The sequence below is a fragment of the Bufo gargarizans genome, chromosome 1, assembly GCF_014858855.1.
Source record: "Bufo gargarizans isolate SCDJY-AF-19 chromosome 1, ASM1485885v1, whole genome shotgun sequence".
In the NCBI taxonomy this organism is placed as follows: domain Eukaryota; kingdom Metazoa; phylum Chordata; class Amphibia; order Anura; family Bufonidae; genus Bufo; species Bufo gargarizans.
In genome coordinates this window covers 713,908,955-714,138,178 of record NC_058080.1, presented here as the reverse complement: position 1 = coordinate 714,138,178, position 229,224 = coordinate 713,908,955, and the positions used below count along the sequence as shown (strand labels likewise).

General features: G+C 43.7%; 1 protein-coding gene across 2 annotated transcripts; it reads left to right on the top strand.

The window, feature by feature from the left end:
- The first annotated feature begins 10,238 nt into the window (after positions 1 to 10,238).
- Positions 10,239 to 220,015, top strand: LOXHD1 (lipoxygenase homology PLAT domains 1). 2 transcript variants are annotated; one of them, XM_044292627.1, is made up of 47 exons: positions 10,239 to 10,416; positions 47,459 to 47,639; positions 49,018 to 49,173; positions 59,086 to 59,237; positions 65,002 to 65,115; positions 65,556 to 65,720; positions 67,209 to 67,407; positions 107,137 to 107,251; positions 120,522 to 120,602; positions 121,196 to 121,380; positions 123,291 to 123,389; positions 128,508 to 128,656; positions 133,729 to 133,852; positions 136,188 to 136,438; positions 139,331 to 139,466; positions 139,936 to 140,096; positions 143,627 to 143,713; positions 144,087 to 144,222; positions 146,759 to 146,913; positions 149,172 to 149,332; positions 149,955 to 150,031; positions 150,113 to 150,309; positions 157,078 to 157,270; positions 160,605 to 160,765; positions 162,776 to 163,091; positions 164,784 to 164,935; positions 165,621 to 165,754; positions 166,135 to 166,283; positions 168,723 to 168,827; positions 169,813 to 169,941; positions 173,188 to 173,352; positions 175,152 to 175,333; positions 181,893 to 182,009; positions 183,238 to 183,400; positions 190,197 to 190,351; positions 190,665 to 190,874; positions 192,477 to 192,615; positions 193,080 to 193,288; positions 193,378 to 193,563; positions 194,294 to 194,421; positions 194,735 to 194,852; positions 195,462 to 195,639; positions 198,683 to 198,868; positions 214,467 to 214,637; positions 214,713 to 214,851; positions 218,278 to 218,439; positions 219,365 to 220,015. In XM_044292627.1, the coding sequence occupies exons 2-47, from the start codon at positions 47,495 to 47,497 to the stop codon at positions 219,843 to 219,845; spliced, it is 7,473 nt and encodes a 2,490-aa protein (XP_044148562.1). In that variant the 5' UTR covers positions 10,239 to 10,416; positions 47,459 to 47,494; the 3' UTR covers positions 219,846 to 220,015. The 2 variants fall into 2 exon arrangements, with proteins under 2 accessions (XP_044148562.1, XP_044148563.1); XM_044292628.1 differs by lacking the exon at positions 10,239 to 10,416 and adding an exon at positions 37,276 to 37,340.
- The last annotated feature ends 9,209 nt before the right edge of the window (positions 220,016 to 229,224 follow it).

Here is a 229,224-nt window from a genome sequence, read left to right as displayed (position 1 = left end):
GATAGATCTAGACGGCCGGTCTAAGGTTACACCATCTATAGGGATAGTAAATCCGTGCCACTGTGATGTACCTGTCGGGGGACAGTATCCTGTATATATCAATCCATTGTTCTGAAGACTTTTGGGGAGATTTATCAAACTGGTGTAAAGTAGAACTGGCAGAGCTGATTTGTACTGTCAATTAAAACTGCTGGGTCTGCTGTGCTGTTATCCATTCATGATGTGGTGTCTGCTTTGTATACTTGCCATTAATACCCTGGGATCCGTCTTGTATACTAGCCATCAGTAATCTGTGGTCTGCTTTGTATACTTGTCATCAGTACTGTAGGTCTGCCTTGTATACTAGCCATCAGTAATCTGTGGTCTGCTTTGTATACTTGTCATCAGTACTGTAGGTCTGCCTTGTATACTAGCCATCAGTAATCTGGGGTCTGCTTTGTATACTTCTCATCAGTACTGTAGGTCTGCCTTGTATACTAGCCATCAGTAATCTGGGGTCCGCTTTGTATACTTTTCATCAATACTGTAGGTCTGCCTTGTATACTAGCCATCAGTAATCTGGGGTCTGCTTTGTATGCTTGTCATCAGTACTGTAGGACTGCCTTGTATACTAGCCATCAGTAATCTGGGGTCCGCTTTGTATACTTTTCATCAATACTGTAGGTCTGCCTTGTATACTAGCCATCAGTAATCTGGAGTCTGCTTTGTATGTTTTCCATCAGTACTGTAGTTCTGCCTTGTATACTAGCCATCAGTAATCTGGGGTCTGTTTTGTAAACTTTCCATCAATACTGTAGGTCTGCCTTGTATACTAGCCATCAGTAATCTGTGGTCCGCTTTGTATACTTGTCATGAGTACTGTAGGACTGCCTTGTATACTAGCCATCAGTAATCTGGAGTCTGCTTTGTATACTTGTCATCAGTACTGTAGGTCTGCCTTGTATACTAGCCATCAGTAATCTGTGGTCTGCTTTGTATACTTGTCATCAGTACTGTAGGTCTGCCTTGTATACTAGCCATCAGTAATCTGGAGTCTGCTTTGTATACTTGTCATCAGTACTGTAGGTCTGCCTTGTATACTAGCCATCAGTAATCTGGGGTCTGCTTTGTATGCTTTCCATCAGCACTGTAGGTCTGCCTTGTATACAAAGAAAGGATAATCTATGGCCAACACTAGCCATTGAGACTGTGGATCAGTTTTTTTCTGCTTTCCCTAGTAATGAACTGTCTGTTTTGTATACTAGTCATGAGTAATGTGCTGTCTGTCCTGTACACTACTGATCAAAGATCTGAGGTCCACCTTGTATGCTAGCCATCAGTGTGATGGGGTCTGCCTTGTATACTAGTTAGTGGGGTCTGATTTGTAAGCATACCATTGGGCAGGGATTTACACAGAGCTGCTGCTAATGAGAGGTTCTAGTCGAGGCTGTATGTACAGATCATGCTGCCCTTGGCTCTGGGTCAGACTCAGCACTCCCAATGGCTGCCCCGTTGTGGCATCACTAAAAATAAAATACCATTCCCCCTGCTGAACGCTGCCCTAGGTCCTGGACCTCCAGTGCCTAGAGCAAAATATGCAGCAAATAGAGCATTTCCTGTCTAGTAGTAATTGTCAGCCATGCAATCTTATGGAGAGTAGACAGTCTTATTATTATTCTTTTATAGTAGTAGCAGCCCCCCCCCCCCCCCCAAGTCTGCTGGTCCCTGCACTGATATATGGCATGTCTATCTAGAATGATTGGAGGATGTCCGCTGCCTCATCTGACATCAACAGCCAGACAGAAATAAGAAAGTACTGTACATCATCGCGTTTAAAGGGAGTGATCCTCCAGGAAAATGTGCTAATTAAAATACAATTTTATAAATGATTATAGTTTCTTAGACAACAGTAGATGTGTATTAGATGTGCAACAGACAGGGTACTACCAGGGGTCCCTTAAAGTGAAAGAGTTTAGTCGTGACGCCAGTTGCAGTTCAGCAACAGGGAACGAAGTTCCCTTAAGTAGATGGTGTTGGTGATAGGTGGTACCCAGGTGTAGGAATGCCAGAGTGGCGCAAGGGTAGCCTATAATGTCCCTTTATGTGCTGCTTTGCACTTGTCACGGTGCTCCTACCTGGATATCCTATAACCCCAGGCGTTGTCGTCCGAAGCAGTGCAAACCGGGAGAATAGTTGAGGGATCTGTAGAAATGATTGAGTCCAGACGTTGTATTAACATTGGAAACAGCTTTACTTGAATAAACTTGCATCAGAAAACAATCTTCCAACTTTATCTTGGTCACCAGCAAGCTTTGGCATAAGTTTTGGCAGGCAAACACATTCGATTCTGCTACATCTGAACCTCTTTAGCTCTGCTGTGCTTTCAGATTAAATAGAAACTTTTATTTTCTGCTGAATTTAGCTTTCTGTAGTCTGACTCTGTCTTTATCTTGATCTTTGTCTTTATCCAGGGAACTTTTCTTCCCGGCTTGTGAGGCTTGCAGCTTGGGCCTCTATACCCAGCAGAGCTGAAGGTGTGCTCTGCTGGCTTGCACACGAGCTTCCCCTTGCAGGGGGTATTCTAGTCTGACCTTCACTAACAGGCTCCACTCTCTTCTAACAGTAGCACTGCCAAGTCTGCTGCCACCTCTGGTGAACCAGGCACATTACATGAACATTAACAATTTCAAACATAGGAAATGCACATTGTGGAGGACCTGGACAAAATACTCAGAATGACACCGTACCAGCACACACAGATAGGAGCGGGGAGTAAGAGTGGTAATGCCACTCGGGGGCATTGCAGATGCTGTGCATCCATGTGTATAACCTGCTGATTTGGGATATTTCTCCATTCCTCCACTAGTTTATTTTCTCCCTTCTGCTGCTCCTCCTCCCCTCTCACAGCATGAGTCTTACAGGCAGAGAGATAAAGATTCTGCATTTGCATCCCATTTTGTGGTGCATTTAGGACAGGGATCAGCAATCTTCAGCATTTCAGCTTCTGTGAAACTACAACTCCCAGCATGCAAGCATGCTTAGTTCTTCCTCTAACTCCCATAGAAGTGAATGAAGCATTCTGGGAGTTGTAGTTCCTGAACAGCTAGAGTGCCAGACGTTGCTGATCCCTGGTGTAATGCATTCAAAATGATTGCCTGTAAACATTGTTTTCATTAGGTTTAGAGGGGTGCTGTTCCGTCAATGTCTAGCCCCTTCACCCCCGATGACGTACATGTACGTCATCGGTCCGGTCTTTAAACATTGCGTGCGCTGCGGGCGCCATAGCCACGAGTGGCCGTCTGCTTCTTAAATTATGGTGCCAAAAAAATAAAACAGATTTTTTTTCCCACTTTAGAATTTTTTTATCATCATCAAAACTATGCATATAAGGTATTGCCGGATTCGTACTGACCAGTAGAATAAAAGTAACTCATCAGTTTTATCGCACATCGAACGTCGTAAATTAAAAACCCGTAAAACTGTGTTGTTTTTTTTTGCAATTTCACCCCATTTGGAATTTTTTTCCCGCTTCCCACTACATCATATGCAATATTAAATGGTGGAGTTGGAAAGTACAACTTGTCCCGCCAAAAACAAGCTCTCAAATGGCTATGTGAACAGACAAATAAAAAAGTTATGGCTCTGGGAAAGCAGGGAGCGCAAAACGCTAAAAAAAAAACCTCCGGGGGTAAAAGGGCTAGGGAAAGTGTTTAAAGGGAACCTGTCACCGGGATTTGGGGTATAGAGCTGAGGACATGGGTTGCTAGATGGCCGCTAGCACATCCGCAATATCCAGTCCCCATAGCTCTGTGTGCTTTTATTGTGTAAAAAAAAAAAATGTATACATATGCAAATTACCCTGAGATGAGTCCTGTCCCTGAGATGAGTCCAGCGTGAAGGAGCCCAGCACCGCCCCGCATCCTCAGAATCTCCTCCTAGCTCCCCGACGTCAGAAAGCTAGAGCGCCGTAATCTCGCGATGCACAAGCTAGCGCATCCGCAGTGTCAGTGTTCCTTCCCTGTGCATATGTAACAAATCGTTTTTTTTACACAAAAAGCACACAGAGCTATGGGGACTGGGTATTGCGGATGTGCTAGCGGCCATCTAGCTACCCATGTCCTCTATACACAAAATCCCGGTGACAGGTTCCCTTTAACATCAACAGTGTTGAAAAGTGGCACTGAAAGCAAAATACATTATTGCAAATTTCTTTTAATATTCCAAAGAAGAATTGCAGGCTCAAAGTATTATTATTATTATTATTTATTATCATCATTTTTGCAAGGTTTCCATCGTGGAGGGTACATTCCCTTTAAGTCATAGCAACCAATTATGAATTAACCTTGATATCATGAGTTTCATTATTTTCCCCTATTACCGCTCCAGTGGCAGAGGATGGGGCGTTATGTGTATGTTAGATATATTATACCTTTTGTTCGCTTGTACAGTAGAACATTATACATGTACTCGTCATCTCACGCATTAAATATTAAAACCTTATTTGAAGGATAAGACAGTCACACAAAATTAACCCTTTCCCTACTGTCCACTCCATAAATCTTCAAGATACTCTTTCTGTTCACGCATAAAGCCATCATCGAGGGGCATCTCCTAATTGTGACACCCCCAGCTATTTGATGGATCATGAAAAATATCTCAGCTATGCATGACTACCACTCCATTAACATTAACGGGAGCTACTGAATCCTAGGATTGCACTTAACGCTGGGTTCAGACCTGAGCGTTCGCGATGGAGCGCTCTGTATGCGCGATTGTACGGGCGTTTGCAATCGCGCATACAGAGACAAGCGAACGCCCATTGTCGCGCGTTCCCGCTGAAGTCTATGTACGGGAAGGCGCGACAAGACGCCCCTAAGAAGCTCATGTACTTCTTGGGGCGTCGGGCGTTTTACAGCGCGATCGTACGCGCTGTAAAACGCTCAGGTGAGAACCATTCCCATAGGGAATCATTGGTTCTTGCCTGTTGAGCGTTTTACAGCGCCGCGTAGGAACGCGCTGTTAAACGCTCAGGTCTGAACCCAGCCTAAGTGAAGGCTCCTATACCTCCCATTGACTGTAATGTTCAGATGGTATATTCATACAGGGTCGACTGTCCATGAAAATGGAGATCAGTGGGGCTTTCAACCATTGGACCTGCACCACATGATATCTAGGCGTACCTTCAGCCAGATAGGAAATTTGACGGAATCCCTATAGTCAGTAATTGTGTCTGTCTTGTCCTTGTGAGATGTTTGCACTCCAGCCTTCTGTAACTCTCTCTCTGGGAAAGGAAGTGGTTGACATGCCTAAACGTCAGCCATATTAGCTCTCACGAGGCTGCTTTTTCTGTCACCTGGTCACCCAGAGAGTCCTTCACTTCTCTCCCCTCTCAGTTCTCCCTAGCGGTCATTCACAATGAGAACCCACTCTTCCTATCCCTTTCTTACTGTGCAGAGACATATTTGGTTGAATCTATGGCTGTAGAGTGTGGAGCATGTTCTGATACCAGTGACCAAAGTCATCATCAGTGAAGGAGGAAGTAGCTAGCTTCTCCCCTACTTGAGTTCCAGTAGGAATCCATACCTCTGGCAGCCCGGGACATAAATGTAAGAAGATCAGCAGGTTGCAATCTTATTAGCGGGCTGCATCATGCCAGCGACTTTTTACTGGGTTGGCAGCTTGCTCACCAGTAAGGTACCAGGGGATAACTGACCTAAATAGTTGTGGACAGTGGGCGTGGACCTTGTGCGCCCCCCGCCCAGATCAGATCCCTATGTACAGACAGAGGAGGAGGGAATGGGTGGTAATAAGAAGCCTAATTAGTCCTTTAGACCTTTTTTTTAAAAAAGAAAGAACTTTTTTTGTTCTTTATTAAAAACGTTTAGCCGTTTTTTGGATAAAGGGGCTAAAACTCAGTCTATTTGCTGAGTATCACTTCTCAGTCCTGTAAGCTGACGGCTCATGTGAAGCCTTATCTCTGATATCCTGACCTTATAAACACTCATTTGATCCATTTTCTTATCAGTTTAGCTATAATGAATGTTCAGAAAAACTCTGCCAAAAACTCTGCAAACAGACTGATTTTTAACGCCTGTAGCTCAAAAATGGCTGCATTTTTTTCATTTTTTACTAAAGGCCAATTGAAAAAATGTTTTTTAGCCCAAATTGAGTAAAATATAATCATAAGGTATACATAGTCTTTAAATATCTGAAATTGCACAATATAGCTTATTAAAGGGAAGATCCATCCAATGAGCTGACAATGCTTTTCTCAGTCTAGTAGTCGTGGCAGTCCCCATGACTGATGTAAATGGATATACTATGTCACATCTTCCTTGGCCCAAATCTTTCGGCACATCCCTTCTTCCAGGGATCAGAAAAATAATTGCATTGCTTCTACTTATTGGCAAAATTATGATTGTGACAAGAGATGAGTGAGCTCTGGGAGACGGGTCCGGACCATTCTGCTACATGTAGAGTTATGGCCGCTGTGCTGTGGCCAATGATAACTGGTACAATTGTAGGATGTGAAGTGATAGACTTAAAGCCTATGGCCACCTTTGTAGCCAGTAGCATAAAAAACTAAGCAACTTTGCATACAGCTTATATGCAGATCTATATCTCCATGGTTACAGACTACAAACAAACCTATATGTAGTCTGATCCTGCATTCATTCTCCATCTGTTGTCAAGTTATAAGTTATGACAAGGAAGACTACATTATTTAAAGGGGTATTCCCATCTCAAATCGGTAGGATATGCCATCAATGTCAGATAGGTGCGGGTCCCACCTCTGGGACTCTCTCCTATCTCCAGAAAAAAGGCCTCTGAAGTGAAGGAGAGCGTACCACGCATGTGTGGCGTGCTGTCCATTTACTGCTATAGGGGTTCCAAAAATAGTTGAGTGAGTGCGCTCAGTTATTTTTCGGAAGTCCCATTCAGGCGAATAGAGAGCACACCACGCAAGTGCGGCCTCTGCTCCATTTACCGCTATGGGACTGAGAATGGAAGGTGGCTGAGCTTGTGTGGTGTGCGCTCCTTCACTTTGGGGGCCCTGCTCTGGAGATAGCAGTGGGTCCCAGAGGTGGGACCTGCACCTATCTGACATTGATGGCATATGCAAGCGATAATAGGAGATATCCTGGAAATAATATTGATGACCTATCCTAGGTCATCAGTATTAGATCGGCAGGGGTCCCGGGTGTCAGCTGTTACTCCGTGAGCCCCATTGCCTCTTCCTAGGCCAGTGTCATCACCGTACATCGCTCACATGGCCTAGTTGCAGCTCAACCCCTACGAAGTGAATGCGGCTGGACTGCAATACCAAGCACAGCCACTATACAATATACGGCGCTGTGCTAGGCGAGATCTCTGGTGAGCGCAGCAGCTCCCTGGAACAGCTGATCGGCCGCGGCGGTGCCAGGACTCAGACCCCGCCGATGTGATAATGATGACCTATCCCGAGGATACGTCATCATTATCAATTCCTGGGTAACCCCTTTAATGCCATTGCCCACTAGAACAAATTCTCTTTAATGGTTAATGTCCAGTTTCCTTCCAATGAATCCTCCCCCTTTTTTAAGACCTCTGCTTTGTCCATGAATGGAAACATTCTTGTAAACATTCATTGGCTGAAAACCTTGTCATGGATGGGAGTTAGGGCTCATGCTCTGTGCCCTTATTGCGGACTGCAAACAGGGGGACCGCAATATACGGGCAACGGCCCTGTGCACTTTGTCCTATGGATGCCGACTCATTGACTTGAATGGTTCCGCAATCCTCAGGGAGGCACCAATCAGGAGCCCACGGAAGAACTACGAAGCGCTTCCATGGGATTTCGCTCCGTGCCTCCGCACCACAAACAAAATAGGACGTGCAGATCGCAGACCCATTCAAATCACAAACGGTGTGCACACAGACAGCGCCCGTGCATTGTGGACCGCTATTTGCGGTCCGAAGCATGGTGGTGGTGAGCATCAGCCCTTAGCAAGAATTATTTCCATTTTAATCAATCCTCCGTGATCTAAACAGCCTGGACCCCAGACGGATACATCTGATACATGGACTGTCTAGAATGGATACAATTGTAGCAAATAGTAGGTGTAAATGGTTTTCAGTCACAGACAGCAAGCAGATATTTTATAGAGAATCTAAATCCAAAGTGTATTAGAAAGTTGCAGGAATTCTTATTATGCAATGATTGCACTTTATATACATAAAACCGGAAAAAAAATCACCTTTTAGCTGAAATGTTTTTCGCAACAATTGCACCCCCTGCTGACAGATTCTGGAACTGCAATATTTGAAATGAAGACTAGTGCTGACACCTGGTACCTGGTGATACTCTTTACTCCCATTGTTCCCAGAAGCTCCGCCACCGCTGCAGGCGCTGGATGAACTGCCCTACTATATGCATTTGCCAATAGAGACATCTCAGACTATTTCGGAAGAGAATGGACCGAACCTGTACGTCAGTGAATTGTACAGCTGTGGCGGTGGAGACGTAAGCCATAACGTGTAGACTGCTATCAGGGTAATACTCGTCTGTCACTGTGTCCGCAGCAAACCATGTGTCATTCCAATAAAGTCAGAAATGATGAGTAGAAACACGTTGTGCGGTTTTATTGTCTTGTTACTGTAACATTGGGGGGATTCGTGGCTGCTCCTGACTGCCCTGACTCTGGTCATTAGTGCCCACCCATGCCACCGAAGGCACAGGAACCACGGAGGCAGACCACGCGGGCATGGGTTCTCTCCATAGGAACTGCATTGTTAGCAAGTTTGGGGTGGAGAAGGGTCGTGGAAAGTGGCAGACATCACCAGTCTAAAACCATTATGGGGGGGGGGGGGGGCAAGTCTATCTATCTCCATATCTATCTATTATCTATCTATCTATCTCATATCCAGTGGCGTACCTGAAATATAGGCAGACCACACTACTGCTATGGGCCCCAGGGGAGGGGGGAAGTGGGAGCCACACAGAACTTGCTCTTCTCTTCCACATATATAAAGACTCTGCATTTTCACACAGCTGCCACTAGGGGGAGTCCAGTACAAAGAGATTATTATAGCTCCAGATGTATGCATTCCTATTCACTGAGCTCCCCCTAGTGGTGGCTGCAGACAGCTAGCTTCGTAATAGAAGAGAAGCAGGAGATTTAGCAATGTATTTTTGCCATCTGTCTATCTCTCCTATCTATCTATTATCTATATATCTATCTCATATCTATCTATCTACCTCTCTCATATCTATCTATCTATCTCCTATCTATCTATCTAATATCTATATATCTATCTCATCTATCTATCTCATATCTATCTATCTATCTTCTATCTATCTATCTAATATCTATCTATCTCATATCTATCTATTATCTATATATCTATCTATCTACCTCTCTCATATCTATCTATCTATCTCCTATCTATCTATCTATCTATCTATCTATCTATCTATCTATCTATCTATCTATCTCATATCTATCTATCTATCTCATATCTATCTATCTATCTCCTATCTATCTATCTATCTCCTATCTATCTATCTATCTATCTATCTATCTCCTATCTATCTATCTCCTATCTATCTGCACAGTAAATCACTGGGAGAGCGGCTATATTTGCTGGTAAGGAATTTGGAAAAGCTGGGTTAGGAGACAGTTACCATAAGGGTCACCATTGGGCCATCCTAGAAGCAGATATGACCGGTGATTACCAGGAGGGTCCAGCTCTGGTCCTTATGGGGGGCTAAGAGGTAACTCCCAAGGAAAGAGACCCACCTCGCTAGCGCCACCTTGTGGAAGTGTCTCCCTATGTTTTTTTTTTAATAAGCCTCCTTGGGATATGACAAGGCAGATATCAAGGCAGACAAATGAGCAGATGCAGAACCTGAAGCTGCTGTCATACCTGATCTGGGCTGCTGGAGGGAGGTAAGTCTCTGTGACCTACGGTAAGCAGTGATCTGGGGCAGCAAAGTGTAAAAGGACCCTAATCCGGAGTGCATTGTGCTCCCGCCTGTTCCCTGGTGACTCATTCACACCCTGCAGCTGTTCTGTGCGTCCTTAGCAACCCCTGTGAGCGTCTGCTACACAGAATGTGTCTGCACATGAGATCCCTGCACCTGCCAGAGCCCCGCAGATCCCCCGGACGATCCAGATCCCCGCACCCACACTAGATCCCAAAACATCACCCCAGATTTACACTGGCTGGAGCCCCTTCTTCATAGGTGTGTGTACCTGAGGAATATACAGTGGGTGCATCCCCGGCCAGTCACCCTATGAAGGGCACCCGATCTGATCGCTGCACGACTCCCGTCTCCCGGGCACCACTACCGGTCCGATTGCATTGCATTGGAGGTGCGCTTCCTCGAGTTCACCGCTAGGTGTCGCTGCGTATAGGCTCCGTGTATTCTTCCATGCAGTCAGGTGAAATCCTCAGGTAAGGTGTGTGGAGGGGGCTCCGGGGGGGGGGGGGGGGGGGGGGGGCTGGAATTTCATTTTACCGTTTTACATGTCTGACTGTTAACATACAAGCCTCCCTTATGAAAAGCAATGCAACTTTTTGATTGCTTTGAATGACAGTTGTCAGGAGATCTGCTTGCTGTAAGTAAATGGAGACAAGCGCCTCAATAAGGGCTCATGAAAAAAAAACGTATTTTCTTTACGTGTCTATTCAGTTTTTTTTTTGCAGACCGTATACAGAACCATTTATTTCAAGGGGCAGCAAAAAAAAACAGAAGTTACTCCGTGTGCATTCCATTTCTGTATTTCCATTGCGCCAAAAAATAGAACATGTCCTATTATTGTCTGCATTACAGACAAGGATAGGACTGTTCTATTAGGGGCCGGCTGTTCCGTTCCGCAAAATACGGAATGCACATGGACGTCATCTGTATTTTTTGCGGACTGCAAAATACATACAGTCGTGTGCTTGAGCCCTTAGGCTACATTCACACGATCGTATGTGTTTTGTGGTCCACAAAAAGTATGGATGACGTCCGTTTGGCATCTGTATTGCATCGTTTTTTTTTCCGGATCCATTGTGACAATGCCTATTTCGTCCTCAAAACAGACAAGTATAGGACATGTTCTATCTTTTTTTGCAGGGCTACGGAACGGACATAGGGCTCATTCAGATGGCTGTATGCTGTCCGCAAAAATGCGGATCAGTTTTTTTTGCGGACAGTTCCGCATGTCCGCCAAAAAACGGATTGGATTCAGTATAGGACATGTTTCATTTTTTTGCTGAGCCATGCAATGGAAGAAAACGGCCCCATAGAAGTGAATGGGACAGCATATAATCCGCAAAAATACTGATACGCATTTTTGCGGACAGCATACGACCGTCTGAATGAGCCCATACGGAAACAGAATGCACACTGTGTGCTGTCCACATTTTTTGCTGACCCATTGAAATGAATGGGTCCACATCCCATCCACAAACAAAACGGAAGGGACACGGAAGGCCTTAACATACAAGCCTCCCTTATGAAAAGCAATGCAGCTTTTTGATTGCTTTGAATGACAGTTTTCAAGAGTTCTGCTTGCTGTTAGTGAATGGAGGCAAGCAGAGGCTCATGCGCACGACTGTGTGTAATTTGTGGTCCGCAAAACACGGATCCGCAAAAAACAACAACGGATGACATCTGTGTGACGTCCATGTTGCATACGTTTTCCATTTTAACAGACGGACAAGAATCGGACATATTCTACCTTTTTGCGGAACAGACATGCCGAAATATGGATACAGAATGCACACGGAAGTCATTTCCATTATGTTTTTCAAGCCCCATTGAAGTGAATGGTTCTGCATACAGACCTGTAAAAATACGTTCGTGTGCTTGAGCCCTAAAGGAGGTAAAATTCAAAAATTTGGAATGAGCAAGACTAATGTTAATTATGAAGATTTCTGCTTGCTGTCAGTGAAGGGAGACAAGGGGCTAAATAAATTCATAGCAGATGGAGACCCTGAATCTGGAACGCGGCCTCGTTCCTTAGTGATCGCCAACAGCAGGAGTTGTCTCATGAAGACCCCCTTCCCCATCAGCTACTTTAATTAGCCAGCCAATTTGGCATTGCATAGAATGGACGCCCATGCCAGGTTCTCCAGAGCACATAGAAGGGGTCCAAGTGTAGGGGGACCTCCATCTGTGATGTCCAAGTCTTCTAATACGTCGTACGGACTGGGCCTGTTCTGATGGGGCACCTGATTGAAAAAAAAGATTTTTAACTCAAAATTAGTACAATGCAGTAATACACTGCCCGTCCCAAAAAAAAGTCGCCATCAAAAATATTTCGTAGCTTTGATTACGGCACGCATTCGCTGTGACATTGTTTTGATAAGCTTCTGCAATGTCACAAGATTTATTTCCATCCAGTGTTGCATTCATTTTTCACCAAGATCTTGCATTGATGATGGTAGAGTCTGACCGCTGCGCTAAGCCTTCTCCAGCACATCCCAAAGATTCTCTATGGGGTAAAGGTCTGGACTCTGTGGTGGACAATCCATGTGTGACAATGATGTCTCATGCTCCCTGAACCACTCTTACACAATTTGAGCCTGATGAATCCTGGCATTGTCATCTTGGAATATGCCCGCGCCATCAGGGAAGAACAAATCCACTGATGGAATAACCTGGTCATTCAGTATGTTCAGGAAGTTCCATTCCCCTTAAGTACAGCTCTGCCATGTTTGCTGCCACCTGCTGGTGAACCAGGCACATTACATAACAGTTGCAAACAGATTAGAAATGCACATTGTGGAGGACCTGGAAAGACAATCATAAGATGACATTATATTAGCCCATTAGAGATAGTAGCACCAGTAGTGGTAACACAATGCAAGTCAATGGTGACGGATCCGTTTTTTTCTGACACAATAGAAAATGGATCCTTTTCCTATTGATTTTCAATGGTGTTCATGACAGATCAGTCTGTTAAAAATGATACAACTGGATCCGTTTATAACAGAAGCAGACGTTTGTATTATCAGTAACGGAAGCATTTTTGCTGATACATGATGGATCCAGCCAAAACGCTAGTGTGAAAGTAGCCTTAGATAGGTCATTAATCCTCAAAACTTGCTTAATGACGACAATTACAAATCTGCCATAGTTTTATGGGTTCCATTTTTATGACGTTCCCTATGTGGTAAAAGCGACCCGTTTCCTTCATTCTCCAGGTCACTACGCTTACAGTGATACCACATTTATATAGTATATCTTGTATTTTAATACTTAAAAAAAAAAATGAAAAAACTTTTTTCTTTCTTTCCCAAAATTTTTATCCCGGTAAATTTTTATACTTTTCTATGAAGCTGTGGAGAGTGGCCACTCTGTTATTTTTGGGGGGGCTCCATGGGGTATGGGGTCCCTGTTCTCGTGATTGGCAGGGGTCACAACAGTAGGACCCCTGCCGATCTAATTGTTATCCCCCTGCGGATAGGAGATAACTGGACATAACTGGAATACCCTTTAAAGGCTATGACCACCACTGACATGGTGTCACTTTCGGGTGTGGGAGGGAAACACCACACCGAACATAGGAGGGAAAGAGGTGAGGGAATGAGGCCTAGAAACTAGGGAAAGGAGATGGACACCTCCTAGTAAAACCCTTATCAAAGTCCTGACTAACTTACCCCAGAGGTGTGTGAGTTCATACACCTGAATACCTAGTGTCCTAACTCACCCTAGAGAACCCTGGTACTACTGTCAGGACTGAGACAACCTGTTCCTCCAAAAGGAAGGACGAACAGGAGTCTCCCTCAGGCCTTAATACAAATGACAGGGAAATGGAACACACAAAGTAACCCAAACAAAATACAAAAGGGAAAGAAAACACTTAACTTCAAGTGGCTATGGCAGCACCAGGAACTCAGCCGAGATCCACAGACCAGCTATCCACAACTCCAACAGAAGCTATAAGCCACATAGCACAGTGGGAGAAACAACAATAAATAGAGAAGGTTAAATTACCATAATAGCCACACCTGGGGAAAGAAGGTGCAGCAAGCACCAGAAACAACACAGACATCATTTGATCCAAACAGAAAACATGTCAGATTAAACCACGTGTTGCCAGTCTCACTAATCTCCTGCCACCTGTCGTGGGAACGTCTGTGACACATGGAAAAGATGATTTTTACAAAGGTTATTGGTTACCATAATAATAATTTTAAAAAAAAATTTGATAAAAAATCTATCATTTTCAGACCTGCTGATATTCAGTTTACCACCTGCTCCTAGTCTAAGACTTTTGTTATGTGGACGTGTCCCTCCCGGTGATACATGCTGAAAGTAATCTGTGTGTCCAGGATGCTGCTGTCTTCCTCCTGTAAATTGCCTTGTGTGAGCTTTTCTCACCTATCTGCTTCCTGTGTGATCTGCCATTCATAGGTGCTTTTCCCCTCACGATGATCTGATCTGCTGTGTACGACATCGTCCCCCTCCCTGCTGCTCTCTTTAACACTAAGAGAAGGGAAGAGAGAGCAGAGAGCTGTCAGCAGCAGTAACAGAGATGAATGCAGCAGAAATGAATTCAGCAGCACCAGCAGCTAGGTGAACGACTTACACACACACTCTGAAAACTATTTAGAAAGTGGCTTCATTTTCCATTTTGGCAGCAGACATGCTCACTATTACATTTCCTTACTATTTTCAAGATATCATCTTGCTGTCAATGAATGGAAACATTCTTGTTTGTATTCAGAGTGTTGCATTGGTGGGCTGTACCTGCTGCCATCTCCTCCTTGGCCATGGCCTTTAGAGTGCTCACTTGGTTGCTTGCTCTGCACCCTCTGTGGGCCAGACCACCGGGGTAGTGATGCTCCATCCGAACCAAGCAGGATAAGGCCTGCTTTTTTTCCGGCTCTGCCTCTCACTGCCGGAAGGGCGCACACTCCTCACACACTCCTTTATCTTCCCTTGCCTATGCATGATCTCTCTAGGGTATGTATGGAACATTTCCCTGTGGGATGGTGCCTGAGCATTAGGTTCTAGTTGTCTTCTTTCATGTAAAGTTGCGTTACTTGTCTTGTTCACTCTCCTGGTTACCAACTTCTGCATGGCACTGAATTAGACCTGACCTCTGCCTGATCTCCGTACTGACCCTGAGCTGTCTGAACCTGACCCTCACACTGACTTTGAATTGCATGAACTGTGCCTGCCCTGACCTCAATTTGTCCCTGACTATGGACTTGCCTGATCACCCAGTGCTCTGCCCCGGTGTCTCTTGCTCCCCGTGGGTCAGCAGCCTCTGGTGGTTTCCCTGCAGTGCAGTCTAGTTCCCTATATAGGGGTTAGACGGTGAAGACCAGGGAGGCCGCTTAGGTAACAACCTTAGGAGTAGCCCCAAGCCAAATCTCTTTAGTAGACACTATGGGTCCACATCTGCTTCATAACATGGTGGCTGAAAACATGTACAGAACTAATGCGGCTGAGGAACTGTTATGAGTCTACATTTCTCCTAGATTTTGTAACTTCATCTATCTGAGGCCACCAGGGAATGAATTTAAAGGGCATGTGTCAGCAGATTTGTCCCTACGACACTGACTGAGCTGTTACATGTGCGCTTGGCAGCTGAAGGCATCTGTGTTGGTCCCATGTTCACATGTGCCCGCATTGCTGAGAAAAATGATGTTTTATTATATGCAAACGAGCCTCTAAGACCAACGGGGGCGTTATCGTTACACCTAGAGGCTCTGCTTTCTCCACTTTGATTGACATTTCCGGGCAGTGTAAATGTGATCATGCCTGGCCCTGTCAATTAGGCTAGGTCTACATGACGACATTTGTCGCGCGCCATTTTGTTGCACTAATGTCGCGTGACAATTTTTATAATGGCAGCCTATGGTGTCGCACTGCAACATGCAAATCAATGCAAGAGATCCGCAGCACTCGCCAATATAGAAAATCCAATAGTGGTTTTATTCAAAAAACAGCAAGGTGATGCAACGTCTCGACCTTCCTTGGTCTTTTTTAAGCAATACAATAAATTAACAAACATGTGCCTTATATAGTGTCCAGTGGGTGGGATTAACCCTCCCCCAGGTGAGGTGATACATCCTTATTCATATATATATACGTCATCCTATACATTCATACATATGGATCACTTCCGATCCAACTCAATATATAATTACATGATTTTCCTAGTTTATGACGTAAAGTCATGATTTTATGAACGACACGGAGGCGAGTATTGCATTCTCAATCTTTACTGAAAACCATAGCAGCAAAGAGAAAAAATACACCAAATCCAGCAAACCATCCCACAAGGATAACCCCTCCCATAGTCCAGTCCATAAATAGAACCTCCCACCGGAAACCTTCCTCTTTCTTTGTCATGAAGAACTCCCAAACAGAAAAACCGGACCGGAACCACCTTCAACTCTGGTCCAACAGGAAAACTCAACCGAGCCGGGCAGGAACGAAACAGGATCCATCCGGAACAACGCCGTAAACGACAACCCTTGGAGGCTGTAGAAAAAACCGCCACAGGAAAATCACTAGGTAACCGCAAGGCAGGACCTCAACCTAAGAGGGAGAAATCAAAAGGCACATGGTAATCAGGCAGAAATCAAAAGGATATCGGTAACATAGAATGACCGTAAGTAATAGACGACCGATAAATAACAATAATACTAATAATAATCATAATAATAATAATAACAATAATAATAACAATAATAACAATAAAAATAACCACTGTACACCAGCAGGGAGGGAACAAAACTTTATTAATGTACATAGCAATAAAGAAAAGCCAAGTAGGGAGGGGCAATACTCGCCTCCGTGTCGTTCATAAAATCATGACTTTACGTCATAAACTAGGAAAATCATGTAATTTTATGTCACGACCCGGAGGCTTCTATTGCAAGTTCAAAGTGCAGAGATAACAGACTCAAAAGCGTGAGGAGTTGGCCGAAAATAAAACTCCCGGAATGTGGACGATCTAGACCAGTCCGCCAATCTCATGATATCCTCCAAGCGAGCCCCCGCTACCGCCATAGAAGTAGCAGAGGCACCTCGAACCGAATGGGCCGAAAACACGGCAGTGTCCACCCCGGATAAGGTAAGGATCCATTTCACCCAACGGGACAGGGTGACACTAGTGACTGGGCGGAACGGCTTACGAAAAGAAATGAACAATTGTGGAAAAGAAGACGAACGGAGGACCGAAGTGCGAGATAAGTATTCCTTCAGGCAACCCACCGGGCAAAGGGCCGGAGAATTGGGGAACTCCGGATAAGAGACCGACTTTATGTTAGTTTTAGTACGGCGGGAAATGTTGAAGGACACTCCATGCGGGGTAAAAGAGAGAGCATTAAAGTCTAGCGCCCTGACGTCCGAAACTCTCTTGCAAGAAACAAGACAGAACAACGACACCAGTTTGGCAGACAGCTGTCTGAGAGAAAGATCCGAATTGGTAGGCCACTGTGCAAAGAAATCCAGAACCAAACGGACATCCCAAGAAGAGGAGAAACGGGGTTGAGGGGGCCGAGAAAGGCGAGAGCCCTTGAGGAGCCGACAAACTAGGGGATGCTGGCCAATCGGACAACCAGCAACACCCTGGTGACGAGAAGAGATAGCCGACCGGAAGACATTCATAGTCCTGTAAGCCTTGCCCTCGTCAAAGAGAGAGGATAAGAACAGAAGAACGTCAGTCACAGGGGCCGAAACGGGATCCAAACTCCGTCCAGCGCACCAACGAGACCAGATGCCCCAGGCTGATCGATATGCTCTCCTGGTACCGGGCGCCCAAGCACTCTCCAAGAGGAACTTAGCCGTTCCCGATATTCCAGCGACCTCCCAATGCGGCCCGATATCCTGCAACCCAGGAGACGGAGGGAGCCGTCCAATATGAGAGGATGAAGCTGGCCCGTCGGGCCGAGGAGAAGACTCTGAGAAAACGGGAGGAGGCGAGGATCCTCCAGTCAGGAGTTCCAGGAGTTGAGGAAACCATACCTGAGCCCGCCAGAAGGGAACTACCAGGACCACCTCTGCCAATTGGCGACGAATTTGAGACAGAACCCGAGGGATCAGCATGAAAGGAGGAAAGGCGTACGAAAGGCTCCCTGACCAGTCCTGCAGTAGGGCGTCCACGGCCTCCGACAGTGGGTCCGGTCTCCAGCTGTAGAACCTGGGGAGGTGGGAATTCCAACGAGACGCGAAGAGGTCTAGGGCAAATGGGCCCCAAAGAGAAGCGATAGAGGCAAACACCGCCGGATCCAACCTCCAATCGCTGAAATCCGAGGTGTACCGCGAACTCCAATCCGCGAAGGTATTGTGAAGACCCGGGATATATTCCGCGACCACCTTGAATCCCTTGTCTAGGCAATACGTCCAGAACTCTTTTGCCAAATGAGTTAAAACCGCCGAGTGAGTACCTCCCATGGCGTTGACGTAACGGACCGCCGACACGTTGTCCATCCGGAGCTTGATGCAAGCCGTGATCTTGTTGCTGGTAAAGCTGCGAATGGCAAACGATCCTGCCAAGAGTTCCAGAGCATTTATGTGCAGTAATGACTCGTCCGCCGCCCACGGACCCCCCGTGGAGACTCCCTCGCAATGGGCGCCCCAGCCGAAAAGGCTGGCATCCGCCTCTATGATGAGGTCCGGCTGAGGACCCACGATGGCTCTGCCGTTCCAGGCATCGAGGTTGGAGATCCACCACACCAGCTCGTCTCTCGTCTCCTGATCCAGGGTCACCAAGTCTGCATACGCTGCTCCCGACTGAAGGTGAGCGATCTTCAGCCGTTGAAGGGCTCGATAGTGCAACGGAGCCGGGAAAATCGCCTGGATGGAGGAAGACAAAAGGCCTATAACCCGGGCTAAATGACGGAGTGAGACCTGGGGAAGACGTAGAGTATGACGTAATTCCTTGCGGATAGACCTGACCTTGGAACCCGGAAGACAGAGACTCTGAGTGGACGAATCCACCACAAACCCCAAATATTCCAAGGACTTGGCAGGCTGAAGGGATGACTTCTCGGTGTTGATGATAAACCCCAGGTCCGTGAGTAAGGAAATTGACATCCGTAAGTGAGACCGGAGGGTGTCGGGGGATTGGGCCAGAATCAGGATGTCGTCCAAATAAATTATCAGACGCACCCCCTGGAGGCGGAGCCAAGCTACCACCGGTTTCATCAGCTTGGTGAAGCACCAAGGGGCCGATGACAGACCAAAGGGATGGCAGGTGAAACGCCAAACCTGACCGTCCCACAGGAATCGAAGGAGGTCCCTGGAGTCCGGAGCAATGGGAACCGTCAGGTACGCGTCCTTCAAGTCCAGCTTCACCATCCAATCGTCCGGAACCAGAAGGTCCCTGAGTAGATGGATACCCTCCATTTTGAAATGGCGGTATCGCACAAAGTGGTTGAGACGACTCAGGTTTATGACTGGCCGAAACAGTCCTCCTTTTTTCTCCACCAAGAAAACGTCGCTGACGATTCCTCCATCTGGGTGAGGAGCACGCTCTATCGCCCCCTTCATATGGAGAGAGAACAACTCTGCGTTCAGATACCTTAGGGATTGACTTGAAAGTACCCTCGGCCGCGGGTAGGGAAGGAACAGAGGAGACACGGTCAGCTCTATGTGAAACCCCCGGACCGTGGACAGGATCCAGGGGTCGGACGTGATGCGCGACCAAGCATCCAAAAAATGCTGGAGTCTGCCCCCTATGCAATGGTTGGAAAAACACGTTAGGTTCTGGTAACTTACCGAGGGGACGTCTAGCTCCTGAGAATCCTCTGAAGGACCGGGATCTAGCGGATGAACCTCTGGAAGGGAAAAAGGAGGAATGCGGCCTCTGGTCCTGGAACGACTGCCGCTGGTTGAAGGAGCCTCGACCGCCACCACGGGTCTGGAAATGGGCACGGCCGGACAGACGGCCCCTGAAGCTGCCGGCCCTGGAAGAGACTCGCCCGTGAAAAACCTTCCGCATGGAGCTTTGGGCCTTATCCAATGCGGTGAAGGCCCCGACAAACTTGCCCAGATCTTTGATGAAAGTATCACCAAATAAGAGGCCCTGCGCCTCCTTGCCCGATTCCGTAAGAGCCATGTTGGACAACTTCGGCTCAATTTTTATGAGGATAGCTTTCCTCCGTTCCATGGAAAGTGAAGCATTCACATTTCCTACCATGCAGATGGCGCGCTGAGCCCAGCCGCGCAGTTCATCTGGGTCAATGGGGGTGCCGTCGGACCTGGCAGACTCCGCCAGTTCGAAAATTTTCGTTAATGGGCCTAAGCTATCCAGCAATTTATCTTGGCAGGCACGCAGTGCCGAGTCAAGTCCCCTGCGAGGATTAAAGCCTGTCTTGGATAAGAATTGGATCATTTTCGGATCCACATTGGGGGTTTCGCAAACTTTGTTAGGGACTAAGGGGCGCGGGCACTCGGCTTTAAGTTTACTGCGCGTCTCCTTAGAGAGGGGTTTTCTAACCCTGTCCTCCAAATACTGGGCCACATGTGGTGAGGGTAACCACTCAGCTGACTGCGGATGGTGTAGAGAATCCGGGTCGAACAAAGGTTCGCCCAGAGGGTCCGTAAGGACTGCAGCCGACCCTTGGGCCTCTGGGGCCGAACTAGTAGATGGGCGGGACAAAGGAATTTCCGGATCAAAATCCTCATCCTCTACCAGTACCTCTTGTAGGTCTGGATCAGAAGCACAATGGCTATCAGTATAAGCCTCCTCCTCGGACTCCAACTCTGAGTCTGAACTAGGGACGGGCTGAGCCCGTGCTGACTTCCAAGGGCGCGCTTTTTCTGCCTGGCGCAGTGCAGGCTCGTTTGCGTGAACTAGGCACGCGTTCTTGTGATAGAACTATGCTATCTGAATCAATAATTCTGGAGGCAGTAGCAGCAGAGGGATTAGGGGCAGGGTTCTGAGCTCTTAGCGCCTGAGCAATGGACTGCGAGATAACTGAGGACATGGAGCCCATGGCGTTATTAATGGCCTCTGCAATGGATTGTTGTAAACTGGCCTGAGGTAAGGCCGGTGGAGGGCATGGTGGCGTAGCAGTAGGGGCAGGAGCAGGCAATATAGATGGGCTGGGGGCATCAGAAGCTAGCTGAATAGGGGCAGGGTTCTGTAGAGGCAGGGACATGGTGGGAGTTAGTCACTCCGGTAGACACAGACCTGTGGAGCAGAAAGAACGCTGGCAGATGGCGGCGAACGGCCGAAGAAACTCCGCCCCCGAATCGCGCGCGCACTGAAGTGACACACCTCCGATCCGGTCAATGAAGCCGGCCGGAGGGAGGCGCAAGATGGCGGCCGAGAATCCCGGGGATGCCGGGATAAGCCGCAGACGCCGAGATCTCGTATCGCGAGATCTCGGGAGAAGAAGAGAAGAAGCGCACAGGAAATGGCGCCGGCGCGAACGAGGTACAGGAGAACAAGGGGGGGGGGGAATGTACAGGGGGAAGAGAAGGGCGTAGCGGCGCAAGCTCAGGCAACACCAGAGCTACCCCCCAAAAAACGATATACCTAGGGAAAAACGAGCAGGATGAAAAACAACTACCCCAATGGCAGTAGACGACTATATCTATAAATACACATATAAATACAAATATAAATCACCCAACAAGACATATGAAACCAGGTACTAAAATATAAGGGGAAAAAAAAAAAAAAAAAAAAATCTAAGAAATTAAAACTAATATTATCAGACACAAAACCACACTTATCTTGCTATGGAAGCAGCAAAGAAAGAGGAAGGTTTCCGGTGGGAGGTTCTATTTATGGACTGGACTATGGGAGGGGTTATCCTTGTGGGATGGTTTGCTGGATTTGGTGTATTTTTTCTCTTTGCTGCTATGGTTTTCAGTAAAGATTGAGAATGCAATAGGAGCCTCCGGGTCGTGACATAAAATCAAAGCTTCCAGTGAATTGTACAATCTTATAGGTTAATATTATCTCTTATGTTGTGATGGCGTCCCCGGGGTATTATACCATGTCCGCAAAGTTTCTAAAGTGCGCCGAACTCGGCGTCCCGGAAGCTGCAGTGTGCATGCGTCCCCATCCGTCATCAGCCAATGGGGAAAATTCCTCAAGGGACGTCAGTTGTTACCGATGCCATGGAGGCAGACTATGCTCCACGGCACTGCAGCATACAGATCATGTCGCTTATCGATGACGCAAGGGTTGCCATGGAGACGCGGACGTCCATAAAACATAGTCCTGGATCGTTCGCGCTGTCCGGCTCCCTACTTCATCAACTCTACAGTGGCTCCAGGATAGGTCCTAGTAGGTGGCGGTCCAATCGACTAGGTCATCACACCTTCGATACTTCAAATGGGGTTGTTTTCAGTACCCTCTCATAAGTTGCGTGTTCAAATCCCCATGTGCCCTAAATATCGTATATGGTTCCTCCAGGGCGATCACTGTTTTTCTTCAGGCATATACCCCTATGAGGATACCGCTTACTCAAGCATGCTACCCCTTCAAATGGTGGCTCCGTCCCATCTGTGCCATCAGATGGGGCAGATATCCTAAATTGGGGTCCACGGTCGTTGAGGGCATCACACGGACCGATCATTAAATAATGACAACAGCCCCTGTGACACACCACGTCCGTCCATTCACACACTAACATTTCTTTTTAGAGGTAAAGGACCAGAAAATGGGACTCACCCCCCACTAGCCATACCTGGACACCACGGATACTAGACGCTAGGCTATATGATCATGGAAGCATCAAAGAAGAGGTTGCGGATCATGGAGAACCCCGGTGAAGTCATCCCAACAAAGAGACAATTCAATATAATAAAAATTAGTGTTTGGTGAACACCCATGAACTTAAAATCATCACAACAATAGCTTTGTTGGGCACAGTACTTAGTTACACAAAATAATAAATAACTCGTCTATACTGAAGAGGAAGAGACATTATTTGGACCCCTTATAGAAAGACCCCCAAATTGAAGTCCCTATTGAGTCCCCTAGGTTCACGTGTATCAAGCCTATATATCCACTTTAACTCTAGTTGTTTGAGGAGAGTTTCTCGGTCTTCCCCCCTCCGTAGGGGTGGTACCCCATCTATAATCTGAAACCGTAGTTGAGACAAATTATGTCCCATTTTATGGAAATGTTCTGGTACTGGCAGATCTAGGGCCTTTTTCCGAATCTTGGACTTATGTTGTGTGATCCTCTTTTTTATCTCTTGTGTTGTTTCCCCCACATAGAGGAGCCCACACGGGCACTGGAGGATATAAATAACATGAGATGAATAACAGGTATAAAACTGCCTAATTTAAAGGTTTAACTTTTCACCATGTTGTTGCAATGGCAACATCCTAAGCAGGGATAACATCCTGTTTGTTTATGTTGTTGTGTGTTTGGAGGTTTGTCGGCATGTACCAGCCTGTCTCTAACATTAGGGCCTCTTCTATATAAAAACGGGAGGGTTTTTAAATTCTGGGGTGTCTGGAAATGCCTGTGTAAAAGTGTCCAGTTCTTTCTAATTACCGTGGCCACCTGTCTACTTAGCATTGTGTATCTAGAAACAAAGGGAATTCTGTTTTGTGCATTTGACTTATTTGTATTCTTCTTTAGTAATGTGTCCCTTTCTATCTTACGATCCCTATCTTGATGCTTATTGGTCAGTTGTGGGGGATAGCCCCTATTGACAAACTTTTTGTTCATTTCCTGCAGTCTAGTCTCCACCTTCTCTTCATCACTCACAGTTCTACGAATCCGTAAGAATTGACTAAAGGGGAGTGATTTTATCATACCTCGTGGGTGTGAGCTATCATACTGTAGAATCTTGTTTTTATCAGTATTTTTTACATGAATGTCTGTGCCCAATATTTCACCCTGTACACACACCAGTGTATCCAGAAACTGTAATTGGGTCATAGAACTGACTCTAGTGAATTTTAGGGCTGGATGGATATTATTAACCACTTCAGCCCCGCTAGCTGAAACCCCCTTAATGACCAGGCCACTTTTTACACTTCTGCACTACACTACTTTCACCGTTTATCGCTCGGTCATGCAACTTACCACCCAAATGAATTTTGCCTCCTTTTCTTCTCACTAATAGAGCTTTCATTTGGTGGTATTTCATTGCTGCTGACATTTTAACTTTTTTTGTTATTAATCGAAATTTAACGATTTTTTTGCAAAACAATAACATTTTTCACTTTCAGTTGTAAAATTTTGCAAAAAAAACGACATCCATATATAAATTTTTCGCTAAATTTATTGTTCTACATGTCTTTGATAAAAAAAAAATGCTTGGGCAAAAAAAAAAATGGTTTGGGTAAAAGTTATAGCGTTTACAAACTATGGTACAAAAATGTGAATTTCCGCTTTTTGAAGCAGCTCTGACTTTCTGAGCACCTGTCATGTTTCCTGAGGTTCTACAATGGCCAGACAGTACAAACACCCCACAAATGACCCCATTTCGGAAAGTAGACACCCTAAGGTATTCGCTGATGGGCATAGTGAGTTCATAGAACTTTTTATTTTTTGTCCCAAGTTAGCGGAAAATGATGATTTTTTTTTTGATTTTTTTTTTCTTACAAAGTCTCATATTCCACTAACTTGTGACAAAAAATAAAAACTTCCATGAACTCACTATGCCCATCACAAAATACCTTGGGGTGTCTTCTTTCCAAAATGGGGTCACTTGTGGCGTAGTTATACTGCCCTGGCATTCTAGGGGCCCAGATGTGTGAGAAGTAGTTTGCAATCAAAATCTGTAAAAAATGACCGGTGAAATCCGAAAGGTGCACTTTGGAATGTGGGTCCGTTTGCCCACCTAGGCTGCAAAAAAGTGTCACACATCTGGTATCGCCGTACTCAGGAGAAGTTGGGGAATGTGTTTTGGGGTGTCATTTTACATATAACCATGCTGGGTGAGAGAAATATCTTGGCAAAAGACAACTTTTCCAATTTCTTTATACAAAGTTGGCATTTGACCAAGATATTTATCTCACCCAGCATGGGTATATGTAAAATGACACCCCAAAACACATTCCCCAACTTCTCCTGAGTACGGCGATACCACATGTGTGACACTTTTTTGCAGCCAAGGTGGGCAAAGGGGCACATATTCCAAAGTGCACCTTTCGGATTTCGCAGGCCATTTTTTACACATTTTGATTGCAAACTACTTCTCACACATTTGGGCCCCTAAATTACCAAGGCAGTATAACTACCCCACAAGTGACCCCATTTTGGAAAGAAGACACCCCAAGGTATTCCGTGAGGGGCATGGCGAGTTCCTATAATTTTTTATTTTTTGTTACAAGTTAGTGGAATATGAGACTTTGTATGAAAAATTTTTTTTTTTTTTAAATCATCATTTTCCGCTAACTTGTGACAGAAAATAAAAAATTCTAGGAACTCGCCGTGCCCCTCACGGAATACCTTGGGGTGTCTTCTTTCCAAAATGGGGTTACTTGTGGGGTAGTTATACTGCCCTGGCATTCTAGGGGCCCTAATGTGTGGTAAGTAGTTTGAAATCAAAATGTGTAAAAAATGACCTGTGAAATCCTAAAGGTGCTCTTTGGAATGTGTGCCCCTTTGCCCACCTAGGCGGCAAAAAAGTGTCACACATCTGGTATCGCCGTACTCAGGAGAAGTTGGGGAATGTGTTTTGGGGTGTCATTTTACATATACCCATACTGGGTGAGATAAATATCTTGGCAAAAGACAACTTTTCCCATTTTTTTTATACAAAGTTGGCATTTGACCAAGATATTATCTCACCCAGCATGGGTATATGTAAAATGACACCCCAAAACACATTCCCCAACTTCTCCTGAGTACGGCGATACCAGATGTGTGACACTTTTTTGCAGCCTAGATGCGCAAAGCGGCCCAAATTACTTTTAGGAGGGCATTTTTAGACATTTGGATCCCAGACTTCTTCTCACGCTTTCGGGCCCCTAAAAAGCCAGGGCAGTATAAATACCCCACATGTGACCCCACTTTGGAAAGAAGACACCCCAAGGTATTCAATGAGGGGCATGGCGAGTTCATAGAATTTTATTTTTTTGGCACAAGTTAGCGGAAATAGATTTTCACTTTCCGCTAACTTGGAACAAAAATTTCAATCTTTCATGGACTCAATATGCCCCTCACGGAATACCTTGGGATGTCTTCTTTCCGAAATGGGGTCACATGTGGGGTATTTATACTGCCCTGGCATTTTAGGGGTCTAAAAAATTTTACGCATTTGGATTCCGTGAGGGGTACGGTGAGTTCATGTGAGATTTTATTTTTTGACACAAGTTAGTGGAATATGAGACTTAGTAAGAAAAAACAAAAACAAAAAAAAAACAATTTCCGCTAACTTGAGCCAAAAAAAATGTCTGAATGGAGCCTTACAGGGGGTGATCAATGGCAGGGGGGTGATCAGGGAGTCTATATGGGGTGATCACCCCCCTGTCATTGATCTCCCCCCTGTAAGGCTCCATTCAGACGTCTGTATAATTTTTACGGATCCACGGATACATGGATCGGATCCGCAAAACGCATACGGACGTCTGAATGGAGCCTTACAGGGGGGTGATCAATTACAGGGGGGTGATCAATGACAGGGGGTGATCAGGGAATCTATATAGGTGATCACCCGCCTGTCATTGATCAACCCCCCGTGTAAGGCTCAATTCAGACGTCCGTATGTGTTTGGCGGATCCGATCCATGTATCCGTGTATCCGTAAAAATCATACGGACATCTGAATGGAGCCTTACAGGGGGGTGATCAATGACAGGGGGGAGATCAATGACAGGGGGTGATCAGGGAGTGTATATGGGTGATCACCCCCCTGTCATTGATCACCCCCCTGTAAGGCTCCATTCAGACGTCCGTATGTGTTTTGCGGATCCGATCCATGTATCCGTGGATCCGTAAAAATCATACGGACGTCTGAACGGAGCCTTACAGGGGGGTGATCAATGACAGGGAAGTGATCAGGGAGTCTATATGGGGTGATCATGGGTGATCAGGGGTTCATAAGGGGTTAATAAGTGACAGGGGGGGGGTGTAGTGTAGTGTAGTGTGGTGTTTTGTGGTACTTTACACAGCTACCTGTGTCCTCTGGTGGTCGATCCAAACAAAAGGGACCACCAGAGGACCAGGTAGCAGGTATATTAGACGCTGTTATCAAAACAGCGTCTAATATACCTGTTAGGGGTTAAAAAAAATCACATCTCCAGCCTGCCAGCGAGCGATCGCCGCTGGCAGGCTGGAGATCCACTCGCTTACCTTTCGTTCCTGTGAGCGCGCGCGCCTGTGTGCGCTCGTTCACAGGAAATCACGGCTCTCGCGAGATGACGCGTATATGCGTGACTCTGCGCAGAGCTGCCGCCTCCGGACCGCAGATCTGCATTAGGCGGTCCGGAGGCGGTTACGATACTCATTAAATGCCTGTAGTTCTGGTTCTGGGCCTGTCCATATAAAAAAGATGTCATCTATGTATCTCATCCAGCCCCTCACACTGTTGAAGAAGCTGGATGGATACACAAATAGACTCTCTATATAGGACATATAGATGTTAGCATAAACCGGGTTTGTCAAAAAAAATTGGTCCTTGAACTTAAAATAAGTGCAGGTCAGTATAACCTCTAGTAACGCCAGAATAAAATTCACCATTCCCGGTGTGTATTCCGAGTCATTCGAGATGGATTTTTCTGCGACTGTTGCGTCGCAGCATGTTGCAGTGCGACACCATAAACTGCCATTATAAAAATTGTTGCGCGACATTGGTGCAACAAAATGTTGCGCTACAAATGTTGCAGTGTAGTTGTGCCCTATCGGTCGCGCAACAAATGTCGTCGTGTAGACCTAGCCTTAAAGTGCAGAGGGCGCAGCAGTTGCAGAGAAAGCAGAACCTCTAGGAGTAATGGCGACGCCCCTGTTGCTCCTAGAGGCTCATTTGCATATATTAAAACATAATTTTTCTCAGCAATGCGGGCACATGTGAACATGGGACCAACACAGATGCCTTCAGCTGCCAAGTGAACATGTCAGCCAGTGTCATAGGTACAAAACTGCTGACAGATGGCCTTTAAAGAGGCAGATACTTCTCAGCATTAGGTTTAGGTCAAAACCTGGAAAAGGGGCCTGGATTGCTGGAGTTGGGGGTGAGAAAGGCAGGTTCCCAAGTCTACTCTTCATTTTGTTTTGGCTTATTATGGGTCACCAGGGTGAGTTCTATAAGGAAAGTATCAGCCTCTTAGGCCTTGTTCACATTCTAGTTTTCACCGACGTGTGCTATACGTATTTTCCATGGACAGCACACGTACCCATTGACTTTAATGTGCCTGTTCACACACCAGTCTTTTTTCGCTGAACGAGGGTCATTGAAAAAGTCACAGAGATGTGAACTACTTTGGTCCGTGGTGTGGACCAAACATGCCCATTGAAGTCTATGGGTCCTTGAAAATTCACTGACACAACACAGATGGCATCCGCCTTTGGTCCTTTTTTCACTGACCGCTGGTAGGAGATGCTTTGGAAATTACATTTCAGCTGAGCAGTGTCCATGGAGTACGGATGAATCATGGGGGGCAAAAAACGGACACATGAACCAAACACGGTTCACAGATGAAATAGATTTTTCCACAGACGTCAAACGAACACATAAATGGGAACGAGGCCTCAGACTGGGGCAGGGAGGAGGTAGTGTCAGCCTGTGGGAACACAGGCCTATACATATCAGGTTGTACGGACTGCATTGTTTATGTTTTGTATTTGGTGCCAGGTAGTAGGTTACGCCAGCTCGGAGCCATTCATGTTTAGTTAGTGCCAGAGAGGCATACCGTAGGTTTTATTCTGCTTATTTTGCTTTCTATCTGTTATCTTACGGGCACATTGACACGGCCGTTGGACAGCCATGTCCATTTTACTTACCGCAAATAGCGGGCGCCCACCGTCTGCACTCCGCATCGTGGTGCGGACCCATTGACCTCGATTGGGCTACGATCAGCAAGATTCATCCTAAGATAGGACGTTTCTTATCTTTTGTGGCACAGAGGCACGGACCGTGCGTTTCCAAGTGCTTCCGGGTCAGTGCCTCGGCACCGCAAAAGATAGTACATGTCTTGTCTTCGGCCACATCTTGCAGATCGCGGACCCGTTGAAGTAAATGGGTCTGCACTGAGCCGGTGCCCGTGTTTTGCGGTTTGTGGTCCGCCAAACGAGCACAGCTGTCCAATGGTCGTGTGAATGTAACCAAAGGATGCATGCATCCGTATTTTCAGTCCTCATCCGATCTGCATTTTTTTGCAGATCGGATGTGGTCCCATTCATTCCGTGTGCTGTCCGCATCTATATGTCTGAAGGGCCAGCAAAACAGAAAGAACATGTCCTATTGTCCGATTTGCAGACAAGGATAAGACATTTCTGCAGGAGTTAAAAAAGAAATGTCAGCATGCCCTCGGCCAGGATCCGTGATTTGCAGACCGCAAAGCGGATACGGTCGTGTGCATGAGGCCTTAACCTGGTGATAAAACTGGCTGCAGTCAGGTACAACCAAGCTGCCGTGTGAACTGCCGCGTTATTGAGTGCCTGCTGTGGACGAGGCTGAAGTTGGTTTCTTATTCGTCCAGTTTCTTATACATTACTATGACAAATAAACCTTTTTTTCTCTTATTCCTCTGCAGTAAATCAGTTTTTTTCTACATAAATGTTAAATATTATTTCTGAACAATCAGATTAATAAAAAAAATCTACATTATTGGTGTTTTTACTGAAAAAAACGATAGTGAAAAATGGATGAAAAAATATGCATTTTGAATAAGTAACTGAGGAATATAAGGGGTCAAACGCCGTTGGGCCACTAATCAAAGGGTTAAAATATAAAGAGTAAGGACCCCTCCATAACACCCAACTGTACCCAGCCTGGCCAAAACTGTGGATTGGCATTAAAACAGGTGCCAACCTTGCCAACTATATACATTTTCAGCATTTTGAATAAGTAACTGAGGAATTTAAGGGGTTAAACGCCGTTGGGCCACTAATCTAAGCGTGGAAATATAAAGAGTAAGGACCCCTCTATAATACCCAACTGTATCCAGCCTGGCCCAAACTGTGGATTGGCATTAAAACAGGTACCAACCTTGCCAACTATATACATTTTCAGCATTTTGAATAAGTAACTGAGGAATTTAAGGGGTTAAACGCTGTTATGCCACTGATCTAAGGGTGGAAATAGAAAGAGTAAGGGCCCCTCCATAACACCCAACTGTATCCAGCCTGGCCCAAACAGTGGATTGGCAGGAAAACAGGTGCCAACCTTGCTAATATACATTTTCTACATTTTTAATAAGTAATGGAGGAATTTAAGGGGTTAAACGCCGTTGGGCCACTAATCTAAGGGTGGAAATATAAAGAGTAAGGACCCCTCTATAATACCCAACTGTATCCAGCCTGGCCCAAACTGTGGATTGGCATTAAAATAGGTGCCAACCTTGCCAACTATATACATTTTCAGCATTTTGAATAAGTAACTGGTGATTTTAAGGGGTTAAACGCTGTTATGCCACTAATCTAAGGGTGGAAATATACAGAGTAAGGACCCCTCCATAACACCCAACTGTACCCAGCCTGGCCCAAACTGTGGATTGGCATTAAAATAGGTGCCAACCTTGCCAACTATATACATTTTCAGCATTTTGAATAAGTAACTGAGGAATTTAAGGGGTTAAACGCCGTTGGGCCACTAATCTAAGGTTGGAAATATAAAGAGTAATGACCCCTCCATAATACCCAACTGTATCCAGCCTGGCCCAAACTGTGGATTGTCATTAAAACAGGTGCCAACCTTGCCAACTATATACATTTTCAGCATTTTGAATAAGTAACTGAGGAATTTAAGGGGTTAAACGCTGTTATGCCACTGATCTAAGGGTGGAAATAGAAAGAGTAAGGGCCCCTCTATAATACCCAACTGTATCCAGCCTGGCCCAAACTGTGGATTGGCATTAAAACAGGTACCAACCTTGCCAACTATATACATTTTCAGCATTTTGAATAAGTAACTGGTGATTTTAAGGGGTTAAACGCTGTTGGGCCACTAATCTAAGGGTGGAAATATACAGAGTAAGGACCCCTCCATAACACCCAACTGTACCCAGCCTGGCCCAAACTGTGGATTGGCAGGAAAACAGGTGCCAACCTTGCCAACTATATACATTTTCAGCATTTTGAATAAGTAACTGAGGAATTTAAGGGGTTAAACGCCGTTGGGCCACTAATCTAAGGTTGGAAATATAAAGAGTAAGGGCCCCTCCATAATACCCAACTGTATCCAGCCTGGCCCAAACTGTGGATTGGCATTAAAATAGGTGCCAACCTTGCCAACTATATACATTTTCAGCATTTTGAGTAAGTAACTGAGGAATTTAAGGGGTTAAACGCCGTTCGGCCACTAATCAAAGGGTTAAAATATAAAGAGTAAGGGCCCCTTTATGTCATTCGTGATATTTGAATTTTTATATCATTGAGATTGGTAGCATTTTGAAGAACTGCAAATGAATACAGGAACAGTTTTTTTGTATCCTTATTTGTATTTGTTCTGTGTGTTTTTACAAAAATTAGTTTTATCCTATGTGCTGCACAGATGTGTAAAACAGTGAAATCACAGGATCTTTTACCTTCACAGACTAAAAAGCACTTTTTTAGGTATTCGGTCATACTAACTTGATTAAATGCATGTAAAGTTGCATGAATAAGTGCCCAACTAAAATCAACTTCTATTTTTTGCGGTGTTAGTTTTTTATTACAAATATTTGTGAAGTCCCGACATAAACAGGCTAGCCCATGTTGTATAGTTGGTGTACTGTGGTCCGAGGAGACCAGTTCTGCAAGTGGCACAACAACCTTCTTTGGTTTCTGTAAATTAATGCATAAAGCATAATATAGTATTTTTTGATTTATGTCTTGTGGCTTTCTTATGACTGATCCAATTGCATCAAGATAAAAGGTTGCATATTTGTGAATTTTGTAAATCTTTTAAGAGGTACAATTGAGTGTCTGAGTACATGTGTATTATAGATGGCACCATTCCTATATATTGTATATAGGCATGCTTTGTTGCCATTTGATTTTTTTTTATTTTCATCTTGTTGTTTTTGTGCTGCAAAACAATCCAAGAAATCATTTTTGTCTATTCTATTCTGTAAGTTCTTTTCACTTGAAATTTTCTGAAGAACATCAATACTTTTAACAGAGCTTAAATTACCAAACTTAAGTTGTTCTGTATTTGCGTTTGCTATTTGTTTGGTATACAAAAGCATTGGTCTCATTTCACTCAATTGGGTGGTGATACACTTTCTTTCTTCATCACGGGTGTGCCTTCTATAAGTCTGTCTTTCTGAATGATTGATGGAGCCTGTCACATTTACTCTGAAAATAACCTGTCTATGGTGTTTTTTGGGCTTTTTCAGAATTGAAAAAGTATATTGGGTGCATCCATTAAATTTGCAAATAGCTTTTGCACGCCAGTAGACACAGTTTTGCTTCCTTGAATGTTTTGTTTTAACTCTGTTATATGTAAATTTCAATACACAAAAATTATTAATTTCACATATTTTTTTGCATAAAACATCGGTCCAGCCATGTTTTAAGACTCGGTAGCCATTTCTTTTATGGGGTTTAATTTTTACCCATTCCTCCATTGAAACAGACAGAGTAAACTGTGAAGGACAGTGTGCTGAAAAAACCTCTCCTTGACTAGATTCTGGTTCTGACTGTGCCATAAATGGAGTTGTTGTGTCTCTAAAAGAAACTGTTTCTTCACATTCAGACAATGGGGTAGAATTTTGTGCCTCAAATGTCTCATTTTTCATGTAGCTCAGTGTCCTTAAATAACATTTTTCTGCTGGTTTTAATGAAAATATCAGATTTAACATTTTGTTCAGTGTATTTTTCTTTATCTTTTTCTGTGCACACAGGGCACAACCATGGTGAGATTGTGGCAATATCCTGAATACTTTTATATCCAATACATATAGGATGAAACCAATCTTCACATCTACTACATTGGGCATAAGGCTCATTTGGATTGTTTTTCTGCCTACACACACAATACAGTTTGTCATCATCATCATCACCTGAACAATCAGCAAAATTCTCATCCTCAATAGGACTTTCTCTGTTCTGTGGCTGTACTTGTACAGTTAATCCTTCTGTTCTTCTATCATCATGCCATAGTTGATATAGCCATTTTCTTGTTGACAAATTGTTCCTATACAACAATGATGCAATCTTCCCCCCCACAGAACAGGACTTTCTGTAGCCATCCTTTCCCAATAGCAATTTATATTGAATAAAGAGCTCTATTACTCTTTTTTTTTAGTTTCTTTCTGGTCAAAAAACCTTTTCCATCCCATTGTCAAGAGAAAAAAGTTACACAAGTAGCAAGCTCCTACCTCTTGTGGCTAACACAGCAAAATGATAAGACCTAGGTGGAGGGCAGCTGCTGGTCGGCTAGTCACTGGAAATCTCTCACTGACAACTCTGAGAAAACAAACTTACCAATAGAAAGCTTTCTTGGCTTGTCATTAGACCCCCACAATCTATGATCTATGAGACTTGCCTTTTATTTATTTAATTATGTTTCTCTTTTTTCAGACTAACAATGTATCTTTGCTCTTTGAGGACACAGTGACATAACTCTTCCAATTCTCCAGCTACAGACCATGAGGTGGAATATTGGAAGAGTTATGAGGGTGCAATTTAACAACTCTTGGAAAGTATTGTTTCCACACAGTGCATTTCTCAGGAAAAAAAAAAACATGTTGGGGGAGATTTATTAACACAGATTTATTAAGTTGCTGAGTTGTCCATAGCAACCAATCAGATCGCTTCGTTCATTATTAACAAGGACTCTACAAAATGAAAGAAGCGATCTGATTGGTTTATCTTCAACTCATCAACTTTTCCTTTGGACAGATTTTGATAAATCTCCCCCGTTATCTGTAGGTCCATATATTTACAACAATACAATATAGGTCTTGTTTTAATCCACAGTTTGGGCCAGGCTGGATACAGTTGGGTATTATAGAGGGGTCCTTACTCTTTATATTCCCTCCCTTAGATTAGTGGCCCAACAGCGTTTAACCCCTTAAAATCACCAGTTACTTATTCAAAATGCTGAAAATGTATATAGTTGGCAAGGTTGGCACCTGTTTTCCTGCCAATCCACAGTTTGGGCCAGGCTGGATACAGTTGGGTATTATGGAGGGGCCCTTACTCTTTATATTTCCACCCTTAGATTAGTGGCCCAAGAGCATTTAACCCCTTAAATTACTCAGTTACTTGATCAAAATGTTGAAAATGTATATAGTTGGCAAGGTTGGCACCTGTTTTAATGCCAATCCACAGTTTGGGCCAGGCTGGATACATTTGGGTATTATGGAGGGGCCCTTACTCTATATATTTACACCCTTAGATTAGTGGCCCAACAGCGTTTAACCCCTTATATTCCTCAGTTACTTATTCAAAATGCTGAAAATGTATATAGTTGGCAAGGTTGGCACCTGTTTTCCTGCCAATCCACAGTTTGGGCCAGGCTGGATACAGTTGGGTATTATGGAGGGGCCCTTACTCTTTATATTTCCACCCTTAGATTAGTGGCCCAAGAGCATTTAACCCCTTAAATTACTCAGTTACTTGATCAAAATGTTGAAAATGTATATAGTTGGCAAGGTTGGCACCTGTTTTCCTGCCAATCCACTGTTTGGGCCAGGCTGGATACATTTGGGTATTATGGAGGGGCCCTTACTCTATATATTTACACCCTTAGATTAGTGGCCCAACAGCGTTTAACCCCTTATATTCCTCAGTTACTTATTCAAAATGCTGAAAATGTATATAGTTGGCAAGGTTGGCACCTGTTTTAATGCCAATCCACAGTTTGGGCCAGGCTGGATACATTTGGGTATTATGGAGGGGCCCTTACTCTATATATTTACACCCTTAGATTAGTGGCCCAACAGCGTTTAACCCTTTATATTCCTTAGTTACTTATTCAAAATGCTGAAAATGTATATAGTTGGCAAGGTTGGCACCTGTTTTCCTGCCAATCCACAGTTTGGGCCAGGCTGGATACAGTTGGGTATTATGGAGGGGCCCTTACTCTTTATATTTCCACCCTTAGATTAGTGGCCCAAGAGCATTTAACCCCTTAAATTACTCAGTTACTTGATCAAAATGTTGAAAATGTATATAGTTGGCAAGGTTGGCACCTGTTTTCCTGCCAATCCACAGTTTGGGCCAGGCTGGATACATTTGGGTATTATGGAGGGGCCCTTACTCTATATATTTACACCCTTAGATTAGTGGCCCAACAGCGTTTAACCCCTTATATTCCTCAGTTACTTATTCAAAATGCTGAAAATGTATATAGTTGGCAAGGTTGGCATCTGTTTTAATGCCAATCCACAGTTTGGGCCAGGCTGGATACATTTGGGTATTATGGAGGGGCCCTTACTCTATATATTTACACCCTTAGATTAGTGGCCCAACAGCGTTTAACCCCTTATATTCCTCAGTTACTTATTCAAAATGCTGAAAATGTATATAGTTGGCAAGGTTGGCACCTGTTTTAATGCCAATCCACAGTTTGGGCCAGGCTGGATACAGTTGGGTATTATAGAGGGGTCCTTACTCTTTATATTTACACCCTTAGATTAGTGGCCCAACGGCGTTTAACCCCTTAAATTCCTCCATTACTTATTCAAAATGTAGAAAATGTATATTAGCAAGGTTGGCACCTGTTTTCCTGCCAATCCACTGTTTGGGCCAGGCTGGATACAGTTGGGTATTATGTTGGGGCCCTTACTCTTTCTATTTCCACCCTTAGATCAGTGGCATAACAGCGTTTAACCCCTTAAATTCCTCAGTTACTTATTCAAAATGCTGAAAATGTATATAGTTGGCAAGGTTGGCACCTGTTTTCTTGCCAATCCACTGTTTGGGCCAGGCTGGATACAAATGGGTATTATGGAGGGGTCCTTACTCTTTGTATTTCTACCCTTAGATCAGTGGCCCAACAGCATTTAACCCCTTAAATGCCTCAGTTACTTATTCAAAATGCTGAAAATGTATATAGTTGGCAAGGTTGGCACCTGTTTTAATGCTAATCCACAGTTTGGGCCAGGCTGGATACAGTTGGGTATTATAGAGGGGTCCTTACTCTTTATATTTCCACCCTTAGATTAGTGGCCCAACAGCGTTTAATCCCTTATATTCCTCAGTTACTTATTCAAAATGCTGAAAATGTATATAGTTGGCAAGGTTGGCACCTGTTTTCCTGCCAATCCACAGTTTGGGCCAGGCTGGATACAGTTGGGTATTATGGAGGGGCCCTTACTCTATATATTTACACCCTTAGATTAGTGGCCCAACAGCGTTTAACCCCTTATATTCCTCAGTTACTTATTCAAAATGCTGAAAATGTATATAGTTGGCAAGGTTGGCACCTGTTTTCCTGCCAATCCACAGTTTGGGCCAGGCTGGATACATTTGGGTATTATGGAGGGGCCCTTACTCTTTATATTTCCACCCTTAGATCAGTGGCATAACAGCGTTTAACCCCTTATATTCCTCAGTTACTTATTCAAAATGCTGAAAATGTATATAGTTGGCAAGGTTGGCACCTGTTTTCCTGCCAATCCACAGTTTGGGCCAGGCTGGATACAGTTGGGTATTATGGAGGGGTCCTTACTCTTTATATTTCCACCCTTAGATCAGTGGCCCAACAGCGTTTAACCCCTTAAATTCCTCAGTTACTTATTCAAAATGCATATTTTTTCATCCATTTTTCACTATTGTTTTTTTTTTGTAAAAACACAAATAATATAGATTTTTTTTTATTAATCTGATTGTTCACAAATAATATTTAACATTTATGTAGAGAAAAACAGATTTACTGCAGAGGAATAAGAGAAAAAAAGGTTTATTTGTCATAGTAATGTATAAGAAACTGCCGAATAAGAAACCAACTTCAGTGAATAAGAAACCAACTTCAGCCTCGTCTGCTGCGGAGCCATGTCTTCCCTAGGAGATGACTATCCCGCTACTTAATCCCTTAATCCCCTACTTTCGGAGTGACATGCCCCTGACTTACAATATGCTTTTGTACTAGTGAGTAAAGAGTTAACCAGTCTTGTGTTTGTGCCGTGCAGGCCGCCCTGTAGGGTAGGCTTGTTGCCGTCTTGAGGATAAACTGTGTCTCTAAGGAGCGATAACAACACTGCCGCTCATTGTGAAGTGACTCGAACTTTCTGTGTTGTACAAGTCCTTAAATCGTACGACTGAGACATTTCTCCATGTCCTGCCGGCCGCCATGTGCCTGATCACGTCTGGGGTCCGAATTCCCTTCTGAGATTCCTTACTAACCTTCAAGGTAATATATCATCTCAGATGACTGCACCAACCACCTGCTCCTTAGGCCTCTTGCACATGAACATTTTTTTTTTCCGTTTCCGTTCCGTTTTTTTTGCGTTCAGTATACGGACCGTATACGGAACCATTCATTTCAATGGATCCGCAAAAAAAACGGAAGGTACTCAGTATGCCTTCATTTCCAAAATTCTGTTTTTACGTTCCGTTCAAAGATAGAACATGTCCTATTATTGTCCACATAACAGACAAGGATAGTACTGTTCAGTTAGGGGCCAGCTGTTTCGTTCCGCAATCATTTTTGCGGATCCGTTTTTTGCAGACAGCAAAATACTTAAAAAGCCATATGGTCGTGTGCTAGAGGCCTTAGGAGGAGGCTCCATAACTGACCAGAAACTATCCCATTTATATTGTCAGGGGTGGAGGTGCCCATTCCATCTCTATTATTTGGTATCTGCGCCAATTTGGAGTTACACTATGGTCTTACAAGCTGCTTTTGTCGGTTGATCTTTGTCTAGAGACAGATTGGATAAATATACCTTTTTGGGGTGCAACAGACACCTCGATTTTGGCCAGAAGTTGCATTTTCTGGTATCCTGCCTATATATCAGACTAATATATTGTAACAAACTAGAGATTTTATTCTGATATGTTTAGCTCACATAGGATTGTCTACAGTCAAGTGTAACAAACCCTCAGCTGTGAGAAGTATTATTTATAGACAGGTTTTTAAACTAAAACCTGTGAACAAGTATATTCCCATTTACTGACAGCAAGCAGATGTCTTGAAAATGATGAGGAGCTAAAATATAAAGTGCTATGAAAAAAAAGAATCTAAAGAAACCTTGCTCACCTATCTGATTCTCTGCGGTAACCCCGCTGCGGCTCCGTTGCTCCATTGGTATTTGTTTCTGGTGCTGCAGCATTGGCGCCGCTGAGTGCTCCATGTGACACCTGAGGCCATTGATTAGATGTAGTGATCACATGGAGTTGGAGACATCATCACTTAAGTGCTGGAAACCAAGACTGGCAGGGAGCACTGGGACGACAGTGCTGAAACGGCAGGGAATCAGACATAAAAGGTTTCTTTTGACAATATTTTGGGGGCCTGAGGAAACCCCATTTAACTGGTTGAGCACCTTGGACGTGCCTGTACATCCGAGGTGCGTGAGGTTTGATACAGACAGTGGATATGGAGTCACCCTGCCAACTAACTAGTTTGACTTTTGACTAGTCCTGAGGGCATTATCCTGGCAATCCAGGGATCTGGCCTTCACTTCCGGGGAGCCCACAGACTGTTACCTCTCGGAAAAGTCCTGGTGTGGTTGACTGCTGACCCATGGGGGTCAGAGACACAGATGTGAAGCACTCACAGATAAGGCACAATTTGCTGTCAGTGGCAGGCCAAGGTAAGGGCAAGCAGAATTCATGTGAACCTAAAATCACTCCAAAAGTCAGAGCAGGCAGCATAGGGTCAGAACAGAAAACAGGCAAGGGTCTGTACAGACAGCAGAGCGTCATAATCCAGGAATCAGACAGAGGTCAGTACACAGGCAGACAAATGGATTAGAACACTTTTGCAGGATATAACAAGCTAGAGAAACCTATTGCTTAGGCACCTATCGTTTGGGAAAAGTCCCTTAAGTACCCTGAGGTATCCAGCTATTGGCTGAAAACTGGTGTACAGGTCCACTGGTCCACTTAAGAGCTGTGTGCACCCTATGGGCGCAGGAAGGATCGTCAGAGCCAAGATGGTGGGACAGCAGCAGGCACAGAGCACCACAAAGATAGTGGTGTATAGAGTGGGGTCACAAAGTGATTCTGCTCCATACGCTGCTGGCTGTGTATGCAGTGTTCCCACTGCAAATGTTAACGTCACTGTATTCTTACACTGTGGTGCCAAAGGCTGTATATGGAGAGAGTGGGAGTTTCGCTAGTTACTCAGCAGGGCTGGTACCACGCCTTCCCCTAAGCTGTGGATGTGTATACCGCTAAGAAGCAAAGCTTACCAGGGAATACTCCAGCCCCGAGGGTAACAACAGCAAAGTGGCACATACAGCACAGACCAAAAGTTTGGACACACCTTCTCATTCAAAGAGTTTTCTTTATTTTCATGACTATGAAAATTGTAGATTCACACTGAAGGCATCAAAACTATGAATTAACTCATGTGGAATTATATACATAACAAACAAGTGTTAAACAACTGAAAATATGTCATAGTCTAGATTCTTCAAAGTAGCCACCTTTTGCTTTGATTACTGCTTTGCACACTCTTGGCATTCTCTTGATGAGCTTCAAGAGGTAGTCACCTGAAATGGTTTTTACTTCACAGGTGTGCCCCGTCAGGTTTAATAAGTGGGATTTCATGCCTTATAAATGGGGTTGGGACCATCAGTTGCGTTGTGGAGAAGTCAGGTGGATACACAGCTGATAGTCCTACTGAATAGACTGTTAGACTTTGTATTATGGCAAGAAAAAAGCAGCTAAGTAAAGAAAAACAAGTAGCCATCATTACTTTAAGAAGTAAAGGTCAGTCAGTCAGCCGAAAAATTGGGAAAACTTTGAAAGTAAGGAATATTTGACCATGAAGGAGAGTGATGGGGTGCTGCGCCAGATGACCTGGCCTCCACAGTCACCGGACCTGAACTCAATTGAGATAGTTTAGGGTGAGCTGGACCGCAGCGTGAAGGCAAAAGGGCCAACAAGTGCTAAGCATCTCTGGGAACTCCTTCAAGACTGTTGGAAGACCATTTCAGGTGACTACCTCTTGAAGCTCATCAAGAGAATGCCAAGAGTGTGCAAAGCAGTAATCAAAGCAAAAGGTGGCTACTTTGAAGAACCTAGAATATGACATATTTTCAGTTGTTTCACACTTGTTTGTTATGTATATAATTCCACATGTGTTAATTCATAGTTTTGATGCCTTCATAGTCACAAAAATAAAGAAAACTCTTTGAATGAGAAGGTGTGTCCAAACTTTTGGTCTGTACTGTATGTGCCAGCCCTTGAGAGAAAGAGCGACTGGATTCAGCAGAACGTTCAGTGGTCACATAAGGGAAATGCAGAGTATTTGTCAGAGAAAGGTATCGTACCTATAAGGAGGCTACAGACCTCTCTGCATAATGGTGGGAGCAATAAGCTTCAGGTTCCCCATCATATCAAAATGACAGAAGGACCCTTAGTTCAAAGACTGTATTCCACTGGGAATATACAGTGGATAAAAAACACCCCTTTTAAAATGTCAGGTTTCTGTGCTGTAAAAAAATAAGACAAAGATAAATCATTTCAGAACGTTTTTCACATTTAATGTGACCTATAAACTGTACAACTCAATTGAAAAACAAACTGAAATCTTTTAGGTAGAAGGAAGAAAAAATATAAAAATTAAATAATATGGTTGCATAAGTGTGCACACCCTTAAACTAATACTTTGTTGAAGCCCCTTTTGATTTTATTACAGCACTCAGTCTTTTTGGGTATGAGTATCAGCATGGCACATTTTGACTTAGCAAGATTTGCCCACTCTTCTTTGCAAAATCACTCTAAATCTGTCAGATTGCGAGGGCATCTCCTGGGCACAGCCCTCTTCAGATCACCCCACAGATTTTCAATCGGATTCAGGTCTGGGCTCTGGCTGCGCCATTCCAAAACTTTAATCTTCTTCTGTTTAAGCCATTCCTTGGTTGATTTGGATGTATGCTTTGGGTCGTTGTCATGCTGAAAGATGAAGTTCCTCTTCATGTTCATCTTTCTAGCAGAAGCCTGAAGGTTTTGTGCCAATATTGACTGGTATTTGGAACTGATCATAATTCCCTCTAGCTTAACTAAGGCCCCAGTTCCAGCGGAAGAAAAACAGCCCCTTGGCATGATGCTGCCACCACCATGCTTCACTGTGGGTATGGTGTTCTTTTGGTGATGTGCAGTGTTGTTTTTGCGGCAAACATATCTTTTGGAATTATGGCCAAAAGGTTCAACCTTGGTTTCATCAGACCATAACACCTTTTCCCGTATGCTTTTGGGAGACTTCAGATGTGTTTTTGCAAAATTAAGCCTGGCTTGGATGTTTTTCTTTGTAAGAAAAGGCTTTCGTCTTGCCACTCTACCCCATAGCCCAGACATATGAAGAATACGGGAGATTGTTGTTAGTGATGAGCAGCAGGGGTCATATTCAAATTCGCGATATTTCGTAAATATTTTTTTGAATATTCGTCGAATATTCGCAAATTCGAATATTCGTTATATTCTATGATTTTTTTACTTGAAAAATCAGCAAGGTAATAATCGCGTAATATGCAAATTTTCGCAATGCGAATTTTTATTGCAAATTTTTCAACTTACAACTATTAGACAAAGAAGATTATAGCACTATATTAGCTAAATTGCTCTATATTCGTTTTTTTCGAATATTCGCTATATTGCTGTAGCGAATATTAGAAAAAAATAATGAATATAGAGCAATTTAGCTAATATTGTGCTATAATCTTCTTTGTCTAATAGTTGTAAGTTGAAAAATTCGCAATAAAAATTCGCATTACAAAAATTCGCAAACAACACTACTCCTAAAGTCAAATATACTGCAGCCTTCTCATTGGCCCACAAGCTAGAAGCAGGGAGGGATCATGTGTACTGATTTGAAAAAAATCAAATATTAAAAATTACGAATATATATCACTATATTCAAAATATTTGCGAATTTTCGAAGTACCTATATTTGCAATAAAAATTCGAAATTCGAATATTCGTGATCAACACTAATTGTTGTCACATGTACCACACAGCCAGTACTTGCCAGATATTCCTGTAGCTCCTGTAATGTTGCTGTAGGCCTCTTAGTCGCCTTCCAGACCAGTTTTCTTCTCGTCTTTTCATCAGTTTTGGAAGGACTGGTAATGTCACTGTTGTGCTATATTTTCTCCACTTGATGATGACTGTCTTCACTGTGTTCCATGGTAGATCTAATGCCTTGGAAATTATTTTGTCCCCTTCTCCTGACTGATACCTTCTAACAATGAGATCCCTCTGATGCTTTGGAAGCTCTTTGTGGACCATGGCTTTTGCTGTGGGATTCCACTAAGAAAATTTCAGGAAAGACCAACTAGAGCAGCTGAACTTTATTTGGGGTTAATCAGAGGCACTTTAAATGATGGCCGGTGTATGCTGACTCCTATTTAACAGGATTTTGAATGTGATTGCTTAAATGTGAACACAGCTACATCCCCAGTTATAAGAGGGTGTGCACACCTATGCAACCACATTTTATTTTTATATTTTTTCTGCCCTCTACCTAAAAGATTTCAGTTTGTTTTTCAATTGAGTTGTACAGTTTACAGGTCACATTGAAGGTGAAAAAAGTTCTGAAGTGATTTAACTTTGTCTCATTTTTTTTACATCACAGAAACCTGACATTTTAAGAGGGGTGTGTGGACTTTTTTTTATCCACTGTATATATAGACAGAGTGCACCCCTTAGGCCAAGAAAAGAGAGACCAGCTTCCCATATACAGCCTTGGGAAATTGCATATGAAAACGGGAAAGACTGCAGTTAACGTGTACAGTGGTTGTGTGAAGCATCTGGTGAACTGACTAGTGTAACAGTGGACTCATCCGGCCTCATCATTGCCTCAAGTTACACGGAATCCTGCCTTGCACCTCAAAACCTAACACTACCAAGGGCACCTCGAACCTTCATCAGGGAGGAGGATTCCAAAAGCTAGTTAGTACCTCAAAGGGAAGCAAGGTGCACCCTTCTCATCACTTCACACCTCAAGGGAGCATCAGAGTAAATAACTACAACTTCTATTATTGCTACTTCCACTCCTCCTACCCTCTCCTGGGCTCGCTGTGTATAAAACAGCTGACACCCGGCCCAAATGACTGAGATTGGAGATAACTCTGATCATAGTCATTAAACCCCTCAGATGCCGCGGTCACTCAGGTGCTCCCTCTGTACTCCGATTAAAGCCCCCACGGCAAAATCGAACAGTTCCAATTGGTTACTATGCTAGCCTGGGCCTTGTGAAGGCTCCCAGGCCTGTCCTAGGAAGGGTGAGTTAACATCATGGTTTAGCTTTCTGTTTTTCTGAACCCTCAAAAAAAAATTAAAAAAGAGATCCGTTATTTTGAGCATCAGTTGTGGTACGTTTGCACTAAAAATAACTGATCTGACTTTTTTTGAGTATCAGTTATGACTAGTGATGAGCGAACTTGTGTTTTAAGTTCGGCGTCTAAAGTTCGGGTTCGGGTTATCGAAATATCCCGTTATGGATTTCGCTACTATGGACCATAACGGAACGTCTTGTCGCGCGTTCCCGTACATAGACTTCAGCGGGAACGCGCGACAAGACGCCCCAAAGAAGCTCATGTACTTCTTGGGGCGTCGGGCATTTTACAGCGCGATCGTACGCGCTGTAAAACGCTCAGGTGAGAACCCAGCCTTAGAATCCATAATGGGATACTTCGATAACCTGAACTCGAACTTTAGACGCCGAACTTAAAACACAAGTTCGCTCATCACTAGTTATGACCAGTTAGTGTCACTTCAGTCAGAGATCAGTTATTTTTGACGGGAGAAAAGGACTTTTCCTCCTGTCAAAAATAACTGATCTCTGATGGAAATGACACAAACTGATCATAACTGACGTTCAAAATAACGGATCCTTTTTTTCTTTATTTTTCTGTTCTTCTGAGGCTGAGTTCACATCGGCGTTCAACCTTTCTGTTCTCCTGCTCCGTTATAGGAGCAGGTGAACGGAAATGACGGATTCAGCACGTAACTGAGCCGAACGGAACCTAAGGACCCTATAGACTATAATGGGGTCCGTTAGATTTCCGCTCACAGGAAGATTTTTGAAGAGGAGACAAAAGTCCTGCATGCAGTTATGTGCCGAATCAGTCCAGGAGAACGGAAAGGCTGAACGCTGATGTGAACTCAGCCTGACGGATCAGAAGAACGGAAAGCTAAACGGAGATGTGAACTCCCCCTAAAAGCTGACTGAGGCAGGGTTTACCTGTCAAAATCCCATAGACTGTGGTCGTATTCTATTGAAGTCTATGGAATAAATCACCTTGAGGGACTTAGGATTACAGTAAAATAAAAATAAAATGTTTTTTAAAATATAAAAAAATCTAATCAAACCCTTCTCCCAATTTTACATATAAAAATAAATAAGAAAAACTATTATAATAATATACTGTAATACTATTATAAAATAATAATTTTATAAACATTCAGGGGTTAAATGCTGGTAGACATTAGATTTGTGTTGATGTATCCAGAAAATTTCAGTGGGTTCTCAGGTTCTATGGAGGATACCATACACTTCTCAAATCTCATAGTTATGAGAGCCATTAGTACCCCAACAAGGTCTAATTTTGGGAGGATCGGGGGGGGCAGCCTTATGTCTGCTGGCATCCCGTGACCACCCCAGGTTACTGATTTTAAATGGATAATGCCAATCTTCCATCCCATTGTATTTCCTAAGTTAATATATAACCCGAGCTTACGTTTCTTCTGTGAGTTGTGTACCGGCAGTTATGTGGCCGGGCTGGAGGGACCAGATATGTTTGACGCCTGGGTGTTGTCGCTTCCTCGGAGATTACAGCTGATGAGTTTGTTGTTTGCACTATATGCATATCAGTTTAGTTGATAGTTTACAAACACAAAGAAACCTTCTTATAAAGATTAAACGACAGGATTTTCTGGTTAACACAAATCCTGTGAATTAGATTCCTTCTTTAATTCCTGTCTGGTCCAACATAAATCAGAAACTTGAAACAAATCCTGACTTCCTTGGGAGCTCTCTGAATACAGACTGATGCAACTCTTAGTAAGGAGTCCGCTCCTGAGCTCCCTCTAGTGGCGGCTGCAGGCAATATAAATGGATTATTTAACTACAGTATGCAGTGGATTTGGAGCTCTGTAACACAAAAACACTATGCTATGTCCTTATGGTTGAAATTGATCAGCACACAATAGTTTTGCTAATATACAGCTATGACTCTCACCTACAATCCATCTGTGTTATATCTGTTAAAGGGTTTATGTCACCCCAATTTTCGCCATTAAACAGGCTGACATTATAGATGTGAAAATGGCACCTGAATTTAACTCTAAATTTCTTTTTTTTAAGTATGCCTGCCCCCGTTTTAGTGTAATTTTAACTTTTATTATATGCAAATTAGCCTCTAGGAGCGGGGGGGGGGGGGGGCGTTGCACCTGCACTTAGAGGCTCCGTTCGCCCACCTAATTTCCACGCCCTTCTGTCTTGATTGACAGGGCCAGGCCAGCGTTGGTTCTCCTGCCTGCCATGTAAATCTTGCGCCTACGCCGTACCGTTCAGTATGCAGTGAGCTCGCCGGCTGACAACTTCCGCACTGCGCCTGCGTTGAATACTGAACGGGATGGCGCAGACGTGAGATTTACACGGCCGATAGGGCCAGCAGGAGAACCAACGCCGGCCTGGTCCTGTCAATCAAGACAGAAGGGGGTGGAAATGAGGTGATCGAACGGAGCCTCAAGGAGCAGGTGCAACGCCCCCCCTGCTCCTAGAGGCTAATTTGCATATAATAAAATATTAAATTACACGGAAACGGGGGCATACTTAAATAAAAGAAATGCAGAGTTAAATTCAGGTGCCATTTTCACATCTATAATGTCAGCCTGTTTAATAGCAAAAATTGGGGTAACAGAAACCCTTTCATCACTTGTATATTTTACTGCCATCTAGTGGTCAATGTTATAATTTGTTTATAAAGTTATCTATGCTATAATTTCCATGTTATTAATCTTGTAACTCCTCCTCCTACGTTGCGGACTTGTGCTAAGATAAAAAAAAAAGTTTCCCCCATCAATCTGCATGCAGTATCCCAAAATGAGAATGTGAACATAGAATTTTTGAAATTTTTGCAAGTGTATTAAAAAGGAAAAAGTCCTTTCCTATGAAACATGAAATTTAGTTCTGGGGGCCTCCCATTTCTCTCTTTTTTCACATGTTTCTACACCTTGCTTGGAGTCACCTGTGGTAAATTCAGTTGATTGGACATGATTTGGAAAGACACAGCCCTGTCTGTATAAGGTCTCAAAGCAGACAATGCATATCAGAGCAAAAAACAAGCCATGAGGAGGAAAGAACTCAAAGTTCCCAAGAGCACAGTGACCTTCATAGTTCTTAAATGGAAGAAGTTTGAAACAACTAGGACTCTTCCTAAAGTTGGCCACTCCACCAAACTAAGTCATCAAGGATAAGAGAGGTGATCAAGAACCCAATAGTCACTCTGGCTGAGCTGCAAGCTGTATGGAGCAAAGTACAGAGATATTCTTAATAAAAACCTGATCCAGAGGGCCATAGACTGGGCCAAAATTTTCCTTCCGACATAATAGTGACCCTAAGCACATATCCAAGACAACACAGAAGTGGCTAAGGGACAACTCTGTGAATGTCCTTGAATAGCCCAGCCTGAGCCCTAACTTGTACTCAATCAAAACATCTCTGGAGAGACTTTAAAATGGCTGTCCACCGATGGTGCTCATCCAACCTGAGAGAGCTTGAGAGGATCTGCAGAGAAGAATGGCAGAAAATCCCCAAATCCAGGAAGCCTTATGACATCGTACCCAAGTAGACCAGAGGCTATAATTACTGACAAAGTCTTGAGTAAAGGGTCTGAATACTTATGTCAATGCAAGATTGTACTTTAAAAAAAAAAAATTTGCAAAGATTTTGAACTTTCTGTTTTCTTGTTATGGGGTATAGAGTGCAGAATGATGGGGGAAACTTGAACTTATTATTATTTTAGCACAAGCTGCAACATAAGAAAAAAGCTAAAGGGTCTGAAGACTTTCCGATTGCATTGTTCTTGCTGGCAGTGAATGGGCACATTCTTGCTTTTATTAAGATTGATGAAACCTTTTTGACCTAGTATTGTTAACACAGATTTGTTACAATGTATCAGATTAGGTAACATTAGGTATATTAGGGGGTCCAGGGTAAGCAAAATAATATGTCATTCTGCTGTGTTTAGAGCTGCTTTCAGCAGCTGCGTGTGGTCTGTGTAAAGGATACATTTCCTGCACCAGATTTAATTGCCTCAGTCTCTTACTCCACTACATTTACTTCTGTTATAGGAAGAAGATTGATATTAAATCATCAAAAATCTGCAAATGCCTACTCAGATCCAGTATTATAACTCCTCTCCCTCAGTCACCGGCATATTACAGCCACTAAAAGGTCCTGGTACTTTTGGGGCGGTGAGACCCAGAGATGTCTACCCTGCCTCCACGGTGCCACGTATCCGTCCTTCTACAGGTAAGATATAATAAAATTGTGAAAATTGTGAAATGTGATAAAAATGACTGCAGATGGATACTTACTATCGTTGTAAGCCCTGCCCCGTTCAATATGGCGGTATCTGCAGTGGACGTTGTAGATTTCAGCTCAGAAGTCTGCAGAATTGTTAACATACCTCTAGTATAAGGGCTCAGGATCAGTACAGGATAAATATAGTGTAATGTATGTACACAGTAACTTCACTAGCAGAGTAGTGAGTGCAGCTCTGGAGTATAATACTGGATGTAGCTCAGGATCAGTACAAGATATGTAATGTAATGTATGTACACAATAACTTTACCAGCAGAATAATGAGTGCAGCTCTGGAGTATAATACAGGATGTAACTCAGGATGAGTACAGGATAAGTAATGTAATGTATGTACACAGTGACTCCACCAGCAGAATAGTGAGTGCAGCTCTGGAGTATAATACAGGATGTAACTCAGGATCAGTACAGGATAAGTAATGTAATGTATGTACACAGTGACTGCACCAGCAGAATAGTGAGTGCAGCTCTGGAGTATAATACTAGATGTAGCTCAGGATCAGTACAGGATAAGTAATGTATACAGTAACTTCACCAGCAGAATAGTGAGTGCAGCCCTGGAGTATAATACAGGATGTAACTCAGGATGAGTACAGGATAAGTAATGTAATGTACAGAGTGACTGCACCAGCAGAATAGTGAGTGCAGCCCTGGAGTATAATACAGGATGTAGCCCAGGATCAGTACAGGATATGTAATGTAATGTATGTACACAGTGACTGCACCAGCAGAATAGTGAGTGCAACTCTGGAGTATAATACTAGATGTAGCTCAGGATCAGTACAGGATATGTAATGTATGTACACAGTGACTGCACCAGCAGAATAGTGAGTGCAGCCCTGGAGTATAATACTGGATGTAGCTCAGGATCAGTACAGGATTTGTAATGTAATAAACAATAACTTCACCAGCAGAATAGCGAGTGCAGCTCTGGAGTATAATACTGGATGTAGCCCAGGATCAGTACAGGATATGTAATGTATGTACACAGTGACTGCACCAGCAGAATAGTGAGTGCAGCTCTGGAGTATAATACTGGATGTAGCCCAGGATCAGTACAGGATATGTAATGTATGTACACAGTGACTGCACCAGCAGAATAGTGAGTACAGCTCTGGAGTATAATACTGGATGTAGCCCAGGATCAGTACAGGATATGTAATGTATGTACACAGTGACTGCACCAGCAGAATAGTGAGTGCAGCTCTGTAGTATAATACAGGATGTAACTCAGGAGTAATACAGGATAAATAATGTATGTGCACAGTGACCCAACTTTTTATGTAAAGATTTCTGTTTTCTTTCTCAGGATTTCAGTTTAGAGATGTTTCCCCTCCCCGCGGGAAGCCAGTGTGGTGTGATTCTCGCAAATCAGAGGTTTGGACAAATTCATTACGGAGATATAAAGTCAGCATTAATCACAGACCTGTGGAGTCTGTGCTGAGTAAGCGGGCTCCATTTGCAGGTAATAGAAGAGCAGCTAATCATCACCTATGAATTGAAAAAAAATAATGTTTTGTATGTAACTACAAGCCACACCTATGATTGAATTTAAAGGCTATGTACACCTTCAGGGGAAATTTTTTTATGAGTACATTTTACTCATTTGGGCTAAAAATATTTTTTGCCATTGGTCTTTATTGAAAAATATTGAGCCATTCTGTCACAAAGGGTTAACTGTTTTTCTAGCTGTGTGGATCCTACTTTCACTTTGTATCTAATAACCCTTATCTCTAAACTACTAAGAGGTCATAAACACTTATTTAAGCCACATTCTTATCAGTAAGATAAGGACTGAACTTTTATGAGTGTTTCTAAGGTCTGAGATCAGAGATAAGGAGCCGTCTGATAGAGCAGAGAGAAAATTCAGATCCTGCTACTAGAGCATCACAGCTCTGTACAGAAAAAAGGCTCCATATTTTTAATAAAGACAAATTGAAAAATATTTTAGCTCATAATGAGTACAATGCACTAATTAAAAGAAATTCCCCACAACGGTGTACATAGCCTTTAAGAAACACTGCAGCAAAATGTTTCTTGCTTTTACAGAATAGCATATTATACTTATGTATAACTGCTTAGTTGATATGCATTAAATAGGTATTGAATCCTCCTTCACCTCAGATATTGCTTCATAATGCAGCCTATATTTCCCATTATGCCTTTGGCTTTGCAGAGACAGAGCAGTTGAAGTCTCATCACACTAAGGGGAACAAGTAATATTTCAGTCCCCTAACTCACACTGCAGAGTCTCAGTGTATTCCTAGAAAATATAGCAATGCTGTGTGCAGAAACTCGCATGTATTCCCATGTGATGCAGCTTCAGCCTGTCTCCCCTAACAGTTCTTACATGCAGGAGGCAGGGGCAGAGCAGTGTGAAGCTGCATACAAATAGTTTAGCAGTTACTGTGAGTCAGAGGAGTTTTATAATTCTGCAGCTAATTATTGTATTGACTCATCAGCTATATCATTGCTCCCTGATCGGTGCAGTGGAAAGGTGGTTTAAATAATTTTTTGGAAGTTAAAGTATAAAAATCTTTCTTTACTAAGTGCAAAATATAAGTTGTAGTACATCCAGAAGTAGTTGGTGCAAAGTGCAATTTCTCTCCCCAGATGATGAGATATAGTGGCTGTCAAAGTGACAGATAAGAGCACCACTGATATACTATCTTGCTGATGTTTCTCTTCTAAACTTCTGGCTAACAGCTGAAGGCTGGCGCTTGTGGCTGTAGGTGTCCACTGTATAATGCAGGCTTTTTTAAGTTGGCCTAGCCTGGATGTGATCTAGGTGATGGGTGTCTGAGCTGTAGTCCCTCATGCACAGCAGGGTCTGGATAGCTGTGGTTGCTTTTCACTCTGCTGACTGTAAACACTATAACTTTGTAGAATATCTGTAGTATTGTCTTTGAAGTCTCTCTGGAGTAGTTGTCTCACAGATGAGTTAGTTCTCTGGCTTCTAAGGCCTAGGAGCATGAATAATAGGGCATCCTTCCTCACTCCTCACAGTCCTAGCTAACAATCCCCTCCTCTGGCAGGAAATAGGAGCATCCCACTCCTAGCAAGAGGGGAGGAATGGGATGGTTAGCCCCATCCTTATGCCAACCATACCTAACCTGCTGATGTACAGTGCTAATGTTAAATACCATTACAAACCAAGTATTTGCACACACCCCTTGTCTTTTGTTTGTAGGTTCCCCTCCTTTGTCTACAAATGGCTTCCAAATAGCATTTGGCGCCATACATGTTTCTTGGCAGTGAAGGTCCAACTTGGAGGAGATCACTTCTCTTTTCTGTAGGTGGTGTCCACAAAATCGCTCTGACACTGTCCAATCATAGTGGACAACTTCAGAGCGATCATGAAGCACAGCTCGGTATAACATGATTAAGTACACAATCTCGCGAGACCAGGCTGTGCTTCAGCATTACTCTAAGGCTGTCCGCTTTGATTGGACAACCTCAGATCAATGCTGTGGACACCACCTACAGAGACCAGATCTCCTCCAAGTTGGAATCTTGCTGACGATAAGCATATGTGGCTCCAAATTTAAGTGGCGGACATTTTTTAGAAAAATAGGGTGGTTGTGGGGGGGCTTCAAAGGAAAAATACAGAGCTGCAATCCAGGGAACAGAGGGAATGATGGCAGTTTTTCTGCCGATAGGTCCTCTTTAACTGCTGTAAGCCATATTATGTGCAGAGTGGATCCAGAGTGTGGGATTGCAGGAAGTCTGTGAGGAGCTGCTTCAGCCAATAGCCACAGAGTAGGAAGTGATGTCAGAAAAAGGAGTGTCATTTTGAAGACTCCTGCATAGCCTAGTAACATGTGGCCATTTTGGAGAGCACATTGAAAACCTGCATTTAAGAGACCAGGGTAAAATAATGAATGGGCCTAATTGAAAATTTGCCTGGAGTTTCATCTTAAAGGGTAACTCTCAGAATTTTTTTTTATTTGCTAGTTTATTAGAGCTAGGCATGTATACCTGAGTTAGTCTGTCAATGATTGTCAAAAGATCTGTAATTACCTTATAATAACAGCTTTCATTAATGTGCTCTGTCCCTTTCCACTGCTCCCTTAAAAGACCATTGCTATGGCTCATCTGTCTCCCAACTTAATATAAACAGAAGACAGAGGGGCGGTCCTTCACACTGCATGCCTGCATTAGGATTCAGAGTGAGGAGGCGTGTCTCTCAGTAATCCAATCTGATTGGCAGGGAGCTGCTGGCTACAGCAAGTGTGTATGGGAAGTGAGGGAAAGCAGTTTTGGCCTCAGAGAACTGGCAGAGGAGCCATCTTGAGAAGGTCCTCATATTGTAAATGTTTAAACAGCCGTAACTAAGGGAAAAACTCAAGGAAAACAGTGGTATGTGAAGAAACTAAAGATTGCATTATGCATAATGCTGCTGCTGCATGTCACGGTCATATTGGTGTTTGACCGTGATGCGGTTGCCATGCAGACTGGTTTCTGGTGTCAACGTGTTGTTGGCAGTTTGCATGTGCTCTTCCCATTTAAGGTTTGCCTACCTGCTGTTTGGTGAGCAAGGGGTTAATCTTCTTGCTAGTGGGGATTAAGATGTTTCCTGGGTGTGGCCGCGGGCTTGATATGTACCTGTGGCTTGCTGGCTGGGTGCAGTTGTACTACAGCCTTACTTGGTGTTGGAGCTTTGCTCCTTGCCTGGGTGTTTCTGCCCAGTCATTGAGGGCCACCTTATGGAACATAAATTGTCCTCCCTTATGTACCCTCCATGTACCTTTACCCTCACTTGTTGTATGTGTGGTGTGGGTTTATGTTCTGGGTGTGTGAAGCGTTTTGTAGGTTGTTACATGTCTGGGCTGTTGGTGTTGGTCCCTGCATGTATGCTATACGTCATCCGGTATGTTGATACCTCCGGAAGGGGGCTGGTTTCCCGGAGGGGTGAGCCATAAGTCTGGATGCAGTGCTGCCTGGGGCTCCCGTGCACCTTTCTGTATGGGGCCCAGGCAGTATCAGGTGTGCTGGATACCTGTGTGTGGTGTTGTTTGTACTGTGTCCTATTTGGTCTGTGGGCACCTGTACTTTTGCACAGGTTCCAGTCGTGGTGGCTGCGGCAGGTAAGTGTGTTTCTGGTGTTCTTACCTGCCGACTCTGTTGCTGTCTTCAGTCGTCCACTTTTCCCTGCAGCTAGGCCTGTGGAGACTCTGGTTCATCCGTGTCTTGGATGAACCTGGTTGTCTCTTGTCCCTGTCTCATAACCTCAGGGATATTCAGGGATTTCAGGGTTCTGAGGTTTCCAGTGTATGGGCCCTCCTACCTTATGGGTCAGCTCATACAGTTAGGAGAACAGGGCCATATTTAGGGATCCCATAGGAGGTGACCAGCTCCCTTTTCTTGGTAGCCTGGTCTAGTTGCTACCCCAATCCCTTTTACATTGTACGGTGGGGGGTTTCCCCCACTCCCCACCGTGACACTGCAGCAGTAACATATGCTAAAATCGTTTTTTTATGAAAACATGACAGTTACCCTTTAAGCACTGGTTTAATTTCAGTTTTTTTTAACCGTGAAGGATTATGGGTAGAGCATGCGTTTTGTTTGCTCTTCCCCTCCCACATGCAATAAACACACTGGTTGTCAAGTATTTGTTTGCTGGATGTGAAGAAGTCATTCAGACATTGGAGTAGTCCAATATTTGCTGTACATCAGAAATATGCTATCGTCGGACTAATGAGGAATAGTGTTAAGTTTGTTCTACTAGTTTGAATATGTGTGGAAGGAATTGCCGCACCTCTGTGCAAAACCTGGATTAATGAATCCGAGGAACAAAGAGTGCTCAAATGTCATAGGATGCGGGAATGTTGTATCACACAAGTTACAATCGTTTCACACTAGTTTTAGACATCTCTGGCAGGCTGTTCTGACAGGGAGCTGTCTGGATCCGGCACTGCCAGACGCTACCTGATACCCGTGGGCCCTATTCGCTATAATGGGGACTGGTGGTTATCGTATGGCCAATTCTCTGCATATTTGCTGGGTTGTTTGCTGGCTGGATCTCCACTGGTCCCTATTATAGTGAACTAGCAGAAGGACCCCGCATCGCACTGGTATATTTCATCAGTTTCATTTAATGTTTCTGTGTGTCGTTAAAAGATATAGACAGTATCCCCCATAACAGTGACTTCTACAGCACCCAGCCCCACTGTCTGCTGAGCTGTGTATCTAATCCTATGCTGTGTGATACTGTCTGCTGAGCTGTGTATCTAATCCTATCCTGTGTGATACTGTCTGCTGAGCTGTGTATCTAATCCTATCCTGTGTGATACTGTCTGCTGAGCTGTGTATCTAATCCTATCCTGTGTGATACTGCCTGCTGAGCTGTGTATCAAATCCTTACTGAGCTGTGTATCTAATCTTATGTTGTGTGATACTGTCTGCCGAGCTGTGTATCTAATCCTATCCTGTGTGATACTGTCTGCTGAGCTGTGTATCTAATCCTATCCTGTGTGATACTGCCTGCTGAGCTGTGTATCTAATCCTATCCTGTGTGATACTGCCTGCTGAGCTGTGTATCTAATCCTATCCTGTGTGATACTGTCCGCTGAACTATGTATCTAATCCTATCCTGTGTGATACTGTCTGCTGAGCTGTGTATCTAATCCTATCGTGTGTGATACTGCCTGCTGAGCTGTGTATCTAATCCTTACTGAGCTGTGTATCTAATCTTATGTTGTGTGATACTGTCTGCCGAGCTGTGTATCTAATCCTATCCTGTGTGATACTGTCTGCTGAGCTGTGTATCTAATCCTATCCTGTGTGATACTGCCTGCTGAGCTGTGTATCTAATCCTATCCTGTGTGATACTGTCCGCTGAACTATGTATCTAATCCTATCCTGTGTGATACTGTCTGCTGAGCTGTGTATCTAATCCTATCGTGTGTGATACTGCCTGCTGAGCTGTGTATCTAATCCTATCCTGTGTGATACTGCCTGCTGAGCTGTGTATCTAATCCTATCCTGTGTGATACTGTCTGCTGAGTTGTGTATCTAATCCTTGCTGAGTTGTGTATCTAATCCTTGCTGAGCTGTGTATCTAATCCTTACTGAGCTGTGTATCTAATCTTATGTTGTGTGATACTGTCTGCCGAGCTGTGTATCTAATACTATTCTGTGTGATACTGTCTGCTGAGCTGTGTATCTAATCCTATCCTGTGTGATACTGTCTGCTGAGCTGTGTATCTAATCCTTGCTGAGCTGTGTATCTAATCTTATGTTGTGTGATACTGCCTGCTGAGCTGTGTATCGAATCCTATCCTGTGTGATACTGTCTGCTGAGCTGTGTATCTAATCCTTGCTGAGCTGTGTATCTAATTTTATGTTGTGTGATACTGTCTGCCGAGCTGTGTATCTAATACTATTCTGTGTGATACTGCCTGCTGAGCTGTGTATCTAATACTATCCTGTGTGATACTGCCTGCTGAGCTGTGTATCTAATGCTATCCTGTGTGATACTGTCTGCTGAGCTGTGTATCTAATCTTATGTTGTATGATACTGTCTGCCGAGCTGTGTATCTAATACTATTCTGTGTGATACTGCCTGCTGAGCTGTGTATCTAATACTATCCTGTGTGATACTGCCTGCTGAGCTGTGTATCTAATGCTATCCTGTGTGATACTGTCTGCTGAGCTGTGTATCTAATCCTTGCTGAGCTGTGTATCTAATCTTATGTTGTGTGATACTGCCTGCTGAGCTGTGTATCTAATCCTATCCTGTGTGATACTGTCTGCTGAGCTGTGTATCTAATCCTTGCTGAGCTGTGTATCTAATTTTATGTTGTGTGATACTGTCTGCTGAGTTGTGTATCTAATCCTTGCTGAGCTGTGTATCTAATCCTTACTGAGCTGTGTATCTAATCTTATGTTGTGTGATACTGTCTGCCGAGCTGTGTATCTAATACTATTCTGTGTGATACTGTCTGCTGAGCTGTGTATCTAATCCTATCCTGTGTGATACTGTCTGCTGAGCTGTGTATCTAATCCTTGCTGAGCTGTGTATCTAATCTTATGTTGTGTGATACTGTCTGCCGAGCTGTGTATCTAATACTATTCTGTGTGATACTGCCTGCTGAGCTGTGTATCTAATACTATCCTGTGTGATACTGTCTGCTGAGCTGTGTATCTAATGCTATCCTGTGTGATACTGTCTGCTGAGCTGTGTATCTAATCTTATGTTGTGTGATACTGTCTGCTGAGCTGTGTATCTAATCTTATGTTGTATGATACTGTCTGCCGAGCTGTGTATCTAATACTATTCTGTGTGATACTGCCTGCTGAGCTGTGTATCTAATACTATCCTGTGTGATACTGCCTGCTGAGCTGTGTATCTAATGCTATCCTGTGTGATACTGTCTGCTGAGCTGTGTATCTAATCTTATGTTGTGTGATACTGTCTGCTGAGCTGTGTATCTAATCCTTGCTGAGCTGTGTATCTAATCTTATGTTGTGTGATACTGCCTGCTGAGCTGTGTATCTAATCCTATCCTGTGTGATACTGTCTGCTGAGCTGTGTATCTAATCCTTGCTGAGCTGTGTATCTAATTTTATGTTGTGTGATACTGTCTGCCGAGCTGTGTATCTAATACTATTCTGTGTGATACTGTCTGCCGAGCTGTGTATCTAATACTATTCTGTGTGATACTGCCTGCTGAGCTGTGTATCTAATGCTATCCTGTGTGATACTGTCTGCTGAGCTGTGTATCTAATCTTATGTTGTGTGATACTGTCTGCTGAGCTGTGTATCTAATCCTTGCTGAGCTGTGTATCTAATCTTATGTTGTGTGATACTGTCTGCTGAGCTGTGTATCTAATCCTATCCTGTGTGATACTGTCTGCTGAGCTGTGTATCTAATCCTTGCTGAGCTGTGTATCTAATTTTATGTTGTGTGATACTGTCTGCCGAGCTGTGTATCTAATACTATTCTGTGTGATACTGCCTGCTGAGCTGTGTATCTAATACTATCCTGTGTGATACTGCCTGCTGAGCTGTGTATCTAATGCTATCCTGTGTGATACTGTCTGCTGAGCTGTGTATCTAATCCTTGCTGAGCTGTGTATCTAATCATATCCTGTGTGATACTGTCTGCTGAGCTGTGTATCTAATCCTTGCTGAGCTGTGTATCTAATCATATCCTGTGTGATACTGCCTGCTGAGCTGTGTATCTAATACTATCATGTGTGATACTGTCTATTGAGCTGTGTATCTAATCATATCCTGTGTGATACTGCCTGCTGAGCTGTGTATCTAATACTATCATGTGAGATACTGTCTGCTGTGTATCTAAGTCTATTGTGTGATACTGCCTGCTGAGCTGTGTATCTAATACTATCCTGTGTGATACTGCCTGCTGAGCTGTGTATCTAATACTATCATGTGAGATACTGTCTGCTGTGTATCTAAGTCTATTGTGTGATACTGCCTGCTGAGCTGTGTATCTAATACTATCATGTGAGATACTGTCTGCTGTGTATCTAAGTCTATTGTGAGATACTGCCTGCTGAGCTGTGTATCTAATCCTATCCTGTGTGATACTGCCTGCTGAGCTGTGTATCTAATACTATCATGTGAGATACTGTCTGCTGTGTATCTAAGTCTATTGTGTGATACTGCCTGCTGAGCTGTGTATCTAATCCTATCATGTGAGATACTGTCTGCTGTGTATCTAAGTCTATTGTGTGATACTGCCTGCTGAGCTGTGTATCTAATACTATCATGTGAGATACTGTCTGCTGTGTATCTAAGTCTATTGTGTGATACTGCCTGCTGAGCTGTGTATCTAAGTCTATTGTGTGATACTGCCTGCTGAGCTGTGTATCTAAGTCTATTGTGTGATACTGCCTGCTGAGCTGTGCATGTCGTCGTGTAGCCCTAGCCTAAAGCTGACTTAAAGCAGTGAAGAAAAATGATCGGAAAGCTAAAAGGTGATGTGAACCTCGGCTTAGTTGGTGTTGCAAAAAGGATGAAAATAGTTTATCCTGAATTCCCCATGAACATGCATGGTCCAAACGAAAAGTGAGTGAATAAGCAGTTGACAGCTAACCTTCAGGGGAGCAAAGGATGGGGCTGTTGAGTTGCCCTTATGCACATTCAGTTTTGGCCAGCTTGGTGAGACAAAAACAATGGAGTCTGAGTTTTTGTTCCTATGAAATATTATAACTTTTTTCTTGAGGTGGATCCATAGTCATATCTCTTTGGTATGAGAAAGTTGGTAGAGAGAGACGGGTGAGGAGCTGTAGCAATATAGAAAGTTGGAAAATGTCTCCTTCTGTTAGGATAACTGGTCTCTTTAAAGAGTAGCTACACCTTCTAAAAACTTTTGTGGACACATCAAAGGTTTTGATTGGTGGGGGGTCTGAATGCTGAAACCCCCATCAATCGCTAAAACAAGGACTTTAGAAGTGTTCAGGTGAACGCTGTCTCCTCGCTGCTCAAGATGGAAATGAAGATGGCCTCAGGAGAGAGAAAAAAATACACATCGTTCAACTGAGAGCTTCTGCCTCCTCATTTTAGTGAGTGGTGGGGGGCTCCGTACTTGGATCCCCATCGATTCAAACCTTTTTGATATGTCACTAGGACATATCAAAGACTTTTTTTTAAAAGCATTGTTACTCTTTCACATTGAACATGCAGATTAGAGATGAGCGAACCTGAACTTCACCGGGTTCAGGTTCGGGCGGGTTAGGAATTCTGTTATGACGGAACCTATAACGGAATTCCTAACCCACCCAAACCCGGTGAAGTTCGGTTTCACTCATCCCTAATGCAGACTAATTTGCGGGAAGAGCTGAACAGTTTGGTTTATAGACTGGAAAAGATTCAGTATATCTAGTTTAATGTTTGATGTTACTTTATTCAAATCCTATGGTACAGATAATAAGCAACAGTTCAGATTCAGCATACGGTAACTATGAATGTGGAATCCTGCGGATCCATGAGGGAATGCAACAAAACAGGCAGGTATGAACAGAGTCAAAGAATTAACACAGAGTCCAGAGGAATAGTAGAGTCATACTTGCAACACAACAGGCTTGACTTGAAATAGGCCGGGTTCACAGGGATGCCCAACCTGTGGCCCACCAGCTGTTGCAAAGCTACAACTCCTAGCATGCCGAAACAGCCTACGGCTACCAGCCTACAGCAGGGCATGATGGGAGTTTTACAACAGCTGGATTTTTTTTTGTCTTGTTTTATGTTCTTCTGTTATGCTCTGGTTCATTGAAGGGCACAAGTAGATGGTAGAAAGTGGGACCAGACATGGAGCTTTGTAAGTGAGAAACAGAACATGTCCTGATACAGATATGAAAAAACGGTGAGGAGCCCTTAACTTACGTGATATTTCTTTCAAATCATCAGCACGGACCATGAGCGCCAACTCGGGTGGTTATCGGTATACAAATGGCCACATGGACACCCTCCCTACCTACAGCTCCATGAATGACCCTCACTTATACGACTATTATGCCAAGAAATTTGGGCTGCAGGTCAACACTTGGTCCCCCACTAGTGTAAGTATTCTTCATCGAAGGAGGATTTCATTGGGAGGATGATCTTTTATATTTAAAATCGTTGATTGAAAAGGGGTTTTCCAGGCGTTCAATATTGATGAATATACTGTATATGACAATCCGAATATCCGACTCCCAAACCTACCATCAGCTGAAGAGGCCATGATGCTCCTGTATGTGCTGCAGCCTCTTTCCTAGGCCAGTGATGTCGCATTCATCAGTCACATGGCCTAGTGAATGGGCCTGGGTTGCAATACCAAGCTCAGCCACTATACAATATGTGGCACTGTCCTATTGCCACGGCCTCCTTAACCACCTCCGGACCGCCTAACGCACATGTGCGTTCCGGAGGTGGCAGGGCTGCGCACAGTCACGCATATACGCGTCATCTCGCGATACGCGAGATTTCCTGTGAACGCGCGCACACAGGCGCGCGCGCTCACAGGAACTGAAGGTAAGCGAGTGGATCTCCAGCCTGCCAGCGGCGATCGCTCGCTGGCAGGCTGGAGATCCGAATTTTTTAACCCCTAACAGGTATATTAGACGCTGTTTTCATAACAGCGTCTAATATACCTCCTACCTGGTCCTCTGGTGGTCCCTTTTGTTTGGATCGACCACCAGAGGACTCAGGTAGGTCAGTACAGTCGCACCAAACACCACACTACACTACACCCCACCCCCCCGTCACTTATTAACCCCTTATAAACCCCTGATCACCCATGATCACCCCATATAAACTCCCTGATCACCCCCCTGTCATTGATCACCGCCCTGTCATTGATCACCCCCCTGTCAGGCTCCGTTCAGACGTCCGCATGATTTTTACGGATCCGATCCATGTATCCATGGATCCGTAAAAATCATGCGGAAGTCTGAATGGAGCCTTACAGGGGGGTGATCAATGACAGGCGGGTGATCACCCATATACACTCCCTGATCACCCCCTGTCATTGATCACCCCCCTGTCACTGATCACCCCCCCTGTAAGGCTCCATTCAGACGTCCGCATGATTTTTACGGATCCGATCCATGTATCCATGGATCCGTAAAAATCATGCGGACGTCTGAATGGAGCCTTACAGGGGGGGTGATCAGTGACAGGGGGGTGATCACCCTGATTACCCTGATCACCCCCTGTCATTGATAACCCCCCTGTCAGGCTCCATTCAGACGTCCGCATGATTTTTACGGATCCGATCCATGTATCCATGGATCCGTAAAAATCATGCGGCCGTCTGAATGGAGCCTTACAGGGGGGGGTGATCAGTGACAGGGGGGTGATCACCCTGATTACCCCCTGTCATTGATAACCCCCCTGTAAGGCTCCATTCAGACGTCCGCATGCGTTCTGTGGATCCGATCCATGTATCCATGGATCCGTAAAAAATCATGCGGATGTCTGAATGGAGCCTTACAGGGGGGGTGATCAGTGACAGGGGGGTGATCACCCTGATTACCCTGATCACCCCCTGTCATTGATAACCCCCCTGTAAGGCTCCATTCAGACGTCCGCATGCGTTCTGTGGATCCGATACATGTATCCATGGATCCGTAAAAAATCATGCGGATGTCTGAATGGAGCCTTACAGGGGGGGTGATCAGTGACAGGGGGGTGATCACCCTGATTACCCTGATCACCCCCTGTCATTGATAACCCCCCTGTAAGGCTCCATTCAGACGTCCGCATGCGTTCTGTGGATCCGATACATGTATCCATGGATCCGTAAAAAATCATGCGGATGTCTGAATGGAGCCTTACAGGGGGGGTGATCAATGACAGGGGGGTGATCAGGGAGTCTATATGGGTGATCACCCCCCTGTCATTGATCACCCCCCTGTCATTGATCACTCCCCCCCTGGTAAGGCTCCATTCAGCCATTTTTTTTGGCACAAGTTAGTGGAAATTTTTTGTCTGTTTTTGTTTTCGTTTTTTCTTACAAAGTCTCATATTCCACTAACTTGTGTCAAAAAATAAAATCTCACATGGACGCACCATACCCCTCACGGAATCCAAATGCGTAAACATTTTTAGACATTTATATTCCAGACTTCTTCTCACGCTTTAGGGCCCCTAAAAAGCCAGGGCAGTATAAATACCCCACATGTGACCCCATTTCGGAAAGAAGACACCCCAAGGTATTCCGTGAGGGGCATATTGAGTCCATGAAAGATTGAAATTTTTGTCCTAAGTTAGCGGAAAGTGAGACTTTGTGAGAAAAAAAACAAAAAAAAATCAATATCCGCTAACTTATGCAAAAAAAAAAAAAAATTCTAGGAACTCGCCATGCCCCTCATTGAATACCTCGGGGTGTCTTCTTTCCAAAGTGGGGTCACATGTGGGGTATTTATACTGCCCTGGATTTTTAGGGGCCCTAAAGCATGAGAAGAAGTCTGGGATCCAAATGTCTAAAAATGCCCTCCTAAAAGGAATTTGGGCCCCTTTGCGCATCTAGGCTGCAAAAAAGTGTGACACATCTGGTATTGCCGTACTCAGGAGAAGTTGGGGAATGTGTTTTGGGGTGTCATTTTACATATACCCATGCTGGGTGAGAAAAATATCTTGGTCAAATGCCAACTTTGTATAAAAAAATGGGAAAAGTTGTCTTTTGCCAAGATATTTCTCTCACCCAGCATGGTTATATGTAAAATGACCCCCCAAAACACATTCCCCAACTTCTCCTGAGTACGGCGATACCAGATGTGTCACACTTTTTTGCAGCCAAGGTGGGCAAAGGGGCACCTTTCAGATTTCGCAGGCCATTTTTTACACATTTTGATTTCAAGGTACTTCTTACACATTTGGGCCCCTAAATTGCCAGGGCAGTATAACTATGCCACAAGTGACCCCATTTTGGAAAGAAGACACCCCAAGGTATTCCGTGGGGGGCACGGCGAGTTCCTAGAATTTTTTATTTTTTGTCACAATTTAGCGGAAAATGCTGATTTTTCTTTTTTTTTCTTTTTTCCTTACAAAGTCTCATATTCCACTAACTTGCGACAAAAAATAAAAAATTCTAGGAACTCGCCATGCCCCTCACGGAATACCTTGGGGTGTCTTCTTTCCAAAATGGGGTCACTTGTGGGGTAGTTATACTGCCCTGGCAATTTAGGGGCCCAAATGTGTGAGAAGAACTTTGCAATCAAAATGTGTAAAAAATGCCCTGCAAAATCCGAAAGGTGCACTTTGGAATATGTGCCCCTTTGCCCACCTTGGCAGCAAAAAAGTGTGACACCTCTGGTATCGCCGTACTCAGGAGAAGTTGGGCAATGTGTTTTGGGGTGTCATTTTACATATACCCATGCTGGGTGAGAAAAATATCTTGGTCAAATGCCAACTTTGTATAAAAAAATTGGAAAAGTTGTCTTTTGCCAAGATATTTCTCACCCAGCATGGGTATATGTAAAATGACAGCCCAAAACACATTCCCCAACTTCTCCTGAGTACGGCGATACCAGATGTGTGACACTTTTTTGATGCCAAGGTGGGCAAAGGGGCACATATTCCAAAGTGCACCTTTCGGATTTCACCGGTCATTTTTTACAGATTTTGATTGCAAAGTACTTCTCACACATTTGGGCCCATAAATTGCCAGGGCAGTATAACTACGCCACAAGTGACCCCATTTTGGAAAGAAGACACCCCAAGGTATTCCGTGAGGGGCATGGCGAGTTCCTAGAATTTTTTATTTTTTGTCGCAAGTTAGTGGAATATGAGACTTTGTAAGGAAAAAAGAGAAAAAAAAAAAAATCATCATTTTCCGCTAACTTGTGACAAAAAATAAAAAATTCTAGGAACTCGCAGTGCCCCTCACGGAATACCTTAGGGTGTCTTCTTTCCAAAATGGGGTCACTTGTGGCATAGTTATACTGCCCTGGCAATTTAGGGGCCCAAATGTGTGAGAAGAACTTTGCAATCAAAATGTGTAAAAAATGCCCTGCAAAATCCGAAAGGTGCACTTTGGAATATGTGCCCCTTTGCCCACCTTGGCAGCAAAAAAGTGTGACACATCTGGTATCGCCGTACTCAGGAGAAGTTGGGCAATGTGTTTTGGGGTGTCATTTTACATATACCCATGCTGGGTGAGAAAAATATCTTGGTCAAATGCCAACTTTGTATAAAAAAATGGGAAAAGCTGTCTTTTGCCAAGATATTTCTCTCACCCAGCATGGGTATATGTAAAATGACACCCCAAAACACATTCCCCAACTTCTCCTGAGTACGGCGATACCACATGTGTGACACTTTTTTGCTGCCAAGGTGGGCAAAGGGGCGCATATTCCAAAGTGCACCTTTCGGATTTCACCGGTCATTTCTTACACATTTTGATTGCAAAGTTCTTCTCACACATTTGGGCCCCTAAATTGCCAGGGCAGTATAACTACCCCACAAGTGACCCCATTTTGGAAAGAAGACACCCCAAGGTATTCTGTGAGGGGCATGGTGAGTTCCTAGAATTTTTTTTTTTTTGTCGCAAGTTAGTGGAATATGAGACTTTGTAAGAAAAAAAATAAAAATAAAAATCATCATCATTTTCCGCTAACTTGTGACAAAAAATAAAAAGTTCTATGAACTCACTATGCCCATCAGCGAATACCTTAGGGTGTCTACTTTCCGAAATGGGGTCATTTGTGGGGTTTTTCTACTGTTTGGGCATTGTAGAACCCCAGGAAACATGACAGGTGCTCAGAAAATCAGAGCCGTTTCAAAAAGCGGAAATTCACATTTTTGTACCATAGTTTGTAAATGCTATAACTTTTACCCAAACCATTTTTTTTTTGCCCAAACATTTTTTTTTTATCAAAGACATGTAGAACTATAAATTTAGCGAAAAATTTATATATGGATGTCGTTTTTTTTGCAAAATTTCACAGCTGAAAGTGAAAAATGTCATTTTTTTGCAAAAAAATCGTTACATTTTGATTAATAACAAAAAAAGTAAAAATGTCAGCAGCAATAAAATACCACCAAATGAAAGCTCCATTAGTGAGAAGAAAAGGAGGTAAAATTCATTTGGGTGGTAAGTTGCATGACCGAGCGATAAACGGTGAAATTAGTGTAGTGCCGAAGTGTGTAAAAAGTGGCCTGGTCATGAAGGGGGTTTCACCTAGCGGGGCTGAAGTGGTTAAACAGCTGATCGGTCGGGGTGCTGGGAGTTATACCCCTAGCCGTCAGATATTGATGGGTCATCAATATTCAACTTTCGTAAACCCCTTTAATGGCTTCTAGTTATTTATTTTCAAAATGTCTCCCCGAAACTTACAGAACTTCTGCTGTAAATACACACCACATATTTCCTGTACTTTATCCCTTCTTGTTTGGTATGTTGTCAGTATTTATTCATCTTTCCTTGACCAATTTTCTTATACCTCTTGTTAATTGATGGTTGGGGCCCAAAACAAGTCGGTAGAGGCAGTCAAATGTATAGCAGAACTTCCTGTGACCACTATAGTGCATGCAGATAAATGTGAGTCACCCAGGCAGATACTTACATGGTTTGCCAGGCAATCTGAACTCACACATCCTACAAAATGCATTAAGAGAAAGCTTGACCTAGTTCACATCTCAATGGTCTGGTCAGTGATTTCCAGCAGTGATTGTGAGATAAAACCAGAAGTTGAGCCTTCACAGCTGTAAAGTAAAATGGAAAGATCTGTACCTCTTCTGTGTTTTTGATCTGCACCTGGTTCTGGCCTAGGTCTGCACCTAAACTAGGCCTTACAGGATTCCATATGGTGAAATGTTCTTCATGTTTGAATTTTGTAGAAGCGTGCCCTCAGCGCCCCATCCACCAGATCCCGACCTACCTCAGTAAAGAAGGTGCTGTACAAGGTGGTAGTAAAGACCGGGGATAAGAAGCAATCTGGGACCAGTGCCAGGGTAAGACATGGCGAATGTCATTATAGTCCTAGAGAGGCACATACTGGATCAGTTGGTAATTCATTTGGGGGAAGTTCACATCACCATTATTTTTCCTTTCTTCTCATCCATCAAAAAAACAGAAAAATAAAGAAAAAAATGTATCCTGCACATGCCAGACTTTTTTTTCCGTCTGAAATAACGGATCTCAGATGGAAATGGCTTAAATGGGAATCCGTTTTTTCTTTATTTTTCAGTTCTTCTGATGGATCACATAATATCATGTGAACTTCCCCTTACTGACTTTTCCTCTATAGAGCTAACCATGACATGTAAAGAAGAAACAGAATTCTGCTCCAACTGCTGATGAATTTTTGGAATCTTTTTCTGCTTGTTAAAAATATTTGGAAATGAATTGCACGAGATGCGTGAAGAACATTAATACTATTGTTCTGTCCCAGGTGTATATACAGATGAAGGGAACCAAAGGAAAACTTAACAAGATCCAATTGTATAAGAAATCGGGTCCTGACAAAGAATCCGAATTTAAATTCCCTAAAGGATCAACCCACACGTTCAAAGTTTATGGCTCTGATATTGGGGACATCAAAAACATCACACTGGAGGTAAGTATGGGAGAAGTCACCAGACTGCTGGCTTATCTGGATGGGAGAACTTGCAAGGGGAAAAGCGAAATGAGAACCTCTTTTGGTGGCCAAAGTGACACTCTGAGCAGATGCCTTTGTTTCCCTCAAGGTTGTACAGTATGTACAGTAGAAGGCCTATGTGACCCCAGGGCCGTATTTAGAGTTCATGCTGCCCTAGGCCCATTGATCTCCATACCTTTTTAATAGCATGACATCATCACAGGTCTTTTCTGACTTCTCCTATCCACTGCTGAACTCTGTCTTCTCCTGCACTGATCACACAATAGAGACATCATCACAGGTCCTTCACCAACAATTTCACTGCTGAGCTGATACCATGACAGTGACGTCATCACAGTTCCTTCAGCTATGGAGTGCTCAACAGGCAGCAGATACAGGGTAATTCCTGGTCAGAGCCCCCCCCCCCCCCCACCTGAATAGTAAATACAGTCCTGTGTGACCCCAGTTTTATTTGGCCCCATCTTCCTTCACCTTTGGAAGAGAAGCTTGAACCTACAAGAAGATTCACTTCTCCACACCCACCTCAAGAATAGCCTGGGGAGCCAGGGTGAGATTAAAACTTTCCTTTTGGGATGGAAGGAAACTGCACATTCCGGCCAGAGCACTGTGGGCCGTTGAATCTGTTAATCAGTGGGGTTACCGGGGGGTCTGACCCCCACCAGTCTGGTATTGATGGCCTATCCTGAGTCCTGGAAAACCCTTATACGTATTACACAATTATATAGTTGATAAGATAGAAAAGAGAAAAGTTCCATCAAGTCCAACCGATACTCTACAGTGATGGGTACATATCACCCATTGTTATCAATGGGTGACCAAAAAATGTATTGCAACTATACACCTCCCAAACCAGATTTGCCCTTAGCAGTGCCACTGTTCAAGGTAATGAGATGTTCCAAAAAGGAAGAAATGTCCCAACAGGGCATACTAAAGTGGGTTTCTGGGATAAAAAAGAATTGATTAAAAGGTGATTAATGTGGGAATGGTGGACATCAGGCAAGATGAAGGGGCCCCGATGCTCTCTGGAGCTTCACAGCCTTTTAATTGTTTATCCATGTGCCTTGATACATGAGGCTGTGTCGGGTACTACAGCTTGGACTCTTACTTCATGGTAATGAGCTGCAGTATTGAAGGTACCATATGTACTGGTATGGTCAAGTTGGTATACCTGTTTAAACTTAAAAAGGACTATCCATTATGGGGGTACCAGCATCTTATCAGTGGTGGTCCAAGCTGGCAATGTTTCTGTTTACAGAAAACTGCCTTAATGTTATCTACAGTTGCAATTCTCTTAAGGGTCTGCAGCAGGTTTCTTATGGGTTTTCCTTATGTTTTATTTGGTCTACAGATGAATTGGGAAATATTGGTAAACGGGGGTCTGAATTCGATAAACTCTTCTGCTTGCATGCTAACTTATGAGATTGTGAATTCTGTGTTTTTGTGCAGCATGACGGGCTGGAACAGCAGCACGCCTGGTACGTGGATGAAGTCTTTGTTACCAATACAAACCGAGACAAGACCTGGCATTTCCCTTGCCGGAGGTGGTTTTCTCTATACCATACAGATTGCCAGATCAACCGAACATTAACACCTAGCAATAAAAGCTCCGCTCATCAACTGGATGGCAAACCAGGCGATCACACGGGTAAGATGATGCTTCGCCTCTTGTTTTAATCTACTTAGATAAAGGTCGGACTTACACCACCATTAAAAGGCAACCTAGCCAAAATGCGTTACCAGGGGGTTCAAGTGTACTTTAAGTGTAGCTCCATGTTTAAACATCTGGTGAAGTACAATATGGGAGATGCAGTTTTATTTTTATATTATCTGTATACATGCACCACATTAGGGGGCGCAGTAAAAATATGAGGACCATGAATTTGGTTCTAGTTGGGACTACACTGAAATAAACACCTTTAATGGGGTTGTCCATGTTTGTTTTAAACTCCTTTTCGACTCAATGGTACCTATAAAGGAAACTATACTTACCTGTGCCATTCATGGCTCCTGGGCTGTCATTGGACTTCCGTTCCCCACCTGTCAACTTCCTCATGGGTGGGGTCAGGTGAACCTCTGCAGGCAATGAGTGCCATTGATGTGACGTGTCCCCAAGCAGCAGGACACTGCTGGGTCATGTACCATTTGGAAACACGTCACCAACTTCTGCACATGTGGAGACCAGAAGTCCAGTGAAGACAGCCCGGGAGTCAAGGAGCTTGAACAGAGCGGCAGGGAGCAGGTCAGTATAGATCTCTTCACAGGTACTGCTGGGTGGGAAGTGGGGGAAGTTTAAAAAAAATCCTGGACAACCCCTTTAAGGTCTGAAGCATTGGGACCGTATTACAAACCGGCGCTAATGTTATTCTTTGTGGGTTTCTGTGATGCCATATTTTGGGATGGCGTGTTTTATATGCCATCTGTGGAGGCTAAAAATGGAGACATGTTTCATCAGATGCATCAAGGTCTGTCCTAGAAGTCAATGTAAACTGAAAAATCTGAAAAAGTCATGTTTTTCATTCCTAATGAAAGGTGTATATAATGGAATAATGAATATGAACTCAAAGAGACTGCATGTGCTGCCATATGATATCTCCATGGGGTATCTCTGTATGCCCCCATATAAAATCAAGGCATACATAGGTACAGGATGGGCCTATGACAGTCTATGGATACTGTATTACAGATCTATACATGAGCCCATCAGTATATTCAAGTGTTCACATGTCACAGGAAACATGAGCTCCGATACATCAAAAGCTGTGTAGCCGCAGGTCAGATTACTACAGGAAAGGAGATTCTGCTTCATTATAATGAGGATTTCTGCTGGGTATTTATCTCTTCTGTCCATGATATCTTTACAGCCACTTAAATGTATCCCTGTGATTGCTGATCTCCCTCCATAGCAGGGTTCTCTCTGTGTAATAGGAACCCTGGTATATTGGAAGGATCATAAAAATAAAATTCAAGGACCAGCAAAATATCTCCCCCCGAAGTTAACTCCCACGACACTGCACCACACTAGTACGACATAGGGGAGAAGGTAGTAGCCATTAAACCCCACAGTCAATGTCGGTGCATGATCGCTACATGAATCTATTTGTAGTAAGCTCCCCCTAGTGGTGGCTTTAGGTAACCAGCATTTTATCATGCAGCCCTATGATTATGCGAAGGAAGCTCGCTATGAGCCCCATAGCAGTGGTCTAGTCTGCCTCCATAGTGGGAATGCCTGTAACATGGGATTTCATGAGTGGTTCCCTTCTGCTGCCTGTGACAACCTTTCAGGCCTAGTTTAGTGAAGCAGCCAAACCACTTCTTACTAACGGCCAACTCTACAGTAGTTAAGCTGCTCTGGTTTCCAGTTCACCGCAGCTTCCCGGGTTGACAGCCAGGCCTCGGGCCTAATTGTTTCACTGGTCAGATCCTCTCTTTGGCTCTCCTTTTTATCTCCTCCTAACTGTTTCTACGAGCAGCATGGTGGTGTAAGGTATGGACATCACTACACACACCTCGTGGTTCAGGATATTCCAGGGCCTATGCTGATGTTCGGACCTCTCCCTGTGGCTAATAGCCAAGAAGACTGTCTTTCAGCTACGTAGTTTAGTGGCTCCACAAAATATTGTGATCCGCCATCGGGGTGGTCTGGACAGAGACCCTACTGGGCCCGAGCCCTCCTCACAGTTGCTGGCCGGGTACATAATGATCTGTCACTATCTACTAGGGCTGCTTTAATTAACACTGGGCGTGTCAGGAACTTATGTTCTCGGCTGGCGGCCACTGGTCCCGCTCTTGAAGTAAGCTGTATCGCCAATGGCTCCCTGGGCACTAGGGTGGCCATTTTCATAAACTCAAAGAGGAGGACATCACAACCCCTAAAAGGAGGACATAATACCCAGAGAACGATAATACAATACACATCATCATATGAAATGCCCTTACATAATATCCTGGATTGAAGGGACTCACCGATAACCCACCCAATCGCTCTGGCTCCAGCATCAAGCTCAGCACTCTCCATGTACTTAGGAAATGAGGTCTGACTGCACAAAGAGCAATGGGTGGGACCTCTGCTCGCTCTGTGATTGGCCGAAATTTTTTATGGACATGGGTGCAGGGCCCTCTAGGACTGTAGTCTCCCCTGCCTGCACCAGGATGCAGGCATCTCAGACAGCAAGCCAGAAGAGGAGATGCAGCCTGCAGACGATCACACTGAATGGGATTTAGATGATTATTATTATTTTTTAATTGGCCACTTGAGAGTGTATAGGACGCTATCGGGGACATTACTGGGAACATTTTTAATACTGGTGGCATAAGTGGTACTGGGGGCCCTATGAGGGAATTATTATTACTGGAGGCACAATGACAGGAATTATTATTTGAGGCACTATGGTGGAAATATTAATACTGGGGCATTATTATTGTGTTCTTATATCATATACTTCACACCGTGAATAAGAACGCAGTGTCCGAAAAATGTCGGCGCCATAGCTGTATCATGTTAGGCTACTTTCACACTAGCGTTCGGGCGGATCCGTTCTGAACGGATCCGCCCATAATAATGCAGACGGAGGCTCCGTTCAGAACGGATCCGTCTGCATTATATTAGCTAAAAAAAGCTAAGTGTGAAAATAGCCTGGGACGGATCCGTCCAGACTTTCAATGTAAAGTCAATGGGGGACGGATCCGCTTGAAGATTGAGCCACATTGTGGCATCTTCAAACGGATCCGTCCCCATTGACTTACATTGTAAGTCTGGACGGATCCGCACGCCTCCGCACGGCCAGGCGGACACCCGAACGCTGCAAGCAGCGTTCAGCTGTCCGCCTGTCCGTGCGGAGGCGAGCGGAGCGGAGGCTGAACGCCGCCAGACTGATGCAGTCTGAGCGGATCCGCCTCCATTCAGACTGCATCAGGGCTGGACGGCTGCGTTCGGGTCCGCTCGTGAGCTCCTTCAAACGGAGCTCACGAACGGAAACCCGAACGCTAGTGTGAAAGCAGCCTTAATTATTTAATGGATTTCTAATAAAGAATATGGATTTTTTAAAATTTTCAAGTGCAGAAGCTGCAATGTGCTTTACACGGCCAATATTAATACTTGGGGCATCATAAGGAGCATTATTATTACTGGTCCTCCGATTAGTAATGTTAAAACTCGATTTTATTATAATCCTTTTAAAACCACCATATTACTTGGGAACATGTTAAAAACTTCAGGAGTAACGATTTCAGGGTCAGTTGCCAATTATCATATGTTTATCTTGTGCCTCTTGTACCTAAACCTTCCTAATGGTTTTAATTATCTAGTGATGAACCATCTCCTAATACTGAGACCTAATAGCGGGCTCCCTGACTTACTCCTGCCTAAAAATCACAGGAGTAAGTCAGGGAGCCCGCTATTAGGTCTCAGTATTAGGAGATGGTTCATCACTAGATAATTAAAACCATTAGGAAGGTTTAGGTACAAGAGGCACAAGATAAACACATGATAATTGGCAACTGACCCTGAAATCGTTACTCCTGAAGTTTTTAACATGTTCCCAAGTAATATGGTGGTTTTAAAAGGATTATAATAAAATCGAGTTTTAACGATACTAATCGGAGGAGCTGCAAAAATACGCTTGGTCAGAGTGACCGTTAAAAATTTAAATTTATGGTAAATAGTTGCGTAGCAACTCCTCTGAGGGATTTATTTGTTTGTTATTTTTGATTATTATTACTGGTGGCACTGTAGGGGGCTTTATTATTACTGGTGTCACTATAAGGAGCATTAATATTTCTGGTGGCACTATTGGGGACATTAGTATTATTACTAGGGAGCACTGTTAGGAACATTATTATCATTGGTGGCACTATAGGGGGGAGCATAATTTTTATTACTGGTGGCACTAGAAGGGACATTATTATTTTTGGGGGCATTACTAATACTGGGTCACTATGGGGTATTATTATTTCCTGGGGAATTTATGGGGAAAGTATTATTACTGTAGGTATTGTAAGGAGCAATATTATTACTGGTGGCACTACAGGGGAAATTAATATTATAACTGGTAGCACTATAAGGGCCATTATTATTACTGGTGGCACTATAAGGGCATTTTTATTTTTGGGGGGCATTATTAATTCTGGGACACTGTGGGACATTATAATTTCTGGGGGCATTATTATGCAATTACTATTACTGGGAGCACTATAGGGGGGATTATTATTAGAGGCACAGTAGAGGGGCATTATTAATACTGGGTACATTATATGGGCATTATTATTAGCGGGGGCATAAAAAGTAATAAAAGTGCGTCAAACTCCGCAAAAACGAGATGTGGCTGAAAGAAGTCGTCCTGTCTGTCTGGGCCGAATGGAAAACATGAGAAAAGAACTTCTACATCAGAGGAGACATCACTAGATGCAATAGGTACAGTATGTAGTTTTTTGATTCTTCAGTATGTTTGCTAGCACTGGATGACCAGGCAGCATACTGAAAGTAGGGCTCACTCTGTCCTGTGGCCCACATCTCCCCTCTTTCAACACTTATTGTATGTGCAAGCAGAAACAAATCACTGAGCAGGCTCTCAGATAACCCGTCAGTCCAAATCAAGCCCATTTAAACCGACATAAAAACATTTTCAAAGGATAGAGTCCTGTTATGGAGGGCATGAAGGTCTTATATGCAGGTCTCTGGGCTGCCATGTCCCTCAGCTGCTAAATTTCAGTCTAGCAAAACCAGACAACAAGATTTTAGCCTAATGATGAAGAAACTGGAAACGAGTTCAGAAGGTAGATGAAGCATCTCCAAGCTGGAATGCAGTTTCAGTCATGAATGCAATTAGTCATAATAAATAAATCAATACGTATGCCAACGTCAGTAGTCACTGACCCATGATGCCCGATTCCCTGATGGCAAAAGTCCTAGAAAGTAATTCATGCCGAGGAAGGAACCTTAATTTTTCCCGCCTTCTATTGTAAACCCTCAACAATAAAAGGTAACTTTAGCTATTTCCTTGAGGTAGAGGTGAAGATACGGCAAAGGTTGTAATCCAGGGTTTCTCCAGGCCGCTCAATCCGACCCATTCTCTCCACGCTCCCCGTGAGCTTCATATTTTTTTAAAGAATTCATTAAGCCTGAGAGGCATCTTATTTCGCAAGCACTGTGGTTAGATACCATACGTCAGCCTCCAGGACCTTTCTCTTCCCGGGCTCTCCTGAGAGAACTACCTCAGCTGATTTGACTTGAGCAATATATCTAATGGCTTCCACCAACGTGGTCTGACGCATTCACTTGTACTTGACCTGTTCAAAGAGGATACGTTATTGACACCTGGGATGTGGAGGAGGAAGAGACGGCAGAGTCGGGAGACCGGTAGGAGACAGCAATTTCTATTCATGTGAACTTGGAGGAGACTTCTAACTGTAGTCCCCTAATACGCCTTAGGCAGAGGTGTAACTACCATAGCGGCAGACCATGCGACTGCTATGGTGCCCAGGGCAAGAGGGGGCCCAGTTGGGATCATCTCCTCTTCTACTGGGGGTAAAAACTTGGTCAGGACTCTATCCTCCAAATAAGCAACTTTTAGCAAATGAGGCAGTAGAAAAAAAATGGCCCAAGGGTCATTAAAAGGGGTTTAGGCGGAAACCCTTCTGTCCTGTGTGGGGGGCCTGGTTTGATCGTTGCTCTGGGGCCCTTACTTCTCTATGTACGCCACTGGCCTTAGGGGGTCTCCATTTACATCCTCATATGCTGCTTTCCATGCTTCTATCTGCTACACATGTAGCAGATCATTCACTAGGAAGGTGCGAGACATATTGGGGGGAATTTATCACATCCCACAATCTGGAATTTAAGAGAAAAAATAGATATTTTGCATTTTATACCACTCATGCCAGTTTTAAAATGTGGGTGGGGGGAAGTTTTAAATGTGGGTGGGTTGTGTTAATTAGTCAGAGTCCAGATTTATCACTGCAACTTTTTAAATAGTCCCAGAAATTTACTCAATCTTACTTCCATGAATGGATGACGTAGAAAGTGGAGTAACATGTTGAGACAGAAGTGTTAGACTTAAAGATGCAACAAATTTACCAAACATTGTGCAGCATTTCATAAATTTGGTGCAAATCACGCCAATACAGGGAGCTGCGGCAGAAATGTGGAGTGTTTTAGCCCGTTTTGTTGGTAGAGTGGGCATTTGTGACAAATTTAAAGTGTTTGCAACATTTTACATGTGGTTTGAGCCGTGCCTGTCAGTTTGCATTTAGGCCTCTTTCACGCAACCTTTTTTTTTACGGGCCGTTTTTTGCGTTCCGTATACGGTCCATTTCTTTTTAGTGGAAGGAAGAGGATAATGCCTGAAGCCCCGGAGGAGTGGAAGATAGGAGTGGTAGTGGCTTCGGCTGTAATTATTATTGACAGTGGCATTCCTCACACCAGTGCTTACTAAGGCCAGGGCAGTGATAGGAGAGTGCCCCCTGTCTTCCCTTGGGGCACACCCTAATATTGGAGCTCCTGCCTGATGGTAGTTGGAGTGCACTTGCTGTTGTGCGTTTGGTGCGGGTACAAGGCAGGAGATGTCGGAACTGTGGCCGATGAATGGTAATGATGAATGGTAATAGAGTCAGTAACCAGGCCAGTTGTAGAAGATAAACCTTTTTCTTCACTTTAGTGCAGAATGGTAGTTGTAGTACATCCAACAGTATCGAAAAACACAGTTCCAAACAATTCTCAGTGCAAATCTTCCCAGATAGCAATGTATGGATATAGGCCAGGATGGGGATTGTATTACTCCTTCCTCTCTATCTTCCCAAGGTCTCTCTCTGCAGAATCTAAGGTCGGCGAAATTACTCTTGCAATGGTGACTGTAATTCCCAGCTGAGGGGTACAGGATAACGATACGTTGAGCCAAACTGTGTCCAGATGTGAAGGGTGTTTTAACAATGTCGCTCTCACTGCAGTAAAGTCTCTATAAGCCTTAAACAGCAAATGCCTTACTGACTGACTCCAGTGATTGGCCATGCAGATTCTGGACCTTCTAGTTCTCTCTTTCTCTATCTTTCTGGAGTGCTTTGTAGTAGAGATAGTATTGTCCGAGGAGTTTTCTCCGAAGGCCTAGTTCTCCGAGGAGTGAATTTTGTGAGTTTTATCTCACTTCCTCCACTGACTGAGCTAGGGGCGGACCTAAGTCCACACCTCACTTCCTGCAGGGGCAGAGTCAGGATTGTTAACCTCGACTGATCCATACAGAGATATGCTGGCCCATTACAAGGCATTACCATATTAAATAACATTGAATAATATTGCACAACAATGGTTTGCACAGTACCCTGCTCTCAGGTACTGCAATAACCCTTCTGGTCACACATTGAAGGAGTACCCATAGTGGTTGTTGCAAATATATATATATATATATATATATATATGCAACATTTAAATATCGATGAGTTACAGTGACAATCCAACGCTACTTTAGATTGCTAAAGTTGCTAATACTGCTAAAATGTTGATTAATACTCAGGGTTAATGTATGCTAAATCAGCACCTTCAGTGGTACAGTTGGTTATTGTGACTTTATTACGCTCTTGCATTTCAAAAGGCTGTATATGGGAAAGGAATAGTTAACTGACAGACAGTTAAAAGAGACAGTTGCTGAGAGGTGGGCTGGCCCCACCCCTCTGGTTAGTGAGTTGCAAGCGAGAGAGAAGCTGAGTATTGTGTGAGTAGCATGCTGTGAATGTTTGGCTGTAATAGAAGTGAAGGAAAATGTTTATCCAGGGAAACGCCATCTCTGTGAGTGAAAAGCTGCCAGAAAAAAAAGCAACTGTGCCCAGAGCTAACCTGACTGTCCTCTTTTTGGTAGTACTGCTCCCTTAGTGTGCCCCTTACAGTAGCACCGCCCTTAGTGCCCCCTTACAGTAGTGCTGCCCCCTTACTACCCTCTTTTCTGTAGTGTTGCTCCCTTAGTGTGCCCCTTACAGTAGTGCTGCCCTATTAGTGCCCTCATACAGTAGTGCTGCCCCCTTACTGTCCTCTTTTTGGTAGTGCTGCTCCCTTAGTGTGTCCCTTACAGTAGTGCTGCCCTCTTAGTGCCCCCTTACAGTAGTACTGCCCCCTTACAGTAGTGCTGCCCCCTTACTACCCTCTTTTCTGTAGTGTTGCTCCCTTAGTGTGCCCCTTACAGTAGTGCTGCCCTCTTAGTGTCCTCTTACAGTAGTGCTGCCCCCTTACAGTAGTGCTGCCCCCTAGGTGCCCCCATTACAGTAGTGAAGCCCTTTAGTGTTAATAAAATAAAATAAATACACACCTAAGCCCGTTCTCCCAATGATTGGAGCTCATCCTGCTCTCCCCAGCAGCAGGCATGATGTGGTGACATCACTGCACCTACTGAGCTGATCAGCTTGGCTGGGAAATGATCCTCGTCCTTTGCTCTCTCCTCCACAGCTCAGCAGGCGCGATGACATCACAACATCCCATCTGCTGTTGGGGAGAACAAAGCATACCTCCCAACTTTTTGGATGGTCAAAGAGGTGAAAGATCAATATTTCCTGCATATTTATACACTTCAATAGCGCATAGTAGTGCAAAAATGATCTGAATATAGAAATTTCTAAAATCCAAGTTGCATCAAATAATAAATTAATATACAAGGTGGACTCTAATAAATAGATAGGAACCAGGCAAACGCTTTCCGGATCAATATTGTAAATGTAATAATGCAAATCTATACCTGAAATAAAAAAGAGGGACATTGAAATAGCAAAGTGGGACAGAGGGACTTGGGTCCAAAAGAGGGACACTTGGGAAGTCCTTTGCATTCCACTGTATTTGCACCCTCAGGATTTGCACCCTACAGTATAAACTGGGACATACTTCAGCCGTCCTGGGACTGCAGGACAGAATCCGGGACTTAGACAGTTTCATCAATCTGTCTGTGTATGAGAGACAGACTAAAACTAGACTGTATGAGAATTCTGTATGAGATGAGCCTTGCGCGGGTGCAGGACACACAGTAGCAGATATTCTTCTATGTTCCGTGTAAAAAAATTTTTTAAGGGGTCATCTATTCATATACAGCACCACCGAGATTATCTGCCGCTCCCGACATCTCTGGCAAACAGCTAATTTAGCTTGTGGAAACCGCAGTTAGTATTGTAGAGCTATATGACTATGGCAAATTCGTTGTACTTATACAGTGCCATCTAGTGGCAAAGGATGGTTATTACTGGTGCTACATCCTATGGGTTTTTCAAAAGTCAGGAAACCCCAGTAAGCTCCACGAAATGTCACAGTAATCAATTTATTAGGATCCTAACACGAGGAGATGTCGTCCACAATGATGCCATGTGACGCTGGAAATCACTGGCAGATGCAGAACATTTCTTCCATAGGTATATCCCATTTTCTTCCCCATGTTGCTTATCAAGGTCCTTCCAATCAAGCTGAGTTTTCTCTCTTTCTCATTTCAGCCATTTCTCATTCCCCCCCCCCCCCTTCTAAGGGCTCATGCACACGACCGTTGATGTTTTGCGGTCCGTTTTTCACTGATCCATTCTGAGGTTTTTTATTCTCTGATTTAAGTCCGTTCCGTTATTGCGCAAAACCTATCCGTATAGTTTCCGTATTTGATCAATTTTTTGCGGATCGTATACAGAAACAGTAACTTATTAATCACCAAACACATGAGCAATATGGGCTGGGCATAGTATTTCTACAGTATAGATCCGCAAAATACGGATGACATACGGATGTGTTCCGTAGTTTTTGCTGACCCATTGACTTGAATGGGGCCTCGGACCGTGATTTGCGGACAACAATAGGACATGCACTACTTTTTTGCACAACGGCCATGCGGACAAATGGAAACGAAATGCACACGGAGTAACTTCTGTATTTTCTACGGCCCCATTGAAGTGAATGGTGCATACGGTCCGCAAAAAAACCGGAACGGAAGCGGAAAGAAAATACGTTTCTGCGCATGAGCCCTAAGGGTCATAACATTTTTAACTTTTCTTTTGGTGTAGCGGTATATAGCGGTATCTTTGTTCCATAGAATTTATTGAGAAGCTGTAAAAATATTTCTTGGGATGTAATGGAAAAAACATAATTCTACCATTTTTGGGTTTCATTTTTATCGTGTTCACTGCTCTAAAAATGAGTTTGCGATTACAGAGATACCACTGTCTGAACCAATCTGTCATCAGCGACCTCTGCATAGACTCATAGCTGTGGTTCACCTGATTAAAACGCCGGTTTTCTATTGTTGATCTGAGGCTCTGTTAACAGGTTATGATACTTTTCCTTAATAAGCAAATTAGGCCTTTGGTGCAATGAGGATGTCACCGTTGCTCTAGTTGCCAGCTCCGCCTCTTTCTGTGACCAGCCCCTCTATGACTGCTTTGATTGACAGGGCCAGGCAGTGTCAAAGCAGCTTTGACTTGGCCATTCCAAAACATTAACCGTATTCTTCTTTAACCATTCTTTAGTAGAAGGACTTGTGTGCTTAGGGTCGTTGTCTTGCTGCATGAGCCACGTTCTCTTCAGATTCAGCTCCTAGACAGATGTCCTGATATTTTTCTTTAGAATTTGCTGGTATAATTAAGAATTCATTGTTCTATCAGTGATGGTAAGCCATCCTGGTCCACATGCAGCAAATCAGGCCCGAACCATGATACTACCACCACTGTGTATCATAGATGGGATGAGGTTTTTATGCTGGAATGCAGTGTTTTCCTTTCTCCAAACATAACGCTTCTCATTTAAACCAAAAAGTTCTATTTTGGTCTCATAGGTCCGCAAAACATTATTCTAATAGTCTTCTGGCTCGTCCAGGTGATCTTTAACAAACTGCAGATAGGCATCAATGTTCTTTTTGGAGAGCAGCGGCTTTCTCCTTGCAATCCTGCCATGCACATCACTGTTGTTCAGTTTAGTCCTCATGGTGAACTCATGAACACTAACATTAGCTAATGTTTGAAATGACTTTAATTGCTTAGAGGTCACCTCAGGTTCCTTTGTGACCTCATGGACGATTATGCGGCTTCCTCTTGCCCTAAGTTCACACCTGAGCGTTTTACAGCGCATTCCTACGCGCTGTAAAACGCTCAACAAGGAGAAACCAATGCTTCCCTATGGGAATGGTTCTCACCTGGGAGTTTTACAGCGCGTACGATTGCGCTGTAAAACGCCCGACGCTCAAACAAGTTCTTGAGCTTTTTTGGGGCGTTTTGTCGCGCGTTCCCATACATAGATATTCGGGAACGCGCGACAATGGGCGTTCGCTTGTCTCTGTATGCGCGATTGTAAACGCCGGTACAATCGCGCATACAGAGCGCTCCTTTCAGAACGCTCAGGTCTGAACCCAGGGTTGGAGTGATTTTCGTTGTTTGGCCACTCCTGGGGAGCCTAATGGTTTTCGATTTCCTCCATTTGTACTCAATCTGTCTGTGGATTAGTGGAGTCCAAACTCTATAGAGAGAGTTTTGTAACTTTTCCCAGTCTGATGAGCATCAACAACTCTTCTTCTAAGGTCCACAGAAATCTGTTGTTTGTGCCATGATACACTTTGACAAGCATGTGTTTTGAAAATCAGACTTTAATAGTACCCTAAATAAAACAAGTTGCCACTCACACCTGATTGTCATCCCATTGATTGAAAACACCTGACTCTAAGGCTGGGTTCACAAGGGCCAGATTTCTGTGCGGGTGCAATGCGTGGGGTGAACACATTGCACCCGCACTGAATCCGGACCCATTCATTTCTATGGGGCTGTGCACAAGAGCGGTGATTTTCACGCATCACTTGTGCATTGCGTGAAAATCGCAGCATGCTCTATATTGTGCGTTTTTCACGCAATGCAGGCCCCATAGAAGTGAGAGGGGCTGCGTGAAAATCGCAAGCATCCGCAAGCAAGTGCAGATGCGGTGCGATTTTCACGCATGGTAGCTAGGATGAAAGTCTATTCACTGTATTATTTTCCCTTATTTGAGGGTTAAATTGAGGGTTAAAAAAATAAATAAAAATTAACTCACCTCCTCCAATTGATCGCGTAGCTGCCGGTCTCCTGTTCTTTCTTCAGGACCTGTCCATGGTGATGGATCATGCGATGGACCATGTGATGAGCTCAGTGACGTCACCACAGGTCCTTTGGCAGGTCCTGAAGAAAGAACAGGAGACCGGCAGCTACGCGATCAATTGGAGGAGGTGAGTTAATGTTTATTTATTTATAACCCTCAATTGACCTTCTCCTATGCATTCTGTATTAAAGAATGCTATTATTTTCCCTTATAAACATGTTATAAGGGAAAATAATAAAATTTACAGAATACTGAACCCTAAACCTGAACTTCTGTGAAGCAGTTCGGGTCTGGGTACCACATTCAGTTTTTTTATCACGTGCGTGCAAAACGCATTGCACCCGCACAAAAAAACCTGAACGGAACTTAATACCGGAAAACGTTGACGCAAGTGTGAAAGTACCCTTAGGCCCCTTTCACACGAATGATACGGAATGAGTCACGGTCTGTTCAGGGAAAAACTGATGGTTTTGCATGCAAATTTAATCGGTTTGTCTGTACTTGTGTTCAGTGTTTCAGAGCGGATGCAATCATTTTTTTATGTTTTTCACGTGTGTGAAGGAAAACTGAAGAATAACCCTTAAAGGGGTATACCCATCTGAAAAAATGGGGGCATATTGCTAGGATATGCTCCCTTAGTCTGATACGTGCGGAGCGGGGAAGGTAGTAGCTGGAGGATACCAGGTTTCCCGGGTCCGGCCACCACCAAGTGCTCTCCCCATAGTAGTGAAAGGGAGCGCACCGTGCATGACTGGCCACCACTCCCATTTATTTCTATGGGGCTGGCGGAAAAAGCTAAGCTAGGGCTCAGCTATTTTCGGCAGCCCCATAGAAGTGAATGGAGGGCGGCCGCGTGTGTGCAGAACGCCCTCCACAACTTTTGGGGCTCCATTCTCTGTGTAGGTGCGGGTCCCAGAGGTGGGACTTGCACCTATCAGACAATGGTGGCATATCCTAGCGATATGCCCCCATTGTCTGAGATGGGAAAAACCCCTTTAACACAACATTCTATCTGGATGCCTTCCGTAATTCATGCAAGCCTCATTCTCTTCTATGCAACCAGAGCTGCATGAAAAACGCACAATATAGAACATGCAGCGATGTAGCCTAATTTTGCTTTCAAATCATCTGCTAATCCTAAAGGTTCACATACTTTTCCCACTCACAGACCAGGACCAGACTCAATGACCAAGTCTAATATTTTTGACTCATTTGTTGATTTTGTTTTCTTTATCTACTTTTAGGTGTTGTGTGAAAATCCGGTGTAGTTTTAGGTCATATTTATGCAGAAATATGGATAATTCAGAAGGGTTCACAAACTTCCAAGCACCACTGTATTGTCCTCTAGACCCTGCCTTTGTAGCTTCAGCACAAGTCTCTTGAGTGGTACTGCATCAAATGCTTTGGCAAAATGTACATAGATATCATATCAGCATACTTACCAGCACTAAAATTTAAAAGGTCAGGGCATTTAAATCACCTGGAACACCCCCAAATGGTTCAGATGTCCACAAATGCCCACTGGGTCAAGGTTTGCATAGACCCCATGTCTTTCATGGCCTAATTCCTGGAATTGTCCCATCAAAATCAGGACTGTTGGCAAGTATGCATCAGCGGCATGTCCTCATCCAAAGTTGCGCTTACCTTCTCATACAGACCAGGCATGTTGGTTAGGCACCACCTGTTTTTACATGAATCCATGGCAGTTACATGGTTCCACCTCTTTGCCTAATTCCTGGAATTGTCCCATCAAAATCAGGACTGTTGGCAAGTATGCATCAGCGGCATGTCCTCATCCAAAGTTGCGCTTACCTTCTCATACAGACCAGGCATGTTGGTTAGGCACCACCTGTTTTTACATGAATCCATGGCAGTTACATGGTTCCACCTCTTTACCTTTCTTAAATATTGGAACCACATCAGCCATCTTTCAGACCTGCACACTGACCCAGTTACAATAGAGTCTAAGTAGAAGACATACAATGGTCTATCAATTATTGAGCTCAATTCCCTCAGTACCCAGCGATGAAGGCTGTATGTGCCCAGGCTTTGAGCAATATTTAATTTGCTCAAACTCATCTGTATTTCTTGAAAAGTATTGGTGGACAACGTGAGTTCTGTTTTCAGGTACAGTGCTCTTGTCACGGCTGAGGATGAGGAAAACCCTCAGCCGTGCGATGCCAGAAGATGTTAACCGCTGCTCGGCCAGGACAGAAAGGATTAGGGAGCAGATCACCTCCTAATACATCCCTAATCCGTCCCTAACTCCTAGCTGCATGGGCCGACCTTGAAGGTAGGAGGGCCCATGCTCAGGAACCTCGGATCCCTACTCACCCTCCGACCAGTCCCTGAACTAGGAGTAGGGTAAGACGACCTGTTCCTTCTGGACACGGAGGAACAGGAGTCTCACTGGCCAAGCTGCAAGGAATGGGGGAACAAATACAGGCCTATGGATATGGCAGGTGCTGCACTAGTTCCAGCCACCTGCCACAGCCTTGCTGACTGGATCCGTGTGCAGGCAAGCTGAAGTCCACAACAAAACAAATAGAACTCAGCACACACACATCCACACACAGGAACCCAGATCCATAGCTGCACAGAATAATAAAGGAAAACATCAACTTAAACATCACACATAAACTTAAACTTATGACCACAAGGGTGGCCCCCACTGGCAGGTGATATAAGACAGGCGGCTACTCCAGCTAACCATGGCTGAAGTACCCCTCAGACTGGAGATAACACAGAGGCTTTATAGGCCCAAGTAGTCACACCCACACAGACACACCCAGGGTTTCACACACACAGAAGGGAATTAACCCTTCCAACACCAGGGCGTGTAGTGAGACCACATAAAGGGAAATACACACAGATACTCACTGCAGCTGTTACCGATGACAACGACATGTGTGGCAAACGTGTTCTGGGAGCCGGCCAAAAGGCCGAGACACTGCCACCACATGTACATCAAACCAAACGTTGCCACAGGCAGCCACAGATGAAAGGAAAATGTCAGAGTGCACACCAAACATAAAACAGAGTGCACAGCAGACATTCAAAGTGCATACATACACACACACAACTCCAAGGCAACCGCACACATACCTGTTGTCCGCGGCAACCGCACCTGAGGCAGACAGCAAAGTGCCCCCAGCTGCGGTTGACACAACAAACCAAACCGCGGGCAACTGTATGCGGCTCCCAAGGAGTCACGGCCATAAACATGGTCGTGACAGCTCTGTTGTGAATTACTCAATATTGGAGGGGTGGGACTTTGGCCAAGAGATGAGGAACCTGAACAGAATAGAGAGCTGTTAGAAAGAGTGTCCCTCACTCTGGAGGACCTGTCCTGTCCTGTGTTATACAGGCAATCCATACATTTGAATGGACACTATGTAATACTTTCCTCTGTGGTACTTACTGCCGGGTTGTCCCACAGATTACAGCTGAGGTCCCAGCAGAGGAATAATGAAATGGAATATAATTTTAAGACTACTTTCATTTATACAGATATGAGGGGTTGTAGTTCCCCTGGGAGGCACCTGTACAAGAGAACAGCAGTGATGGTTTACAGAGTTAATTCACTGTGTAAGGCTACATGCACACGACTGTTCTGTTTTTTGCGGTCCGCAAACCGCGGATCCGCAAAACACGGATGGCGTCCGTGTGCGTTCCGCAATTTGCGGAACGGCACGGACAGCCTTTAATATAACTGCCTATTCTTGTCCGCAAAGCGCAGACAAGAATACGACAGGTTATATATATATATTTTTTTTTTTTTGCGGGGCCACGGAACGGAGCAACAGATGCGGACAGCACACGGAGTGCTGTCCGCATCTTTTGCGGCCCCATTGAAGTGAATAGGTCCGCATCCAAGCCAACAAAACAACGGCCATGTGCATGAGGCCTTAATGAAATGTTTCACATGATGTGATGTTGTTATAAATGGTGGCACCTAATGGTAGTTTTGTGGTCCAGCCCCAGTGTCCCCATAACGGTGAAGGTCCCAGAGCTCCCACAATATAATCAGCCTCAGCGGTCCCATAACTTTGACATTTATCGAGTACTAAAATTGTGACAGCCACTATGTCCTATAACAGTTACATCCAGAGTGCTCCCATTACTCTCGCAACCACCATGCCTTATAACACCTGCAGCCGAAGAGCCCCCATAACTTTGACAGCCATAATGCCCTATAATAACTTCAGCCAGAGTTCCCACATTACTTTGACAGCCATGATGACCTATAAGAACTGAAGCCAGAGTGTCTCCATAACTTTGACAGCCACAATGCTTTATAACAACTACAGTCAGGGTTCCCCCATAACTATAACAGCCAGAGTGACCTATAAAAACTACATCCAGAGTCCCCCCATAACTATAACAGCCACATTGACCTATAGCAGTGCTTCTCAATTATTTTCTGTCATGCGCCCCCCCTAGGAAGAAGAAAACATTTCGCGCCCCCCCTAGGAAGAAGAAAACATTTCGCGCCCCCCGCGCGACTGTAAATAGTATCATTTGTCTATAAAATTGTTATAAGTACAGCCCCCAGTAATAAAAGCCCCTCTGTGCCAGTAATAACAGCCCCCCCCTTTGCCAGTAATGTTATGGGGGGGATCTGTGGATGACAGACACTGTTATGGGGGGATCTGTGGATGACGGACACTGTTATGGGGGGGATCTGTGGATGACGGACACTTATGGGGGGATCTGTGGATGACGGACACTTATGGGGGATCTGTGGATGACGGACACTTATGGGGGGATCTGTGGATGACGGACACTTATGGGGGGATCTGTGGATGATGGACACTTATGGGGGGATCTGTGGATGACGGACACTTATGGGAGGATCTGTAGATGACGGACACTGTTATGGGGGGATCTGTGGATGACGGACACTTATGGGGGGATCTGTGGATGACGGACACTTATGGGGGGATCTGTGGATGACGGACACTTATGGGGGGATCTGTGGATGACGGACACTTATGGTGGGATCTGTGGCTGGCACTGTTACAGGGGGATCTGTGGCTAGCACTGTTATATATGTGCCATCCACAGACCCCCCACCCCATAACAGTGCCATCCACAGTGCCCCCCCAGCCCATAACAGTGCCATCCACAGACCCCCACCCCTTAACTGTGCCATCCACAGATTCCGTGTGCCCGCCGCCGCCGTTTAAAGTTATTAAACATGCCCCCCTCACTCCTAATAGTACCGTATATCCGAATTTCTTCTGTATAATGCCGGCAGGCAGGCCGGGCGGCCGGCGCGTCCCTCAGTGACGTCACTTGTCTGCGCCGCCTGCTTCATTCATAAAGCAGGCGGCGCAGGCACGTGACATCACTGAGGGACGTGCGGGCCGCCCGGCCAGCCTGCCGGCATTATACAGAAGAAATTCGGATATACCCGGTACTATTACTAGTATACTGGAGGGAGCGGTGGGGCGGGGCTAAAGTACAGTGACCGCACCGCCCCACCGCTATTGCCGGCCCCAGCTCCTCCTCCCAGTCCCTCCCCCGGCCCCCGCTCCGTACTGCGCCGGCCTCTGATCAGAGGAAGGGAGATGAGCGCTTCCACAATGGAAGCGCTCATCTCCCTGCCGCATATTACACTGCCGCACACCCCAAAGGCCGGCCCTGAACGAGCCCCCCTTTACGGAGCCTGGCACCCCCCCTGGGGGGCTCGCCCAACTATTTGAGAAGCACTGACCTATACAAACTAAAGCCAGAGTCCCTCCATAACTACAACAGCCACATTGACCTATAAAAACTACAGCCAGAGTTTCCCCATAACTTTGACAGACACCATGCTCTATAAAAACTACAGCAGTGTGCCTCCATAAACTTGACAGAGACAGTGCCATTTCATGGTGACAGCCACAGCGTACCCAGTCAGAAAACCAGTGGTACTGTGGTTGTCATTTATTGGCTGGCACAGAGGGAGGAGTACAAAGACTTACACTTATGGGGGAACTGTAGCTGACAACTTTAAGACTATGAAGACACTGAGGATGATTCTTATAGGGTTACCGTGGCAACCTGGCCCTAATTAGGGCTCTATCGCTAAATGTTATTAGTGCAACACACAGTGTACCGTGTTGCAAAAAAAATAAATGCCAGCCGCAGTGCCCCATAGCAGAGTGGTTTCCATGTTGACCTACGACTTGCAGTCTATATATTGTAATATGCACATCGGCCACCAGAGGGCCTCGCAGCACCACCACCAGCAATGCAATGAAGGTGCTATAACACTGCTTTATTTTAGGAAGTGTTATTGGGCTCACAGATTAGATGACATCCTTGGAACTTAATCCATTCTTTCCGCAGGTTCACACAAGGGCTAAACACCCAATATTTTCTCAGTAAAGGCTGATATCTCCTATCAGTGCATTTGGATAATTAGAAGCCGGCTCAATTTAATAACATCTATCATTCTGGAGACTGCACGCGCAGTAATAACGGCGGGTCTTTGGGGGGGCATTTACTTATTGGAAAGGCAGCAGAAAATGAGAGTGCAGCCCTGGAAAGAGACGTGGAATTACAGCTTTCAATCACGTAACTGGAGCAGGCGTCCTGAGGGTTGAGCGCGCTCTGCGAGGGTATTATAGTCCGCCTGAGCTGCGTGGGGCACACGTATCAACACGCAGGCGGGTCACGTCCGCAGAACAACACGTGATGTTGGCTCACAATTAAGTCACCAGAACTGTGTCACATTTGCCAACCCCTTTGATAGGAGTAAGGTTAAAGGGGTTGTCTCATCATAGACAATGGGGGCATATCGCTAGGCTATGCCCCCATTGTCTTATAGGTGCCGGTCCCACCGATGGGACCCGCACCTATATCGGGAATGTGGCCCCGCAAGGTGTTGGCTGGAGGACTCAGTTCCGACCACCACCAAGCCGCCTCCCTATAGAAGTGAATAGGAGTGCACGGCACATGACCGGCCACTGCTCCCATTCACTTCTTTGGGCTCCACGGAAATAACCAAGCCAGCGCTCGGCTATTTTCGCCGGCCCCATACAAAATGAATGGAGGTCGGCTGCGAAAGCGCGGTGCGCCCTCCTTCACTTTCTTGGCTCCGTTCTCTATATAGTTGCAGGTCCCAGCGGTGGGACCCGCACCTATAAGACAATGGGGGCATATCCTAGCGATATGCCTCCATTGTCTGTAATGAGACAACTCCTTTAAGCTGGGGGGCGTGGATTAACACAGGCCCCAGTAAAATGAATGCCCCGTTGGTGCCCCCTAGTATTAAAAATGTCCAATTAGTGGCCCCTAGTAATAATAATGCCCCAGTAGTGGCCCCCTGGTATTAATAAGGCCCCCAGTATTAATAAGGCCCAATTATAGGCCCCCATTATTAATAAGATCCCCATTAGTGGCCCCCAGTATTAATAATAGCCCCATTAGTGACCCCCAGTATAAATAAGGCCCCATCAGTGGCCCCCAGTATTAATAAGGCCCCCATTAGTGGCCCCCAGTATTAATAATAACCCCATTAGTGACCCCCAGTATTAATAAGGCCCCATTAGTGGCCCCCAGTATTAATAAGGCCCCATTAGTGGCCCTTAGTATTAATAAGGCCCCCATTAGTGTCCCTCAGTATTAATAAGGCCCCATTAATGGCCCCCAGTAAAATTAATGCCCCCATTAGTGCCCCCTAGTATTATTTTTCCTCCATTAGTGGCCCCAGTATTAATAATAGCCCCAATAGAGGACACAGTATTATTAATGCCCCCTTCCCCACGGTGAAAACTCGCTGCTCACTGGATACGCAGGACAGGACCTGTGCTCCATCGTGATGACGTTTCGCAGGTCCTGGTGCTTCCAGTTAATGCTGCAAAACGTCATCGGGCTGGAGCGCAGGTCCTGTCCTCTGCATCCAGTGAGTAGCGAATGTTCACCGCGGCGCCATCAAATGGATGAAGTGAGTCTTAAAAACACTACCATGGTGTTCATGAGCCCTAAGACATGACCTTTCACGTTAATGGGCCTGTGCTACCATGTATATGTTGACTATACCTTTGTTGTGCCAAATATAGGTTTTTAAGGGACATTTACTTATCCGACAGGTAGCAGAATACTAGCACAGTGCTGGAAAGTACATACTGTACCGTCAGCAAAACTAGTGCCAGACTGTCAGAGAAATCCCTGCTAATCTGCATGCAATTATAACGGTCCTATGCTGGATTAGCAGGGATTTCTCTGGCACTAGTTTTGCTGACGGTACAGGATCTCTGGACCATGTCGTCGGTGGAATGGTAGCTGTATGTGCAACGAGCAGCCGCACCCCAGGGCCCTCTATGTTGCACGTCCCAGGTATAGGAATGAAGGTGGTTTAGTGTGGCCTAATTGTCTCTTTATGTGTGTCACGGTGCTCCTACCTGGATACGGCTGGACCCCAAGCTTTGGTTCCAAAGCAATAAATAGGGGAAATAATTGAGGGATTTGAAGAAATAACTTGAGTCCAGATGTTGAGATGAAGTTCAATGGCAGCTTTACTTGAATAAATGTTTCTCCAAACTGTCTCAGGCTTTGTCTTGGTTCCAGCAGGCTTTAGCATTAAACTGGCAGGCAAACTCAACTCTGCTATATCTTTCTCTCTGACACTGCTGTACTGACAGGCAGGCTGTATAACTCAGCTTCTTCTGTATGCTGCACTTCTTCTCTGTAGTCTGACTCTAGGTTATGCCAGGGAACTTTCTTCCTGGCTCCTGAGGCTTTAAGCTTTGGCCTCCATGGCCAGCAGAGCTTAGGGTGCTCTGGCTGGCTTGGGCATGTCCAGCAGAGACGTGCCCCTGCACACCCTTCCCCTATCTAGGAGAGACCTAAACTGGAACTGGTCCCCACCCTTCCTGCAGGAAGTAGGGTTAACCCACTCCTCTACAGAGGGGGGTTTAGAATAGAATGGAGAGTTCCATTCTATCTAAGTATAGCTCTGCCGTGTTTGCTTCCACCTGCTGGTAAACCAGGCATATTAAATGAACAGTTACATAACAACATTATTAGGAATGCACAGCGTGGAGGACCTGGAAATAAATGCATAAGATTACATGAGGTTAATCTAATAAAGATAGTAGCAGGGTGCAAGAGTTGTAATACCACTCTGGGGTGTTACATATGTCTGGATTATTCCTCTGCAGCAAGTTTGGAGACATAAACAAGCAGACAAGTGATACCCCAATTCACCCCAAAAACCAAAAGGAGCATTTTATAATCAGGGGAATTTATAAAGTCTGTTTTTCAGGAGTCTGTGTTGATGTAATTTGTACCAAATTTATCAAATTTGGCACAATGTTTAATAAATTTGGTGCATTTTTAAAGGGATTATTACACATTTGATATAAAAAATGAACATCAGACATCACATAGGACATGACAATCTTTTTCTAACAAAGAACCAGCCCTGTACCTCACATGGACCCAGAGATCTCCACATTCACTGCTCCAATTGCTTCCATAGATTTATTTCAAGCTGGCAGCTCAGGGGGCGTGTCTTTACTGCTGGCGCTCTCTCCCTATTACAGCTCAAGGGCGTGTCCATTCTGCTGCAGTTCTTTTTCCATATCACAGCTCAGGGGATGGCTCCTTTCTGCCGCAGCTCACTCCATATCATAGCTCAGGGGGTGGGTCCTTTCTGCTGCAACTATCTCGTTATAACATCTCAGGGGGCACGTCCCTTCTGCTGCAGCTCTCTCCTTATTGCAGATCAGTGGATGTGACATTTCTGCAGCAGCTCTCTCCCTATCACAGCTTAGTGGGCGTGTCTTTTCTGCAACAGCTCTCTCCCTATCACAGCATAGTGGGCGTGTCTTTTCTGCAACAGCTCTCTCCCTATCACAGTTTAGTGGGCGTGTCTTTTCTGCAACAGCTCTCTCCCTATCACAGCTTAGTGGGCGTGTCTTTTCTGCAACAGCTCTCTCCCTGTAACTGTCACAGGATCTAGCAGTAGATATGACCAGTGGCAGTTCGAGCATGGAATTGAGCTGATAAGATCACCTCAACAGGAGGACATACATATTACTATACAGAGTTAACACCAGGGGGCGCCATTATAATGAAGTAAAGAGAATATTTCCCAACTGGAGCCTTCTTGTAATAGAATATAGATAACAAAAAGTAACTTGTTTTCATGCTGAATTAAATATTAAAATGACATTTGTTGGTGGTACACTCCTACAAACATTTTTATTCTCCGACTGTTTGAAAGGTACATGATGTCAATTGTAGTGAAAGTAATCTTCTTTCCAGTGGCTGTGGTTATGAGTGAACTAATTAGCATCGTTAACCACGCCCCTTTCACACCCACTTTTTAAAACTGGAGTGAGTGGTATAAAAAAGGTTAATGCAAATAAACCCCAAAAGTTGCAAATTGTTAGAATTTTACAAAATTATATTTTGTGTTACAACATGTTATTCTCATTTATTAAGTGTTGCAGACCCTTTTTTTTTCTTTTTCCTTGGCCGACAAGGGGAGGGGAAAGGGTGTGGGCTAGTGATAAAAGGGGTGTGGCTTAGTCATGGAGGGAGGGGTGTTTATTTAGATGCGCCAAAATTCAGGTGCACAACTCTAGTGGTGCACGCCTAATTTATCATCCAGCATCAGCCGCTATGCTAAATCTGGTGAATTTTTATTAGACTACCTAGTCTTAAAGGGCACCTGTCGGCAGAATCATCCTTATTAAACTAAGCACACTTACCTGGCAGGGTTGATCCTGCTGATTAAAATGATCCCTGTCTTGTGAAAATCATTAAAAAAAAACTTTAGATCTTTCTGCACATGAGAGCTTCAGTGCATTGAGGGGAGGGGCCTAGTCCCTCGGTGCAGCCCAGTGCTGGCCACGCCCCCCCGGTGCGCTGAAGCCTTCATTTGCAGAAATAATAAAAGTCTTCTTTCTCCAAAACGTCACAACCGATTTTCACAAGACAGGTATCATTTTAATCAGCAGGATCAACCCCCCCAGGTAGCATGCCTGGTTTGATAGGTGCCCTTTGCACTTACACAGGATTGGTAAATATGCTCCTAATCGCCCCCATTTATTCCTAAAATGAGTCTCTTTTTCTTCATCGGGTGACTTCTCTCTCAATCTTGGCAGAATCTTGCTCAGTGCTCACCCCGCACCTGTTATCAGCAATAAGGACATAATAAGCTCCTATAAATACACTTGACAACTTTAACTAAGGTTTCCAGCCAGTATCTTGGTCGTTTTCCCAGTTTTCCTCTATGCACCAATACCTTCTATTGTTTTCAGCCATCTGCCTGTAAAAGGGCGATCCTGAGAGCGAGCGCTCAGTGGGCCTCCCCTGGTATTTCAGGTGACAGTTATACAGGTGGGGTCCCTTCCCTTTCATGTCGGCATTCACCCCGTGGCATCAGGTTGGGAGGACGATTTGATTTACAGGGCGACTTTTCTTCATGATGATGTCTGGCTATACTGTATATCGTGGTGCAGGCAATCCTGTATATTCCACGTGATGGTAAATGCAGGGTGCTGCCTCATTATGTCAGGGAAGGGGCATCATATGGGTTTGAAATGAAATGGGGTCCGATCGACATCAAAGGGATCTGGTGATACTTTTCTTAGGGCGCATTCACAAACGGCAGATTTTGTGGCAGAAAATTTCACGAATGAAAATCAGTTCCATTCACCTTAATGGGCTTGGAACCCTATTTAAATGAGTCCTCATCTCTTGGCCATGGTGGAGAGCTCTGGAGGACCTGTCCTGTCCTGCGTTACCAAGACAACCTATTAATTGTAGGCCCTGTGCACACGACCGTATGTATTTTGTAGTCCCTTAAATTGCAGATCTGAAAAATATAGATACCGACCGTGTTGCATGCACATCTTTGGTGGACCCTTTGACTTCAAAGGGTCCGTGGTCCGCATTTTGCGGCCAAGTATAGGATATCTTCTGTCTTTCTGCAGAACGGACATATGGATGCAGAAAGCACACAGAGCGACTATACGTCCGTGCTGCGAACTCTGTAAAATGCAGACCAAGGACCTATCTCATTGTGGGAGATTTCAATCTTCCGGATATAGACTGGAAAACCAAAATAGCAAGTTCTACCAGGAGTGCAGATATTCTAAATTCCCTACTGGGGTTATCCCTACAACAAATGGTTGAGGAGCCAACCCGGAGGGAGGCCATTTTGGATTTGATATTCACAAATGGGGATTCGGTATGTGATGTCATTGTGGGCGAGACCTTGGGATCTAGTGATCACCAGTCAGTGTGGTTTAATATAAGAACTGTGAAGGAGTCCCACCACACACAAAAACAAAAGTTTTAGATTTTAGAAAAACAGACTTTTCAAAAATGAAATTAGTCATAAATGAGTCCTTATCAGACTGGAACGGATTACATGGAGTCCAGGAGAAATGGGACTACTTAAAAGGTGCATTATTGAAGGCAACAGAAAATTCAATTAGACTTGTCAGTAAAAGCAAAAAAAGGAAGAGACCACTGTGGTACTCAGCAGAAGTGGCCCAAATCATTAAAAATAAAAAGCTAGCATTTTGTAATTATAAAAAAACCCAGAGCAATGAAGATAAGGAAATCTACAAGATTAGGCAGAAAGAGGCCAAGCAAGTTATAAGAACTTCTAAAGCGCAGGCAGAAGAAAAACTAGCTCAGTCTATGAAAAAAGGGGATAAGACATTCTTCAGATATATAAATGAAAAAAGGAAATTAAAACAAGGAATAACTAAATTAAAAACAAAGGACGGAAGGTATGTAGAAGAGAATAAAGGGCTAGCCGACTGCCTTAATGAATACTTCTGTTCAGTTTTTACAAAAGAAAAAGAAGGAGAAGGACCTCCACTAGAAAGGATGACTAATAAATCGTTTGATGCATGTGTCTTTACAGAGGAAGATGTTCTAAGTTTGCTGTCTAAAGTGAAGACAAATAAATCACAGGGGCCTGATGAGATACACCCAAAATTATTAAAAGAGCTTAGTGGTGAGCTGGCAAAACCGTTAACAGATTTATTTAACCAATCATTAGTAACAGGAGTCGTCCCGGAAGATTGGAAATTGGCAAATGTCGTGCCCATTCACAAGAAAGGTAGTAGGGAGGAATCGAGCAACTATAGACCAGTGAGTCTGACATCAATAGTAGGCAAATTAATGGAAACCCTATTAAAGGATAGGATTGTGGAACATCTAAAATCCCATGGATTGCAAGATGAAAAACAGCATGGGTTTACTTCAGGGAGATCATGTCAAACAAATCTTATAGATTTTTTTGACTGGGTGACTAAAATAATAGACGGTGGAGGTGCAGTAGACATCGCATATCTAGATTTTAGTAAGGCTTTTGACACTGTCCCACATAGAAGACTTATCAATAAACTGCAGTCATTGAGCATGGACTCCCATATTGTTGAGTGGATTAGGCAGTGGCTGAGTGACAGGCAACAGAGGGTTGTAGTCAATGGAGAACATTCAAAACAAGGTCATGTTACCAGTGGGGTTCCACAGGGATCTGTACTGGGACCAATTTTGTTTAATATCTTCATAAGTGATATTGCAAAAGGCCTCGATGGTAAGGTTTGTCTTTTTGCTGATGACACAAAGATATGTAACAGGGTTGATGTTCCTGGAGGGAAACGCCAAATGGAAAAGGATTTAGGAAAACTAGAAGAATGGTCAGAACTCTGGCAACTGAAATTTAATGTGGATAAGTGCAAGATAATGCACCTGGGGCGTAAAAACCCAAGGGCAGAATATAGAATATTCGACACAGTCCTGACCTCAGTATCTGAGGAAAGGGATTTAGGAGTAATTATTTCAGAAGACTTAAAGGTGGGAAGACAATGTAATAAAGCAGCACGAAATGCAAGCAGAATGCTTGGATGTATAGGGAGAGGTATAAGCAGTAGAAAGAGTGAAGTGCTTATGCCGCTGTACAGAACACTGGTGAGACCTCACTTGGAGTATTGTGCACAGTACTGGAGGCCATATCTCCAGAAGGATATAGATACTCTAGAGAGAGTTCAGAGAAGAGCTACTAAACTGGTCCATGGATTGCAGGATAAAACTTACCAGGAAAGGTTAAAAGACCTTAATATGTATAGCTTGGAAGAAAGAAGAGACCGAGGGGATATGATAGAAACTTTTAAATACATAAAGGGAATCAACTCAGTAAAGGAGGAGAGCATATTTAAAAGAAGAAAAACTACCACAAGAGGACACAGTTTTAAATTAGAGGGGCAAAGGTTTAAAAGTAATATAAGGAAGTATTACTTTACTGAGAGGGTAGTGGATGCATGGAATAGCCTTCCTGCAGAAGTGGTAGCTGCAAATACAGTGAAGGAGTTTAAGCATGCATGGGATAGGCATAAGGCCATCCTTCATATAAGATAGGGCCGGGGCTATTCATAGGATTCAGATATATTGGGCAGACTAGATGGGCCAAATGGTTCTTATCTGCCGACACATTCTATGTTTCTATGTTTCTATGTTTCTATTGAAGTCAATGGGTCCGCAAAAACATGCGGACATCACACGGAACTCATCCATATTTTGCAGATCCGCGGTTTGCTGAGTGCAAAATGGACACGACTGTTTGCATGAGGCCTTAATGGACATTGTGCAAAGCTTAATTTCACCTGTGGTGGAGCTGTAGGGAAGCTGGACCTTTAGGCCTCATGCACACAACCGTAGTTCTGGTCCACATCCGAGCTGCAGTTTTTGCGGCTCGGGTGGGGACCCATTCACTTCAAAGGGGCTGCAAAAGATGCGGACAGCACACGAAGTGTGATCTGTTCCGTGGCCCCGCAAAAAATATATATAATGTCCTATTCTTGTACGTTAGGCATTTCTACAATGGGCCACCCATTCCGTTACGCAATTTGCGGACCACAAAAAAACAGAACAGTCGTGTGCATGTAGCCTTACTGACAGGGTTTCCTAAAGATTAAACCTGATCACAGAGTATCTCAGCAGGGAGACACTTTGTGATCAGTTTATTTTCAGGGACTCTTCAAACAACTGCGGTTTGTCCAGGGGCGTAGCTATAGGGGGTGCAGAGGTAGCAGTCGCTTCCGGGCCCAGGAGCCTGAGGGGCCCAAAGACCCTTGTGCCACATACAGTAAGACACTGGCATTATAGAAAGTGCATGCTGGTCAATTTACACCTCTGGCTGGAGGGAAGGGGTTAGGTCAAGAATTTGGCATGAGGGGGAGCCCTTTCAATGTTTGCCTCAGGCAGCGTGCTCCCCTGCCCCTTTCCAACAAGCATTGAGGGAATGGGGACCCAAGCTGAACTCTTGCACTAGGGCCCATGAGCTTTTAGCTATGCCCCTGGGTTTGTCCATAGTGGATACCAAGAAAGGGACCCTCAAAACCTTTTTGTCTGAGCACCTGTACCCCTCTTGATCTGTCCCTCGGTCCTCTTACAGACTAGGATCAGGGTATGGCTAATCAGACTTCTACAGCTCCTATGGATTTGTCTCCAACAGCTGCCCTTGAAGCTTCTGTAGGGCTATAGATTGAGGGGTGTTTAGCCCAAGATCAGATGGTTTTTCAGCCATGGGCCTCACAGTATCATCCACCTAGTCTGGACAGATCTGGGGGTGGTCTGGTCTGGGGTTTGACCAGCATTGCTTGGTATGTGGTGGCAGAGACAGGGTTAACGACCCCCTTCCTTGGCAGGAATGCGCTAGTCCTGCTTCCTGTCTGGAGGGGGGAGTTGTAGTCTAGTGAGTGGGGAGAGAGGAATCAAGTCTATGTGCTCCTTCTCTTCTAAAACCCATATCCCGCAGTGGACACTACAGTCACAATTGCCAGATTATAGTTGCTAGCCAGAGATTCTAGAGAAGGAGACTTTAGCAAGACAGCATACCATTACTTGTCACTTTGCCAGCCTCCATGCCTCGCATCTCGTAAAAGGATTTGCACTGTGTAAGGATTATTGTTGGATGTACTACAACTCATACTTTGCACTCAAGTAAAAAAAGATGTTGATTCTTCTACCTTTCACCTGGTTTCCTGACTCCTACCACAACATACGCTGGCCATTGCACTACCTCACCATCAGACAAGATCCCCAACTACAGGGAGTGCCCCAAAGAAAGAAAAAGAAAACTTGTCCCCCTAGGGAGCAACCTTCTGAGGAAAACTACTGTGACAGATTGTATAGTTAGAGCCACTACCACTCCCATACTCCACCCCGTTTCCTCAAGGGTTCGCCACAACGTTATAACAGAATTTGCCCTGATGTCTTTATATTGGAAGTTCCACTCCCTTCTTCAGGAAGCCTCTTAAATGACTTTATGGTGCTTCCGGCGCATGCCAGAGGACCCTGGTGGACATGTCTGGTCACATCAATGGTCATATCAAGGACATAATGCCATCTAGTCAGTGAATAGACTTCCTGAAGAAGCGTGTGGAACTTGTGATATGAAGACATTTGAGCAAATTCTATTACACTGTTAGATGAGTAAGTCACTTGTGGTGCTGGAAAAATTTTGTAATGTGGCCAACCCCTTTAGCTTTAAAGTTTTTTCATGTTGTTTAATCATTTGGCCCGCTTCTGCTTAAATAACCCTCCTCCTTTGCCATTTGTTAGCAGCAAGTTTTAATTATTGCTCCATGCTGTATTCACGCTTTGAGTTTCTCCATTGTTCCTTGGAATTTGATCTCTGGATAGTCTGGATAGTCTATGAATGCATCACATAATAAGGAACAGTGTCGCATTTTGGCATCAACTACACCAAATCGTCACCTTACACAAGTTTATGAGGCGAAGGAGAGAAGGTGGACTACCATATATATAAAAACTGTAGAGCCAATGAAAAAAAATTGTGGGTCTGGTTTTCTATGGCCCTAGTATAGAGTATAGTCTACAGAGGGGTTTCCTAGAATCGTCTATGATCTCCTCTATCGTTCTCGCTTTTGTTTTTTGGACTCTTCTCCCGGTCAGTCATTTAATGATAGCTGGACGGCCTGAAAATGTTGAGGTAAAACTGAGACATCCCTTATCTGTAAAGCGATCCTGACACTATGAATAATGAAGAGGAAACTCAGTGCAGTAAGATAAGCTAGCCCACAGGATCTCTTTTTTCATGTTGCTTTCTCTGCTGGTCACATGACATATGAAGCAGTAAGTAATTTTTCATGAGGTTTCTCCCAGCAGGACACAGTATCAGGGACAGGTAGAAGTAGAGACAAGATCAGAGTTTAACCATGTGCCCCCTCTTAGGTCTTTTTAATTAAGGGGCCTGGATTCGATTGGCTGGTTTTCATTACACTGCCTATATCGTTACTCGATTCGGCCAAAAGGGGTGATAGTCAAGGTTGAAAAAAAAGGGTACATTTCCATAAATAAGTGATGGCCCCGAAAAAGAATAAAACACAGAGCCAAGATGAAATCCAAGAGGGTGATGAGGACGAGGACTTCAAGAGGAGGTCAGCTAATGTGAAGAGCAAGAAGAAGAAAAAGTCATCGAGTCGCACAGCTAGTCACAGTAAGGAGAAAAAAGGAGTAACGAAAAGAGAGCATCTATTGGAAGAAGAAGAAGAGGATAACAAAGGAGAACCTTTGAAGAGAAAAGGGCAAGTAAAGTTATCAAAACACAGAGATGAAGAACTGCAACTTGAAGAGGAAGAAGATTTTTTAGAAGAAGATAAGAAAGCAAAACCAGTAAAATCTCCGCTACGCAAGTCAGCAAAGAAGGGAAATTTCCAAGCAAAGTTATTGAAATACAGAGAGGAAGCCCCCTATTATGAAGAGGTAGAAGAACTTTTAGAAGAAGATAAAGAAGAACAGGATAACAAAGCAGAACCAGTAAAAAGCCCACTACGCAAGTCAAAAAAGGAGGGGAAAGTCCATGTAAAGTTATCTAAGTTCAAAAAAGAAGCCCCGCTTTACGAAGATGAAGAAGAACTTTTAGAAGATGAAGATGACTTTATAGAACCTGACCTCAAAACAATTAAGGAAAAAAATAATAATGACATGAAAGAGAAGCGTAAAAAAAAGAAAGATGAGGAGGAAGAAGAGGAAGAGGAACTTGACAACGAAGAAGATGAGGAAGTTTTAGAGAAGAAAAAGAAGAAGAAATCTGGAAAAAATGATGATGGGAAGAAGAAGAAGAAAAAGAAAAAGGAAGATGACGAGGAAGAGATCTCAGATGAAGATGAAGAGGACAGGAGCTCAAAGAAGAAAAAGTCCAAGAAGTCCGGCAAGGAATCGGACAAGAAGAAAGAGAAGAGCGATAAGTCGAAGAAACCTAAAAAGTTGAGTTACCTTGAGTTGTATGAACAGGAACTTCTTCAGTACCACTCTGAATCTTCAAATGAAGAAGAGGATGACTACAACAAGAAGAAAGGTTAGTGATATAGGTGTGAACACTTTACCAGAAGCAATTTCATTGCTGAATCGTCTTATTGTATACATCCCCCAAATACTATTGGTGACCTGTTACATGGCTATAATCACATTTGTTGGTAACCCCTTAAACATTTGTACTGGGAGAGAAAGGCAGAATATGAGTCTTAAATTTCACCAGTAGTTGCTATTACTCAATTGTATTATTATGGCCTTTTATAATCTATGGCCAGAGACTGAGGCTGTGGAGGATCCTGGGTTTCCATTTGAATTAATTGACCTCCATTGAGTTTTAGGGGTGCTATGTTATAGTAGGACATGCTGTATGAGGTCCATACCATCATCTTTCTCCTGTGGAATGGCAACTTGAAAACTTGTTGTCAGAGGACCTTAATAAGACATTCCCCTTCATTGTTATTGCAGTTTCCTGTTCACTACCTCCCAAAAATGGAGCATGGACTTAATGTGGACATATATGTTAACAGATGGACAATTTTGACAGTGGAAATTATCACTATATGTCTGACCCCGATCAGCAATTATTTTCACTATGACTAGAAAGTTTGCCGCCATTGACCCCAGTGTTATTAGGTGGACACTTCTCAGTAAAGGGACATTCATAGAAGAATGATGACATGATGGAGCATCTTCTTCTGCATGTGTCCATAATCTCTGCTTGCTGTCAGTGAATGGAAATATTCTTGTTTTCCAGGAGAGACTGAAATCAGCAGGTCTTATTATACTTTTCACAACTGTGAGTTTGTAGCAATGTGTCAGTATAGGTAACTTATATTAGCTAAATGCGGATCTCACTCACATCCTGGTCTCCAGGCTGATTGTTTTTACCTGCACTAATACACAGTATCAAGCCCACGTCAACCTTTTTACAACTGTAGGCAGTTAATAATAGAGGACAGCTCGTCAGTTCTTAATGCATGTATTGTATATAAATTCATATTTCACCAACTCCTTTTGGGCATTGTTTCGCCATCTACAGTGGTTATCGCCATATCTGGACTCTTCACATGTGTATACGATAGGCAATATTTGTTGTTTGGATGCTCTTCTAAGATGGGATTGGTTTTACTATCTCTGTAAAACAACTTTCCTGCATGCAAATTGTGCCAGCTGTGAAATTTAGGGCAAATCTCTAATTGTAGTGTCACCCAGTATTCATCTAATAGTGGCAGTGTCCACGTAGTAGTGCCACGCAGTGCTCAGATTCATAGTGTCATACAATCCAAATTATTAATATTCCAAGGTTCAGCAAGCAGCAGCACTCCAACTGTTGTGAACCTATGACTCCCAGCATGCTCTATTAACCTGTTTGCCTGCTTGGAGTTGTAGTTTTGCAACGGCTATAGTGCTGCAGGTTGCTGATCCCAGTATTCCAATAATAGTTCTAAAACAATGACTGATCCTAATGTGCAAATTATATTTCCATAAAATGCTTAAATATTGGCATTGATTTGCCAATAATAGTGTTATATCCTATCCCAATAAAAGTGCCATGTGATACTCAAATAATACCACCATAAAATATACAATTCATAGTACCATGCAGTGCCTAAATAATAGTGTTATATCATATTCCAATAATGGTGCCCTGCAATATCCAAAGGATACCACCATAAAATGAGAAATTAATAGTGCCACACAGTGCAAAATTAATAGTACTATACAATAGTGCTCTGTGATATTCAAATAATACCTTCATAAAATGTACAATTAATAGTGCCATACAGTGTCCAAATAATAGTGTTATATCATATCCTAATAGTGCCCTATGATACTTAACTTATACCATCCTAAAATGTACAATTAATAGTGGCATGATGCCCAAATTTATATCATATCCTAATAAGAGTGCCCTGCAATATCCAAAGAATACCACCATAAAATGAGCAATGAATAGTGTCACACAGTGCCCAAATAATCATGTTATACAATACCCTAATAATAGTGTTCTGTGATACTCAAATAATGTCACCATAAAATGTAAAATTAATAGTGTCAGGACGCCCAAATAATAGAGTTATATCATATCCTAAACACAGTGCTCTATGTGCTCAAATAATACCATCATAAAATGTACAATAGTGCCATACAGTGCCCAAATCATAGTGTTATGTCATATCCTAATAATATATCCAAAGAATCTCACCGTAAAATGAGCAATTCCTAGTGCCACACAGTGCCCAAATAATAGTGGTATATCATATCCTAATATTGGTGCTCTGTGATACTCAAATAATACCACCATAACATGTACAATAGTGCCATACAGTGCCCAAATTATAGTGTTATATCATATCCTAATAATGGTGCTCTGTGATACTCAAAAATTACCACCATAACATGTACAATAGTGCCATACAGTGCCCAAATTATAGCGTTATATCATATCCTAATAATGGTGCTCTGTGATACTCAAATAATACCACCATAACATGCACAATAGTGCCATACAGTGCCCAAATTATAGCGTTATATCATATCCTAATAATGGTGCTCTGTGATACTCAAAAATTACCACCATAACATGTACAATAGTGCCATACAGTGCCCAAATTATAGCGTTATATCATATCCTAATAATGGTGCTCTGTGATACTCAAATAATACCACCATAACATGTACAATAGTGCCATACAGTGCCAAATTATAGCATTATATCATATCCTAATAATAGTGCTCTACAACATGCAAAGAATACCACCATAATTAATATTATACAGAAAATAGGTGCGTACGGAATCGTCCCTGTACAGAATGTGTGCAGATCCCTTCTTTCAGACCATGTGTTGGTGTGATGGCTCAGCGCCCTGCACTGTGTATAGTTAGTGCCAAGTACCTGACCTGGCACAGCCTAATCTCTTGTGTCAAGGCTGTACCAAGATTAATCACTAGAGATAAAAAAGTTTATTTTCCAGGAAAGTGACACATACGATGCCAGGCGCCATCACGCAATGTCCTTTCTAGCCTGGGGGTTAGCCAGAGCTACCTGGCTGTTTGTGCCTCTTGTCCCATAGGAATGTGCTGCTTTGTGCAATGGATGTGGTGTCTCTGATGAGAACAGTATTCCATAGAAAACAATGGCATAGGGGTGAGCGAGTTGGTTCTACGAACACAAATAGATTCATTAGCAAGAGTTCTTTACCTGTGAAGGACTGTCCCCACAGGTGAAGAAGCGTCCACCTGTCTGTTGATTAACAGGGTGAGATATTTCACCAAGCCCTGACATTCACGTGCCTGTGCAACTTCTCAGAGTAGCTCAGGACCCCCCCCTCCTCCCAAGTAGCTCAGAACCCCCTCTCTATGAGCCAGAAGGGAGACTTACCCTAAGACAAGCGCCTGCTTTGTAAGACCCATCTCCTCTATGCGTTACATGTCAGCCATCTAATTGAATGAGCAACATGTAATACTGCATTTCACCTGCAGTGGCCGCTGTAGGGAAAGTGTGTAGCTAGAGATGGCTACTCCCCGATTGCTGAAGAATACAGAAACTGGACCTACAAAACTATGATTTTGTTTCTACTCAGTCATTCAGATTTGCTTTGGCATTTTGGGACTCTTACAGATCATCAGCAATTACATTTATTACTTTTTCACATGAGTGAAATGGGTGTCGGGTTATCTCTCAGGTTCCTTTTTTTAAATATTAATTTAAAGATGTTCACTTTTCACAGTCCCTTTTGGTCAAAAGGGTGCCCTTAAGAATAAGCTGATCATAGGGTACTGCAGGGAACCCCACTGATTGACTGGAATCTTTGTGGAAATCTTCAAGCCAGTGTTCAGTTTTCCAGCAGCACCACCACAGGGGAAATGAAGCATTACACATTTTGCTGTGAAATCAGTGGGCTGTCCATGTACATAATATACATTCTGGGTCCTCCAGAGTGAGAGATCCTCTCTGTAGGTGCTCTGGCTAATAAGAGATGCTTCTGAAATGGGGATCCCCATGTAGTAACTCGGATGTATTGACTCTACTTTGACATTTGTATTAACCTTTTTAGTGATTTTGATTGTGTGTTTTTTCTTCTTCTTACTTTCTAATTTTATAATGATGTGCACATGACTGTTTTGTTTGGGTTCTCCACCTTTTGTTGTACTGATATGACTTTTAGACCCTTCTTGACATCCACAGTACATGTACGGTGGATGTCAGGTCTTTAGAGAAGGCGCTTGCTCAGGAGCTGAGAGGGTGCCATAGCTGGTGTGTACCTGCTGTTTCACACTTCAGACATCTGCCGACTGTGCCATGATCGGAGAAAACTCCGATCATAGACATTTATCCCCTCAGGTCAATTGCGACCATGGCATCTGAGTAATCTTTAACTGTTAGCGGGCTGCTTCTGGTGACTGAAGACCCTACAAGATTGTGGGAGCCATTTGGTTGCTATGTCAGCCAGGAGCCTTCTGAAGGCTCCTAGGCCCACCATAGTAAAGGCAGGGCTTAATAGGAACATCGGAGTTAGCCACAGAATGTGATTCTGAACCATTACAGTTTATAGTTTAAGCCAGGAATTCCCAACCTGTGGCCCTCCAGCTGTTGCAAAACTACAACAACTCCTAGCATGCCTGGACAGCCTACAGCTATGTTGGGAGTTTTACAACAGCTGGATGGCTGCAAGTTGGGTATCCCTGGTATAAGTGATCTAATGATTGTATGCTCAAGTCCCTAGGATCCAAAAAGAAAGTGAAAAGATGAAAAAATAATTCAAATCACCTCCAACATCATTGGTATCGCCGCGTGCAAAAAAGACCTCCAAATTATTAAAATATAAAAGTATTTATCCCATACAGTGAACGGGGAAAAAAATCTAAATGGCAGAATTTTTTGGTCAATTTGCCTCCCAAAATTTTTTAACAAAAGGTGATCAAAAGGTCATACATGCCCCAAAATGTTATCAATAAAAACTAAATCTCTCCCCACTAAATAGAGCCTTTACATAGCTCCATAGACAGAATACACGTGTCAGAATAATGAGATGCAAATAAAAAAATATATAAATTTTTTTAAGTATTATAACATTAACAAAAACTTTATAACTTTGGTATTGCTGTAATTGTATTGACCATTGAACAAAGCTAATGTGTAATTTTTACTGCACAGTGAACACTATAACCCATTAATAAAATTTTCCATCTTCTCATTACATCATATGAAATATTAAATATATAATAAGCATAACTTGTCCCACAAAAAAACAAGTCTTTATATAGTTATGTGAATGGAAAAGTAAAAAAAGTTATAGAAGGCAGAGTGTAAAAGATAAAAAAAAAAGGAAAATGGTTGTGTTGGGGGGGGGTTAAACAAGTTACGTTTTAAAGCCATTGCTTCACTTTGATGTAACAGTATGTTGAGGCTTCTTGACCTAATATTATGATTGTGTGAACTCTGATCCCAGCAGTTAACCACTGTACAACATGGTAGGATCTCCTTGTTGCCTATGGGAGGTCAGCAATGAACAGTGTACAAAAAAATTGTGAATTGTTACTAGTTCCCCCAGGGCCGGTTCTAGGTAAAATCGGGCCCTGGGGCGAAAAACAATAAGGGCCCCCCCCCCCCATGATACTTGATAACTTTTACAGAAGAAACTGTATATTGTGGGGCACAGTGTATGCTATATGTGTATAGTATAAACATATTTCATATGAAAACTTACAATTACTTGGCTTGACCCTTGGGGATCTCGGACACTTCCACACTTTGTCCGGGGCTCGGCGGAGCTGATGTGTTTTATCCTAATGAGAAAAATTTCATAATAAGGATTTGGAGAAGGGGCAGAGGGATAGCAGAGCAGGGAGAGGCTGGTGCTGCTACTAGGGGGTCATACCATGGGGGAGTAATAAAGCCCACCATATTTCTCCTTATAATGTGACAGTGCAAATAATGTGTCCCAGTATAAAATGCCCCTATACAGAGCCCCCATATAAAATAACAGATCTTTGTGGCCTCAGTAGATGCCCCTATAGTGCCCACCAATAATGTGCCAGTAAGAAGTGCCCCCAATGTGCCAGTAATAAGTGCCCCATAGATGCCCCCAATAATGTGCAAATAGCCTGAGCCCCCGCTATCATGTGCCAGTAGCCTGAGCCCCCCCTGTCATGTGCCAGTAGCCTGAACCCCCCATCAACATGTGCCAGTAGCCATAGGCCCCCCTATCATGTGCCAGTGGCCATAGGCCCCCCCTATCATGTGCCAGTGGCCATAGGACCCCCAACATGAGCCGGTAGCCATAGGCCCCCCAACATGTGCCAGTAGCCATAGGCCCCCCTATATCATGTGCCAGTAGCCAGAGCCCCCCTATATCATGTGCCAGTAGCCAGAGCCCCCTATATCATGTGCCAATAGCCAGAGCCCCCCCTATATCATGTACCAGTAGCCATAGGCCCCCCTATCATGTGCCAGTAGCCATAGGCCACCCCTATCATGTGCCAGTAGTCAGAGCCCCCCCTATCATGTTCCAGTAGCCTGAGCCCCCCCTATCATGTGCCAGTAGCCTGAGCCCCCCATCAACATGTGCCAGTAGCTATAGGCCCCCCCTATCATGTGCCGGTAGCCTGAGCCCCCCCATCCTTGGCAGCGATGTGATGCAGGCCTCTTCCGGCCTGTCTCCAGCGCTGTACGGCTCAGGGCTCAGGCGGCGCGATGACATCATCGCGCCGCCTGCGCCGGCCTCTGATGGGTTGCCGGCCTAGTGCCTGCAGCCTATCAGAGGAAGGGGAAAGGACACACCTCTCCCACCCCTGCCGCACAGCCATCTGTATCGCTGTCCTGAGGATGACGATACAGATGACTGGAGATGAGCGCTTCCACAATGGAAGCTCTCATCTCCCTGTGTGACTGTCCTGCCTATAGTTAGTTGCGGGCCGGTGCGGGGGGGGGGGGGGCCCTAAGGATTGCCCCCCTTGCCTCTATGGAAGCAGTTCCCCTAAGATCACATAAATAAAAATGAACACCAAAAAAAGTAAAAATCATAATTTCTGCAAAAAAAATTAAAAAATTTGTCCTGCAACTGAATTAAAAAGTTAATAGTTCCACAATGACTAGGTCAAAAATCCAAAAAGTTTGTGTGGTCTTGAAGGCCAAAACTGTCTTGGTCCTAAAGCAGCTAATATGAAATGACTAAAAGGGACACTACCATCAAAACAATTTTCATCACATCTTTGCAACCTACATGTGAATATTTACAAAAAACAGGTAGATGTTTTTTGAATGACAGTCTCCTTAAACTCTCTATCAGACCATCATTGTGACCAGAGGGGGCCTCCTTTAGAGCAGTGTTTCCCAACCAGTGTGCCTCCAGCTGTTGCAAAACTACAACTCCCAGCATGCCCGCACAGCCAAAGGCTGTCCAGGCATGCTGGGAGTTGTAGTTTTGCAACAGCTGGAGGCACACTGGTTGGGAAACACTGCTTTAGAGCATACTACAAAAGACTCATATAGGTGAGGGTCTAACCTTTATGTCTTTTTGACGATAAAACCAATTGTTTTAACCTTTTTTCACTCTATCCACAATATACATCAGAATAAATATAATTCCCTAAAAATAAACTTCCAAGGGTTAAAAGATAATTTGAACTGGGTATTAGAGGGTTTTGTTTTAGGTAATTTTATTAAAAGTTCTTTCTATATTGCTGTATAAATTTGTTATGTTATAATTTACAGCATCACACATAACACTAATCAATTCAGTGCTCCTCTGCAGGCTTCTTTATCTAGGCCTATCAAGAGAACAATAGAGCTGTCATACTGTTATCCCAATTCTACACCTACTATTATTACAAAGATTACCCTTCAGATAACATCTTCCCCTCACAGCAGCAGTATACTAACAATGGCTTACCGGTCTATTTAGAAGGTCTTACTATTTATGCTGACTCCTTCAGAAGGGCAATGTTTTGTGTTTTATTTTTAGTGGTACAGTACTGCCAAATTGAAACAAAAACAACCAAAAACTCTAAAAAATATATTTATTGAGTTTAAAAATAGCCCTTTTTAATGAAAATGTCCTTCTAGTAAAGTTGCAGTTTTAAATCATTATTTACTAGTCTGGCACTGGGTATGTTTTTTAATTTTAATATTGCAAGATTAAAAAAATAAGTAAAAAGAATGGATTCCTTTTTCCGATTTTGGGTGATTGTGTCAGGCTATGAGTGTGGCTTGGGTTGGCCTTCTTGGTGTGTTTTTTTTAATAAACTTAGTGTTTTTTTTAACATTTAGTGCTCTATTGGTCATTTATCAAACTGGTGTAAAGTAGAAGTGGCTTAGTTGCTGATAGCAACCAATCAGATTCCACCTTTCATTTTGGACAGCTCGGCAAATGAAAGAAGGGATCTGATTGGTTTCTACTTTACACCAGTTTGATAAATAACCCCCTATGTGTATATACAGCATGATTAGATAGATAGATAGATAGATAAATATAGATGATAGATAGATAGATGTGTCCCAGTGGTCAGAGGAATACCTGGGTGGCATATGTTTTGAAAGGGAGGATAAATGGTTTCTTCCTGCGTACATTAGTGACAGCTAGAATTATGTAGCGTCCTATCTGGAAAAAAAGTGGGAACCTAAAGGACCATCAATCCACACAGCGAGATATTTGCTAAATTACCAGGAAAAATGCACTAGTATGTTCTTGGAAAATGCCCCAAAGTAAGTTGAGTACATGCATTGCTCTAAATGTACGTGTTTTAGAAGTTTTAGAAGAAAAGAGGGAATGGCCGAAAAGAGTAAAAAAGAGTAAAATGTGTTATGCTATTTGGTGCAAAAATTTGGTGTACATAAACCATAAAGCTGTACCAAGTTTATCATGCCCCCAAAAAGTATTGATTTTACAACAATACTGATACATCTCCAACGTTCTCAATTGTATATAGGTCACGGATCCTGTAAAAACCATGGCCACGTCTCAGTGTGAACACAGCCTAATTCTATTGATGGTTCATATTTTGTCTTCTTTGTAGTCTATGAAGTGGTCACTATAACCGGAGATGTGCGAGGAGCGGGAACCGACGCTAATGTCTTTGTTACCCTGTTTGGAGAGTTCGGGATTACTCCAAAGATTCATCTCACCAGCAAGTATGTATTAGTAAGAAGGAAGAGGAAGGTGTCAGGCCTCTGTAGGCAGCAGAAAGGGACATGTTTTTCATATACATATGTTTAGAATTTTGGTCGGTGTTTATTTTGTCATGTCATTTAAAGGGAGTCGCTAGAAAATGTACTTGCTCCTCCTACTTCCTTTGACAGTCCCTCCCTCTGGAGAGGGAGGGGCTGGCAGAGGTAGCAGGAGGAGCAAGAATGCACAGAGTGGTTTGGGCCCGCCCTCTGTGCACTTACCTAATCATTTGCATACGGATTAAAAGTACTTTTTCTACTAGAATGAAGCTACAGATGGCTAAGTGAAAGGTTTCATTACATTCAGCAGCGCCAGCCCTACAAGACACTGGATTTGTTAGAAAAGTTCCTGGTGGTAGACTCCATTTAAAATAAATAAAATGTAAAATGTGCTGACATCTAGTGGCCAAAAAAACATATTTTATCACTTTTCCTTAACGTTAGTTGGCACAGGATTCATGGCGGATTCAGAAATCTTTGGTACTGCCTGAGATAAGATGGAAAAGAGGAAGTTTAGTGGGAGGGTTTTCTGAGGAGGGCTGGTGATGTCACTGTCCAAATCATGTGTTAGTTTCTGTTAACTTGACGCCATAGCACCACTCTTTTGCTGTGAAGGGGTTCAGTGGGGGGAGGGGCGTTGTCTTTAAGACCTGCATCCAGAACGTAAAATATATATTTTTTTAAATGCCATTAAAAGTTGGATCTTCTTTAAACTAAGAGATTTTTATTTTGCAAATCAATATATCTCCACAAAAATTAAATAAAATATTTCCCTCTGTCTATACAATGATCTAAGCAGGGGCGGAGCTATAGGGGAGTAGAGGTAGCAGTCACACACAGGATGTGGTTCCTGAGGTGGCCCTTGGTACCTCTGCCACATGAGAAGATGCAGTGAGGAACAGAAGTATTTGAACACCCTGCGATTTTGCAAGTTCTCCCACTTAGAAATCATGGAGGGGTCTGAAGTTCACACTGTAGGTGCATTCCCACTTTGAGACACAGAATTATTATTTTTTTATTCAGGAAATCACATTGTATGATTTTTAAAGAATTTATTTGTCTTGCACTGCTGAACATAAGTATTCGAACACCTGAGAAACAGCAAGAATTCTGGCTCTTAAAGACCTGTGCCTTTTAAAAAGTCCACCTCTACTCCACTCATTAATCTAACTTAGTAGCACCTGTCTGAGCTCTTTAAAGACACCTGTCCACCCCACAGTCAGTCAGACCCCAACTATTACCATGGGCAAGACCAAAGAGCTGTCAAAAGACACCAGAGACAAAATTGTGGACTTCCACAAGGCTGGAAAGGTCTACGGGGCAATTGCCAAGCAGCTTGGTGAAAATTGATCAACTGTTGGAGCAATTGTTAGAAAATGGAAGAGGCTAAAGACGACTGTCAGTCTCCCTCGGACTGGGGCTTCATGCAGGATCCCACCTCGTAGGGTATCACTGATGATAAGAAAGGTGAGGAATCAGCCCGGAACTACAAGGGAGGAGCTGGTCAATGACATGAAGAGAGCTGGGACCACAGTTTCAAAGGTCACTGTCGGTAGAACACTACGCTGTCATGGTTTCAAATCATGCATTGCACAGAAGGTTCTCCTGCTCAAGTTATCACATGTCCAGGCCCGTCTGAAGTTTGCCAATGACCATCTGGATGATCCAGAGGAGGCATGGGAGAAAGTCATGTGGTCAGATAAGACCAAAGTAGAACTTTATGGTCTTAACTTCACTCGTCGTGTTTGGAGGAAAAAGAAGGATGAGTTGCATCCCAAGAACACCATCCCTACTGTGAAGCATGGGGGTGGTAACATCATGCTTTGGGGGTGCTTTTCTGTGAAGGGGACAGGACGACTGCACTGTATTAAGGAGAGGATGATTGGAGCCTTTTATTGTGCGATTTTGAGCAACAACCTCCTTCCCTCAGTCAGAGCATTGAAGATGGGTCATAGGCGTGCGCAGCCTATTGCATTAGGGTGTGCACCCTAAAGCACAAAAACACACGCCCCGCGCACGTGTGTATTTGTGTATTTGTGTATTTATGTATGTATGTATGTATATATATGTGTGTGTGTATATATATATATATATATATATATATATATATATATACACACACTGTATATATATAATTATATACACACACACATATACACACAGGCTGGGCCTCACCCTAGCATTGTCGTGACTCCGCCTCTGCGCCTAGGAACAATATATAGGGGGGGGGGCACATAATATACCACAGTCAAAAATGGGGGCGGGGGGCACTAATAATTTCCACCATATAATCATACTACTGAAAAAAACTAAATAAGTATATATAAATAAGATTACAAAATAGGAGAGTATTGCGGTATGCAGGGATACCTTTTTATTGTACTATCCTAATACTTAAAAGACAAGCTTTCAAGAGTTTTCCTTTCTTCCTCGGTTTTGCTTCAGACCTGAGAAAGAGAGAAACACTCTCCAAAACTTTTCATTAGAGTTTAAAGCAGTTTCAGCACTATAATAAAATAATTTACTTACAAAAGAAGCTGTTCAGTCGTCTGCTGTGCCGTCCTCTGCTTGCTTCCGCGGATCTTCCCCTCCTTTCAGTCTCTCCATAGTGCGCAGGTGCCCTGTTATGGGGGATCTGTGGATGACACAGTGTTATGGGGGATCTGTGGATGACACATTGTTTTGGGCGATCTGTGGATGACACATTTTTATGGGGGATCTGTGAATGACACACTGTTATGGGGGACCTGTGGATGACACACTGTTATGGGGGACCTGTGGATGGCACACTGTTATGGGGGACCTGTGGATGACACACTGTTATGGGGGATCTGTGGATGACATATGACTGAGGAGGGCTATCAGGGGACTTTATACAGGGGTAATATAACTGAGGGGTATCAGGGTAAATTATACAGGGGGTAATATAACTAAGGGGTATCAGGGTACACTATACAGGGGTAATATAACTGAGGAGGGCTATCAAGGACATTATACAGGGGTAATATAAGTTATATTTCCTCTGTATAATGTCCCCTGATAGCCCTCCTAAGTTATATTACCCCTGTATAATAATGTCCCCTGATACCCCTTAGTTATATTACCCCCTGTATAATAATGTACACTGATACCCCTTAGTTATATTACCCCGCCCTGTATAATTTAACCTGATACCCCTCAGTTATATTATATAACTGAGGGGTATCAGGGTACATTATACAGGGGGTAATATAACTAAGGGGTATCTATCAGGGTACATTATACAGGGGTAATACAAGTGAGCAGGGCTATCAGGGACATAATACAGGGGTGAGGGGTAAGATAAGTTATATTACCCCTGTATAATGTCTGATAGTAGCCTAGCCCTCCTCGGTTATATTTCCCCTCATGTACCCTGATACCCCTAGTTATATTATCCCCTGTATGATTTACCCTGATACCCCTCAGATATATTATATAACTGAGGGGTATCAGGATAATACAGGCGACAACAGAGGATTCGTAGCACTGTGGGACGGGGGGGTACATACTACTTTTTTTATATGCCCAGCCCTCACCTCACCAGCTAGCAGACGGCCAGGCGCGCAGGCAGGGTACTACTATTCAGATGCAGCGTGACGTGACGTCAACGTCAACTCAGCCTGCGCCGCACAGCACGCACTCCCTCTCTGCCTCTGCCGGGTCCGGGACTCCGCCCCCTATTTGAATACTAGCCACCGCCCGCCGGCAGCCCACAGCCAGATATTGTAAATGAATTGACAGCGCGGCGGGCGGCGGCAGCCAGCAAAACAGACAGGGAAATAGGCTGGGGGGCAGTGCGCATGGAGGTGACGAACCTATTAGAGTGTGCCCAGGCACACCCGGCACACCCCGTGCGCACGCCTATGAGATGGGTCGTGGCTGGGTCTTGCAACATGACAACGAGCACACAGCCAGGATAACCAAGAAATGGCTCCGTAAGAAGCATATCAAGGCTCTGGAGTGGCCTAGCCAGTCTCCAGACCTAAATCCAATAGAACATCTTTGGAGGGAGCTAATAACTCTGTGTTGCTCAGACACAGCCCCGAAACCTGACAGATCTAGGGGAGGATCTGTGTGGAGGAGTCGGCCAACATCCCTGCTGCAGTGTGTGCAAACCTGGTCAAGAACTACAGGAAACGTTTGACCTCTGTAATTGCAAACAAAGGCTTCTGTACCAAATAGTAACACTGATTTTCTCAGGTGTTCAAATGCTTATGTTCAGCAGTGCAAGACAAATACATTCTTTAAAAATCATACAATGTGATTTCCTGAATTTTTTTTATTTTATTCTGTCTCTCAGGTGGGAATGCACCTACAATGTGAATTTCAGACCCTCCATGATTTCTAAGTAGGAGAACTTGCAAAATTGCAGGGTGTTCAAATACTTCTGTTCCTCACTGTATGAGCGTTATTAATACATGTATGATTGGGACCTTTTTTGCAGATTTTATATTGTAACCCAAAACCACTAGACCAGATATCAGGGAATTTATTTCTATTCCCTTCTCATCATGCATCTTGCTGATGGCTTGCCGATTTCAAGAACATGGTGGCAAAGCAGATATAATTTAACAGCCGCTGCTCCATCATTACAAATAGTGTAAACCACTTCCCACTTGTGATTGGGAGCAGTGCTCAGTAGCTCCAGGAACTCTATGTGGCTGCTACTCAAGTATTATCCCTACCCCTGAGGGGCACTGTAAGTTATTATTGGATAATAATAAACTCCAAACCTACCATTTGAAAACCCGTTGATATGAACTCTTTTGGTGAAGGGACCATAAAACATGGGAAGTTTTTTTTAGTTCAGTTTTTTTCAGTTCAGTTTTTTTCAAAGTTCACTTAATATCCTTGTCATAGAGCATCTTCCTGATGGCTTGCTGATATTAAAATCATGGTGGCAAAACAGCTGTAATTTGACAGCCTTTCCATCATTACGAACAGAGTAAACCACTCCCTGTCTTGTGATTGGGATCAGTGCTCAGTAAATATGCAGGCTATCTTACTCCAGGACCTCTGTGTGGCTGCTACACATTCATTAAGCCCGCCCCTGAGGAGTGCTGTAAGTTCCTATTAGATAATTAATGACATACCTGCAAGCTGCAAAACCCATTGATATGAATGCTTCTAAAGACAACTTGAAGTTCTTAATTTTTTAATCTGTCACTTCACGCATCATGATAAATTCACAATATCACATTTTAGCTATTGATAAATTGTACTTGCAGCACCATATGTGACCACATGGTGCGCTGTTAGGGGAAACATGTCCATTGAGGACACAAGACAAACAGCATTTCTATTGAGGTATATGAATGCAAATGAGCTCTTAACAAGCTCTGCCTCTAATGCCACCTGATGTAAGGCAGCTATCCTATAAGTCAATGTTCAGCTCTTTAACTAAGCCTTGAGACATGACTTGGATATTAAATAAGCCAGCATCTCATCTGCAGACAGCTGTTTCGGGGTGATTGCCCCTCATCAGTGCAGAGCAGAGAGTACTGGCTTGACTGGGTGAGAGGCCTGTCAGGGTTAGGGGGTACTATCTCTCCTTAGGGAGAGAGCGCCTTGATTAAGGCGCTCTCTCCCTAAGGAGAGATAGTACCCCCTCTAACCCTATTGATGTATATGTAATTTAATATGTTAACCTAGTGGCAGAAATGTCAACTTCAGTAATTTACATTTTCTCACTTTTCATGTGTGATAAACTGTGATGTCATTTCCATAATTTGCATTATTAAAGCTTGTATATTGTGTTTTATCCTTGTTACAGCACTGACAAGAGGTAACCGCACTGTCCTGAGTGTTAGGAGCAGTCAAGCGACCTTAACACTCTGTACAGGAACCGAAGAGGGACTGGTAAAGAAAATACATGGGGTTTCTACAGCCATTTTTTTTTTGCCATACACTCAGCATTTAGAGTTTTTTCTGTAATCTCTATCTGCAGGAGGCCTAGCTTGGGCGAGCCGACACAATAAGACGCTCGCTCATTGCCTTGCGTGAGAGTAAGGCATACGATTAGTCATGTTGAGGATTAAGAGGCTGGACGCTCCCTGGGACTGATAACGCCATTTTCTCATTAAAACCCCTTTTAAATTATATAGTTTTAATAAGTTTTCTGGTCGGTTTCTCGACTGTAAAGTGCCACTCTGGAGCGGTTTAATCCTTAAAATGCTAAGAAATGCTTAAATGTTTCACAGGGGCAGTAAATGGAAGCGTGAATATTACGGGAGTCTCTCTGCTGGCAGACAACCTCATAGGAGGCAGCATTCACATGCAGATATGGAGGATATTGAGGGGGATTAAAAGGGCATCTGTCAGCAGTTTTGTACCTATGACACTGGCTGACCTGTTACATGTGCGCTTGGCAGCTGAAGAAATCTCTGTTAGTCCCATGTTCATATGTGCCCGCATTGCTGAGAAAAATGATGTTTTAATCTATGCAAATGAGCCTCTAGGAGCAATGGGGGCGTTACCGTTACACCTAGAGGCTCTGCTCTCTCTGCAACTGCTGCGTCCTCTGCACTTTGATTGACAGGGCCAGGTGTAATGATGTTTTCACTGTCAATCAAAGTGGAGAGGGCGCAGCAGTTGCAGAGAGAGCGGAGCCTCTAGGACTAATGGCAACGCCCCGTTGATCCTAGAGGCTCATTTGCATATATTAAAACTTCATTTTTCTTAGCAACATATGAACATCGGACCAACACAGATGCCTTCAGCTGCCAAGCGCACATATAACAGGTCAGCCAGTGTCATAGGTACAGAACTGCTGACAGATGCCCTTCAAATAATGAACTTCAAAATGTACAAGACATAAAAAAAAAAAAAATTATTTCATAAAATTATAAATTCTAGGTGGCGCTGTTGCTATTATGCGTTGGTCACATTTATTTTTTCATTCTGAAAAATTTGGTGCCGGGAAAAGGAAAGAATGACACTGGACCAGACAAATGGTCCAAGAGAGCTGATTGGCTGCCTATAGGGTCACAGGAGTGCACCCCATAGGCTGCTCTGTAACACAGGTGAACAGTGAGGCAGAGCAGTGATATAGCATGCTACAGTAATTGCTCGCTAGATGGCGCTGCTGAGCTCTATGAATTCAATTGTTGCTTTTATCATCTACAATGGGTGGATAGGTTCCATATCTTCGCTCCTAGGGTGCCAGGAGACTCCTCTGCTATGTCTTTTAGGTACAGAAATCTGAAACCCATTGCTAAACCCACAAGTAGTCCAGCAGCAGGACTGAATTTTTTGTATGGCAAAATAAAAAAAGGAAAGAAAATCCATGTATTTTCAGAGTAGACGTTGACTTCATATAAGCATGCTACCTAATATTTTCTTCTTTTGTACAGGGAGATGTTTAGACTACCATGTACTGTAAGAGGCCTGGATTGGCAGCAGTGTCCTAGTGCTTAAAGGGATTCTCCACCTAAATTAAATATTAGAAAAATCTGATACCAGAGCTTGAGATGGGGACAGTAATGGCGGCTGCTAAGCTGCTTTCCACCATTCTGTACCTCCCGGCAACTGGAAATGGGGCAGGAGCAGGCGGTGGGCTTACTGGCCAAAAAACATATATGATACCCCCCTTCCCCCCCCCGATCCTCCATCCTGATTATGTTACCTGTAAGTCACCGCCCCCCAGCCAAAACCAGCCATATATATGTCAATAAAAATGTGGCAGCCACAGCAGAACTTGCACATGGTGGCAGTGCCCATACAACAGTGCCAGCCACAGGGCAATTGCTGTAGTGCTCCACTGATAACTACTGTTAATACAATTAATCGTCAGCCACTGTATGGCAATGATAGTACCAGGGGCACTGCTCTTACACTAGTGACAGCCAAAGTGTCCATACAATATGAGTTCTGCTAGTACCCTCATAATAGTGTCACCCACAGTTCTCCTATGTTAGTGTAAAACATAGTTTCCCCATAAGAGTGCAAACCACAGTACTCTAATATTGGTGTAAGCCGCAGTGTACTATAATAATGTCAGTCACAGTGTCACCATAATAGTGTATTGCACAGTATTACCATAATAGTGTATTACACAGTGCCTCTATAATAGTGTATTACAGTGTCACCATAATAGTGTATTGCAATAAATAGTGTATTGCAGTGCCCCTATAATAGTGTATTGCACAGTGTTACCATAATAGTGTATTGCACAGTGCCTCTATAATAGTGTATTGCACAGTGCCTCTATAATAGTGTATTGCACAGTGCCTCTATAATAGTGTATTGCACAGTGCCTCTATAATAGTGTATTGCACAGTGCCTCTATAATAGTGTATTGCACAGTGCCTCTATAATAGTGTATTACAGTGTCACCATAATAGTGTATTGCAATAAATAGTGTATTGCAGTGCCCCTATAATAGTGTATTGCACAGTGTTACCATAATAGTGTATTGCACAGTGCCTCTATAATAGTGTATTGCACAGTGCCTCTATAATAGTGTATTGCACAGTGCCTCTATAATAGTGTATTGCACAGTGCCTCTATAATAGTGTATTGTACAGTGTTACCATAATAGTGTATTGCAATAAATAGTGTATTGCAGTGCCCCTATAATAGTGTATTGCACAGTGTTACCATAATAGTGTATTGCACAGTGCCTCTATAATAGTGTATTGCACAGTGCCTCTATAATAGTGTATTGCACAGTGCCTCTATAATAGTGTATTGCACAGTGCCTCTATAATAGTGTATTGCACAGTGCCTCTATAATAGTGTATTGTACAGTGTTACCATAATAGTGTATTGCAATAAATAGTGTATTGCAGTGCCCCTATAATAGTGTATTGCACAGTGCCTCTATAATAGTGTATTGCACAGTGCCTCTATAATAGTGTATTGTACAGTGTTACCATAATAGTGTATTGCAATAAATAGTGTATTGCAGTGCCCCTATAATAGTGTATTGCACAGTGTTACCATAATAGTGTATTGCACAGTGCCTCTATAATAGTGTATTGCACAGTGCCTCTATAATAGTGTATTGCACAGTGCCTCTATAATAGTGTATTACACAGTGTTACCATAATAGTGTATTGCACAGTGCCTCTATAATAGTGTATTGCACAGTGCCTCTATAATAGTGTATTACAGTGTCACCATAATAGTGTATTGCAATAAATAGTGTATTGCAGTGCCTCTATAATAGTGTATTGTACAGTGTTACCATAATAGTGTATTACACAGTGCCTCTATAATAGTGTATTGCACAGTGCCTCTATAATAGTGTATTGCACAGTGCCTCTATAATAGTGTATTGCACAGTGCCTCTATAATAGTGTATTGCACAGTGCCTCTATAATAGTGTATTGCACAGTGCCTCTATAATAGTGCATTGCACAGTGCCTCTATAATAGTGTATTGCACAGTGCCTCTATAATAGTGCATTGCACAGTGCCTCTATAATAGTGTATTGCACAGTGCCCCTATAATAGTGTATTACACAGTGTTACCATAATAGTATATTGCACAGTGCCTCTATAATAGTGTATTGCAGTGCCTCTATAATAGTGTATTGCACAGTGTTACCATAATAATGTATTGCACAGTGCCTCTATAATAGTGTATTGCACAGTGCCTCTATAATAGTGTATTGCACAGTGCCTCTATAATAGTGTTTTGCACAGTGCCTCTATAATAGTGTATTGCAATAGATAGTGTATTGCACAGTGCCTCTATAATAGTGTATTGCAATAGATAGTGTATTGCACAGTGCCTCTATAATAGTGTACTGCACAGACACAGTGCCTCTGTATTAGTGTAATGCACAGTACCCCTATAGTAGTGTTAGCTATTATTCTCTTATAATAGTGTAATCTGCAGTGCCAGTGCTTGCATGTATCTGTCCTCTCCTGTGCCATTTTTTGCCATCAGATGTGACTTAGAACGAGGTCCTACAGAACGGGCACTGAGCTGGTGGCATGGAGAACTAGGAGGCTGGGCAGTGCACCAACCCCACCTTCTCTTATTGCCTTATTAATCAGATTTTTTTTTAAGGCGGAGAAGCTCTTGGCCGTGAGAACAAGCCCCCCTCTCAGCGCCCCTGGTAGTCAAATACATGACAGTGTACAGTATAGCTTTACTGTGTATTACAGGTGAGGTACCGCTTGACTCTGCAGCTGGGGCCGGAGTACAGGGAGCCCTCCATCCGCCACCTCACTGTGCGCAGCAACAGCCGCAGAGCCAATCTCTACTGGATAATTAACTAAAAATAAAAAAAAATATATATTTTCAATGATCATGTATTTAAAAAAACATTGTGTTTGGTAATTTTGCCATAAGGAGTCAGATACAGGAGCGTCACTGAGGCTGGAGACACCTGATGCCTCTCTGATATCCAGACCTTCTTAGCAGCCAATCACAGTGCAGCTTATAGGACTGAGGTGAACTCTGATTGGTCACTAGGAGCAGCTAGTGCTGTCTTATAAAGCCCATTGTGTGGATTCCAATCACCATCCATATCGCCACCTACCTGTATACACCTCTACATGTATGTGAACAGTGATGAGGATGGTGACTGGAATCCAGACATGTCCCTATGACAACACTAAAGTCCTGGGAATAAACTTCTGTATTTAAAAAAAAAATTCTACACTTTTTTTTATATTTTTATATGCAGTAAGGGCCTTTTTTAACTCTTTTAGTTGATCTTTTTTGAGTTTATACAATACATTTTGCTGGCTTGGGTGACATTTAAGTTCTTATGGCAAAATTATTAAGGCAAATGATTTTTTTTCACCGTGTTCCCTGGGTTAGATTACCGGTAATGTATTTGCTGGTGATTGGTTTAGAATATTGAGTACTGCGGGAATTTTTTTTATATACGTTCATATAATTTTTATATATATAAATATATATATATATATATAAATATATATATATATATATATATATATATATATAAAATACCTGGTGGTATTAGTAAAACATCCCCCGTCCCTATTCACACCCCTCCATTTACAATCGAAAAATAAGTGCAGTGTAAAAATGGCGCCCCGGGCTGCAGCTCCTGGTTTCTATGATGAAACCCGCCATCCTAGCACAGCTGGGATGGCACTTGTTGCCCCCTCGCCTGTTTGCATATGTTGCTGTGCTTAGGGAGCCCTCTGCTGGTTAACATAAATAATACATACATATGTAGCGTAAAGAAGGATGGGCTGCCGCCACTCTATTTATGCCCTGGGGCGGTGTGCACCCCTGCTTTGAGGCCTTGCACCTTATTGGCTACCTGTCACAGAGCGGGAGGAGCTGAGCAGATTGATGTATAGTCTTATGGGAAATGATTCAGTAGAAAATCTACTTTTTAATGCTTAGGAGAGTCCAGTGGGCGGTTCTACTCATTGATCTTCGTATGCACATACAGGGAAAGCTGCCAATCATTGAGTCACTCCGCCCACTGGACTCCTAAGCATTGAATGAACAGGGAATTGAATCTTTACCAAAAAATGAAAAATCAATCTGCTCATCTCCTTCTGCTCTGTAGCATTTTCATGGCGACAGGTTCCCTTTAAGACATTTATTGAACTACAGATTCATACAGGGTTAACACCTTGCATTCAGGATGGATCAAGCCACCCTGTCCAACTACTTACTGAGCTCCAGTAGCCCACTGACTCCATACTACTAACTCAAAATGTTGTTTAGTAAGTGGCGCCACCACATGGAGATGAAAGGTAGTGCAATCTCAAATTATTCTCAGAGTCAGATGTTCAGCCCTAAGCAATATTGGGGAAGATTTACCAATCCTCTAGATGGCATAAGCTTAGACAGGTCAGATGTATCACAGGGAATAAATTTGGTGCACGGATAGACACTGTTCTCTGACTGCATACTAACTATTAGATGGTTAGGATTAAGACAGAATATTACACCAGAATTGTAGCACACGCCTCTTCTAATAAGTCATGCCCCTGCCCAGGTAAACCCCACCCCTGCGGAGCATATCTTTAAACTAGAAGGCCCATGTTGCACCATAAAGGTGCCAAATTGCCCCAATTTGGGCCAAATTGTGGCCCAGTTCATGACACGGACTAGATGCACTCACATTAGTCAATGTAGGCCGCTGTTGTTTAGTTTATACTCATCAGCTTGTAACAGGTTACGCCATTTATTTCCTATGCCCCCATGGTATAAGGATGCCATTGTTAACATACGTCAGTGTGAATAGAATAAAAAAAATACCTGCAGTACTCCTATACTAATCCATGGGGGATATGTATGAAAATTGTTTGCAGAGTATAGACTGCTGTGGCCAGTAGTTGCTAATCCAGCCTGAAATAGTCATATTGCAGCTGATAGCAGGGACCCGGCTGGTTGACCCTGTGGACTTGGTCCTTGTTGCTTCCATGCCAAGAGCATCATCTGTGATCAGTTGCTTACTTTTTTACATTGCACCTGCTGAGAACCGGTGGAGCAAGGCGTCCACCATTGCACTTAGCTCTTAAAGGGCATCTGTCAGCAGATTTGTACCTGTGAAACTGGCTGACCTGTTACATGTGCGCTTGGCTCTGTAGGTGTAATGGTAACGCCCCCGTTGCTCCTAGAGGCTCATTTGCATATAATAAAACATAATTTTTCTCAGTAATGCGGGCACATGTGAACATGGGACCAACACAGATTCCTTCAGCTGCCAAGTGCACGTGTAACAGGTCAGCCAGTGTCATAGATACAGAACTGCTGACAGATGCCCTTTAAGGTGGACAATCCCTTTCAGCCACCATTTTTAGTGCTGTGGACAATGAATGCAATCTGCTGATTAGTTGCTATGGGTTACAGCACATTATATATATATATATATATATATATATATATATATATATACCTCTGCACCGGATTCTGTCTATATCCCCCATGTATATAAGGTAATAAACCTCTCCTGCTCTTACATACAGAGAGGATTCTGGGGCTTTATACGTCCTGGAATTCTCATGGACTTTGCACTTTTTACAGGTGTTTCGTGCACAAGAAACACATTTGGAAGCAATGTATAAATCAGCGATCAGCGCGGCCTCCATGACAATAATGACATTTCTTCCAAAGATCCTGAACTCCGGTTTTCTTCCTCTGTGGTGGCATGTACCTGACTAGTGGACTCAGCGACAGTCAAGTCTTTTTTTTTCCCCTGCTTGTTAGATGAGGTTTTTTTTGTGCATAATTTCATGGTATATGACTGACCGATGTACCTACGTTATAGGAGCAGAACAGCTTTCGAGAGGACGAAGACGGACGTTTTCCGAGTGAAAACCAATAATGTTGGACCAATCAAAAAAATCAGGTAAACAGAATGTGTTGCATGTGCAGTACCCTCTGACAACCAGTAGATGGCGACATACATCCTTTTAGTTTCCAGAAAGATGAGAAATAATTTTATTACACACAGTGCACTGTATGGTTCCAGGCGAGCAAATAAACAGCTTTTTATTTGTTTAGTATGAATAGCAGTAAAATCACATTTATTTTCCTTATCAAGTCAATGAAGTGAATAAAAAATACAATAAAATACAAATGCAGAAGAAAGTGAGCATCTGACTATAATGTTATCTATAGATGCTAAAAAATACATTATAAAAGTAACAATAGACCTAATGAGAATCACAATACAGTGTTTAAGTGAAAACAGAAAACGTCTCTATGGATATAGGACCCTCCCCCACGGAGCACTTCAGATCTATGCCCCGCCCAAGAGGAACTTTGATAGATCATGTTGGCCAGATTTTCAAGCCAAAATATGCAATCCGATGTATTCTCACACAACTTCACTTGTGTTTTCTCTTTGGCAGAGTTTTCCTTTAATATGTCCGTTTTTTTCTAGCACCCCAGCTTTGATAACGATGGTGAAATCCAACCCTGCTATTTTGTTCCCCCTAGAATTGAGCATGATAACACCGGGATGAATGCAGGTTGGTATCTTGATCGCGTGATCGTCACTGACATGAACAGACCTCATCTGCGCTTCTATTTCCCGTGTAACAACTGGCTGAGCAAAGAAGATGGCGATGGGTTGTATGTCAGAGATCTGCTGGGAAGCCTCAACCCCATGGATGTGCCCAAAAGTAAGTACATGGACCACCTCCACATGTCGCTCTTAAATTTGTACATCTTTTTCCTTACACGCCAACATTTGTATCCCAAATAATGGTATATTACTAAGCCTTTCTGCTCACAACCCCCAACATTTTGGAAACACCCATTTAAATGTAATGTAAGCCCCACCCCCTTTAAAGTTCTCTATATGGTTCAGTCTGGCGGTTGGCAGGTATGTTTTTCTTAAAGGGGTTGTGTCACTTAAGCAAATAGCATTTATTATGTAGAGAAAGTTAATGCAAGGCACTTACTAATGTATTATGATTGTCCATATTGCCTCCTTTGCTGGTTTGATTCATTTTTCCATCACATTATACACTGCTCGTTTCCATGGTTGCGACCACCCTGTAATCCATCAGTGGTGGTCGTGCTTGCACACTATAGAAAAAAGCACCAGTCTATGTCTGCCCCCATGGTCCCGGCCACCAGAATGGCAGGCAATTTTTCCTATAGTGTGCGAGCACGACCACCACTGATGGATTACAGGGTGGCCATAACTATGGAAATGAGCAGTGCATAATACGATGGAAAAATGAATCCAGCCAGCAAAGGAAGCAACATGGACAAGCACAATACATTAGTACATGACAAATGCCACTTGCTGACGTGACACAACCCCTTAACAATTTTCATGTTGCATTTGGGGCTATTTTCCAATTTGTGTGGTTGCCGTTAGAAACAGACAGCAATAATCCCCTCCCCCACTGTCAGACATGTGACCTGTGTAACTGTAGCTCCCAGATTATAGGAAACCATTAGAATTTTGAATTTACATTTGGATGTGAATGGAGAAGAAATCATCCAATTAAAGTTGTTTCTGTCGCCCCAATTTTCGCTATTAAACAGTCTGACATTATAGATGTGAAAATGTCACCTGAATTTAACTTTTATTATACGCAAATTAGCCCCTAGGAGTGGGGGGGGGGGGGGGGGTGTTGCACCTGCTCCTAGAGGCTGCGTTCGCCCACCTCATTTCCACGTCTGTCTATCTTGATTGACAGGGCCAGGCCAGCGTTGGTTCTCCTGCTGGCCTTGTCTGCCATGTAAATCTCGCGCCTGCGCCACCCCGTTCAGTATACGGTGCAGGCGCAGTGAGAGGGATCCTGGCACTGACCTGCTTCTCCGTGATTCCTGCAGTCACCACTAGGGGATGCTCTTTGCATTGAATCGAGTTTTGTGCGGCGCATTGAGTTTAACTGTTTAAGTGTGAAAAATCAGGGCTGCAATCCCAATAATGATATGTCATAAAATTATAGTAACTTAATTTTTTTTTAAAAAGTAGTATATTTCTCAGAGCTCAGCAGGGGTGGGGCCCATCCAAAATTTTGCAATAGGAACCCACTGGGACTTTCCAAAATCTAAAGATACTCCTCAGCATTGGTCTTAAAGCGACCTTCTGGTTCAAGAAAAGAACTTCACATTAACTGGGCAATGAACAGAACGCCTGCACGGTGACCTCCTTTCATCTTTTGAGATGCAGATCTGCCAATTCCTAGGATCCTCTTCTACCATCCAAGATGGCTGCACCGCTTCTTTGACTACCTGATGCATATTGTGCATTTGGCAGCACAAGACACTTCCTGCTGCCCTGGGATTGGTCAACACTGCTCACATGAACATTGCTGGCCAATCCAAGAGCAAGTAGGAAGTGTCTTGGGACTGAGAAGTGGTGCGGCCATCTTGGATGGCAGAAGAAGCGATACACCCCTAATGTATGAGATGGGCCGAACCCTTTGAGATTTTCTTTTTTCTTGAATCGGACAAATGACCTCTAAATAAATAAAATGATTAAAAGAAGAAACAAATACATTATAACATATTCTAAAAATGTATCTCACTCGAAGATATTTTTTTTCCTTTTTCCTTGATTTTCTTGCAGTGAACAAATATATTGCCCGTGTGTTTACTGGCTCCGCCAATGGCAGTGGCACAGATGCCGATGTGTTCCTGAATATTTTTGGTGAAAATGGAGACACAGGTAGAGTAGATCTCCTTGACGTGGTTGGTTGGTATAACGTTATTCCTGGACAGATGTTCAGGCTGTTGGTGGTCAGACTCACTCGATTTATGTCACATGTGTCTGACCGGCACAGTCCCATGCATTGTCGTTCTTTAGTATTTGCGGTGTGGATATGGCTTCCACCGTCAGACAATGGAGGGAAGTGATAGTTAATTTACAAGTAGTGTCATGTATGTGCACAGTGACTCCACCAGCAGAATAGTGAGTGCAGCTCTGGAGTATAATACAGGGATGTAACTCAGGATCAGTACAGGATAAGTAAGGTATTTACAACACTCATTGACAAAAAAAAGTAAGGTACCAAGAAGGATTTTTAGGAATAAGATGAAACTTTATGTGAATGTAATGATGATAAATGTAAGTGACTATGATATTAGAGCGGAAGGAGATGTTTATTGGGAGAAAATATGTACAATAGAATGGAAGTTCTAGGAGCCTGTCTGACCACCTCTGTCCTAGATACAAGATAAGATACAGCCTTTGTCCAGGATACAAGATGAGATACGGCCTCTAGCCTGGATACAAGATGAGATACGGCCTCTAGCCTGGATACAAGATGGTATACGGCCTCTAGCCTGGATACAAGATGAGATACGGCCTCAAGCCTAGATACAAGATGAGATACAGCCTCTAGGCTGGATACAAGATGAGATACGGCCCTTAGCCTGGATACAAGATGAGATACGGCCTCTAGCCTGGATACAAGATGAGATACGGCCTCTAGCCTGGATACAAGATGTGATACGGCCTCTAGCCTGGATACAAGATGAGATACGGCCTCTAGCCTGGATACAAGATGCGATACGGCCTCTAGCCTGGATACAAGATGCGATACGGCCTCTAGCCGTGATACAATATGAGAAACGGCCTCTAGGCTGGATACAAGATGAGATACGGCCTTTAGCCTGGATACAAGATGAGATACGGCCTTTAGCCTGGATACAAGATGAGATACGGCCTCTAGCCTGGATACAAGATGAGATACGGCCTCTAGCCTGGATACAAGATGAGATACGGCCTTTAGCCTGGATACAAGATGAGATACGGCCTCTAGCCTGGATACAAGATGAGATACGGCCTCTAGCCTGGATACAAGATGAGATACGGCCTCTAGCCTGGATACAAGATGAGATACGGCCTCTAGCCTGGATACAAGATGAGATACGGCCTCTAGCCTGGATACAAGATGAGATACGGCCTCTAGCCTGGATACAAGATGAGATACGGCCTCTAGCCTGGATACAAGATGAGATACGGCCTCTAGCCTGGATACAAGATGAGATACGGCCTCTAGCCTGGATACAAGATGAGATACAGCCTCTAGCCTGGATACAAGATGAGATACGACGTCTAGCCTGGATAAAAGATGAGATACGGCCTCTAGCCTGGATAAAAGATGAGATACGGCCTCTAGCCTAGATACAAGATGAGATACGGCCTCTAGCCTGGATACAAGATGAGATACGGCCTCTAGCCTGGATAAAAGATGAGATACGGCCTCTAGCCTAGATACAAGATGAGATACGGCCTCTAGCCTGGATAAAAGATGAGATACGGCCTCTAGCCTAGATACAAGATGAGATACGGCCTCTAGCCTGGATACAAGATGAGATACGGCCTCTAGCCTGGATACAAGATGAGATACGGCCTCTAGCCTGGATACAAGATGCGATACGGCCTCTAGCCTGGATACAAGATGCGATACGGCCTCTAGCCGTGATACAATATGAGAAACGGCCTCTAGGCTGGATACAAGATGAGATACGGCCTTTAGCCTGGATACAAGATGAGATACGGCCTTTAGCCTGGATACAAGATGAGATACGGCCTCTAGCCTGGATACAAGATGAGATACGGCCTCTAGCCTGGATACAAGATGAGATACGGCCTTTAGCCTGGATACAAGATGAGATACGGCCTCTAGCCTGGATACAAGATGAGATACGGCCTCTAGCCTGGATACAAGATGAGATACGGCCTCTAGCCTGGATACAAGATGAGATACGGCCTCTAGCCTGGATACAAGATGAGATACGGCCTCTAGCCTGGATACAAGATGAGATACGGCCTCTAGCCTGGATACAAGATGAGATACGGCCTCTAGCCTGGATACAAGATGAGATACAGCCTCTAGCCTGGATACAAGATGAGATACGACGTCTAGCCTGGATAAAAGATGAGATACGGCCTCTAGCCTGGATAAAAGATGAGATACGGCCTCTAGCCTAGATACAAGATGAGATACGGCCTCTAGCCTGGATACAAGATGAGATACGGCCTCTAGCCTGGATAAAAGATGAGATACGGCCTCTAGCCTAGATACAAGATGAGATACGGCCTCTAGCCTGGATAAAAGATGAGATACGGCCTCTAGCCTAGATACAAGATGAGATACGGCCTCTAGCCTGGATACAAGATGAGATACGGCCTCTAGCCTGGATACAAGATGAGATACGGCCTCTAGCCTGGATACAAGATGCGATACGGCCTCTAGCCTGGATACAAGATGCGATACGGCCTCTAGCCGTGATACAATATGAGAAACGGCCTCTAGGCTGGATACAAGATGAGATACGGCCTTTAGCCTGGATACAAGATGAGATACGGCCTTTAGCCTGGATACAAGATGAGATACGGCCTCTAGCCTGGATACAAGATGAGATACGGCCTCTAGCCTGGATACAAGATGAGATACGGCCTTTAGCCTGGATACAAGATGAGATACGGCCTCTAGCCTGGATACAAGATGAGATACGGCCTCTAGCCTGGATACAAGATGAGATACGGCCTCTAGCCTGGATACAAGATGAGATACGGCCTCTAGCCTGGATACAAGATGAGATACGGCCTCTAGCCTGGATACAAGATGAGATACGGCCTCTAGCCTGGATACAAGATGAGATACGGCCTCTAGCCTGGATACAAGATGAGATACGGCCTCTAGCCTGGATACAAGATGAGATACGGCCTCTAGCCTGGATACAAGATGAGATACGACGTCTAGCCTGGATAAAAGATGAGATACGGCCTCTAGCCTGGATAAAAGATAAGATACGACCTCTAGCCTGGATACAAGATGAGATACGGCCTCTAGCCTAGATACAAGATGAGATACGGCCTCTAGCCTGGATACAAGATGAGATACGGGCTCTAGCCTGGATACAAGATGAGATACGGCCTCTAGCCTGGATACAAGATGTGATACGGCCTCTAGCCTGGATACAAGATGAGATACGGCCTCTAGCCTAGATACAAGATGAGATACGGCCTCTAGCCTGGATACAAGATGAGCTACGGCCTCTAGGCTGGATACAAGGTGAGATACGGCCTCTAGCCTGGATACAAGATGAGCTACGGCCTCTAGGCTGGATACAAGGTGAGATACGGCCTCTAGCCTGGATACAAGGTGAGATACGGCCTCTAGCCTGGATACAAGATGAGATACGGTTGGGTATGGAGGCATACAGGTTCCTGGTATCCTGCGGCACATTTGCCCACAGATGTTACGGCTGGACCTGTAGATCCTGCACACTGGTAGGTTGCTGAAGCTGGTGTCCCAGCTGGTCCCATAATTGCTGGATTGATGATAAATCTAGTGACCGGGCAGCCAAGGAAGTGCTGTAATCTGGAGGAGACGTGGGGCACTTGGGGCAGCGTGTTGCTCCAAAGCAAAGGCAGGATTGAAGCTCTCACCACAACTGCTGTGGAATCCCAAACAGAACCTGGATTAATCGTAAAAGACTATAAGGTTCCAGTCCGTAGCAGTCCAGCAGCAGGTTTCTCGTTCACAACAGCACTGCAAATGAAGGTGATGGTGGCTGTCTGGCACGTAATGGGCGCTGTGACACAAAATGTCCTTTTGCTGGAAATGGTCCTGGCAGACAGGGATCTGTAATGAAGGTGCCACCTATGTATGGATGGTGGACCAAAAAACTGTGGGAGCTGCTCGTGGCTTGTCGGCGGATTAAACATTCCCCTCTACTGGTGCTCTGTCCGTCCGCAGCCTGTTTACTGTGTGTGCCCTTCACGGCTCCCAACACCTCCTAACTGCTAGGTCACAACGGTCCAGATAGTGGGCAATTCGTTGAAACAACTATCCCGCTTCTCTCCAGTGATGCACCCCCCTGTCAAAGTCTGTCAACTGGGCAAAATGTCTTTAAGTGCATTGTAGAGGCATGTCTAGCAGTCAACGATCTATCACCAAAAGGTACACTGCCCAAAAGTAGCCTCTGAGAACATTTTAATAGGGCAGCGGTAGAAGCACTTTTATCCCCTCTTGTGGCAAGGCCCAGTGTCTAATCAGACCACACCTGTAATCATCTACATATCTGCAGAGATTTGCAGCAATCTGTCTCCTAGGGCAGGGTTTCAGATGCCTTGATTTTACCAACCTAAATGTTGGTAGGTATACCCTGGGTGCGCATAGAATGGCGCTTCTTACTTCTGAGTGGAATGAGCTGGCTAAATACTGCCCCCTGATTGGCTGATCAGGCTATCTATCCTATTTGCCGCCCACCCTTCTATGGTCATGTGATCTTCCATCTTCATCCTTCTTGTTGTTTTCCCCACTAGGTCTCACAGTAAAATGGCGCTGTGCACCATGTTTGCGTAATTGGTCTGAAGCGAATCGCCAAAACTACAGATTTGTTTGGAAGATGAATTTTTGTGAAATTTTCATTTAGAATCAATTTGCTTATCTCTAATATGCTGTGTATATATTTACTAATCCTGTATGTGAAGTATAAAGTATTTTAAACTGTCGAGCATTCCTGAAATGACTTTTGCCTGCAGTACCACACTCTGCCTGTACTATTGGTGGAGCTGTTGCGCCTAAATACAGCAGAACGCTGGCTGATACTGTACTGTAAGTTTTTATTAATTTTGAATCACTTTATACTTTTTGTCTTTAATTATTGATGAAGGACATTTTATTAGATCTATGATCCCTTACCTACAAATATTATGACGGAACATGTAATGACTGTTATAGTAATGAAAGTGTGCGTATTAACAGGGGAGGTACGTGTAATCACTCATTAATGGTGCTGATATTTTTATTTTGTTCCATCCTGCCAGGAGAGAGAAAGTTGGACAACGATAAAGACAACTTCGAAAAGGGAGCGGAGGACAAATTCACCATTGATGCGCCAAATTTAGGAAAAATTAGGAAAATTACAATTGGTCACAACAACAAAGGAGGGTCGGCTGGATGGTTCCTAGAAAAGGTCGGTAGAGGGGAAGGCCTTGGAATTTTTTTTTTTCTACTTGTACATTGATGGCCTTTCATTAGGAAACGTTTTTTGTAAGTAATTGTATCTTAAAGAGGCTTTCCTGAACCAACATAGGATAGGTCATCAATTTCAGATTGGTTTGGGTCCAACAACTGGAACCACGACCGATATGCTGTTAGTAGGAGCTGCAGTTCTGGAAGTAAACAGCGCCACACCTTGTGTAGTGGTCAATCTTGGGTACTGCAGCTGATGTTCCTATTCCACTGATAAAAAAATATAGAACAAGAATAACAATATAAACAATAAAGCAACATGTGGCCTACTAGTAAAGGGGTTATCCAGGACTTTTGTATTGATGTCCTATCCTCAGGACAGTCTATCACTACCTGATTGGAGACCCTTAGGCCTAGTTCACACGAACGCTTTTTTTGCAAGTGTACGGGCCGCTTTTTTGTGTTTCATATACGGAACCATTCATTTCAATGGTTCCGCAAAAAAAAAAAACGGAATGTGTTCCGTATGCATTCCATTTCCGTATTTCCGTTTTTCCGTTCCGTTGAAAGATAGAGCTTGTCCTATATTTGGCCGTAAATCACGGGTCGTGGCTCAATTCAAGTTAATGGGTCTGCAAAAAAAACTGAACACATACGGAAATGCATCCGTATGTCTTCTGTATCCGATCCATTTTTTCTGAACCATCTATTGAAAATGTTATGCCCAGCCCAATTTTTTCTATGTAATTACTGTATACTGTACATGGCATACGGAAAAATGGAACGGAAAAACAGAAAGGAAACAGAAACACAACGGAACTCAAAAACGGAACAACGGATCTGTGAAAAACGGACCGCAAAAAGCTATAAAAGCCATACGTTTATGTGAACTAGGCATTTATCAGCTGTTAGTTTTGGTGCTGGAAGTCTGTGCCAGAACCACACAGCTCTGTCCATTGTGCAGTGGATTGAGTTGGTAACTGCAGCACTGCCCCCACTGAAGTGAATGGGAGCAGTGCTGCAGTTACAAGCTCCATCCACTTCACAATGGACGGAGCTGTGTAGTTCTGGCGCCAGAGCTACGCGGTAGCAGCCATTCAACAGAGGTGCAGGGCGTTGGTCCCCCTCCGATCTTATGTTGATGGCCTATCCTGAGAATAGGGCATCAGTATCAAAATCCTGGATGACCCCCTATAATCATGGACAGAAGAACTGTACAAGAGGAAGGTTTAATAACTGTGTTGTGATATTAGATCCTGTTCATATACTTCTTAGTGCTGGAGATACACTACAATATTTTTGGGATTGGGTTTGGAAAATGGCAGTCAATTAGATATTAAAAGGGGTTGTCCGGGATCATAAAAATATGGCTGCATTCTTCCGAAATGAGCACCGCGGCTGTCCACAGGTTGTGTGGCATTTCAGTTCAGCCCCATTTACTACAGTGGAGATGAGCATGAATACCAAACACAACCTATGGACGGGTGAGGTGCTGTTTCTGGTAGCACACTATCCCTTTAAATGGCGTGTCACATGCAAACAATAGAACTGAGAAATGGGGATCATTCTAAATGAAAGTGGTATTATACTTACTATAAATGAAAAAATAGAAGCTCTTTCCGCACATTTTTGATCAAACGTGTGTCGGGCCCATCTACCAGGCGTCAAGGTGTTTTTAGACTACCTCAGACTCCCTGTAGGCACCGTGGCTATGCTGTAGTCGCCGTGCTAAAAAACAGCCAAGCGGCAAGATCTGAGGAAAGTATAGAAAATATATAGCAGAGTCTTACGTATATATTTTTTGAGGTTATGACTGTACAGTCCCTTTAACTTGGCATGTTTAAGTTTGGAGCTGTAATGTGACCCCCTTAATATATACAGCACTTTTTTGCATTATGCTTTTGCTAACCTGACCTGTGCGTCATCTATGTACAGCGCATGGCGGGTGAATCCTCCAGCTACAGAGAACATCAGATGTAGGTCCAACTAAAAATTAAATGAAAATGAAGAGTTATCAAAACTGATGTAAAACCTCATCGCAACCAATCAGATTCCACCTTTCATTTTTTAGAGCTCCTTTGGAAAATGAAAGGTGGGATCTGATTGCCAGTTTTCCCTAACACCAGCTGTGATAAATCTTTCCCATAGACTGTAGCTCTTCCAATGTCATCTCCAGATGCAGCTTTCCTCTGCAGGAGCCAGAGGCGGATTGGCCATAGATCTTACAGGGAAATTTCCCGGTGGGCCGATGCCCAGGGGGCCTCCTGAGCTCTCCTCCCCTGCCTTCCATCAACTTGGACCCGACTACAAAACGGGGCCACTTTTGGTATTTTTTTCCAGGGCACTTTAAGTTCCCAGTCCGCCCCTGGCAGGACCTCATGGTCTATGTCAGGGGTGGCCAAACTGCGGATCTCGAGCATGCAGCTCTTTGCTGCTTCAAGTGCGGCTCTTGCGGTGGAGATGGGAAGCAGCTGCGCAGCCTAATAGAGAACATGGCATGCGCCGCTCTCAGCGTGCACCATGTTCTCTTCACTAGTCCCTCCCTCTCCACTGTGATGCGGCTGTTGCTGCCACCAATGGGGAGATAGCAGGGAGGAGAAGGGGAGCGGCTGTGGCCACTGCACCACCAATGAATGTATATTGGTGTATTCAAGTATAGGAGGCAGCGGGTGCCGGAGGCGGTATCACATACCCAGCACCCGGCCTCAATAACAGGACATGCGATCACCTGCGGAAATTAACCTCTCAGGTGCCGCACCTGAGGGGTTAATTGCCGCTGTTCGGCAGATCGCATGCCCTGTTATTGAGGCCGGGTATGTGATACCACCGCTGACACCCGCTGCCTCCTATACTTGAATTATTGTGTTAATTGCATTCATTGGTGGTGCAGTGCGCCCCCCCCCAATATTATAAATTCTAACCATTGGTGGTGCAGTACCCCCCCCCCCCAAGTATTAGTATCATTGGTGGCAGTGGCCACAGGGTCCCCTCCCCCTCTTCATTGTTGGCAGTTCCGATCGGTGTGCCCCAGCAGTGTAATCCTGGGGCTCGGATCTGTTACCATGGCAGCCAGGATGCTACTGAAGCCTTGGCTGCCATGGTATTCTCCCTGCTGGTGTGTGTACTATACACAGGGCAGCAGGGAGAGTGTGAAGTCTTATTCACCCTAATAGAGCTCTATTAGGGTGAATAGGACAAGGGTTCTAGCCCCTAAGGGGGATAATAGTAAATTTTAAAAAAAGTTAAGAAAAAATCACCAAATACTAAAAGTTGAAATCACTCCCTTTCCTAATTTTACATATAAAATTTACAAACAATAAAAAATAAACATATTACATATCGCCATGCCCGAAAAAGTGTGAACTATTAAAATATAAAAAAATATTTCCTATGCAGTGAACGCTGTAACAGAAAAAAAAAATCACAACCGCGCGATGTATAGCTTGTGGCTCCTGGTAGTCATACGTTTATTTTTCTGTCTCTTTGTGTCTGTAAGGTTGGCCACCCTTGGTCTGTGTCATGGTTGGACCCATTTTCATGATCTACAAGATAAGACACAGGACCTCTACAGGTCCACTCTCATCCTGTATTTGGGGATAAACACTTTCATTGTTCTCTGCACAAAAAGCAACCAAAATAGTCGAGCGCCTAATGCTCTATATATCCAGAACCTGACAGGTCGTAATTAATCGCTAATTAGTTGCTTATTTTATCGTATAATGATGTGTTAATTGTATCTGTTCCTCAATTCACAGCCTGTGGTTAACCGACCACCGGCTGGGAGACTTTTTCATTAAAGGGGTTCTACAGGAAATAAAAAAATGCTTAGGCTACTTTCACACTAGCGTTTTTGTTTTTCGGTATTGAGTTACGTCACAGGAGCTCAATACCGGAAAAAAACTGATCAGTTTTATCCTAATGCATTCTGAATGGAGAGTATTCCGGTCAGGATGCCTCAGCTCAGTCCCTCTTACGTTTTTTCGACTGAGAAAATACCGCAGCATGTTGCATTTTTCTCTCCGGCCAAAAATACTGAACACTTGCCGGAATGCCGGATCCGGCATTAATTTACAGTGAAGTGTTTATCCGGGATTAAATGTTCCGGCAAAACGGCTCCGGCTTTCCGGTCTGCACATGCGCTGACCTTTAAAAATGAAAAAAAAAATAATACAGGATTTGTTTTTCCGGATGACACTGGAGAGACGGATCCGGTATTTCAATGCATTTGTCAGACGGATCCACATCGTAAAATTTTTCATTGCTTCAAAAAATTTGATCAAAAAGTCACACCCGCTCCAAAATTGTATCAATAAAAACTACAGATCACCTCGCAAAAAATGAGCCCTCACACACCTCAGTAGACATAACTATAAATAAGTTATGGCAATGTAAAAAAAAATGTTTTCAAAGTTTTTATTCCCCCCCCCCCCAGTATTAAAACACATAAAAACCTATACATATGTGATATCGTTGCAATCATACTGACCAAGAGAATGAAGGGCTAAAGTCTGTTTTGACGCATAGCGAACGCTGTAGGGATCAAACCAGTAAAACTGTGGCGGAATTGCATTTTTTTCCCCAATTCCACCACATTTTGAATTTTTTTTTCCGCTTCCCACTATATTGTATGCCATATTAAATGGTGGGATTATATAGTACAACTTGTCCCGCAAAGCATTTTTTCCTTCATACATGTGAAGGAAAAATAAAAAAATGATGGCTCTGTGAAGACAGGGAAGAAAAATGAACGTAATAAAAAATAAAATAAAACTCTGGTATCCAAGGGGTTAAACATCTATTTTTGTTAACACTGTTGGGGCTCATCCACATCTGCGTTGAGATTTCCATTCTGCTGCTCCGTCGAAAGAATAGAAAATTTCCCCCATTTTATGTGGTTGCTGTTGATCATCCTCTATGCTCGTTTAGTCGCTGTTCTCTGCTGAACGCAGATGTGAATGAGCCCCTTACTGAATGTCTGACATTTTAAAGGGAGAGTGTTCATTTGTCAGATACTGGAGCCTTATGTATACAATCACAATCACTGATGACCTTTAATTCCCCATCTTTTATCAGGTAATCATTGAAGACATTGGTAACAAGACAATCTATGAATTTCCATGCTCTCGCTGGTTCGCCATTGATGAAGATGATGGAAAAATCCAGAGGGATCTTCTTGTCGGGGGAAGTGAGGCGACAGGTAGGGAGGTTGTTCTGGAATAGATGTGCGCTGTGAATTGTAGTCTCTGTTAGGCCTCATGCCCACGACCGTAGTTTAGGCCCGCACCCGATCCACATTTTTTTCCTCTTCAATGGGTTCGCAAAAGATGTGGACAGGACACCGTGTTCTGTCCACATCTGTGTGTCAATTCCACGACCTTGCAAAAAACAAAAAATATAGAACATGTCCTCTTCTTGTCTGTTTTGCAGACAAGAATGGGCATTTGTAATATATTGCGGGGCCTGCGAATGGGGAAGATGGCAGCATGCACGCGGCTGGTATCCGTGTTTTGCGGATCCACAATTTGCGGACTGAACAAAATGGATATGGTTTTGTGCATTAGGCCTTGGGGCCCATGCACACGACCGTGTGTATTTTTCCGTCTGCAAAAAACAGATCCGCAAAAAATACGGATGACGACCGCGTGCATTCCGTATTTTGCGGAACGGAAAAGCTGGCCTCTAATAGAACAGTGCTATCCTTGTCCGTAATGCAGACAATAATAGGACATGTTCTATTTTTTTCCAGAACGGATATACGGACATACGGAAACGAAATGCAAATGAAGTAACTTTTTTTGCAGATCTATTGAAATGAATGGTTCCGTATAAAAAACGGAACAGACACGTAAAGAAAATATGTTGGTGTGCATGAGGCCTCATACTGTAATTTAGTCATAATGTTGGGGACCCGTGGTGGGGGAGGGAGACGCTCCCAGTTTACAGTTTTCCATCCACAGAAGCTTGTCTTGTATCGGTAACATCAGTATTCAGGGACAGAATAGTTATAATGGGACATTGCTTGAGACTGGTTTCCACCATGTTGAAAAGACCTAAAACGAACGTGTGAAGCAAAGAGAAGCAGTTGTATAGAAAAGAGCATGTAAAAGAGTTACCCCCTGATTAATGTAAAACCACACATCATTTACTACATGATAATCTATCTCCTGAGGAAGCAACTGCGAAACACATGAGGGTCCTCTGTCACCCCTCTGGTCAGTATTTACTTGACTTTGTATTGACTGTTTTAGTTCACGGAACTATTCAAGTCAATGGGTCTGTGAAAAATCACGGATGCACACAAGATTGTCATCCGCGTCCGTGATCCGTGTCCGTTTTTTCCTATCATTTCAAAGGCAAACTTTTTTTTTCATGTCCGTGGATCCTCCAAAAATCAAGGAAGACCCACGGAAGAAAAAACTGACACGGATCACGGAACAACGGAAACCGTTTTTGCGGACCGCAAAAAAAAAAACGTCCGTGTGCATGAGGCCTTATTGTGAATTCTGAGATTCGGGAAAAAATTGTCTTAACACTACTACTAGTTGCATAAAAGTTTACTAGACTATGATAAAAAAAGATATACAGTACAAAAGATAACATACAGAGTAAAGTAAGTAACAGTCACCAAAAGCCGTGAACAAATGAGCAAGCTCCCATTGACCAGCGCCCAACATGGCACCAGGCCGATGCCCATATGACACAAAGAGAGGTAATGGTAGCAAGACACATCTTACCCTCAATGGAACTGAGCTCCTTGTTACATAGTTAGATGTTTTGTAGCTTCCTGGCCTCTTACGCTGGGTTCACACCTGAGCGTTTTACAGCGCGTTCCTACGCGCTGTAAAACGCACAACAGGCAAGAACCAATGATTCCCTATGGGAAGGGTTCACACCTGGGCGTTTTACAGCGCGTACGATCGCGCTGTAAAACGCCCGACGCTCAAACAAGTACAGGAGCTTTTTTTGGCGCGTTTGACGCGCGTTTGGGCCATAGACTCTTTGGACAACACTGCTGTCAATCACTATTAAAAAAAACGCGCGACAAAAACGCGCATAGAAACGCGCGTTTGAGAAACGCCTAGGTGTGAACCCAGCGTTATAGCCCCACCTAAAGTCCTTCAGTGTAGGTACTTCATTCTTCAGGTATCAAGCACCACTAATTACATTACAAGGAATTAAGACCTTGCTATATAAAGTATATTTAGATATTCTAACTTTTGCACTTACTATTATGCTTTTTATTATACCACACCGTAGTGGATGACATTATGTTATCTGGTTTATGTGTCTACTATTTCTTAAGCTGTATGTATCATTTTAATGCGATGGATTAATAAACTGTATAGTTTTTACAAATGGCAGTAGGTGGTATTTTTTAATTGGTGGTTGGACATAAAAAGATAAAATAAAGTATTTATAAAATCACACAGCTCAGTATGTAGCCATCGCAGAAGAGGTGGCTTTATAATCAATCCCCCGAAGGAACTGAGCAGAAGGAACATTTCATGCCAATTCTGTTCTTTCATTACCAGGAATTGTCTATAATGTTTCTATCATGACCGGAGACATCCGGGGTGCTGGCACCAACTCCAAAGTTCACATCATCCTCCATGGATCGAAGGGTTTAAAGAACAGCGGAAAGATCTTTCTGGAAGGCGGAGAGTTTGAACGAGCGAGAATTGACATCTTCAATATAGAGATTGCGGCCCTGCTCAGCCCCCTCAGCAGAGTGACAATCGGGCATGACGGGAGAGGGGTCAGCTCCGGCTGGTATTGTGAGAAGGTCTGTCAATCAATGATATTCTTAGATTTTTACTCCAGCATTAAGGGGATATGTCACTTTTTTAGTTTTTTTTAAAGTTACATATATAGGGTATGCTAGAGTATACATATAGAGGGTTACATATATAAGGTATGGTATAGGGTATGCTGGAGCTTGCCTTGTTTCGTTGTATGCATTGCTCTATATTGCAGATAGGAGATAGATCACTTCTTCCCTGTCACCAATGCAAATTATTGGCAGGTGCGGGTTCTCCTTGTGGACATCCAGGTAGTGTAAGGAGTCTTAAAGGCAATGGTCCTTGGGAAAAAAGTATGCAAATTAGCTCTCCTCAAGAAGAAAGAAAACTGTCTCTAGTGCCACCTTCTGGTAGCTACCTTCTAAGTCAAGGCCCTTTAAACCCTTCCCCACATTTAATGTACATGCATGTGATAATGACTGCTCAGGAGCTGAACCTGCTCCATACAAGGTGGGTGCCAACTGATTTTACAGCCGACACCCCCCTACAGTGACCAGGATTGGAGATAACTCTGTTGCCGATCATTTAACCACTCAAAAGCTGTGGCCAATAGTATCCACAGCATCTGTGAGGTTCAACAGAGGGAGGGGACTTCCTCTGCTCTCCAATCGCCTTCCCTCCTGCAGGAGGAAGGGGGTGGGGCAAATGGTTGTCATTGCAACTGATTGGTCAGAACACTGTATTGCAGTTCATAGTGCAAGTGATCAAATGTTGACAGGTTCATATTCCCTTAGGGGACTGAAAACACAAAAAAAATGTAAAAATCAGCTTTATAAAGATTTTAAAAATATTAACAAATATATAAAAAGATTGAAAACACCCGATTTCCCATTTAAAGAAAAATTGGCATATCCATAAATGTCTGATCTATTAAAATATTATGTTGTTTACCCCACATGGATCAGACATTCACTTACAGGGTAGCTGCCTAAAATTGATCCACATGCACCCCTGTGCTCATGCAATTTGCTTAGAGGCTGCACACACTTTGGTACCAGGAGATACTGTAGTTCAAGACTCATCTATGGAATGTTTTAAAGGTTTCAATCTGTCTCCTGTTTCCACTGTTGCTCTAGAGTACATGATGATGTGTTCACCAGAGTGACAACATGTCTATGGAGGTGACATCACTGAATGGTAGTCATGTGACATGTCATTGCTTAGACCTCCTAAAGAGCATCATGCCCATAGAAATACAGTTGTGCATACAAGAAAATAGTCGGTATAGCTCACAGATCTCAGGGCATGATGGGAGTTGTAGGGTCCTGACCACAGTGCATTTTTGGCACTGTACATGGAATGTAACCTACAAATCAAAAAGTGAAACTGAATGCTGGGGATACGGGCAGATACGAAGCTCTAGCTTGAAAAAGTTCTGTAAAGATCAGTATTCCCTGGAGAATTCTGAGTCAATTTCATCTGCACTTTGTCACCTCGCACACTGCCTGGTCTGCACCGCTTCTTGTAACTGCATCCATCTTGTCTTTTTGTTCTGTCAAAAATAATATCAAAAAAGCATCTAGTGTGCCAGAACTTCTGCACCCTCTGTATACAATGCTATCTACCACCCCCTCCCTGAGCTCCAAGTCTCTAAGTGTCCAATATACAGCTTCTACAAATATATATATATAGTATATATATATATGTATGTATACTGTGTGTGTGTATATATATATATATATATATATATATATATATAAACTGTAATACTGCTCCCATGTATAAGAATATGACTATTATAATACTGCCTGATATGTACAAGAATATAACTACTATAATACTGCCTCCTATGTACAAGAATATAACTACTATAATACTGTCTCCTATGTACAAGGATATAACTACTATAATACTGCCCCCTATGTACAAGAATATACCTACTATAATACTGCCTCCTATGTACAAGAATATAACTACTATAATACTGCTCCTATGTACAAGAATATAACTACTATAATACTGCTCCTATGTACAAGAATATAACTACTATAATACTGCCTCCTATGTACAAGAATATAACTACTATAATACTGCTCCTATGTACATGAATATAACTACTATAATACTGCCTCCTATGTACATGAATATAACTACTATAATACTGCTCCTATGTACAAGAATATAACTACTATAATACTGCTCCTATGTACATGAATATAACTACTATAATACTGCCTCCTATGTATAAGAATATAACTACTATAATACTGCCTCCTATGTACAAGAATATAACTACTATAATACTGCCTCCTATGTATAAGAATATAACTACTATAATACTGCCTCCTGTGTACACGAATATAACTACTATAATACTGCTCCTATGTACAAGAATATAACTACTATAATACTGCCCCTATGTACAAGAATATAACTACTATAACAGTATCACAATGAAAAAGTAAGAATATACAACAATAGACAATCACAGTCTGCTTAAACTAATAACACACAAAGAATTACATCTCCAGTTCTACTACCCCCTCCCTGAGCTCCAAGTCTCTAAGTGTCCAATATACAGCTTCTACAAATATATATATATATAGTATATATATATGTATGTATACTGTGTGTGTGTATATATATATATATATAAACTGTAATACTGCTCCCATGTATAAGAATATGACTATTATAATACTGCCTGATATGTACAAGAATATAACTACTATAATACTGCTCCTATGTACAAGAATATAGCTACTATAACAGTATCACAATGAAAAAGTAATTTTTTAACACTATTGCACTTCTTGTGTTTTTATACTGTGCGGTAAACCGCAATGCTGTGGGGTATTGGCTGAGGACACTGCTGAGAGAGAAGTCCTTTACTGTAATTTTGCACTTGGCGTCACATTTTTTCCTTTGCCACACAGGTTGTTGTCTACTGCCCATTCACAGGCATTGAGCAGACCTTCCCATGCGGCAGATGGCTGGATGTAGATGAAGGAGATGGGCTGATAGAACGGGAACTCTACGAAATGGTTTCCCTGCGTCAGAAAAGGCAGAAAAGTGAGTGCCGTCTCTGCAGTCTCCAAAAGCTGAATTAGAGCTTCAGCGCTTGTGTCGCCTCCCGAAACAGCAGCGCAGGATCCAGATTGTCAGGGCTGGGCTAGATGTCCGGCCCTGTCAATCAACAGGCAGGTGGCAGCTTCTTCACCTGGAAGGACAGCCCCTCACAGATGAAAAACTCTTGTTATTGAGACAACTCGATGTTCTCATCCTTAGTAAGTAGTAAGTACCTACCAAAAGTGGCCCAAGGGAGGACAACTGGTCAACGAGCAACAAGGTCAAGGCCCATTGATGTGTTTGAGGAGTGGGACCCACAGAATGTCTACTGTAGTAGAAACTGCTGAAAAGAAATACATTTTAGTATATAAGTCAGTGGCTATACACATTGTTTTATTACATTATTACATTCAGATTCCGGTGTAGAATATTTTTCATGGGACACCCCTTTAAATCCTCAATTCCATTACAGAACACCCATGGTCTCTTTGGATCTGGACAAGTGACATAAAAAATGCCGGGACAGATGCAAATATCCTTCTCCAGATCTATGGGGAAAAGGGGAAATCGGATGAAATGAGACTGGACAACAACTCAGACAACTTTGAAACTGGACAAGTAGACAAGTTCATGGTAAGACGTGGCATGATGCCATATGCCTTGTCCGTGTAGACGTCTTATCCCACTAGTGAATCCGAAAAAAAGCAATGGAGGCAGCATGTCCGGTAAAAAAAACCTTTAATGGGCACAGCCAAGTGAACTTAACGTGCAAAAAAGTTGTGACGTTTCGGCCGCTTCACAGCCTTTATCAAACACACTGTGCAATTTAAAAGTACCTGCTTAAATATACTAAAACACACCCACTATCAATGGGGTGGCCAATGACAGAGACAAGAGATACTGATGTCATACAAAGTGCGCCCACAGGTGCTCTTACAAAGTGTCTCATTCATATATGTTAGGTCCCCTATCCCACATACCTTCACAGCGCACGTGTATCACGGCGTACCCAGGCTTCTGGCGCGCATGTCGGGAGAGAGGGAGTAGCGTCACTGGCCGCTTCACTCCGAGTCAGCTGATCACAGGCAGCTCCGCCCCTTCATCGCACGTCATCAACAATCTCCCGGCATGTGCGCCGTTGCCAGGGACGCCTAGGAGTCACTTCCTCCCCGTCGCTTACAAGCGATCGCTCCACCGCATCGCGTCCACAGCACCAGCAGCCAAACCCTAGATCAGGTGGCGCAAACCAGGTGACTCACCTAACATTTGCGCCCTCTCACACGAAGGGGGACATCCGCACATGGGCAGGTAGCAACACCCCGCCTCCAGCCAAGAGCCCGGCCTTGGTGACGCCGCGGCTCCACCCTCCCCATGTCCGTCCTCCCCAGCTCTGCCAAAGACGCAACTGAGGTCTGAACCCGCCCCTTGCTGTGACGCGCGGCGCGGGACGATCGCCTGCACGTCAGGGATGAAGAATAGATCCCTCATATCATACCGTGCTCTGATCTGTGCGGACCAGGGAATAAGTGGAAAAATGTATAATACAAAGTACAATTAAATAAACACTACACAGAGAACAGGTTGCCATGGTCACCTTACACATTTGCTACTGAGAATTCTATGTTCATTCCGAACGGTTGCAGGGCTCTCATTTCAAAGATCCACTTAAGTTCCTTCTTGCGCAGAATGCGATCCTTGTCACCCCCTCGTCTCAGAGGGCCGACAGAATCAATAATTCTAAAGCGTAGTTGGTTGACCGAGTGTCCACGCTCCACGAAGTGTTTCGCCACCGGCTTATCTATCAGAGCCCTGCGAATATTGCTCTTATGTGAGTTGATGCGCTCCCTGGCTTCCATTGTGGTTTCCCCTATGTAAATAAGGCCACACGGGCACGTGATCATATAAATCACGTCCCGTGACCTGCATGTGTAGAAGTTTTTTATCTTGTAAGGCTTGCCACTGTAGGGATGGGCAAAGGTATCTCCCTTGAGCATGTTACCACAATTGCAACAACCAAGGCAGGGAAAACATCCCAACTTCCTTGGTGCCAGATACCTCTGCCCATCCCCACGTGGCTCACCAACTTCCGTCCTCACCAATTTGTCACGCAGGTTGGTCCCTCTCTTGTATGCCATCATGGGGAAATCCACAAACTCCTCCACCCTAGGTAATCCTTTTTGTAGGATGTGCCACTCTTTACGAATAATCCGCGCTATATCGCCACTCTTAGATCCGTATGTGGAGACAAACGGAATCCGTTTAGCGTCCCTCTCCTTCGCCTTCCCTTGGAGCGTGGACTCTCGGTCAACCTCCCCCACTTTCAGTGAGATCTTTTCCACAAGTCGTCGTGGGTATCCCCTATCAAGGAATTTCCTCCCCATCTCCTCCACCCTCCTCCCGAAGCGCTCCTCCCCAGATACCACCCGTCTCACCCTCAACATCTGACTCCAGGGTAACGACTCTACCATCCGTCGGGGGTGGTTACTCCTGAAGTCCAACAGATTGTTCCTGTCCGTTGGTTTGTGGAAAATATCCGTTTCAATACCTCCCTCCTTAATGTGTACCATCACGTCTAGAAATTGGAGGGAAACTGTCGACATTGTCATGGTAAACCCCAACCCGGGCACCATATTATTGAGGAACTCACAAAACAGCTGTAATTCGCCTTGGGAGCCCCCCCACACCACAAAAATTTCGTCGATGTAGCGCCACCAGCACCGGGCTCTCCTAAACAAGTCGGCCTGGTAAATGAGTCTGTCCTCCACCTCTGCCATGAACATGTTGGCATACGTGGGCGCCACGTTCGAGCCCATGGCCACTCCACGCAATTGTTGGTAATAGGTGTTCCCAAAGCGAAAATAATTTCCCCTCAGGACCACCTCCAAGAGATGGAGGACAAACCCACGGCCGCCCAGGGAGAGCCCGGTGCGGGCCAGGGCCACATCGACGACATTCAATCCATAGGTGTGTTCTATGGAGGTATAAAGAGAGACCACATCGAAACTGACAAGGATGGGGTCAGTGGGTAAGCTCAGCTCTCTGAGCTTCAACAAGAAGTGGCTGGTATCCCTGATGTATGAAGGGGTGCTGGTGGCATGAACCCGCAATACCCTATCAAGAAATATCGCTATGTTGCTGAAGATTGAATCCCTGCCCGACACAATGGGCCGGCCTGGGGGGTCAACCAAGCTTTTATGTATTTTGGGAAGCACATAGAACAGGGGAGTGACCGGGTGTTTAATCAGAAGGAATTCCCTGACCTCAATGTCGATGATACCCCCAACCAGGGCTTCACCGATGATTGTTTCCAAAATACGTTTGATGTCCCACTTGGGATCATTCTGAAGCTCAACATATACCTCCCGGTCACCCAGCTGTCTATGTACTTCCCGTTCATAGCTAGGTGTGTCCATCACCACCACCGCCCCTCCCTTATCAGCAGATTTAATCGTTAGAGATTTATCCTCAGTCAATTGTTTAAGTGCCTCTTTTTCCCCCCTTGTCAGGTTCGATGTGGTCCTCCCCTCCTTCAGCTCCCTCAAGGTCTCAATCTGTTTAGACACAATGGCAATATATGTTTCCACAACGTGATTACTACGTGGTGGAGCAAAGTCACTTTTGTTCCTCAAATCTAGTGTCTTCAAGACAAAGTCAGCATTCGCCGCTCCATCCAATGCTGGCACCGTCATCCTTTCCTCCTTGTCAAGAAAGAAGGCCTTCAATCTGAGTGTGCGGTAAAAACGATGGAGGTCAAGTTCCAAATCGAACCAGTCCATATCATGACCTGGACAGAACGATAATCCACGTCCCAGGACACGTTGTTGTTCAATGGAAAGCTGTCTCGTAGAGATGTTGACAACCAGGTTCAGGGTCAGATCTGGTGAGACTGTTTCATGGCTTCTGTGCTCTCAACCTGCAGTGTTTAGCTGCTGAGGAAATACAAGTCCCAGTAAGCCTTCCCATCAGTCCTAATGGCAAATCTGGGAATAGTATTTTTACAATAGTTGGAGTGGTTTTGCTGCATTTTTACATCATGATATGGGCACCCACTGGATGTAGAGTTAGATACAGGAGGCACGAGCCACCAGGAACCTCAATACTGTATCACTGGAAAATGTTACCCTTTTTATTGCATATAAAGCCACTTATTTTATCTTTTACAGATCGAGCTCCCAGACTTGGGGATCCTTTATAAACTCCGGATTTGGCATGAGAAGAGAAATGCATTCAGTGGCTGGCATTTAAATAAAGTAAGACCTCAATGCTGGAATATCATTCAATGGGGCAGTTCCAAAAGAGCTCCACAAGTCTAGATTTTGGAGCTCTGTTTTTTTCAGATACAGAGTACCAAAGACTTCTTCAGAACTATCATGTGCTAAAAGATACAATTATGACTGCCTTTGGCTGCCACAAGGGGGAGCTCACTCCATTGAAATTAATACAACTCCTACTGAACTCCATGTCTAGTGAGCTCCCCTATAGGTGAAGTAAAAACAGCTCATTGCTACTTCAACCTCCACTTTTACGAAACAACTCATCTTACATTTACTATATGAGATAGTTTACCCCGTTCATAATAAGCCAATGTATGAATCTTCTGAATGTATTTCTGCACCATCACAGGTCACCCTGCTGAAAACACTCACCAAAGAAAAATACACCTTTAAATGTGGCCGCTGGCTGGACCTCAATGAAGACGACAATGAGATTGTGCGGGAGCTTCCAGCTGAGGGTCCATTGGTGGCGGAGGTGTTACCAGGTGAGACTTTATGTGTTGCAATTCTTAACTAGGCCTACAGAGGGCGCGAGGATCAAGGATTCAGCAGATACATGTATCTTATACTATCATCTCATAGCGGATTACCTAGATGGATGCAAGCAGTGGTAGGGTTTTCAGCCTGTATGTATTAAATTTGTGTTTTTCACTGACAGAAAGCAGGGATATTGAAATACTTTGAAGTATTCAATCTGACTTTGAACGTTATTTCATTTTTAGGTGCAAAATTTTATGATGATTAATGTCAGAATACATCTTTCCAGGATCAGTCTGGTACAGAGGCCAAAAATCCCTACTTCCCATCACATAAGCATAAAGATGCCTTCTTCTTCTGTCTCCACTAGGGGGAGCTTACCAAAGACAGATTTATTATTGAGTTCAATGTAAGCTGTATACAGTGAGCTCCCCCTTGTCGGAATATTTATGCTGTCTCCGATTGACAGTCTATATGGTTTATGTGAATAAATTAAAATCGGTAATAAAGGAGATTCTAACTTATTATCATAAATATCAAGCTAAAACAAGCTCGTGATCTGCGTTGAATTGAAGACAAAACCCAGTTACAGACAAAATATATATGTAATTTATTAATACAATTTATAGTGCAAAATAATATATATAATAAAATTGGCGGTAATAAAATTCACCCAATGATATGCAAAATAGTGGTAAAGACAAAAATAATTGAGAACATATATATACACAATTATGCCTTCTTATAATAATACCCCTCACTTTTTTTAAAAGTCAATTTAATACTTGATTTCTCTCAGCCGACAAATGTCCGATTAAACCCAAATCTGGTTTATCTTTTATCTATATAAATATATATATATTATCAACCATACTGGTCTAGAACTGAATTCAGTTCCTTGGAGATAATACCGTGTTTTCACTAGTATATTTTTAATCTCCCTGTATTGGATTAATTTTCAGGATGATGCTGCAGGTACACCCAAATCTTATTCCAAAACAGATACTATACACAAAGTATGGTTAATTGAATATATCTATAGATATGTATTATATTAATTAATTATCCTATAAAATATAGGTAAGGTTATACTATACCAAAATGTCAGCTAGCAGAAATCAGTTTCAATGGTTCTAAGATGGCTGCCTCCAATGACTGGCAAGGTGGTCAAGATCATGTTCAGAGAGAGAGCGAGATCGATCCCTTCTGTCAGCCCATACCATCTTTTTATCCTCTCTTAGAAAGGGCTTGGCCAAGTTTTATCATTAACTAGTGACCTCACTTTATAATTAATAGAACCTCCCTCTAGGGAAAAATATACCCTAGATCTTTGTTACCCTAACACTAGATGGCACTAGTATTCCATACAAAAATCGAAGCATTCATTTATTTCTCTTATTCATATACTAGCAATAAAATGTAATCTAAGGTTTCAGACAAAACCTTGAAAAGATCTTGAAGAGACAATGAGTTTTATACTTGGTCAACTAACTTGTGTATCCTTAAGTCTTTTGACCAAACTTGATTAAATCAAGATAAATAGGGCTATCTCAATTCATTGTTTGTGGAGGAGACAGGGTTTGTTCATGATCACCTGTGTCCACATTTTTCCATTCCAGGAAAGAAATAATTAATTTGTGTGTTCCACTGAGACAGATTCTAAACATGACAGAGGAGTTTATACCTCGTTTCTAATCTTAAAACTGAATATATCTATGAGGACTATACTCTTATATATATACTATATATTCAGCACACCTATTAAAATTGATAATATAAAATCAATCTACTCCTATATTGATTAATATAAAAACCACAAAGAAAGATTAGAGTCTTTCTATTCACTAAAATCATCAAAACTCAAATACATTGTCTTATCTAGGCCTTGCGACATCTTCTTCTCACAAAACAGACTTAGGTAAACACTTTGGTATATATCGTAAACCTTAGGTTAGCAATTTCAGAGTAAAAAAAAAAAATCCTGAATTCATTCTGCCTTAAAATAAGACAAAATGGTTGTCCCTTAGGCTCATGTCCATACACTTATATAGGCCTTATAATTATGGACTTTATTCATACTCAATAGTTCTGACACCCTAGTGGTGGCTTCAGGCTGACAGAATTTTTTCTATGTGATGGGAAACAGGTATTTGGAGCCACGTATCAGAGGAATGGAGCTCTGGGCATTGGAAAGGTATATTATGAAATTTATCAGCGCTTGAATTTGGACCTAAAAACACATTTATGTTCATAGATGGAGGTGCACGTTAAAGGATACCTTCACTAGTTACTGAAAAGTTATGTAGTTGTGTAAAGCTAAGTACTTGTATTTTCCTTTGCACCTTAGTAAATTGCAGGTGAACGTTGACCTTCTAGGTTTCTCGAAGTGAAAGTCGATCCCCAGTGTGAATTGTCCATGGGGCGTTCACCAGCTGTCGTTACTGAATAATGTATCACTTGGGGTGTTTTGTGCGGTGTAGCCCCAATTACTACCAGAGCAGATATTGGGATCCTCATATAACTGATGTGTTTTGTCCTCCGCAGTGGCGAAGTATCGAGTGACTGTTCATACTGGGAGCGTGAGTGGAAGTGGAACGGATGCTAATGTCTTTATCTGCCTCTTTGGAGATCTGGGAGATACAGGGGAACGCTTCCTCATCGACTGCAAGAACAATATGAACAAGTTTGAAAAAGGCAATGTAAGTACAGGGGGCAGGAGGGCTGAGAGATGTGAGATATAGATAGATATTGATAGATAGATATTGATAGATGGATATTAGATAGATAGATAGATAGGTAGATATTGATAGATAGATATTAGATAAATATTAGATAGATAGATATTAGATAGATAAATAGATATTGATAGATATTAGATAAATATTAGATAGATAGATATTAGATAGATAGATATTAGATAGATAGATAGATAGATAATAGATATTAGATAGATAGATATTAGATAGATAGATAGATATTGATAGATAGATATTAGATAAATATTAGATAGATAGATATTAGATAGATAACTAGATATTGATAGATAAATATTAGATCGATAGATAGATATTAGATAGATAGATATTAGATAGATAGATATTAGATAGATAGATAGATAGATATTAGATAGATACATAAATTTGGCCTAAAACTACATCAGATTTTCACACAAGTCCTAATAGTAGATAAAAATGATTATACTTGGACATTTACTTTATGAGGAAAATGGTCCAATATCACATGTCTGTGAGTGCTAAAAGTATGTAAACCCTTATGATTAGCAGATAATTTGAAGGTGAAGTTAAAGTCAGGTGTTTTCAAACAATGGGATGACATTCAGGTGTGAGGGGGCAGTTTTAGGCTACTTTCACACTTGCGGCAGAGGAATCGTCAGGCGGTTCCGGCGACGGAACTGCCTGACGGATCCGTCAAAACGTATGCCAACTGATGGCATTTGTAAGACTGATCAGGATCCTGATCCATCTTTCAAATGCATTGAAATGCCGGATCCGTCTTTCCGTCATGTCATCCGGAAAAACGGATCCAGCATTTATTTTTTTCACATTTATTTCAGTCTGTGCATGCGCAGACCGGAAGGACGGATCCGGCATTGCGGTATTTTGAATGCCGGATCTGGCACTAATACATTCCTATGGAAAAAAATACATTTTCCGGATTTTTGGCCGGAGATAAAACCATAGCATGCTGCGGTATTATCTCCGTCCTGAACAGTCAAAAAGACTGAACTGAAGACATCCTGATGCATCCTGAACGGATTGCTCTCCATTCAGAATACATGGGGATAAAACTGATCAGTTCTTTTCCAGTATAGAGCCCCTAGGACGGAACTCCGTGCCGGAAAAGAAAAACGCTAGTGTGAAAGTACCTTTATTTTAAGAACAGGAATTTATCAAAGTTTGATCTTTACAACACGTTTGTGGAAATGTATCATGGCATGAAAAAAGATGCATCAGAAGAAGAGTTGTTGATGCTCATTAGGCTGGAAAAGGTCCACAGACAGACCACAGACAGAGCACAGACAGACCACAGACAGACCACAGACAGACCACAGACAGACCACAGACAGACCACAGACAGACCACAGACAGACCACAGACAGAGCACAGACAGACCACAGACAGACCACAGACAGAGCACAGACAGAGCACAGACAGAGCACAGACAGAGCACAGACAGACCACAGACAGACCCACTGTTCAAGTGAACAAGGATCCCCTCGCTGTCAGTCTTATGCCATCTGTATCTGTCATAGTCCCACAATGCATTGCTCTCTGGCAATAGGGACTAAACTAAATTCTGAATTCATCTTTAGACCTGAATGGAGAAAAAGATTTCATTGTGGAATGTTGTAAATTGTTGTTGTATGTATGGAGGAGATGAGAATTCATTGTTATAAAGCGGGGTGTCCTGCTCCTGGAACCCACTGTGATCTGCAGGTGAATGTTAGTTTTCCTGCAGAGCATTACATAGTGATCACTGAAATCAGTGAATTTATTATGCCCTCCAAAGACAGAGACGCTCTTTATAGCTGCTCTCTGCAACCTCTGTACATGTCTATGCAGATAGCTCCCCCTAGTGGTGACTGCAGATAGCTCACGTTATAGAATTTTATAAAGCTAGAAAAACAAGACTTTCTTATACAGAAATACTGTATTAAGAAAAGAATCAGCACAAGAATCTGGGCCTTAAAATGGAATGGTGGATATTATATTTTCACCCTTTACACATAGGATTGCCTAAACTGATACACTGTAGCAAAGCTTCAGCTGTGTAAACAGGCAATGTGTCTCTTTACATGCAGGCTTTTTAGGTGAGTAGTACCAACACGGGTGGTGGCTTTATTGGACATGCTTGATGTTGTAGTTCCCAGTAAGCTGCAGCCGGTGCGTCTATGTTATGTCTTGAAGTGGTATCAAGGTCCTTCTCTTATCTCCAGGCAGATGAGTTCATCATTGAGGCTGTGACTCTGAAGCAAGTGAGGAGGGTCCGCATTGGGCACGATGGGAAGGGTGGCGGCTGCGGATGGTATCTGAACAAAGTGGTAGTGAAGGAAGAAGGAAAACCTGAGACTGAAGCGATTGAGTTTCCTTGTAACAGGTAGGAGCAAAAAAAAAAAAAAAAGTAAATCAAATACTACAGTAATAGTTTTTATACTTAACATAGTTTTAAATAATTTTTGGCACCTTTTTTTTTTAATCCATATTTTAAAAAATCCTATAAACATTGTAGAGTTCAGTCTGGCCACTGAACCTCATAATAGATTGCTGATTTCTGTTCTTTAGTGATCATATCACAGCAGTCATCTCATTATAATTACAGTAACGATTACAGTGAGAGGTAATATCTATATATAGCTCACCTCCTCACCCTCCCTGCACAATGATCTTTGCCCAGGTCACAGAACATGCCCACAACACTCTTCCATTGACAGCAATGAGTCATTGAGTTCAAGTGGCTGCTGTAAAGCATATCCCATATGCTGTCAAAAGAAGATCAGGCAACATAGAACTAAAAAATATGCCACCTGAAAATAAAAAAAAAGACTATAAGAAAAAAAAAATTATCACTTTTTTGTTTTAATTGGCAGAAAAAGTGCAGGTGACACTTTCCCTTTAAGGGGTGGCATGAACCACATTATTCTTATGGCACTCCCGGTCCTATGTCTACACCTATGGTTCCATATGTGATGTTGCATTGTTTTAATATCTCTGTCTGACAGGTGGTTTGATAGGAATGAGGACGATGGTCACATAATTCGAGAGCTGGTCCCAGTGGGAGACTCGCAGAATCTGAGAAGTGAGTTTGTTCAGAGATTGTGAGGTCCCGGAGGATGAAGGCTCCTGGATGCTCTTATTAACCCCTCTTCTGCCCCTGTAGGTATCAGTTACCACTTCCACATTAAGACGGGAGACGTTAGTGGAGCCAGCTCTGATTCCAGAGTCTTCGTCAAGCTGTATGGAGAGAAAGGAGATACCAATAAGCAGTTCCTGCTTGTCTCTGACAACGACTTAGCTGACAACTTTGAGAGAGGAAGGGTGGACAACTTCACTATAAACACTATAGACATTGGGAAGGTAAAACCCCTTTTTCATTATCTCATTTCTGTGCAGCGAAATCATTGAAGTTACTTCATTGCCCCCATGACAGCACTTCCTGCCTTGTACAGTTCAGCACAATGTATGTACAGGTGAAACTCGAAAAATTTGAATATCGTGTAAAAGTCCATTTATTTCAGTAATGCAAATTAAAAGGAATTGCAATAATGTAGCTTAAAATTAAAATTTTGTGAAAAGGTTCAATATTCTAGGCTCAAAGTGTCACACTGTAGTCAGCTTAGGGCCCTTTCACACCTGCGTTATAGTCTTCCGGCATAGAGTTCCGTCGTCGGGGCTCTATGCCGGAAGAATACTGATCAGGATTATCCTAATGCATTCTGAATGGACAGTCCGTCCTTCAGGATGCATCAGGATGTCTTCCGTTCCGGAACGGAACGTTTTTTGGCCGCAGCAAATAGCGCAGCATGCTGCGCTTTTTGCTCCGGCCAAAAATCCGGAACACTTGCCGCAAGGCCGGATCCGGAATGAATGCCCATTGAAAGGCATTGATCCGGATCCGGCCTTAAGCTAAACGTCGTTTCGGCGCATTGCCGGATGCGACGTTTAGCTTTTTCTCAATGGTTACCATGGCTGCCGGGACGCTAAAGTCCTGGCAGCCATGGTAAAGTGTAGTGGGGAGCGGGGGAGCAGTATACTTACCGTCCGTGCGGCTCCCGGGGCGCTCCAGAGTGACGTCAGGGCGCCCCAGGTGCATGGATGACGTGATCGCATGGATCACATGATCCATGCGCATGGGGCGCTCTGACGTCATTCTGGAGCGCCCCGGGAGCCGCACGGATGGTAAGTATGCTGCTCCCCCGCTCCCCACTACTACTATGGCAACCAGGACTTTAATAGCGTCCTGGCTGCCATAGTAACACTGAAAGCATTTTGAAGACGGATCCGTCTTCAAATGCTTTCAGTACACTTGCGTTTTTCCGGATCCGGCGTGTAATTCCGGCAAGTGGAGTACACGCCGGATCCGGACAACGCAAGTGTGAAAGAGGCCTAATTGATCCATACCCCCTGAGCAAAGGGGACCTCAAAATTAAGACTTTGGGGTTTTCATAAGCTGTAAGTCATAATCATCCAAATTATAACAAATAAAGGCTTGAAATATTTCGCTTTGCCTGTAATGAGTCTCATATGTTAGTTTCACCATTTAAGCTGCATTACTGAAATAAATGAACTTTGTACAATATTCAAATTTTTCGAGTTTCACCTGTACTATAGACCATGTAAGGCAGTGTAATTTACTACAGTGGCTCATGCTTCCACACTTTTGTCCAACTTTTTACCATTTGTCGGTTCCCTTATTTTCCAACAGAACTTTGTGCCAAAATTTTGGGGCTGTTTTGCCGTAAAATGTAGCATCTTTGGCTACGCCCCTTTCCCATTTAGCCACACCCTTTCCTCTTAAGCCACACCCTTCGATGAGTAATGTGCAGTTCGATGCTAATTTAGCACCTAACTTCGGTAAGTTATGGGCTAAATGTGCCACATTGTGCCAAAAAAATGTGCCACGTTTTGCCAAAATTTGCCAAAGTTTCCAGAATTTTGGTGCATTTTTCAACAAGGTCTAGGCGCCTCAAATGTGGGCAAATGTCTGCATCCTGATTGTATCTGGTTTCAAATCCAATGAGAAAACTGACATGGGAACATAAAAGTGGGATTTCCACCTCCTAAAGTAAACGTAGTGGGCTAGGATATGCGATCACCTTATGATGGGTGGAGGTTCGTCCTCTGGGACCAGCACCGATCCTTAGCGTTCATTCATATCCGGTTGTTGTCCGATTGTAGAATGGACGGCACCCAAACTGGACATTAAGGAGTCATGGTCAATGGACCATTTCACATTTGAGACAGAGTTGCTGGCAGAGGAAGCTGGAAGAGCAGGGGTGCGCAGAGTGGCTTGAGCCCAACCTTGGTGCGTTGTCCGGATATGTGCCCCCTCACAGTAATATGCCCAGATATGTGTCCCCTCACAGTAGTTATGGCCAAATAGGTGCCCCCTCACAGTAGTTATGGCCAGATAGGTGCCCCCTCACAGTAGTTATGGCCAGATAGGTGCCCCCTCACAGTAGTTATGGCCAGATATGTGCCCCCTCACAGTAGTTATGGCCAGATATGTGCCCCCTGACAGTAATATGCACAGTAAAGTTCCCCTTTCACAGGCAGTAAAAAAAAAAAAAAAAAAAAATCCACATACTCACCTCGTTCCCCAGCAGTAGCAGCAGGCTACACAGAGCTTCCGGAAGGGGGGAGAAATGTTGGAGCAGGGAGCCGATGGACGGCTCTTGCTTTATCATTACAGGCAGTGGTCTCTGCTTCCTATGGAAGCAAGGACAGCTGCCAGAAAGCAGGACTTACCTCCCCCGTACCGGGACTGCGCGACAGCCACTGCAATCCGGGACTGTCCCACCGGATCCAGAACGGTTGGGAGATGCTGTCCCCTTTTCATAAAGTGATGAGGGAGGAGTAGAAAGGCCACTTGCGACAAAATGTTGTTGCATTGGCATTTAAAAGCCACAAACACTGATTTTGTGACTTTTTTATGCCACAAAAGTAGTGTATTGCGCTTAGTTTATCAGTGAATTTCCTTTTAAAGGTGACAGACTAAAAATGAATTTTAACTCTATGTAATTCTAAAAAAAAAAACAGTGATTCCCAGAAGTCATAATGGTGGCCGAATGGATTGTTATTCAGCTTTACGGGAAAGAAATTGACCATAGAGATGACCCAAACACTAATAGACAGAACACAGAGCAGCGTTAGGAATGTATTGGTACATTTATATATTATTTTTCAATTGATGGACATAAAAAGCCAATGAGAGAGAAAATTGGTCCCGGGCCTGTAGTGTCAGTGATCCTCTCCTGTTGGTTTTTATTTCCATTGCTGGATTATCACTCCACTGTATATAAGCTGCAGTATAGAAAGCTGCTTGTTTTTACATAACAGGCTCTAAATGAGAACCTCCAGGGTGGAAATCAGGGGCAGGGGATATTTAGTAGGTCACACCCAGGCAGCATTTCTTTCCAGTATCTCTCAGGTTGTTATTCTCTATGTGATATACGTCTCTGTACAGTGGATATAAAAAGTCTACACACCCCTGTTAAAATGTCAGGTTTCTGTGATGTAAAAAAATGAGACAAAGACAAATAATTTTAGATTTTATTCCACCTTTAATGTGACCTATAAACTGTACCACTCAATTGAAAAATAAACTGAAATATTTTAGGTAGAGGGAAAAAAACAAAAAAAAACAAAAATAATGTGGTTGCATAAGTGTGCACACCCTCTTACAACTGGGAATGTAGCTGTGTTCAGAATTAAGCAATCATATTCAAAATCATATTAAGGCCGAATGCACACGGCCGTGTTTGCGGCCGAGAGCGGGCCGTGAAAACCCTGCCGGGATTCCTGCTGACTGCTGGAGCGCACGGCGCCATGGGTTGCTATGATGCCGTGCCCTTAATGCAGCCGCTCCTGTACAGTAATACACTATACTAATGTATTACTGTACAGGAGCGGCTGCATGAAGCGCACAGCGTCATAGCAACCCATGACGCCGTGCGCTCCAGCAGTCAGCAGGAATCCCGGCAGGGTTTTCACGGCCCGCACTCGGCCGCGGAACACGGCCGTGTGCATTCGGCCTAAGTAGGAGTCAGCATACACCTGCCATCATCTAAAGTGCCTCTGATTAACCCCAAATAAAGTTCAGCTGCTCTAGTTGGTCTTTCGTGAAATTTTCTTAGTCGCATCCCACAGCAAAAGCCACGGTCCACAGAGAGCTTCCAAAGCATCAGAGGGATCTCATTGTTGAAAGGTATCAGTCAGGAGAAGGGTACAAAAGAATTTCCAAGGCATTAGATATACCATGGAACACAGTGAAGACAGTCATCATCAAGTGGAGAAAATATGGAACAACAGTGACATTAGCAAGAACTGGACGTCCCTCCAAAATGAATGAAATGGCGAGAAGAAAACTGGTCTGGGAGGCGACCAATAGGCCTACAGCAACATTAAAGGAGCTGCAGGGATATCTGGCAAGTACTGGCTGTGTGGTACATGTGACAACAATCTCCTGTATTCTTCATATGTCTGGGCTATGGGGAAGAGTGGCAAGACGAAAACCTTTTCTTACGAAGAAAAACATCCAAGCCAGGCTTCATTTTGCAAACACACATCTAAAGTCTCCCAAAAGCATGTGGGAAAAGGTGTTATGGTCTGATGAAACCAAGGTTGTACTTTTTGGCCATAATTCCAGAAGATATGTTTGGCGTAAAAACAACACTGCACATCACCAAAAGAACACCATACCCACAGTGAAGCATGGTGGTGGCAGCATCATGCCAAGGGGCTGTTTTTCTTCAGCTGGAACTGGGGCCTTAGTTAAGCTAGAGGGAATTATGAACACTTCCAAATACCAGTCAATATTGGCACAAAACTTTCAGGCTTCTGCTAGAAAGCTGAACATGAAGAGGAACTTCATCTTTCAGCATGACAACGACCCAAAGCATACATCCAAATGAACCAAGGAATGGCTTCACCAGAAGAAGATTAAAGTTTTGGAATGGCCCAGCCAGAGCCCAGACCTGAATCCGATTGAAAAGCTGTGGGGTGATCTGAAGAGGGCTGTGCCCAGGAGATGCCCTCGCAATCTGACAGATTTGGAGTGTTTTTGCAAAGAAGAGTGGCCAAATCTTGCCAAGTCAAAATGTGCCATGCTGATAGACTCATACCCAAAAAGACTAAATGCTGTAATAAAATCAAAAGGGGCTTTAACAAAGTATTAGTTTAAGGGTGTGCACACTTATGCAACCGTATTATTATTTTTTTCTTTTTCTTCTTCCTTCTACCTAAAAGATTTCAGTTTGTTTTTCAATTGAGTTGTACAGTTTATAGGTCACATTCAAGGTGGAAAAAGTTCTGAAATGATTTATCTTTGTCTCATTTTTTTACATCACAGAAACCTGACATTTTAACAGGGGTGTGTAGACTTTTTATAGCCACTGTATATCCAACCTTGTCTTTATTGATCTCATAGTCTTTTTGAATACCAGTGCATACCGTTCATATAGTATATGATCATGTCTGTTTTATGTCTTCATCAATATTGGCTGAATTTTATAGCCTGTCCCCACTGAGTTTGGCGCAGGTACAGCTTCTCTGCCCATGCCATCCACTGGATCTAACTGTATTTCCGGGAACACACCGCTTACTTGAACCTGCAGTAAGGAGTTAGAGTCTATTTTGTCCCTATACTGTGCAACGAAAAACTTTTTTGAAAACTATCAACATGTAGGCTTCCCAATATTGTCAGATATCAATATGGCCTAAACCCATGATGGCTAACCTCCGGCACTCCAGCTGTGGGCAACTACAACTCCCAGCATGCTCCATTGATTTCTATGGAGTTCTGAGAACAGCCAAACAAGTACACAACTTGGGAGTCACACGTAGTTTTACCACAGCTGGAGTGCCGGAGGTTAGCCATCACAGGCCTAGACCATAACAAGGAGCACATGAAGAAAACAAGATGGCGCACACCAAAAAATCACATGATTAAATCACAAAATGTTTTTAATATCTAAAAACATGATCACAAAAACCCATTAAAACCCATTAAAAACAACATTATATACTTACACCTCCCTCCTCCGACAACATCTACCCCCGATAAGGTCCTATCTATGTGTGAGACAAAGTGCAAAACCAATAAAGTGAGAAGTGCATATAAAGTGCAAAAGTATGAAGCGAGTGACACCAATATTTTGTGTTTGATTTTAGCTTTACCAGTGTTTCAGCCTTTCTATATTTCTCCTTAGATACTTTGCATCACAAATTGGCGTCATCGATCATTTATTTCACTCACTTTATTTGGCTCTTTATATGCACTTGTCACTTTATTGGTTTTGCACTTTCTCTCACATATAGACTTCTCATGAACTGTTGTTTTTAATGTTTTTTTGTGATTATGTTTTTGGATTTGAATTCCATTTTTGCGATTTGAACATGTGATTTTCTGTGTTCGCCATCTTCTCGTCTTCTTCTGCTCCTTGTTATGGTCTAGTGTAGGAGTTTGTGCACATGGCTAGCACCCTCTTTTCTTTAAGAATGTTTTGTGATATATTTTTGTCATACACTACATTAGATCTCGTTATGTTGAGAATTTTTTTTTCCCTTCTGTTTTTGTATTGCATCGGGACCTTACCGATTCTATCTTCCTTGTCTGATTTTAGCACCAGATAACTGAACCTTTTCCTTTACTAATATTTCTGGATAGAGCCGTCTCCAAATTACCCTGCATACTATGGACATTACGGCATTCCCAGAATGACCATTTAAAATACCAATACAAAGATTTTTGAATCCCTACCAGGCTAAGCTACAGCGCCCCCCGCTGCTCTGACTTTTAAAACTGCATTTATTTGCCATTACTGGAAACACTTTAGCTTTTATTGCTTCGGGTTTTATTTGCTTGGTTTCCAATAATGTGATTCTGCACGGCGCTCCAAAGCTTTCCGACGTCAATAGCCCCGCTATATTGTAGCATAAGTTCAGCAAAGCAGAGATGGGTCTAATCCATCGACCAGAACCTCACAGGACATGCTGGGACTTATAGTACTACATCAATCGATTGGTGTAAATCTAGGTGATATGCTTTAGATGGCAAGCTCTGGGGGTCAGAATCCCTTATAGTTTTAGCATAAGGTCTTTCACGTAAGTTATAACGTCTTCCAGATCAATAAGCTGCTCATCGGACACGACAACGTGGGGATCCGCGCCGGATGGTTCCTTGCTAATGTGGTGGTGGAAGTTCCGGCACACGGCAAAAAGTACATGTTCCCCTGCAACCGCTGGCTCTGCAGGGATGAGTGCGACGGCAAAGTGGAGATTGAAGTCTACGCCAGTGAGGTGGTCGACATTGAGAAGCGTAAGTTGGGCGTTTTAGAGTGTCCCCTGTGGAAGACAGATAATCAATTCATTCTTGTTTTTAAAATCTTTGCTTGCTGTCTTTGAATGATAACTTTTATTGTTTATTTTAAAGGGGTTGTCCTATTAGGGCATTTGGACACCATGGATGGGGGCGTCACCTGCTCGGGACCCTCCTCTATGAGTCAGAATAGGGAACCAATCTGTATGAGTGCTCCTGTTCTGATGGACTCTAGTGGTCCTTGCGTCATAAGGGCGGGCTATTTATCTGAATGGCCGTCATGCACTACTACATTTCCTCTGCAGAAGAAATGCCTGGCTGGCCACAGGTGTCACACTTTGAATAGGGTTGTCTTTGATAAGACAGCCCCTTTAAGAGGCCAAAATTTTTAATTGTATTGCTGAGAGAGATTTCTAACCTCTGGTACACTGCTCCAAGTCCCGCATATAGACACATATAAAAAAAAAAAAATCTGTTTGCCTGCAGCCACCACTAGAGGGAGCTTGAGAGCTGACTACATACTGTTTTAGTATTGAGGTCAGTGTGTAACCAGAAGTTCCCGCAGACTGACGGTATTTTATTTCTAGGACTATGCAGGGAATTTGGAGCTTTGTATCAGAAAAGTGATACCCCGACCACTATAAAGATATAATAAGAATGTATTTAGCACAGAATTTTGGATCTTTTTAGGTTAAGAGAACAAAATGAGGTGGACATTCCCTCAAAGCTTTATTTACTAAAACCAGATAACCCCGTTTTAACCATGGAGATGAAGTGCTAAGCAATAGCTACCAATGAGTCCTGTCACAGATTTTGCCAAATGTGTGAAGAACTTGAAGAACATAGCGTGCACCAAATTTATACACACTTACAGTGCACACTGTTTACTCCTGCCTTGATAGTCTTGAAAAAAACAAAACAAAAGTCATAAAATGTACTAAAGACATGCGGATGGGCAGACTGGGAACTTAAGGTGGCCATGAAAAAAACTAAAAGTGGCCCCCTGTTATAGGTGGCTCCAAATTAACAGAAGGCGGGGCAAAACAGGTAGGCAGGGCCAACATATGTAGGCAAAGACAACAGTAGTAGGTGGGGCCAGAAATACCATATTGCAGAACCAAATACCGCCCCCGCAGAACCAAATACCACAGTGAAGCACAAAATACCGTCCCTGCAGAACAAAATACCATAGTGAAGCACAAAATACTGCCTCAGCAGAACCAAATACCATAGTGAAGCACAACATACTGCCCCAGCAGAACCAAGTACCATAGTGAAGCACAAAATACTGGCCCAATAGAACCAAATACCACAGTGAAGCACAAAATAACTCCCCAGCAGAACCAAGTACCACAGTGAAGCACATAATAACTCCCCAGCAGAACCAAGTACCACAGTGCAGCGCAAAATACTGCCCCAGCAGAACCAAATACCATAGTGAAGCACAAAATACCACCCCAGCAAAACCAACTACCACAGCGAAGCACAGAATAGCACCCCAGCAGAACCAAGTACCACAGTGCAGCGCAAAATACTGCCCCAGCAAAACCAAATACCATAGTGAAGCACAAAATACCACCCCAGCAGAACCAACTACCACAGCGAAGCACAGAATACCACCCCAGCAGAACCAAATACCACAGTGAAGCACATAATAACTCCCCAGCAGAACCAAGTACCACAGTGCAGCGCAAAATACTGCCCCAGCAGAACCAAATACCATAGTGAAGCACAAAATACCACCCCAGCAGAACCAACTACCACAGCGAAGCACAGAATACCACCCCAGCAGAACCAACTGCCACAGTGAAGCACAAAATACTGCCCCAGCAGAACCAAATACCATAGTGAAGCACAAAATACCACCCCAGCAGAACCAACTACCACAGCGAAGCACAGAATACCACCCCAGCAGAACCAAGTACCACAGTGCAGCGCAAAATACTGCCCCAGCAAAACCAAATACCATAGTGAAGCACAAAATACCACCCCAGCAGAACCAACTACCACAGCGAAGCACAGAATACCACCCCAGCAGAACCAAATACCACAGTGAAGCACATAATAACTCCCCAGCAGAACCAAGTACCACAGTGCAGCGCAAAATACTGCCCCAGCAGAACCGAATACCATAGTGAAGCACAAAATACCACCCCAGCAGAACCAACTACCACAGCGAAGCACAAAATACTGCCCCAGCAGAACCAAATACCATAGTGAAGCACAAAATACTGCCCCAGCAGAACCAAGTACCGCAGTGCAGCACAAAATACTTCCCCTGCAGAACCAAATACCACAGTGATGCACAAAATACTTCCCCTGCAGAACCAAGTACCACAGTAAAGTACAAAATACTGCCCCAGCAGAACCAACTACCACAGCGAAGCACAGAATACCACCCCAGCAGAACCAAGTACCACAGTGCAGCGCAAAATACTGCCCCAGCAAAACCAAATACCATAGTGAAGCACAAAATACCACCCCAGCAGAACCAACTACCACAGCGAAGCACAGAATACCACCCCAGCAGAACCAAATACCACAGTGAAGCACATAATAACTCCCCAGCAGAACCAAGTACCACAGTGCAGCGCAAAATACTGCCCCAGCAGAACCGAATACCATAGTGAAGCACAAAATACCACCCCAGCAGAACCAACTACCACAGCGAAGCACAAAATACTGCCCCAGCAGAACCAAATACCATAGTGAAGCACAAAATACTGCCCCAGCAGAACCAAGTACCGCAGTGCAGCACAAAATACTTCCCCTGCAGAACCAAATACCACAGTAAAGTACAAAATACCACCTCAGGAGAACCAAATACCATAGTGAAGCACAAAATACTGCCTCAGCAGAACCAAATACCATAGTAAAGCACAAAATACTGCCCCAACAGAACCAAATACCACAGTAAAGCACAAAATACCACCCCAGCAGAACTAAGTACCACAGTGAGGCACAAAATACTTCCCCCGCAGAACCAAATACCACAGTGCAGCACAAAATACTGCCCCAGCAGAACCAAATACCATAGTGAAGCACAAAATACCGCCCCAGGAAAACCAAGTACCACAGTGCAGCACAAAATACTTCCCCTGCAGAACCAAATACCACAGTGAAGCACAAAATACCTCTCCAGCAGAATCAAATACCACAGTGAAGTGCAAAACGCTGCTGCCTGCGCCACAGTATTCAAATGTATTGCTGCGATGCAATTGAATTCAGGAGAGCACCTGCTTTTCCAGTTCCCTTTACATCCCCTAGCCCAATTCTTCCCATTATATCCAGTGCATAATGTTTCTTAGTTGCCTTTATATTTCTTTCTCCCCAGTTGTCAATTTTGAAGTAATCGTGACCACCGGCAACGTTCGAGGTGCGGGCACCAATGCCAATGTCTTCATGCAGCTCTATGGAGACTGTGGGAAGACGGAGGAGACCTTCCTACGAAGCCGCTCGAATGACTTTGAGAGAGGAGCTGTTGACATCTTCAAGGTTTACAATATTGAACAATATAGAGCAATCTGATATACATCTATAATTATGAGCCGGTATATACAGTATATAACCAGTATGGTTGTAACCACTCTTCTGATTATTATTCATTAGGTACTGGTTATAGATTCATTCTGGAAATACTGTATATTGCTTTATAATAACTGCTGGGTATCATTATTTTCCCCAGAACCAGTTTTTGGGGGTGGCAAACTGGGCAGTTGCCTAGGGATCCCATCTAGAAGAAGGTCCCTGAGGACAACAAACCCAGAAACAAACTAAAACGTACCTAATACTGTTAAGGGTGGGTTCACACTATCGTTAGGGATTCCGTTATGGCTTTCCGTTATAACAGGGTTATAATGGAATCAATAGACAGAAGGGCGGATGGTTTTGCTGCCCATAGACTTGCATTATGACGGAATGCAAAACTGACGCCTTTAAGAGGCATTCCGTTTTGCTCCGTCCTAATAGAAGTCTATGGGAAAGCATAACGGATCCGTCTGGTTCCCGTTATGCAAGACGGAAAACAAAGTCCTGTCGACAGGACTTTGTTTTCCGTCTTGCATAACGGGACCCAGACGGATCTGTTATGTTTTCCCATAGACTTCTATTAGGACGGAGCTAAACGGAATGCCTCTTAAACGGAAAGCCATAACGGAATCTCTAACGCTAGTGTGAACCCACCCTAACAGGTGTATGGTGGTATTACACAGTTGAGTCACATTATTATAACCACCAGCTAATAGCCAGAGTAACCAATTTGTGCAACACGGACATCAGCTAGACGGACTGGGAGTGACTCAGTAAGGTTCTGGTAGGTTGTCACAGGTATCTGGAGCCATGCTGACTGCAGTGCATCCCACAGCTGCTGGAGGGTGCATGGGGGAGGATCCATAGAGCGAACATGATAATTGAGGTGGTTCCACAGCTACTTAATTGGGTTTAGGTCTAGGGAATTAGGAGGACAGGGTGGTACTTGGAAGTCTTGGTCATGCTCTTCTAACCAATGTCAGACATTTCTAGCTGTGTGACATGTCGCATTGTCTTACTGGAGGATCCCATTCCTCCCCAGGGAAGACAATCAGTATGTATGGGTGTACGTGATCTGCAATGATGGATTCAGACCCAGATCGTTTGAGAGTGCCTTCCTCATGGATGAGTGGCCGAGAGAATGCCACGAAAACCTTCCCCAGACCATAACACTTGTGCTCTTTCCACCACCTTGTGCTCTTCCCACCACCTTGTGCTCTTCCAGCAATGGTTGCAGGGTGTTTGTTCTCTGATGTTTCTTGTCTGACACGCCAACGTCTTAGATGAAGCTAAAAACGTGACTCATCGGAGAAGACAACCCTTTACTAATCAGCGGAGGTCCAATTCCGATACTGCCGTGAAAATTGAAGCTTTTTCTTCTGATGAAACTTTATTAGTAGAGGTGCAGTAACCATTGTCTGCTCTGGAGATCCATACACAGTAGGGTTCTCTGAACTGTTGTGTTAGACACACGTTTGGTGGCCCCTGATTCATTTTGGTGGTGAGCTGCTCAACCCTTCTAGCCGATGTTCACCTCTCGCATCAATGGCACATGGTGCTCTGCAGTTTCCCTGTAATCTTTTCACAATGGTGCCATATGTCCTCTCATGATACACTTTCACCACAGCAGCAGTGTACAGTTCACACTGCGCAGTTTCAGAAATACCGCCACCCTTCACACGAAACGCCAACAATCATCCCTTTTTGCAACTCTGATAACTCACCCCTTTTACCTATGACAGCAACAAGGGATATGTGGCAGACAGCCTATCACACACCTTACATACCTACAAGCCAGCTCAGCACACGTGACTTCCTTCATGAGCTACGCGCTGCAGACATCGAAAGTAGGAAGTTGTCATAATAATGTGACTCGACTGTGTATAAACAGGTAGTATCAAGCTTGGTTTATGTCTTGAATGAATGCATATTCATTGTTTTAACCCCCTCCTATAATGTGACCTTATCTGCTCACAGATAGAGGCATTGGATGTCGGCAAGATTCTCAAGCTCAGGATTGGTCATGATGGTACAGGTTTCGGGGATGGTTGGTTTCTTGAAACTGTTGAGATCAAACGTATCGGAGTACAGATGTTGCCAGTGGCCCAACCACCTGACAAGAAGAAGACAAAGACAAACAAGAAGAAGAAATCCAGCAAAGAAGAAGACGTGGAGGTTATGGCGCAGGAAGTGGTGGAGTTGTACAAGTTTGAGTGCAATAGGTGGCTGGCCCGAGGTGAAGCTGATGGAGAAGTGGTGGTAGAACTTCTTCCACAAGATGCCGGACTTGAAGGTAACTGTCTTCAGACTTTTCATAAAAGTCAGATAATCACTTTCACATTGGGCTCTAAACTAATTCCATGTAACAGCATTCTTAAGACTCTATGTGCCATTGCTATTATTCCTACTAGACGTTGGGGTGTGTACTTGCACAGTCTGACACTGTCCAGTGAGTGCTCTCAATGGCTGACTGTGCAGGGACATCCTCCCTCTCCCAACTGGTAAAAACCAGAAGGACCTTTATATCTGATGACAATTCATTCATATATTTCTAGCTGTAATAATAGAGGAATTACACAACATTGAGTTATTATAATAGATGTTCCAGAATTGTTATTGCATGGGAAATACAAGTAGTTACTAAAACAGAGATGTCAGGTGGTGGGTCCTTCCCCTCATATACGGTTACTTTAACATAGCCTAAATTTCCCATGGTGCCTCAACCTTTGCAGAGAGGGCAAATTCCCATCACACTACAATTGCTCTGCTCTGACTAGGGGCAGCAATTAATAGACCAGTGATACAGATTTAGCCTGTTTCCCCTGCCTACTGCTTTTTATAGTTCTCTCACTGCCTGCACTTACAAGCAGGAGGCAGGGAGAGCAGTGTGATGCTGCAGTGCATAGGATACACAGAAAATTCTGCACACAGCACACACAGGTAGTATAGACAGGCAGTATTCAATGTATGGACTTAGTATATCACTGCACTCCTGGTCTCCTAGAAAAAGGATGAAAATATATACTTAACAGCACTCCATGCACAGAACTGTAATCTATGGGTTCTTTTAAATGGCACAGTTATAAGGCAGACAGAGGCACTTTTGTTACGTCTTTACAAGACAGCACTCCACAGGAGGTCATGGTACAGTAGCAAATGTTGCAAACACATATTCAAATGGTCTCTTAAAGGTACAGTACACTTATTGGTTTCTGTCTCTTAAATGGGTTGTGCCACCATCAAACGTTATTTTAATATAATTCAGTATGAAAAACTAGTTACTTTTGTAATTTGCTAGCAGTTAAAAATGCTGTAGTTGTGAGATATTCTCTTTACTTTATTATAGGGAATTATCTGCAGCAGAAAGGACACCATTATAGGGAGAGGGCTGCAGCAGAGCTGTGCTAGGGAGAGAGATGCAGCTGATAAGTCACGCCCCCTGAGATGTGATAGGGAGAGAGCTGCAGCTGAAAAAACAGAGCCCCCGAAATGTGATAGGGAGAGAGCTGCAGCAGAAATGACACACCCCATGACCTGTGATAGGGAGAGAGCTGCAACAGAGAGGACAGGGCCCCCTGAGCTGTGATAAGAAGAGAGGTGTAGCAGAAAGGACACACTCCCTGAGCTGCCAGACATGGCATAAACCCTTTAAAGGACACGTTAGTCTTGACGGTTACACACCTGTAGATGGCACATTACAGAGGCACATTAAGCTTAACTGCACTCATGTAGAGGTTGTAGAGGCATAGTCCTTACAATTAGATACAGCCCATTTACAGTTACCATCCAATCTTCAACCACCCCTGAGTATGACCCATCATCCCATCTTTCTTGCAAAGTATTGTTCCTTTCAGATTCATGGGAGGCCTCTGTTGCCCTTATATACTTACTGTAATCAGATCAGCACAGCAGTCCCAGTTATCATTCAGATACGTGGAATACAAAGCAACGTGTGACCTTGAGGCCTTTACGTTTGTTCCTCCAGAGAACACTTATGAAATCCACGTATTTACCGGAACTGTGTGGGGAGCTGGAACCGATGCCAATGTATACATCACTATTTATGGGGAGATCGGGGACACCGGTGAACGGCACCTGAAGAAGTCCAACCGCCTAAATAAGTTTGAGAAGGGACAGGTATTGTATCATTTAGAACCAACGCTCTATGGCATGGTGGATGATGGACGAGTTGTCAAGTTTAACTCTATCCAGTTTGGCCAGTATGGCCTAATGGTAGCCCAAATCTGACTTTGGCAACACCTGCATTGAATCTGTATGGTCAACCCATCCCTGTGGGAGTTTTTTTCACGCTCCATACCATCTGTAACCTGCTGTAAGTGACCACTAAGCATTACACAGAGGATAACAGAAATTTTTGCTGGATCCAGAGATATACCTACCATATTGGCAGACCATGCAACCTCTGTGGAGCCCTTTTAGAGAGGGAGCCCAGCCCTGGTAGACTGGGAGAACATGTGAAAGATTCTCCTCACCAGAGGAACTACATTGTGTTCAAGCTAGAAGATGGGGAGTTGGTCAATGAAAGGGTGTGAAGGGTGAGACGAGCAACAAATCTTCTGTCATGGGTCACAACATAAGGTACTATAATGGAGGCCCATTTTTTTTTTTTTTGCTGTTGGGCTCTTTCTGTTTTATGTGCCCTGCATGGTGGGCCTTCAGGACCTAATTTTTCTAGAAGATCTAAACTCTACTAAAGGGGTCCAAATAGGGGACCACCTTCTATTACATCTATTCGCTGTACTAACTTGGAAACGAGTAGCATAATGTATACAATCATGTCTTTCTTTTCCATTTACTGTAGGAAGATGTTTTCAGCATCAGCGGCATAGAGTTAGGTGAACTGAAAAAGTTGAGAATTCGTCACGATAACTCAGGGGCAAACGCTGCTTGGTTTCTAGAACGAGTCGAGATTATGGATATGAAAAATGAAACAAAGTAAGTATTAATAACGATTTTGAAGGCCTCTCCAACCATGGTATGGATCTTTGTTGAACATCTGCGACTGCAAAATGTCTAGTAGTCCATCACACTTGGCATCTGAGGGAATGATAGATGAGCAAATTTTCTGGACTTTCTGGACATCTTCTAGATACTTAGGAGATATTGAGACAGTTGTGTAATGTTGTAGCCCCAGACTGTGGGACCCTGGAACCTAAGAGGATTCAAAATGTCCCTCTACCACATAGGAGATGACCTCCTATAAATGACTAATATTATTAGGGGGAACCCAGTTAGAGATTTGGAACTGGGGCCTACAAATTTACCCCTCTGGATGTCTGACAATGATACCAGTCTATGCTACTTTGTCCATGCAGATACTTTTTCCCATGTCAAAGATGGTTGGCAGCGGATGAAGATGATGGACAGATTTCTCGGATGCTTGTTCCAGTTAATGAAGCGTTTATGAAGAAAGATGAAGACGGGGAAGAGCAATCTCTTGCAACGCTGGGATTGGAACAGAAAGGTTTGTGTACTTTTGTCTTAGCCCAAAAGCCCCCAACTTCCCTTTCATGTAATGGTTATGTTAAAGAGATCACAATATTGATGGCCTATCCTTAGGCACCACCGCAGATCAGCTTTTGAACGAGGTCCATTTTAGTCTTGAGTGAACTTGTGGTTTCAAGTTCAGTGTCCAAGGTTCGGGTTATCTAAGAATTCTGTTATGGATTCCGCTACTGCGGTAGCAGAATCAATAAAGGGATTCTTAGATAAACCGAACCTTGGATGCTGAACTTGAAACCACAAGTTCGCTCAACACTAGTCCATTTGTCTAAGCCCCAGCTCTCTGTAAGTACATGGCCACAGATGGAGGGGACAATTTATCTTCCAGATTTGTGTTCTTGCTTCTCTTATTCAGGTTTCAGTGCTGTTTTAATGACTTTCTCATCAGTGTCCCACTTACCCGGACCAACCCGTTTCTGCGATTCATCCTTGGAATTTCATGTATTTTAATGATGCTGTCACCATTTCGGCAGCAGCGCTCTCCCAAGACTCCAATTTACAGCAGTAACATATGGTCTGTGATCTAAATATGGCTCTGAGGGGACTTACACAGATTTCTTTATGCTCCGAGTCTGTAACTACAAGTCTGAGCATTGAATTCACTAGCTAGCTTACTGCTAACACCAACCTCGAGCCATCTGGCGCAATGGTCGACACGCGTTGCCTGGGCGGATGTAGTCCTATATTAATATACCATAACATTGCTAATACATGTGTTAGGAAATCACATCTGTAACATGAATATTATGACTGAATGATTTTTGTATGTTAGAATGGACGATGGTTATGTTTGTAGGATCCCCAACTGGATGAGGCTGTGATAGAATATATGTAAAGTCCCATTGGTCTGGAAGTCCTGCTTATGCAAAAAGCCTAGTCATTATATTAGAGTGCGCTTTTGCAAGGTAGGCCAAGAGAGAATTCTTTACCAGGAAAACACCATTCCCGTGAATAAAAGCTGCCAGAAAAGCAACTTGGCTAAGAACTAACTTCTAAGGGTAAAAAGTGTTGAATTATTACAAAAGGTTGAGGACCATTTAAGGGCCATGCTTGGACAAAGTTAGTAAAATTAATGCATGCCTACCACCGTAGACTGTACTGCCCGTGGTTTGTATAATACAGGATGTAACTTAAGATCAGTACAGGATAAGTAATGTATGTATACAGTGACTCCACCAGCAGAATAGTGAGTGCAGCTCTGGAGTATAATACAGGATGTATATGTAGGATCAGTACCTAGGTGCTTTGGTGCCCACAGTAGAAGAAACTAAATATAGAGTTTCCCAACTTTCTACATAACATAAATTATATGTTTTCCTGTAGCTGCTAATTTGAGGAGCTCACTGATTTTTACATCTCTAATTGAGCTCAATAAGTGCATATGCAGTGAGCGCCCCCTAGTGGTGGCAGAAAGAATAAAAACTCACTGGATTTTTTCCTGAACTGCACTGAGGGTTTCAAGGACCTAAGTTGCTCCTGAAAATGTCCATGCATTTTATACACTGCAAAGTGGTGCTCATGGTGGAAATTACTTTAAAATCCACGTGATTCCTCAGCTGTTGGTGGTGTGGGCAATATAAGGCCAGTAGGTATCAGGTGCCTAGCTCAGGGTTTCCACTTAATTTGCACCCATCACACTTGCCTTGGGCATTTCTCCTCCTGTTGCTCCAGTGTTCTCAAGGGACTGATGCACAGGCATTAGCTCCACTTCAGCCACGTGGAACTGACCCTTTTTCCCAGCTTTTCACCTGCCACACTAGTCACATTGCCAGACATCATTGCTGCAGGACAATTTCCATCACAGCAGCCATCACTGTGACCATTGCATCGGGTCACTGCTCCACATTTTTCTGGGCCTGGTTTGTGTCTTGTCTTTGGTGCACCCCTGGCCACTTGATCTGCTTCTGGCCCTCCTGTACCTCTATCATACAAACTGCACAAATATTCTGGTGCACAACCCTGGTAGGGGGATGCACACAGCCCCCCCCCCCCCCGCACGATAGTACCAGTTCTCACAGGGGACACTCTATTTAGCTGCTGCAGCATCTACGACTGACTGGTACTCACCCCCAGTGGCGCAGTTTGAGTGTATGCCATGCGGCTCATGTCTGCACTCTTCATCGGGCTGGCACTGACCCCAACACTGTCCTCTACGAGCAAGTGATGCTCCGACTGCATCACTGTTTGTCAAGGGGGTCCCCACTATCTTCACTGCACTACGTCTCCATAGAGCAGTATTATATTTGCATTGATGGCATTGATTATTATTATCACCTTGTCTTGTATGCTGATAGCGGTATTGCTGGGGCGGACAGAGGAGGGCTCTCTGTCACTCAGTATGTAGGGGTGCACTTTAAGTCTATTGGATATTATACCAATATGTTATGTTTTTCTCTCACAGCCAAATCTACTACATACACCGTCCGAGTGAAGACCGGAGACAAGAAGAACGCTGGCACAGATGCCAATGTATTCATAACTCTGTACGGAGAGAAGGACGACACTGGTACGCAGCACCCATGCTAACGCGTTTTCTGTATCTCTGTATGCTGTATTACCGTATAAACCTCAGAGTGTCAGCTCGGTGGGGAAAGGGGAGAAATATTCAGGTTTTGTAGTCTTCTGCTGGTTTTATCTCTGTCTCCCTCTGGTCATAACTTATTGCACGTTCAGCCAGCAGCTCTTCCTTCTGACCCCCGTATACACGCACCCCCGGCTCATCCGAGAAAACGTGTTCTCAATTTGAAAAGGGGCAAATTAGTGTCTTTTTACATTGGGATCCAATCGAGGCTAAAGCAATTTAGTTGGTGCTTGTATGAAAAGCCTTGTACACAGACTGCTGGATGGTGAATGGAGGATGAATGATCTTTACTACGATCATTCATCCCCCATAATTTAACAATATGATCGCAGCACATCTCCTGTTTACACGGTGAGAGGTGTCACCAGCCAGTGATCATAAACAATCGGATCAGCTTGTTTTTCGGCTTGCTGATTCACATGGACGAATTATGTCCATTCCCGATAATTGGCCTGATCATCTGAATGTATAAGCCACAGCCTAGGAGTGGGTAATATAATCATAAGACAGAAAAAATCACCTGCAAAAATAAATGTAGTGAGAAAAAAGTGTAATAGCCGTAGATTGTAGATTACCCTGGGGCCCAGGAAAGAATCTTCGACATATATTTTGCCTATAGCGTCTTCAACAGAAGTATCTATTATATCGTATACGGTTCACCTATCGCTTTAAAAAGCTATATTTGAAACGTATGATGAGGGCTCAGTCTCCTAAACCACAAGCTAATGCTGTGTAATGTTTACTGCAGTGAACAGTAGGTATATGGATACAACTGTAACAAACCTTCAGCTGTGAGAAGTATTAGGTCTGCATTGAATTTCATCCTCTGGATATAAACATGAATGTTTCTTTATTGCCACTGAAGCCAGAAGTGCTACAATACGGCTCACACGCTGTGCTTTCTTCTTAGGATTTATGAATCTAAAAGCCTCCAAAACCAACAAGAATAAATTTGAAAGGGGGAAAATCGATGTATTCACAGTGGAGGCTGTAGATATTGGGTCACTGAAGAAAGTAAAAATTGGCCATGACAACAAAGGTATGAGAAATCTATCTATCTATCTATCTATCTATCTATCTATCTATCTCCTATCTATCTAACTGGTCGTCATCGGTTATGCGTTGGTATACCTTGGAACTGTATAACTCCTTATAGAAGATTTTTACCTATAATTTATTTTATGGTCAGCAACTGACATAATACTATTTAATTCACTAATATGGAACTTGATAGGTTGCTGTAATCCTCCACAAGACGGACGTTTTTATAGCAAGTCATCAGTTTAGTACACCAAAAAGACGGGACTTGATATGACGCTGTGCAGCTATAGCCATTTATGAGGAAGTTATTCATTTTAAGACCATTTATTATATGTTTTGGGAATTTTTTATTTACAATTTTTTATTTATAAATATCACGGTATCTGATTCTGGGATGAGATAAGGTACAACATTTATGAATTGCCGGTGACATAATATGTCATGATTTGTATACACATTAATATAACAAGATTAAGTCCTCATGCACACAACAGTATTTTTTAGCGGTCCGCAAAATGGGGTTCCGTTGTTCCGTGATCCGTTTCCGTTTTTGTTTCCGTGTGTCTTCCTTTATTTTTGGAGGATCACCAGACATGAAGGAAAGTAAAAAAAAGTCTAAGTCAAGTTTGCCATGCAAATGATAGAAAAAAAACGGACGCGGATGACAATCTTGTGTGTCTCCGCGTTTTTTCACGGACCCATTGACTTGAATGGGTCCGCGAACCATTTTCCGTGAAAAAAATATACAGGTTATATATTTTTGACGGACTGGAACCACGGATCATGGACGCGGATGACCAACGGTGCATTAGCCGAGTTTTGAAAGTCAATGACTCCGCAGAAAATCACGGAAAATGGAACAACGGACACGGAATGAAACAACGGTCGTGTGCATGAGGTCTAAGGAATATATATTGGGATTGGAATCTTGGTTTTAATTGTTTTTTAATAAATATAGTTTGTACTGATCAAATCAGTCTGTGTTCATGCCACACCAGAGACACTGCCTGTCCCGAAAAAAAAGTTGCCACCTGGATTTAACTAAGCAAATAGTTATGAGCCTCCTATTGGATAATTACTGCAGGGGCGATTATCTTTCAGCTGGCAATAAGTTATTTAACCCCAACTGGTGTAATGTGTTGCTTCTCATTTCTTAAACAATCATGTCGAAAGACACATCTCGTGGTCGTGGAAAAGATGTTAGTCTGTTTGAGAAGGGTCAAATCATTTTGCATGCATCAAGCAGAGAAAACATCTAAGGAGATTGCAGAAACTACTAAAATTGGGTTCAGAACTGTCCAACGCATTATTAAAAACTGGAAGGATAGTGGGGACCCATCGTATTCGAGGAAGAAATGTGGCAGGAAAAAAATCCTGAATGATCGTGATCGGCGATCACTTAAACGTTTGGTGAAACTGAGGGCTATATTTAATAGTGAAAGTAAGAGCATTTCCACACGCACAATGCGAAGGGAACTCAAGGGATTGGGACTGAACAGCTGTGTAGAAAACCACTAATCAGTGAGGCAAACCAGAAAAAAAGGCTTCAATTTGGTAGAGAGCATAAAGATTGGACTCTGGAGCAATGGAAGAAGGTCCTGCGGTCTGATGAGTCCAGATGTACCCTGTTCCAGAGTGATGGGCGCATCAGGGTAAGAAAAGAGGCAGATGAAGTGATGCCCCCATCATGCCTAGTGCCTACTGTACCAGCCTGTGGGGGCAGTGCTATGATCTGGGGTTGCTGCAGTCGGTCAGGTCTAGGTTCAGCAGCAGTATGTGCTCCAAGAATGAGGTCAGCGACTACAGGAACATACTGAATGACCAGGGTATTCCATCAATGGATTTGTTCTTCCCTGATGGCACGGGCCGATTCCAAGATGACAATGCCAGGATTCATCAGACTCAAATTGTGAAAGAGTGGTTCAGGGAGCAGGAGACATCATTGTCACACATGGATTGGCCACCACAGAGTCCAGACCTGAACCCCATTGAGAATCTTTGGGATGTGCTGGAGAAGGGTTTGCGCAGCGGTCAGACTCTACCATCATCAATGCAAGATCTTGGTGAAAAATTTATGCAACACTGGTTGGAAATAAATCTTGTGACATTGCAGAAGCGCATCGAAACAATGCCACAGCGAATGCGTGCCGTAATCAAAGCTAAAGGCTTTTTTTTTTGGTGGTGACTTTTTTTGGGACAAGCAGTGTATTATCTACCTATCTATCTATCTAAAGCAAAAATCTGGCAGCACTACATCCAACTTAAACAAAAAAGGGTGCACGCCCGAAGGGACTAGACTATTGCCCAATACACAAAGTAACAAAAAGGCAGCTCTTCAAAATCAGTAAAAAATGAAGAAAATGCTTTTATTCACCCATGTGGATACGCAACGTTTCGGCTCAACACTAGAGCCTTTCTCAAGCCTTTCTCTAGTGTTGAGCTGAAACGTTGCGTATCCACATGGGTGAATAAAATAATTTTCTTCATAAAAATGATTTTGGAGTGCTGCCTTTTTGCTACTTTATCTATCTATGTATCTATCTATTATCTATCTATCTATCTATCTCATATGTATCTCGCTTGAGAAAGGCCTTATTGTGCTGGGATGAAACGTTGCAGTTCACCTATCTATCTATCTATCTATCTATCTAAAGAAGTCCCCTTTTGGGGATGTTTAATGCCGCCACAATGGTCCGTCCTCCCAGCATTTACCAGTTCCTGGCAGGATAGAGGAGCGACGCGACCCTGGGCCCTTTGTGTGTGAGAGAGCCCTGTGCAGGCTCATATCACTCAGTGAGAATGGAAGATGTCTGATGGGACCTTTCTTTCTCATGGGCTGTAGACAGGAGGCCAGCAGACCAGCTCTGTACATTAAACATCTGGATGAACAGGTATCTCCTAAGATGTTCCTGATCACCCCACATTCCCTTCTCCCTTGCCTCTTGTCTGGAGTGTTATTTGCCCTAAATTCCAGGGACAGACCAGTTTCTTCTACTTTGCTTTAGTGTCCTGAAGTGTGAGGTAATGTATTCCTGCAGGTTATTTCAGGTAATGTATGGGTCCTGGGTCACATTTATCAGCTACATTAATAGTGGCTTTGAGCAGCTGCCTGGGGTGGGAGAGTGTTTTGGAAGCAACGCCCTGTCAGCTCCTCGGACGCTTCCTCAGCTAAGTTTATCATGTTGGGTTTGGCTGATGACTCTGGATCTGACTTCTCTAACCGCCTTGTGAATTGTTTTTTTAGGCAGCTCTGCTGGGTGGTTCCTTGATTGGGTGGAAGTTGATGCCCCTTCACTTGGACAACGTTTGAAATTTCCGTGTGGGCGGTGGTTGGATAAAACTGAAGATGATGGAGCCATTGAGAGATACCTGTTTCCTTCAGATCTCCAGACTGAACAGTATACGCCTTGTATGTAGAGTCTTAAGGATTTGTGTTGACCTCTGAAATGTAGAACCTTCTTGGTTATCTGTTAGAGAAGCCACTCTGTCCATGGGCACTGTGTGACATAGAGAAGCCATACTGTCCATGGGCACTGTGTGACCTACAGAAGCCATAATTTCCATGGGCACTGTGTGACATAGAGAAGCCATACTGTCCATGGGCACTGTGTGACCTACAGAAGCCATAATTTCCATGGGCACTATGTGACATAGAGAAGCCATACTGTCCCTGGGCACTGTGTGACCTACAGAAGCCATAATTTCCATGGGCACTGTGTGACAGAGAAGCCATACTGTCCATGTGTGCTGTGTGACATAGAGAAGCCATACTGTCCATACGCACTGTGTGACATAGAGAAGCCATACTGTCCATAGGCACTGTGTGACATAAAGAAGCCATACTGTCCTTATGTGCTGTGTGACATATAGAAGCCATACTGTCCTTATGTGCTGTGTGACATATAGAAGCCATACTGTCCATGGGCACTGTGTGACATAGAGAAGCCATACTGTCCGTGGGCACTGTGTGACATAGAGAAGCCATACTGTCAATGGGCACTGTGTGACATAGAGAAGCCATACTGTCCGTGGGCACTGTGTGACATAGAGAAGCCATACTGTCCGTGGGCACTGTGTGACATAGAGAAGCCATACTGTCCGTGGGCACTGTGTGACATAGAGAAGCCATATTGTCAATGGGCACTGTATAACACTGTATAGAGAAGCCATACTGTCCATGGGCACTATGTGACATAGAGAAACCATACTGTCCATGGGCAGTGTGTGACATATAGTAGCTATCCTGTCCATGGGCACTATGTGACATAGAGAAACCATACTGTCCATGGGCAGTGTGTGACATATAGGAGCTATCCTGTCCATGGGCACTATGTGACATAAAGAAGCCATACTGTCCGTGGGCACTATGTGACATAGAGAAACCTTACTGTCCATGGGCAGTGTGTGACATATAGAAGCTATCCTGTCCATGGGCACTATGTGACATAGAGAAACCATACTGTCCATGGGCAGTGTGTGACATATAGAAGCTATCCTGTCCATGGGCACTATGTGACATAGAGAAGCCATACTGTCCGTGGGCACTGTATGACATAGAGAAGCCATACTGTCCATGGGCACTGTGTGACATAGAGAAGCCATACTGTCCATGGGCACTGTGTGACCTACAGAAGCCATAATTTCCATGGGCACTGTGTGACATAGAGAAGTCATACTGTCCATGGGCACTGTGTGACCTACAGAAGCCATAATTTCCATGGGCACTGTATGACATAGAGAAGCCATACTGTCCATGGGCACTGTGTGACATAGAGAAGCCATACTGTCCATGGGCACTGTGTGACCTACAGAAGCCAAAATTTCCATGGGCACTGTGTGACCTAGAGAAGTCATACTGTCCATGGGCACTGTGTGACCTACAGAAGCCATAATTTCCATGGGCACTGTGTGACATAGAGAAGCCATACTGTCCATGGGCACTGTGTGACAAAAAGAAGCCATACTGTCCGTGGGCACTGTGTGACATAGAGAAGCCATACTGTCCATACTGTCACATGTGTCCATACATAATTAAAACACAATAGTGATTGATATAATCCTCCAGAATAGGATTTTACCTGTGTATTCCCGGGATTCCAATGCAGTGGATTCCAGTATATATGTCTTGTACATGTTTGTATTTCAGTAATGGCTCTTCGTTGGCAGTGCTGATAATAAGAGGCCGACATTGTACTTTTATCTCCCCAGTCGTTCCTTATGAGATCACAGTTTATACAAGCGACATATTTGGCGCTGGGACGGATGCCGATGTTTTTATCGTTCTTTATGGCAGAGATGGCATCTGCACTCAGCAGAAATCCCTGTGTGTCAACAAGAGGGAGCGCCGGATGTATTTCGAGAGGAATTCCGTGGACCAATTCATAGTGGAGGTACATTTTCCTATATAATGACCTGTATTTAAATTAAAGGGGTTTCCTTTTTCCATCCACATCCTTTAAAATAATAATTTATGAAGGTTGCTGTAATTCTTTTATCTTTATTGCTCCTATCTCCCGTTCTGGGCAGTGGTCACATGACTATGTCCATGCAGCTCTTTCTTATTTCCTGTGATGCTATGTCCATGGGCGGGGCAGTGATAGGGTAGTGTCTATGTAACTAGCTGTGTGGGAGGAGCTATAAACTAGCTGGATGTTAGGGGCAGTGCTGGAGCTCTGACAGAGGAAGGAGAAGTGCATCATGGGTTTGGTTGGATACAGCAACAGGAAGTGCTACATACAGGATGGAAACAAGCATTGGGATTGGTTTACATGGTGAAAACGGGGGAGGAGATTCCAAATTAACCCTTTGGATACTGGAGGTTTTTTAGTTTTTCTTTCCTGTCTTCATAGAGCAATAACTTTATTATTTTTCCGTTCTAATGCCATCACTTAATATGGCATACAGTGTAGTTGGAAGTGGGAAAAAAATTCCAAATGGGTTGGAATTGGAAAAAAAATGCAATTCCGACAAAGTTTTATGGGTTATGTCCCTATGGTGTTCCCTATGTGGCAATAGTAACCTGTGCACTTTATTCTCTGGGTCACAGAAAAAAAAAGTAAAATTTGAAAATAAATTCTGACCCCCATAACTTTTTTACAGTTATGTCCACCGAGATCATTGTTTTGCGGGACGATCTGTAGTTCCTATTGATACCATTTTGGAGTGTGTGACTTTTTGATCACATTTTATTCTTTTAAAGGGTTATCCCATTTCACGAAACCCCCCCCACATGTGCCGGGCCCCTCACCAGTAATATACTTACCCCGCACCCCGCTTCCAGTGCCTCTCCTGGTCCCTGCACCACTGCTGCTGCTTTTCCCTGTACATGGATGAAAACATCCGATGTTGAAGGAAGCAGCCAATGGCAGGTGGGGATGGGGACGAGCCTCCCTAGCGTCACCCACGATGCTAGGGAGGCTCGTCCCTGTCCCCACCTGCCATTGGCTGCTCCCCCCGATACCCGATGTTTTCATCCGTGTACAGGGAGAAGCAGCAGCAGCGGAGCGGGGACCATGAGCGGCGCCTGGAGCGGGGTAATTACACTGAACAAAAATATAAACGCAACACGTTTTGCTCCAATTTTGCACGAGCTGAACTCAAAGATCTGAAACATTTTCTACATACACAAAAGACCCATTATTCTCAAGCTGAACACATCCCAGTTCTGGCATGGCCAGCATACTCACTGGACATGTCACCCATTGAGCATGTTTGGGATGCTCTGGATCGGCGTATACGACAGCGTGTTCCAGTTCCTGCCAATATTCTGCAACTTCGCACAACTATTGAAGAGGAGTCGACCAACATTCCACAGGCCACAATCAACAACCTGATCAACTCTATGCGACGGAGATGTGTTGCAATGCATGAGGCAAATGGTGGCCACACCAGATACTGACTGGTTTTCTGACCCCCCTCCAGTAAGGCAAAACTGTTCACATTTCAGAGTGGCCTTTTATTGTGGGAAGTCTAAGGCGCACCTGTGCAATATTCATGCTGTCTAATCAGCACCTTGATATGCCACACCTGTGAGGTGGGATGGATTATCTCGGCAAAGGAGAAGTGCTCACTAACACAGATTCAGACAGATTTGTGAACAATATTGGAGAGTAATGGGTCTTTTGTGTTCAGCTGTGTGGAGCAAAACTGAAAGTGTTGCGTTTATATTTTTGCTCAGTGTATATTACCGGTGAGGGGCCCGGCACATGTTGTTGTTTTTTCTTGAAATTAGATAACCCCTTTAAAGGGAGTCTTTCACCTAATCTGAGCGTTTTAGACCGCTCAGATCAGGTTATAGACTCTTTAACCCTCATTACGATCATACCTTTCTCTTATGTGTCCCTCGCCCAGATAATGAAAATAATACTTTTTAAACTTATGCAAATTACCTTCTGAAGGTGCCCAGGTACGGCGTTACTGGGCGATGTGCCCAGAAAAACACACCTCCAGCCGGCGGACGTCACGAGCGGCACCAGAGGACGGCGGGCTGGGAACTGGCCCGCACCTGCGCACTGCTCTGCCCATTATGGGCAGATGAACAGCTTTTCATATTGCGCATGCGCCGGCCGGCTGTCTTTAGTTGGTCCTCACGTGGAAGAGCGCACTTGTGGGTTTTTCGGTTTTTACATGTCGTGGTCACGTTTGGTCTAACGGATTAAATGCCAGTGATTGGCTTTATTGCCGGGCGCAGACATTAGCCACGGGCCTCTGCTTTTTAAAACAGCAGAAACTGGCCGGCTGTGGCACCTGCTGCACTCGCGAGTGCACGCCATATTTAAAGACCCTCCCAGCACTGTACATGTACGGCACTGGGAGTCTAAGGGTTAAAAAAACATGGGGAAGATGTACATGACGTAAGCAACTACATGAGCAAACCTGCTAAAGACCATAGTAATCCCAGAAAAAACCTTTTAAGGTAGAAATAAAAAGTAAAATTGCTGTGCTCAGACATGGCTGACATCGTGTGGGGGCCCAGTTTTACCTCCTGTCTAATGGACTTTAACCCTCTGTGTATCTTATACCCTAGCCTGTTTAAACCGCCTAAATTGCAAATTATGTATGGGTTCACAAGCCATAAAGATGCAAATGTCTCCATCGAGTATCATGCTGGGCGTGGTAGTTGTAATGAAAGGCTGCCAGGACATGCTTGGAGTTGTAGTTGTAACAACAGCCCCCCCCTCCCTACTTCCCATTGCCAGAGTGGTAACATCCGCATTACACTATCCGACCCCCTACACGGCTGAGAATATGTGGTGTATATTTAATCATCTGGGGGAATTTCACTTCCCAGATTCGGATGTAAAAAAAAAAAAAAAAAAGGGGGGGGGGGGGTCATTATCAGAGTCAATATTGTAAGAACATGTCACAGCCGAGCACCGTCATTCCTCTTCTGTCACCATCAGCAGACTTTCCGCTCAGCTGTGTTTCCATCTCCTCTATTGGCTGGATGCACTGTATACCCCATGTGAAGAATTTCAGGAATTCCAAGCTAATGGCAATTGACATCGGCTATGTGGTAGCCATTAATAACAGCGTGTTCCTCCTCACTGACCTAAAACTACATCAGATGTTCACAAAAGTCCTAAAAGTGGGTAAAGATAACCGTATAAAACAAACGAGTCAAAAATATTAGACTTGTCATTTATTTATTGAGGAAAATGATCCAATATGTGAGAGGCAAAAGTATGGGAACTTTTGCTTTCAGTATCTGCAACTAGATAGTCCCAGTCCTGCACATCAGCTTGGAGGACTTTTGGCCCATTCCTATGTACAAAACAGCTTCATCTCCGTTATGTTGGTGGTTTCCTACCATGAATTGCTCTCTTCAGGTCCTTCCACAACATTTCTACTGGATTAGAGGTCACAGATGGGATGAGATTTTTATGCTAGAATGCAGTGATTTTCTTTCTCTAAGCATAACGCTTCTCATTTAAACTGAAAAGTTCTATTTTGGTCTCATCCATCCAAAAAATACTCTTCCAATTGCCTTTTGGCTTGTCCAGGTCATCTTTAGTAAACTACAGATGGGCAGCAATGTTCTTTTTGGAGAGCAGCAGCTTTCTTCTTGCAATCCTGCCATGCATACCATTGTTGTTCTGTGTCCTCATGAATATTAACAGTAACTAATGTGAGAAAGGTCTTTAGTTGTTTAGAGGTTACTGTGGGTTCCTTTCTGACTTCACAGACAATTACACACCTTTCTCTTGGACTGATCTTTGTTTGTTGATCACTACTAGGGAAGGTAATAATGGTCTTGATTTTCCTCCATTTGTACACAATCTGTCTGTCTGTGGATTGGTGGAGTCCAAACTATTTAGAGCTGGTTTTAGAACCTTTCCCAGTCTGATGAGCATCAACAACTCTTCTTCTGAGGTCCTCTGAAATCTACATTGTTTGTGCCATCATACAGTTCCACAAACCTGTGTTGTGACGATCAGACTTTGACAGATCCCTGTCTCTGTACAACAAGTCGCCCGCTCACACCTGATTGCCATCCATTGATTGAAACACCTGACTCTAATTTCACTTTCACATTATCTGCTAATCCTAAAGGTTTGCATACTGCCACTCGCAGACATGTGATATTATACCCATTTCCTTAATTAATAAATGGCCAGGACTAATATTTTTGACTCATTGGTTTTATTTGGTTATCTTTATTTACTTGTGTAGAATCTGATGTAGTTTTAGGTCAAATTTATGCAGAAATATAGAACATTTTAAAGGGTTCCCAAACTTTCAAACCTCGCTGTAAATTAGGTATTGTTATGTAGATATTGGTCATTTGTTTTATCAAACTTGGTGTAGTTATGGGGTTTAAAAGTAATTTGTGAAGCTGTCCACCATGCTGCACCTTTCTACCACTCTTCTATTATCCCTGCCTGCTAATGTCCATGTGACAACCTATAGTTACCAATCCTTTCGCATCACAGGTTATCACTTCTCCTGTGCTGCACCTATATTCTAGAATGTGTTACCTTCATAAAGTTTCACTGACACCCTTTGCTGTGGCAGGGCAAGTCTCTCAAGACTGTCCAAATATAACAAAATAGTGTAATTAATCAATAATTAATCGATTAGTAATTTCCAAGGTTTTCTTGTCTTAAATTATTAAAGAGGCTGTCTCGGGACGAGTCCTTCTCCAGACATCCACCCTGAGGACGGAAAGCATTGCATGCTGGCCAAATGAATGGCTGATCATGCAATAAATGGATAGGCCAGATCCACTAGAGGCAGAGCCACTCTTGTATAGTGTCTCTCTGATCTGGATCACAAGTGTTATTGGAAACAGTCAGCAAGCTTGCTATCAGGTGCATCTCTCAAAATACTTAAAGGGTAACTGTCATATTTTCATTAAAAAAAAACTATTTTAGCATATGTTACTGCTGCAGCAGCATTATGCATAAAGCAATCTTCAGTTTCTTCACATACCACTGTTTTCCTTACTTACAGCTGTTTAAACATTTACAATATGAGGACCTTCTCAAGATGGCTCCTCTGCCAGTTCTGAGGCCAAAACTGCTTTCCCTCACTTCCCATACACACTTGCTGTAGCCAGCAGCTCCCTACCAGCTAATCAGATCGGATTACTGAGAGACACGCCTCCTTACTCTGAAGCCTAATGCAGGCATGCAGTGTGAAGGACCGCCCCTCTGTCTTCTGTTTATACTAAAAGGAAGACAGAAAAGCCCTAGCAACAGTCTTTTAAGGGAGCAGTGGAAAGGGACAGAGCACATTAATGAAAGCTGTTATTATAAGGTAATTACAGATCTTTTGACAATCATTGACAGACTAACTCAGGTATACATGCCTAGCTCTAATAAACAAATACATTTAAAAAAAAAGACAGTTACCCTTTAATGCAAGGGGAAATCATTCTATCTGCTCTTGGTGTGATGGAAATCTGCTCTCCATGTACTGACTTCATGCTGAGCTTGTGGTGGGATGGTTCTTACTCACAGCAGTCAACTGAGCTGCAGTGTAAAGGACAGAAGAAAACAGGAGGTGGATATCAGACGACCTAATACTCTAATAGACATTGAGTTACTGAGGGTGATACGGATGATGTCTGTGTGACGTGCGTGTTGCTGTTTTTTTTTTTTTTGCGGACCTATTGATTGCAGTGGGTCTTTGAACCACATTTTGAGGCCAAGTGTAGGACCTGTTCTATGTTTTACAGAACAGACATAGGGATGCAGAAAGCACACAGAAGACATGTCCGTTCTGCAAAAAATACACCATGTCCTATACCAGTCCGCAAATGTGGACCATGGACCCGTTGAAGTCACCCACTCCAGAGGGGCTCAGGCTGAATTTGGCATGTCTTTAGACACTTTTGGCTACCTGTTGGTTGGCTTACTTGGTGCCAAAAATGTACAGCCAAATGTTTGCTGCACATTTACGCCTGTAAGGTCACGCCCATTTCCTGGTTAACCGCTCCCTCTTGTGGAGTAAGCCACAAAAAGTGGCTTAAAATGCATAATAAATGTGGTGCAAAGCATGGACGCCAGTTTTTGTTGGCACAAATTAAGCCCGCAGCCGAGATAAGTTTACCTAATGTGCCGTATATTACATGATCATCGCTGTATACTTCTGCTCACCTTAGAAAAAGCCACAGCTAACAACACATCGTGATGTCACCTTAACTTTTTCCTAGACGACAAACTCCGCTCTGCTACATTTATATGGATTCGGAGCAGATCAGTGTAGAAAGCTTCTGTCACAGTCAGGCGGAAACCCAGTAACGCAGTGATAATAGGCTGCCTGTTGAATTATTCAGCGCTCCCTGCCAGTGATAATCGTGCCCGGAATGTAATGCGAGTTTACACGTGGCACGACTGACACCTTCGCGTTACTTCTGTTCTTATACTGTGCTGAAATCAACTTCCACTTGACCCATATAGTGCCCAATGTCCGCCTCATTGACTCCTGTTCTCATCCGTCCTGCAGCTCGAGGACATTGGCGATGTGATTGAAAAGATCCGTATTGGGCACAATAGCACGGGCATTAACGCTGGGTGGCACTTGGACAGAGTGGAGGTTCGGAGACTTTTGCCCAATGGAAAGGTGAGTTATAAAGCACTGACACCATATTGTACTTTTCACTTTTCTTATTTGCCTTTATGTTATTTTTTGTTACTTTTTATCCTCTTTTGTTGCCGTTTTTGGCTCCTTAGTTGTATAATATTTTCATGTTTTCAATGCAAACTACTCACTATGCAGTGTAGACAGGTCCTAAGCCTAGTACTGTATATCCACCCCTGAATGTAGTGTACTTATAGATTTTTTGTAGGCCGTATGGTATTTTTCATAATTTTATGCAAAACATATCATTGTGGCCACTAGATGGCGCTCTGAATATATGAATACATATGTAATGTCCTCCACCCCAAATGGTTGTAATCAAAGAAATACAGGGGTAGAGACATCGGGAACCATACAGACATACATGCATATATATTACTGCCAAACAGTGCCATAGAACCATATTATGCCCAGCATAGAGCCCACATAGTGCTGTACTTTGCCCAGATAGTCATACAGTGCCCTCATAGTGCCTTAATTTGCCCACATAGTCATATATTGCCCGCATAGTGCTATACTTTGCGCACATACTCATACAGAGCCCACATAGTGCCTTACTATGCCCACATAGTCACACAGTACCCACATAGTGCCTTAATTTGCCCACATAGTCATACAGTACCCGCATTATGCCATTATGACATACATAGTGCCTGCATAGTGCCATACTTTGCCCACATAGTGATACAGTACCCGCATGGTACCATACTTTGTCCACTTTGTCATACAGTGCCGCATAGTGCCGTACTTTGCCCACATAGTCACACAGTACCCGCATAGTGCCTTACTTTGCCCACATAGTCATACAGTACCTGCATTATGCCATTATGACATACATAGTGCCTGCATAGTGCTATACTTTGTCCACATAGTGATACAGTACCCGCACGGTACCATACTTTGTCCACTTTGTCATACAGTGCCCGCATAGTGCCGTACTTTGCCCACATAGTCATACAGTGCCCCAAAAATGCCAAACATGACACAAATAAATAAGGCATCTAGTAGAAGATCAATAACTCTGAAACAGCAAAATAGAATATTTAGAGGCCATGTCTGAGAGGACAACCCTGGAGATCTTCTTCTCTGGTCATTTTGGAACTTCTGTTTAACCAATTGCATTTTGAAGACATTTTTGAAGATTCCTTAGACAATTATGAAGAATGACTACTGACCATAACTGACTAAATGTTTCTTTACCATGGCTCAGGGCTCACAGACAATCACCTTCCCCTGTGAACGGTGGTTGGCAAAGTCTGAAGATGACGGAGAAACCATCAGGGAGCTTGTCCCATCAGACATCTTCACTGAAAAGCTCACGAAGGACGGGACTTTGAAGCAGATAGAAATGGAGGTTGAAGACCCTCTGGAGAGTAAGAACATGAAATCAACATTTGTAGGGGCATGAGAAGACCTGCAGTATAAAATGGAGCATGCAGTCTCAGATATTTGTCTGTGACGTTTTTTTTGTAAGAGGTTGTCCACTTTGGACATCCCTGTTCTATATGGTTTCTTAGGGAACATGGCAGAAATGGATAGAAACTACTGGGAATCTTCACACCCTTCTATTATAAAGTGAAGACCTGACAGGGATAGAGACTCCTTATCTGGAGGACCCCTGGGTCATCGGTGATAATAGCTGAGGAGAGCGATGGGGGGATGTTGACCCAGCAATACTCCAGAAACAACTGGTCCATAGGGGAAAGAGGTCTAAAGGAGGGGAAGGGGCAGGGAGTTTAGACACATACATACAACACAATACATACACACAACACACATGTACAGCACATACTGTATACAGTGCATACACACATGTAATGCGTAACCTGTCCCTACTGTCTTTTCCTACTGAGTCTTTCCCTTACCACCGCCATGTCTGCATTCTGGATTCAGGACATAGCAGTGCTGATTTTGATGTTGTGATATCCCCCACTCCATAGAAATGAGTACCTTTCCAGCCCTGCTTGTTCACCAAATAAAATCCATCTTTATTCCAGACATTTAAAAGATGTTACAGAAACTTGAGCCATTGATACGGTTTGCGCATTTTGATATGGCAGGTTATGACTAAGACCTTGTGTCGAAACACGTAAAACGTATCAATGGTTCAAGTGTCTGTAACATCTTTTAAATGTCTGGAATAAAGGTAGATTTTATTTGGTGAACAAGCAATGCTGAAAATTTACTCATTTCTGCAGACAAGTCCTATCCTGGGAGTTCTGTGTATGCGGTTCACAAGAGGCAGTGGAGCTGAAAATATATTACCGTAAGCGTTTTATCCCCCACTCCATGTCCACTCCCCTATATAGATAAAGACACACTATGGCAGAGCTCCCCTGATCATAACTGAACAGACGACAGGTTCTTACAGCAGCAGAGGCCTCATATACAGTGCCTTCAGACCCTTTCACTTTTTTTTCACGTTTTGTTATGTTGCAGCCTTGTGCTAAAATAAAAAAAAATTATGAAGTTTTCTCCATCATTCTGCTCTTAATACCTCAGAATGAGAAAATGAAAACAGAATGTAAGAAATCTTTGCAAATTTATTGAAAAGGAAAAATGAAAATCTTGCACTGATATAAGTCTTCAGACCCTTCACTAAGGACTTAGTTGATGCCCCTTTGGCAGCAGGGGCGGATTAAGTGCATGATAGGCCCGGGGCTGTCTACCCAATTCGGGCCCCTCCCTCACTTCATGAGCGCCACAGTCTCTTCCTAGGCCATATGACCTCTTCAGACTAGAAAAATTTGGTAGCCAAATTTAAAATACATATAATTATAATAAAAAAGACATGGAGGAGAATACAGCACCACATACCTCTTACATCCAGGGACATCTCCTGTCATGTAGACCTTATCTTTCCTCTTCTCCTCCATTTGACCCAGACCACCATGGCAAATTCTTTCACCCACATCTCGTCTCTACAGTTTGTAACACAGACACTTTAGATTTCTAAATTTTTCCATCAACCTCCCTATCCTGGTGTCCCCACAGTGTCATCCTGCTGCCTCTCCCAATACTGAGCCCGTTTTGCTCCCCAATGCCCCAGGTACTATACTGCTGAACAAATAGTGACCCTAATAGACATAATTGGAGTCATTTATCAAACTGGTGTAAAGTAGAACTGGATTTGCTGTCAAATATGAAAGGTGGAATCTGATTGGCTGCTATGGGCAACCAAGCCAGTTCTGCTTTACACCAGTTTGATAAATTACCCCAAATGTTCCTATAGTGTCCCAGCAGCTATAATGTCCCCTAGAGTGCCCCCCAGTAATATTACCACCCTCTATTGTGCTCCAGGCAATAATCCCTGTATAGTGTCCCCAGAAATAATAGAATTACCCCTACAGTGCCTCCCCAATAGCAACACCCCCATATAGTAATTTCCACCACACTGCCCCACATAGTAATCCCCCCATAGTAATTTGCCCCCACACAGTAATTCCCCCCAAACTGCCCCCATATAGTAGTTTGCCCCCACATAGTAATTTCCCCCACACTGCCCCCACATTGTAATTTGCCCCACACTGCCCCACATAGCAATTTCCCCACACTGTCCCCACATAGCAATTTCTTCACACTGTCCCCACATAGCAATTTCCCCCACACAATAGTTTCCCCCACACTGCCCTCACATAGTAATTTGCCCCCACACTGTCCCCACATAGTAATTTGTCCCCACATAGCAATTTCCCCACACTGTCCCCACATAGCAATTCCCCCACATTGTCCCCACATAGCAATTCCCCCACACTGTCCCCCACATAGCAATTCCCCCACACTGTCCCTCACATAGCAATTTCCCCACACTGTCCCCCACATAGCAATTTCCCCACACTGTCCCCACATAGCAATTTCCCCACACTGTCCCCACATAGCAATTACCCCATACTGTCCCCACATAGCAATTTCCCCCACACTTACCCCACACAATAGTTTCCCCCACACTGCCCCCACATTGTAATTTGTCCCCACATAGAAATTATCCCACACTGCCCCCACATAGTAATTTGTCCCCACATAGAAATTATCCCACACTGTCCCCACATTGCATTTCCCCCACACTGCCCTCACACAGTAATTTTCCCCCACACTGGCCCATATAGTAATTTTCCCCCACATAGTAGTCCCTCCCATAATAATTTACCCCCACACTGCCCCCACATAGTAATTCTCCCCCACACTGCCCCATATAGTAATTTGCCCCCACATAGTAGTCCCTCCCATAATAATTTGGCCCCACACAGCCCCATATAGTAATTTGCACCCACATAGTAGTCCCTCCCATAATAATTTTCCCCCACACTGCCCCCACATAGTAATTTGCCCCCACACTGCCCCATATAGTAATTTACCCCCACATAGTAGTCCCTCCCATAATAATTTGCCCCACATAGTAATTTGCCCCCACATAGTAGTCCCTCCCATAATAATTTGGCCCCACACAGCCCCATATAGTAATTTGCCCCCACATAGTAGTCCCTCCCATAATAATTTGCCCCCACATAGTAATTTGTCCCCGCATATTATTCCCTCCCATAATAATTTGGCCCCACACAGCCCCCACATTACCCCCATGTACTCAATGTCTCTTCCCTAATATATGCCCTCCTGTGTCCCCCCCCACATGTCCCCCAAAGTAGGCCCATGAAATAAAAAAATGAAAAATGAAAAAAAATTAAAAGCTAAATACTCACCTATGTCCAGGGCCAGGCTCGCAGAGGAAGGCGGGATAAGGCAGGCATGCACACATCACAGTGCTGCGTCCCGGCACAGGCGCGTGATGACGTCATCACGCACAACAGTGCCGGGATTTCACTACCGCATAGGCCTCAGGCGGTTATCGGCGACGGGACAGGGAGCTATGCGCCGCAGTATGTGGGCGTTCGGGTCGGCGTTGGGCTCCCCAGTGGTGTTGGGCCCGGGGCTGCCGACCTGAACGTCCCTATTTTAATCTGCCACTATTTGGCAGCAATTACAGCCTACAATCTTCTTGGGGATAATGCCACAAGGTTCTACACCTGGATTTTTGGATGTTCTACCATTCTCCTCTGCAGATCCTCTCAAGCTCTGTCAGGTTGGATGGGGACCATCAGTGGACAGCCATTTTCGAGGTTCTCCAGAGATATTTGATTGGGCTCAAGTCAGGGCTCTGGCTGGGCCACTCAAGGATATTCACAGAGTTGTCCCTAAGCCACTCCTATGTGGCTATGTGCTTAGGGTCATTGTCCTGTTGAAATGTGAACCTTCAGCCCAGTCTGAGGTCCAGAGCACTCTGGATCAGGTTTCCATTAAGAATATCTCTGTACTTTGCCCCATTCAGCTCTCCTTGTCCTAGCTTTTAAAAAACACCCCCAGAACATGATCCTGCCAACACCATACTTTACTGTAACGATGGTATTTGACAGTTTATGAACGGTGCCTCCTTTCCTCCAGATATTATGCTTACAATTACGACCAAAGTTCTTTTTTTTTTCTTTTTTTTTTTGCAAAACCAGGCAACATTCATGCATCTTTTACTGAGGTGGTTTCTTGCTGACCACTCTGCCATAAAACCCATATTGGTGGAGTGTTGCTGTGATAGTTCACCTTCTGGAAGGTCAGGATATTTGGAGCTCAGCCAGAGTTACCATTGGGTTCTTGATCACCTCTTTTACCAAGGACCTTCTCCCGTGATTACTTAGTTTGGTGGGGTGGCCAGCTCTAGGAAGAGTCCTGCTTGTTCCAAACTTCTTCCATGTAAGAATTATTGAGGCCACCATGGTCTTGGGAACTTTAAGTACAGCAGACATTTTTTGTCCCCTTCTTCAGATCTGTGCCTCCACAGAATGATGTCTCTGAGCTCTATAGGCAGTTCTTTCCTCCTCATGGCTTGTTTTTTTGCTCTGATATACGTTGTCAGCTGTGAGATCTTATATAGACAGGGGGCATCTTTCCAAATCCTGTCAAATCAACTGAATTTACCACAGGTGGACTCCAATAAAAAGAAAAAATTTTCAAGCGTCGTATCAAAGGGTCTGAATTCTTATGTGCAAATTTTTTATTTATGTGGTATTTAGTGCAGAATGATGGGAGAAAACTTTTTATTTTATTTTAGCACAAGGCTGCAACTTAACAAAATGTGAAAAAAGCTAAGGGGTCCGAATACTTTCTGAATGTAATTTATTTCAGTCCTAATCAGTGTTGGGCAAGAAGAATTGGGCCTGTAAACTATGCACTTGTATCTGCAGGTGCAGAGATTTACAGGAGCAGCACTAAGATGGCGGCCTCTCCCCCTCCCTGCTACTGATATAGCAGCTGCTTCTGTGTTCGCTCAGTCTGGACTTCCTTCATTTATACTGATCAATGTTGGGAATGGTGAGGGGGAGGCTCGCAGACATCACATATAACAAAAGCCGGGGCTAATGTGCTGCACTGAGGCGACTTAACCTGTATTGTTAGTCAGGGCTCATCCATCTGTTCCCGGAGGAATCTCTCTACTGAGAACATTCTCTATACAGTCCGTGACTGGGGCCTGTGGGCAAAGTCTAGGTCACAGTCCATGACCCCCAGAACTTTCATTACATTTTTGGGATCAACTTTTTCATTTACCAAACTGATGCTTTTATCAAATTTATTATGCGATAGATATGAGAGAGATAGATATGAGATAGATAGATACTAGATAGATAGATAGATAGGAGATAGATAGATACGAGATAGATAAAGAGATAGATAGTTAGATACGAGATAGATAGATATGAGAGATAGATAGATATGAGAGATAGATATGAGAGATAGATAGATAGATAGATATGAGAGATAGATAGATATGAGATAGATAGATAGATAGATAGATAGATAGATAGATAGATATGAGATATATGATAGATAGATAAAAAAAAGAAAAAAATAGCAGCACCAGAGAATACAAGATGTAAAAGGTGCTGGTCCACAGGCACTTGATTCCAATGCCATAGTTAAAGAGGACCTTTCATGGGTCCGAACATTGTAAGATAACTATCTGGACATGTATAGCGGCGCCCAGGATTCTCACTGCACTTACTATTATGCCTGGGCGCCGCTCTGTTCGCCCGCTGTGGCCCCGTTACCTTCTCCCGCGCTGTATGGTAATTGCTACTATCGGTAAACCAGGGAGGAGTCTGCCCTGTTTCTCCCTGGGCGTTCCTTCTCCCAGGCTGTAGCACTGTCCAATCGCAGCGCAGAGCTCACAGCCATGGAGAAAAAAAAAAACTCCCAGGCTGTGATCTCTGCGCTGCGATTGAACAGCAGAAGGAACGCCCAGGGAGAAACAGGGCAGACTCCTCCCTGGTTTACCGATAGTAGCTATTACCATACAGCGCGGGAGAAGGTAACGGGGCCACAGCGGGCAAATAGAGCGGCGCCCAGGCATAATAGTAAGTGCAGTGAGATCCCTGGGCGCCTCTATACATGTCCAGATAGTTATCTTAAAATGTTCGGACCCATGAAAGGTCCTCTTTAAAGAGGTTATCCAATCCCTATAATCACCTCCTGAATGCCCAGACCCCTCCTCTAGAGCATATTTACCTGCTCCCCTGCACGTCTGCCTGCCGCTGAATCGCCCTGTCGCAGAGATCAAAACATCCGGCGATGGGAGGAGCAGCCAGTAGCAGGCCGCAACGGTGACCAGCCTCCCTAGCATCATGGGTGACGCTAGGGAGGCTGTCTGATCTCTGCCCAGACTTTACCTCCATGGAGGAAAAGTAGAGACTCTCTATACTGCTGGAGGAAGAGGAGAACACAGCGGCCATAGCAGCACAATATGTCAGTGCCTGCCATAGACTGAGAGGAGCCTGATAGCCTGATATGCCATAGACTCCTATATTCGCACCCTAGATGTGTCCCCATCGCCATCCTCCATCCCTACCAAATTATTTCCCACTTGCTTTGGTAATGCAAATATTTATTTAGTCTTGCCAATAAAGCCTATTTGATTTAGCTAGATAGATAGATAGATAGATAGATAGATAGGTAGGTAGAAAGCTAGGTAGGTAGATACATGTTAACAGCGATAGGTAAGGGAATAGATAGATGGATACATAGATAGATAGACAGGTAGATGACATTGATGGTAGAGACATATCTAATAGTTAGTCATGTATCTGACTGTTGGATATTGGTGATATAACCTCTTTACCTCTTTTATAGCTCACACATATTATGTGTCGGTGTACACTGGGGACATCTACGGAGCCGGCACTGACGCCAATGTTTTTCTCACCATATACGGAGATCTTGGGGACACTGGGGAAAGAAAACTCAGCAAATCTGAAACTAACTCTAACAAGTTTGAGAGAGGACAGGTAACTCATTTTATAGGAAGATCTCCTATTCTTACTTGGAAACTATCAATGAGCTGCTGTTGATGGATCTGTAACACCACTACAATAGATAAAGACATATGAAACCTGACTCCATAACACATGAATGACTAATGTGGATATGACCTGAGTTAACATGGGTATTCTCACAAATCACAATTAAAATAAAGAGAGATCCATGATGGGATCTGTCAGCAGCCACTAATCTGCATATTGATGGTTTCCATATATTAACAGAAGAATAGAAATCATGTGCAAATATTGTACAGATGTTAAATTGAATGTTTCTGGATAGGTGGACAAATTCATCATAGAAGCTGTGGACCTGGGCACTCTCTATAAGCTTAAGATCCGCCATGATAACGCATTGATAAGCCCTGACTGGTACCTGGAGAGGGTGGAGATCCTGAACGAAGTGACAGAGGAGACGTACCTGTTCTTGTGCGAACGTTGGCTCTCCACCAAAAAAGAAGACAAAAGGATTGAGAGGATTTTGTATGAAAAGGTATATGGACACGAGACAGTGAGAAGATCAGACTGTTTTATTATTCCCCGCAGGTGGAGCAGAATTAAAGATAAAACAGTCACATAGTTTGTGAGGCAGAAAACAGGCATATGTCCATCCAGTTCAGCCTCCCATGCTGCAATGTTGATCCAGTGGAAGACAAAAAATCCCATGACGTAGAAGACAATTTTCATAATTGTATGGGAAAATATTCCTTCACAACTGCAATCAGGTAGAATAACTCCCTGGATCAACGATCTCTCTCTAGTAGCTATATCCTGTAATATTATTACGCTACAGAAATACATCCAGGCCCCTCTTGAATTCCTTTATTGTACTCACCATCACCACCTCCTCAGGCAGAGAGCTCCATAGTCTCACTGCTCTTACCGTAAAGAATCCTCTTCTATGTTTGTGTACAAACCTTCTTTCCTCCAGACGCAGAGGATGTCCCCTCGTCACAGTCCTGGGGATAAATAGATGATGGGAGTGATCTATGTACTGCCCCCTGATATATGTACACACAGTTATTAGATCTCCCCTCAGCCCTATTTGTTTTTATAAATCCAGTTTTTACAATCTTTTTGGGTACTGCAGTCTACTCATTCCATTTATTACAATATTTGGCCATCTTTGAACCTGCTCAGCACTGCTATGTCCTTCTTGTGTCCTGGTGCTCACAGCTGCACACAGTACTCCATGTTCAGTCTGACTGGTGATTTGTAAAGGTTTTATGCTGGCTGCTCAGTTACTTTACTTCCTGCAGCATGGAGCAGGCCGCATGGTGTTTCTCTCCTGAGGTTTAATATACCTATTTATTTTTCTGTGGGGGAGGCTGCTTCTCTGTGTGGTATCTGAAGGGGACCCCTGGTTTACCGAAATAAAAAACCTAATTCATAAAATATAAACTCCATTGGCAGCCCTGTATTTACACGGTGGCTATGTTACTGTGGACACTACTACTTCTACTCTTTTTGCACTTATACACCTATATCCTGCCAAGAATTTAGTTATAGGGGTTGCAGGCTTGTACTTGTGGGGACTGAAAGGTTTTTTGGCCACATAAGAAGACACAGTGGTTATACTGTAAACATCCAGTGGTAAGTCGGCCCTGTTTCAGATTTTGCATTAGGGCTCAGGGGCTTCTAATCATGCCTTTGGGTTCCATGGTGAGGTCTTTACTTGGTTTGGGGTTGTTTTGGATAGACTGATGTATCCTGTCCTGGTGAAACGTCCCCTGTGAAGATTTGTGTGTGTGTATAGTTTATAAGGCCTCATGCACACAACCGTACCTTGTATTCGCGTCCCATCCGCATTTATTGCGAATTGCACACGGACCCATTCTATAGGTCCGCAAAAAAAAAAAACGGACAGCATACTTGTGATGTCAACCATGTGCTATCTACATGTGTATGTCCGCAAATTATACAACGTATCCTATTCTTGTCTGTATTGCGATGATTGATGTTTGATGGGAGTGAGAAAAATACGTATTGCACATATAAGATGTCTGGGTTTTGCGGACATGGTCATGTGTATGAGGCCCAATACTGAGGAGGAGTCAATGGTGTCTTCTTTGTTCTTATTACTCTGTTATTTCAGGATTATGATGGAGATAGAAGCAGCATGGTCAGCTCATCCAAAAGTTTCTGGGGTTCTTCTCTGAGCCTGAGGAGCCAGGATAACAATGCCAACTTGAAGACCAAAGGCAGCATAGATGGATCCTTACAGGATGGACCAGGTAAGACATCACATGTGTTACCTATCAGGGACCTCCATTAGGACGGAGCTGTGGTCTCTGACTACAGCTTAGCTACAGAGCCTACAGGGAGTATGAGATGGTCAGATACACACTCCTAGTCTCTTCATTGGTTCATGCTGCTCCTCTTCCCCCGCAGCTCTGTCTCCTCAGGTTGGCTGCTGTGGTTAAACATGTCTATTAAGAGGAAGTCAATGCATGAAGTGGGTGATTTCTATTATGGCAAGTGCTGGGCAAAAATTACTAAACCACCAGTGGGAGAATATGGGCATAGGGTCATTCCTGCACATTTACTGAGGCAAAGGAGACTTATTAAGGGAGAGCATGGTGGGTCGCTTTAAGTAGCACATAAACATCGTCAAGACATAGTTCCTTTTTTGACTCAAGACCCGCTATTTCCCTTTTTTGTTTTTTTTTAACTGATGCAGTAAATAATTTCATTGCAGTAATCCCCTACCACATTACCATCTCCACGGGTCAGGATAGAGATGCCGGCACTGAAAGCAGAGCATATGTGATCATTATGGGTCCTCAGAAGATAAGAACAGAGCGCCTGTGGCTAGACCTACCCAAGGGCAAGAAGAGCTTTGCTCCTGGTTCTGTTGAGAAGTTCTCTGTGGCGGGATTAGATGTTGGAGAAGTTAAAAGAATGGAGGTGAGAACAATTACCAGGTAACCTTCATATGTCATTTTTGGAAAAGAATCCTGAGCAAATTGCTCTTTACTTAACGTTTCTGTCCATAGCTGGGCCACGATGGTGCTACTCCTGAGAGCTGCTGGCTAGTGGATGAAATACAACTTAGTGTGCCTACCAAAGGAGTATTGTACAACTTTGCATGCAAATGTTGGTTTGCCAAAGACAGAGGCGATGGACTTTCTGCTCGGGTTTTCAACATGTTGGATGCAACTGCCATCACAGTTGCCCAAAAGGTATGGTGTAATTTTCTTCATCACTACTGCCGAAGTCTAAACTTCTTCTTGGAAGATAGGGATTCTCCTTGTGGAGATCCAGCTGGTTCTGATGTTGAGTAAGCCTGGAAAAGTTATCCCTTTTTTTTTTGGAGCAGCATCAGAATAGCGTGGATGTGGTTTTTAGAAAAAATTAAAAGGGGAGATTGCTCAGCATTTGCAGCAGAATTTGTATTGTTGGGGTGCTGGCAATAAGCCTATGAACTGTAGAAACTTGAAATTCATAGTTTTACAAAAAAAACTATAATATCTGGCTGCCCATATACAGAAAAAAAAAGAGTTTACAACTTGAACTATAAAACAACACACAACTCAGAGTGACCAGTCCCTCGCCCTCTATGCTAAGCTTACCCTGAGCTCTGCCTGTAGTGTTCCCCTAGTACAGCTTGATTACTGGCTTGTGTCTCTTCTGAAATTGCTTTTTGTCAGACATAGTAGCCACATCATATGCTATCAAAATGATGTGTAATGGTGTTCTCAGCAGGATGACCTTTCAGAATTCAGCTGGCAATCCCCCTAAGGGTCATGTGATCCTCCATCTCCTTCCTTCCTTATTATTTTCTCCAATTATTCCCATTGTAAAATGGCACTGGGTGCCATTTGCACAATCTGTCCACAAAGATTCATTTGGCAGACAGATTTCTGTAAAATAGCTAAGATCCAAACTGAGTACGCATTTCTAATTTTCCAGATTCTTTATGAGGTTACCGTAATAACAGGGGACGTTCCTAATGGTGGGACAGATGCCAATATCTATATGATATGTTTTGGTGCCAGTGGCAACACAGAGGAAATGCTTTTGCCAAAATGTGGAGACAGGTAAGTATTTTGGCTTCTGATCTAGTGAATGATGCATGTGGGGAAGGGTATGCATTCCATGGCTTCGTAATCAATGGGTTCCTCAGTGGAGGGCACTGGTGCAATAATACTGGGGCAACAGTTCACTGATGTGTATGTCATTACTGTCTTTGGAGATCCTCCACATGCTCCTTCTTCTAACCATGATCTCCATGGGCCATAATGGGTCATAACAGAGAATACTGTAAATGGGTAAACAATGAAGACCTCATGTCAGGAGAACCACTGCGCTCCATAGGCCTGTAACAAACTTGTTTGCCCATGCTACCTGTAGGTTTGAGAGAGGCCAGAAAGACACATTTATCATGGAGATTGCTGACATTGCCCCTTTCAAGAAGATGAGGATCCGTATAGATGGGAAGGGTAGCCGGCCTGAGTGGAATCTTGAAAAGGTAACAAAAAGTTGATAATGGAATAACCCAAGCCTGATAGCTCATGTAAGGATTGTGATGCCAGAAGTGGAGGCTCTTGGTTCAATGAGGCAGATTTACCAATGTCGAAAATGTAGACAAGCAGTCTAAAGATTGGCCAGATCTATCTTAGTGGCTCTGGCTGGAAGATAAATGTGGTGAATGTGTGGACACTTTTGTGTAACTTTATACCAACTATTGGTTGGTTTGCTTTGTTTCAAAGTCTTGTATCTTAAGCTACATTGTTACTCCTCTCTTATTCCTCCTGGACCTGAATAAATTAGCAATTGGTTATGACAATTCTCCTTGACAGCAATTATTTCAAAATAATCTGAGATACATTTTCAGGACTGAATTTGTCCATACGCATTAATGTCCAGGCTGTTAGATTTCAACATGCCCAAACCTTTATTTTTAGGGGAGAGAAGCTGTCACAGAGGCTTGCTCCCTTCTCTTCTTGAGAACACATGCATTTTTGGCTAAGCCCAGCGTTCATGTGTATGGGCACGTCGGGATCTATAGTTTATGGTCAGCCTTCGTCAACAGCCAAACTGAACATTGAACCTCTTCTAAAATGTGTCTTCTGTGCAGATTATACTGAAGAACACAGCGACAGAAGAGGAGACGTCTTTTACATATGGAGAATGGCTCTCAAAGACTAAAGGCGAGAAGAGAACCCTTTCTTGTGAGATGGCTGCTGTGGTCGATGAGGAAGAAATGATGGAGACCACCACATACGTCATACAAGTGAAGACAAGTGATGTCTCAGGTGTGTCCATGGCTGTATGTCCTCTATTACTTTCTTATTAATCTGAGCTGGTACTGAGCAGTGTCTGAAGGCATTCAGCGCATGCGCAGATACAGGCAGCAGAATCTCCTGTGTGTGGGCATGCGCTGAACACTTTCAACCACTGTCAGCATTGTCGCAAAAGAGCAGGCAGCCAGGCAACACATAACCGACACCATGTTGAAAGTTATAAACTGCCAACCAGGGTCTAAAATGTGGCCAACCAGGGGCGTAGCTGTAGGGGGTGCAGAGGTAGCAGTCTCTACCGGGCACAGGAGCGTGAGGAGGCCCAAAGACCCTTGTACCACATAAGAAGAGACCAGTATTATAGAAAGTGCATGATGGTCAAGTTACAGCTCTGGCTGGAGGGAAGGGGTTAGGTCAAGAATTTGGCATGGAAGGGGGGGGGGGGGTGTTCAATTTTTGCCCTTGCACCAGGGCCTATGAACCTTTAGCTACGTCCCTGTGGCCAACCCTTATAATATATATGATATAGAAAGAAATGAATCCACAAAGAATACTGATAACAAAAACGAAGTGGTTTATGAGGGTGAAAATTCACGTTAAGGCTCTAAATATCACCAGTTCCCCTAAAATCCATAGCTGGAAAGCGGCTGAGGGCAATCATAGTACATTATTGTGGATTGCTATGAAGATATTTTTCTAAAACTGGTCAGCTGGGGAATAGACATGAACGCGAGAAACCACAAGGCTACAATATAGTTCCTACTAAATCACAAAGTGGCTGCGGAGATGAGCAATTATGGAAGATGTTAGAAGAAAACACACCAGAGAATTGAATAAAACTGCTTGTTTCTGCTCAAATATCTCTGGTTAAATGAGCATTAAAACTACAGGCAACTCTCTGTAGAGTCCACCCTGCATAAACCAAGCGCCTGCATATACAGGCATATCCATGTCAATGAATAGAAATTTTCAGTTTGTGCTGTAGGGCTGGCCGCAACACTACTAAGATGAGATCTGTAAGTTTCAAGAATGTACATTTTATATGTTTAAAGGGGTGGTCTGGCATAGATAACCCATTACAGTAAGACATATCAGGGTATTTGAGGTGACAGACAGGGATCTCCCAATCGGGCCCTTCTTCACTGGGAAGAGCAATGAGTTGGGCTTGATGCAAAGAGTGGTTACTCGGAGGTCAATTCATTTATTTTGCCCATCACTTTGAGTTATAGAGCTGACACCTGCCTGCAACAGTGGGAATCTGAGATCTCAGCCATTTAAACCCCCATAACCATGACATCTGATTGGTTACACAAAATTGGGAGCCCATCTTCCCCCTAATTATGCAATCGGGAGGGTGCAGAGAGGTTTTCATGAAAGTCCTCAAACCTGTCATCTTAGTACTACCATAACACCATGATAGAAGTTTAATAGGATGACACCACAGACATAATGCACTGCAATGCAGAAGTATTTAAGAGGAATGAAAAATGTTTTTTTTTTTTTTACGTTATATATAATTTTAAAAAATATAAAAAAACACACAAATATTATAAAAATGCAAAAATAATATATTTTTCACAATTATCATATGAAAAATATAAACAATAAACATAAGTGTGTGTTTAAAAACAACCAAAATATTAAAATATGACTATCTATCCCGCACAGTGAACATCATAAAAATAAAAGGTATAATGCCATAATTGCTGTTTTTAGTCACTTTGCCTCCGAAAAAATTTGAATAAAATAAAAAAAAATAATAAAAAATCATGGGGTTATACAGAGGTGCTTGAAAGTTTGTGAACCCTTCAGAATTTTCAATATTTCTGTATAAGCTTGACCTCAACTAGATCAGATTTTCACACAAGTCCTAAAACTAGATAAAGATAACCAAATTAAACAAATAAAGTAAAAGAGTAAAAAAAAAGAGTAAAAAGAGTTAAAAAAAAGTCGATCCGGTCATTTATTTATTGAGGAAAATGATCCAATACACAGTGACTGCCATAAAAACAAAACATACAAAACGTAGTTTTTTCCATTTCACCCCACAAATAGTTTTTTTTTATGAAAATGAATAATGCAATAGATATGTCTCTTTGAAGACAGGAGTAAAAAAACTAACAAAAAAACTAAACAAAAAGAAAACTTGATTGGTCCTTAAGGGTAAAGGCTTGCATTGCAGCATTTGAGTTTGTCTTCCTCTGGATCAACACGGCACAAACCACATGGACCTTATTATGTTTCTCATAGATATCAAATCATTGTCAGTCTGAAAGTTTAAGAAGAACTGCAAATGTAATGTCTCGAATGGTGGTCAGACAATCTGGCCATCAACATGAATGTTAATTCTCTTGTCAGCAAAATACTTTTTGATCAAAAAATAATGTACAATAATGAAACTAGGGACTATGGAGTTATGCAGCCATCCAAAGCATCGAAAGATCCTCCAAGCATTTCCAGGGTGACTGCAGTTGCTTGTTAAAAACAAAAACCAAAAAAACCAAGCGTCATCAGGGATTATTTTTACAAAATAATCTCAGGATTGACAATTTGAGATATACTGAGGGCCACTTATGTCCTTTGATCTCAAGAACGGGCCTGGTTCTGGAGAAACACTCATGGTTTGAGCACCAAATAAGACTGGCATGTCTGGTCTGATAATATAGCCCCATGCAATGGTTGGGATGGAACTGAGGCCATGTAGGGGCAGCTTCTGATGATTCACCCTTCATTCATTAAGGACAAAATCTACTCGCCAAAAATAGTTAGCAGTTGTTAGGCCATGATCTAGAAAATATTAAATATTTCTCTATAAAGTATGATTGTATTGTCCATGGCCAAATTCTAGATGCAGTTTAAGAGACTGTAGGTCTGGAAGAAATTGAGAAAGATTATGAAGCTAAGTCAAGGGAAAACATGGTCCATCTGGCTGGTCTTTTTCTCTCATCTAATCTTTTTTTTAACCTTTATGTTCCTCTTATACATATCAACCAAATTTCTTTACTAAAATGAGAAAAATAACAAACAGAAAACATTATCTTGTTCCCATTGTGTACAGGTGCCGGTACTGATGCCAATGTATTTCTTGTGATCTTTGGAGAGAATGGAGACAGTGGGACACTCGCCTTGAAACAGTCCAATAACTCTAACAAGTTTGAGAGGAATCAGATGGACACTTTCCGGTTTCAAGACATGCTGAGCTTGGGAGACCTGTGCAAAGTGCGTGTCTGGCATGACAACTCAGGTAAGGATGAATTCTCATTAAAGAGGTTTTCCAAGACGTTAATACTGATGACCTATCCTCTGGATAGGTCATTAGTATCTGATCGATGGCGGTCTGACACCCAGGACCTGTGCCAATCAGCTGTTTGAGAAGGCAGTGGCGCTCGCCGTGGCCTTCTCTGTACGCCTCACGCACAGTGTCGTACCTTGTATAGCATCTGTGCTTCTTGGTATTGCAGCTCAGCAACATTCACTTGAACGGGTCTGATCTGCACCTAGGCCACGTGACCGATGAACGTGTCGTTACTCGATCTAGGAAAACCTGGAGAAGGGCACAGAGCTACAGTGAGTGCCGCTACCTTCTCAAACAGCTGATTGGCAGGGGTCACAGGTGTCGGACCCCCACTGATCAGGTACAGATGACCTCTCCAGAGGATAGGTCATCAGCATTAAAGTCTCAGAAAACCCATTCAAATTTACAGCAAAACACAAAAACAACATAAAAATTATAATATAGGCTAATAAGTAGCAATATTATTGATCCTCTTCCAAATTCACTTTCTAAATGTGTCCAGAACCCACCGATTTAAGCAGGATTGGTTGAACATCTGCTATGTATGGAAATCACCAGACTTTCCCCCAATATATGTTCCCATAAGTGATAAACCGTCACCAGAGGTGTCTAACAGAATCTTATTCCCCTCTCCCCATTGAAAGTCAATGCACGGTAAGCCGAGTCAAGCGTAAATATGTACAGGGAAGTCAGGAAGACGGGTATCTAAGTGTATTGACAGCTTTAAGGGGTATTCCCATCTCAACATTTACTAGGATCTGCCATCAGTGTCAGATGGGTGTGGATCCCACCAAAATGGGGCCCTCAAAATGAAGGGAGAGCAGCGGTGCACCACCAATGAGGCGAGATGAGGCGATTGCCTTCCGGCAGCACGAGGTAGGGGCAAGAGGGGGCAGTGGAAGGTGGGTTATCTGTTTCTGCAGTATAGTATTGGGAAGCACAGTGGGCACAGTATGTGGCGCTGTATTACCCTGGATGTTTTATAGCTCTGTATGTAATGTTTTCCAAGTATGTCTTTAACAGTATTGCTGGAGGGAAGGGGTTAGGTTAAGAAATTGGCATAGGGGGGTTGGGGCGTCGTTTCAGTTTTCGCTTTAGGCAGCAGAAAAGTTAGGTGCACCCCTGGCTGCGCATCTGCGGCCAACCTTTATTCACTGGTCTGGGACTTTCGAAAATAGCCAAGCAAGTGTGGCCACCTCCCCATTCACTGGTCTGGGACTTTCGAAAATAGCCAAGCAAGTGTGGCCACCTCCCCATTCACTGGTCTGGGACTTTCGAAAATAGCCAAGCAAGTGTGGCCACCTCCCCATTCACTGGTCTGGGACTTTCGAAAATAGCCAAGCAAGTGTGGCCACCTCCCCATTCACTGGTCTGGGACTTTCGAAAATAGCCAAGCAAGTGTGGCCACCTCCCCATTCACTGGTCTGGGACTTTCGAAAATAGCCAAGCAAGTGTGGTCACCTCCCCATTCACTGGTCTGGGACTTTCGAAAATAGCCAAGCAAGTGTGGCCACCTCCCCATTCACTGGTCTGGGACATTCGAAAATAGCAAAGCAAGTGTGGCCACCTCCCCATTCACTGCTCTGGGACTGGAGGAAATAGCTGAGCAAGCGTTTGGCTATTTTTAAAACTGGTGGTGAAGTGCACCCAAATTCTGGTGCAATATGTTGCATGCTAGGCCACACCTCTTTGTGGCAAAGCCACACCCATTTTCTGTTAAGTCGTGCCTCTTGTTGGGCTAGGAGCACATCATTTCTGTAAACATAATTGCACAAAATTGCCACATTTTGGCGCAGTTTATGCCAAAATATAATTACACTCATTAGTAGATGTGGACTCGTTTTCAGATTTTTTTCCTTTATGCTTTATTTTTTTACGGTAGAAATTCCCTGTAGAGTTCACGACGTGTTGCACAGTCTCTCTCGCTCAGTCTTTCCTATTGTCTTTTTTGCTGTTATCTCATTGTAGTAGTTTTTCTCTTTGATGTCGCCTCTTGTCTTTCATCTCCAGAGACTTCACTCCATTCAGCGTTTTCCTTGTCCCTTCTTTTTCTCCTTCGCGCTCACTCGCCTGTATAATTCATACTGTTGACGCTATGTATGTATTATATCGGACACAATGCTGCCGTACCCCATTACAGGACACATTATTGTGTAACATTAGTCACAGATTTCAGAAAAGAGGCCGCCGCTTTACAATATGGGATGATGGCGGAACTTCATCCAGACGTCTTTATCTCTGGTGTCTGTTCTATTCTGGGAGCTTTATCCACTTTGTATGCATTTACATGATAAGCAGGAATCAGGAGATAATGAAGGGGGGCCTGGGGTCTACGCTTGTTGTTCCAGATTCCCACTAGGGCTCAGACAGATTTGCATATTGTATCTGTCTGCTGATAGAACAATGGCTTTGCAGATTTATTAGTAACTTGGCCGACCATGAGTCGCTCCCAGGAAAATTAATATTTCAGGAAAACTGTGAAAGTTTAACGTGAATAGGAAACTTTGAAAAGTGAACAGAAGCCTGTGGCAGCTGCAGGTGACCCGTCAGTCAGAGATACTCTATGTGCCATTGGATATCTCTGTGCTGGTCAATTAAGATTTACAAATGTAAGATTTTTGTATTTATTAAAGCCAACTATTCATTGAGGTAATATATAAAGACTGTAAATTACCTGAAGCCTGCAGAAAATATTTACATCTCATTTCAGTCAGGGAACGTGAGGAGAGCAGAAGACTTTGGAAAACAGAGTAGGGTTTAATAATTATCTATTGTTAATATTAATTATTATAATCCTTATGTGCAATATTATAACTAATGCAATGATGCCTCCTATGTACAAGAATATAACTACTATAATACTGCCTCCTATGTACAAGAATATAACTACTATAATACTGCCTCCTATGTACAAGAATATAACTACTATAATACTGCCTCCTATGTACAAGAATATAACTACTATAATACTGCCACTATGTACAAGAATAAAACTACTATAATACTGCCTCCTATGTACAAGAATATAACTACTATAATACTGCCTCCTATGTACAAGAATATAACTACTATAATACTGCCTCCTATGTACAAGAATATAACTACTATAATACTGCTCCTATGTACAGGAATATAACTACTATAATACTTCTCCTATGTACAAGAATATAACTACTATAATACTGCCTCCTATGTACAAGAATATAACTACTATAATACTACCTCCTATGTACAAGAATATAAATACTATAATACTGCCTCCTATGTACAAGTATATAACTACTATAATACTGCTCTTATGTACAAGAATATAACTACTATAATACTGCTCCTATGTACAAGAATATAACTACTATAATACTGCCTCCTATGTACAAGTATACAACTACTATAATACTGCTCTTATGTACAAGAATATAACTACTATAGGGGCGGAGCCGAGCCACGCTGCTGAATGGCCGCACGAGCTTGAGCTCCTCCAGCATTCCGGCTCATTTGCCCTATATAAGCGTGTGATTTGCCTCATTATGGGGAGATCTGGCAAGGATAAGACCAGAGGAAGTTCGGAGTTGACCCCAAGGCTCCCTAAACAACCAGAGATGGAGAAATTCCTGCGAAAAACTCCAAGAGCTGCCGCACTGAAAGGCGCCAATATGGCGGCGTCTACCGCTCCGGACTCTGATGCAGGAGAAATGTCGGATGCGGGCAGTGGTTCCGATATTTCTGACAGGAGGCCTAGAGATCCGCCGCTGTCGGAACAGACCCTTCGCCGGGTTCTTGAATCTGCCCTTACGCCTCTCAAGCAGGATTTGGCGGACATTAAGGACGATATAAAACATCTAGGCCAGAGGGTGGTCACGCTGGAAAGCACGCAAGAAGCCATACTGACCTATGAGGGTAAAGCGGCAGAGGTGCTTGCGTCTCACAAAGCCCTATTGAACGACGCCTTCTTGAAATTGGAAGATCAGGAGAACCGGAGTCGCCGGCGCAACATACGCATTCGCGGCCTACCTGAATCAATGGCGGCGGAGGCCTTGCCGAAAGTGGCGCGAGAACTGTTCTCCACGATGCTTGGGCCTGATAGAGCAGAGGGGATAGTGGTGGAGCGCATACACAGGGCATTGCGCCCTAGGCCTAAACCCCAAGATCCGCCACGCGACGTAATTTGCGGCCTACTGAGCTACGTAGACACCGCAGCTCTCCTGAAAAGGCAAAGAGAGATGGAAGTGTTGGAGTATGACAACGTACCGCTACAGATGTTCCAGGAGCTGGCGCCATCTACCCTGGCAAAGCGACGCTTGTTCAAGCCTCTCCTTGATGTTCTTCGCAAGACGTCTACTCCGTTCAGGTGGCTGTACCCATTCGGTCTGTCGGTGTCCAGGAATGGAAAACTGCTCACGGTGCGGTCGCCTGCGGATCTGGAATCGGTCTGGAGGTCCCTAGATGTCCCTCCAGTGGAAATTCCCTCGTGGTTGCCAGCCGACCAAGATGGCCCCCTGCCTTTACCACCGCGAGTATCTGCCTGGCAGACGGCATCTGCGGGCAGGCCGGACCGATAGGGACGCAGCAAGTCGGACAGGGCTCTCACCTGAGCCTGTGACAAGGTTTTTGGTTGTTTGTATGAGCATGAACTGCTACTGCCATGCTTTATTTCACTCCGTTAATGTGAAGAGTTGGTAACCTCTACCTCTGTGCAAAATGTTTTGTTTAGCGGACTCTGGCCTTTCCCTAATGGCCCTATGTTTTGCTGCTATTCAGCTCATAATCTATGGTTTTTATGAAACGTTATGTCTTAAATGGGACGATTTCCTGCTGAGGCAGGTCTCCAAAGAGGGGTTTCCTCTCCCCTCATGTGCAGGGTAATGACCGGATGATCCCGGTGCTGGATGTGTTTTCTTTCACTTTTTTCGTTCTTTTTTGGTCTATATGTTAGAGACCAGAAGCGCTTCACTTGCCCCCTCACTAGTCCATTTCTATTTGGGCTGGTGATAAGTGAGGCGCTCGTCACCTCTCGGATAGGTTGCTTGTCCGGGCAGGTCATGTGTCTGTCCACTATGTTCCATGTTGTTCCCCTTATTTTTCGTTCCTTGACCTCCTTCCCTCCCCTCCTTTCCGCTGCTCTCTTTATCTTGGTGCTTCTTTCTGGGACCTGGTGTACCATATGCTCATATACAGCTGTCTGTATACAAAAATGTCCTCCATAACTGTAGCCTCACTTAATGCACATGGTCTGAACGAGCCATGCAAGCGGGCCCAGACACTTTCTCTCCTCCTGAAGGACAAGGTGTCAGTGGTCTTCCTGCAGGAGACTCATTTTAGGACAGGCAAAATTCCCAAGTTTCCTCCTAAGAAATTTGTGCAATGGTTTCATAGCACACATGATTCGGCCAGTAGGGGGGTTAGTATTGCTATACATAAGTGCCTTCCTTTTAAGCCCCAAACTATATCCGCTGACCCTGAAGGAAGATTCCTGTTTGTAAAGGGCGTCTTGGGGGACTCCCCGGTAACGCTCGCCAATTTGTATGCACCTAATAAAGGCCAAATCCCATGGCTCGTTCAGACCCTAACTGCACTCTCATCCTTCTCTGAGGGGTTACTGATTCTAGGGGGCGACTTTAATGTTGCCATGGAACCAGCGGTGGACACATCGGCGGGCAGACCCTCTGTGTCTTACAGGTTATTAAAAAGGCTAAAAATTTCGCTGAGGAAACTAAAAGTTTTAGACGTCTGGCGGATCATGAATCCCAATGGACGGGACTATACGTTTTACTCCCATGCTAAGACGTCCTTCCATAGATTGGATTATTTATTCATGTCTGATTCATATATACGTAATGTCTCTGGAGCCCGGATAGGCAATATAACGTTATCTGATCATGCCCCTGTTTTTATTAGCTTCTCTTTGACAGGTCCGCAAAGGAAGGAACGTGTGTGGCGCCTTAACGACACTTTGGTCTCAGACCCCTCACACGCAACCAAACTTAGGGCCTCGATCTCGGAATTCTTTAGTATTAATGACACCCCAGATTCCCCCCCCCCTCGCCAGCTATACTTTGGGAAGCCCATAAAGTGGTCATTAGGGGAGAACTTATTGCCTTGGGGGCTTATGTGAAAAGGCAAAGGACAAAGGCCTTAGACGCTTTGTTAGCTACTATTGCTCGTTTGGAATCCTCCCACAAGGAGTCACAGGCTATTCATACCCTAACGGAATTGACTGAAGCCAGAACGCGTCTTAAAAACTTATTAAACGTCACTTCTGCAAAATTAGTGTTGAGATCCAGATTCAGGGCCTATGCCCATGGGAATAGGGGAAACAAACTGATGTCGGCTATTGCCAAAAAACAGTTCTCTGACTCCTTTGTTTCCTCTATCAAGGATCCCAAGGGGTTGTTACATAAGTCCACCCCAGACATAGCCAAGGCATTTTGTTCCTTCTATGAAGCCCTGTATAATCTACCCCCGCCGGCAGGAGCTACGCCTGGTGACCTAGCGGAAGCCACTGATAAATTCCTGCAGACCCTTGATCTCCCTTCTATCTCCTCATCTAAGGCCTCCCAACTAACTAGACCTATTTCAGAGTCAGAAATCCGCAAAGTTCTTATGTCAATCCCGTCAGGCAAGAGTCCAGGGCCCGATGGTTTTTCCATCGTGTATTATAAATCATTCCAAGATGTTTTAATCCCTCGTTTTCAGAATCTGTGTAACTACCTCCTGACTGGTGGCTCGCTTGCTCCCCACTCCTTGTTGGCGCACATTACTGTCCTCCATAAGGAAAATAAGGATCCGACTTGCTGCAGTAATTATAGGCCGATATCCCTGCTTAACAATGATGTGAAGTGGTGGGCGAAGATTCTTGCCTCTAGGCTTCAGGATGTTCTTCCTGACGTGGTCCATGAGGAGCAGGTGGGCTTTGTCCATGGCAGACAGGGGTCGGAAAACACGGTGCGGCTTCTTCATCTGGTGAATTGGGCGAGGAGAGCTTCAAAGCCTCTGGTTCTGGTAAGTACAGATGCGGAGAAGGCCTTCGACAGGGTCAGCTGGCACTTTATGTCGCGGACCCTGGCGAGGTTTGGCTTCCCAGACCAGTTTGTTACTGCTATCCATACCCTATATTCGGCCCCCTCTGCCATGGTCAAGGTCAATGGAGCACTGTCCCCACCATTTCGCATCACTAATGGACGAGGCAGGGATGCCCCCTCTCACCCGCACTATTCGTTTTAGTGATGGAGACCCTTCTGTGTAAAATTAGAGATGATCCAGATATTATAGGCCTACGGGTTGGCTCTGGCTACCATGTTACTGCAGCATTTGCGGATGACCTTTTAGTTATGACCTCCAACCCTTCGGAGTCCTTGCCCAGATTGTTGAATATATTTGAGGACTTTGGATTCGTGTCCAATTTTAAAATAAACTATGGGAAATCCATGGCTCTCAATATTTCCTGCCCCAAAACTATGATTAATAACCTTAAACAACGTACCCCGTTTGCCTGGGCCTCCAGAGACATTACGTTCTTGGGGACGCGAGTCTCGGCTAATGTTCAAGACTTAGTCTTTCTCAACTTTGCTCCACTTTTGCAAGATGTGCGTAATCATTTACAAAACCTGAAGCTTCCATTTATATCTTGGGTTGGAAGGAAAAATTACCTTAAGACATTCATCCTTCCCAAATTTCTATATATGCTGCAATCCCTCCCTATTTGGTTGCCGAATTCGTATTTCACAGAGGTCCGCCGAGTGTTCACGCGCTTTCTATGGAATAGCAAATCTCCGCGCATTGCCTACCATATTCTGACAAGGGATAGAAGGTTTGGGGGTTTTGGGATGCCAGATGTAAAATTATACTATACTGCTGTCCAATTATGTAGATGTGTAACAGCCTTGTCCCGGCCATCTAGCTCACTATGTTCACGACTTGAGTCTGCACTGATCTCCAATCAGGAATGGCTTACCTTATGGGGTGTTCGGCCCTTCTCGGCCAATCACTGCGCCTCCTCTCCGTTTTTGAAGGGGATGCTGGTAGAATGGTCCAAGATGGTCCAATCCCACCTGTTCAACTTTCCAAACTCCTGTATGCCACTCAAATTTTTACAATCCCATATCCACCCTGCCGTGTCAAACCCCTCTGGGATTTGGTCCAAGCTCGCTGACCTCACTTTGCGAGATGTCCTTCTTCCAGATGGTTGTTTGGACTGGAATTTGATACTGAACCGCCCCGAAGTCAAAGCTGCTCCCTTCTTTCACCTGGCAGATTTTAAGAGAGATTCAGTTAAGTGTACTGGATCCTTTGCGGGGAGTGGTTCTTCTTCCTGGCTGGAGAAGAAGGTCTTAGCGATTAAGCCCCCCCTTAGGCAACTTTCTCTGATGTATAAAGAAATGCTCTCCAGCTTGCCTCCGGAGCTCAGTTATATGGCCTCCTGGGAAAAGGAGCTATCTCTGACCTTTACAGAACCAGAGAAAGCCTTTGTTTTAGCTCATTCGCATGGGTTTAACCGCTGTGTTAGAGTCCAGGAGAATTCTTTTAAGTTACTCAGCAGGTGGTATAAGACGCCCGAATGCCTGCATAAATTGAATCCAGAAATCCCTGAAACCTGTTGGAGATGTGGCATAGAAACTGGATCCCTGTCTCACATTTGGTGGCTGTGTCACAAGATTCAGCCGTTTTGGAAACAGGTGGAGTCTCTGATTAACACTATTTGTAAGACCAAGATTGTACTAGATGCTAAACTTGTTCTGGTATGGTGCCCTAACGGTACCCTTACTCCTGCTAAGAATAACCTCCCGACAATGCTACTTACCGCAGCGAAGTTGCTTATCCCCTTTTTGTGGAAAAGTGATTCCTCACCGTCTCTCCACATGTGGTCAGATAAGGTTGACCAGATCTACCGTTTTGAGGAGTTGGCGCACTGGGAAAGTAACTCACGCTCTCGCTTCTTAACACTGTGGTCCCCATGGAAAGTGTATAGACACTTTGCTTGATAGAGCAGAAATGTATCACTTCTTGTTTCCCCTCCCTCCTCACCTCCCTGACTTTTCCTTCTTTTCCCCCCCTCACCTTTTTTCAGGTGTCATGTTTTCATGATTTGTTCATTGACAATGATAGCATGTGATGCCCTCACTTGACATGTATGCTGGATGACTATTCTGTATTCCTGGCCATTGTGTGGTCATGTGTGGGCCTCGGCCTTGATTTTCTTTCAATAAAAAGAAATATGGTTAAGAATATAACTACTATAATACTGCCTCCTATGTACAAGAATATAGCTACTATAATACTGTTCCTATGTACAAGAATATAACTACTATAATACTGCTTCTATGTACAGGAATATAACTACTATAATACTTCTCCTATGTACAAGAATATAACTACTATAATACTGCCTCCTATGTACAAGAATATAACTACTATAATACTGCCTCCTATGTACAAGAATATAACTACTATAATACTACCTCCTATGTACAAGAATATAAATACTATAATACTGCCTCCTATGTACAAGTATATAACTACTATAATACTGCTCTTATGTACAAGAATATAACTACTATAATACTGCTCCTATGTACAAGAATATAACTACTATAATACTGCTCCTATGTACAAGTATATAACTACTATAATACTGCTCTTATGTACATGAATATAACTACTATAATACTGCTCCTATGTACAAGAATATAACTACTATAATACTTCCTCCTATGTACAAGAATATAACTACTATAACACTGCCCCCTATGTACAAGAATATAACTACTATAATACTGCCTCCTATGTACAAGTATATAACTACTATAATACTGCTCTTATGTACAAGAATATAACTACTATAATACTGCCTCCTATATACAAGAATATAACTACTATAATACTGCTCCTAGGTACAAGAATATAACTACTATAATACTGCTCCTATATACAAGAATATAACTACTATAATACTGCCTCCTATGTACAAGAATATAACTACTATAATACTGCTCCTAGGTACAAGAATATAACTACTATAATACTACCTCCTATATACAAGAATATAACTACTATAATAGTGTCTTTAACCAGAAGGGCACATGGCTAGTGATGAGCTTCTTCCATAAACATTCATACAAACCCCAGTGCCTCGTGCATGAGGTCATGCTGGGTGATGGAAAATCTTTTCAAATGGCATCTGTCAGCAGATTTTTAGGCTAGGTCTACACGACGACATTTGTCGCACCAATATCGCGCGACAATTTTTATAATGATAGTCCATGGTGTCGCACTGCAACATGCTGCGACTGCGACGCGACAGTCGCCGAAAATCCATTCGAAATCGCTTTTTCTGCGACTGTCGCGTCGCAGCATGTCACAGTGCGACACCATAGACTAACATTATAAAAATTGTCGCGACTTATTATCGTCGTGTAGACCTAGCCTTACCAATGTAACTGGCTGACCTGTTGCATGTACATTGAAATCATCTGTGTTGGTCCCATGTTCATATGTGCCTGTATTGCTGAGAAACTTGGTGTTTTAATATATGCAAATGAGGATCTAGGGGCAACGGGGGTGTTGCCATTACTCCTAAAGGCTCAGATCTCTCTGCACTTTGATTGACGGGACCAGACAATGAAAATGTCATCACACGTGGTCCTGTCAATCAAAGTACAGACAGCGCAGCAGTTGCAGATAGATCTGAGCCTTTAGGAGTAACGGCGACTCCCCCATTGCTCCTAGAACCTCAGTTGCATATTTTAAAACATCATTTTCTCAGCAATGCGGGCACATATCAACATGGGACCAACACAGATGCCTTCAGCTGCCAAGCGCACATGTAACAGGCCAGCCAGTGTCATAGGTACAGAACTGCTGACAGATGCCCTTTAAAAACAGACGCATCACCTGCTCTTGCTCCATCTCTTCTCCTAATTAGTGAAGCTTCTCCTATCTTCTGAAGACCTGATGTATATTTCACTTTGTTTCCTGCCATTTCTTTGAGAGGCCTCTTCATGCACGCTTTAGTGCCAGGGTCTATTAGCAGGCAGCTGGATGTCCACCGGATCCTACAAAGGCCGATCGCCGCTGCGGAAACTTTTTCTGCTCTGGTGACTAAATCCAGATGACTGCTGATTCATAGGAAAAAAACACCAGGACGGTTTTATCGTGTGAGTTGGGCGCTTGTCCTCATCTCCGTGTCAGTGACACATCCGTGAAAAAAAGCGTACGTGTTTCAACCGCGAAGATGACCGCGAAGGATCAGTCATTGTCCCGTGTGTCCGTTTTTACTATCCGTGTGTCATCCGTAATTCATTGACGTTGCTCAGCTGAAAATTAATTCCCAAAGAATCTCCTATCAGTCTTCAGTGAAAAACAGATGCACCACGGATGCATAGACTTCAATGGGCGTGCTTGGTCCGCATCACGGATCAAAGTAGCGCATGTCTCTGAGATTTTTTTACTGACCCACGGTCAGTAAAAAAAATACTGAAATCTGAACAGACACATTTAAATCAATGGGTCAGTGAAAAAGGGAAATGCGCCAAAAGGGCGAAATATGAATACATGTACAGTACAGACCAAAAGTTTGGACACACCTTCTCATTCAAGGAGTTTTCTTTATTTTCATGACTGTGAAAATTGTAGATTCACACTGAAGGCATCAAGACTATGAATTAACACATGTGGAATTATATACATAACAAAAAAGTGTGAAACAACTGAAAATATGTCATATTCTAGGTTCTTCAAAGTAGCCACCTTTTGCTTTGATTACTGCTTTGCACACTCTTGGCAGGGCCCTGCCCTGCCTTCTGGGTGTGACGCACATAGGGGGCGGAATTGTTGCTATGGGGATCTAGAAGCGTGCCCCCGGCTAGGATCGTTGCTGCTCACTTCCTGTTTATATCGGCGCTGTCAAACTCCTGACTAATACTCATTTACAGTTCCATCCCTACTTGATACTTTATGTGCGGTATATCGGATTAATGTGCACAATGGCTGCTTTATCTACTGATTTCCTTGATCTTCGCATAAGACCTCATGCACACGGCCGTTCCGTTTTTTGCGGTCCGCAAACTGCAGATCCGCAAAAAACGGAAGCCGCCCGTGTGCCTTCCGCAATTTGCGGAACTGGCGGCCCATTGTAGAAATGCCTATTCTTGTCCGCAAAATGGACAAGAATAGGACATGTTATATTTTTTTTTGCGGGGCTACAGAACGGAGCAACGGATGCGGACAGCACACTTTTGCAGCTCCATTGAAGTGAATGGGTCCGCACCCGAGCCGACAAAACTGCGGCTCGGATGCGGACCCGAACAACGGCCGTGTGCAATGAGGCCTTATAGGAAGATATTTGTAGATTGATTTAGACAAATTTGGTTTTCTTGTCCTGTCCTGTTTCTAAGGCCTCATGCACACGACTGTTTTTCGGGTCCGCATCCGAGCCGCAGTTTTTGTGGCTCGGGTGCGGACCGATTCGCTTCAATGGGGCCGCAAAAGATGCGAACAGCACTCCGTGTGCTGTCTGCATCCGTTGCTCCGTTCCGTAGCCCCGCAAAAATAAATATAGCATGTCCTATTCCTATTACAAAATTGCAATCGCATCCAGACGACACTACATGACAGATGGTGCCCCCAGATGGAATTCCATGGGAGGGGTGAATTTTGGGGCATTGGGCAGTTCAAGTACATTCATATTGTTAGAACGCTCTGAGGTCAGATTTTAATTCCTCGCTGAATCAGGGGTTCTTTTATTGTAAGAATGGCCTGAATGAAAGATATTCATTCAGGCCGTTTGGCGTATCCGTTTTTAATTTGAAGATCCACTTCGCTTCTGCCTTCAGGATCTTATTATCCCAGTCCCTCCCTCTTCTCCGTTGGGGAATGTGTTGAAAGCCTACAAATGTAAGGCACGATGCATCCCCCCTATGTACTTGATTTACATGTCTTGCCGCTGAGGTGTCCTTTTCATGGGCAGTGTCATTACAGTGATCTCTCATGCGGCGTCTAAACTCCCTCGTAATCTAGAGGGCAGCTACACTGGGCCAGGTAAACTACTCCCGCCGCCACGCAGTCTATAAAATCACAGATATCATACTCCACTCCTGTATGTTTATGACAAACTGCTAGTAATTCATTCCTAACTTCTAGATGGAATAATAGAGGAATGGCACAACATGGAGCCATAAGAATAGACGCTCCAAAATTACTTAGACATGTCAGGAGAGGTGACAGCTCCTCTTTAAAGAGGTATTCCCATCTTGGAGATTTATGGCCCACTAACAGGATACGCCATAACTATCCAATACCTGCAGGCCCCACCTCTTAAAATAGTGTCTTTACTCTTAGGTTTGCATTTTATTCACAAGCAAGGAAGATCAGGACAAATACCGTAGTTCTGTAGGCCGTGTATGGATAGGAGAGTATGGCAGTACATGGCAAATCATATATGTTTTTATTATCAAAGTGGCATCCAAGGCCTCCATCCTTAGAAGATGCAGAGGATCCTTTTAAGAAAACCACAGGACATTTATTTTTACATATTCCTAAAACGATCACAAATATTGAGCTCTGGGAATCCCTCCTCCCGCCAAGACATTGTGCAGCTGACCATGGTTGACTCTTGCAAGGCTTCCTGTCCAAATATTGAGATGATTAAACCTCCTCTGTCCTCTCCTTCTCCTGACGGGCTTGATGTGAAGGACCACAGTGTAGTGTTATGCCATGGTGGGGGAGATGTCGGCTGTCAGTCATCGCTGTCCGTCAGAGAGGGACTGGTTGTGTAGGACGCGGCGTATTAAAGCTCTCTTCATATTTGTGAAATCTGCTCCACTTTCATTAGAATTCCCCAAAGCCATCTGCTTCTCACCGAAAAAGATGCATGAAATTAATTTTTTTTCAGGCAGAGGAATGTAATTCTTCAATGTATTCACACAGGATACAATTAGCGCGCTGGTTTACTGGGTCCCACTGATGGAAAATAAACATTGTAGCAATATGTGGGAATCATCAAGCCATGGAAGAAATTAAGATGATGTTCTCGTCTTTACAATGGGACAAGATAACGCCATGCAATAATCACAAAGTCTTAATTCATTGCAAAGGGAGAATAGGGGTCAGCCAACCGCACCTCGTATGAAACGTCCATCACATGGTATGGCTTCAGGTGGCCATACATATCCCCAGAGGAAATGTAACATCTCAAGTGTCCATTCAAATGAATGGTTGACCATGCACTATATGGTTGTACTGGGGGCACCAGAGGAAATGAGGCCTCAGAGGTAAACTATGGCCAGTAGATGACAGGAGGAGACCTCTCTCTATGATGTCCATATACCCTATGGCTTCTCTAGTCATTGCAACTTCTGCGCCTTCTATTGCAAGGGGGCGCCCTTGCTGCTTCCTGATGAGCAAACCTAGTCTCAGTAGTATACTTTAGTGGTCTTTGGAATGTGGAAGATTGTTCATTAGTGGTCACACATATGATTAGTACTAATCATAGGGGTGAGCCACTAATGAACAATCTTCTTCCACAAAGGCCACTAAAGTATACTACTGAGACTGGAGTAATCAGGATCACGACGCTTACAAACCTAGCGTCTATGAATGCACTCTTTGCTATTATATTATTATTTTATTTTCATTTTATCCAGTATATTTTTACATTGGATGGCAAATGTTTCGTGTTTGATGTTCAATTGATGTCTTATTTGATCATGTATGGTTTTTAACACTTTTTATGATAGAATAATTACAATGGATTTTACTACTATTATTTACTATTAATAAACCTAGTATATGTATGAAATACAGATGGTGAGTGCCTGCTAACAAATCACACAAGTCTCTTACAAAGAAGTGATTAGGTGAACCACTTTTTAGCAGAGCACCGTTACCATAGTGACAGGAGGGGTTAACCACTATAATCAAAAGCAATTCCAAGAGACACCACCGCCACTAGATTGAAGGCCATCTGTCAGCAGATTTGTACCTATGACACTGGCTGACCTGTTACATGTCCGCTTGGCAGCTGAAGACATCTGTGTTGGTCCCATGACCATGGCAACTGAGCTTCTAGGAGCAACGTGTGCGTTGTCGTTACACCTAGAGGCTCTTCTCTCTCTGCAACTGCTGCACCCTCTGCACTTTGATTGACAGGACCAGGCAGTGTAAACGTCATCACATCTGGTCCTGTCAGAGTGGATAGGAGGACAATCAAAAGGCCACCAAACAAATCAGATTTTCATCTGATCCCAAAATCAGTAAATGGTCTTTTATCACTTGTGGTTGGCTTAAGTACCCGGCCTTCATCTCAGCCGTTCAACCTGAGACTTCATAACTGAACGTTTATTGATGTCTTCAAGACACAGTCGAGCTGGTCACTAAATTGGGCGGCCAGTGAGTAACTGTGCTGCTTTGCCCAATCCTGTCCTAGCAAAAACATCTTTACTACCCCGCATACTAAAGTTCTCCTTCCAATCTTCAGTCACGCACTACAGGTGGCACAATTGTTTTATGTAGATCTGTATTACACATCACATCTATAACCAAAATATCTTTGTAGGCATTGGCCCCGGATGGCACCTGGAATTCATTGACATCAAAGATGAGTCGATGAACAAGTCTTTCCGCTTTCAATGTGACCGGTGGTTGGCCAAGAATGCAGATGACAAGCAAATCACAAGAGAGCTCGCCTGTGCCAACAATGATATTCTGGACCTGAAGGAACGCACATGTGAGTGCATGCTCAACGGGTACTCATAGTTGGTGATGGGCAGGTTGTGAGTAACCCTTCTTATGCTTTTTCCAGCTTATGAGATTGTGACCATAACAAGTGACAGAGAAGATGCTGAAACCAAGGAGAATGTGTGGATAATTCTAGAGGGGAAGAAAGGAAGATCTAAGGAGATGATGCTGGAAAACTCCTCCAAGAAGAGGAGATTTGCGCAGTGAGTCCTCTGGATCTGCTTATAGGTTGTGGTACCAGTTCTGAATATGGTGGTAAAACTTGTAATAATTTAACATGATCACCTTCAGCTGCAGGTTCAGAACATGAAAAGCTATAATATGGATAATAACAGGAAAAATACACACTGTGATATCATCTTACTAGGATAACAAACACAGTTATGTCATTGTACTGGAGTAATAATAAACACAGTGATGTCACAGTACAGAGATAATAACGACAGTGATGTCATAGTACAGGGATAATAAACACAGTGATGTCACAGTACAGGGACAATAAACACAGTGATGTCACAGTACAGGGACAATAAACACAGTGATGTCACAGTACAGGGATAATAAACACAGTGATGTGACAGTACAGGAAAAATATACACAGTGATGTCACAGTACAGGGACAATAAACACAGTGATGTCACAGTACAGGGATAATAAACACAGTGATGTGACAGTACAGGGACAATAAACACAGTGATGTCACAGTACAGGGAAAATAAACACAGTGATGTCACAGTACAGGAATAATAAGCACAGTGATGTCACAGTACAGAAATAATAAACACAGTGATGTCACAGTACAGAGATAATGCACACAGAATATGTGACCTTGAGGCTGTATAGAAAAATAGATGGGGCTACTCAATTACTACTATTTACAGTCATCTCTAACTGTACCTTATTTATGAGTGGAAATTCCCCCTCCTTAATTGTTGAACCCCATACCAATATATATATATTGTAAGAAGGTACAAGGAATCATCGTGGATAATAGGTACGTGTTACCGAGGTTCCTGGTCTCGGTGGAGTAAGAGCTGGTTTTTATGTGTCAGCAGCAGTTGCTGTTTGACACCTTAAAACTTAGTATGGCTGTATAGCCGATCCGAGACGGCTCTTAATGGGAGTAGTCAAAGTGCTGGGTGGGTGACTACTCCCCATGTTCCAGGGCGAGTTTTGCCAGGCCTAAAAACCAGCCAGCACTGCCAGGTGAGGAGGATTACCTCAGTCTGACAGTGGAGCTCAGGAGGTGTGTGTGCTGGGATCTGAGGCTTGTGCCGTGCTGGGGGGCTGAGACCCGTCTGTAAGGAAACGGGCCCCCTAAAAGCCTGCTATGGACGCCAATGATTTTTTGATATGTGGACTTTCCATTGTGTGTGAACTAACACCAAGACTGCAAAGTGACATTTTGTTTTTGCTTTATGTGTGAATAAACACGGACCATTTGCCTCTGTATTAAATCCATACACCCTGTCTACCAGAGCGAATCCCCACAATATATATACTGTGTAAATGTCTAGATTATAATGTTGCATCGTTTACCGATTCCAGCCTCTGGGGATATAGGACTCCTTTTAGTGCCATTTATATTTTAACCACCTGGCCACAAAGATTAAAAGAACAGTCCACTGTTGCCTCCACCCTCTAAATCGTCCCCTTCTGACTCATATAAAGTTAATGGGTGAACGGAACTAGCCCCATTTATGTTACAGCTTCGAAACACCCTCTAAACTAGAGTAAGTGGTGTATAATGTCAATGACACTGAGTTCAAGTATATAGGGGGACATTTATTATGAATTACATGCCACTTCTTGGTGTACTAATGTCGAAGACGTTACCGAAATGTTTTTTTTTGCGTCAAAATCTGTGACTTTTAGCCACTCACGCCACTTTTACCGAGTGGCAAGAAAAGGTGGCACGATGTGGGCGGGTTGGCTGGCCTTTCTCATTTATCATTTTTCATGCCAGTTTTTGGTGTGGAAAATGACTTACATCTACGCTAGCAAGAGAGCTGGCATAGATTTTAGTATGTCGCAAGGCCTGCTAAAGGAAGCGCCAAAGTTATGTAGAGGTCTCCACAGAACCTTGGAGCATCCACCAGCAGTGCAGAGGGATTAAGACCGGTGTCTAAATTGCTGGTCTTAATAAATATCCCTATGATCGTTATCTTCATACTTTTCTGACGCTAAACATCAGTAAAGTGCATTGAGAGGACTCCTCGAGTCCTCTTTATTATGTGCATGAGCCCAGGAGTCCTCTCCATGCATTTTACTGACTGTTTTTAGGACCACAGCGTCAGAATGCAAGCAAATATGAGGATAAAAATTATATACTTTACATTGACACTATACACCTCTAGTTTAGAGGGTGTTTGGAGATGACAGAGTCTGTTTATGGACCCCCAAAAGCAGGGGGAGCCAGCCTCTTTCTTCTTCACAATGTGATTTCTGAGCTGTTTGTGGAGGCATAAATGTCTGCCAGCCCGGCCATGGCTGTGGGATACCTAACCCTTGCACCTGCCACTTTCCCTGTGCACCTCCTCCTGCAGATCCCTGCCACCTAGTTTTTCCCCCACAGCACCCTTCGCTTCCTATTGTCCTACCCTGCTCCTCTATAGAGCCTGTCCCTCCCTGCTTCTCCTGTCACAGTCGGTTCCCTCAGCCCTCTTCTCACCCAAGAGAGCCCTATTATTTTGTGTATTTATCTTACTTACCCCTCACAGAGCTCTGTCACCTTTTGTCATTCCCTCTCTCCAGAGCCTATGCCATGTCTGACCCCCCTATAAAAATTGTATGGGACCCAGAAATTTCTGATGGGAGCCATGAATAAAGCCTGTCCGTGTCACGAGGGTGTCAAGAGCCACGTCTGACTCCGTTATACCCGGGGTCAGGAAGTCGCAGCGGGTGGCTGCGCGCTCTATGTCTAAAGATCACGTTGTTTCTTAGTGATTGTTTTCTGTGTTTGCCTTGCAATCCTTTTTGTCTCACTCAGGGATCCGTAGCTTCTCCTCCTCAGCTGTTTCTTGTCTGCCACTCCCAACCTCCTTATATTCTCCTCTCACACTTCTCTAGTTGCCAGTTATAGAGCTTCCTGCCTGGACATCTATACTGACCTACTGGAGCTGTGAATCCTGGTTGTTGTTCCAGAGTGCTTCCCTCCGGATCCCTGTTGGGCTTTTTGTTGTCTCCTGTTGTCGCCCACCTGGGATTATATGTTTAGTCTGTATTGTCTGTCCTCCCCTTGGTGTTTTCCTTTAGAGCTAGTGGTGCGGACTAGTGTTCCCACCGCCCTGTTCACTATCTAGGGCTCATCTTAGGGAAAGCCAGGGTTTTAGGCACGTGATCGGCGTACGGGTGAGGAACCCGTCTAGGGACGTCAGGGCAGCCAGGTGCCAGCCGCAAGGTGAGTCAGGGGTCACCACCTTCCCTCTCACTTGGGCAGGGCCTTCCTCTTTCCCTCCCTCTGTGTCACGTATGTGATAGTCACGCCGATCGTGATATTCCGCTCCTTTCCCTCGGCCCTGTGCTCCGTTTGACCAAGCATCTACTACTCCTTTAGTAAAATAATATTTTATGACATTACGTTTCTTGGAATCCATTTTGTTCTATGGTAACATATTTGTCTTTGACAGGAAAGCAACAGATGTATTCAAGTTCTCCTCCAAAAACGTAGGTGACATTGCTGCTATATGTGTCGGGCATTGTCCTAAGGATGGGAGGAAGTTTACACCTAAACCAGATTCCTATTGGCACGTAAAGGAGATCACCATTACTGAGACCGAGCTTGGGAACCAGTAAGTGATGAATCTACAGATATTGGGTGTAATTGATTCCAGCACATAAGCTTGGTTACCTTTACTCGTTTTGAGTTTTATACTCCAATCACCTCCAAAGCTGTCCCTTCCCAGAATGCACTGCTGTCTAGTAACAGGGAGGAAAGTGGTAGAGTTTGGAATGTAGCTTTGGACATGAATGGAGGAGAAGATGCTGTGAGACTTGTGGACCAGAGTATTTATAAACATTTAAGTTGGATTTTAAGTATTAAATTGTGTGCATAAACCAAAAGTGGAGTTCTCCTTTAACACGGCTTGACCTAAATGGCAAAAGATTCATCTTTACATGAATATGATAATTTTAACTCTAAGATGTATACACAGATACTACAGAGCCCATCACAAAACTTCGACTGTGAGATTTCTGGTTAATTAAAAAAAAATATATATATATATCTTTAGACCCGCTTTCACCAACTTTTCAGTACAAAAAAGTCAAAATGGTAGCTTATAATAATGGCACTCATTCTGAGCACCATATTTCTCAATGTCTTTACATCAGGCAATTAAATACATTAATAAATCTCCCTCATACTTCTCCACATCTCCTGCTCCTCCTCACATAGTACAGTATAAAACTGTCTACCTACAGCCACCACTAGTGGAAGCTCAGTACATAGGAATGTATACAGTTACCATTGACCTCAATGGAATCTGTAAAGTCTATTTTGCACTGAGCTCCCCTTAGTGGTGGCTGTAGGGAAGGGCAGTGGATTTATGTTAAGAAGAGGAAAAATGAGTTCACCTCATAATTTTAACTGGTTTGAGAAAGGATGTGGTTAATCACTTAGAGATGGTGTTGCAAATGTAAATTTTAAGAAAATATTCTCATGGTCCTTTCCATTTTACAGACAGGATTTCAATATTACCTTCATTTATTTTCCAGATATATTTTCAACTGCAATGCCAAGATCCCCCTGCGTAACAAGCGAGATGACTACAAAGTCTTCGAATGTGCCAAGACCATTGAGAGCTTCGCCAGCCGAGCCCGAAGCTTGGTGCCCGTGAAGTACGAAGTCATTATAGTCACCGGTTTTGAAAAAGGAGCTGGGACGGATGCCAGCGTCTTCCTCACCATGTACGGTTCTAACGGTGACTCCGGCAAGCATGCCCTGAAGCAGAAGATGAGGAACCTCTTTGAACGCGGAAAGACCAACCGCTTCTACATCGAGACCTTAGACTTGGGCGAGTTGAAGAAAGTGCGAGTGGAGCATGACAACAGTGGGCTGAACCCCGGGTGGCTGCTGGAGAGGGTGGAGGTGACTAACTCTGCCACTGGTGTCACTACCATATTCCCATGTGGCAAGTGGTTGGACAAGAAAAGGGGAGATGGTGAAACCTGGCGAGAGCTCTACCCAGTGTACTGAAGACCTCAACCGCCATAGACCTGCGTAGCTCACTGTGTCCTCTGCCACTTCTATAAAATTAAGATGTATTTTATAACTTTTTTTTGTATTCAGACTTTGTATAATGTGTATAAAAGATTGACTCTACATATAATAAAACCTCTCACTGTATTAATGCATAGACAGGCCAAGATCCAGCGGCTTTAAGATTACGGAAATCAGGAGAAAATAACTGGATAATGAACCTGATGTCATACACAATGGCAAGAAGCATAATAAATGGATAAATTATTGTATTTAATTTTTTTAAGTTTTCCTTTTCTAGCCTTCCCTATATTCGGGGACCTACTTTATCCTCAGGACTGGGGGTTAAACAATGGTTTGTGAATGGCTGTTATCTGTGTTATAAGCTCTGGCTGCTGATCTGTCTCTTCTCCATGCTTTAAAGAGGATATGTTACCTGTCCTGCTGTGTCTGTTGTAGTAACTACTTTGGCAGTGATCCCCGAGGAGCTGGTGGAGAGGATTGGAGCAGCAACAGTTCTTACAAAGTGCAATTTGTCTCCTCCTAGATAATGAGGTATGATGACTGGCAATGTGGCAGAAGATGACACTAGCTAGCTGACGCTGTCTCACGCTAGATTCCCACATGTAGCTGTAGGTGTCCCTTGTATGATGCAGACTTTTAGGTATGCCTGTCCTGAACTGCGTGATGGTGTCTTGACGTGTTTCCCACCATCTTGCAGCGGAAACTCGATAGCTTGACTTCTTGATCACTCTGCTGACTCAAATATGCCGCGGTTTGCAAATCTTCTGTGGCCTAGCACCCTACAGTGTCTCTGGGGCAATGATGTCCTCCTAGATGAGCCACCTCTCTTGTCCATCTAGCCTGGATCGCATGCTACTTCATGCCTTACTTTCCTCTCTAAAACTGACTCTAACTTGCTCAGCCCCTCCCTTGGCAGGAAGTCAGACCAGCCCACTACGACCAAGAGGGGAGGAATGAGATGGTAAGTACCATTCCTGTTTTCAAACATTGCTAACCGTACCCCATCTGCTGGTGTACAAATTGTGACATTATATTACGTTACAAACCATTGCAGTTGCAATCATACTATCCCCAAGTCTGGGGTACTACACTTGTATTCCCCATGAAATAACAATTCTGAGCATCTTTTCTTATATTTTTTTTTATTATTTCTGCTAGAAGTTATGAATGAATTGCTAGCAGTTTTCAGTAAAAGATAGGTGTTATCAGTCGGGGTGTGTCCCTGTACAGTCTGACATTACCCCCCTCCCCTCCGCAACTAATAACGACCTTTAGTGACAACTGCTAGTAATTCATAGCAGGAATAATAAAGTACAATAGTTATAAGAAAAGTACAAACATAAAGGATGTATCTGGACATCAACCAACTGTGCCTGTGACCACCAGACAGGGCCGGCGTAAGGGGGGGCAAACAGGGTAATTGCCCAGGGCCCCCATCCCTAAATGGGGCCCCCTGCTGAGCTGCCCAGACAGATGTGGAAGAGAGCTGGTGGCCACACCTGAGGAGAGCACAGACATCACAGCAAGGAGCGCTGGTCCCTGGTCTCCCGGCTCCAAAGCAGTCAGACCTTGGCCCCGCCCCCTTCCTCTCTCTCACTGGAGGCCCCGCACTGTGAAGGTAATGGCCCCCTCTGCTCCTGTGGGTTACTGGTGAGTTCAGAATGTCACCCTCTAATGACCTGACATATGTGCTGCCGACCCCTCTCTCCTCTCCGTGCTGCAATAAATGACAAGGGCTGCTTGTTGGCAGACATAACCTGATAGGTACGGGAGGGGAGGCTGCCTGCAGAGAATACACAGGAGGACACCCCTAGCCCCCTGTAATCTCTCTCATATCTATCTATCTTATATCTTTCTATCTATCTATCTATCTTATATCTATCTATTATCTATCTATCTCATTATCTATCTACGGTATCTTATATCTTTCTATAATCTTTAATCACCAATGCGACGTTTCAGTCCTCTTACCAGCACTTTTCTCAAGCATTATAAAAATACTGTGTGAGAAAAGTCCTGGTAAAAGGGCTGAAACGTCGCATTGGTGAATAAAGAACACGGCCTTTGAGCAACTTTTTTCGGAGCAACGTGGAATTTTCTTTTCTAGTTACTTGGATGCTGGATCACTTCCACAGCTGCTGGCACAGCGTCATTCACATTGCTCCTGCTGTGCCGCTTGTGTTTTATTTCTTGGAGATATCTAATATCAATTAATCAAAAAAGCTTTATTGGCAGGTCTAAATTATACATTAGTATTGCCAAAACATGTGGGAAATAGAAGGTTGAGAAATGCGGACACACCCGGGGTCAGTGTATAGGAGTCCGTGGTATATCGGGCTCCTCTAAGTCTGTGGCAGGCACTGATATATTGTGCTGCTATGTCCACAGTGTTCTCTTCCTCTCCCAGCAGGATGGGCAGTTTCTCTAGCTTCTCCATGGAGCTGAAGTCTGGGCAGAGATCAGACAGTCTCCTAAAGTGGATGTCCCTCACTGCTAAGTATTTGGGACAGTATATCAGGAAGTGGGCCTCATCCTCCACCGCCTCCAGATGGCACTGCTGGCACAGTTTACTTTCTCTAGGCATGTAGCTCTGTCAATGCCATCCGGATTCTATGGCCAGGCTGTGGGCGCTCAGTCTGTAGCGGCTCAGGATTTTCCGGTCTCTGGGATTCCCTAGTTTCTCCAGATATGGGGCCAGTTTGTAGTCTCTCTGCAGGCTCTGGTACTGCAAAAAACAGGGGGTTAGTCAGCACATCCTAATGCGCAGGTGCACGCTGCCATGGCTAGAAACATAGAGAAAAAAGACAATGCAACAGCACTCTACAAACCAGATAAAGTACAATAATGCCATAGTCACAAAAAATATTCAAATGCTAATTCTACACTTATTTATAAAGTGAGATGCTTGGCAAATGCATTTTGTACAAAACCATTTGGGCTGTCTGCCAAACGTTAAGGCGATCTCTGTAAGACGGGAACCTAACACTAAATACTACCTGTTATGCGCCATAATGGCCGCCATTAAGTTCAGGAAGTGTTGGTTCCACATGCATGCTGGGTCCACTCTGCCTTTTACCATTTTTGGTGCCATAATGGCCTCCATTACTTCCAAGGGATGCAGGTACCAACATGCATGCCGAGCCCACTCCATACCTTTCCTTGTGCCACACGGCTTCCAATGAATGTAGTGAGAGCAGGCCACAGCTTTATACTGAAACTAATTAAAATCAGCCTATGGGGCAGACAGGCTATGTTTCTAGCCATGGCAGTGTGCACCTGCGCATTGGGATGTGCTGACTAACCCCCCTTTTTTTGCAGATTTTCCGCGCTGGAGGTGTGGCACTCCAGCGAGCGTGCACTCATAGGCTGATTTTAATTAGTTTCAGTATAAAGCTGTGGCCTGCTCTCACTACATTCATTGGAAGCCGTCTGGCGCCAGGAGATGTATGGAGTGGGCTCGGCATGCATGTTGGTACCTGCATCCCCTGGAAGTAATGGAGGCCATATCTAACTATCTTAAATTATGGAAGAAAGGCAGCCTTTTGACTTCAGTGAAACAAGTGGATTCCTTTATTCCCCCAACCCTCCCAGCTCCTTCCTGTTGGCAGTCTATAGATTGCTTAGCTCCAGTGTGTACCATTTGCATTCCTTATTACTGAGAAATTGAATTTTTTTAATTTAATCTTGGTAGAAATTTGGCTTTTGCACTCAAACCGGTCGTTCCATGCATTGGGGACCGCAATTTGCTGTCCCCAAGGCACGGGCACCATCCATGCGGTTGCCGCAACTTGAAAGGGTCCGTGATCCGTCCGCACCACAAAAAAATAGAATATGTTCCGCACCGCACCTTCTGGATTGTGGACCCATTCAAGTGAATGGGTCCACAGCAATGATATGGTGAGCACACGGTCGGTGCCCACATATTGCAGACGAGCAACGGCCATCTGCATGAGTTCACACTTCAGTTATATCCATCAATTATTGTGAGCCAAAACCAGGTGCGGGTCAAAAACACAGAACAGGAAGAAATCTTTGCCTTATACCTTATCGCTGAGCAGCCTTAACTACTGGTTTGGGCTCACAATGCCTGATGGAAATAACTGACCAACTAACTGAAGTGTGAACTGGGCCTTACCCGCTTCCTGACACTGGCTCTCATCTCCGGTGCTCTCCGACCTCTGCTCAGGTCTCTGGATTTCATCATCGATTTTGATGCTGCCTGCAACCAAATGGGCCACGGTGATGACTTCTCCGCTTGCGTCGTGAATAAATGTGACTGTTGATACAGTACTTCAGAATTTGGGGCCCAGCTTTTAATTTCGCCCAGGGACACATTTTGTTTAAAAGCGGCCTGCCACCAGATAATCATCTGGAATATTCAGGTAAACCGAAAGACCACAGCATCAAGTCAATTTATTTCAGTGAGTATATCCACAATTTAGCACATGTGATGAAAAGTTTTATGGCGTTTTTTAAGTGGCAAGACGAAATGTACGTATCTAGGAGTAGAGTCACCATACATACTCATGTCCTTCTTCTAGGACCTAAAAAAAATTGTCCGGCCGGTATTTATAAAATACCAAAATTGTCTAGGTTTCTCAAGGGAGCAAGGGGGATTCTACCAGCTGGGGTCTATCATCTGGTACAGCAAAGCGCTGACGGTATCTGTGATGACATCACCATCATGTGATCAGTGCAGGAGGGGATGGAGCTTAGCAGTGGAGAGGAGAAGTGGTGATGAAGGACCTGTGATGAGATCACCATCATGTGTTCAGTGCAGGAGGGGCCAGAGCTCATCAGTGGAGATGGGAAGTGGTGATGAAGAGACTTGTGATGACATCACCATCATATGATCAACTCACCATGGGCCAGAGTTCAGCAGTGGAAAGAAGTGGTAAGGACTTGTGATGATATCAGTGTCATGTGATCAGTGAAGGAGGGGGCCGGAGTTCAGCAGTGGAGAAATGGTGAGACTGAGAAACCGTGTTCTACCCCTACCTCCATTTTAGTTTAGATTTTTTTTTTGTATGAAGAGGCTGCGGTGCTTCGTGAGCGCCACAGTCTCTTCCTATGCCATATGACCTCTCCAGACTAAAATAAATACCCCACATTGGCTCCTACACTGAAAAATGTGGTCGCCAGATTTATAATACATATACTGTAATTATAATAAAAAAGACTTGGAGGAGAATACAGCACCACATACCTCTTACATCCAGGGACATCTCCTGTCATGTAGACCTTCTCTTTCCTCTTCTTCTCTGTCTGACCCAGACCACCATGACAAATTATTTTAGCCGCATCTCGTCTCTACAGAGTTTGTAACACAGACACGTTAGATTTCTAAATTTTTCCATCAACCTCCCCATCCTGGTGTTCCCACAGTGTCATCCTGCTGCCTCTCCCAATACTGAGCCCGTTGTGCTCCCCAATGCCCCAGGTACTATACTGCTGAAAAAATAGTGACCCTAATAGACATAATTGGGGTCATTTATCAAACTGGTGTAAAGTAGAACTGGATTTTCAAAAGAGCTGTAAAAAATGAAAGGTGGAATCTGATTGGTTGCTATGGGCAACTAAGCCAGTTCTACTTTACACCAGTTTGATAAATTACCCCAAATGTCCCTATAGTGTCTACAGCAGCTATAATGTTCCCTAGAGTGCCCCCAGTAATAATAACACTCTATATTGTGCTCCAGGCAATAATCCCTGTATAGTGTCCCCAAAAGTAATAGAATTGCCCCTACAGTGCCTCCCCAATAGCAATGCCCCCCTCGCTGCCCCATATAGTAAATTACCCCACACTGCCCTCACATGGAAATCCCCCCATAGTCATTTTCCCCCCACACTGCCCCCATATAGTAGTTTGCCCCCACACAGTAATTTCCCCCACATAGAAATTTCCCCTGCACTGCCCCATATAGTAATTTCCCCCACACTGCCCCATATAGTAATTTCCCCCACACTGCCCCATATAGTAGTTTGCCCCCACACTGCCCCATATAGTAATTTTCCCCCCACACTGCCCCATATAGTAGTTTGCCCCCACACAGTAATTTCCCCCACATAGAAATTTCCCCTGCACTGCCCCATATAGTAATTTCCCCCACACTGCCCCATATAGTAGTTTGCCCCCACACAGTAATTTCCCCCACATAGAAATTCCCCCTGCACTGCCCCATATAGTAATTTTCCCCACACTGCCCCATATAGTAATTTTCCCCACACTGCCCCATATAGTAATTTTCCCCACACTGCCCCATATAGTAATTTTCCCCACACTGCCCCATATAGTAATTTCCCCCACACTGCCCCCACACTGTAGTTTCCCCCACACTGCCTCCACACAGTAGTTTCCCCCCACACTGCCCATACACAGTATTTCCCCCTACACTGCCCCACATATTAATTCTCCCCCACACTGCCCTTATATAGTAATTTTCCCCCACACAGTAATTTCCCCCACACTGCGCCATATAGTAATTTGCCCCCACATAGTAATTTCTCCCATAATAATTTGCCCCAACACAGCCCCCACATAGTAATCCCCACATAATAATTACCCCCCACATAGTCATTTGCCCTCATACAGCCAGCCCCAATATAGTAATTTCCCCCGATTTCTCTTCACTAATATGTCCTTCTGTGTGTCCCCCCCCCCACCATGTCCCCCAAAGTAGGCACATAAAATTAAATAAATAAAAAAGCTAAATACTCACATATGTCCAGGGCCAGGCGCTTGCTCGCGGATGGAATGGGCCAAGATGAGGCAGGAGCGCACAAGTCACAGTGCGGCGTTCCGGCACAGGCGCGTGATGATGTCATCATGCCCACCTGCTCTGGCATTTCACTATCACATAGGCCTCAGACCTATGGCGGTGATCAGTGGTGGGACAGGGAACTATGAGCTCCCGTGCCCCGCCGCAGTATGTTGGCTTTCGGGTTAGCGTTGGGCCCCCTAGCGATGCTGGGCCCGGGGCTGCCAACCCGAAAGCCCCTATTGTAATGTCCTATGATTTCACATATTACCAGCCTGGACATGCTGGGAGTTGTATGGCTCTCCTCTTATGCTCCGTCCCTTCCTATGATATATCATAATATGAGCCTGGACATGCTGGGAGTTGTATGGCTCTCCTCTTATGCTCCCTCCCTTCCTATGATATATCATAATATGAGCCTGGACATGCTAAGAGTTGTCCTCACTTCTTATATCTCAATCCTGTAATGTTCTGTTGTATCCCATAATATGAGCCTGGACATGCTAAGAGTTGTAGCCTTCTCCACTTATACCTCCTCCCTGTAATGTCCCTTGACGCTGGTATATAGATTACGGTTTCCATTCTGTGTGTTGTATCGTCACCCACTGTCCCTGGTTTGGTGTCCTCCTTTTGGGGGTTGTGAAAGTGGTCGCCCTAGTTTTGCAGCGTCCAGGATTTGCCTTTGTACCGAGGCCCATCCCACTTGATAAGGCCGCGCTTTCCCACAAGTGAAGGTTTCCATTCCTGAAATTTTCGATGACATCATGTGTGGATGCTCCTTGCGCCTCGCTCCCTGTCTCCCTCCGGCATGGTGCACTGCGGAATGATTAGGATTCCTTAGAAATAATCAGCGTAGAGATTGCGAACGCTGGACGTGCATGTTGCTCCGTGCTGCCATCTCTGCCCTTCAGCTCCTCATTTTGTTAAAAGTATTGATCGCTGCTGTAATTGGCTTGAAAGTGCATCTAGTGAGACCTGGAATTCCCAGATGCGGATGGAACCGGCTAATTGTCTGCGATGTTGCTGAACACAGCTGACACAAGCACGAGGAGGGGGGCGGTCGGATTTCTGAGGGTGACTTGGGAATAACAGCAGCAGCTGAAATCAGCTCCATCCAGTTCACTGACTCAGGCCTCATGCACAGGATTGTGTGTATTTTGCGTTCTGAAAAGTGCAGTCCGTGTGGCGTCCATTTTTTTTGGGCGGTCCCATTGACTGCAGTGGGTCCATGGTCAGCATTTTGAAGACATATTCTATCTTTTTGCAGAATCAACATACAGGATGGATGCTGAAGGCACAAGGATGTTCCATGTGCTTTCCGCTTCCATAGGTTGTTCCGCAAAAGAGATAGAACATGGTCTATAATTGGCCGCGCGGTCCGGTCACAGGAGCAGAGTTCACTCCAGGAAATCACTCTCTCACAGCGTTTCTTTCCGCAGTGAACACGCTTCTTTATAGTAAGCCTAAGGCATCGTCCACATTTCCGTGTCATTTTCAAGTCAATGAAAAAAAGCGTCTGAGTTTCATTTGTGAAGATGTCCATGAATAGTCCGTGTTTTGGCTGTGTGTCCGTTTTTACCCTCCGTGTGTCATCCGTAATCCACAGACGATGGATTAATTTCCGGAGAATCTCCTTAACAGTCTTTAGTGAAAATTGGATGCACCACGGACGAAACAGAGAAGGCATCCGTGTTGTGTCCGTGATTTTCACAGACCCTCAGACTTCAATCAGTGTGTTTGATCCACATCACGGACCAGTGTAGTGCATGTATCCGTGATTTTTTTACTGACCCACAGTAAAAAAAAAATACTGATGTGTGAACAGACACATTCAAATCAATGGGTACATGGAAAATGCACACGTCAGTGAAAAACGGAAATGAGGACGAGGCCTGAAGTTACGGTCTGAGGGCAGTGGTGTATCTTGGTTTTGTGCTGCCCTAGGCGAGACTAAACTCGGGCACCCCCTAATATAAATTTGACCCACCCCTTCCTGTCAAGGCCAAACCCCTTTCTCTCTAGACCCCACCCCTTCCTATGTGCCATCCACAGATCCCCCTCCCCTAAACAGTGCCATCCACAGATCCCCCTCCCCTAAACAGTGCCATCCACAGATCCCCCTCCCCTAAACAGTGCCATCCACAGATCCCCCTCCCCTAAACAGTGCCATTCACAGATCCCCCTCCCCTAAACAGTGCCATCCACAGATCCCCCTCCCCTACACAGTGTCATCCCAAAAAAAACCTCTCCTAAACAGTGCCATCCACAGATCCCCCTCCCCTAAACAGTGCCATCCACAGATCCCCCTCCCCTAAACAGTGCCATCCACAGATCCCCCTCCCCTAAACAGTGCCATCGACAGATCCCCCTCCCCTAAACAGTGCCATCCACAGATCCCCCTCCCCTAAAAAGTGCCATCCACAGATCCCCCTCCCCTAAACAGTGCCATCCACAGATCCCCCTCCCCTAAACAGTGCCATCCACAGATCCCCCTCCCCTAAACAGTGCCATCCACAGATCCCCCTCCCCTAAACAGTGCCATCCACAGATCCCCCTTCCCTAAACAGTGCCATCCACAGATCCCCCTTCCCTAA

Excerpts from the sequence above, each read along its gene's own strand:
- LOXHD1 (XM_044292627.1), top strand. The coding sequence starts at position 47,495 with ATGCCTACTCAGATCCAGTATTATAACTCCTCTCCCTCAGTCACCGGC. Across the intron at positions 143,714-144,086 it reads GTGGCTGGCATTTAAATAAA|GTCACCCTGCTGAAAACACT; the intron begins GTAAGACCTCAA and ends GCACCATCACAG. Across the intron at positions 160,766-162,775 it reads GAGCTGTTGACATCTTCAAG|ATAGAGGCATTGGATGTCGG; the intron begins GTTTACAATATT and ends ATCTGCTCACAG.